This window comes from Mchenga conophoros, linkage group LG12 (assembly GCF_057382185.1).
Source record: "Mchenga conophoros isolate Kocher_MC1m ecotype Shallow Benthic linkage group LG12, M_conophoros_male_GT1.1, whole genome shotgun sequence".
In the NCBI taxonomy this organism is placed as follows: domain Eukaryota; kingdom Metazoa; phylum Chordata; class Actinopteri; order Cichliformes; family Cichlidae; genus Mchenga; species Mchenga conophoros.
The window spans coordinates 19,705,822-19,982,855 of record NC_140537.1 but is presented as its reverse complement, the minus strand read 5'-3'; the positions used below and the strand labels follow the sequence as shown (position 1 = coordinate 19,982,855).

The window sequence follows — 277,034 nt, the reverse complement described above, 5'->3', positions numbered from 1 at the left end:
ATTACCTGCAGTGTCAGAAAAGCCACCACATGATCAGAATAAATCCTACAATGAATTCTGGCTTCAGTTTCCCCCCCTGTTCAATTTGCCTCGTAGACCTACCTTGCCGTTGGTGGAATATGCATACACACAGAGGGGCTTTTCTTGCTTATTGATAAAACTAATAGCCTCATCCACATTGTTTACAGTCAAAATAGGAAGAACTGGACCAAAGATCTCCTTTTGCATGACGGGGTCTGATTCAGCCACATCTGTCAAAACTGTTGGGGCTTCAGATTTAAAAAAAATAAAATTACAGCCATGTTAAAGCAATCTATTAAGTGCAATATGTGTCAAGGAATTCAGCTTTTCATACCAATATATTTCTCTGCTTCTATCACATGCCCACCCACAGCCACCTTGCCAGATCTCCATAAGATCCCTCTAGTACGGTTAAAGATCTCTAGATTGACTATCCGGCCAAAGCTATGCGACTCTTGGGGATTAGAGCCATAAAACTCCATCAGGCAGCACTTGAGGGCCTGCACCAGCCGAGCTTTGACATCCGTGTGGCATAAAATGTAGTCAGGAGCCACCAAACTCTGTCCAGCATTATGAAAACGTGCCCAAGCAATGCGCTGCACAGTGGTGAAAATGTCACAGTGCTGGTCCACGTAACATGGGTTCTTCCCTCCCAGAATCAAGGTGACGGGTGTGAGTGTGCGGGCGGCAGCCAGAGCAATTTTGCTTCCGTCCTCTTTGTTTCCTGCAGAGTGACAGCCAAGCTTAAACAGTGAACAATTCAAAGAACACTTTTTTTTAATTAAAGGATGACTAATAAAAATTACCTGTAAAGAAAACATGATCAAATTTGAGCTCAATCACTTCAGGCAAGTCACTCAAGCCTGCAAGAATCGCATGGAAGCATTCCTTGAGGAAAACAAGAGTTTTGTATGAGAATTCCTTTTGTTCCCCCTCTTCAAACAAGCATCTCTTATAATTCAACTAAACTAAAAGCACACAAAAAATAAAAAAGCAATATCACTGGTGAGTCAGATATTCAGTCATGGATGACAAAGTGCTCAATTCTGAAATGCCAGATTTAAATATCTCAAAGTGTAATCTCACCAAATGAAAGCTCATTTGATTACAGGTCAATAAAAGGGTACCTGCTCAAACAGATTCTTACAAAGGAGTCAAATTATTCTGGAAGCTAAAACTATGAAGTGTTTCACTCTCACTGTAGCAACCAAAGTCAGTTATTCTTATGTTAAAGAGAGTGAAGTAAAAATTCATAGTGTGCAGTCTAATCAGCTTCAGAACAAAAAAAAGGGGGAAAAAAAAAACAAAAAAAAAAAAAAAAAAAAAAAAAAAAGGGGGGGGGAGGAGTATTGCCTTTGATATTTTAAGAAAAATACTGCAAGTTCTTGCAGGGAAAAATCAGTCCCTTTATGCTAGCTTACTCACATTATCCAAGTAGGAGGGAATTAGACGATGGAGAAGCTCTGTTGTGTGCACAGTAGACTCGGAGGGGCTGATGATTGCACAGTTTCCTACACAAATGGAAAATAAAACATCAGTTGCTGTCAGTTAGCCTGAGTACAGGAGAACTAAATGATGAAATAATACTGGCTGCACCTGCTGCAATGGCCCCGACCAGTGGCACAAGGCACATTTGTACAGGACTACACCAGGTCCCAATGATAAGCACCACTCCCAGCGGTTCACTGATCACCAGACAGTCGTCCAGCGTGGTGGACTACACAGACCGAACAAATTACATTACAAGTGAAACAGCACAAGTAAAAAGCTGGTAAGGTTCATCATGACACAAAGAGAAAATACACATGAGCTCATTTTATTCCTTTAGAAAGGGGCAATGCAACTTCTGTTTTAATCTGCTTTGCAGGGCTCAGCACAATACATTTCTTTGTAGCAGTACGTGGAATGTTCTCTCGAAAAAGGTCATGATTAATCCCAGTCACATTATCAAGATGATTTAAACAACAGTCTTACCAGGTTCCTTTCCACTTTCTGTGGCTGCATCCACTTCTTTAAGTTGTTAATAGCATATAGAGCCTCATTCTTGACCAGGATCAGTTCAGACACAACCGTTTCAAACCGAGGCTGGTTAAAAACAGAGTAAACGAATATGAAGTCAAAGAAAAAACATTTGACTCTACCATCAGTTCTCACTATTAAAAACAACAACCCTGCAGGGAGACCGCTTCAGCCCTGACCTTATGGAGGTCCCTTCCAAGTGCATCCACAAAGTCACACTCGTGTTCCTCCAGCATCTGCACCACAGCCTCCAGCTGAGCCAGTCTGAAGTTCTCCTTCAGGGTACGTCCAGCTTGAAAGGCGACTCTAGCCCTCCTCAGGAGATCCACGCTTTCCAGAGGATACGTCTTCAGACAGGGGTCCCCGAGCCTGGTCCTGTAACAGTACGCTAGTTTTAACTTCACAAGGCGAACGCACGCACGCACACACACACACACACCTACACACACCTACACACACACACACACACCTTCTGCATGTTAGCCGCCCATGTCTCTGACAAGCAGAGCACGCCTTTACTTTTCGACTCATGTCTGTCTGTGTCAGTCAATAAATCGCTACCGCTGGCCTTTCCGAATGAACCAGTGTGAAATTAAGCTTGTGCACCCGCTCAGCAAGAGCCTCCCACCGGCATATATTGAAACTCCGAATAACTGCAGTGCAGACAGTCAGGTGATGCACATAAAACTAACAAAGCTGGACGCTTAAGCTGAGCCACCCAGAACAGCTGTATCTAATCTAAGGTCATTTGCAATAATAAGTCTCAATTTCTCGCAAGTAGGCCAAAACAAAGGTCTTTTCACTTTTTTTTTTTTTTTTTTTTTTTTTACCTGCGCAGCGCCTTAAACCATCGTGCTGGAGTCGGACTCGGAGGACGGCTCATGGTTATTGAGAAGCTTCAATCTCAGGCAGCAGCCGGAGTAAAAACGACCAGCAGCTTTCCCAGCAGCGCCGTCCACCTCTCACTAAGGGTCACACGGTGCAATCAGAGAGCACAATGGAGAGTTTGCTTCAGACGCGCGTATTTATACGATAATCCCCCATCCACGGTATTCAAGGGAACCAGAAAATGTACCAATCCCACAGCCTGATGTTAATGTCTCATGCATGCTGTGAATTACCAGCCTTTTACAGAGGCCTGTGTCTCCACTCTTGTTTGCTTTTTCTAAACAGGATCTACAGGTGTTTGTAATCAACTAATTAACGAATGAAAAAAAAACCCACAAATTGTGATCAAATGATTTATATCACACTCGTGTACACGATTTAACATTACATGAGGAGGTATCTTACAAATGGACAAATCTTACATGGGATATTTTTTTAAATCAATAATGCGCCTTACTATAGTGCAGCGAGATTCCTAGACATTCACTTTTAAAAAGAGAAAGGGGGAACAAAAAAAAAAACTTACAAAGAGCGGTTGAGAACATTTCCGGGATAATTTCTTTTTATTTATTTATTTGTTGTACTAAAAGAGTCAGCATCAGCAATCACTGGTACACTCAAAGTCTTCTCTTGACATCATTTAAACAGATGAGCCACCTCATCGGGAGACAGACAAGCATGTGAGGTATCTTTCACCACTCTTGCACACTACCACGCACACACACACGCACACACACACTCGTGAGCAGTTGCAGTAGTGTGTCATATAAATCCATTTGCAGTGCTTTCAGTTCTTGCCCAAATACTTTAAGGATCCCCTTAACTGATTTGTCAGGTTTGATTTTAACATCATTTAACAACATTATTAGATTATTAGATAAATTTATTACAACCAGTCTTATGTGTATATATGTAATGGTTGCATTTTCATTATAAATCACTTTTTTTTTTCACGAGTTAGTGGCCATCATATAACTTCTTAGAAACATGGTTACATATTAACAAAAATCTGAATTTTCATTCATGACAAAACTTTTTTTTGCATAATAAAGAACTTTGTTAGGTTAGACTTTTTTCCTTCTTCTTCTTCTTCTTCTTCTATCGCTTTTAATGATGCAGTCCTTTTTTTTTCTCCAAATAACCAAAAGTCTGTGCCTGGACCTTCTGCTGTAAATGAACCCTGTGTAAGGTAAAAAAATTTAAGCTTATAAAGTCACATTCACTCTCATGTCCCTTTCCCCCTCCCTCCCAACTGCCGCAAACAGCAAAATTGTGTGCAACGTTTCCAAGGGAACATCATCAAGTCAAGCGGTCGCATTTGGTTGACGAACCAGTCCATGACATCATTCTTTTCTGCATGGCTTCAAAAGTCCACAGAGATCAGAGAGCATTGTAGTGAAGCCCTCCGCGGTTGTTGTGGTATTACAGTGGTTCCGCTCTGTGTTGCTCCTATAAGCAGAGAATATATCCAGGACCATAGCCCCCACATTTCTATGGCTTGTTTCCAAATCGTGGTTATTGGTTACGGTTGAAACACAGTCAAGCGTGTGAGCAACAGGTGACGACGATTCGTGAGGCACTCGGCATTAATCCAAGGTGTAGTGAGATTTATTTTTTTCCCTAGCATTAGATACACAGAGTAAGAAGACTGGTTTGCTTTGCTTTTCTTCGTGTTTTTAAGGTGGAAGTTGTGCAACATGGAACAGCTGCAAACACAAATAGTGACAAAACATTTCCAGTTCTTTTGGTCAAAAGTAACTGATGCTACAGAAACGACATCTTTCTTTCTTTTCTTTTTCTTTTATCGAAGAGTAAGATCAAACCTTTTAGGGGATTATTTGCTGCGTCACTGGAACTGAGGCAGATTGTTGGTTTTTAAGATCTACTGGGAACATGAAAACCAGAAGGCCAACGTCTCTCTCAGGTGGACCCAGTGTCTTTTAGTGGGGAGAAAAGGGACAGAGCTCAAAAACGATTTTCCTTAAAAACGGGACATAACGTAACGGACAGGATCAGCGTTATGAGCCACCACTCCTTCAAGGAGACTGAACACAAAACATTGATTTGTCTTCCACTTATACGAGAAGCATCATGTTCAGGAAAGACACATTAAGACTCATTCAATATAAGCTGTAGGGTACCGGGATAATGGAATCCAAGCTTACAAGTAACAATGCATCGCTTAGTTTTACACAAGTGAGACGACAATGTGTGTAATGGCTTGCATTGCTTCTGTATTGCTTTCCAGTTCGCTTAAAGTGGGAGTGTTAGACTCATTATTCTGTTAAGCCTGAGAAACATGTATACTCAGTTTCTGGAGGGGTAAAAAGAGAGAGGAAGATGTTAGAAATTGGATTGTTCTGCAGAAACAGCATCCCCCTTTTGATGGGAGACACAGCTTAACTGGAGCTCACTCCCTTAGAGCTCATCCAGATTATAAAAGAGACAAAAAAAGAAGTAAAGGGTCCTTCAAGAGTCCTGTTTTGTTTGAGTGATGCCCCTTTGATGTTAAAGGCTCCAACGCAGGTAAGCTGAGCCTCTTGCTTGGTATCAGACTGTATAATACAGCCCTCCTGTGCAGATTGTCCTGATGCAACAGAGTTAGGAGAGCTCAAAGCCTGTGTTCATACTGATAGCGTAGCGCAGCTTGTCACGTAGGATGCTTTTCTTGCTGTAGTTGGGGAGCTTGAGCAGGTTGAAACATGTAGATGAAGTCGGAAGTCGCCCACCAGGCTCCCTCTTTCGGATGGTGAAGAAGCCCCGGAGGACACTGCCGAGGGTGTCCCCAGTGTCCTACACACATTGGCGAAAATGTCAAATTCATCAGAACACAAGGACACAATCATACACAGGAATTAACCTAGCAGCACATAATATTGGTATAGACCTTTAGGTTTAACTTAATCAACAGCAGAAGGCTTGACAGCCATCTTTGTGCACAGTCCTTTATTTTCAGGAGTTCCAATCAAATATATCAGGACAAATAAACACAATCATAAATAAAATGTTGATGTTTAACAGCTTATGGAGAACCTTTCAAGGCTGAAACTCGCTAAGATCACCAAACAATGTCTTTCCTCCTTTGTGATGATTTGTCTGGGAAGTTTGTGTTTGTTAGCTTAAATTTTGTCTTCAGCAAATGAAATACAGCGATCCCACTAAGAACATAATCTAATTAATGTAAATGATTCAGGCAACTGTCTGCTTAACTTTGGCTCTCCAGGCTGAATCTGAATAGAAATTGTAGCCCTCTCTAGATTTTAATTGTGCACATCAGAGCTCATCCAGCTCTTTCTTTCTTCTGTCGTATAATACCACCCCACTACCTCCACTATTGTTTATATACGATGTTTGCTTAACATAACAAGCCATTTCAGGGATTCTACATTACTTTTTCCTTCCTGTCTTTCTATTGCCTTTAGCCTTTTATCTAAAATGAAATGTGAATACCTTCTTTAAAGTTTGCACTGCTTTTTGTTATATAACTGTGGTATTATATACTGTGTTAGTGTCTAAAAATATATATTCCTAACTCTTTTTTTCTTACCTGATCATCTGAAACTTCCACACAACGGATGGAGAAAGGCGGTTTGAGGTAGGCAAAACCTAGGAGAGGTGGCCTTGAGCAGCTGGTAACAAACTGTGAAAACACATTTAAAAAAAAAAAAAAGACAATAAATGGTTAAACTATTGTGGCACCGATAAAAAAAAATATCTGGCTCAACAAATGACACCTTACTTTGAGGAACATAGCCCTCTCCTCAGCACTGAAATCACTGGACAGGATGTCCCACAGCCAGATGATGACACGATGGCTGCTGTGAAAACCTCCATAGTAGACCGTGTGTTTCCTGAGAATGATGAACATATTTAACTGTTTGCACAAACAGAAAGCATGTACTACAAGCAAAAGACATCCTCCGTATTCGAAAAAAAAGACAAAAAGGTAAAATGGTACATACTTTAGGTCATCTAGATCAATCTCCGCGTTATCTCCTGAAATGAGACGCTGAACCTCAGGGGTGGAAAACATGTGCAACCACTCCGGATTAATGATGCTGCGGAAGCCTCGGATGAAAGCAGCCGTCTGCTCCTTAATTTGTGTGTGCATGCGGAAGTGGGCCATGAGGTGGATGTAGCTGATTCTGCAGGACATGACAAAGATAACATCATCGAGATAACTGGCGAATTCTACAGAATACAAAAAGTCAACAAAACAACATTTCAGACATGAAGTGCTTCCATATCCTTTTATTGTTTTACCGAATTTAAATGCACATACTTGTTTTCATTGGTAACTGGCATGGTTTTTCCCCCAGGTATCAACTCATGACAGACAAGCTACAATGAAACATACAGTTAACTCTTAACTAATGTATTTTGTATATTTATAAATTAAAATGTATAAACATATCCCATCCTTACCTGCCCCATAACATCCTCATCATAGGATAATGTCAGCCCCAGATCCCCTACATCTCCATCATAGCGCTGAAAACAAATCAGAAGTGAAATATGCCCTGGATATCAGACACTGAAATACAACAACGTGAGCTGCAAATTGCAAAAAAGACAAAGTCAGAAGTGTGTGTAGTTACCTTAATGGAAGTGAGGTTCTTGTAAAACTCTGAATCCAGTGAGGGAAGCTCATCAATGGAGCTGTAGAAAGTGCTGTGGTGGTGACCCAAGACTTGGCTAAGGAAGAACGAGGCAAAAGGGACGTCCACAACAATGCCCTGAATAGGCAGAAGTGACAGTGAAACACTGAAGCTCAACCAAACATTTTGTTTGAAATGTATTCAAAGATCTTACAGACATGGTATATTTTAGACATGACACGTACCTCATATATAGCTTTCCCGAGCATCTTCCCCACAAACTCAAACAGCTGCAAATGGTTCTCATGGATGTAAGAGGTGGGCGAAGGATACAGCCTCTCGTTTCCACTTGTGGTCTACAACAAACAATCATCACAACATATTCAGGAAAAAAAGAAAACACACTGAAATTTCGCTACTTAAGTCTTCATGTTTGAAGAATGTCAACTATTTGTTTGAGTTACCTTAAAGAGGTTGAGAGCAGGATTAAAGACTTTCTTAATGATCTCCTCTAAAAACTCCTTGAAGACACCATCCTGGTCGATTCCAGCCTCATCCACACCCAGGTCGTTCACAAACTTCACCCGAATTACGCCTTTTATGGAATTCACTGGTAACCGGCGCAGTTGGTCATATCCATCCTTAAGACAGAGAAATCCTGGTTTTATTAAGGAACAATATATTTGCTTTCATCCAAGTAAATCTATTTGACTGGCTGAAGCCATACCTCTAACATCCGCGAGCGCCGAATGGTAATATGGGTGACATGCGGCGAAGCAGAGCTCGTTTCCACCAGTCCTAAGCTTTCTTTCTCCTTCGTAACAATGTTCCTGAACAGCAGCACCCTCTAAATTGAGAGAAAAAACAATTACACAACTGACCCCCCTATCACTGCTATAAATGAAAGAATTACATTTACTCACATTTTTATGTGGGATAACGTGTGGGATGTACTGGAGTAAAAGCTGCGCTCTCTTCTTGCCTTTCTCCAACTCTTGGAACAACACGCTAGGCTTTAGATCCCTGAATGCAACAGCAGCAACATGTAAAGATGTGCTTATAAAAAAAATGTATATATATATCACGTAAACATGTCATTCTGAAACACAAGGCTAGTCATGCTGTTTGTATTTACTTGCGCAGCCAGTGGTCGTCAGGGGTGAACCTCCGCCTGCAGTCTCGCTCATAAAGCACCATCAGCCAGCCATGAACACTGTGGAACAACTCCAGTTTCTCTCCCTTTGCATTTTCTATTAAACACAAAATACACAACAGACGTTTCAATAAGAAAGCATGACCTGCGTAACAGGTGCCATTGTGACACCGCACTCACCTAAGATGCCATCCCATATCATCTTGTACACAAATGTGTTCAGAAAAGAGGAGATAGTAACGAGTTCCTCTATCTTGAAGGACGTTTGTTCTTCATATACTTCAATGTCATCCAGAATTCTGTAACACATTGAAGGTGTGTCATAAAATGCTGCAACCACCTTTTAGAAAGCATGGCTAATGAAAGTAAATAAATAATCTGTGAAATTACGTGATAAGGTGCCGCGAGCAGTCACAGAAGAGCATGAGCATAGCAAGGAGCTGTTTTGACTCTTCGGTGTCATTGTTCAGACACTCCATGAAGAGTTTGAGGCCTCCCTGAGGACCCAGCTCACAGATGAAAGCCCAAAGTTTGGGCAAAAGGTCATCAAGATGTGTAAGACCTTTAAAAAAAACCCAGAATGAGCAGAGACTGAGTATTGTATCCTTCGTACTTTCAAGTTTAGATAAAATACCAGTTCTTTGGACTGACCAGTGAGTATCTGGAGGCGTATTTGCGTCAGTGTAGACAGTGCGGTCTGGTAGAGCACACAGATGCTGCACACTTTCTGAACTTCAGCTGAGTCGACCCGCTTCCCCCCGACTGGTTTCAGGATGTTACGCACGGAGGCTGACTTCTGAAATGCTCGTTTGAAAAGGTCTTAAAAAAAAGAAAAAAAAACAGAGACACAGGAGTTCAAAAAGTATTCAAAACATTTATTAAAAAATAAACATTGTGCTTACTTAAAAATATCACAACAGAACTTAGGAACTTACTTTTAACTGGTAGGTTATTTTGTGAAGTGCTAGGTTGTGGTGGTGGGGGAGTGGGCTCCTGACTCTCCAGCTTTTTAGAAAGGACGTCACTGAAAAGAGTTCTAATAACAGGTACGCCCCACAGGTGCTGAAGCTGTTTTGTTACCAAGGGCATTGACTCATTAAGACTGCAGAGAACAGAAGACAAATAAGGCAGGTGGGAGAAAAATAGTTAAGTACACCATTTCTTTCATCATTTTTTTAGCAAAAGAAAAGTGAAAGTATGCAAGAATACAAACATGTAGACATATTTTCTTCTTCTTTTGGTTGCTCGCTTCAAGGGTCGACAAAGAAGATCATCTACCTCCATCTCACCCTATCTCGAGTATCCTCCTCTGTCACACCAACCCTCAACTCGTCCTCCTTCATGACATCCATGAATCTTCTTTGCGATGTTCCTCTTTTCCTCCTACCTGGCAGCTCCATCTTTACCGTCCTTTGTCCTGTATATCTATATCCCTCTTCTGCACACTTCCAAACCACCTCAGCCATGCCTTTCTTCAAACTGCTCTACCTGACTTGTCCCTCTAATCTTCTCTATCCTGGTCACTCCCAATTAAAATTTAATATCTTCAACTCTGTCACCTCCAGCTTCACCTGTTCTCTCGTTGGATGGTTGAACCCACGTATTTAAATTTAGCTTCACTATCTCTACTTCTTGTAGCTTCATCTTACCACCTGTCTCCTTGCACTCACTACAGATCACAATGCCATCTTCAAACATCATGCAGACTCTTGCCAGAGATCATCTGTCAGTCCATCCATCACCACCGCAAACCAGAAAAGGCTCAGATTCTGGGATTCCTGTGCCAGAAGTAATCCCACTCCTACTTTGAACCGATCTGTAACTCCTACCACTGCACCACCCTCATATACCTCTCTGCCTATTCTGATTTCTTCGTGCAGTACTACATTTCCTCTCTTGGTACCCTATTATATGATTTCCCCAGATCCACAAAAACAAAGCACAACTCCTTCTGATCTTCTCTATACTTCACCATCAACACTTTCAAAGCAAACATTGCATGTGTATGATAGATTGTTTCATGTTTATTTTCTTCACGGACTATATACATAATGTATTAATCACATAAAGGGAAAGTGCTCTTTCTCAGCATGAAGCCATACTGCTGCTCGTTGATCATCAAGGCTCTTCTTAAACTAGCTTCAACATCTTTTCCCCACATATTCATGCCACGGCTCATCAATCAATCAATCAATCTTTATTCATAAAGCACTTTTCATACAGAAAAAATGTAGCACAAAGTGCTTTACATAGTTAAAAGCAGCCCACCCCACCCTCCAACTCACTCCCCACACTCTCAATACACATATATCCCCCCACCCCCACCCACACACACATACACACACGCGCACACTTAAAGAGTAAAAATTGGGCTGGGCTCGCATGAGCCAAGTGAGGAAACATTATAACAGAGAGCCGTCTGCACCGGGAGCCGGTCACAGACCGCAGCCTCCGGGCTGGGCACACAGCAGGAGGGAGGCCAAGGAGCCCCCCAACCAGGCTGAGAGGACCCCAGAGACCCAGGAGCCACGGTCAATAACAGCCCCGGTGCAGAGAGCGCCCTCCGAGGAAACACTGGAGATATGACGCAATACGATATATACAGGGTAAAATGATAAAATAAATAAGAACAGGATACAATATAAATATAAATATAAATAGAGTAAGAAGATTAAAAAATGAATAAGAATAAAATCAAAAAATATTAGGTAAATCCTAAATTAATAATAGAATGACAGGATAGAATAAATAAGCATAAAAAATAAATAAACGCTAAGTAAAAGCTAAATTAAAAAGGTGGGTCTTGAGCCTGTTCTTAAAAACATGTACGTTCTCTGCGGCCCTGAGCTCCTCCGGCAGGCTGTTCCACAGACGAGGACCATACCACTGAAAGCTGCCTCTCCGTGAGTATGTGTCCTGACTTTAGGGACAATCAAAAGGCCAGTACCAGAGGACCTCAGGGTCCGCGAGGGTTCGTATGGTAAAAGCTAGGGGTGCAACGATATTCGTATCGATATTGAACCGTTCGATACAGTGCTTTCGGTTCGGTACGCATATGTATCGAACAATACAACATTTGTAATTTATTTTATCAATTTTCCTTCTGACGATGCTGTCTGTGTTGAGCGCTCAGTGAATCTGTGTTCGACTACTCCGCCTAGGCTGCACTGTCGAGCGCAGATCCACTGAGCGCTCAACACAGACAGCATAGTCAGAAGGAAGAGCGCAGGGCAAGCTAGCAAGACAGAAGTTAAGCTCTCCTTGCAACAGGCAAATTGAACCTCATTCAGATCTGGCGTTTGGAATTATTTTGGTTTTCATGTGAGGTATGACCCTGAAGGTAAGCGAGTCATGGACTAAAGTAAAACAGTATGTTGGATGTGCCATGCAATGCTCAATTACATGGGTGGGAACTAGTGTGTTAGCGCAGTTAGCTCGTTAACGTGTTGGCCGTCTAGCCCCATGCACGGAGCGATCGGCGGTAGCTCGTTAACGATTTGCCGTGTTGTGGCGTTAAGGTCATTTCAACGAGATTAACCTGAAAGCACTAGTGGGAACACAACGAATATGACTGCACATTTACGCCGACATCATCCTAGTGCAAAGACAAGTGGAAGCAGACAAAAAAAAGCAAGCATGCTACTAACTTTAGCCGAGTCATTTAGACAGCTGTTAGCACATGATTCTCCTTATGCTGCTGAGAATATAGCCCAGAAGAAGCGGATAGTATAGCTTTTATTTTGGAAAGAGCCATTTCTCTGTAATAAACTCTCTTTTCCAAAGATGAGTGATTCCTCAATCAGATACAGGGCTTGCAATATCGCTAGCCCGACGTCCTGGAGCTAGCGATTTTTTTCAGTCGGGCTACCAAAATCTTTCTCTTCCCTGCCCGTCGGGCTATTGTAGGAAAAATATATGTCAATGCTTTTGCATTCTTTCAGAAATGTAGCTGGGTAATTATGTCATTGGCATCGGTGAGCCACTGTCAATATGTGACATATTGAAGTCGCGTTTGAATTTGCGCTTGTTTTTTTGCTTTCACTTTGCAATCGTGCGAACTGTGTATAGAGAGCAACAGCACTGATCTGTGAGTGATGATAATTTGTGCACCAATTCCTCTGACATCGTCTTATTAATCGTTAGCTTACTATGCAAACATGACAAGTGAAATCTCCCGCAGCTTACACATGTGAGAGGTTGATCGCGCAGAGAATCGCTGAGCTTATGTGAGTGCGTGTGTAAAAGCATTTCAGTTCTGCTGAGCCAAATAAGACAGGTCAGGGTGAAGAAGTGACAGCCAAAGAAAAGCTTACCACAAAACAGAGAAGTTATGACAAATCAGACTATAAGGCAAAAAGAAAGTGCAGCTTTATGGTTTCATGGACAAAAGAATTTCTGTGGCTGCGATATGATGAGCTAAATAACCAGGGCTGCACATAAGTGGTCCGCAGGTGCGCATTCGCTGTCAAAATAAAAAACACGCACAAGGGTTAGGGTTAAATTTAAAAACTGTACTTTTGAGTTAAAATATATATTTATAATTTTAATAAATGACAAATTAAAAATGCATGAACATTTTTTTGTATCGAAAAAATATCGAACCGTGACACCAAAGTATCGAACCGAACCGAACCGTGAATTTTGTGTATCGTTGCACCCCTAGTAAAAGCAGATCTGAGAGATAAGAAGGCCCAAGACCATTAAGACATTTAAAAACCAATAAAAGAACTTTAAAATCGATCCTGAAACACACGGGGAGCCAGTGCAGCGATTCTAAAACCGGTGTAATGTGGGCCCGCCCTCTGGTCTTCGTCAGCACACGAGCTGCCGAGTTTTGCAAGAGTTGTAAAGTTGAAATATTCTTCTTAGGAAGACCAGAGAGCAGGGCATTACAGTAATCAATGCGACTGGTAATAAAAGCATGCATCAGCATCTCCGTGTTGGCCCGAGAGAGAATAGGGCGGACTCTGGCTATATTTTTTAGATGATAAAATCCAATTTTGGTTACATGTTTAACATGTGGGATAAAACCAAGCTCAGAGTCAAAAATAACACCCAGGTTTTTCACTTGTAGCGAAGGACATAGTGAAAATGCCTCTAATTTAGACAAGAGTTTCTCTCTCTGAGCCTCAGGACCGACAATTAAAACTTCAGTTTTGTCCTGGTTAAGCTGTAAAAAGTTTTCTGCCATCCAAGATCTTATATCCAAGATACAGTTAAAAAGGGCATCCATTGGTCTGGTGTCATCAGGAGACACGGAGATGTACAGCTGCGTGTCATCAGCGTAACTGTGGAAGTTCACTCCATGCCTCCTGATGACACTGCCGAGAGGCAACATATACAAATTAAAAAGTACAGGGCCTAGAACCGACCCTTGAGGCACACCACATGTCATTTTATGGCTCTTAGAGGAGCATGTATCCATACTCACCATAAAAGATCTGTCAGAGAGATAGGATCATCAACTCTATCCCTCTGTTGTTGCTACAACTTTGCACTTTTGTCCTTGAAAATCGGTTCTCCATTGCACTTCACTCAGGTGTCCTTTCACTCTCCAAGATTGTCTTAAACAATCAGGTTAAAAAGTCCAGTGCCCTTTCTTCTAGACATCTCCATACCTCCTTAGGTATGTGAAATGAGCCAGCCATATATGTTAGCTTAATATACTGTCTAAGTTTTGAATTGAAGCTTTGGGGATCACTATTCCAAGTGAATATGAACTTATTCATATGATTTAAACAAACATGAAGAATTTAACTTACCCATAGTCCACAGTTTGCGAGAACCAGCCCAGCACTTGGTGCCAGTGAGTTAGGTTGGACTTCTTCTGGGATACATATCTCTGGCAGTAGGACAGCATGTCAGTCAGGTCCTTCACAAAGTGGTTGGCCTCCTCTTCAAGCACTTTCTCATTAAGGTAGCCTAAGTGAATTAGGTTTCCTATCAAAAATGAGAAGGAGACATTTAAATAGATATTACTTAGTTGTTTATTAATTTGTACACAAGATGCAACTGACTGAATGTGCACAATTCTTTGAACCAAAATACTATACCTAGTAGACACAGTGTGTGGCTGCCCTCAAGACACACACAGATATCCGAACACTGTTCTTCTCTACTGAGAAACAGAATGAATTTCCGCAGCAGGTCATGCGTCTGGATAGATGCCATGCACTGTCAAGGCAAAGAAAATATTAATAAATACTTCCTTACATTTTATTACATTGTCTCACTATGCAATGAAAAACACACATCACAGTGCTTTTACCTCTGGAGTAAGCCCACTGAGGTGGGTTATGATGGCTGGGACTGACATGATGTGGATGAGGAATGATCTCAGCAGATTCTCAGAAAAGTGAGCAGCAATGACGGGCCTGAAAAATACTTGATTTAGTTACAAACGTAGCCTGAAAACAAAAATTTAATTTATAAACAGAACAAACAGACATAACACAACAGCAATTAACATGTCTCCTCTACTTAATTAAAGGTGAAATATTAGCTTACCTTAATGACAAAGTGAAAATGGCTGTCAGAGTGCCTTTGGACAGAGACGGTTTAGAACGAGCCAAGCCATTGGTCAGCAAGATCTAAAGAAGAAAAGCTGACATACAGTGAGCCTTGCATTTCAGAAGAAAGGCAATGTCACACTATTTCAACGCATATCTTCATAAAAATGAGCAAATGAGTCGTAATACTGAACCTGCAGTATTGAGTAAAATCCCTTTTGATTGAGGTGGCCCATAATATTTTCACAAATCCTTGTCAAAGCAGGCCTGAGAGCCTCACCTAAAATATTCAGAGGAAATTATATTTTTCTTCCTTGCAAAAAGCAAGACCATGAAACATTTTCCAAAGCTTGACTTCAGGCTTACCCTTTCCCCTGACTATCCGCCAGGTTGATGTGTCTGTGAAGGTTACTAGCATGGTGAGGTACAGTGTCACCAGTTTGTTGTCCTGAAGTATGTCAGGCTGGAAATCACAAAACACGCAGTTATTTTTATTATTGCACATTTATAGTGATAAAATGAATATCAAAACCTATTTTCGAGCTTTAAATTAAGACTAACCTTTAAATTTTTCAGCAGTTGACAGCAAGTCCAAAGCACATCTTTTATCTGTTTGAGCCAGGGAATAGTGAGGTCTTTGGACAGAGCCAAGGAAACATACCACACCTGAGGGCCAAACAGCCAAAAAGCCATTAAGATGAGAATATGATTGAAAAAGTTTTCAGCATGAAGAGACTTTAAACGCATGCATGTTTACCTTAGGTTCATTTTCAACCTCCATGCTGGCTAGGATAGCACGACAGAGCTTCTCAAACCTCTGAAAAACAAAATAAGAGCCACTTGAATTGCAGAGCAAATGACATGTGTATAAACTACTACTGCTAAGTTTACAGAACCCTCAAGGGTCTGTCAAAAGTGTCAATAATGGTAAGTGCAGATATGAATCTCAACTTATTTTTACCAGCTATATGACAATGGTTATTATTAACGTATTGATTTAAATACTTGTATAGCTGGTAACTCACCATCTTATCCTCTTGGCAATATATGAATAGTAATTTGCGAGCAATTTTGAAAATTGAAAGTGCATTTCTTTTAGATGTCCCAGTTTCAGAAGCTTGAAAGTAGTCATCAATCTCTTTCCTGTTTAGAGAAGAGGGGAAACACACACACACACGCAATGAATATAATATTCACTCATTGCATCTATGGTAAAAGCAGTGAACCAAGCTCTTTAAATCACAGTTTTCTAAGAAATCTGCAACAAGAAACCAGCGATCACCTTATTTGCTTCTGGAGCCTGCAGCGACATATAAATCTTCTGACCAGAGCTTGAATGATAATTGCTGCTCTCTCCTTCTCCTTCTGCCCCTTTCTCTCCTCTCTGGCCTGCCTGGCTTTGTCCAGGAACTCGGACTTGGAGCTTTGAGGTACACTAAACATCGTGCACCCTGGGAAGAAATTATTCAAAATCGCTTGGCCGCTGTACAAAAACTATGCATGTGCAGTTATTGATTGCATTTTGGCAGTGGTACCAGCGAAAACATCCGCTCTTTAAGAAGTCTGTGATAAGACAACATCTATGTTGTTTTCAGTAAACTTACCTGCGACAGTTAAGTTCAGAGGATTTTGTCTGTCCTTTGGGCTCACCTTCCGCTATAGCTCCTCGGTCATTTGGGTGTCCATGAGATCCATGCAGGAGAAGAGCAAATTTATTTAATTATTTATTTAAAAAGGAGGCTAACTTGCCATCTCCGGAGCGAAACAGTAAAAATCGAGCAGTGCTGGTTAGCACATAGGGCTAGTTAGCTACTTGCTGGATTAATACTGATCCGGGTGAATTTATTCACATCAATTTCGAGATATTTCTCATCACAGCGGGCTTAGATTTTATCTCATGTCAATGACAGTCTCGCAAACGCCGCGAACACACCGTTTCGAAATGTAAACAATGAGAGGAGATCAGTACATTGACTGCAGCCATTAATCCCCTGTGTCGCATTAAATGAGTCCGGGTAGCGTTTGTCTCCAATTATAACTCACGATTCGAGAGTCGGTATTAATAAAATGTCTGCTATGTGGCAAGCTATCTTGGGTGGTATTGTAACAACAGCGACTTTGTATTTCTGGCGTTGAATAAAGCTACAACCCAGTATGTTGGGTGGGTGGAGGGGGGACTATTATCCCTGTTACCCCTTAAAAAACGGAAATATTTTAATGTAATTAAAACATTTTTTTTTCAAATATGCGAGTAACAATATTAGGGTATAACGGATGGGATGTAACGCGAGCTGAGGGAAACTACTGCGTTTTTATTTATTTATCATTTATCACTGCCGGGACACTTTTGCACTTTAACATAAAAATGTCACCTGCCCCTTTAAACACAACTCCGGACGGTTGACGTCATTTTAATAACTGCGCAGCAGCGCACCGGAAGGAAGTGGGTGTTAGCTGACTGACGTTAGCAAGCTACAATTACGAAGTTTGCTGTGGGTTCTATGGTAAATATGGTCGTTTTTCTGTTTTTTAATTTAATAGACATGCTGTCGATATAATATAAAGAATGCTATTTTATGGTTCGTGTTGTAGTATATCATGTTTTGGTTGGTTTAAAACAATGTCCATAACTTTATTTAATGCTAACTAGCTCATTAGCCGGGCTGGCTAAAATGAAATTTGTACTCGCTGGATTAAAGGATACGGCCCAGTGTTTCACTGGAAACAACTACGAAAGTCCGTATAAATGTAATGACGCTTTATATTAATGTAGTTAAATGCATATTAGATATATAACAAAAGTGCGTGTTCATAGCTGAGAAATTAAAAGACAATGCATGGGCTTCTGTCAAATGATGTCACACACCCTCATTCCCTTTAAACTACGTAGAAAATTAAAAAGTAAATAACGAGACAAAGCCACAATGAACAAAAACACGTAGTAAAAACTGTAGTAATAATTAAAATTCTCAAAAGTAAGCCCCAGAAAATCGCTTTCTAAAAGAAAGTCAGATAATGCTAGCTGGAGTGGTTGCTACAAGGCTCAGTTCCCGCAACCACCCTATTGTCTCCAGTCTTGTACGAGGGACAACTAATACATTTTAAGCCTACAGGATCTTTAGTAAGAAGCTGAGATAAATAGTCTCGAACTTCTCCATTTAGTGCTCTGTATGCAACTGAGACTTTTAAAACGAGTTTCGAAGTCAACTGGGTGCCAATGGAGAAACTATAAAAGTGGTAATGTGAGAGTAATGTGAGCTTGCTTACTTGGATGTGTTAAGAGGTCTGGCTGCAGTATCTTCTATTGTTTGGAGGTGTGACAGAGTTGATTTATATAAGATGGTAAGCAGGGCATTACAGTATAGGCATGATGAATCAAATGGATGAAAAAATTTCTCCTGTTTAGCTGTAGAGATGATTTCGAAATGTTACTTTAAATGAAAGAAACAAGACCATAAAATAGATTAGACATGCAAATGAAAGTCCAGAGAATAATCAAATATAACATCTAGATTATGAACACGGAGCTTAGCAGATGAGCAAAAGGAAGTAAGCACTTCACTGATACAGATTTTTGATGTGTTTATGTTTATGCATTTTCCTACATTACTCCCTTAAGAAGGCTACTACTTTTCTCCAGGTTTTGAGAGTTGTTAGCTCTCAGATATCAGAGTGCATTGCCAGAACAATAAATGGGGCACTCTAAATATAATTTTGCTTTTCTTTGTCATCCTGATTCTTAAATCAGAAGCAATCTATAGTTTCATACTGTCAAGACATGTTAGGACAATACTACCATTAAACTGATCTTTCCAATTGTATATGTAGTCTGATATTACTCATTTGTCTTAGCCATTTAAAGGTGCTGTTCGGTGTTACTGTCACCACCTTTAGAAAAAAATAAAGAAACAATGAACATTCAATAATTAAAATGTAACAGTTCATTGTCTAATCCACTGATATCCATGTGTGACTTTGTTGTATTTTGTATTGTTCTAGGAAGAGATGTCAGGAGAGAGCGTGGTGAGCTCGCCAGTGCCGGCAGCTACAACCCGGACTACGTCCTTCAAAAGCTCCAGCCCCAGCTCAAAATATGTGAAGTTGAATGTGGGTGGCGCACTGTACTACACTACAATGCAGACACTAACTAAACAGGACACAATGCTCAAAGCAATGTTCAGTGGGAGAATGGAGGTCCTCACAGATAGTGAAGGTGAGCTGTTAGTAAAACCTTGATCATATGCATCAATTATTCCATCATTGCAGTTAAACTGTTACTGATGTTTTGGCATTTGATACCCATAGGTTGGATCCTGATTGATCGGTGTGGGAAACATTTTGGAACAATCCTTAACTACCTTAGAGATGGCGCAGTCCCACTCCCAGACAGTCGACGGGAAACCGAGGAGCTCCTCGCTGAGGCCAAGTATTATCTTGTCCAAGGCCTTGCCGATGAATGCACAGCTGCCTTGCAGGTACAATCATTACAAAGTTGCTTACCTTTGGAGTAAATGTTAAGTAACTAAGTTTCAGCAAAGTTACTGATACATTTAAAATTACAAAATTTACATTTTGGAATCTACATTCTCTTTTTGTTAAACATGCTATGTTCCCACCATAATCTTCATTAGCTCCCTTTTCCCATGAATGTTCTGTTGTCTTTTTTTTTGCTTTTTAATGCAGTCATAAATGTGACTAGCATTAGTCTGTGTATTTTAAAGAATGAAATTAAGTGTTATAAACAAAAACCCAATTAACCAAACAAAAATTACAAGTCAAAATCTGTTTTCGTTTTTATCTGGAAACAGCAGCAGAAATATTTATTAAAATTCTTTTTGACAATAGCTTTTTAACAGGTGTCCACAGGCATCACTAATGATATTATTAAAGGTGCAGAGGCTCATTTCGTAGGATTAGTAACACTTGTGGTTGATTTAAAAATATAGACCTTTTGCAGCAATTAATTTTTTCAAATAATTTATTGGTTATCTTTGGTAACTTATCATAATCAGAATACTTTATTAATCCCCAGAGGAAATTATGTGGTCACAGTGGCTCCAAGACAGTAATAACAGTAACTAATTAAACTAAATTAAATAATACTATATATTACAAAGTTATAAAATATAACAAAATAGCTCTAATAAATACACATAGTTCTAATTATAAATATTACAGTATATCACACAAGATTAAAAATTTATAGTTGGCAGTGAGGTTCCCTTCTTATAATATTAAGTGTAATTTTCTCTGTAGAGGATGTTATAATAAGAGTGTGGAACTATTGCAGTTTGTACTGTACTTTTCATGGAGGAATTGTATAGAAAGAGTCACAGGCAGGAATGATTTCCTGTTTCATTCAGTGGTGCATTTGGGTAATTTCAGTCTCTCACTGAACGTGTTCCTGTGACTGGCCAGCACGTCATGCAGTGGGTGGGAGGCATTGTCCAGCATTGTTCTTATCTTGAACAACATCTACCTCTCTAACACCACCTTTAGAGAGTCCAGCTCCATGCGAAAAAAATTAATACATTTAATAAAAGTTTTCATCCTTTTTATGTTTCTCTTTTTTTTTTTTTTTTTCCACATGTAAGTCTGTACCAACAGAATGGGATCCTGTGAAATTAACAGTATGCAGCAGTTTTGTGTGTTTGTGTAATGTTCTCAGTGGAAAAATGTCTTTTTTCCAGAACAAGGAAACATATGAACCCCTTTGTAAAGTGCCTCTGATGACGTCATCCAAAGAGGAGCAGAGGCTGATTGCTACCTCAAATAAGGTATGCTATGTCTGTAATATAATGTGCAGCAACTCATTTAGAATCACGACATTTTTCATTTAGATTTTTCTTTTTTTTAAAAACTTGGTTGTCTTCACAGCCAACAGTCAAACTGCTGTATAACAGAAGCAACAACAAGTATTCATATACCAGGTGAGCCCGATCATGGGGTCAAGTTTGTCTAGATATAAAAAAATAAATAAAAAAAATCAAGTCGTTACATACACTCAAGTCAGTTATCATAATAAGTGACCTCTCTTTTAACTTTCTTTCCTCCACAGCAATTCTGATGACAACATGCTAAAGAATATTGAGCTTTTTGACAAACTGTCGTTGCGGTTCAATGGGCGAGTGCTCTTCATCAAAGACGTGATTGGGGATGAGATCTGTTGCTGGTCTTTTTATGGGCAGGGGCGTAAAATTGCTGAAGTGTGTTGCACTTCTATTGTTTATGCCACTGAAAAGAAGCAGACAAAGGTAAATATTCTTTGCAGAGTACTTTGCAGTTTCATAAGCATAGAGCTATGTTATTTTGGCTAAATAAACCTGTCTCTTGAGTAACACTTTACTTTTTTCCTAGGTTGAATTCCCAGAGGCTCGAATCTACGAGGAGACCCTCAACATCCTTTTGTATGAGTCTCATGATGGCAGAGGTCCAGACAATGCTCTGTTAGAGGCCACAGGGGGTCCTGCATGGCGATCTAACCACCTGGATGAGGATGAGGAGCGAGAACGAATTGAGCGCGTCCGTAGGATTCATATCAAACGACCTGATGACCGTACACACCACCACCAGTGATTCTCAACTTGAACCAGTCAATCTGGGATCCCAGACAGTATTTGCACTATGCTTGTGCCTTACAACACCCAGCGCCTCCTTCATTTACTTCCCTCATATTTTACCAGCATTCCCCAGAGGATTATTATGACACGAGTGTCATACAGCGGTGTGTAGTGGTGAAGTGATTGTGTGCAGTCCTCTTCTCCAGTTTTCCTCTTTGTCATCTTGTGTTTTTTTTTTTTTTTTTTTTTTTTGTCTCTTTTTGTTGGTCATGATAACTTGTATCACTGCTTTCTGCTACTGTGTAGACGCTCATAAACATGGATGTTTTTATTCATCACTGAGTGCAGGAAGGAAGAGGTCCTAATTAAATTACATGCAGAAGACGAGTTATATCATGGAAGCAGCTAGTAATGTAGATAGTTTAGTTTTTCTTTGCCGTGGTTCCAAAAGGTACATTTTAAAGTCTCAAGTGGATGAACCGGGTGTTGTACTTAATGAAGTCACACGGTGGCACTGTTTTACTCTTAGATGATATTAACCATGGCTATAATGTAGCCTGTCTATAATTCCAAAACCTGAATATTTTCTTTTTATCATTAGACAATAAAAATTACAGGTGGATGAAGCAAAATTTCCTGTAATACTTCTGCCGCATTTAGTTCTAACATTGACGCAGTTCCCTTCACTAAATAAACCATTATTTTCAGTGGAGGGAACTTGAGCTGTGACCTGAGGTGTTAAATGCACTGGGCTGATTGAATGATGGATGCTGAGGTTGATGTGAATGACTGTAACTCGATATCACTCTAGCAGGAAGGGAACCCTGTCTACAAGCTTATAACAGGGATAGAAATTAGACCTGTCTTTCATCATCGCATTCATCACAGAATGTACCGTTTGCACACTAGTTTAAGTTGTTATATGTTTAACAATCACAGTACTTGTAGGTCTGCTGTACAGAAGTAAACATAAATGTATGTTTTATATTTATACACACTTTATCACAAATAAATTTCTACAGACATTCTTTTGTGCTGCTTTTAATTTACAACATCAGTGAACGTACAAATTTATTATACATATGGCTTCATTGTTCAAAATTAGAATTGCATCAGTTTTTGGTACCTTAAGAGTTTTGTCATTTTAAGTGTTCTTCAGACACAAACAATTGTGAAATGATAACATCTTCTTTCTTTTCTTAATAATGAAGTGAAGAAATTTTAATTATGACTAGTGTGAAATTCTGTCCAGCAAACAACCTCATCCAAGATTCCTCAGGTTCATCTCTTTCTGGGCAGATGTGTTTTCTGCAGACATGGTGATCATCTCCTTAGTGGTCTCTTGATGAAATATGCAGAGGCGTCTTATGTGTCTCCTCCTCAGCCTCACACGTTACCGTGTCCTTGCCCGAGTGGCAACCTGCAGTAGCAAACAATGATGCTGTGTCAGCATTTGTAACTTCATTGTAGCCCTTAATTGAAGACTTAAAATGGCACATCTGGTCGTTGAGTTTCCATGTCAAGTTTATGTATAGAGATACAATCGAAAGCAGCAAATACTAACTAAGGTGCTGTATAACTTGTAGGAAACACAAAAGTGGATGAAATAAGAAAAAGGACAGTATAAAACAGCGACAATATAAATGAGTCTAAACCTAAGCTTGATTAAAAGTCATGTTAGGGGATAAACATGGACTAAAATGGGACAATCTAACACTTAAGGCGAGTCTGTTCCAAACCTTAGAAAATACATGGTACAAGCACCTTTTGTAAATATGGATTTAGGAACCATTAAGAGTTTTTTGACACATGAGCAAACTGATCTGGCTGTGACACAAAAGTGCAGGATTTTGGCAAGCTAGGACTGAGCATTTAAGGATTTTAAAACAAATAATAAATGTTCAAATATAATCTGAAAAAAAAAAGGTAGCCAATCTGCAGAGAAACATGAGATAAAAGAGATAAGGCCCAACTCACCACCATCAGGTGACCATTCTTGGCCTTGTATACCATAGGCTCAGGCCCAGTGCTAAAGTCCACTGCTCCTCCTTTTCCAGCCTGGATTTCAAAGTTGATGCTGTGAATTAATGCAAACACAATGCATACACAAGCAGTTTAGCTCAATGTGCATTTCACATTAGATCTCTAAATTTCAAAACTCAGGCTCACCTGCCCTGAACCACCTTGATGGCATTTTGTTTGTTAGCAATGACACAGAGTTTGGTCAAAAGCTCAAATAAATGGTCGCACTGTACTACCAGATCCCCCTGAAACAGCCAGACAAGTTGTGTTAGAATCATCCACCTGAAAATCTTTCAAAATTTTCACTACATGCATGTTCCTCCTTCATTTTAGTTACTCTGCATTATCAGCAGAGCAAAAGCCATTCTATGTTTTAACTTGTTCCACCATATCTAATCATGTCATTTAAGCTACAAATAAACTTCATTGGTCTCACCATTAGCAAAAACAAAACAAAAAAAAGGCAAGCTTGATCCATACATTTGCATACCTTTTGTTTAGGTTCTTCACGTGTTATGTGGAATACAATGGTGCTGTCAGTCAAGTTACTGACAGAAATCTCTGCAGTGAGTCAAATAATAGAAGCATGTAGCCCCACATTTGAGAATGAAGATATCTGATGGCTAATAAAATATATATTAGCACACTGGTCTGACCTTTGAGAGAGGTGTACAGCACTCTCTGCTTGATCTTGGCTTCCTCTACCACATAGACAGCTGTCTGGGTGAGGATGAGCTGTCGCTGCCTCGGTTTGAAGCCATTCCTGTCATACTTAATTACTGGAACGCAGTACTGCAGAAACACAGCATATATCAGTGCATCTTTGGTGTGAACTGCCCATAGAAGTATACAGACATTTTATTACCTTTATACGCTCGTTGCGAATCATCTGGATGACCCTTGTGTTTATGTCTTCCTCGCCTATTAAGTGAGATGTTAAATGACATATGAATGATGGTTCTAAAATGAACAGGCATTGTGTGAGGGTGTCTGATATTTACTGATTCTGGTGTCCGCAAATGGATGGGCAACACTCTGTGGATAACTGTCCTTTTTCCCCTTGAAGACGGAGCTGGTGATCAGCTTCATTTCGAACTGAAGGGGCAAAAAGGAATGGAAAATTTAACTGTGATGACTACAAAGAGAACAAGACTGCCCTTTAATGTGGCTTACCTGTGCTTTCTTCTGCGGTGTGATTCCTCGCACATATTTCCGCACCATAAGACGGTAGTGAAGCTTACGCAGCATCTCTGATGTCTAATGAAGAACGAAATCAGTTCTTCACCACAAAGTCAAGATAAAAGCTGTATTCAGTCAGTTTTGCATTTAAGTTGATTAGTCGTTATTACTATATATTGCTATGTGGAAATAAAAAAGAGCATACACTCACTGGCCACTTTATTAAGTGCACCTTATACAACTCAATGCATTTAGTCATGCAGACACGGTGAAGACTATCTGCTGAAGTTCAAACTGAGCATGACAGTGAGGGAGGAAGATGATTTAAGTGTGTTTCAGTGTAACCTGGCGTATGAGCATTTCAGAAACTGATGATCTACTGGGATTTTGTTAATAACATCCATAGGGTTTACAGAGAATGACCAGAAAAAGAGAAAATATCCAGTGGGTGGCAGTTCTCTGGGTGAAAATGTCTCATTGATACTAGAGGTCAGAGGAAAATGACCAGACTGCTTCGAGCGGATAGGAAGGCAACGGTAACCCAAATAACCACTTGTTACAATCAAGATATGCACAACATATCAAATCTTAAAGCAGTTGGGTTAAAGCAGCAGAAGTCCGCAGTGGGTGCCACCCAGTCAGCTAAGAACAGAAAGCTGAGGTGGCAGTATTCATCGGTGTTAAACATTAGACAATAAAAACTGACAAAAAGCTGCATGTTCTGATTAACCTAAATTTCTGACGCTACTTTCACATAAAGAAATTTGCATAAACAACATGAAAGCGTGGATCCATTTTGCCTCGTATCAACAGTTCGGGCTGGTGGTGGCGTCATGGTGTGGGCAACTTTGGGTCCGTCAGACAGAGCTAATCATCTTATTGTTGTTGCTGATCATGCCCATCCCTTTATGACCAACATGTACCAATCTCCTGAAAGATCATCTCAGACTGGACCAAAATCTCAGAGAAATTTTTGAATCTGTGCCATGATGAAGGCAGTTTCAAAGGCAACAGGGCAAGCAAGATGTATCTAATAAAGTGGCCACTGAGTGCATTCTCACATGGAAATAAATACAGAAAATTATAGGAACATATAAGACACACATATCTCATTCTATAAAATACTTGTGACATTTTTTGTTATGTAACTCAATGTTTACTTGATTCAAATACAGTGTGAAAAATTAAAAAGGACCACAGTTATGAATGCATTAGTATTAGAAACAGTTGCTTGATTTTGTTTCTCTGTTTCATTGTTATATGACTTATAGCACCTCTGTGAGCACAGCTGGTGGAGTTAGCCAGGGGGTTTTATCCAAAACGGTCTTTGGCAGGTTGTCTCTAAGTCTGTTCAGGTAATTTTGCCTCACGAAGGCCAGGTACTCTGAGTTATCTGTGTTTTTTGCCTGCCCTCTGGTCATGTAGCCTTTGATAAATCTGAAATGTGTGGCAAAGAACAGGATCAGTTCAAATGTAACAGAGACACTGATGGGGGCTTTTTTTATTTTTGATATTTACGTGTTTTACTTACTTCTTGATGACTTTTACCGCCCAGGCTCTCTTCTCCTTCTCCTTCCTAGCCTGTGTTCCTCTCCAACAAGATTCAATCTTAGTGGCTGAGGAGATTAAAAATAGACATTATCTAATATTTTTTATTGCTAACAAAAACTGTTTCTATCATTCTGGATGTTGTGACATTTACCAGCTTCTTTCTGTTTTCTGTATTCTCCCTTTGCCCTGTAGCCTTTGTATTTTGCCTGGATGCGTGTTGCTGCAAATCCAGAGCAAAAAATATAAATCAGCTTGATTGTGAGACGGGATGACTGAAGGTCTAAGGCAGTTGACACTCACCCAGTTCATGTTTGCATTTCTCATAAGCATCCTCTGTGGCGAACAGTGTCCTGGGGTGACGGATGAAAATTTTGGTCCTGCAATAAACAAATCAGCAACTTGTACTTTTGTGATTCCTCGCATAAGCTGGATTTGTTGAGGTAACGAGAAAGACTTCCTCACCGTCCCATTTTGTACTCATCTGGCAGGTAGCCCAGATGTTGAACCAGCACTTCCACTCCATCGGCGGCTACTCCTCTCCAGTGTGGCCAGGTGGCTGGGCACAATGGTTTATATCTGTAAGATGAGCCAAACAAACTGTGCTCGAAAGAAGCCCCTCAGTTCACCTAGAGCTTACATTTAAAACATAAATTTCCCTGAAATTGAGAAACTCTACGGTCCTTTATACCTCTTCAAAAAAACGTCGTATTTACGTCTGTAAGCAAAACCAGCTCGTCTGACTCTGAGGTGCTCCATCAGACCCAGGTACTTCACCTGATGCCTGATCAGTGCTTCATCAAACTGACCTGTGATGTAACGATAAATACACGATTGATTTGGTCTTATTCAAACATTTCTGTGTCATTAACATCTACCTTTTGTTAGTTAAGGTACCTGACTGCTTGGACTCGTTAGATTTCAGGCAGCGTATGTACCAGGCCTCTTTAGCCACAAGGATCTCTGTCAGCTTCTGCAGACTGCTCTTAAACTGAGTCACCACCTGCAAACACAACACAAGGGTCACAATGTCCTTTCCGCCTGACTCCCCTCAGCAGTTAAGTTAGATGTTATGGATGAAGGATATGGAGGGTCAAACATGGGCGAACGTACTGTTTCTGGTCTTCTCCTGCTGTCTGGATCCATGGATGAGAAGCACTCTTTGACTATGTCATTTTTAGACTGACACATAAGCTTTGAGAAGGTGGAGCGACACACAAGCACACATTAACACTAGGGCTGCCACGATTAGTCGACTAGTCACGATTACGTCGACTATCAAAATCGTCGACGACTAATTTAATAGTCGACGCGTCGTTTGAAGCTTTGTAAGATCCCAAAAGACGCAGGAATAAGTAGTAGGATTTAAGAGTGTAATAACGGACTGAAACAGAAGATGGCAGCACTGCATGTACAAGGATGCCAGCTGCCGTTAAACCCCGAAGAAGAAGAAGCTGTGTCCCAGAATTCATAGCGCAGCCCAGCTCAGTTTCCAACAATGGCGGCAGCTAGTTAGTTTTAATATTACTCTTATTATTCTTTCTGGGTCACAAAATAAACGTTTAACATATTTTCAGGCGAGAATGTAGCTGTGTAAACCTCAAATATCTGCTCAGTTTATCAGGACACCACATATTTTCAAAAGCGCTCCGACGTTTTCGGAGACGTCTGTTACCCACTAGCTCGATAGCGAGCCGGGGGCTAGGTCACTAGAGCCGTGAGAACACCGGACTCCTGGCAAATTGTTTTCAAACCCGCTACTCAGGTTAAACATGATATATAAGTCACTTAGATAACTTAACAATGTTATTGTTTGGCTTTTTTTTAGTATTTTATTTGTTCCTGAGTAAATCGGTTTGGCTGAGATTAAAGTTATAGTTTTTACACAGCTAAATAAACATCAAGCAGACAGCTGATTATCAGAAGTGTGAGATGCTCGAGAATATACTCCGGTGTCCTGTTATATTTTAGATAGCAAGGAGTTTATTAAACTTCACCGAAACAATCTGCAAATTTCATTAAAATTTAATAAACTATCATCTTGTCTTTATTTTTAGTTAGCACAGACCTTAAACACTTAAAGCTGTAAGCTAATGATAGTTATATTAGAGCAGATGCTGCTGGTGCAATAAGCTGTACGTTTTACGTCCAATGGATGATGATCTGATTAGTCGACTAATCGCAAAAATAATCGGTGACTAGTCGACTATCAAAATAATCGTTTGTGGCAGCCCTAATTAACACACAGGTTTAGGCAGTTACTTTAACCATAATTAATCAAATACTGAGAAAATACCCCCATCTTTTGCTATTTACAGTAAAGTCTAAAACACGTCTTTATCTGACATAATATCAGCTGTAGACTTACATCTTTTATGTTTCTATATAGTAGGTCGTTGTTTTTGTCCAGGAAACCTAGATTAGCATAAAAAAAAATATCAGTGTCTTAGGGATGTCAGTTCAAAGCAAAAAGGTTTAAATGGTTGAGTCACAGGGGATGAGACTGTGGTTTTCTTTACCCACAACACAGTAGGTGACCTCCCCGGCATAATGCAAGAGACGGAAATCTCCCCTCTCCAGAGTCTTACGTGTCATTTTGTCAGCTAGTTTGTGCCTGGAGTCAAAGAGGTGGAGAGAGACAGAGGGATGAAGAGTGAGAGGCTTTATAGTCGAATCCTAATCCTCCGTCTCTATCGGCTCACTGTCGACTCCCTCACAGGCCACCAGTCAACAGAACACCAATGAAAGGAGTCAGACTTTAGAGCCGAGGAAAGGCTTTGAATTGTACAGTAGATAGACAGTGTATTTAATTACGCTAAATGTTGTTATTTTTGAAGTCACAAATCAACATTATCAAAACAAAAAACAACCTTTATTGTGACTTTGGAATAACCAGCACTCCTGTTTATAGATATAAGTGGGATGCATGGGGCTGATTCAGTGCGTAAGACTGTTCGTTTCTCTTAGAGTCAGTCAGGATCAGAGCAGGAGCATTCAAGATCTCTTGGAGTCAGAGAAATAAGCACTGGTGCTGCATACAGTGTCAATGTCAATTCTATTTATGTTGTTCATTTCGTGTACTGTGTGTGTGTGTGTGTGTGTGTGTGTGTGTGTGTGTGTGTGTGTGTGTGTGTGTGTGTGTGTGTGTGTGTGTGTATTTTAGGTCATTACTCACGTGACAAAGTGGGGGTGATTCCCCATCTTTTCTTCCAGTCTCTCCAGGAAGGTCAGATCTGTGGTATCTCCTGGCCTTAGACACTCCTCATCCTGCAAAATAATCATTGTGAATAATCTTGAGCAGTATTTTTAAAACAGTTATAAATGGCCATCCCAGTGTGAACATACACACCAGTAATGATATAATTCCTGTGTGTTTTTCCTCGATTAGATCACAGATGATCTTATTGTTGAAGAACTGAACTGGCTCCCACTGGTGGAAAAAGAGATGAGAAATACACAGTTATAAGCACGTGAAAAAAAGCAGCCGCTTATATGTTTTCTGCACGTCCGTCTGTTTGCTTGTTTGTTTGCTGGGGAGAGGGGGGTTTACCTCAATGCCCTCTGCTTCATATTCTTCCTGCTCCGATTTTAGTGTCAGCTCAATGAAAAGCTGCTGCAGCTTCTCGTTGCAATAGTTTATACAGAACTGCTCAAAACTGAGGGAAAGGATCAAGGAAGAGGTGAAAGGTAAGTTTGCAGGTTTCATAAAGATTATAAGGTAAATAAAACAGCTATCAGCTTGCAAAAGCAGCTGAAATTAAAAAGAAAAAAACACAGAAAGATTACACCTACCTGTTTACGTAGAAAACCTCAAATCCATATATGTCCAAAAGCCCTATAACAGTCTTTCGTGAAGGGTCCTAGTGAAAGAGAAAAAACGTATAAAAACACATCCTGGCAGGTGAGATTTGTCATTTGAAATACATCCTTATAGTCACTTCGTTCTCCATTGACTCGTTGATCCTGTTGACCAGCCAGGTGAAGGTCTGCCCATAGATAGCTTTGGCTAAGGCATCTCTGGCATAGATGGCGTGATCAGTTGTGAAAGGGCTGAGGACCTTTTAGAGTAACAAAGCATCATACCTGAGTTTATAGTTTAAACAGAAACACAAGTCTGTTATTGTTAAAACTAAAGAAGGTTTTAGCAAATGTGAACCTGATCTTTTTTGGCTTCAATCTTCCTGAATGTTAGGCCCTCTTGAAGTCTGTGTGCATCCACTCCTAGCAGCTGTGAAGAAAACTAAACATTAAAAAGCTTATTGATATGCTTAATGAATAGCTAAAGAATTTATATTTTCTACTTTCTTACATTTGAGACCCAGTGCAGCTCTGTGTTGTTGTTCAGGAGGGCGTGACCTTTACTATCAGAGTCAAACCGCACATTCCCCAGGTGGAGAACGCTTGCAATGACCTCAAACAAGTGCTGCACAAAATTATAATTTATAAGCAAGACTGACTGCTGTGAATGAAGCCATCTGCAACAGCATCCAACTCACATTGGTGGCAGTCTCATCAAAGCTGATGATTTGAAGTGCGTTTTTTACTGTTTTCCAGTCGTTTTTGTCATTAATGGAGGGCACAATGGGACACTGCCCCTGTCAGAAACAATGAACATAGAAAAAAAAACACTGTTTCTGAAAGTGTTCTACTTTCTTATCAGATTCTATGTTAACAACAAAGCCCACTGACTTATGCGTACCTGTGTTAGATAGTTATAATGCTGGCAACCTCTCTCCAAGCCCAGCTGATGCAGCAAGTCATCTGATCCTCCCTCTACCAGCTGATAAAAGATGTGAAAGTTTCTCTCCCCGTGATTCTGATGCACAACCCTTGATTTCTCCAGCAGGTAGTTCAGGATATGGCCTCCAACAGCATCCCCCTATGGGCATCATGATCCTAAAGACAGCAGCTCTACAACTTGCAGAAAAAACACAGCCTATGGTCCAGTGGCCAGATTAAGAAACTCCTTCTGTTTCAGTAAAGTTGACTTTTGTTAAGCAGTCGTCGTTTTTTTACATAAATTAAATAAATCTGGAACCAACTTGATGTTTTTCAGGCTTCATGTAATGTTGTTTGTACTCATGCTACAACTTTTTTTGTCTTGTATAGCAAAAATAATCACACCACAACCAACTACACTCTAGGAACCAAACAACAGTAAGCTAAGTTTTTTTCCTATTCTGTGAATACAGCATCTGATCCTTACCTGGCTGTCAAACTGGATGTCCATATATTTCCCAAATCGGCTTGAGTTGTCATTTTTTAGTGTTTTGGCATTTCCAAAAGCCTGTGGGGGAAAAAAAAAAGTCAAATCATTCACAGTAATTGATGATCTGTCCCTCTTCACTATATGTCAATGCACTTCTACAGCATGTAGTAACCATCAAACCTCCAGGACGGGGTTGGACATGAGCATTTTGTCTCTGACTGTGTTTAGCAGAGTGGTGCTTGGACAGCTGACGGCATAATACTGCAAAATCTTCTTGGAGGCCTCTGTTTTTCCTGCTCCGCTCTCACCAGAGATGAGGATGAAGTGATTGTTGAACTCTGTCAGCATGGTGTGGTACGCATTATCCGCCAAGGCATAACTGTTGGGTTGCAGAGCAGTTACAGTATTTCAGTAGTAAACTTTGAACCGCACTCGGAGTTATTTCAGTTGAAAGAACACAGGAGTGGGCTCATTTCCTTATGGGTGCTTTCAGCAGGATAACACACCATGTCACATAGTTCAAATCATCTCACGCTGATTTATTAAACACTGCAATAAATGACCTCCACAGTCACCAGGTCTCAATCCCATACAGCACATTTAAGATGTGGTGGAACGTGAGTTTCCCATCATGGACGTGCTGCCGACAATTTTGCAGGAACTGAGTGATGCTGTTGATTTTATTTTGAATATGCAAATATAACTAGAATAACAAGAGAAAAGAAAAATTAAAAACAAGTTTTCGTGATTATCTCCATGTCTACACAATGTTTATGCTGGAAAAGGAGTAGGATGAAGTTTAGACTTACTGGTGTAAACAGGTGCACCAAAAAAAGCGTGTGTATACAAACTCACATGTGGGGCGGCAGCTCAAAAAAGTTGACACCCATGTAGATATCCATCTGCTTCTTGTTGTAGATGTCCAGCTCTTTATATGGATTGACAGAGACTAACAACGTTCCAATGTAAGTCTAAAAGAATGAGTTAAAAATCATCAAATTTTTTGCAAAGAAAATGCCACGTGTGAACGTAAGGTTTAAATTGTACTCACATAGATGAGATCCTTGCTGAAGCGTTTCTTGAGGTTGCTCAGAAAGGCAGCTTCCGTGGTTTCATCCAGCAGTACAAAATCCTGGATTCCCACACGGTCCCTGGCAGTCAGGGCACCCTCCATGTCTAGCTGACCCTGTGCAACAAGTTGTAGCAACAACATAGCAGCTGAATGCACTAAGAAAAGTGACATTTCTAGTGTTTACTTCCAAAAATGTATATGTCTAAAACAAATTTGCAACACAGCCGCATATTCTGTGCTTCACAGGGACAGTTTTACTTTATTTATTATTTTCCCCCATATTAATGAGATGAGCAAAGTTTAGAGCAAAAGTAACATTTTCATGTTGTGCATATACAACATTATATCAGAATTTTCAGTCATGTGTTTTGACAACTGCAGCTGGATGTTTGAATGTTTGGATTAATGGCTCCAAGCGGGAGGACAACACAAAAAAAAGTGCCATAAAAAGAACAAACATGGTGTCCTTTAGTTCTATTGAAGCAAGAGGTCCAGAGGTCCTGTGTGTCTTTGAAGCTAAGGTCTGTGATTGTGCAGATGAACAGACAGAAGATAATGATCGCTACACGGCGCACAGGGACCTTGGCTGGCAGCCCATGGTTCACTTGAGCTGACGCACCAACCAAACACAACACACTGTGCAAATGGACTTGGGGAGCCCGAAACAGCGGCACATTTAAGAAGCGTAGTGGGAAAAAAATTCCACCAATCTGTTTTGCATTCGCAGCACCAACACTCGGACCAAAGGTTTTCACAGCTTTTGTTGGTTTTGTGTTTTTTTTTCTCTGTCTCTCTCTCTCCTTTGGAAGCAGAAGTCCTTTGATTCTCAGCTCTCTCTGTAAAACATTAAAAAAGATAATCCATTGGATCTAATTGACACAAAGTCCTCCTTCTCTTCCCCACCAACCCACTCTCCTCCCCTGCCTCTATCCTCCGCCTATGGCCCTCGTTTCTTCTGAGAAAGGCCAAGTGTTTTTGTCCTGTAAATACCACGGAGCAGAGACAAAAAAGACGTCTTTAAAATGCAGTCTACAATCCATTACACATATTCCCCCTGCATAACCATTCAGTAATTATTCATTAGAAAACATTTAACGTCACAGTGAATTTCACACTAGGCAGTCGAAACACAATAGAGGAGATTTGGCCTACTTTGGGGTGAGGAGTTGGGGAGGGGTTCGCTGTACAGAGGAAGGGCGAAGGCGAAAGGAGTGCGGGAGGAGGGGAGCAGTATTTGTCTGATCTGAGAACCTCTGAAACGGGGCTGTCTTGAGACAACGGGACAGACTAAATAGTGCACTAACGGTCTGTGCCCCGCTGCTTGCTGTGACACTCATTTAGTGTGCTTTAGTGTGCCCCGAGGCCAAACAATAGAGGCTTGTTCTTAGCAATCTTGTGCTGTAATTTGGACTTCATTACTTTGCTCATATGGGGCCTCAAAGAAGGATAGAGGAGGCTAGTCAGATGAGAGTGGAGTTTTTTTTTGTTGTTGTTTTTTTTTCCCACCTGTCAGCCCCCGACCCCCAGTGCTCTCACCCCTCTCGGCAACAATACCCCTCACCCCGTGTCCCCACCAATAACCCTCACCCGGCCCCCCTCACCCACCTCCCACCCACCCACTTTAAGCCAATGAGACAGGTGAACAATATCATTGAAGGAACTCTTTTTTGGACGTCAGAATCAATCTGGCACTGTGATGGTAGTGGTGCTGCTGTGGGGTATCTTTGACACCCCCTTCTTTCATGGGAACAAACTTCTCTCAGGGCAGCACAAGCAGACAATGTGCTGGGACAGCGTGACTTAGAGATCTGCCATACAGTATTACAAGTAATAACATGAACAGATAAGCTCCTGTCAAGAGAAGGATTATTGCATTCAGCCATGATAATAATGCTAATGTTTTAGATTTTTGGACTAAATCTAAAGGTCTGCTGGTTTCCATTCAGGCTTCCTTTGGTGTTCTGCAGGTATTTCTTTTTAAGAAAGCTGTCTGCAGCAAGCGGGAGCGTTCCTAATGACACTATGCAAGAAAGGCTAAATCCTTAGAGTCTGAGCTGAAAGAAGCGCCTAATTATTGAAAGCATTCCCCTCATCCTTGTGTTATTTGTAACTCTGTTTTTCCACATATATATGGAGAGAGAGGGGGGGGGGGGAACAGTTTAGAAACAGAACTAGATACTTATAATTAAACAATAGATGGCACAATCTGACGCACAGTGGAAAGAAGGATTATGTAATGAATCCCTAAACTCGCTGTCAGATCAGGTGAATTGCTTTGCTACCTCAGAGCGCAACCAATTGTATTTTAATTAAGAGATGGTTCCTCATCTTGGTCTAGAGTGTCAGTGGTGCCTGAGACAGTGACCTCATCGGTGAGATGAGGAAGGGAGCAGCTGCTAGGACAATTTATGAACTTACAGGGAAAAGTTATCTCCCCTTTAAAGAGGGTTGCAGTTGAAACTTTCACATCCAGTAAAGAATAGCTCCACTAAATCACAATAATACTTCCTGTTAGCTTAGCACAGTTTTATCTCACAATGGCTCTTTTTCTCCCAAACCATCATTTAGCAAGACTTAGATGAGATGAGTAAGACCGCTTTTAGACCTGCATGCTGAATATCAAGCTACCAAATCTGTCTACCAACCCCTCTTAACATGAATCCCTTTGCTCATGAAAAGAAATGAAAACTGATATTTTACACCTTTTTGCTAAGAAGAATATATCTTGTTACCTCCAAACTCACTGAATTGATTATCTTAGCTTTTAGGTGACTGTGAGAAATAAAGGCCAGGCCTCAACACCACTCACAACACACAGGGTTACTTTAAAACTCCTTGTGATGAAGAGAACACACAGCAATGGTTACAGCATAAGAGAAAAGCCAAACCTGCATTCTGAAGCTGTATTATTGCTGCAGCCAGGTGCAGAAACTCAGTGAGGATCCAAAGTCAAACAAGGCCCCCCCTCCTACTGAAGTGAGACAAAAATAGTGTATCCTCCTGTGTCTGCTTGCATTGAAGTAATCAGCGAAAGACTGGCTTCTTGAAAGTTAGTTACCAAAGGTCAGGACTCTATAATGTAAATAGGAAAAAACACCCTTAGCTAGTTGCTCACTGGTGCAGCATGCTGTGGTAGTACTATGCTGGTGATGCTGTATGTGCACATATATGTTTCTCCACATCATGCTGAACCAGGCTCAGGCAAAGGGCTCTGTGGGCCGAGTAGTTAATCATTCATGTTGTGGTAGGTGGAGGGACAGAGAGATCTTATTCAGCGTTTACCTGGGTATCTACTGCTCTACTGAGTGTAACATAACAATACAGAAACAAGATCCAAGATCCAAACTACTCCATCTAAACTCCATTACATCACCACCAACAGTAAAAAAGGCCCCATTCTTCTAACTGGCACATTCCAGGTCTGGTTACTGATCTTTGATTAGGTGGGAACGTTTACAGACTAATCACCACTTCTTTAGTATTCATTATAACAATGTTACTCAGGGGAGCACCACTGCTACTGAGCTACCGCCTGAGCTGCTGGTGTTAATTGTGCTTTTGTAAAATTCTACTAGGCTGGTGCCCAAATGCAATTAACACACTTTATGCCTCAGTGAAAACAATTATCAGCACCTTTAATTAAAGACGATAGAATTCAAATGACTGCATTGTTTTGCCTGTGTTGGAGAGCTGAAAGACTTGAACTGACAGGAACTGAGTGACAACACAAACAACGGTAGGGCAACAATGAGCTGACCTGTGAGAACTTCAATTGGTAGTCATTTGTTTAAACCCAAAGGTCACCGGGTGGCATAAAAGTCAAATTACACTTCATCCAGTTGTTTTGGAGACTACCAAAACACAACATTACTTGTCTGTAATAAAATATTACCATCCAACCAAGGTTATTACGGTTAACTAAAATCAAATCTAAACTTAAACTAGATGTGGAAAAACACTTTGGTTAAATAAAATCAATAAAAAAGAAAAGAAAAGACCTTTGAACTGAAATGATTGTTTAAACTTAAAAAAACTAATTATTAACACATTTAAAACATGGAGGAAATATCCTTAGTTGTAGTGTACGTCAGTTTGGTAAAAAAAAAAAAAATCTTTTATCTAAATTTATTTTATATGGCTTTGATAGACATATTTATTGACACTTGAATGTCTGCTTTCAAAAATATCTGTTTTTATTGTAATGTTTATTGTATTGAAACTAAAATGAATTGAAAGCAAAAAGTTGAAATGAAATAAAATGAAGGCTATAAGGGCAAATTATATATTACAAAACTAGACTAACTCTGCATCTGACCACATTTGCTATCTCAAGAACACCGCAGCTACTCACCTGACTATAAATATAAATGGCACAATTGTACAAAAGAAACTGGGTTAAGTTTTTCAATTATCACCTGGTGACAGTGGATAGGGAGAAAGTAATGGATAGCCACACTTAAAGGAAATTCTAATTCACTGTGAATACTAAGTAAATGAAATAGAATTGTCATGCCTTAAAGTAGTGGTTGCATATGTGGCCAGAGCAGGTGTGAATTATACCGGGTTTATCTCTGTAACCTAGTAACCAGTGTTGGAAAAACATGCCCCTTCCAAGGAAACACAGGTGTCCATTTTCTCTGCTGCGACGACCTAAATGTGATAAAAGCTCAGGTTTCACCACATTTATGAACTGATTAATGTTTGGAAAGCTTTCAGTCAGTCGGCTGTAATGTGTGACCAGTTGAGTGTTCAGCATATTGAATTATTCACTCTCCACCACAGAAAAGTTGTCAAGGTTACCTCTGCCGTCGCCCCACCTTTCCTCAGCCCAGCAATGCTTGTCCAATCTTAACAAGCTTTGTGCTACCCACTGGGCTCTGATTCAGCACGAGATGTGGCAAATCCAATTACACAGGAGTCAGAGAGGTTGATTTTCCCATTATAGATTCCATGCTGAGAATGAGAGCTGATGATAACACCACTGCTGCCCCCCTCTCTCTCTCCTCTTCTTCTTCTTATTTTCTGTCCATTTCACTGTTCTCCTCTCTTTTTTCTTTCTCTCTCTGTCTTCCTATTCCTCTTTCCCCAAATACCTTCTTTCTTCCCCCATCCTTTTCTTTGGATTCCTCATTCTTCCATAGTCCATTATTCTAATTTTTCAGAGCACCGTAACGAACACTGGGCCCCGTCATTACTTTAGTCCCAAAATTCTGGGTCAGTGAGGTTATTTCATACCCTGCATTGCATTTTCTCAAATTACTGTTTTTTGTCTCTCTTAAAAACCAAGCAGAATAGATAGCATCATTATAACTCTCTATTATCTATCTATTATAATTGTGACTTCTTATTCTTTCCTCGTTTTTTATGCACCTGTAGATATCTAATTGCATTACACTTGACACATTACATGTTTCCACTTAGAAAGGTCACCACAAGGGCTGATTGCAATTCATAAAACTTGACTTATGGGTGTCTAACTGTTATCCACAGTGGTTACATCATGTACTGGCTGTGCAACATAAAAACTAAATAAAAGCTCTTTTGGAAATGAAGCTCTTTTGCACTCAATCAGCTATGAAAAACAAGAGGGCTTTTGCTCAATCTTTAGCCCTTTAGGAAATGAAAAAGGCTTGACCTCAACTCAGACCAGAGGCTTTGGGGGTGACACAGGTCACTAGAGGTCAATAAAAAAAGGTGATCCTCGAGGACAGCGGGACTCGGGCGGGGGATTCAGCAGTCTGTCCAGAGAGGTCACCTGCTGAGTAGAAGAGAAGAAGATGGTGTGATCTCAGCTGCAGGGGAATCTGTGATTGACCAGTATTCACCATTACTCTGTCAAACCACTGCAACTTTACCTTTCCTCTGTTCACGCCAAAAGAAACAGATGGTTGATATTAAAAACTTGGTAACACTTTATAATATGAGGATGTTAAACCCCTGTAATTAAACGGAATTTGATTATATTTTATTAGAAATTACAACAGAAATATGTTTATATACAAGTACTTACAGGCAAGTAAACTATTACAGGCAGGTAACAAGTCAGGTTTAGACTGACACTGTAAGTCATTTTAACTACTGCAGAATTTCTCTGTAATTTGGTGCTGGTATGCTATATTTTGGGGGTGCATGTCATAAAGTGGCTTAACCTTGCCTAACTTGCAGGTATTTCACAGGAAAGGAGACACAAATTATACTGTCAGTAATTTTAAATCTGTGTAATTTCCTGAAAATATAGCAGAAAAGCTTTATTATGAAGAGCATTTATTTTAAAACATTTTTATTTAATATTCATTATGAATTTTCTGTTATTCAATTGTCTTTTTTTGTTACATTGTACTTAAAATTACAGTTTAATTAGTGTCTCCTTTCCTGTAAAACACCTAGAAGATGGTCAAGGTTAAGCCACTCTATAACATGGCCTATAGTGTTCTAGTGTTAAATAACAGAGAAATTACGCACTATTTAAATTTACTTACAGTAAAATTATGTCTTTGTTTCCTGTAACCTGACTTGTTACCCCCTTATTTTAGTGTACCTACCTTTAACTATTTGAAAGTAAATATAATTACGTCATAATTTCAAATAAAATACATTGAACTCCATTTCATTATAGTGGAATTACAGCCTTAGCCACAAGCCGTATTATAGAGTCTAACCAAAAACTCATAGTATCTCACATTGAAAATACTTCACTCACTAAACTATCATTAGTGAGTATTTAAAAAAAAAAAAACATCAGAAAAAGTGTCCACAAAGCCGAAAAAGTGTTTAGTCACTTTTACTTCAATGTTTTCATAGGTCATAATTTTAATACTTTCATATATATTGTTCTATGGTATAAAGTGCAACCATACATTGTCATGGTTTAAAAACTAATTCTACAATAGGTAGAATACCTTAAACTCTAAAAGACTGTCTTAAATGAGTGTGTTCTAGACCCTTAATCTTAATTAGAGTTTGTGTCTTCCATCTTCAGGCACTGACATCACACAGAAATCATCCAATAATTAGCTGGTATGATCATCTGCTTGAGAGAAAAATGCTTTTTTAATTGTGTACCTATTGTAAAAAATGACATTTCTATAGTGGAAAATCAAGAGCCTTTCTGTCATTTCATTGTTCATCTAGTACTTATTTATTCTAGTGTAGGATAATTGGCTGTGTGGGATGGGTTTTTTTTTTATATGTAGCCAAAGCAGAAAATACAGTTATACATACAGTTTCACATTTTTCACCAGATTGAAGTCTTTGTCGGGCCATTTCTGGCCCCTGGGAGTTAAGTTTGACATCCCTGCATTAAGTGTCTGTTAAAGATTAAAAAAAAAATCGATTACAGGGATATTATCCAAGCTAATAGTTACGGGGTGATTGTGGGGGTATAGGTATGAGTGTAGTGCGCATGATGTGTAAAGAACATTCCCTCAATTTTCTCATCATTTGCTATATATGTGTATTTTATATAAGTTTTGTATAAAAGCACAATAACACAATAGTCAAGTTAGGCCTGTACTAGTACCACATGGAGATTAACCTCTGAGCAGTGAGTCTTGATTGGCTGAATCATTTCCTCCTGTCTCTTCGCCCTGTTTCCTCTCTCCACTGCGTTCTCAAACAAAGGCATAAAATGTCCCCAAAGGTCATCTTTAAAAACAAACAATTATTATTTTTTAATCTCTAACTGATGATCTTTGACAAGACAACTCACAGCTTGGCAACCTGGGCACTCCTGCTCCATTTAGGTGGAGGTTTTAGTGGGAAAACAAAGTGTTTGGCAGGACACTGATGTTGCTCTTTGGCTAAGTGTGGCTGACAGCCGCTTCCTCTGTATAGCCAGAGGGTCACTCTGGGTAACATGCTCTTCTGGGGGACACTCAGTCTCTGCCTGTGGAGGCGATTAGAGGGGTGAGCTGACCTCGTTCTCAGAGAGGCTGGTGTGTTTTGAGTAAACACTTGATGCAAGACAAAAACACTGGTTACAAACAAGGCCAACCTTCAGGCCGTGATCCCATTGTTTCCCCATTACTCCTGAACAGGCATGAGAGAGGAAAGCATTTACTCTGAGTCCCTGAGCTGCAGGGAGTCCTTGTGCAGTTAGCAGCACTGTGTCTGTATGTATCTCACAGAGCCAGGTCACAGCCTCCCAGGTGCCCACAGGTCACTGCCATTAGCTAAAAAGCCACATTTTACTAAAATCAGCATTAAAAGGCATGCACAGGTGAATGGGGAGGAATAGTAAAATGCCTTGTTTTTATACAGCAAACAGAAAACACAAGAAAAATACAACACCAGCTGAGGAACAGCTGAAATAAGTCAAAACCTTAAATGAAAAAAGAAATTCTGCACCTGAAATGGTAGAACCACAAACTTGAAAAGCAATACTGCCATAGCATGGGACGATGGGGATACTGCCAGGACGCTAAACGGTAAATTATCAGCACAACGGGGTATTAATATACTATAGACTACTGATACAAAAAGATACTGAGTGAAGTTGTTAAATAAATTGCATTACTAAGACTGATCAGTGTGTGGAACTAGATTAAAGAATAAGAAGTGGATTTAGGGGGGGGGCGGGTGTACATGAAGTTAACCTAATGTCAGTTTAGAAACCACTAACGTTACCAGCCAAGGCTTTATCTGCAGAGCTCAGAAAATCACTTCCTGAACACCAGGCTCTGCAGAGCTGCGTAAACACTAATAATATAACGAACATAAAATGTGTCTCCATAGTGAAGACATAACCCTGCTTGCTTAGCAAACTTAAACAAAAGCATAAAATCTTCACGTCCGAGAATTTCTTTGGCATTTTTGGTGAAATGAAAACACTGAAATTATTAACTGGCTGTCACACTTCCAGAGGTGATGAGGTGTTTGTGTTGTATAATCCAACAGCCGCTGCTGGCAGCGCTCTTGGACGCCGATTCCAAAGGTCAAACTATAATCTAGTGTCAGTTTTTAAGCATCACCACACCAACAACACTAACCTGGTAGTATTCACACAGTTTGAGCACACCTTGCTCTGTGGACGTCCCCCTGGTTCCACATAATAAACCCACGGGCTTTAGGACCTACAAGGTCTGCCCTGTGAGGACGGTCTTGTTTTTGTCCGTTACGTTCATGCATGTAATCATTGATTGTGCCTATTGTGACAGGCAGATTTACCATCTGTAGAGTCCCATGGGGCTGATAGGCCTACTGCTGTCTCCCTGCAGACTTTAAGGAATTCCCCTTTAATTTCCTGCAGAAGTTTAATCTCAGCCTGGTTTCAAATGTGATCCTGGTATAAAGAACCATACCTGACAGAGAAAGAGTTAAGAAGTTAGAAAAAGTCATAAATATTTTCTCATAATATGCAAAGTTATACAGTTTTCAGCTTTTTTTGTTTGTGTGTTTGTTTTTTTTATTAATTGTATTTTCCATTATTCCATTACAGAATTGTGCATGCCGCAGTTTTTTTGTGTGCTGGGGGTTGTGCTTTTTTTTTTTTTTTTAGACTTGGTCTCCAGACAAGTGTAAGCGTTTGCCGCCTCCTGCTGCAGCCCCTGTCCTCCCTACCCGCCTCCCCGGGTCTTTTTCCCACTGCCGAGGGGAGCGGGACGCGGCCACAGCAGCGGGAAGCAAATTATCTACAAGTACATCCCTTAAAAAAAAAAAAAAAAAAAAAAAAAGTTGACACTCACATACACAGATACCACCACAAGCAGCCACTCACAACGTCTTAAGACCCGCACGAAGGAGTTACTGGGAATGACCTCGCAGGAGGACAGGTGGAGCAAAATGGATCGTTGATGATTTCATTTTTATTTTTTTTTATTTTTTTGTTTTCAGTTGGTTTTATTTTGCTCAGCTGGAATCAAAAATACTTTCAAACACTAACTGAACAGGTTTCAGGCCTGAACTTGTGTGTTTTGTTTTACTGAGACGCTCTTAGCGCACCTGTGTACCCCTGGACAAAAAAGTGCACAGGGGCTCGTCTGTTCAATAATCATTCAATGAGAAGACTGCGGTGTATGGATCGAGTATGGCCTGACTTTTGACGCAACAAACGTGTGTTTGACTACTGGATGTATTAAGGAGCGCACCACGAGCGCACAAAATCCACAGAAACAGAAAATAAACTCTCCACGTTGCTACTTAAGCACTTGCTGCTGAAAGTGTGAATGTTACAAGGGTTTACGAGAGACACTGCATTAACAACAGCTGTCAAACTCATGGGATCCTGCCCCCTGCACCAGTGGGAGCGCCGCTGAGGTCTCCACTGCGCATGTCAGAGCGCTGGACAGCTCCAGAGAGGGAAATTTAAAAACGGTTTTTCGAGAATCAAGTGCAATACAGTACAGCGGCTCAGCAGCGGCTCTCACATTCTTCAGTATCAACCAAAAACAGGTGATTGTTTTCCTGATTTCTCTCTTTCAGCAACACAGTCTTTGTCGGGTTGTTAGTTGTGTGAAGCCAGCTGTCATGTAAACGATTTTTAGTGTGTAACTGTAATTTCTATAGCTGGATTTATAATTAGCCACTCAAATCTAGACTGAAACTAACATTTGTACTGTGCACTTAGTAAAGCACACGGTACAAAAGCACAGTGGGCTTTTTCTTTTAATTAAAAAAATATATAAACAGCTTAATCTACATATTTTTGACTCTGTAATCTAATTACTGAGAAACACTAAACTGAGCTTCAGATGCATGCAGGTGACCAACGCTAATTTTATGCTTTCGTTTATTATTATATTAGCTGCTTATCAAACCTCTAATCAACCTTCAAAACATGGAGCAACTTTCTATTTTCTACAATTGCACGTGCTCATGTTCATTTACTTGTATTTTAAGCAATATTATCTATATTAAAAATGTTATTTCTGTATAGCTTGTTTATTGACACTTGTTTATTGAAGATTCACTAAATCACAAACTGAAGTGCATGCTGTTTTTGTTTAGCGTATTTTACTGCAGAGATACTACATATCCCAGGAAATGATAGAAGGAGGAATAACTTCCAGGATGTCAGGAATAACTGAGAATGCTGGACATCATCCGTCTCCACAGGATTACAGGTAGGACAAAACCATTTTCAGCCATATTAGAACAAGAGTTTGCAAAATTTTAGCCTTAAATAATGTGGGGGTTTTTTCTTATTATATAAAACACTACGAGAGTAATAGATCAAATCCATATTTTTCTGACTTTATGATTTTGAAATGGTTGTGCAGCAAACTTTGTAGTCCACTGTGTTTAATCTAATGGTAGATGGACAGCTCTTTTTGTGCATGGGGGGTTGCATGAAGAAGGAGAGAGGGACAAAATCCCAAAGAATAAATGATTTTCAGTCTGAATGGATCTGTCAGAAACCATCAGCTCTGTTTACACTCCCGCTGTCGGCGCACGGAGAGCCTGAATCTCTTGGTTTGCCAGCTCAGGGGGAGATGGGGCGCTCTGGGTCACCAGTGTGCACAAGTGGCTCCCAATTAGAAAAGGAGGGATGGGGGAGGAAGGAAAGGAGGGGGGAGGCACAGTGTTGATGTTGAATTTCTGCAAAGACATGGATGATAGATGGAAACACCAGCTCAACATGTTTTGCATCAGCGAGCATTTTCTATGCTTGACTAGTGAGGAAAGAAGGGAAGTGGGATTGTCCTAAGTGTGTCATCTATTCTTTGTTTTTTATCAGTAGTTGTTCTCCACAGATGATGGATGATTGCAGGAAATTTTTTTTCTTCAAGCAAAAGTGTAATAGGCCAGCTCTGGAAAACCTACAAAATTGCTGATGCATCTTTTGTTGCTTCTGAAATTGTACTTGAAGATTTGTTTTTCAGCCTTCAACAAAAAAAACAAACAAAAGGGACAAAGAAAGGTTAACTAGCTTCAACCTTTGTGGATGTGGATGCAAGGTGTTTGACAACGTGCGCTGCTGATTCTTGGCCGTAATGATGTCACTCATTCAGATGGCCGACATAGAACCCTGACCTCAAACTACACTTGCAGCCCCCCTTTGGCCTGAGGCTCCGTTGATTTCCCCGATAAGGGCTGGGGGGTGATGGAGGGGGTTGGGGGGCTGTGGGGATAGAGGCTGGAAAGGGACAGGGAAGCAGATGGCATCCTATTTGTCCCTCTTATGTGAGGGCTGTCATTCCAACAGATTAATGCAAGGGCGGGTAAAGAAAAGAAATGACAGAGACAATCAAGGAAGGGTCTGGAGAAGACAATGGAGCCACGTGCCACTGGGCAGATTTGTCGTTTAGGACACAATAGGTGATCATTTTTCAATAGACAAGGCCAACTGTTGCAGGCAACATGTGCTGCTGTCCCATGTTTGAAACGATCTCTTGCGTTGTTTACTTATGATTCAGCCAATGGCTAAGGCGAGACCATGGTCACCTGACACAGGGTTGATTTTTTTTATTAGGAGATTTGGTGTGTGTCAATGGAGGGATTGGGGGGGGGGGGGGGGGGGGGTTCCTGCACTGTCCACAGACACACAAAGTAACTGAATAGCATGTGTTGTCATAGCGACCCCAATTACTGAACCCTTGCACAGTAAGTGTGTGTGCAGAGAAGACTGGAGAGGATTCAAGAGGATTCCTCTCTTTTCTTTCCTTCCCTTCAGGGCTCGCCGTAATAAAAGACACAATAACTGAAAGTTGATTGATACTGGTAGTGCTCTGGGCAAACAGAAAGCCTGAATTAATCCAGTTTCTAAGTTTAAATGTATTAAATGATTGACTGAAAACTGTTCTTTGATGAAAAGTAATGTGTATGAAATGATTTTTTTTGTTTGTTTGTTTGTTTGTTTGTTTTGTAAATTTGCATAGCAGAAGAATCCAGAATTAAAAGGCGAGAGGGAAACAAAGATCATTGCGCCACTCGAGCAAAACAACAAAACCAAAAAATCCACGATAATGTAAACAGATGATTTGCTGTGAAAAGCGTATTTAAGTCCCTCTTTGTTGATTAAAACTGTCACTGTTAAATAACACTTGTAGGTAATCTTCTTATGGTAAATCCTCAATGGTTAATACGCACTCACCGAGCAGCTTTCATCCCCACATGTACCCCACATTCAGACTCATTATAGAGGTTTTGTCTGAAGGACAGGATGTTGCATCGAGTGTTTAGATTTAAATTCCACTTGTGGTCTGTGTGTGTCTGGGCTGACAGCCGTGTTAACCCTGCAAACCTCCCCCTCTTCCCTCCCCTCCTGAAGGCTTCTGACCACGGACCCCTCCCAACTGAGGGAGGAGGACCTCCCTGGGGACCTGCAGTCTCTGTCATGGCTCACCTCTGTGGATGTGCCCCGGCTGCAGCAGATGGCTGATAGCAGAGGCCACAGCAATGGGCCCTCCCAGGGCAGCTTGCTGGAGCAACAGACAGGTAAGGTGACAGGGAGGGGACAGTGCAACATTCAAAATCTGATAAAACTCTCTGATTGGATAGATCAGGGCTACTGGATTCTTCTGGTTCGTTGTTTTCTTTGCAAAAGTTATAGAGGACCCCCTCAAAAGATCAAGGTTGCTTTGGTGCCACTGGGGATTGCCCATCTATAAATCTACAATCACAGAAATAGTTAATCTTAGAGATTACAATGTTTTGATACCTATGGTGATCAGGTCTAAACTCTCAGTTTTTCCTCAGCCCTGTATAAACTTGTTGACTAAACAAGACCAGCCACTATGTCAAAGTAAAGTTATTGTTTTTTTCTGTAAAGGCCTATAAATGACATATGTAGCACTAAATTCTGTTTTAAAGCCCCCTGTTAGGCTCATATTCTGGAAACTGACTCGAGTAGTTTTGCATGGTTCATATTTCAGCTGATATCTGATTTAGACTTGATCTCTTCTTCAAGAGATCAAGTCCAGTTTCTCCTTATTGGCTGCCCCTTGCCTGCTTCTACAAACAGAACCCAGTGCTTGTAAGCCCAGCCTCCTTCTCTACCATATAAGGATAAAATCCAATCAGCTCCACACCAGGGTCCAGATTAAAGTAGCCTGAGGTCTTCATGTAAAACTTTGGTCTTTTTAAAAAAAACAAAAAACAAAAACAAAACATCCACCAGAGAAAAGTTCACCAACTTCCTTTTATAATGTCAGTGTAAAGAAAAATCAGAGCTTTGCTTCTGAACACTTATCTTGATATGTGAGCTTCATGTGTATGGTATAAATACTACTGAGCTTCATTTTACCATCACTGGTTACAGAAAATGTCTTCCAAATAATTCATGAGCACAACATCTGCATGAAAAACAGGGAACTCTGACATCTGTTTGTCATTACAGCTCAGATGAACAACATGACTATGACCACAAGTCAGGGCTCCATGCTCCACCTCCAGAGCAATATGCAGCACAGCCCTCTGGGAATCAGTATCATCAACACCCACAGTGGAAATGTAAGTTTTCACGGGACAGTAAGAAAGTGTATTTTATGTTAGACAGTGCTTACTTTAATATAAAATGACCTGTCTCTATGTTTATTTCCCAGATGTCTCCGTTCTCAATGAATGGGCTGCCTTCTCCAGGATACCAGTGCCCTACCTCAGTCTACCAACCCACATCCCAGCAGGTGTACTCTTTAAGCCAAACTGGACAGCAGGTATTATACGTTAAACTAATGAAAATACTTGTTTTTATGGTTAAAAAAAGGTCATCAGGTCCTCAGTATTCACACCTCTCTCTCTCAGTGTACAACTGGTGGACTCTATAGCAATGTCTCATTCAACAACCAAAGTCTATTCACACAACCTCGCCTGGCTCCACAAGAACAGGAGCTGCAGCCGAAGTCTTTCCCCAAGCCAATCTACTCTTACAGGTCAGTGCTCAAAACCTTACTTAAAATAAAAATATTCACAACTAAACATTTTTAGCTGTTGGCACAAAATTTATGACTTATGAATCGCAAAGTGTGCAAGTGTCCATATTTCTACCTCAGTTCGCTTGGAAACGTGTTTTTGTCCCCTCCCTCAGCTGTTTGATTGCCATGGCTCTGAAGAACAGCAAAACTGGCAGCCTCCCAGTCAGTGAGATCTATAGCTTTATGAAGGAACACTTCCCTTATTTCAAGGTACAGTACTCTGAATGTTATCAAATAAGGCTAAAACTAGAACTTGCCTGTAAATAAGAAGCGGCTCTACCTCTGCTTGCAGACTGCACCTGATGGATGGAAGAATTCAGTCAGACACAACCTCTCCTTAAACAAATGCTTCGAAAAGGTGGAGAACAAGACGAGCAGCTCATCCCGTAAGGGCTGCTTATGGGCATTGAACCCCGCCAAAATTGACAAGATGGAAGAAGAGATGCAGAAGTGGAAACGCAAGGACCTCCCAGCCATTCGGCGCAGCATGGCTAACCCTGGTCAGAAATGTATTTTGTTAAATATAAAAGACCAAACAGTTAATGAGGCAACAGGTCTGTCACAAATCTGACCAGGCCACACTTTTGCTTGACCTGACAGCCTGTCTTTGTCCTTACAGATGAGCTGGACAAGCTGATCACAGATCGCCCAGAGAACTGCAGACGAAAGCCTTTAGAGCCAGGCATGACCCGGCTGAACAGCTGTCCAAATGCCCTCCCACTGCCAGTCCCAGCCCAAATGCAACCTCAACCTATAGTCACGCTGTCCCTGCCGTGTTTACCCATGCACCAGCACCACCAGCTTCAGGCCCAGCTTCAGGCTCAGGCTCGACTGGCCCCCATGTCCCCTGCCCCAGCCCAGACTCCCCCTCTCCACACAGTCCCCGACCTGTCCCGCAGTCCGCTCACCCAACAGCCCAGCAAACCCCCTGATGATTTCTACAACATGCAAGGGGACGCTCACACAGAGGTGGACGCTCTGGACCCGAGCATCATGGACTTTGCCCTGCAAGGTAACAACTTCTTCTAAAATTAAGGCTTGGTATTTGTTTATGGTGTCATTACATGCTTACACCAACCTCTCCATCCATGTGCTCAGGTAATCTGTGGGAAGAAATGAAAGACGACAGCTTTAACCTGGATGCTTTAGGCACCTTCAGTAACTCGCCTCTCCGACTATCAGACTGTGACTTGGGAACAGCCAATCTCCCTCCCGTCTCCAGTGGCGCAAACCTGTCGCTGTCAGACGTGCAGGTGACGGGGCTCTACACCTCCTACGCTTCCCAAGATGCCCTGTCTTCCCAGTACATGGGAGCACCATCTAACAGCAAGCCTATTGCCCTGCTCTGAACCAGCCAAACTGTTTCTAATAGATTCCACTGTCTGGATACTTTTAAAGGAGGCCTGAAATCAAAGTCTAAATGTTGGTTTCTTCTGTCCGACTGAAAGTATCACAGCTGGAGAACCACCTGGAGTCCGCAGAAAAACTCACTGAGAAGTGAAAAAGAGACGACTGTAAGAAAGACGAAGCAAGACTGCAAGTATCTGGTTTTGCCAAGCAAAGACTGAAAGCCTGTATGAGAACACGAGTGTTAGTACACACCAGTTTTTCTACTGTTCACACTGCATTTTAAAGCCTTTCCATAAATGTAGCTCCCTTACTCTTGCCTGTTGTATTGTGCTAGACATTTTTGCTGTGATGTTTTATTTATATTTATAAAAAGGACAGCTGGAGAAAGTAATGACTCTATCAATGTTTTTGCTGTATATATTTGAATGTTTCAAATTGCTATCACCACAGAAAAGCTTTCTGACTTCATTCCCAAATGTGAAGGTCTGCCAACACTTCCTGTTCACACATTATCATTTTACACATGGATTAACATTTCTGAAGGTCTGGTACATCTTACGTTCACTAACTTGATCATAATAAAAGTCAAATGGGTAAATAAAAGAAGCTTCTTCATATTTAAATACATCAATGATATTTATTAAAGTACAGCCTTTGGTAAAATACAAGTCATACAGTCATAGCAAAAATCGTTTATATACATTCAAATGAAACGTCACGGCTTGTGTTTCTGGTGTTTTAATCACAGGTAAGGCTTTTATGACCTTTTTGGCAATTACCATCTATTTTTCACAAAACCTGAGTTTTACAAATGAGGTGCTGAGTACACAGTGTCACACCATCGTTCATAATACTGTGCAAATCCACCCAAACATACCACAAACAGACTAGATGGACTGAAGTCAAACGTCAGGAGTAAAATCATAACCTGCTTGATAAAATAAGCTATTTTAATATTCTTGATCGCAATAATAGTCAAACTTTTATTTATTGACTCAAAGTACAAGTAAGACAGAACTGACGGTTAACGGTGTTTTCTTTTGGTTTTATTTGAATAATTATCAAATTACTAACAGGCAGTTTAAAGCTTATTTTTAGACGGATTACATTCAAAAGTGAAAGCTCATTCCTGGTGTAATATCTTTAACAACGATAACTAGCACCGACATATTAAGTCTTCCATTTCATGAAGTCTGAATAACTTCAGGCTCATTAGACTGGAAATAGTCGAGTAAGGCAAATTCAACACTTAAACTTGTGCAGAAATACAGCAAAGTGAAATGTGCATCACAGTGATAGCCTGGGGGCTGGGAAACTGTGTTCCTGGACTGAGTGAGTGAGTGCATAAATGAACAATGTGAAAAACTAACATTTTCAAACGGGAAGGCACTCAGTAGAACAAAAGTTTAGGACACGCTCTCCTTGTGCACTATTTTTTTTTTTAAATACCTGAACTGTAATCTTAAACGCAAGATTCACCGAGTTTTGTTTTAGTTCATCCCGATAAGGCATCATATGTTAACTATCGCTGGTGCTGTCCATAGTCGCCAGTAGATGTGACAGCTTGGCCCTCTGAGACGGAGTGATGATGTGGCTCATTTGGATGATGCAGTCCATGGCTACGTCAGGGTTGGCCTGGACCAGACTAGACACAAGGGGAAGTTGTCTTTTAAACATGTTCTCACACTGATGACTACAAGAAATGACAATAAAGCTTGTCTAAGAGAGTTCAGGCTGTGTGACTAATACTAATGCGTAATAGTAGTGTATATAGTATGTATGCATGTAGTAGTGTACCAAACTATAGTTGCATGTGGCTGGAGAAAATATTGTTTTCAGTGGCATCAGTTATAATCAAGAAGGTCGGTTTGATCGTCTATCACCACCATCACTCCACAGGTATTAAATTACTTTGCCAAACCCAGAATGTAAGCGAGGCTTTCACAGAGTTTCCGGAAAAATACTGGGAACTGATTCAGGTTCCCTTAAAAATAATGCAACTCTGCAGGTAATTTTACTCAAACATGATCAAATGTGATAAGTCATTCTGACCAAAACACTTAATTATGTACACAGTCCAGCTCCTTTTATGAATTTATTGAGATGTAATAAACGAATGTTCTGTGTGTGTCTCCATACCTGCAAATGTGTTTCAAAGTGTTTTCTCTTTTCAAGTATTTGATGTTCTCTCGAACAGCTGACCTGATGCCATCCTCTTGGGACAAATGCCTCTCAAGCCACTCAACTACTGCTTGATTATTATCCCAAAGGTAAGCCTGAAAAAGCATGAGAACATGTCTTTAAACCTATGAACAGTGATGCATGGAATATATAATGACTTGCTCATGATCTGTGATCCACAGCCAAAAAAAACTTTACTAGGCATGACTCGGATGAGCAGTAAATAAGTCTCATAATTTCAGTTTGATGATTTAAAATCTTTGACAATTCAAAAATGTTAATGTAAATAAAGTAACCTACTCTCTAATACCTGCATTTTTCAAAAAAAAACCCCACAAACAGAGCAAATTGAATTTTGTGCAGCAACTGCTGTTCTCACATACCTTCACTGTTCCCTCGGTTTCAACAAACCAGCGACGCAGCATGGACTGCATGTGCCCGTCGCTGAGATCCTTGTTGGCTTGTAGAATCTCACTCTTTACCACCTGCTCCAACAGGAGGCGACGTAGGCGCCAGTAGAAGAAGCTGCGAGCATTCTTCCAGTCCAAAATATCCTGTTAAGAGGATCAAAAGGGAGCAGTAGCATAAGTTTGAAAAGCTTGGATTCCATTGTAATTCCTGGTCTCTCTCTCACACACACACACGATACCAAATTGTTCATGAAGTGCACACTCACATTAATGACCCCCTTCTCTTGCATCCGGCCTGGGGTGTCATGGAGATCAACAAACTGCACTGCCACCTGGTGGTAGATGGGCAACAGGAACTCCTCCCTCGCTTTGAGTTTTGCCTCCAACTCTTTGCACTCTTTGTCAGACAGGTCTGGGGAAGCTTTTAAACAGAAGAGCTCTGAGTCAGCTCTCTTTAACGTTGTAATGGAAAAAAAAGTTCAAATATTTAGATTTGAGACAGAAAGAGGCTTTACCGAGTTGCTCAGCCAGACTAGCATAGACCGAATCCAGCCTTTTCATGGTTTTCAGGAGGTCTTTCCTTCTGTATTTGATCTCCACTGTACCCTCAGCCTCCAACACGCCCCCTCTGAATAGAAAAAGCATACCCAGAAGCATAAACGTCAAAATTACCTTCAAAATATATCCATTTCTAAGATTTGAAGCGTTACTTTTCTTCATGTACCTGCTCTCTCTGTCAGCATAGAGCTCCATACACAGTGGGTTGATAGTAGGGTCTATCACCACCCAGGAACCCCCTCTCAGTTCAGCCTGTGGTGGGATGTACACCAGCACTGGTTGGCGGAAATCACGCAGAGCATCAACAATGTAGGCCCCAAACTTTAATATCTGGTCATACATGTCTGGAGAAAGGAAGACTTGATTAACACAACAGCGTTTGATAGTCCAGAATGCAAATATTTTCGCAGTTACACAGCTCTTTTTTTTAAATGAAATGCAATAATGAATACTGCATTAAAAGTGCAGAGCTTCAGCTGTGGTTTATCAGATCATAATGAGACATGAAAGAAAGTTAACATATTGCCCAGTATATCCACTATCCTTCCTCTGCACATGTCCAAACCATCTCAGCCTTGCTCTCTAAATCAGTCAACCTGAGCTGTCACTGTAATGTTCTCATTTCTAATCTTCACCATCTTGGTCTCTCTCAATGAAAGTCTGAATATTTCCAGCTAGGCCTCCTGCCTTTTTGTTAATGTCACCATCTCCAAACCAATCTATCCTTCGAGGTGCACACCTCAACGCTGTGTCACCGTCCTCATATATGTCCTGCACCACATGTATGAGACACTTCTCTCTAAACTGTTAAGCTTTGCTGTAAATATAACTTCATTATGCGATCCATACTTTTAATTTAAAAGTGCCTAAACAATAAAAAATATCAGACTGTGCAAATGTCATGCTATCTGTTTGCAGAGTTTAGCATATTCATGGTGTACCCTTCATCCCCCCAGAGAAGCCCCTCCAGTTGGCAAACACTATGAGAGGCAGACGTTCACGGTTGAAGTCACAAATCGCCTGAGCCGTCTTAAAAGCTGAATCTGGAAACCACACCTGGCCCGCCTGCTGCAGGACCTAACATGAACACACAGAATATGGAGTTTAAATGCTCTTCAAATAAGAGTGATGGCTTTATTATACGGCAAAAATGCAAAGAGACATTCACTCACTTTAGATTCTGAATCCAAGTTGGCTGGATCTGCTGGCACAGTGAACTCAACCGTGCGAGTTTCAACAGCGATGACGCCGAGGGGGATTCCTCCTAACCTGTGTTCATTCAATTTGTGGTTAAGGTCTAGTTGCAATTTAGCATACATATAAAGTACGTTTCAAGTGCGCAGATTTACCGTGCTCTCCCAACCACCACTGTTTGAGCCCAAGAACTCAGGATCTCCATGAAAGAGCCATGGTCAAAGAATCCACTCTGCCAGGCACCTCTCACCACTAACAACACAAATGAAAAAAGGAAAAAGTTTCATCTACTACTGACATAAAGAAGTTTTAGAGTTTAGATCTTGCAGCTTACGCGGGTGAGGTCTGCCAGCTAGCATCCAGCGGGGATCATACGGTGCTTTAGTGGGAGTAAATTCTATCTCTCTGTCCACTGCATCTGTAGTTGCTATAATGGGCACAGGTGAGTGTTTGTCCTGTGAAGACAGAAGAACTATATGAGATGGTCTGAAGGACTGCCCGAGTTATTGTATGATTATATTTAGACCACAAAATGTGTGAAATTCACTCAGTCAGCAGAACCTTTGGCATGTAAGAGAGCCACTGCAGGATAGTAAAGACACCCTCAAAGTCATCTGGCACACTGGTGTGTGTGACTCCATTATTGTACATGATCTGAACTCCGCCAAGCTGGTTGTTGGAAGTATACACCTCTCTGCCCAAAACCTGGAGAGAAACAGGAACTGACACTTTTTTTTTTTTTTCCTCTTCTTGGGGACAGATGGACAGACAGCACACCATGCATGAGCCCATTGGTCCTTTAGCTGGATGAGCGAAAAACTGATTAGACTTACTAACCTTGTTTAGAGCACCTGACCCTGTCAGGATAATGTGAGAGTTCTCTACTTGAATCACTCGCTGCCCCAAACGGACCAGATAAGCTCCAATTCCAATAGCACGACATGTCACCTGCAAGAGCACCAACAGGCTTACATGAAAATCTCAGGGACTCTGGCATGCTGCTGCTTAAAATCAGATCCATGTTCTCACCAGACTGATTGTAACGATCTCTTCATAGGCCCGAGAAGATTCTCCAGCAATAGTGCCTGAGCCTCGCAGATTCTCAACACCAAGACCATCGTCCTTCCCAATAATGTCAGTGATGATGTACCTGAAACAGGTGAAAAATCTCTATCATTCAAATCAGTTCAGATTAGTTAGATTTCAGTTAAATATTTTAGATTTCAATAAACAAGCCTTTTATTCCCACTCTTGCCTGTTATTAACAAACTGTAGTTTGTGATTTGTCTTGCTTGTCGTTTGTCTCTCTATGCTTGTTGAATATTTCTTTAATAAAACTGTAATGTTGTAACGTCTTTACCTTAAAATGTAAGTCCAAGAAAACAACAAGGAGCCACAACATAAGAAATGAATATGTAAAATACTTTACAAGCATCCAAAAAGTAAAGGATGTCAAATACTTTGCAACTTCCTTTGAGCACAGATCGTACCTGGACTCTCCACCTTCTTCTACATGCTGACAGTGAACAGAATTGGTGGCGCTGATACGGGTGTAGTCCTGAGGTGTCAGATAAAGGTATTTGAAACCCTGCAAGAAGAAAAAAAACAACAACAACCCACTATAAATGTAAAATAAGAGCTGCAATAATCAGTGGTTATTTCATCTGCTTTCACAAAGTGAACACGTGTAGAGACCTTGTAGGGGTCAGCGGGGTCAATCCAGGCCACGTGGAACATGTGTTTGACTTCTTCAGCGAGGCCAATGCGCGCCCCACTGTTGGCTGCAAGGTAAATTCGGGGGATGCCTTCTGTGCGAGCCAGCTCCGAGGCTCTGACGAACAGCTCGTCCTCTTGAGGGCCGAATGAGCCAATCATGTGAGTGATGTCATTACAGATGACAATAATGTCTCGGCCCTCTGGGTACTCCGGAGTTTTCATTTTCATCCTGAAAGCAACCATTCCCACCTGGAGGAGAATCATTATAATCGGTAAAAGCATCACCAAAGAAACATCCTTTGACGAAAATGATCTTTAAAACCAAACAAAAAAAATAAATCCTACATCGTTGTCTCCAGGCAGGCGGTTCATCTGCGCCAGTCGGCCTTGAGGGTCCAGGACGAGCTCAGTGCACATCAGCACATCCTTTGGGCATTTGTCCCCTGGACCCCAAAGCTTCAATAACGCCTACGAGAAGAGTTTCGCAGTGAGCTTAGACAACATCAGAACATCAGAGACTGAAATAAGTAAATCAGTGAGCTAACAGTACCTGTCTGAACATCTCAGGGAAATCATAGACATATGTGGTACCCAGAGTTTGAGCCTGGAAGCGTTTGGCCTGCAACAGGTCTTTTGTCACATAGGGGGTGTTGATTAACATCCCGTGCAAGGGGCCCTGCTTATCCCCATATGACTGAAACATGATCTGAGAAGGGAAAATTGGCAAGTTGATTTTTTACATTTGTATGACCGTGAAAAATAAAATATGAAGGCCTGGTGGTTTTAAAAAAAAAAAAAAAGAAAAAAAAAAGAAAAAGCTAAACACTCTGTCCTCACCTGTCCAGAGCTTCGGTCAGTGACTTCTTTATACAAGCTGATATCCAAATAATAGCCAGATTCATTAGTAAGGAACAGGCGGATGGGAATGGCATTCCCAGTCGGTGTAAGGCGGATGTTGATCTTCAGCTCTGCCTGAAGGACGCGCAGCTTCCAAAGGCGACTGCCATATCGCATCACCATGGAGCGGACAGACTCCTCGATCTGATAAATCAAAGATCAGGACAAGCAAGCATGTTACATGTGAAGTCTGAAGGCTTTACAGGTCACGGTTTAGGTATCGAATCTGTGAATGTGGACTACTGATACAACAAAATATTAGTAACAAACAAGAAGTAAAATATTAAAAGCAGTAAAACATTTATGAAAGAGAATCATACCTGAAAGACTGATAAAACACTAATATTATGTAGTGCATATTAAAAAAGTCATAGCACAATTTATTCACCAAAATAAAATATACTATAATCTCGAGAACTGTATGCATATTTTTGTCTTAATAACTTATTGTGAAGATATACTGCAATAGAGATTGCAGAACACTGACTTTAGATAGGTCCATGATAACAGTGGGGACGAAGTTGAGGAAGATGTGATTGCAGTCTGTGCGAACACTGGTGTTACTGAAGGCCACCTCCAACTCATCCATGGCTTCCAACAGCAGACGTTCTCCCTCATTTTGGAGGTATTCAAATGAAGCTTCCTGGTTATTAATAAACATGTAGTGGCTTTAAGTTCTTTGAGTGCAAAAATCTTTTTCAAACAGCAAAATAACACGTGCTACAAGCACATTTCTCATCTTGTTGGACATATAAAACAAAAGTCAAAATTTGTTCTGTTTACTTACCTTTGTAATGAGATCTGAGTGGCGGATAATTGCTCGGATGAAGAAGCGGTAGTCCGTAACTTCAGCACCCTCCTGAACACGAGCAGCTCCCAGGTAGAGGTGCATCTTGTGGTTGGCGCAGGGAACAGCTGTCAGGTCAAAGTTCCTCATTCGGTTGAGCTCCAGCTGAAAGGCCAAAGCTGGCTCCAGATTCCGGTAAATACGATCTTCCTGAAACTGAAGGGAAGCACAGATTCAGTCATCGTTTCCTTAGAAATGACATGTCAGCTCTGTAAATGCAGGTTGTTTAAAAACACTTACCCCGTCTCTAGCTCTGAATGTGAAGAACTTGGGGAATTCTCTCTGTTTAAATGAAAATTTAAAACAATAATTAGACTGCAGCCTTTCAAAGTAAAAAGTAGCCTGCAAGGACTTTCCAAATGGAAAATGAAATGAAATGGAAAAACACAAACAATAGGATTTAGTCAAGGTAAGTACCCCCCCCAATCTTGATTTTATGAAAAGTGATATGTGAATGAAATTAAAGCCATCTATGATCATGATGCACTGCACATAAGATACACAATTACCTTCTGTACAATCAGAAAGGTGATTCTCCTTATTCCATACTCGAAGAGAATAGCTTTCTGTAAAAAAATAAAATAAAATGTCAAAATCACTAAAAATTAAAAAAAAAAAAAAAAAAAAAAAAAAAAAAAAAAACTGTGATCTGCTATTTAAAAGAAGAATGCTTTATTTTAGATTTGGTTGGTAACCTTTGACTGTCCAAAGGCAGTAAAGGCTCGGACCAAGGCATCGTCATCTTCTGTGTCTGCTGTTTTTATGGACACATTAATGATGTGGATTGGGTTCTCCCTGGCACTCTGCAGGAGATAAAAGAGAAATCAGAGCGTGCACATATAGATTAAAACAGTCTATTGTTAAGCCCCGTCCTCCTTATACAGTCACAGCTGCTCACCTTGAAGTGCTCCTCATCGTAGAAGCTGGAGCAGGACTCAGAGAAAGGAGTATTCTCCATAAGTGGCTCGGCAAAACTGGAAAGAACTTCATCAAAATTCCTGCAAAACCAAAAGAAAGACATTAACATTTGATTAATTTCACTTTGAGATAATTCATCAAATCCAAAAAAAATTAAAATAAAATAAAGACCTTTTGAAGTCATCAAAACACTGGAAAGCCACCATGGCCCCCATTCGCTGGCACGGTGGAGACAAGGCTCCATCCAGGAGGAGCTCACTGCCCTGCCTTCTCAATTTAAATTGGCCTGATCCACTGACTGGCACAGGAACCCTAAAAAAAAAAAAAAACAACAACCACACATTTAAAAATAAGTCAAAACCACTGGACAATGAGGTGACAACGAACAAGATGCCCAAAAATTCATAAAGAGAGCAATTAAAGCAAGAGTGGATAACTCGTCTTGTCTATTTAAAAACAAATTACAGAGTGTCACCACCATCAGATCATATTGGAATTACATACAGGTGATAGCAGAGGCAGCTTAAAGGATTTTTTTAAGGTTACAAGTCCTAAGCATAAAGTTCTCAGTCGTCCAGTAAGGGTGGGTAACAGGTTATATACACACACAACTGACAGAACCTGTTAGTATCAGATTTTGTACAGTGATGAAGTCTTAAACTGCCACTCATTTCTTCATATTTTGCTGAAACGTGCAAACATACGTGGAAAAACAGTATATAAGGCAAAAACTGAGTCTGCACAATTCTGACAAGCTTGAAAGTAAAGGTGAGACCACCTTTATTCATCAACACTGTCTGAACTCTCTCAGGCAACTTTCTTCTAATATCTTTATGTAGTCTACAGGAATAGTTCTCCAGGCTTCATAAAGGACATTCAAAGCTCTTCTTTGGATGTTGGCTACCTTTTGTTCTGTTCTCTGTGAAGATGACCCCACATTGCTTCAATTATGTTGAGGTCTGGGTTCCTGGGAGGCCAATCCGTTACTGATAGTGCTCCACTGTGGGGTTTTTTTAATCCAGGTCCGCTTTTACTGCACTGACAGTGTGTTTGGGATCCTTGTCATGCAAGTAGGACTATTTTGACAAGATTCCAAACACCACTGATGGAAATATAGCCCTAAATCACAACTGCGCCTCCACCCACAGAGGGCTGTGTACACTCACTGTTCCTCTCTCCTGACTTCCTCTGTACACATTGATGATGATTTGAAGCAAAAATGTCAAATATGGGTCCATCACTCAAAAAAAAAAAAAAAAAAAAAAAAAAAAAAAGGATCTGTTGCTGCTGATATTCAGTTCAGTTCTCGTGTAATTTAGTGAACATCAGCCTTTTCTCCCTGTTCCCCTTTCCTAAGAATGTATCCTTTACAGTCAGTCTTTGACAGTCTTGGGTGGATTTTTTTTTTCCTGACAAAGACTTAACCAGCTGTAGGGTTTTTGTTTGTTATTTTAAGGCTTGAAACTTCTTTTTCCAGTTTCCTCTTTTCTTTTTAAGGACACACTGCATAGCATGGCAAGATATGCCAAGTTTTCAGCTAATAGCTCCTTTGGCAATCACCTTTGAAAATAATCAGATATTAGGATTGAACTGAAAATAAGTGAAAAAGCTGCCAATTTCAAAGAAAAACTTTGAAAGTCCTCCAGAAAGCCAGAATAACTGTTGACCAAGACCACTTTGGAAAAGGAAAAAAAAAAGCACAATAAAATGAAGTCTGGCTCCTTGGAAACAAAATATGACAAAACAAGGGGTGGCTCAAGACTTTTGCACAATACTCGGTCATTTAAATTATGGAATATAGACATTGTAATTCTGATTACCAAAATGTTTTACTGCCTGAATTTTATTATGTGCCTATGTGCATGCACCTTTGTCTTCTGCTTACGTGGCCCGATTATCTGCTGTCTGGCTGATTAGCTAAGTAATGTATTTTTATCTCGGAGTATAGGGAGGATCGCCAAGTCAAGTCATCAGCTAAAGTCCAAGTGATGTCAGTAGATGCATGACTCAAGTCCGGCTCAGTTCAAAGCCGATTCCCCACCAGGAAGTGAGCTGAAAGGGATTATGAGCTGTTGTAATCCAGAGCAACTGTTACTATATCGGGTTTCAGATTTGCAAATTAAAGGTTGGAGAATGCAGGCTGGCCATTAGGTAACAACTAATGTAATTTCAGGCCTGAGGTTTTTAAGAGGAACATGAAAAAGAAGCTGAAAATGTGCCTCTTAAAAAGCCCAGCTATGCTTTACATGTTGAAAGAAGCAGAAAAAAAAAATCAGATGGCCCAGTTCAGCATAAAAGTGAATTTAAAAGGACAAATCAGTTCTTAAGCAAATGTATCTGGGCAGAAGGAAAAAGCAACATGATGCATCCAGCATGCATTGCTGTGAGACAAACAGAGGATACGGTGGTTTGGTTGTTTGGGAGGAGCTTTACTCTACCTGTTCAGAGTAGGGCTGCTCCCTCTGAAATAAGATGATTAACAGGTGAATATTAGCAGTGCATGATCAAACTGTATGTCTACTACGTCTGGTAATATGATTAGACTGAAGCAATTTTAAAGAGACTAAGCACATTCACATCAAAGTCAAGTATGGCAAAACTGCATTCAGGGTTAGCCATATGTTACTTCACAGCACCAGGGTGGCACTGCACCTGTACCCCATGGGGACAGGTGAACATTTCTTTTCTGGATTACCGGTAATCGATCAAGCCACCATTGTACAGAGGACACCTAAATTATGTTTTTAAGGCCTGGATTTCATATGAAAAGTCTCTTTAAAGAATCCCCATCAATACAAGTGAACGATCTCCACAGAGAAAGAGAAAGCTTACATCCTCGGATGCTACAAAGAGGAAATATGTGGTCAAATTTGGAGGTGGTAGTGACTCATTCGTGACTCAGAAATTAGAGAATATCATTTGATTCGTCTGTGGCTCGGTGTGAAGTAAAAGTGTCACCTGTTTGGATGTGATGATGGCAACATAAACTGAAAGTCTACAGCGCATGTTCCATCCTGCAGCTGGTGATGCTGGATGCTGTTTAGCTCATAGGCGATGTAACCTCTGCGGACGTACACCTGAAAGTCAAGACAGAACAACAGAATGACCATTTAATAAAAACGCATAAGACAGAACATGTCTGTGTGAATGCACTAACCATACCTCCAAAGCAGCCATGCATACAACTTGATTGGAGTGATAGAAGAAGTTGGGCAAAACGTCAAAAATTGAGGTTTCAGAGAGAATGAGTTTCTGTGGCAAATAAAAATATATATTTATCATTCACGGTATAAATGTGCTGCTCTAAAGTGATGTAACAAAGACGTTTTTTGTTTGTTTGTTTTTTTAAATACAAAACACAAAGCCAACCTTCAAATTCTCTGGACAGAACTGGTGACCATACATATCAATGGCTGACAGGAAGATGGACTCCACCTGGTTGTGTCTCAGTTCATATGATGGTAAATGAGAAGCAATCAGGACCTATGAGATATTTGCAAATACTATAACAACATAGTCAAATAAAATAACTTTAAAGCAGATGCATGATTAGTCAAACTTCAACAAAACATATGCAGTTAGATCTGTAATTTGTTGGACAAAGACAGAATCATGTAGCTTTGCTGCTGTCAATCACCACAGTGGATTTCAAATCAAAAACCTTGACACGATCGAAGTGACGACTTTCATCTTTAATTCTATGGGTTTACTACTAATTATAGTAGTTTTTATGCACAGTCCACCATTTTCAGAGGCTCAAAATAACTGGACAAACTAACATAATTTTATATATAAGAACTGTTTTTAATCCTTGGATGAAAATCCTTAGAAGTCAGTGGCTGCCTGAAAGTCTAGAACTCATGAACATCACAAAAGGCTTTGCTTCCTCCCTTAAAATGCTCTGCCAGGCTTACACCACAGACACCTTCAGCTTAATAACTGAAAAGCTGCTTTGTTGGGTTGAGATCAGGTGACAGACTTGGCCAATGAAAGATTTCTGGGGGGGGGAAGGAAAACAAAACTTTCTTCTTCGGAAGAATATCCCATTTATTTGCCTTTGACAAACTCTTGGGTTGTGTTTGCAGTACGCTTTGGATCATTACCAGTTTGCAGAGAGTACAGGCCTGTACACTTCAGAATTCATCCTGCCGTGTCTATCAGCAGTCACATCATCAATAAACACTAGATACCCAGTTCTACTGGAAGCCATACATGCCCATGCCATAGCTTTGTCTCCACCATGTTTACAGATAATGCTTTGGATCCTCCTCCATATTTTTCCTGGTACAAGTTCATTCTGGTTTCATCTGTTCAAAGAATTTTCTGCCACAAAGGTGCAGCATCTTTTCTGGCCAATTCCAATCTGGCCTTCGTGTTCCTGAGTGTAACCAGCGGTTTGCACCTTGTTGTTCTTGAGGGGTTTTTTTGAGACATTATTTTCTTAACCACAGAAAAAAATTCTGTCACCATCCAATTTATTTGTCTCTTGTGGTCTTTCAGGCCTTTTGGTGTTGCTGGGCTGGTCAGTGCAGACCTTCTTTTTAAGAATGAGACAGAATGTTGATTTGGACATTCCTACAGTTTTTGCTTCTCTCTCTCTAGAAGGTTTACTATATTAAAAATAAATAGCAAAACTCAATGCAAGCTCTCTTACCTGTCTAGCTCTCAAGGCTACCTTTGAGTTCTCCATCTTGCTAAGCTGTGTGAGTTCATTCAAAATAGCCATGAGCTCATCTGCCAGAGTGGGATCCCGTCCACACAACTGATCCTATACAAAGTTAAAGACAAACCTTCATCACTGTCCGTCCACGTGACTTTGTGCAGGATGAACGGTTATCAGGTTTGCTTCAGTGAAAAACGATGAGAGCCTTACAATGAGTATTGTGACCAGGACGTTCTTCTTGGATACTTGAGCATGAGAGAAGATGTAGTCGAGGACAGGACTCATGTCAGGTTTGTGCTTCTCTCTCAGGTTGATGACACACTTATCATAGTGAGCTGTTAAGGACCAAAAATAAATAAAAGCATTTCCATCATAACGGAGCTGCAATTGCAATAAAGAAGAGGTGACATAAAACCTGAAGGGGTGCTGATGTTACCTTGCTGAAACTGCATCTCTACCTGCAGGTAGCGCTTCAACAGATCGAGAACCACAGATTTCATGTAGCCACGGATTCCACTCCGATATCTGAACAGAAAAAAAATTCAGATGTGTCAACAATTACAACGATAACATAATTCAAAGATATTACTGCTACTACCACCACTACACAATATGCATCTGACCAAATGGGGGGAGAAAGAAAAAAAAAAAAAAAAAAAAAAAAAGACCTCTGCACCAGCTGTACAATGCTCTGAGTGTTCATGAAGAAAACCTCTCGGTCAGCTTTCCTCTGCAAGGTTGCTGCATGGCTGTCTAAAATGTTTGCAATCTGGAATCAGATAAGCCAAACGTCATCTTATCACACTGGTAAAAGCAATTTATTTAAAAAGCTCACAAGCAGCCTTTGCATAGCATTTTACCCTTTGACTGGGGAACTGGCAGAGGACAGAGGTGATGTTGCTCGCATACTGAGCCATGACTTTGCGGATATCTTTCTCAACAGTAGGTGGAATACGGCCAGCCACGCTGGTCATGATCTCTTGAAGTTCCAAAAGCGGCAGTGAGGGGTCCCTTAGAGTCTTCATCAGGGTAGCAACCCACTCTTTCAGCTGTAGGTTTACATGCAAACATGCTCGTATACATCAATAAAACGCTTTTGTGTCTTGTAATGAGAAATCTGCAGTGGCAGAAGGGCTGATATATACCTTTGTGCTAAAGTAGGGTTCTTCAAGGCAGTACCCATCCATGACATTAACCAGGTTTTCAAGAACACTGTGGAACACCTGGTGAAGCTTCTCCCCAGCCATGGGAAGTGGCTGCTGAGGCGGTAGCACCGCTGTGTTGAGTTCCACCTGTGAAGGAAGAGGAAAGAAAATGAGAGGAAGTTTTCACAGCAATTTCAATAACAGGAAGAACTTACACTGAAGTAAAATAAAATAAAATAAATGGATACAGACCAAATATATAAACAGGACACCAAAGTATTGCTAGAAATTTTTGCAAAAAATTCGAAATGAAGATTTTGATGTGCTCTGGAATAACCCACCCTGTGTATACTGCTGGGATCATCCAGATCCATACGTGCCACCACACAGCCAGGCTCCAGAACCGCTCCTGGTCGCTTGACAAAGTGGATACAGCCAGACTGCTGCGCAGTCAACGTCATCACCATCTTCATCACCTGAATAATAAAGGACAAGTAAGCAAAACGAACCGGCACAAATGGCATAAGTCACAAAATCCTATCCACCGTATATTCTGTTACCTCAATCTCTGCATAAGTTTCCCCTGCAAAAATATGATCTCCATCCTCAACCATGTATTGCAGCAGTTTGCCAGCAGAGGGCGAGCGTAGGACCGTGGGGTCATTCTCCTTCTCAAAAACACAGGTCTTGTTGCCAACGGTGATGCGAAACCTGAAACGTTAAAATAGTGCCGGTAATGAGTAATCAGTTAAACCAGAAGTAAATAACCAAACTGGGGAAAAAAAAAAAAACAAAAAACCCGCAGTGGTAGCCTTGCCTGTCCACTTCTTCCTTCATGTAGGTTATATGGCTGCTGCCATTGTAGCACAGCAGGAGGCCGCCATCGTTCAAACGGTGGACGTCTATTTCGATGTGCGAGCCATTCATAATAACGACATACGTTGTTGGGGACTGGCGAGCCACCTGCAGGAAACAGCAGTGATAATCTATTCATTAAAAAAGGTAAGAGGCTGAATTAAAAACAAAACAAAGCAGGAAAGGAACAAAACAGATACCTTCAGACAGAATTTGACTCCTTCATATATTAGGTCCACATTGACAGAGTTGAGCAGACTGTTTGCAGGCAGTACCTGACCTCTACAGATGCAGCAGATAATGTTTATAAGAGTCAATTGCATAAAGACACGGGAAGAGCGCTGCAGTGAAACATTAACGACAAGTGCCTACTGACCTTTCCAGGGAATGTAGATAGTCAGACATGCTCTTTCTGAAGATAGCATCTGCAACAAGCAAAGCCCCACAGACAACACCAAGCAGGGTATTTGGTCTCTCTGCCTGCAGAAAGAACATGTGGCTTTGTGAATTAAAGGAATTATACACAAGTTCAATGGTCCATATCTGTCTTCAGTCTCTTACCTGCACTTTCTCTGCAATGAGATGATCCAGCCATCCGGTATCAATGTCATTGTTTCTGAAGCTTTCGGTTTCAAGTAATTTAATGAGGTATTCGACCGTCGTCCGAAAGTCACCTCTGATGGACAGCTCTTTCATAGCCACCACCATGTTTCTGGAAAATACAGAAAACCCAAATACATACACTAACAATCTAACACCAATTAAGGCTGACAAATTTAAGACAACTGTACTGCTGGCAAAAGCATGCTGCATCTTCTAACAGAGTACCGCTTTATCTGGAATCAGGTAAAGCGGTACTCTTTGCCGCACAGCCTACAAGTAGCTGATAATAGGAAAAAATACAATTAAAATAAAATAAAATAAAGGAGCTTACGAAATGGCTTCTTCACGGTTCTCGCCCCATGAAAAACAGTGTCCAAACTGGGAATCTGCAAATTCGTGTAGGCCACCAGTCGCGCCCACACTGAAATAACCCCAGACGTTCTTACTGCTGCGGAAGTTCAGCTCCTGCACGGTGCCCGAACTGGGCTTGAACCCCTGTGGGTGAGTGAGTGTGAATCAGTGGTTTAAAAAAAAAAAAAAAAAAAAACATGAACAGTACATAACAGTGTCATGTTTCCTGGTTAATGAAGCTGAAGTCCACCTCATCTGGGTTCTCACTGGTGATCCGTGCAGCTATGACGTGGCCTCTCGGACGAGGGACGCAATCTGGAGACTCAAAGTTAATAATGGTGTCACCCCAGGGACTTTCTCCATAAAGCACACGTATGTCCTTAATTCTGTGAAGTGGGATGCCCATCGCAATCTGTGAGAGATTAAGCAAATATTTAGATGGGAGAATCTGATCAGCATCTGTAGGATCAATAAGAACAAATTTCTCATTTTGTTCCTTGGGTATAATTATGTGTCTGAGCCTCCTAACCGAGGTTTACCTGAAGTTGAGCAGCTGGCAAGTTTACATCTGCGATCATCTCTGTACAAGGATGTTCCACCTGCAGGCGAGGATTCAGCTCCAGAAAATGGAAACTTCCATCTTCAGAGTAGAGATATTCCACAGTACCTGCACTCACATAGCCTACGATCTTGGCCAGTCGCACAGCACACTAGGCCACAAAGGAAATAACGAGGAGACAATATGTCTCTAAGAGCAGACTTTAGTGTGTTAGCATTAGAATACAAGGACATAAACTTACCTGCTCCATTCGCTCTAATGTTGAAGCGGGAGCTATGGTGGCAGGAGCCTCTTCGATGATCTTCTGGTGCCTCCTCTGGATGGAGCAGTCTCGTCCAAAAAGAGAGATGGCATTTCCATACATGTCCCCCAGTATCTGGACCTCCAGGTGTCTCGCATGCTGAGCCAGCTGCATGATGAAGATGGGTGAGCCGGGCACCTCCGTCTGGACCTGCACTCAGAATAACACATGAAGTGTAAAGTCTTCTTGTTCCTCGACAATCACAGCCTATCCAATCACAGTTTATATAGTATAGAGCTGTAATCTGGAAGTCTATCAAACTGAGTACTGTGCCATTTTATTTTATGACCATGCAAATTAACAACTGAGTGTGGACATCCTGGCTGCTAAGAAAATTAAAAGAAACTGGGTAAATTAGACATTAGTTTGTAAAACGTAACTGCACCAACCTGTCTAAAGAAACCTGGGAAATCATCAGAGCACTCAACTTTCCGAATACCCTTTCCACCTCCACCCTCAGAGGCCTTGATTACAACCGGATAACCAATTTTCTCAGCTTCCTGAAGAGAAAAGAAAAATACGCACCAGACAACTTATAACCAAAAGTATGTACTAAAGATTTCGATTAAAACTAATTAATTTGTAGATATTAATATTGTTGATTTGTTACTATGCTTACTGCTATCCCCTCGTCTACATCGTGAACACAGCCCTGTTTGTAGACCTCTGGAGGAACATTGATGACATTGCCCTCTCTTTGGTCCTCTTCAGCCCAGTCCAGTCTCAGATCTGGAGCACAAGCACACACTAGGTAAGAACAAAGTGGTCCCAACTGAGTATGTACTGCATAATAGAGTCTACGCCATGTGCAAAATAGCACATTATAAGTTTAATGCATGTAACAGTCATGCGGCCCACTGTTTTTGGGGTTTAACAATCAGTTCTTCGAGGTTTGTGGGCATTCGTTCACATTTTTCCTTTAAGGACCCGCCGCAGTATATCAGTTCGGCTAAGGTCTGGACTTTGACTCTGACTCTGGTATACAAAGTAGTTCATGACAGACTGAGTGACTACAATGTGCACAGGTCTGTGCCACCACTGTGCTTTACAGTTGTTATTAGGTGTTTATGCCGATATGCTGTGTTTGGCTTTTTCCTGGTAACTCTTTCAGGCAGGCCATGCCTGTTCAGTCTTTTTCTACTTCCACTGTCAAGAACTTTAACATTTAACGTTCCAACTGAGGCCTGTGGAGTTTGTGTAACCACATCTTAATCCGGTGCGCAAATTTCAGTCTACTCCAGGGAAGATTGAACAATGTTTTGAATGTTTTCTACTTATGATTAATCACTGTAAAATGATGGACTTTAACTTGTGTGAAAACTGATTTATAACCACTCAGATTTATGGGCAACAACAATCGCTTCTCTGAGATCATTGCTGATCTCTTTACTCCTCAGCATTGTGTTGCTGAACTTCTGCTTTTGTAAAGATGTTCATATCTGCTGATGACCAGTTAATCGAGCACATTCAATTAGCATCACCCGGCTACTACTTACCCTCTTAATTCCTATTGAAGCAGTAAAGGTGTACATAGCTTTCACAGGACTGCATAGAGCACAGTGATAACTCTCTCACACCTGCTTTGTTTATGGCGGAGTTAGTGCAGAGAGGAAAAGCATCACCTGATCCACTCCACGGTAGTGTGGGAATGTCGGCACTCTGGGCCACAATGGAAGAAGCCACTTTATCCCCCAAAGCCCACATGGCTTTACTGGATGGCCCTGAGAGAAACAGCAGAGGTCAATTTATCATGAGAAGCAGCACAAAGCTTTCTAACTAAATGAAAGTAATAAAATGAAAGAAACTGCTCTTTTACCCAAAAATGAAATGCCCGCTTTACTCAGGAGCTCAGGCAGTTTGGGATTTTCAGATGCATGACCCCAACCAGCCCAGACAGCCTGTAAAGAGCAATGTGCACAGAAACAGACTGTTGTTTATTTACAGGAAGAGAAAGTAACAACTGAATACACCACGGTGGGCCCGTGCTAAAAAGAACCGCTGTTTAAATAAACGGTGAGTAGCACCTCCACTTGAATCCTTTTTGCAATGTCAACTATTAGCTCCACGTTGGCATAGTTGTTATTGTTGGTGCCACCGGGTACAGGCACATAGTGGTCGGCCATTTTAATATATTCTGCAGGGAAACAGGAAGCAAGGCTCAGAACTTCACAGTGAGAAAAGCATTTCTACTGGTTCATCACATACGTTTTAGGCGATGACTGATAACAATTACCTGCATTAGCTTTTAAGTCTTCAGGAGTTACCATGACAACAAAGCGGATGGTCCTCTCATTGCGAAACATTTCATAGGACCAGCGGCGGATAGAGCGCATACATTTGACTGCAGCGATGCCATTATTAGCGATCAGCACCTGTAAGAGGACCCAACATAAATATCGCTCAGAAAAATGTAGATAAATGAGAAATTCAAGAAGGGTTTTGTTCTTACTTTTTCTATGACACGGCTGCCACCGAATCTTGTGACAAACTCTGCAGGAGAGGCCACGGTAAAGTCCCTGTGCAGATCCATCTTTCTGTGTTCACGTCCTTTTTTCACCAAGTGAGGACCAGACATGCTAGGCCTGCATTGGAAAGTTCACAGTTAGTCTTGACCCCTCCAAAAAGTGAACTGCATGAAGGCAACAAGCAACTGAATTTAAACTGAAAATCAAAACCCAAAGTCTAGAATCAGTCTCTCTGCAACAGGCAAGGGCAGCCTGTGGAGCAGCCCAGTTTTTATACCCTTAAATCCAAGAGTCTGCGCACAAAACTCAGAACAGTAACCTGAACACAGTAATAGCTGCAGATGTTACACTGAATCTACCACTCTTGACGGCCCCTTTTATCAGATGTTCACCACAGCTAAGCCAATAAATGTACATGTGTTGTCATCATGGTGTAATCATGCACACTTTACCTTTAGTCCAATTTCCTGCTCATTATATACACACAGCATAATTCCTATCGCCTGGCCCTGGATGACTGAGAACCTACCTACAGTGACATGTTAAAATGTAGTGTGCTTAAAATGTTTTTTTCCTTTATACCCCATGAACAGTAGTGAAAACACCCCCGATGACTACAATCTGGAACAGTACTGGAGAGATGAAGCACCGTTCTTCTAAAAACTGCCCTTTATTTGGCGTTTTGATTTTGGCAGTGCACCGTCTCACATGTCAGAGCAGCGCAGACGTACAGCTGGAGGTAATGGCTCAGAATAATCATGACCCAAAATAATCAGTCATTCATAAATAAATAGTCAAATCAAACACAGACTCTTGACAATCTTGGCTAATAAACATTGTGTAATTTGTTGAAAACAAAATGTCTTAAGGGTCAGTGGAAACCAAAATCATCAATCTTTTGAGACCCGGCTTCAAAAATCAGAGTTAAGAGTTAGCAGTTAAGTTGTCTTTTTAGCGGTATATGTATATACGAGTCATTTTGAACAAGTGCAGCCGTGGATCCTCCACCTCTGCCCACAGACTGCCATGCAGTAGTGGTGTAAGGACAATGAAATGTTTGTCTCTGTTATCACTTTTCACATAACAATAATAAATCAACTACAGATAAATATGAAATAAATGCAAACAAGTTAAACTGAGCTGTACTTATTTTAAGTGATATCACACCACACACACACACACACACACACACACACGATAAGAAACAGGCGAAGCTTTTCCCCATGTTTGGAAATGCATAACTGGACTGCACAGCACCAGAACATTTGAACATTTCACGCACATACCATCGTTATCGTCATCTGTCCGCCGGGGTGCCGTTCAGTCCGGGGTTTCGCTGTTTCTTTTTAAACCACCCCCGGGGAGATACGCCCTTGCCCCATCAGTGAAGCCACACAGTAAAGCTGCAGCGCAGCAGCAGTTTGTGCGCCTGTGCTGATATGTGAACTTTACACTTCACTCCTGTTCACTCGGGGAAATACAGTCTGTTAATGTGCTGCTTTCTGATAACGCTTTCCATTTCGGTATCAACCACTTGCTGACTTTTTTTCCGGGACAAGAGGGTTTAGTTTAACCCGATACGCCTACTGCGTTGCACAAACAGTGATAATCTAATCATAACCACGACTTGGGGATTACTAGAAAAATCGGTGGCTTGTCGCAGTGACAGGCTTGCGGCAATAATGACTGCTTGATTGTTACCGTTTCCTTATATGCGTGCAAGCTGCGCACAGCCCGTAAACTACAGCGGCCCTTCCTGTTCACAAACGAGCCTACGAAAGGTGCTGCAGCGGCACTAGTTTCAACACAGAGTAGTTCTGTGTTTAGTTTCCACATACCAGAGTATCACATTACCGAAAACTGCAGCAGCCCTCTGCATTATCGGACTTACCTCTGGAGATATGGGAATAAGCTGATACTCGGGTAGTCGTTTCCGTCGAAGGAATACATCGCGCTGTGTTACTACTAGGATTAAAAAAAAAGAGTTTTTAAAACCAAAACAAAGGAGACTTCCACAAAGTGCTTCCTCTTGTCCGCTTCCTCCCTTCTCCCCTCCCACATGTGCAGCCGCATATCTGCAAATAAAGTCCCCTGAGCCAAAGCGCTGGCTGCTCTTTGGAAACAAAGCGAGCAGTGCTCCACTAAATCCATTATTGGAAATGTTTATTGTTGGGCATCAAAGGGCTAAAAACGGTCGCGCACGACACGAGCAGACTGATTTTGTTTGTTTGTTTTTAAGTGCAGTAACAACAAAGTATAGGAAGACGCTTCGAAACATCTCACTTTTCTCTTCTTCGCCGTGTAAACCACAATATACCCACTAACACGCATAAATCCAGGCCGATGGAGCTCTAGTAGGTTTTTCTTGGCTCAAGTGTTTTCCATCTAACGTTCATACACATTCACGCCCCAGTGGGCGTGTCAGAGAATAACTTAACCAAAGATATTTAGCATCGACTCCTCTACCTGTTGAGCTACAGCCAGTCTAATAAATATCCATGTATTTATTGTTTTTATGCAATAAACACAGGGATAAATAAACAAAAATAAACAAAACAGTTTTCTAATTGAACAAAACTAACAAAAATCTTTGTCAGCTAGTGGCTATCTCATGTCTAGAACTTCTGGATATTAATCAAGAAACGGTTTCTAACTTTGAGATTTGCTGCAGCTTGTTTACTCTCCAAACTCCTGGGTTGGCTTCAGGGTATGTTTTGGGTCATCGCCTATCTGTGCTGTGAACATGAAGTTCAGTGGCATTCATAGCCACCCATTTACACACCTTTTATTTATTACTCACACTCCAGTGGTGATGGATAGATTCTAATTTGGGGTTCAGTGTCTTGCCCAACGACACGCAGGGGCTGAAAGGAGGCAGAGATTGAACCACCGACCTTCTAATTGGAAAATGACTTGCTCTATTTCCTGAGCCGCATTTTTCTGGCTTCCGTATTTTTCCCCATCCCTCTGATATTTATATTGATTAATCTGTGTAAGGAATAATCATCCAGAGACTGAAGATATTTGGCAAAGATTAATCTGACCTTTCTATTCACCAGGCGGATGTATGGTTTGCACCCTATGGTGGGTCTCTACATCTCTGTTTGCTCAAGTCTTCTTCTGAAAGTAGACTTGAATAAGTATCACTTGGATGCCTTTTAGAGAGTCTTCTTGATTGGTTTGGATGGAAAGGATCCTGTGAGCCTCCACCACCGCCACTGGTGTCATGTTTAACCTGCAGAGTTCACCAGAGCCTCCTTATTTTGTCAGAATGTAGCTTAATGATCCCGCTCTTTTCTCTTGCATGTTTTACATGCACTGAATGTTCCTTTGACCACATGTTGTGGGTCCAAGGAAAAAGAAAATATAGAAAATAAAACAAATACTGACCTTTTAACTGGTTCATTTATGAAAAATGAGGAAATAGCAGGCACCGGCCACGCTTTTGAGGTCATTTTCCAATTTCAAAAGAGAGGAGGCTACAGATTAGACATCTTTGACATTTAAACCCTGCATTTAATATGCATATGAATACCCTCAAACTAAAGCTGAGGGTCTGCAGTTTAAGCCCATGTTTATTATAGAGTATAAGAGTAACCCGAATATGCTTTTGGTAAATAGTTATAATAAAAAACTGTTTAAACAGCAAAGAAAGAAAGAAAGGAAATTAATAATAAAAAGAAGAATATTTAAACTACAATAAAGACCATAAGTCAATTCAGCTGCTCATGTCAAGCTAGTTACTTACCTGTGTGCACTGAAGGAATCCTTGTACCCTCCATGATATCACAAACCACCCGTTGGTATGAAAGTAATTCTTAATTTACCGATATCGCAGAGGAACAAGAAGAAAACTAACATTTGTTGACAATTTCAAAGCGCTTGCTGTGCTCTGACCTCGACTAATGCCACCACCGCTTGTCAAAGTCATTGGCTGAGGCTCTTGTTCCATTAATAGAGCCAAGATATTTGGCATGTGACAATAACACAGGTCAGCTTGTGGAGACAGCGCGCTACCGATGCGATAATGTGTGCCCAATTTTTTGGGGGGAATGTTCCTGGGCAATCTCAGTCCACGAGGGCCGGTGTCCCTGCAGGTTTTAGATCTCACCTTGGGTCAACACACCTGAATCACATGATTAGTTCGTTACCAGGCCTCTGGAGAACTTCAGGACATGTTGAGGAGCTAATTTAGCCATTTAAATCTGCTGTGTTGGTTCGAGGACACATCTAAAACCTGCAGGGACACCGGCCCTCGTGGACTGAGATTGCCCACCCCTGATAGACCTAAAAAACAATCCAGTTTACATTATGCCCTCATTATAGTGCGAGTGTATAAATGGTGTAAGTGAACAGCTTGTTTGTTTATAACATGACAGAGCAGTAAAAACACGCCCCAACCTATATAGCTGACATTCATTTACTTAAAGCCCTTACTTGATGACCGTTGAGCTGGGCTGTGGTACTACAGAAGGCGCCTGTGGAGGGGAAGATTTGATGGTGGAGGTCGGTGGCTGAGATGCACCGCTTGGAGGTTTCGTGACCAGAGGTTCTTCATCCGAAGAGTTATCCTCTGATGCTCCAAGAATAAACTTCAGGCGCTCCCTCGCCTTAGGTCCTGAACTCAGCATTGGTGGGACGCTCTTAGAAGGTTTCTGGGTGGTCGGCAGCACCGTTGGTTGTTTTGAATTTGCCTCCATGGAGCCCTGCAGAGCATCAGAGTCCACTATTCTGCCACAAAGACCCGCAAATGCACTGGCAGCCTGAGGCACGTTATGTTCAGCATGTTGTGAGGCAGCTGCAACTGTTGACAGAGGATCCATGCCTGCATCAGGGCTGCGTGCAGTGGGCACGTCCTCCTCGGCTGCAGAAGGAAGTTCCTCCCCTTTCACGGGCATTGTTACGGTCTTACTATTTATCCTCCACAGCAGCAGAACCCACAGAATAAATCCCCAAAGTGCAAACTCCAGCATTCACAGACATCCTCCTGAAACTGCAACAGGAATAAGGCGGATGTCAAAACTAATTTGAGAGAACAGAAACATTTTTTCATCAAATGTGAGCCAAGTTAACAGTATACCAACTGTTTTTTTTGACACTTGGAATGGATTTTCTGTAAGTGCATTAAAAACTGGAGTCTGAACTATGAATGTGAAAAGTAGTTTAGTGTCAGACACCACCTGGTGGCTGAAAGCTGAAGCTGTAGTTTTGGTCTAAACAAAAGGGTCATTCCATCTCAAATCATCTCATTTCTTGATCATGAAACATCTTTGAGTTGCCACAAATCTTGGACATGTATGAAAATTGCCTGTGAATTCCTATCCTAGATTTTTTAAAGCCCATCTTTCAGGCCTTGTTTGGCCCCACACTGTAATTAAAGCCTTCAGTGAAGTCCCATATTTGAATATACATTAATAAAACAAACTTAACTCTGCAAAAGACAACTAAAGACAATGTCTGAATGGTCTATAGCTGTATTTGACAATAATGAAAAATAAAATATGTAAATGCTGGAGTTTATTAACTCTATCTGAAATAATAATTTTGATAAATATGTGCAGGATTTTAATTATCAAAAACCACGTGCACTTTGTCCTGGACGAGTCTGATAATTCATGTTAAGAATAAAATTTATTAAGACCCATTAAAAAGACAACAAGTACTGATATAATCTTCTCTGAACATGCAAATAAATGCAGCAAATCAATTAAGATTCATTAAGAGGAATGAAAGATGAATTCTCGGTTCTTATGAAAAATTGTTGCATTTTTTTAAAGGGCTGCTTTCATGGTTTATTTTTTAGATTTTTCCCCAATTTTTCAGTCTAACTTTCCCAAATTACAGATCCTGACTAATCTTTAATGGTAGGAAAGGCCACTATCAGAGTATAAAGGTTTGTGATACATAATGCAAAATTTTGAATTTGCAATTGTTTTTTGGAAAATATGGTCAAGTAAAAGGTGATTTGAGATGAAATGACCCCAAAGAAATATGGAAAAAAAGACATTTCTAGATTTTTTTAAATGGGATAGACTGTTTTAACTTGGCATTTCAGGGCAAATGATGACTACAGGGAGTGCAGAATTATTAGGCAAATGAGTATTTTGTCCACATCATCCTCTTCATGCATGTTGTCTTACTCCAAGCTGTATAGGCTCAAAAGCCTACTACCAATTAAGCATATTAGGTGATGTGCAACTCTGTAATGAGAAGGGGTGTGGTCTAATGACATCAACACCCTATATCAGGTGTGCATAATTATTAGGCAACGTCCTTTCCTTTGGCAAAATGGGTCAAAAGAAGGACTTGACAGGCTCAGAAAAGTCAAAAATAGTGAGATATCTTGCAGAGGGATGCAGCAGTCTCAATATTGCAAAGCTTCTGAAGCGTGATCATCGAACAATCAAGCGTTTCATTCAAAATAGTCAACAGGGTCGCAAGAAGCGTGTGGAAAAACCAAGGCGCAAAATAACTGCCCATGAACTGAGAAAAGTCAAGCGTGCAGCTGCCAAGATGCCACTTGCCACCAGTTTGGCCATATTTCAGAGCTGCAACATCACTGGAGTGCCCAAAAGCACAAGGTGTGCAATACTCAGAGACATGGCCAAGGTAAGAAAGGCTGAAAGACGACCACCACTGAACAAGACACACAAGCTGAAACGTCCAGACTGGGCCAAGAAATATCTCAAGACTGATTTTCTAAGGTTTTATGGACTGATGAAATGAGAGTGAGTCTTGATGGGCCAGATGGATGGGCCCGTGGCTGGATTGGTAAAGGGCAGAGAGCTCCAGTCCGACTCAGACGCCAGCAAGGTGGAGGTGGAGTACTGGTTTGGGCTGGTATCATCAAAGATGAGCTTGTGGGGCCTTTTCGGGTTGAGGATGGAGTCAAGCTCAACTCCCAGTCCTACTGCCAGTTTCTGGAAGACACCTTCTTCAAGCAGTGGTACAGGAAGAAGTCTGCATCCTTCAAGAAAAACATGATTTTCATGCAGGACAATGCTCCATCACACGCGTCCAAGTACTCCACAGCGTGGCTGGCAAGAAAGGGTATAAAAGAAGAAAAACTAATGACATGGCCTCCTTGTTCACCTGATCTGAACCCCATTGAGAACCTGTGGTCCATCATCAAATGTGAGATTTACAAGGAGGGAAAACAGTACACCTCTCTGAACAGTGTCTGGGAGGCTGTGGTTGCTGCTGCACGCAATGTTGATGGTGAACAGATCAAAACACTGACAGAATCCATGGATGGCAGGCTTTTGAGTGTCCTTGCAAAGAAAGGTGGCTATATTGGTCGCTGATTTGTTTTTGTTTTGTTTTTGAATGTCAGAAATGTATATTTGTGAATGTGGAGATGTTATATTGGTTTCACTGGTAAAAATAAATAATTGAAATGGGTATATATTTGTTTTTTGTTAAGTTGCCTAATAATTATGCACAGTAATAGTCACCTGCACACACAGATATCCCCCTAAAATAGCTAAAACTACTTCCAAAAACGTTCAGCTTTGATATTAATGAGTTTTTTGGGTTCATTGAGAACATGGTTGTTGTTCAATAATAACATCATTCCTCAAAAATACAACTTGCCTAATAATTCTGCACTCCCTGTATAAAAACAACTAGAAAACAATGAAGTAATTGCTTTTTTTTCAGCCATTATGTTTTAATTGGTCAACTGTTCATATACTTAATGTTTAAGACTTTTTTTTTTTTTTTAAAGATCACTATTAAATATTTGTCTTTCTCCTTCTTGGAAAAAGCACAATTCTTTTGATGTCCAAACTTAATGAATCCCCATAAGAAATAAACTCCTTAAAGCATATTAAAATACATCATGACTATAAGAAAAACTGAAATACTAAGTAGTGTTTGTCTCTGTGTACTGTTTAAGTTACTGATTTGAAGGTCAGAGGTCAGATACTCTCTCAGGACAGCAACACTGAAGTTCTTACTTTCATATATTAAGAAAATTATTCAGTAAATTCAGTCAAACAGAAGCAAGAGAAGTAATTACAATCTACACAGTCACGTGTATACTTTAGATGACTAAGTCCTATGTATACACACGAGTGTGTTATCTATGACAGCTGGACCTGGCTGCAGGCTACATTTCCCAGCGAGAGTCCTGTAAACAGCCTGCCTGTAACAGCTGACATGGAGAGCATGTGCTGCTTCATGTGGGGTAAAGGTCAGCACTGAGGGAATGAAAGGAAGGGAAGTTCAGGTGAAGGAGGATGGAAAGAAAAAAACATCCATAAAAAACAGCAGCAATAGCAGGAACACTTGAACACATCCAAATACAGAATATACATTACACACATGTTCTTTGTCCCATTGAAAGATATCATTGTTTTTTGTTTTGTTTTTTAAATAAACAACAATTATAAGGATTTATTAGCATTCATTTTGTATAATAGAAGCACAAAATTTGTGAATTTATCCTTTGGAGCAAATTTAAAGCCGACATAAAAAAAAGGAAAAGGCTAAACCGTCACTTTCCTCAAGAAACAACAAGATCTGAAGCAATGTATTTATGAAATACTTTTACTTTTTATCTGTATTTTTCTAAAAATATATCCTGATACCATATAGCAGATGAATGATTTATTTCTCTTGTGCTTTTCTTTAAAGAACAGGTTTATTCTCACAGGACTTGCTGTTCTAATTAAAAGTTAAGCACATAACAATTTTTATAGGAGTGTCACTTTTAAAAAGGTTATTAATGCGTCCAACTTCTGGCGTGAACGTTTTACCTCGTAAACATACAAATATCTGTGAACTCTAACAGAAAAGTTGAACTAAGCACAACAACTGATTCTGCCTGACATAAAAGTTAAATCAGCGCACTGATCGGATCTTTTCCAGAGTTCAGTCTGGAGAAAAACGAGACTGTCTTTTAAATTAAAGGTAACGCGTAAATCAAAACATGCCATTTTCACTCACCTGCACAAACTCAGAAACCGGGCAGCTCTGCTCCCGGGTTGTTGATGGCGTTGTTTCACACAGCCAGAGAGCTACAGTACCAGGCTAACCGATTTAAACCCACTGATTATTTCCCACACCTCCACACCACTCGGAACTTATCATGAATTAAAACATCCGTCATTATCTTATTAATGTGACACAAACCCCAGAATCCCTCCAAACGCTACCGCTGCCAAGGTCTTTATGATTATAGACAGTGCCTCGCCAGCAGCTACAAATGTCAAAGTCACCTACCACTACCTCCACTGCTCAGCGGATTGTGAGTGGGGAGGGGGTCTCTCCCAGAGTTAAGGGTTCCGCCAAAGATCGTGTATACTCAAGATGTTCCTGCTCGATAGAAAAGCAGTAAGCATCTATATTTACGATCAGCGGAAAAACGTTTGGTTCCTCGGTCTTCTGTTGAGTTCATGAACAATGGGGAAAAGGTGTATTTGAACTTTAAGACCGTTCAGCTCATATTAAAAGTCAATGTATCAACAAGCACCTTTTTTTTTTTCAAATTAATGGAATTTGATATGATGCCCACCTTTGTTTTTATTTCCTTTTACTTCTGTATTATGTGTGTGATGAACTTTTCCAAGAGTTGTCATCCTCCCAAACTGACTCCAAGAGCATGCAGAACAGTTAAGGTCAGTGATCATGATTCAATAATAAGAAAGAGACTAGGCAAAAATAGCACCGATGAGAGACTCCCGGGGCAAAAACCACTTCTGAACAAAAAGGACACAAAGATTCGTCTCACATTTGCCAACAAAAACACAGCTTCCCTTCCCAGATCCCTGAGATTTTTGTGGACTGATGAGACAAAAGCTGAACTTAGAGTCCCATTAAACCTGCTGTAAAACTAACACAGCATCTCATAAAAAGAACACTCAACAGTCAAACGTGGTGGTGGCAGTATGAACAGCTTTTTTGCTTCAGGTCCTGGAAGACTTGCAGTGATTGGTGAAGCCATGAATTTTATTCTCTACCAGAAAGGCCTGCAGGAGAATGTCTGGTCATCAGATCATGCCCTGAAGCTCAGGGTGGACTTGGATTATGCAGCAGGACAATAATCGAAAACACACCAGCAAGTACACAACTGAATGGTTAGAAACAAAGAAACAATTTTTTTTAACTAAATGAAGTTTTTGGAGAGACAGTGTGTAACCGAGGACAAGGGATGAGTAAACGGGGCAAAGAAATAAATTGATCATTTATTTATTACATGAGTTATACATACAAATTCCCAGTCATTTCCAGACAGGACTTACAACACATCCTGCTGATATCCCAGCTGCACATGAGACTTACCACACAAACTGTGCGAAAATAACAACACTGCAACCCGTCACACCCCGCTTAGCGACACTGCAATCGTGGCACACACTGCAAACAATTCGGGTCTCAGCGCAGCTGGGAATCAGTGCTATGCATGGCCTGCGATCTGGGAGATAAAGGGAAGTGGCACAAACAATTAAACAAAAAACAAAGAGGGAGGTTAGTCCGCCCTTACACAACTTACTTTCAATCAATAACCGCCTTTACGGCTGGACGGACTAACCAAAACAAAATTACAAATCAATCAAAAAAGAACGAAAAAAAGACAGCAGAGACAGCACAGCTGAAAAACAAACAACATTATCAAGTAAAATATTACCCAATAAAATATCAATTTTATGAAACCATTCAAAATCATGAAGCTGAAACAAACACTCAATATACCTGCAATATTGATCAGTTTCCCTGCGCGCAGTCGATCTAGGGCTTGATCAATTCTTCTATTAAAATTCGTGGTCACACTAAAAAAGTCCAATGACATATTAAAAATAGGCACACGCAATAGCAAATGATCCAAACAAAAATGGCAAAAGTCTCTTACCGACAGTATACCCACTCGCACCTGAGTGAATTAATTGCCTCTAGTTTTTTCCACAGAAGAGCGCTGACTTCACCCCACACACCCACTACCTTTTCACAGCTCTTCAGCCAATCACCTGGCAGAGAGCAACAAACTACCAGGTGACACTTGTTACACGTGCCAAAGTCCAGACTCAAATCTGATTGAGATCCTTTCGCACAGGGAAGGCTGGATTTTACCAGCAAGCAGTAGTGACTTACATTTGTTGCAAATCACCCCAAAAAACTTTTACTTTTTAAGCAGTTCCATATTGCATAATGTAACTTAAAATTATTAAATCACTTAAAAGTGATTTCGTGTAACTCAATTACACTAAGTCACGTAAACACTTTGCTTTCTAACGTATTGTTTTTATTTTGTTGTTGTTTTGTTTTTTAGAGGCAGATCTATGAGCACCAACGTTACAATGAACACGACATTCAACCTAATTAGATACGTCTCAACACCACCGTGAGGGGTTCATCTCTCTCATTAACGATCTTTGTACTTCCGGTTCTCAGCTCCGTCCTCTCGCGGCAACTGCACGAACGCGCCAAAATAGGAAAACAGCAGGCGAGTCTGTGACAGGCGCAGACAAATCCAGCAGACAAAACTTTCTATTAAAGCGGCGTGTCTTCAAATGCGGCTTCACGCACACGTTTAGCTGTTTTATTTTAGTGTTTTGTACCCGGAACATCGCGATAGAAGATGGTTCTGCAGAACAGTGGACGCTACAAAGCGGACCGAGGACCGAGTGGGGATCCGGAAAACCAGTAAGTCCCAGCAGCTCTAACAGACCAAACGCTTCATAACACTTTCTTATTCAGAATATTAATGGATGACCGAGGACTGTCAGAATTTATTGTCACTGTTGTGTGCGTTTGAACCAGGGATGATGGATCCTCCTTATCGGCCCTCAAGCGGCTGGAGCGCAGTCAGTTCACCGACGAGATGGACGCTCGCTTCGGATTCGACAGGATGAAGGAGCCGGGAGAGAAAACGGGCTGGCTGATCAACATGCACCCCGTGAGTCCTCGCAGTGCGACAGTTTTTCCTTTCTGTCTGCTGCAAAATAAACACTTAACATTTATTTTTGATGCTCTGCATTTGTAGGCAGAGATCCTGGATGAAGACAAGAGGATGATCAGCGCGGTGGACTATTATTTTATACAGGAGGATGGAAGCAGGTTCAAGGTGTGTTTGGGGGGAAAGCAGAGCGCTGTAACGCAGCTTATTAAATGTCCTGCATTTTACATTTTCTCTCATGTGTTCTGTCTGTGCTGTAGGTGTCTCTGCCCTTCAAGCCATACTTTTACATTGCGACGAAAAAGGTAAGTTAGTGACTGTGATTATGCCAAGTGAACATTTTTTAAAAAAAGTAATAAATAACAAAATGTGTATGTCCAGAACTGCGAGAGAGAAGTCATCTCATATTTATCTAAGAAGTTCCAAGGAAAGGTGGCAAAGCTCGAAATTCTCCCAAAAGAGGACCTGGAGCTGGTGAGAGTTTAAACTGACTTTAAGTTATCTAATAAATAAATAGTGAGTAAATAAATAAGTCAAATAAGTGTAGATAAATAAATATTTTCTATATTTATTTACACAGAATTAGTGAAGAAATAGTTGGTGGTTAATTAATGGATGATTTTTGACAAGAGCACCACCACAACACATTTTCACTCATTTAAAAATCTAATCTGTTTATGTATGCTCACCAGACACTTCATTAGATATGCCTCACTAGTACTGGGTTGGAAGGCTGGATGGATCCATGCTTTCATTTTGCTTATGTCAGATTCTGACTGAACCATCCAAATGTGGCATCAACGAGGTGTACTGCCACGTACTGGATATTTTCCCTTTTTTTTGGACTATTCTGTGTAAACTCTAGAGATGTTTGTGAAGGAACAACTCAGCAGATCAGCAGTTTGTGAAATACTCAGACCAGCCCGTCAGGCATGCCACGTTCAGAGTCTGTTAAATCATCTTTCCTCCACATTCTGATGCTCAGTTTAAACTTGAGCGGGCCGTCTTGACCACGTCTGCTTGTTTTTATGCATTAAGATGCTCCCATGTGATTGGCTGATGTGTTACAGTGAGCAGTTGATTACCTGTACCTAAGAAAGTGGCCAAGTGAGTGCACGCATTTAAGAAAAATCTAAAATATATATCCCCTTTACCACTGTGGCACTCTTGTCCTTAGTATTTAGTGTCCTTAGTATCAGTGTTTTTGAAGGTATCGTGAACAGGTTGCAGTATACTTCCCTATTGGCTGCTAGTGTTGACTTTGTGCAGCCACTCACATGCTGATTCTGCTGATCTGGTGTCTCCAGCCAAACCACCTTGTCGGACTGAAGAGAAACTACATCAAGCTGGCGTTCAACACCGTGGACGACCTCGTGAAGGTCAAGCGTGAGATTGCCCCGGCGGTACGTAAAAACAGAGAGAGGGAGCAGTCCAACGATGCCTACACCTCAATGTTGTCAAGGTATCACCGAACCTTCGTTAGATTCCTTTGATGTTCCGCCTGACGTTTCCAGCTTTATAATAACCCCCGACACCTTTTTGTCCTCTTAGTGCGCTATCAGGTGGCAACGTGACCTCAGTGGATGAAGACGGGATGTCAAAGAGTATTTCAGATCAGTTAGACAACATAGTGGACATGAGAGAGTATGACGTGCCCTACCATGTGCGTGTGTCCATTGACCTGAAGATCCACGTGGTAAGATCAACTCTATCAGGTTCCAGTGTTTTCCAGTGAGGTGTTCCTCGACACCTGTGCACCTGTGCGTGCTCTTCTTATCTTAACTGTCTTTATTTTTCAGGCTCACTGGTACAATGTTCGAAACAGAGGCAGCGCTTACCCGCCAGAGATTGTACGGAGAGACGATCTTGTGGAGCGACCGGTATCAGGATTTTGTTGTTTTAAGCCTTCCATCATTCATTCGGAGTTATACTGAAGTTTTGATTTATGTCGGGGCTTTTCTGTGAAACGTTGTTTCCCTGCAGGACCCTGTCGTTTTGGCGTTTGACATCGAGACCACCAAGCTTCCGCTGAAATTCCCAGACGCAGAGACGGATCAAATTATGATGATCTCCTACATGATAGATGGACAGGTAAGGTTCATTTGCGTTTGATTTTTCAAGTTATTGTTACGTTCCTGTTTGTAGTATCATCTAACAGTCCTTGTGTTTTCACGTAGGGGTTTCTGATCACAAACCGAGAGATCGTCTCTGAGAACATTGAGGATTTTGAGTTTACCCCCAAACCTGAGTATGAAGGGCCATTCACTGTTTTTAATGAGGACAATGAGGTATGTAGCCACTAACAATAAAGCATTGATGAATAATAGGCTGCTGTGTGTTTCTGTCAGTTTAATAACACGCTGTAACGGTTGCAGGCAGCTCTCATTCAGAGGTGGTTTGATCACGTTCAAGAAACAAAGCCAAACATCTTTGTGACCTACAATGGAGACTTCTTTGATTGGTAAGCCTATTTTCTGTTTCTGTAAAAGCCAGTTACTTACTTTAAAGGTGAAGTGGGTAGAATACATTACAGGCAGTGGCTGCAGTGAACACTTTTTATTATTTTTAAGTCCTTGGTTTCACTTCAGCTCGAGCAAAAGTGGCCCAAGCACCAGTTCTTTGTGACAATAGGCAGCTACGACATAATGATGAAGCTGTTAATAGTGAATTATTTAAACTGTTAAAAAGCTGATTATATTAGATATTCAATATTCTTATTCTGTTTGTTATGCTGATTACTTTTCTTGATCCTCCACCTCTCCTCATACTGTTTCTCTCTAGGCCTTTCATTGAGGTTCGGGCTGCCCTCCATGGACTGAGCATGCACAGGGAGATCGGTTTCCAGAAAGATAACCAGGGAGAGTACAAGGCCAGTCAGGCCATCCACATGGATTGTTTAAGGTGTGCAAAAGTTTTACACTCTTAAAATGATAAGCATACACTTTACCTCCACCAAGGAGGTTATGTTTTTGGTAACATTTGCATGCATCTCTTTCTGTCTGTAGCTTTATAACTTGGATACGATGAATCTTGTGTAATGTCTATTGTCAACACATAGAAAGCATTTTATAAAGATTTAAAATCTCATGTTTAACCACACTGGAGCGGTTCGCAGCCGAGTGTAACGCAGCGGGAATGAGGATCAGCACCTCCAAATCTGAGGCCATGGTTCTCAGCCGGAAAAGGGTGGAGTGCCCACTCCGGGTCGGGGATGAGTTCCTGCCCCAAGTGGAGGAGTTCAAGTATCTCGGGGTCTTGTTCGCGAGTGATGGGAGAAGGGAGCTGGAGATCGACAGACGGATTGGGGCTGCGGCTGCAGTAATGCGGACGCTGCACCGGTCAGTCGTGGTGAAGAGGGAGCTGAGTGTAAAAGCGAAGCTCTCAATTTACCGGTCGATCTACGTCCCTACCCTCACCTATGGCCACGAGCTGTGGGTAGTGACCGAAAGAACGAGATCGCGGATACAAGCGGCGGAAATGAGCTTCCTCCGAAGGGTGGCTGGCCTCTCCCTTAGAGATAGGGTGAGAAGTTCGGCCATCCGGGAGGGGCTTAGAGTAGAGCAGCTGCTGCTCCACATCGAAAGGAGCCAGCTGAGGTGGTTCGGGCATCTGGCAAGGATGCCCCCTGGGCGCCTCCTGGGCGAGGTGTTCCAGGCATGTCCCACCGGGAGGAGGCCCCGGGGCAGACCCAGGACACGCTGGAGAGATTATATCTCTCGGCTGGCCTGGGAACGCCTTGGTATTCCCCCGGACAAGCTGGAGGAGGTGGCTGGGGAGAGGGAGGTCTGGACCTCTTTGCTTAGGCTGCTACCCCCGCGACCCGACCTCGGATAAGCGGATGAAGATGGATGGATGGATGGATGGATGTTTAACCACATTTTAACACATATAATCAAAGTAAATGTTATATGTAATGTTGGTTTTTCATATATCCAACTTCAAACCTCCTTATCCTGTATCAGGTGGGTAAAGAGAGACAGCTACTTGCCGGTGGGAAGCCACAATCTGAAGGCAGCAGCGAAGGCCAAACTGGGTTATGACCCCGTGGAGCTCGACCCAGAAGAAATGTGCCGCATGGCAACCGAGGAGCCGCAGGTGCAGAACTAAACTCCCGTCTTTATAAAATAAAAACCGGAATCATTTTAACGGGATGTTAACTTTCCACTTACTTTTCTCTTTCTTCCTGTCAGACTCTAGCAACCTATTCTGTGTCAGATGCCGTGGCCACATATTACCTGTACATGAAATATGTCCACCCCTTCATCTTCGCTCTGTGTACCATCATCCCCATGGAGCCCGATGAGGTTCGTCTATGGCGTGCTTTGCAAAAGATTAAGTAGAGTTCTCTTCTTTTTTTTTTTAAAGTGCATTTTACTAATTACCAGTCTCTCTTTTCTTGCGTTGTTCACCTGTTTCAGGTGCTGCGTAAAGGTTCGGGAACGCTGTGTGAAGCTTTACTTATGGTGCAGGCCTTCCACGCCAACATCATCTTCCCCAACAAGCAGGAGCAGATCTTCAACAAACTGACAGACGACGGCCACGTCCTAGACTCCGAGACTTACGTGGGCGGTCACGTGGAGGCGCTGGAGTCTGGAGTGTTTCGGAGTGACATCCCGTGTCGTTTCAAAATGGTACAGTCTGCTCAATTCTCAGAGCTCACTCTTCATCAGCACTTGTTTGTTTTTGTTTTGTTTTTTAAACGTCGCTCTCATTTTTGATGTTGCAACAGAACCCGGCTGCATTTGACTTCCTGCTGCAAAGAGTTGAGAGAACGATGCGTCATGCCATCGAGGAAGAGGAGAAAATCCCTCTGGAGCAAGTCACTAACTTTAACGAGGTTTGTGGAGGAGGGGAGTTGCCTCTGTCTGTCTTTTTTAATAAGTTACTCAAGTTTTTTTCTGAGCTTGAAATTCAGAATTAACGCCGATATTTTCTCAGGTTTGTGACGAAATTAAGAAAAAGCTGACGTCCCTCAAGGAGGTTCCAAACAGGATTGAATGTCCCCTCATCTACCATCTGGACGTTGGGGCGATGTACCCCAATATTATTCTCACCAACCGCCTTCAGGTTATTACTTTATTAATCAAAAAATGCTCACAATCACATCTAGAAAAGCATTAAATTTAGTCTTTATCTTCTAATTTTGTAGCCATCTGCTATGGTTGATGAGGCCACGTGCGCTGCCTGTGACTTCAACAAGCCTGGTGCCACGTGTCAGAGGAGGATGACCTGGCAATGGAGAGGCGAAATCAGTAAGTTATCTTTGGATATTTGTACTCTGCTTTTAAGCGATTTGGGGGGGAAACGAAACCTTTGTCTCTCGCTGTCTCTCTCTGCAGTGCCCGCCAGCCGCAGTGAGTTTCACCGCATCCAGCAGCAACTTGAGTCTGAGAAGTTCCCGCCACTGTTCCCCAACGGTCCACCTCGGGCTTTCCACACGCTCAACAGGGAGGAGCAGGCCAAGCATGAGAAGAAACGTCTTGCAGGTTCCTCTTTTCTTTTTGGCTCCTTATAGTAGACTTTGACTATAAGTAATGAAAATAGTGGGTTATCAGGGCTAAAGTTAGTCCTGACTTTATTTTTTTTAAATCAGACTATTGTAAGAAGGCCTATAAAAAGACACACGTCACCAAGCTGGAGGAGCGAGTTACCACCATCTGTCAGAGGGAGAACTCCTTCTATGTGGATACTGTAAGAGCTTTCAGAGATCGCCGTTATGAATTCAAAGGACTTCACAAGGTATTGTAGCTATTTGATCAAATTATACCTGATCTGTCTCATTTATGTATTTATTTTTTTTATAGTTACGTGCGGTAAAGGTTTTCTTTTCGGTGCTACCTTTGCTTTAGGTGTGGAAGAAGAAACTTTCATCAGCTCAGGACAGTGGAGACGCCGCTGAGGTGAAGCGCTGCAAAAACATGGAGATCCTGTACGAATCCCTTCAGCTCGCTCACAAGTGCATCCTCAACTCTTTCTACGGCTACGTCATGAGGAAGGGGTAGGAGCCGGCCGCAGTTTTCATCAATCATCACAGATCCACTTGCGCTGTTACCTGAGCTTTTCGCTGCAGTCAGTACTGAGTGCTGTTGACTTGATGCTCTGTTTTTTTTTTTGTTTGTTTATTTTATGTTTCCATCAGGGCCCGATGGTACTCTATGGAGATGGCCGGCATTGTGTGTTTCACTGGAGCCAATATTATTACTCAGGCCAGAGAGCTCATTGAGCAAATAGGGTGAGTTGCATAATTCTTGCCAGCATGTTGGCTTTAATTGAGCTCACGCACTTTACAGTATATATTTTATGCTGCGGGTCAGTTTATTCAACTATAAAAATGCTGCAATAAATCTCCTTCTCTGTGACACAGGAGGCCTCTTGAGTTGGACACTGATGGTATCTGGTGTGTCCTCCCCAATACCTTCCCGGAGAACTTTGTGGTGAAGACCAGTAACGAGAAGAAGACCAAGGTGACTATCTCCTACCCGGGTGCCATGTTGAACATCATGGTAAAAGAGGGATTTACCAACGATCAGTACCACGAGCTGGTCGACCCCGCGTCCGTCACTTACAACATCAGGGCAGAGAACAGCATCTTCTTTGAGGTGGACGGACCGTATCTGGCAATGATCCTGCCAGCCTCCAAAGAGGAGGGCAAGAAGCTGAAAAAGAGGTAAGGAGATAATTTTGTGAAATGATTTGTGGCCTTCTTACAGGGTGTAATTAACAAAGGGAGTCGCCTTTCTTTTTAGGTACGCTGTGTTTAATGAGGATGGTTCTTTAGCCGAGCTGAAGGGTTTTGAAGTGAAGAGAAGAGGAGAGCTCCAGCTCATCAAGATTTTTCAGTCGTCTGTGTTCGAGGCTTTCCTCAAAGGAACTACTCTAGAGGAGGTCTACGCTTCAGTGGCCAAAGTGGCCGACTACTGGCTGGATGTACTTTACAGCAAGGTGCATATCTCTGATCAGGTTCTGATAACTAGGGTCTCCTGTAACAAGGTGTTTTTGTCATATTTCTGAATTGTATTGTTCAGCAATCGTTTATTAGAATAATTTTTATAGAAAATGCATAACAAAAAAACTCACTGGATCATTTCATGTGTGATGCAGGCTGCCAACATGCCAGACGCAGAGCTTTTTGACCTGATTTCAGAGAATCGGTCAATGTCTAGAAAGCTTGAAGATTACGGTGAGCAGAAGTCCACGTCCATCAGCACAGCTAAGAGGCTGGCAGAGTTCCTGGGGGATCAAATGGTGAAAGATGCCGGTCTGAGCTGTCGCTATGTCATCTCCCGAAAACCTGAGGGTTCCCCTGTCACAGAAAGGTTCGACAGTTGCCGCTAAAGTAAACTTATCGTACCGTACTGAATATGTTAGATGGTAAAGCAGGGAAACCTTTAGGCTGTAGCTACACTATAATTGGTAAGTTGCTACTGTGTGAGTGTGCGGTGCCTCGGTTGTCAGGTCTGGTTTAAAAAACCAAAACAAAAATGAAAAGATGATAACGTCCACAATGCTAATATTGAGACTTCAAACTTCAAAATCTGTCACATCAGACTATTGCAGCAATACCATATTTAAAAACTAGGCTACTGATTCGATAGGTTTCCTGGTGTTACACAGCACCAAAGACTTTTCTTGAGCTCGCTTTCCCATTTTTGAATATCCTTAGGAAACTAGCGATCTCTAATACGATCAGAAGTTAAAGCCATCGGCTCATTTTTGCTTCTGTGCATCAGGGCCATTCCTCTAGCCATCTTTCAGGCCGAGCCGAGCGTCAAGAAACATTTCCTTCGCAAGTGGTTGAAGATGCCCAGCTTGCATGACATGGACATCCGCTCTGTGAGTTTTAAGGGTAAAATTAAACGCGAATAACAAAGACAAAAATGTTCAAGTACTTTCATGTCATATGGTTTTTTGGTTCTTTCTTTTTTTTTCCAGATCCTTGATTGGAGCTATTACATAGAGAGGTTGGGTAGTGCAATCCAGAAAATCATCACCATTCCTGCTGCTCTGCAACAGGTAAAATGTTTAAAAAATAAATAAATAAACAGAAAACTTAAAACTAAATAATTAATTTAATTGATTAAGAAAATAATAATGGCACCTTCCACTTTTTATTTCCATAAGGTGAAGAATCCTGTTCCCAGAGTGAGGCATCCTGACTGGCTACACAAGAAACTCCTGGAGAAAAATGACATATACAAGCAGAAGAAAATTAGTGAGCTGTTTACCAGCGAGGGCAAGAGACAGGTAAGGTTAACCTCACAGTAAAGTGTCAACCACTAAGCCTTATTGTTGCACTCTAAATGTCTTCCTCGCTCTCAGATTGCCCATCAGCCTCTTGAAGCAGGTCCTGCTGCTGACATAGAGGATTTTGGGATGCCACCCAAACCCCTGCAGCCAGCTATCCTTATCAGCACTAAGCGGAAGCGGGCGTCACACGGAGACGACAGCCAGGTGGAGTCTCAGGATTTAGAGCTTACGCAGTCCTGGCGAGAGATCCTGGGACCGCCCCCTCCCACGGGAAAAACACGGGTAGGAAAGCAGAGGTTTCAGTATATTAAGCTTGAGACATTTTCATGCAATTCCAAATGCACTTGTAGTGCATTTGAATCCAAGATGTTCCAGCGGTGAATGTTAAAAGGTTCAAACAACTTTTTCTGTGTGCAGGAGGAACGTCAAGTTTGGCTGCGCTACCATAAGAAAAAGTGGGAGCTACAGCTGAAGCAGAGAAAGGAGAGGAAAAAGAGGAGGAGGCTGCTGGATGGGGAGGCTCAACCAGTGGGCGGAGGAGTGATCAGAGGTGGTCCCATCACAGGCCTGGGGAGCTTCCTCCGCAGAACAGCTCGCAGCATCCTCGATATGCCGTGGCAAATTGTCCAGGTAGTGCAGAGCGATCCTGTTATCATCCACAAATAATTTAATAATGTAAAGATATTGATCTTCTCTATTTTTACTTCTTCTTTTTTTTCTCAGATTGCAGAAACTAGTCACCCTGGTCTGTATAAGCTTTGGGCTGTGATTGGAAATGACCTCCACTGCATGAAACTCAACATCCCACGTGTCTTCTACGTCAATCAAAAAGTCCCAAAACAGGAGGAGGGAGCGACGTACAAAAAGGCACGCTACAAAAAAATGCATAAAATAATGCAATGACATCACTGTGACTATAGAAGAAGTTACCCAAAATAACTATCAGAGCTGTGTGATTACAGGTGAATCGCATGCTGCCTCGCTCCAACATGGTTTACTACCTCTATGAGTACTCTGTGCCAGAGGACATGTACCAAGAGCACATCAATGAGATCAACGCAGACCTCTCTGCACCTGACATCGAAGGAGTCTATGAAACACAGGTCAGTGTAATTTTTTACACTGCATAGTGTCCGTGTTATAACTGTATAGTACTGGAAACAGAACGCAGCGAGTCGTTTGTTTCAGGTTCCTTTGCTGTTTCGAGCTTTGGTGCAGCTAGGATGCGTGTGCATGGTCAACAAACATGTTGTAAGAGATATGGCCGGAAGGGAGGCTGACACGTTTGATCTGGAACATCTGGAGATGAGGTCGCTGGCCCAGTTTAGCTACCTGGAACCTGGTAAGAGTCATTCAGACACTTTAGATTTAAAAGTTTTGACAGCAGACTTTTGATGGTCATAAATGTCACAATTTAATATTTACTTTTTTTGAATATTTAGGTTGACCTAAATTATGACTTTTCCCTTTAGTGAAAAAGAAAACCGTTTCACTGCAATTACTTGTGAATTTTGATCTGCAACTACTATGTTTGCTTCTCAGGGAGTGTTCGCCACATGTATTTGTATCATCACAGCCAAGGCCACAAGGCTCTGTTTGGCCTCTTCATCCCCTCTCAGCGCAAAGCTAGCATCTTCGTCCTGGACACGGTAAGAATAATGGGCTTTCTTTGAGTGTCCTCTTTGTTTTAGTACCAGAGAAGAAGTCTGTTTTCCTCTCAGTACCATCATGACATTTAATTGCATTGAGAATAAAGCTCAGTTGTTGGCTTGCATTTTTTAGGTTCGAAGCAACCAGATGCCCAACTTGAGTAACCTCTACACAGCTGAACGCACGGCACTCCTGGAGAAAACGACGGAGGAGCTTCTGCCTCCGGAGAAACACAACTTTGAGGTGCGGGCTGAAAATGACATGAAGGCGATCTCACGTGCACTCCAACGAATACTCCTAAACTACAAGGTAAAATAATCTGGTTATATTTAACATTTTTATTACTTTTTAATCTTTAAGTTTCATGCGACTAAATTTGCAAATGCCTGCTTTGTTTGTTGCTGTTGACAGGAGGAGCGCCGTGGGCCCACCCTCATCGCAGTGCAGTCAAACTGGGAGTTGCGTCGATTGACGGCCGGGATGCCGGTGCTCGAGGAGTTCCCGGTCGTTCCGGTTCATGTGGTTGATGAGATCAGCTATAATGTGTTGGACTGGCAACGGCTCGGTGCCCGGCGCATGATCCGCCACTACCTCAACCTGGACAGCTGTCTGTCACAGGCTTTTGACATGGCCAGGTATGATCTGCATGTTTCTGCTGAGTTTCCCTTCACACATAAGGTTGTTCCAGACGGAGAGGAAGATTTTTTTTTTTTTTTTTTGTAAGAGGACACTATAAACGTCTTACATGCTAACTTTGTGGTTGTAGCCTCTAATAAAAGATTTATCCAGGCAGCAGAAATTGTTGTAAAACATTTTCAAGCACTTTTGAATTGTTCTTTTACTTTCAGATATTACCACTTACCTGTGGGGAACTTGCCACAGGATGTGTCCATCTTTGGCTCAGACTTGTTTTTGGCAAGACATCTACGGAAGCACAACCACCTGCTATGGCTTTCACCCACATCCAGGCCTGACCTGGGAGGAAAAGAGGCTGATGACAGCCGTCTGGTGATGGAAAATGATGACAGAGGCTCTGTGGAGATCAATGCTCAGGGATGTTATTCAACAGGTACAAAAAAAAAAAGGAAGAAAAAGGAAATCACTAGAGGGATTTTTGAAGTCTGTCTTAATCATCATCTTTCGTGCAGCATGTGTGGAGTTGGACCTGCAGAGCCTGGCGGTGAACACCATCCTCCAGTCTCAGCATGTCAACGACATGGAGGGCGGAGCCAGCCTGGGCGTCAGTTTTGATGTGATTCAGCAGGCATCTTTGGAGGACATGATGTCAGGAAACCAGGGAGCAAGCGCTCTGGCTAGCTACGATGAGACAGCTCTCTGCTCCAACACCTTCAGGTGTGTAAACTTCTGTGTTTGAGCGCAGGATTTGTGTTTTGTGTTTTGCTCAAACCACAATTTTCATTGATTAATTTTTCTGGGTTCTCTGAGCAGGATCTTAAAGAGCATGGTGGTGGGATGGGTCAGGGAGATCACACAGTACCACAATGTGTATGCAGACAACCAGGTGATGCATTTCTACCGCTGGCTGCGCTCCCCCAGCTCGCTGCTGTATGACCCCGCCCTGCACCGCACCCTGCATAACATGATGAAGAAAGTGTTTCTGCAGTGAGTGCCAAATCCTTTATACTTCAAAAATGAAATCTGAAAGCTTTCTTTTGAAATAATGGTAAACTCTACATCAGTAGGACTTCACCACTAAGAGAAAGCCCTGGTATTTTTAGGTTGTTGCTGTTGGTGTTGTTTGTGTTTTTGTTTTTTACGTTTTAAACGTAAAACTTTATTAGAAAATTTGACGATGTGAACTCTGATTCATAATAATGCTTTCAGTTTCCATTTATCCAGACCTCATTCTCGCATTCTGGCCTTAGGTTGGTTGCAGAGTTCAAACGTCTCGGCTCGACTGTGGTGTACGGAAACTTTAATAGGATCATTCTGTGTACTAAAAAACGCAGGATTGATGATGCCATTGGCTATGTTGAGTATATCACCAACAGGTCAGTGTTTTTTAAATTCTCCAGTCTGATCTGGGATGACCAGAGTTTTAGTTTTCACATGTTTTTATTTTCAAAATCAGAATGAATCCCAGTGAGAAATTATTTTGTTTCAATACACAAATTTTGTTTATAAAACAATATATACAATTGAGGCCCTAAAAGTGCCATGTTAAATTTAAATTAAATATTCTAAAGTTAAAACAGTACTTTAACTGTATAGACAAGATGTAAGTGAAAATAGTCCAAGTGTCAATACACTTAATTTTGAACATTTGATGGCAACAGGTAAGAATTATGTCTTTATTTGCAACCTCACAGAATAAACTCCAGCTGTAACATTAGTGCATCACATCACTGGAAATTGAATGTATTTTCTTGATGATGCAGAAAATGTAATTATGTTACATTTGATCTTAATCTGCTGCTAAGTTTGTTTGATTTTTAGCTGATAGAAAACTGATAATAAAATTGATCGGTTCCATTTTTGTAGGCTGTTAACATCATTTATCAATAAAATTCATTCCCTCTGATTGGATCACAAACTAAAGTGATTTTGCACGTCTCCTTTAGTAAACTACTGGAGAAAATCAGATCCAATCAGATGTAAAAATGCATGCATGTGTTCACAGCTGTTGGCTATTTTGACATATTAACAATAGTATATTAGTAAAATGATGCATGATGCAAAGCAAGAGCCAGAACACTAAAACCAGAAAAACAAAAATAATCTATTAGAAGAGCGAGACGGCAGGGATTGTTGTGGTTTCCATCAGCTGAAGTGATTTCTGTAAATTAAACCCAAAATGGGAGAACTGCCCATTAAAATAATGGATGTGACATTTAAATATTGACTTTATGACAAAATATGAATATAAAATCAATATTGCTACTCAGAGATACATACCTCCTGGGATTTTGGTTCTTGAAATATTGTTGTGGTTTTTTTCCCTGGTTTTCTGAAAGTATGTGACTAAAATAAGCACCAATACCTTTTAAATGTTTGACTTTTATTGTTTACAACTTTTGAAAGTCTAATTTCCTGTTTCCAGTCTTTTACGTGTAACCACAACATCTCACATTTCTAACCGTTTCTCTTCTAGCATCCATTCCAAAGAAATTTTCCACTCTTTGTCCATCTCCTTCTCGCGGTGCTGGGAGTTCCTGCTGTGGATGGACCCTGCCAACTATGGTGGCGTGAAGGGCAAACTGCCCTCCAGCGTCATGTATGGAGAGGTACTGCCAGATGCTGGAGGTTTCTTCCTGTTAAAAGCGAGCTTTTTCTTCCCACTGTCGCCAAGTGCTTGCTCATACAGGGATGTCTGATTGCTGGGGGTTTGGGGTCTTTATCTTACAAACTACAGCACCTTGAGGCGACTCTTTTTGCGATTAGGCCCTGAACTGAATCCATCTCCAATGTTGTTGTTTTGTTTTTTTGTAGGAAGGAGCCCAACAGAAGAAAACCAGACAAGAGGAGGGGGATGAGGATGGCAGTGAGGATGAAGATGAAGAAAATGCTGAGGAGGAGGACGGAGATGGAGAGACGGATGAAGTAGAGGATTTGATTGAGAGTAACTGGAATATCATGCAGTATCTTCCTCAAACCGCCTCCTGTCAGAAGTACTTCCTCATGATCGTCTCAGGTAAAAGAAGGAAAATCTCCCAACATTCTTTTTCTTTGCTTTCTAAGTTACTAACTCTCAAAACACCTTTACCTTGCCAGCGTACATTGCAGCGGTCTATCACAGTATGAAAGAGGAGCTGAGACGTAACGGCCCAGGAGCAACACCAGTAAAGAGACGTGGCAACAGCCAGGCTTCCCAGCAGGCAATTGGGGATCTGAGTGCACTTCCTGGTAAGAAGCTGATCAGGAAGCTGTTGTATGTGCTAAAGACGTCTGTTGTATTTCTCTGGGACTGCAGATTACGCTCAGCCGAGTGTTTAATGTTTACGGCTTTAAAAATTCTCTTCCACAGGAATGATCTCCTTCTCCCAGGAGTACGTGTCCAGCGAGCTGACACAGAACATTTTCACCATCACTCAGAAAATCCAGAAGAAGGTCACTGGTACCAGGAGTGTTACCCACACCTCAGAGATGTTCCCCATCCTGCCTGGGTCACACCTTCCACTCAACAACCCAGCACTAGAGTTTATCAAATATGTCTGCCAGGTAAAAAAAAAAAAAAAAAGAAAAGAAATCTGCTCCTTTTTTTTTTTCCTCAGCGGTTATTTATATTTCCCCCATCCCTCCCTTGTTTAGGTTCTTTCACTAGACGCCAACATTGTAAATCAGGTGAACAAGCTGAAGAGAGACCTCCTACGTCTCGTGGATGTTGGAGAGTTTTCAGAGGAAGCCCAGTTCCGTGACCCGTGTAACTCCTACATCCTGCCAGAGGTTATCTGTCACCACTGCAATTTCTGTCGGGACCTTGACCTCTGCAAGGACCCGTCAGTGGCACAGGTAAGAGTACAATAACTCCTGATAATCACATTTCGAAACTGTGAAAGTCAGAAATCTAAATGAGATAAACTTGTTATCTTTTCCTCAGGATGGTTCAGTTTTGCCTCAGTGGTTCTGCTCCAACTGTCAGGCGCAGTATGACACCGAGTCTATTGAGATGGCTCTGGTAGAAGCTCTGCAGAAGAAACTGATGAGCTATACGCTGCAGGATCTGGTGGGTAAAATAGTGCTCAGTATATCAAAACACCTGGCAAAATTTAAGCAATGAAATGATAAAAAAAAATGCACTCACTACTTCTGGTTGTTTGTTTGTTTGTTTTTCTTAAAAAAGCAAAGTTTTCCTGGCAGTAAAATCTAACTTGCATGCTTTTTGACAGCCCATTTTCCAGAAGGTGCCTCACAGGTTTTGTTCAATTTCAGGTGTGTAGCAAATGTAAGGGAGTGAAGGAAACCAACATGACCCTCTACTGCAAATGTGCTGGAGACTTTGACCTCACCTTCCCAGCCAAGGTTCGTACTTTGAAGCACACGGCACCATTCTGTTCAGCGTTGAACGCATATTATTGACACTGCTGTTTTTGGTCTGTTTACAGAGCTTCTCTGAGCAGATCACGGTGTTTAGGAACATAGCATCCCACTACAACATGAGCTTCCTGGAGGAGACCATAGGCTGGCTGCTCGTTATGAGCCCTCAGATCAACCAGGGTGTTCACTGAATATGAGCTTCACTGACACTTCCTTCACTCCATCCAAATCAGGAAACAGAGTGCTGAAATTCATTTTTGAGTTTTAGCAAACTTCAGCAGCATCGGTCTCTGCTTTTTGCTGTGTGATTGTGTAACCAAGATGATTCCCCTGTAAATATGTTTAGATTGTATTAGTTATGCATGTGTATGAAGATCTTCACTGATAATAAATGTGTTTTTCATGTGTCTTGGTCTGCTTGTGATTGCTGCAGTTCTGTATTTTTCCTAAATTACATCTACTCTGTCGTTACGCTGTCTCAGTTTTCTCCTCCCTCCCTCGGCTGCTAATGTGTCTGCTGTAAATTGCGCACAGCTTCAATTACATGACCTGCATCCACTCTAATTTCTTCTGCTGTGAAACGTGACTAATGTTGCCTCATTGCATGTTGCGTAATCTTTCATTGTTTCTTTGGTTTGGCGACAGTGAAGAAGACTTTGACAAATCTAACTTCCTTTTTTTTTGTTGAGCAAATTTTAACCTTGCAGACTGAAAAAGATAAATTTCTGGCTGGTTGGAAATTGTTTTTTTTTTTTTTTTTTGTCGTTATCCCATATGGGAAATATGTATCTGGTAGTGAACGTTATGTATGTCTGCTTTAGAATTGCCTTAATCCACACATCCCCTTCACTTTAAGTTCATTGTTTCACAGATGACTCACGTTACCTCCTGGTGGGCGTCTCCCAGACAAGTAATCACATTTCAGACTTAACTGCTGTACAATCAGATTCACTTCTTTGAGGTTCTCATAGACATGCTCTGCATGTATGTTGATAAAATGAAATGATGAGAGCAATTTTGTGCTCTTAAATGACTTATTTGCATCAGGATCTCAGCAAATGTTACATTTAGTTAGTATGGTTTGTCAGACAAATTACAAAAAGCTATTTAAGCTGTATGCTGTGAATCTTCACAATTTTTTTTTATATGGTGCAAGTCTACAGTTTCCAAAATGAAGTGACTTTCTGCCAACCTTCATAGCAGATATTGATCATTCAACTTGAGTCTTAAATTTTTGTGGGTTTTTTTGTTGTTTTAAACCACTGACATCTGTATTGCTCCTTGGCAACCAGATGGATTCACACTTCCCCACAATCTTGTTACAGGAACCATTTTATGGGAAATGTCTGCATTATTCGATTACTGTTCATTGCCCTCCTTGTGTTTCTCCTGGTAGTTTCCTCCTGTGTGCTGAGCACATCAGACTGAAAGAAGGAAATGAATCAGAGCCTTCAGATGCTTCAGTTTTATCTTTGTCACAATTTCATGATTTTGTTTTTCCTTTTTAAAAAGTCCCACCAGTCTTTATGTTTGAACCAAGTTAAAGGTTATTTATTGTTGGATTGAATGTCTACAATACATCGACATATGCTGTATGGTTTTTATTTTTTGGTAGCACTTTAGAATAATGCCATACTATCAAACATTATTAAGGTATTAGCAAGTGACCAAATTCATCATTTACATAGCATTACTCCTCCTTAGTATGGCCTTTATAAATACTGATATATTATTATGACTATGATTATTACTAGCAGTGATGTGGTAGCAGTGATAGCTGTGCATGATGGATAAACATCTGTATTTATAAACGGCATACTAAGGAGAAGTAATGACATACAAATGATGAATTAAGCACTTACTAATGTTTCCTAGTGTGGCGTTGTTATAAAGTGCTGCCAGTCTTTTTCTCATGACAGTGTACTGAAATGGTTTCCTGTTTTCAAAATAAACACATTCTCTATATGCTGTTAATATATTCTGAGGTCGTGTCAAGTTAAAGAGAACTAACTGTCTTATGCAAAGATTTCCACAGGGATCTCTTTCTTTTGCCCGTTTTTATCCCCACTAACATCAGCACAGTGTCAAAGTGAGCTGTCACTGACACCTGAGATGCAGTTGCTGTTTGCCACAGTTGGTGGTGGGGAGTCCATGCACTTGGCCAGCGAGGACTTTGGTCACAGCGGTACGCCGTCTGACAGGTCAGAATGGTTTGAGCCGAAGCTGTTGATGTAGCTGAGCTCTGTGGGTATGGGATTTGTGGGCTCCTTGATCACCTGTGAAAGGCAGAAGATGTTATTAGACAAACATCTCACAAAATAGTCCCTAAAAATAAGAAAACAGTCACCAAAACACAGCTATACAGTTGTATGATTTGTGCCTGGAGCAAAGTAATGAAGCCAGTGAGTTTCACAACGTGTGTTAGAGTCTCATGGTTATTGTCCATAAAATGACAAATGTAGCCCTGACTTTGACCACAGTTAAAGTGAAGACCTATTAGCTGACCATTAAGTCTATGCTTGATTAAATCTTGAACAATATTGTAGGAGCAGCGCTTCTTGTGAATTGTGAAAAGATATACAACAGACGCCTCCCCATGACCTCAGCTCATCAGTCCTTCAGGCTGATGAGCTAATAATTGACAGCATTCTCCACAAGACCTGGAGACAAACTAGATTTCTTCTCTGGATGGACGATTTCATTCTATTTATAAAAGTCTTCTACTGGATATAGAAGCAGATTCACAAAAACAAATGAAACTGAGTTGCGTTTAATGAATAACGCTCTCTTTTTTTTTTACTCACTTCATCAAACTTTCTCTCACTGTAGACTTCATTCTTGTCGATAAATGTCAGCATGATCCAGTCGCAGATTATTGTGCACTACAGAGAGGGGAGATGAAGCAGAATAACAGTTACACTAATTGAACGGTGCCGCTTTAATGTCTCAGGATAAAAACAAATTAGTCAATACTCACAATCCCAACAGAAGTCATAGCAGTCACTGTGCTGATGATGGTTGGAATAGGACTAAATTTACCAGCCTGCACAAAAATGACACACAGTTGTTATGGAGTCGTACATCTAGATAGATAGATTTTTTCTTTGTTCCCACACTCAGTAGACTGAAGCACTTGTTTATAGGGGGTCCTCTGATTGTTGCGGTGTTCCCTGTATTATTGTAGAGTCTTTAGCTTACAGCACGTTGAGGTGACTGTTGTTGTGATTTGGCACAAATTGAATTGAAATATTGGGGGGAAAAAATCGTAGAAAATTGAAAATGTTTGTAATACTAAAGAGTTAATTCCTAATAAACAAAAAAAAAAACATAACATAAAAAAATATATTTTGATAGATACAACAATAAGCAGGTCTAAAGTAGAATCTACTCACATGTCCATGAACTATGATGTCTAGACGGATACCAAAGGCCTTGATTAGTGTCCGAGTTTCTTCCCCATCCTTACTGTAATATTTGGCAAACCTGTAGAATTACACATAAATTATTACAACAAGAAAAAAAAACAGGTGAGCACAGCAGCAGAGCGTTTTAAAGACTGTTTTAAAAATAAAGTATAAAAGTCAGCGTTGGACGCCGGTGCTAACCTGTAATAATAACCAGCGTCGGGCAGATCCTTTCGGAGGTCAAGGCGACGGAACGAGTATGTGGGTTTACAGTGTGAGGGATCCAGATCCAAGTTACACTTCCAGTTGATGAAAACACCGATCACTCCTCCCTGAACTCAGACAGCATGACAGTAGTCATTTTTAACCCTCGTGGGTGCCATTCTTAAGACATCATGTAAACAGCAATAGCCCAGGAGAAGAATATAAAGTATTCAAACTTTATCAGTAACACAAATGAAATACGTGCCTGAGTACTTTCTGGGCAAATCCTAAAATTAATCTTGGGAAAATTCAAACACCAAGACACCAATCAGTTTAGAATTAACTAATGAGAAATTTGTATAGAGACGGCACAAACCATAATGATATTACCACATAAGAATCTGCAAAACTATAAAATAAGTTTCATATTTACTGAAGTGTTACAATAGCTGATTTGGGACAAATTGCAAGAATGGCCTTTCTGTCTAAGTTTTATATGTCTATTTTATGTCTATATGAATTTTATTTATAGAGACATAAATTTATTCTAATTTCTATTGTAATTCTAAGATTTGTTCTAATTTTAGATTGCTGGCTGGGGGTTGATGTTGATCCACACATTTTTAAATGAGAAACACTCTCCACAAATGAAATATTGTGAACACCATGCAGTGCAGGCATCATACTCACGGTGTTACAGAGCTCACTAAAATTCTCCCTCGCTTGTGCTGCGATGTATCCCAAGCGGAAGATGGGACAGTAGGGGTCACGCTCCTCATCATAGTGACACTTATTCAGGTATCTCTTAATGTCTCGCTTGTTTCGGGCATCCTTAATGTTTCCCCTGCCAAAGACAAGAACATCAGTATCTGCAGCTTAAATGTCCAGAAGTATTAACTTCTATGTGACCCTACCTCAGCACTTTAAATTTGGGGAAGTGGATAGAGTTCCTGATGAACACTGTGAAATTGATGGCTTCCTCTAATGGTGGTTCTCTGTTGAAGACAGCAAATATTTAACATTTCCTTAAAGTGACCTTGAAGTGGTTCTTGCATCTGGTTCAGGTTACACAATTTGTTTGACTGGTTTGGTCATCATTTGGTCAAAGTAGTGACCAAGCAACTGATAATATCTTGTCTCCAAGGAAGCACAGTCGATCTGTTTTCTCACATAGAGAAGGTTCTTGGTTCTTTCATAAAGCCCAAAATATGTGAACTTTATTGTGTTTTACTCATGTGGATGTGTCTTGATGACTAGTTTTTTTTTCCAAGCTGTATTTAATGATGACTTAATATTTAATGCTTTACTAATTTTTCTGCTTTGCCACCTGTCTTTTTGTCAAAATCATGCATCAAGCCAAATCTCTTGTAAATTTTACTTTTCACTCTTGCTGCTATCATAATCACAAATCACCTCTGACACCCTCCACCCTGCCTGCACTCTCCTCTTCGCCTCTCTTGTGCACTGTGGATTTAAATGTTTTTAAACAGGTTTTTAAACTCATCTTACTTCACTACCTCTCCTCCTTGCAGCTTCACTGTAACATCTGTTTCCCTCATTTACACACGCATTCTGTTTGCTTCCACTGACTTTAATATCTTTTTTCTCCAGAGCATACCTCCACCTCTTCAGGCTCTTTTCCACCTGCTGCCTACTCTGAGCACAGATCACAATGCCTTCTGTGAACATTACAGTCCACAGAGACTCGTGCCTGACCCTATCTGTCGGCCTGTCCACCACTGCAAACAAGAAAGGGCTCAGAGCCAATCCCTGATGTAATCCCACCTCCACTTTAAAAACATCTGTCACTCCTACCACACAACTCATCCTACATATTCTTCACCAGCCTCTCAATTCCTGAAGACTACTAAAAGAAATTACAAGAAAGCTTGGCTGAGTGTGTTCAGTAAATATTGACTTTCAAGCTTGTTAGGACTGTACCATTTTGTTTTTGCCTTCATTTCCATGTATGTTTGCACATGTTTTAATAAATCGCTGCACCAATTCGTATTTTATTTCATGTTAGTTTCCCATGTTTTTGGATATTTAGGCTCAGTTTGAGTCTGTTTAGAACTTATATGGATTTTTAGAGCAATGCATATATACCTGACATGATGCTGATGATTCTGTAGCACCCATCTTACCGTACTACAGCGTATTCCTCAATCGGACACCAGCTTTGTATCTCACAGGTTTTAAAGGTGTGGTTGTAGTACTGAACACATCTGCCCGTCCTTCTGCCTGTAGGAAAGTGTTTGAAACAAAGGGTGGCAAATGCAAACCAAAAAAGGCATGAAGAAAAATTAGATGAGAAGTGAAAACATTACCGTGGCCACTGAAGTTGACTTCCCCTTCAACGCAGTCAGAATCGGTGGTGCAGTTGGCATTGGCAACATTAAAATGCTAAAGTGAATAGAGAAACATGTCAGTGATGGGAGGGAAAAGGTGTCTTTGTTACTCAGTAGATTTTAGTTGACCTCTCACCTCAGCACAGGTGCCTTGTCTCTGATTGAACGTGAATTCTCGTCTCAGTATTGTGCTAATCACATCGCCACCCTAAACAAAAAGGGGAAAAAAAGACTTAAAGTGGTTAACTCAAGCATGAGCTATGCAGCACAAGTTTAATGAAGAAATCACCTCTGAGGGTTGGGCATACTCCACAGTGTCCAGGATCTCATCTCCATGAATTGCTGAGCCTTTCATGAGAGTATAAACAGAGCTCTCTGGACGGGTTTCGCTCTCTTGGTATGCTTTCTGACTTATAAAGACATACCTTCAGGATGATAGAAGAGACAGCGGTAATATCACATTTTCTACCATGATGTCAGTTTTTATTGGAGGTGTCATGTTACACTGGATCTGCTCAGCCCTCTTTGCTGAAGCCAAGAAAAGGTGATGATGTACTTTAATTCAGGGCATTTCGTTTATTTCAAATCTGAAACACTTTACATCTGTTCTCCTTGGATAGCATTTAAATCTCTGATAATATAGAGAGGGGATGAGCCACACTCAGTTGGATTGTTGAATTTTATGCTGTTAATTGCAAATGAGATGCATTTCCTCCCCACAAAACTGCACTACATGAGTTCAAATTTAAAGCCGTAGTGTATTTATTTTATCTGCATGAATATTATTCATTAAAAATTTTACTGTAATTAAATTTAAAAGAACCAACAGATCTAACAGAAAAAATGTAGAAAAGACAAAATAAACCTTTGAATTTCATATATTGTCCACACACCTGGTCATTAGACATGCAAAAGTACAAACATGAAGCTTACCATATGAAATAAGTGATCACAAGAAACTGAACACCCCTGTAAATTACGCCAAGAGTTCTGTTCTTAACCACCATCACCTTGGGGGTCTCATAGTCCCAAAAGCCATGAATATACTCCTTCAGGAAGTTATGTAGCCCCATGATGATTTTATGGCACGTTTCCGTCATATCCTCAGATGTTCTTGTGAAGTCTTACGATTGAATCTGTATATTTAGCTTTAAATATCTGTCATTGTGTCTTTTTCTCCGCTCCAGCCTGCATTTCTCTCAAGCATCCCTGGCACCAGCGAGTGAACGAGAGAGTAGGGGGTGGGGTCCTGATGTGGTTGAAGGCAGGCTTCGTTTTTTTTTATGCCACTCTATTCTGATAAATCAGCTTTATGCCTGGATCAGCTTCTCCCTGTACAAGACTCTTTTAACTTTCATTTTCTTGTTATTAGTTTTTTTTATCTTTCTTTTTTTTTAAATAATGGCTTACTTTGCACATAAACAGTTTTTAAATTGTCGATTTTAAATTGAAATGACTGGCTTTGACCCCTGTGTGTTGGTCTGGATGTTTATGGTCAACTGTCAAACCTGCAGAAAGGTATGATGAAAAAAGGGATGCCAAAGAAGTACAATAACCTGTCCATACCTAAGGTCTTAGAAACTGCCAAGCAAAGACTCGCAGCCTTGGGTAGCTGCTTGGAAAGGTATACCAGAAAGACTGAAGCCAGGAGAATAAACCATCCAAGGCACTCTTAGTGGCAGGGAAACAATATGAGAACAACAGCCCCACCAATGCTGGAGACCTAGCAATACTGGAAGACCATGTGGGGGATGGATGCAACCTATAGCAATAATGCTCAGTGGCTAGTAGTAGACATCCGAGAAAGGGTCTTAAGCATGAAGATTTGGACAGCACCAGGCCTTGACATGATACACAGATACTGACTAAAGAAGCTAGAAAGCCTCAAGAAAGCCTCTGACTCAATGACTCACACGTGGATCCTGGAATGCCTAGAACTGTACGAGTACTTTTACTAATCAATCAGAGCATTCGGAGTGCTTTATACAGCATCCTTCATTGACCCATGCACACCCATTAATACAAGCCCTTTTTCTATACTTAAGTGTTTTCTATCTAACATTCACACTTGGATGGATGCATTGGAGGTGTTAATATCTTGCACAAGAATATTTGGTATGCAGTCTGGAGCAGCCAGGGATCAAACAACCAAGAATCCAATTAGTAGGTACTCTAGCTTCTGAACTACAGCCAACCCTGTACATCAGGAAGGTGCCAACAAATGACCATGTGCTTAGCAAACACTTCAGGCATCAGAAACATGAGAAAGAAGAAGAGCAAGAAGGGGAACCATCATGGAAGGACAGGCCCCCGTACAGTATGTACCACCGGCAGATAGAAGAAGTGTCTATTATCAAGAAATCCAACCAATGGCTGGATAAAGCTGTACTGAAAGACAGCACAGAAGCACAAATCATGGCAGCGCAGGAACAAGCTGCAAGTACAAGATCCATAGAAGCCATGGTGTACCACACCAGCCAAGACCCCAAGTGCAAGCTGTGCAAAGATGTCCCTGACACAATCCAACACATAACACCAGGGTGCAAGATGGTAGCAGGTAGCGCATGCATGGAATGCCATAACCAGGAAGCTGGTATATACAGATATATCTGTGTCATTTATGGTCTGAAAGTAGTGGTGAACAAAAAGAGGAAGACGGCCATAGTGATAGATGTAGCTAGGATAGCATCATCAGAAAGAAGAAGCTCAAGAAATACCATGGGCTGAGAGAAGAGCTCGAGAAGATGTGGAGGGTCAAGGCAACAGTGGTCCCAGTGGTAATCAGAACACTCAGGACAGTGACTCCCAAACTGGGCGAGTGGCTTGAGCAGATCCCAGGAATGACATGATCACTGTCCAGAAGAGTGAAGTTCTGGGAACACCAAAGATACTGGACAGGACCCTTAAGCTCCCAGGCCTCTGGTAGGGGAGCCAAGCTTGAAGGATAAAGCCTGCCTACAGGGCGAGTGGGGAATTAAAAAATAAATTAATTAATTACAATAAATAAATAAATAAATAAATAAATAAATATATATATATATATATATATATATATATATATATATATATATATATCCATCCATCTTCATCCGCTTTATCCGAGGCCGGGTCGCGGGGGCAGCAGCCTAAGCAGAGAGGCCCAGACCTCCCTCTCCCCAGCCACCTTCTCCAGCTTATCCGGGGGAACACCAAGGCATTCCCAGGCCAGCCGAGAGATATAATCTCTCCAGCATGTCCTGGGTCTGCCCCGGGGCCTCCTCCCGGTGGGACATGCCCGGAACACCTCACCCAGGAGGCGCCCAGGAAGCATCCTTGTCAGATGCCCGAACCACCTCAGCTGGCTCCTTTTGATGTGGAGCAGCAGCTCTACTCTGAGCTTCTCCCGGATGGCCGAACTTCTCACCCTATCTCTAAGGGAGAGGCCAGCCACCCTTCGGAGGAAACTCATTTCTGCCGCTTGTATCTGCGATCTCGTTCTTTCGGTAGTGACCGAAAGAACTGATCCCACAGTCCCACAGGCTAACCAAGCCCGATAGGACTCCTTCTTCAGCCTGGTGGCTCCCTTCACCTCTGGTGTCCAGGCACCAACCACCTTGCGGCCGCAGCTCAATGCAGCAGCTTCGGCAATGGAGACGCTGAACATGGTCCATTCGGACTCAATGTCCCCAGTCTCCCTCGGAATGCTGTTGAAGCTCTGCCGGAGGTGTGCGTTGAAGATCTCGCGGACTGGGGCATCTGCTAGACGTTCCCAGCACACCCTCACTACGCGTTTAGGTGCACCGGGTCTGTCCAGCGTCCTCCCCCGCCACCTGATCCAACTCACCACCAGGTGGTGATCAGTTGACAGCTCAGCCCGTCTCTTTACCCGAGTGTCCAGAACATATGGTCGCAGGTCTGGTGATATGATTACAAAATCGATCATCGACCTGCGGCCTAGAGTGTCCTGGTGCCACGTGCACTTATGGACACTCTTATGTTCGAACAGGGTGTTTGTTATGGCCAAACTGTGATTTGCACAGAAGTCCAATAACAAAACACCGCTCAGGTTCAGATCAGGGAGGCCGTTCCTCCCAATCACGCCCCTCCAGGTCTCGCTGTTGTTACCCACATGAGCATTGAAGTCTCCCAGCAGGACAGTCTCCAGGTGGAGCACCTTCCAGCACCCCCCCCACCACTCGTTCGGAGTACCCAGACTCTAAGAAGGCTGGGTACTCCGAACTGCCACTCGGCGCATAAGCACAGATGACAGTCAGGACCCGTTCCCCGACCCTAAGGCGCAGGGAACAAACCCTCTCATCCACCGGGAAAAACCCCAACGTACCGGCCGAAGGTATGTTAGAGTACCCACCCCAGCCTGCCGCCTCTCACCAGGGGCAACTCCAGACTGAGACAGAGTCCAGCCCCTCTCCAGGAGACTGGCTCCAGAGCCCAAGCCATGCGTAGAGGTGAGCCTGACTATATCTAGCCGGTACCTCTCAACCTCACGCACTAACTCAGGCTCCTTCCCCACCAGAGAGGTGACATTCCATGTCCCTATTGCCAGTCTTGGCAGCCGGGGGATCAGTCTGCCAGGGCCTCCGCTCCTGGCCGCCACCCGGCACACAATGCACCCGACCCCTATGGCGCCTCCTGCGGGTGGTGCCAGACGTGTTCCGCTGCTGAAGCCAGTGCATGTCCAGGCCCGTCTGAAGTTTGCCAGAGAGCACATGGATGATAGAGCAGAGGATTGGGAGAATGTCATGTGGGCAGATGAAACCAAAGTAGAACTTTTTGGTATAAACTCAACTCGTCGTGTTTGGAGGAAGAAGAATACTGAGTTGCATCCCAAGAACACCATACCTACTGTGAAGCATGGGGGTGGAAACATCATGCTATGGGGCTGTTTTTCTGCCAAGGGGACAGGACGACTGATCCGTGTTAAGGACAGAATGAATGGGGCCATGTATCGTGAGATTTTGAGCCAAAACCTCCTTCCATCAGTGAGAACTTTGAAGATGAAACGAGGCTGGGTCTTCCAACATGACAATGATCCAAAACACACCACCCGGGCAACAAAGGAGTGGCTCCGTAAGAAGCATTTGAAAGTCCTGGAGTGGCCTAGCCAGTCTCCAGACCTCAACCCCATAGAAAATCTGTGGCGGGAGTTGAAAGTCCGTGTTGCTCGGCGACAGCCCCAAAACATCACTGCTCTCGAGAAGATCTGCATGGAGGAATGGGCCAAAGTACCAGCTACTGTGTGTGCAAACCTGGTAAAGACCTGTAGTAAACGTTTGACCTCTGTTATTGCCAACAAAGGTTATGTTACAAAGTATTGAGTTGTATTTTTGTTATTGACCAAATACTTATTTTCCACCCTGATTTACGAATAAATTCTTTACAAATCCTACCATGTGGATTCATGGATTTTTTTTTCACATTCTGTCTCTCACAGTTGAAGTGTACCTCTGGTGCAAATTACTGACCTCTGTCATCATTTTAGGTGGGGGAACTTGCACAATCGGTGGCTGACTAAATACTTTTTTGCCCCACTGTATATAGCTATATATTTTTTCAATAAAGCTATAAAGGTAGCTCGTTTGAGTTTTGGACGAAATGCATTCTGGGATATTGCGTTTCGTCATTTCGAGCTGATTGGAGACCAAAACAGCCAATCTGATTTTTTTTGCATCCAAGTCTGTGATTGGTTGGTTTTGTGGCACAAATATAACGGCGTACAGAAAGAGTTGAACGCGAATGGGCAGAAATGTTGAGAGCGCAAGCAGCACATTGCGAGCAAGCGCAAATGCAAAAACTGAGCGAGAGGGGCTGCTATTGTGTGTGTATGGATAATAGCAAACACTGAAATACGTTTTTTGCACGCAGCAATGCATTTTGTTCACTCAAATTTAGCTTTTCTTCCCTCAAAATAAATTTCTTCTCAAAATGCAACCTTTGCACCTGCAAATTTTTTTTTTACGTGTGCTCAGAATAGTGGCACAAAAATAACGCCATAATTTTGAGCTTTTAAAGATGAAACAAGAACTGGGTGCACAAGTTTGAATTTATTTTGGATTTTCTCTAATCCACACAGGTTCAAAATGATACATACAGGCTTAAACATATACGTACACTCGGTTAAATCTTTTAATAAATGACGCTGACAGTTCTATGATGACCTATGAACTTATTTTTAGTGATAATGATTGGCTACAAGTGGTAGTTTCTCTTTCCAGCATAAAAAGGATTTTTTTTAAAAAGCACTTATTCTATTGACCAATTCTCAGAGTAATGGAAAAGTCCAATACTGACCCTTATAAGTCAGGTCTGTGCTGGGAAACAAACCAAGATAACTGAACTCTATCAAGTGTGAGGCTGAGGTGTAACTTACAGTGACATTGAACTAATTATAAGTGGGGCTGTATGTATTTATTTAAACCAGTATGTACAATTTTGTATAATCTACTGTTTGGATTAGAGAAAATACAAAAGAAAATCAAACTTCTGTACCCAGCTCTTGGTTTTTAAAGTCATTAACGATGTGTGTTGTACAACCATTCCACTCAGGAAAAAGAACAGTTCAAAGAAATCATTAAAAGCACACAATTGATGAGTGTATGTAAACCTTTACTCCTGGCACGACATTTTATTTTTTAGATGACTGCGGATTTAATAAAGAAGGTGCTTTTCATCATGTTGGCTATATGCTGTTTGTTGTGGACAACAAAATCCCAAAGATGAGTATAAGTTTTATATGTACGAATGTTTCACGTGCAAACACTGCTTCGGCTTTCCTTTGTAAACAGGCAAATAAACGGCCCACCCCTGGGTCCTACTGCTTGGGCCTCTCTTTCGCGCATGTCAAGCCACACGTGCATCTCCTGCGTGTTGTGTCGGTCGTTGTTGTGTACCCTTGCGAATTGTGTAATTTGTACACAACTACATTTGGATAAAACTCCGTGGAGGGTTAGAAACTGTCTCTAAATGGGAGGTCTTCAAAAGAAAAAGGTTGGTGTGGGTGTTCGCGTAATGTCGGGCGTCTTATTACCAAAAATCTGACTATCCCGTTAGCTAACAGCTAGCTGAAGTTTGTTTTTCTCAAACAGTAGATTCTTCTGGACGCGGATGAGCTTATGTGCCTTGTTAACACAAGTTGAATATGAGCATCTTCCTATGTTTTTCAGTTTGAGAGGGGCTCTGCCACCAACTACATCACAAGAAACAGAGCTCGAAAGAAGTTGCAGCTCAGCCTCCCAGATTTCAGGTAACGTTGCAGTTAGCAATTGTACACGTGTGTGTGTGTGTGTGTGTGTGTGTGTGTGTGTGTGTGTGTGTGTGTGTGTGTTTTAAATCACGATTTAGTCATACCCCGCCGGCACTGTATTAGTTTCTCGTTATTGTATAGTAACGCTAACGCTTTCTGGGTGAGAAAAGGTGCGAGGGCCCATTTATGACGCAAAGTCTTTAAAACTCAGTGAGTGAGTTTATTTTATTTCTTTTTTTTTTGGGGGGGGGTGCTGTGAAACTCATGCGTTTGTATTGAACAAGGTAGACAATTGTGCAGGGTCAAACAAAAGTGCATTTCTTCTCGGCTCCTGGCTTTTGAGGTCACAACAGTAGTCCAGTCACTAGCATCCTCCTTTCACATCAACGCTCTGCATGTCCTTCACTACATCCATGAATCTTCTCTGTGGTCTTCCTCTTTTCCACCTGCCAGGCAGCTCCTTCATCAACATCCTTTGTCCAGTAATTATCCACTGTTCCTCCTCTACACGTCCAAACCATCCCGGCCTTGTTTCTATTTCTAACTTTGTCTCTTCTCAATCTTAGCTGTCCTTTTGATGTACTCAATTCTTACATTCCTACTGTAAATTTGAGAGTCTCAGCATCTACAGCTCTACCAGCTTGGCCTCCCATCCAAATTATACTTCACAGCACGTCTCACTACCATCTTGCAATACTTAGCTGTCATTCTTGCTGCTATCCTTCTGCCACAAATCACCCCTGACTCTCATTTCCATCTTTTCCACCCTCCCTGAACTCTCTTCTTCACTTCTCTTGTGCACTGTTGCTTTGGATGGTTGACCCCAGCATTAAAACTCATCCTCTTTCACTGCGTCTGCTCCTAGTTAGTGAAATGCAAAGAGTATTAATGCAGCCTCGAAAGTGAAGCAAAATTTAATTAGCACATCAGTAAAAACATTACCATCAACAAGAAAGAATGTATTGACGCCAAAGTTAGTGAGACAAAGTTATGTTAGTAGTTAGTAATGAATCTGCACCTAGTTATATTCTCTATGATCAACACTATATCCATAAATCACATCTGACATATAATGTGCATAAATTAATTTAACAAGTAATTCTGAGGTGTCTTACATCTTCAGTGAATGTGATCAGAATATTTAGCAGTGGTTGGTAATTTCAAAATAAATCCATGGTTCTGAAAGTGTTACTCTCCATGCCAATATTACTTTTTTTGGGTGTTTTGTTTTTTGTAAAACCAGCAATTCAAATGTAACAATATTTAAATTTTCAAAAATGGACCAATCAACTATTATTTTTTTTCCCCCCTAATAAGATTTTATATATATATATATATATATATATATATATATATATATATATATATATATATATATATATATATATATATAAAATACATTTTTTTTTTTTTTTTTAAATACCATCATAGCAACTTACTTTTCTCCAAGTTTGTTCCAAATCTCGATTTCCAGCCTTTCTCAGAAAGGTGCCTTGTTGCAGACAAATAATTTCTCTTCTCTGATTTTCAGGCGACTTTGCATTCTCAAAGGCATATACCCTCATGAGCCAAAACACAAGAAGAAGGTGAACAAGGGATCTACAGCCCCAAGGACCTTCTACCTGCTCAAAGACATCCGCTTTCTGCTCCATGAGCCAATTGTTGGAAAGTTCAGAGAGTACAAGGTATATTACATAAGAAACCAGTACCTTAGTGTTCTTTACCTCTATAAAAAGGATATTTAAATCACTTTGCTTGAATCAGTTTTTCCTCATCATGTCTTTGGTTTATCGTTTGATTTCAATTTGGTTGACAATCTTTTTGGTACCTGTGTTATTTTCAACATTTATTTTTGTCTTGTAGATATTTGTGCGTAAGCTTAAGAAGGCTTATGGAAAAACAGAGTGGTCTGCAGTGGAAAGACTGAGAGAGAACAAGCCGACCTATAAATTGGATCACATCATCAAAGAAAGGTGGGGTGGTTATTCTTCACACTGAACATAAGAGGGCATAGTTGATCTCTTTTTCTTTTTTTTCTCTGCCACTATATGAATTAAATTGAAATTGTAGGGTAACAGTAGAACAGAGTCTTTAGGAGTCTGTCAGTATCTATTTTTTTTTTTTTTTTTTTTTTTTTACAGCTTTTAACATGCAAGTTATCTTTGTTTTTTATTTTTATTTCAAAGGTAAGATGTTTTTGTCAAAACAAAACCTCATAAATATTGCTTGTGCTTCTTTGTTTGGCAGGTATCCAACCTTCATTGATGCCCTCCGTGATATTGACGATGCCCTCTGCATGTGCTTCCTCTTCTCCACTTTTGCTCGAACAGGAAAATGTCATGTGCAGACAATCCAGCTGTGCAGACGCCTCACTGTGGAGTGGATGAACTATGTGATCGCATCACGTTCTCTCCGAAAGGTGCAAGTTCACCAGCCTGTTATTGATCTGACTCTGTGAGAGTTGGTTGACCTGTGTTCTGTAATGTGCTAAACGTTTCTGTTTTGATAGGTTTTCCTCTCCATCAAGGGAATATATTATCAGGCTGAGGTGATGGGACAGCTCATTACATGGGTGGTGCCATATCAGTTCTCCCATGATGTAAGTGCAGTTTGGCAAATTGCAGTCAACAGGGACAGTGCTAATAATAAAGTCACTTTATTACTGTTGGGTTATAATGTAGGTTGCCAGGCCAACATTGTAAATAAAAAATTGTCCTTAATGTCTTGGCTGCTCATTAAGAATCAGAAAATGTGTGGCACTTATGAACAAGAAAACTGACTTTGCTGATGGCTTTAACTTGTGAGCAGCCTGTCTGTTTTAAAATTAGAATATACTAAAAATTATGTTGGAAGTGACTCTGATTGAACTCACACTTATAAATATATCACTGAAATATGGTCAAACTAATATTTGTTTCTCTTTCAGCACCCCGTTGATGTTGATTACAGAGTAATGGCAACATTCACAGAGTTGTACACCACTCTGCTGGGCTTTGTCAGTTTCAGGCTCTACAGTTCCCTCAACTTGGTCTACCCACCAAAGGTATCGTGGACTGTAATATAAAAAAGGATTTATGATAAATTGATCATATGTAACCAGACCTGCCCTCAGTTAATATTGCCTCTCATTTTGCAGCTGGACAGTAATGGAGAGTCAGGGCCTAAGGAAGAGAGTGAGGATGACTATGCCATGAATTCAGAAAGTTACTTAGAGGTGAGTCACTTTGTTTTAAACAGTGTAAAAGACCTCTGATGTCTTTTGTTTGTGGTGCTCATTACATTGAAAGGAGGCTTGTTGGTTATCCAGAGTGACAGAATAAATTCACTTAAACCATCCAGCATAAAGCAGCGTTGGAGTTTTGTTAAAACTATATCACCACTTCAGTGGCAGAGAGAACTCGGTCACACAACTTCTCCAGGAAGGATAGCAAAAGCGTTGTTGATGCTTTTTGGGAAAAAACATGTCCCAGGTGACCTCTAAAACAAGCTTTTAAAGCACAGGGTACGTTGTTTTCCTGGCTTCAGCAATCTGTAAAGACAATGCATTCTGTTATTCAAGCAGGAGTCGTCTTTATTTTCCCTCAGCTTTACTGAGACATAAAACTGGGATATGTGCTAATGTGCATTTATAAAGTTTAGACTTGTGCTCTGCTGAATATGATCCATATTCCTTACTAGGTTATATCCAGTGGGGTTGTCATTGGGAGCTCAGGGGGAGCTCTTTATTGAATAGTTAGCTGTACTACACAGTGCTTCAGAGGTTCAATAACCCCCTACATGCACTCGCCCGCTCAGTCAGCCAATGCATTTACACTGTAGCATTAACAGGAACAGTTAAGAGTCACGCAACAATAACAGATGTAAATAACACAAGTTTCCTTGCTTAAACGGCAACACATGTTCCCAAGGCATGATTGGAGATAACTAGTCACTCCCAACACGCCATGATACCATGTTCTGATTGAGGGATTGAATTAAAACGTACAACTCTGCTATCACTTCTGACATAAACGAAGACAAAACTAAACAGCAGTGGCTTTGTAGGGTTGCTGAAGTTGGGCTAGCTGTAGGACTGGGCGCTATATTGAGGTTTTTTTTTTGTTTGTTTTTAAATATCGATATATTTTTATACGAGATAAGATGTGACAATATCCTTTATATCGATATAGTCTATGTTACGTTATAATTATACTTGTGGAGCCGCAGGTTTGCCTCTCTTGCGTCCACTTTTGTCTCTACGCAACGTTACTCGGCCTCGCTTCTCTCCTTCACTGAACACAACTCCCCCTCCCCCATCGCTTCACCTGCAGGCAACAACAAGATGGACACGGCAAATCTCCGTTAACGAGTTACCGTGCATCGCCCCGCACATGGGGCTGGACGGCGTCAACGTGTTAGCGAGCTAACCGTGCTAACGAGCTAATCATGCTAACGCCTAAAATCCTTTCATTTTCTCAAAAGTTGACAGCACGCCTTGTGTATGAATTCTGTGCTTGATGACCACAAACCAATTTTATGTGGTACACAGCGCTCAGCAATCTGTCAAAAAATGTTTTAATATGACTTTGCTAAGCTACGGAGCTGCACCGCTTGATGGATTGTCGGAGCATTACGGCTACCGTAGTCTGGAGCCTCGCGGAGTAATACGTACTGTGCTTCAACGTAGTATAGACCCTGTGCACGAGAAAATGCTAACTTCCTGGTTTGAGACCGGATGTAGGGTTGTAAATTTCCGGTAGCTTTACTTTGCGGTCAATCCCTACTGCGAAGATATACTCCAAAATCATGTCCAAAACTCAAAAACTGAAAGATCGCGTTAAGTTACAAAGAGCAGAAGGTGGGAACACTCACCACTGTTGTGTCATTAAAAAAAAATCTAATGATCAATTTTGACGTTTAAAGAGTTTAGATGATCAGTTGTTTACATCACTCAACACAAGCAGAACTGCATTACTGCAGCAGAAGACACATCGTCCACATTCAGAAACACATCTCTGTACAGTGACTGGTCTTATGATTTAAACAGGCAAATGTTCAGCATTCAAACTACAGGTGAAGAATAGTCAAACCAGATGTTTCCCCCGTTATGTCGATATCAGCTAGTCAAGTGTAGTCGCTATAACGCGGTTCACCTTTCACCTCGCTGTTTCACAGATTTTTTTTTTTTTTTTTTTTTTTTTTTAGTGCAAGTTTGCATGCTTATTTTTTTTTACGTCACATTGTGTCCTGCGTCCTGATCGCTGCAGACGATCTCCTCCGTGACGTCTCTCCTGTACAGTACAGAATCGCTGCATCGATCCCTAGCAGTGTGACTCTGAAGTGCAGTGCTGTATGTCCACGATGTCCATGAAAGGTTTTGCACTGTCAAAAAATAAAATTGGCTACTTTTTTTCACCTATCGCTGGTTATTTTTAGAACATAACACCCGCGATAAACGAGGGACAGCTGAGAAATATAACATTTGAATCGCTTTGCTCTGAGGCGCGGGGGTAAAAAATATCGACAAGTCGATGAACATCATTTACAGATATATTGGGTAAATGCTCAAGACATCTATAGAAATGTAAATCGCCGCTTGATTCATTCATTTGCTTAACTTGTTTTGGACCGTAAACAAGGCGCGAATAGGACACCGGAAATCAAGCTCCCAACAGGAGTTTCCGCACCAGAAGTAGCATATGTTAACGTGCACATAGTCTATTACCGTATTGTGTGTATAAGGACCATAAATGGCACGAAGCAGATTTCAAACTCCAGGCTGTCAGTCACGCAGTAGAACTTCGGAACAGAGCAGCTGCGAAATGTGTCTCTTTGTTATTATGCTCAGCATCTTTTAGTTTACATTTTGACTGCACAATTGTGAGCTTTTTGTTGTGCACAACAACAACATTGTTTTCTTTTATTTATCAAGCATTATTATTTAATAATGTATTTATTTATTTTTCAGTAATTTTTTTTAATGTACATATATGCTGTATGTTACCAAAAGTGCCTGTGTGACATCTGGGACACAGCTTTGACTAAGAACTCTCTTTTCTTACTTTATGACTTTAAAAAAAATTATTGAGATATATATCGTATATCGCCATCCAGCTAAAAAATATCGAGATGAATTTGGGGCCATATTGCCCAGTCCTACCTAGCTGGTATATAATGATATACTATGTGGTGGCCAGCTACACAGCTATGGTTAGCATAATATAAACACAGTGAAGCTGGAGGATGAATGCTAACATTTTCCCACTCGCTACAAGCTAACGTGAGGGTTCCTGATGGTTAGGGACAAATGTAACCGCACGGCAGGATGTTGTAAACCAGGGGTCCCCAATCCCAGTCCGTGAGGGCCGGTGTCCCTGCAGGTTTTAGATCTCACCCTGGGTCAACACACCTGAATCACATGATTAGTTCTTTACCAGGCTTCTGGAGAACTTCAAGACATGTTGAGAAGGTAATTTATCCATTTAAATCAGCTGTGTTGGATCAAGGACGCATGTCCTTCAGGGACACCGGTCCTTGTTGACTGGGATTGGGGACCCCTGCTGTAAACGGACCAAACTTCAGTCAGGAGAACAACTGCGATAATCCATCCACAATGCGAGGTTAGTCATTAATATATTGCTGCGTGGGCTGGGGTGTAGTTACATCATAAGGTTATAAAAACTGGGCTTTAAAATGACTAGTGGTAATAAAAACCGAGACAGGCGGACAGTGATCACTGACTTTTTTTAGGGGCTTGTTCAAATGAAATAGAATAAAATACAAAGCAGTAAAACATGTTAAAAACCCAACAGCCTTAATAAACGCAGAGTACCCAGAAGCAGGGTTCATGCGGCATCACTTAAAGATTGGATATCCTACCTGCTGTGAATGTTTTAATGCAGTATAGTTGTTGTTGTTGTTGTTATTATTATCACTTGTCACATTCTGTTTCTGACAGTTAAAATAAATAACATTCATATAAGAAATAAAATTGTTTCGTGTAAACTGTATATGGTGTTCAGTAGGCCTATACTATTGTACTTTAATGTCGGTCATAGGGGTGGTACTTCAAGAGCCATATATTTTATGAGGTGGTACTCGATGTGAAAAGTTTGAGAAACACTGCGTTACGCCTGGGTTGGACCTCCTTTTTGCTTCAGAGTTGCCTGAATTTTTTATGCCATAGATTCAACAAGTTGGGGGAAACATTCCTCAGAGATTTTAGTGCATTTGTCTGCTGCTCAGCCCTGGTGCAAATCTCCCTATCCACCACATCCCAGCGGAGCTCTATTGGATTGAGATCTGCTGACTTCTATAAGCTATTTAAGTGCATTGAACTCATGGTCATGCTCAGGTTGAAAACAGTTTTAGATGATCTGAGCTTTGTTTCATGGTGTGTTATCCTGGTGGAAGCAAACATCAGAAGATTGTTACACTGGTCATAAAGGGATGAGCATGGTCAGCAGCAATACTCGGGTAGGTTGTGGGGTTTAAATGATGACCAGTTAAGGGGCCCACATTATTATTTCGCCACTGAGCTATTGATACAAAGAAGCATGGAGCCATGCTTTCATGTTGTTTACACGAAATTGATGTGATGCTCTTCTGCCATGGTTGTAATAAGTGGTTATTCAAGTTTCTGTTGCCTTGACATCACCAGCCTGGCCAGAAAGAAAGGTTGCTGCCATGTGATTGGCAGATTAGGTATTTGCATAAATAAACTGTTATGGTGTCTGTAATAAAGCAACTTGTAAGTGTATTAATTTAACTTACACATACAGTACACTTAACATGAGGTCTTGCCCTATATCATTTCAGACACTTTAATTAGAGCTCAACATGTAGTCTACCTAAAAGCATTCAGTATGCTAATAGAGAAATTGTGTAAACTCATGTTTTTAAAAGCCTCATGCTTAAATTAAACTGTTGACTAAACTAACTAAATCTATTAAGTACGCACACATTGAGGTGTAAATGCTAACACTTGTGCTTACCTTGTTTTTGATTTTGTAGAAACTGTCAGCTCTGAGTGCCAGTCTGGCACGCGTGGTTTCTTCTGCAGATGAGGAGGAGGCTCAACTGGACCAGTTTCCCAGTGAAGGGGTAAGAAAGCTAACTTGCAAAACACGACACATCACATGTATCTTACGATTTACTCAGGCAAGGCATAACTATTTGTTATTGAGAAATATAATCAAAACACACAGATCACCACTTCATGCATAATGCCTCTTATAAATCTATGGACGTGTGTGCGATACTGTGGTGTCATGGTAAATTGCTCGGGTAAAGTTTGTAGCATGCGTGCTCGTTGGTTTTGTCTGCTTCCACTTGTCTTTGCACTAGGATGATGTCGGCATAAATGTGCAGTCATATTCGTTGTGTCCCCACTAGTGCTGTCAGCGTTAATCTCGTTGAAATGACATTAACGCCATAACGCGGCAAATCTCCGTTAACGACTTACCGTGGGGCTGGACGGCGTTAACACGTTAACAAGCTAACTGCGCTAACGCAGTAGTTCCCACCAATGTAATTGAGCATGTACATGCCTATGTTTACAGGTACTTATAGATATGTTACTTACACAGGGATAGTAGTAGTAGAATAGTTAAATTTATTACTTGCATATTTCCACAACCCTCTATCCATAACACATACTGTGTATAAGTGTACATAGAACCTCAGCTACTGTTGTATATACAGTGGGGCAAAAAAGTATTTAGTCAGCCACCGATTGTGCAAGTTCCCCCACTTAAAATGATGACAGAGGTCAGTAATTTGTACCAGAGGTACACTTCAACTGTGAGAGACAGAATGTGAAAAAAAATCCATGAAATCACATGGTAGGATTTGTAAAGAATTTATTCGTAAATCAGGGTGGAAAATAAGTATTTGGTCACCTCAAACAAGGAAAATCTCTGGCTCTCACAGACCTGTAACGTCTTCTGTAAGAAGCTTTTCTGTCCCCCACTCGTATGAATGGCACCTGTTTGAACTCATCATCTGTATAAAAGACACCTGTCCACAGCCTCAAACAGTCAGACTCCAAACTCCGCCATGGCCAAGACCAAAGAGCTTTCGAAGGACACCAGGAAAAGTATTGTAGACCTGCACCAGACTGGGAAGAGTGAATCTACAATAGGCAAGCAGCTTGGTGTGAAAAAATCAACTGTGGGAGCAATCATCAGAAAATGGAAGACATACAAGACCACTGATAATCTCCCTCGATCTGGGGCTCCACGCAAGATCTCATCCCGTGGGGTCAAAATGATCATGAGAACGGTGAGCAAAGATCCCAGAACCACACGGGGGGACCTGGTGAATGACCTGCAGAGAGCTGGGACCAAAGTAACAAAGGTCACCATCAGTAACACACTACAACGGCAGGGAATCAAACCCCGCAGTGCCAGACGTGTTCCGCTGCTGAAGCCAGTGCATGTCCAGGCCCGTCTGAAGTTTGCCAGAGAGCACATGGATGATACAGCAGAGGATTGGGAGAATGTCATGTGGTCAGATGAAACCAAAGTAGAACTTTTTGGTATAAACTCAACTCGTCGTGTTTGGAGGAAGAAGAATACTGAGTTGCATCCCAAGAACACCATACCTACTGTGAAGCATGGGGGTGGAAACATCATGCTATGGGGCTGTTTTTCTGCCAAGGGGACAGGACGACTGATCCGTGTTAAGGACAGAATGAATGGGGCCATGTATCGTGAGATTTTGAGCCAAAACCTCCTTCCATCAGTGAGAACTTTGAAGATGAAACGAGGCTGGGTCTTCCAACATGACAATGATCCAAAACACACCGTCCGGGCAACAAAGGAGTGGCTCCGTAAGAAGCATTTGAAAGTCCTGGAGTGGCCTAGCCAGTCTCCAGACCTCAACCCCATAGAAAATCTGTGGCGGGAGTTGAAAGTCCGTGTTGCTCGGCGACAGCCCCAAAACATCACTGCTCTCGAGAAGATCTGCATGGAGGAATGGGCCAAAATACCAGCTACTGTGTGTGCAAACCTGGTAAAGACCTATAGTAAACGTTTGACCTCTGTTATTGCCAACAAAGGTTATGTTACAAAGTATTGAGTTGTATTTTTGTTATTGACCAAATACTTATTTTCCACCCTAATTTACGAATAAATTCTTTACAAATCCTACCATGTGGATTCATGGATTTTCTTTTCACATTCTGTCTCTCACAGTTGAAGTGTACCTGTGGTGCAAATTACTGACCTCTGTCATCATTTTAGGTGGGGGAACTTGCACAATCGGTGGCTGACTAAATACTTTTTTGCCCCACTGTAGTGTATCATCTTATTAATTTAGTATTTCTTGGCTTTATATTCTTGTATTCTTCTATTATCTGTAAATGAGCTGTAATAACACACAAATCCCCCCCCCCCCCACCCCCCCCGTCCGATCATTAAAGTCTTATCTTAGAAAATACTTTCATTCTTTCTTTTTGCTCTAATTGGTCTCTAAGGTTAAACATTAATGGTTACATCATTTGATCTTTTGAAGCTGTGATACAAGGGATTTACAGCTTTGTTTGGTTGCTACTGACGATATGTTTCTCATCCTGGGAAGCTTGTTGTCACTGACTGATTTGAAGTTAACAATTGTTTTTGTCAATTCATTCTGCTTTTTTATAATTATAGGTAGGAGTAGTAGGTAGTTCAAACTCTGCTTTAATTTATTTATTTAAATATTCTGTTTTGTGTGTGCGTGTTTTTGGGTTTTTTGCCAAAAAAGACAGTTCTGCTTTTTTGCTTCTTTTTTTGTTTGTTGGGTTTCTTAATTTTTATTAAAAAGTTTAAGTCTTAGTAATACGTTCTCAGTTTAATAAAACAGTATTTTCATCCACTGAAACAATCAGTTGTGTAACAATTTTTCAATTACAGAGGGGGAAAAACTTTTTTGCTCAAGCATGGGCACTTAATCGGGAGAATTTTATGAATAAAAAATTAGAATAACAGATTGTATTTTTATAAAGTTTTCAAGTCAACTCACCTGAATGATCTTTCAACATTACAGCTTTCAGACTAAAGTGCTTTATTAACCCTTTAAGACCTACCATAGAGCCAAGTTTGCCAGAGCTTATCTTGATATTTTTACATGCTGTAGAGCCATTTTTGGGATTGTTTCAAGTTGCTATATGTCAATACAACCGTTATAGCCCAAATTTATATAATATATATGCATTAAGTGCATAGTAACTACATAAATTGCAAAAACGTGCAATAAACTACAAAATGAAAATCATTTTGGGTTGTTTTTTAACATATATTTCTAGTTAGAGAAATTTAAGAAGTTTATCCCTCAAAACTAAATACACAAAAGTTGCACAAAATAGTTTTGAACCACAGGAAATTTATTTTGAGTGTCTTCATAGTTGTGTTTTTTGTTTTTTAGATACACCAATTTTTATATACTGCTGGAAAAACGAAAATAAATATAATGCAAATTTACCCCCCAAAAAACAGCATGTGCATCAAAATAAACTATTTCCAGCAGTGTAATTTTTGTTTGAAGCATCCCAGAAACGATACGGAAAAGTCAAACATGACTTTTAAAAGTAAGGCCCTGAAGGTAAAAAAAAAAACCCTACATTTTCCGCGAAAATGACGTCACTTCCGGGCAGGTAATGGCGGACATGCTGACGTCTATTCCAACGTAGGAAGTGTTATGAACAGCTGATCGGATCAGCAAAACGTGTTTCTGGAATATTATGTTGTTGTCGCTGCAAATGCTTTTTATTCAATTTATTTTCAAAGCTATATGTGGAAGGAAACCGTGTCATAGGACAAGCTGAATGCATAAGATGCAAGTACAACTCCTCCGGTTTCATATGCAAAAAAATGATTGTGCTAGCTTATGTGATTCCAGTTCTACAGGAATTTAAAAATGGCTGCGCAAAACGGAGCGTGCCCGCTCCGACCGGTCTTAAGGGGTTAAGGCATTAACAGATCAACTGTGGAAACTGTGGCTGATCTTATAGATATCTGGCTTCTTTTCAAACTTTTTACATGCCTGATGAGCACATATTTTTATTTAACTTTTTTGTTTGTCTATTTCTCGTGCAGTTAGGTTGAAAAATGTTAGTGCTTCTGAGACATTAGCTTTACTACAAAGCAGGGAACTTCAGGACTTAATTATTACTTAGACATGAGGTGTAACTTCCTGGTGTATTAATTTTACCTGAGCTTTGGAATCTTATCCGGGCGTTCCTGTGTGTTCTGAGAACGTAACAGATAAAATCTGCACATTATTAAAGCAGCCTACTAACCTGTCACTTTTCCTGGAAAGTTACACCCACTGTTCCTTTGGAGCTTGGTGTTTTGTTTTTTTGTTTTTTTTTTAGAGACAATCTAAACCCTCTGGTTTTTCCCCAATGAGTCTCAATCACAGACATATAATCTCAGAGGAAGGAACTGTAATCCCTTGAGTGGTTTTCTGCTGGCTGCATGAAATTTCAAAGATGTTTGTTGGTTCATTTATGATACTGTAGCTGTAGTCTATAGTTAGAAAGTTGGTGCACGAGCAGTGATGGTATTACTCTCTAGTCGGAGTCAGTGAGGCTGTGGTAATCCTTGAGGACACCCCTTTCAAGCCAATAACACGAATTTAACTTGGAACAGATGGTATTGCTGTTATGTGGTTAGTGTTCAGGCTGACCAGAATAAAGGAACCTGTACTTCCTATTGATGAAGTACAGGTTGCACTGTTGTTCACAAAGACCAGCTCCGTCTACAAGATGCTCTAGTTCCTTTGCTTCCAGAGTGGAGCATCACACTGGGGCTTGCCCGCTGGCTAGGTTAATATTTGAAGGTGTTTCAGGGTCCCATAGACTTTATTCCTGGGTTGTCAGGAGTAAGGTCACAATGCATCTACCCTTCAAGATATAGGTGTAGTATGCTCAAGGTCTATTGTGGGTGAAAAAGCCAATTCAATTCTCCTAACCTGGAATTAGTGAGCAAACTGGCTGCAAACTTCCATGGTTGCATTTCAGAGCTGGGGGGTCCACGGGGATGCAACAAACTGCATTCCTTTAAAATCAGCTTCTGCCATCCATGAGTCTACGTAGACCCAAGGGCAAGCTGTCGTAGCTTACTGCTTATCAGTGGCATCTGTTTGGTGATTTTAGGATAACACAGTGCATCTCACCACTAGGACTTTGTCTGTTAGTTGTGGACCATTGAACTCCATTTGTTACTGGCACATGGCAAGCCAGGTCATCCACTCCATATCCATGCAATTAGTGCTGCCACCCATATGAATAGGCAGTGGTGCTGTGTGCCACATCTTGAGGCAAGCAAAGCCATGTCTAGGCTCTGAAGGAGCTGGTTATGGAGATGTTAATGTTTTTGCTGTCTTAAGATAGCCAGTCAGCAGAGGCATAGCAGTAGCTTGGTAATACTGCAAGCAACAAACACTACAAGCTAAGCTGGTGGAAAAGATGCAAGAAAATCAGAATACTTTAATCCCTAAGGAAATTATGTGATGAAGCCTGCACTAATATTCGGTTACATTTTGTATTCTTTGAGTATTATACATATGATAGCCAAGCCAACTTTATTTATAAGGTACTTTAAAGCTGGTTATCCAACATCTGAGTAGTCGTTTCTATTAGACTTCAAAGCATGCATAGTCAGTGTGATATAAATTGTCACAACACAACAGTTTCTGCTTTTACCCTTGATTATTTAATTAAATGTCACATGTTTTTATTGGTTTTAAATTGCTTTTCATATGTTAAATTTCAGTCTCCAGACAGGTCTGGGATTGGTCATCAGATGCCACCAACCACTGTTTTATGTATAAGTGCATCAGCTCCAGCTGAGATAACAAAGAGTCTACTAATCACCATTGCTGACCAATTTAACACCGGTTCAGACAGTTTGTTGAACCTGACTGTGATTCTTTAGTTAAATCTGAGCAACTTAAATTCAGAGATAAGTAAATGTATTAATTGTCGAGTTGTGAGTTGTACTTTTTACATAGCTTTTTTACATTTGCCTTTTGGAATTCTTTTAAGGTTGTAATCCCAATAAATCTAGCTGCACAATTCCTCTGTCATGGATCAGACACCATAATACATCAACAAGTTGGAAGTTGTTTAAAAATAAATAAATAAAAATCATCTTTTAGTTGCTGGCTTGTTTTTAAAGCAATGACTTTAAACTTTTCTGATTTAATTGTAAATAGAAATTCCCTGAAGAATAATTAATGTTTTCCCTTTATTTCTTCGCTACAGGAGGACATGGAGAAGATGGAGGCTAGGGAAAAGGAACTGAAACAGCAAGAAGCTCAGAAGAAGCTTTTTGAGGGACTCAAGTTTTACCTCAACAGAGAAGTTCCCAGAGAGTCTCTGGCATTCGTCATCAGGTGAGCGAGAGATGCTACAGTGAAGCAAAGAAACGTCCACGGAAGCCTGAAGCTGACTTTTTCACTTTTGTGTATTTCTGTTGCCTTTCAGGTGTTTTGGAGGTCAGGTATCCTGGGACAAGTCTGTGTGCATTGGTAGCACATACGATGTGACAGATGAGACCATCACCCATCAAATTATTGACAGGCCCAGTGTTGGCAAACAGTATATCAACAGGTAGAGAAATGCTGTGCTTTTCATCATGTATGAGAAGGTTTTTTGTTTTTTTTTTTCCTTATAGAGGTATTTGATTTTGTCATAGAATTCGTAATCCTAGAGACAGGAAGTGTGTCATTCATGTACATTACCCACTTTTACAATGACTCCTTTCACTGGAATATTTCCCATCCCCCCCACCCCTTGGTCCTGCAGCAGAAAAAATCCTCACCAAAGAGCAAGATTGTATTCTCATTATTACATAGTAGACGCATGAAAATATGCACTTATTTGCCATCATAACAGATGATTTTCGAAACCTTTGCTTGTTTTAGATACTACATCCAACCCCAGTGGCTATACGACTGTGTCAATGCCAAAATTCTCTTGCCTGTGGAGGATTATTTCCTTGGGGTGACTCTACCCCCTCACCTGTCTCCGTTTGTGGAGGAGAAGGAAGGTGACTATGTGCCTCCAGAGAAACTGAAGATGATGGCCTTACAGCGAGGAGAAAAACCAGGTGTGGTTCAGTTATATCTCAGTGTGTATGCAGGTCACGCCCACAATTCGCTGACTTTTCCCCTCTGATCAGAGTCCTAGTTTTAAAAACAACAAACAAAAAATACTTTCAGATCTGAATGAACAACAGATGCATAGGAGGGAAAATTATAAGATAACCATAACCTCTAACCATGGTCTCGTGTCATTATTTTGTTACATCATAAAATTATGAGTATTGTACATAATCAAGTAGTTAAGCCAACTTTATTTATAAAGAACAACCACTTAGCAAAGGGTTGGACATAGGAAGAAAAACACACTTGAATAAAACCTTTTTTTAAAGAAGCCTGTTTAATGTGAAATGGCAGCAAATTCCACTATTTGGGAGCCACTACACCAAGTCCTGTCCCCTGTGAGCCTGCACTGTGTCCTCGGCATATACAAGGAGTTGGTCAGCTGATCTGAGCGACTAGGAAAGGGGAGTGCAAGTGCAGCAACTCAGAGAGGTGGTTTGGAGCGAGGCCATGTAACAACCTGAAAACAGATAAAAGAATTTTTAAAATGTCATGTGGAGAGTTAAATAGACATTCACGGCCTCTCTTAATCTGAATGAATGTAATTGATATTTGTGATTGATTTAAAAAGTTTAATAATTTGCTTCCTTTTTTGGATTGTTTTGGAGACTTTAACACAGAACTGTTCTGATGGTCTGCTTATGTGAATAATTACTGCCAGCATTTCTTAATTGGATGATTAAATTGTTCTTGGTGGCTGGATCGAAATGTTGTGATTTACTAAAAGAACTGTAAGCGAGACAGCTTGTGGAGGTTATAGTTTATCTGATCAGAGTCCTAAAAAGCCACTTTGGCATCACACAGTAATGAAAATAAAAGATGAATATTTAATATAGGCACACAGGATTGAAATGTCAGCAGCACTAATTTTAAATAATTCCTTTTTCTTCCTTTTATAGGCAATGAACAAGAGGAGGATGAGGAAGAAGAGGAGGAGGAGGAGGGAGAACAGGAAGAGGAAGAAGAACAAGAAGAGGATGACAATGGTGATGAAGAGGATGATGAAGAGGAAGTAGCAGAAGAGAAAAACCTTAAGAAAATGGAAGAACAAAGATCCCAGGGCAAGGTGATATGTCAGATCCTGATTTCTTTGTCATTGTGATTTTATTTTTTAGATCTTTTGGAATCTTTATTGACTCGTCTCGTTCCCTTTTAGTCTCTACATGTCAAAGTGACACCTGGAAAGCTGAAGGTAGAAAATAAGGCACGCTTGGAGCAGGAGGAGAAAGCAGAGGAGAAGCGTCTGGCCATTATGATGATGAAGAAAAAGGAAAAGTACCTCTATGACAAAATCATGTTTGGAAAGAAAAGAAAAGTCCGTGAGGTGCGTACATTGCCGCTTCGCTAAGAATATTTGTTCAACCTAAAAGCTTTAACTTTGAATATTTTAGTGTTGATACTGAGCATTTTATCTCAGGCCACAGTGTTTACCAGTATTATGTAGCCGCTGCGGAGAGAACGGCGCAGCCCAGCGTTGACCCCCGCTGAGTTCACTGAGCTTAAAAATGGTTGCGTAACTGGTGTTGAGTATCTTCCATTAACTGGGCTCCTTCTCTTTTTACAGGCTAACAAGCTTGCTGCCAAGAGGAAGGCTCACGATGATTCAGAAAAAGCAAAAAAGAAAAAGGCCCGAAAATAACTGGTGCCTTCTTCAGACTGACTTTCTTTTTAACTTTGAGACTCAGTGCATTGCAGGTTTACATACCATAAAACCTGAAAGTGCAGTAGAGCTCTGCGTGCTACATGCACTCTAATGACCTCTGCAGAACTTCAAACAGCGCAGGTTGTCACAAATGCTAGTTGTGTGATTATTATTGTAAAAGTAACTGTTTGATCTGTGCTCCACTTTTCTGTATTGTACAATACAACTTCCTGTTTATTTTAAAATCTGTAACCGAAACATTTTACAGTTAAACGGACTGAATTAAACCTGTTACTTGTGATATTGCATCTCTAAGAAGAAATGATTCTCTTAGTCTTGGCGCCATATTGAAAAATGATTATTTATCCTTGAGGCTGTAGCTTTAGGGCAGCTGTTTCTTTTTAAAGCTGTGCATGGATCAGACAAGATGGCAAAAGGTCAGAATATAATCTGTAACGCACGGCTTAAGATTTCACATCTGCAGAGGCTCAGGTCATGCTGCTGCTGTCGGTTGAACCTCTTTGCTGATTGGTTAACACTTAAGTAGTGGGTGGTAATGACGAAGAACCACAAGACCAAAGCACCATCTCAGAGGGCAAAGGCTACACCCATCATACCCCTCCGCTCCTTGGTTTCCTCACACAGTTTGACACTCGCTGCAGCCTCTCATCCCTTGCCTAGGACCCAAATCTACATTCCTCACAAGCCCACCCAGTTCAAGTCTCAGCCTAGCACTCTGTTTGCCTACAGGCAGAACCACTCCCCGCTGAACAAAAACGGTGTTGTGCCTGAGCTTGATGAATGTGGGTTGACCAGCACAGCTCAAGTCTGCCTTCCAAGAACCGAGAAATCAGTTTAGAGGAAGATGGAGTTCATGTGTAGTGTGGTTTTGTTTTTTTTGGGCGGTATCTTGACAGCGTATTGCAGTATCTGTACACAAAGCCAGATAGACTTGTCGCTCCAGTAATGTTCACTTTCTGCTGAAATGGTTGCCTAGGATGGCAGTTTCACATCAGAAGGTACCGTGTGGTATAACTTGTATGTAGAGTTAAAATATCGATAGCCTTTAGTTAATGAATTGCAGATAAAGATAAGGGAGATTTAAAAGATCAATCCTTTGTAAATACAAGCTGGAAAAACTTATGTGCAGGTTTGTTGTGAAATATCAAATATCTGATCTGTGGTGTAAAATTTAACAACACATACTCGGCAGCCTTGATCAACTAGTACACTCGGTCTTTGTGCTCTGGATTTCTACATTTGTTTCTCTTATGCTGTTTTCTACCCCTCATATCAGCTTGCAGCTCAGACTCCAGTGTCTACACTCAATGGTCTTTTGTATGTAGACACTGAATAGGCACTGTACAGTCTCACTCCTCCCTCACCAGTTCAACCTCCCTCCCTCTCACCCCTCCTCTTTTACGCTTCCTAGCAAGTGCTTGTCCCTTGACACAATTACTGACGTCACAGGTGGCTTGATGAGCTTCCCTGCAGTGCTTTGTTCAGCGTGATCAGTTTTGGAATCAAGTTGAGGGAGGAGGCAGCTGGCTGCCTGAAAGCATCAGGTGTGCGTACAGAGGCGGAGAGAAAGAAGAGAAGAGGAACCGTAATCAGATGAATGAGCTGCGCTGCACAGGACATGTGATAGGACAGCAGGACCGTGCTGGGTCAATAGTGGCATGTTTTTGTCTGAATCAAGATACAAGGACAGCCGTTAGAGGGAGATGAACTTGTATTCACTTTTTGGGAACTGGGCGGACTAAACGATTGTCAATAAATTACCATTACCACTAGTTTGTCTTTGGACTTGCGCATAAGGGTAAGAATTTCTTCTCCGCTCTTTTCACAATAATCTTTTAGTAAATCTCAATTCTAAGCATGTTGTACTTTTCCAACACCTTTTCTCCAGTGTTTTTGCACGAAATGCAGCGATTCAACTAAATCTAGTAATTGTTACCCTTAATGTTTACTCTTAAAACAATGTTATGCTCTTTCTTTTCAATTCCTTCTCATATAAATGGGGGAGAGAGAAAAAACAAACTTTGTAGTCCAGCTATGCAAAGCTTAAGAGCCATGATAGATGAGGAAACATTCAGGAAAGTAAGTGAAATAATGCTAATGTTGATCCTACCCAGGGATGCATTTTTGATAAATCAAACTTTAGTGAAAATCTAAACATTACCCTCACAACGGCGTTTTTATTTATCCAGGCTAGTGTTTTGATATTATTGTGGGAAATGTTTTCACTGCACCTTTGCAGGCGAACAATCTATTCCCAACTTCAAACACAGTTACTTTTCTCTGCATGGACTTTTTGCTAGATCTGCTCTAAACCTCATTCGAAAGTTGGCCTCAGTCCAAAAGAAGCAATGACGTACTTCACAGTCAGGATTCTCTAAAGCAGCAAAAACACTGTCAGATTCAGTTCAGCACAGACAAACGCACACTGCCATGTGTGACTTACTATAATGACTAGGGATGGGTATCGTTTAGGTTTTATCCGATACCGGTGCCAAATCGGTACTTTTGAAACTGTGCCGGTGCTCAAACCGGTGCTTAAAGAATGGAGAACACAAAATTGGTTCAAAAACCTCTCATGTTCAGCTGTTTTTCGTAAAAAGATAACAATGTTAGCCTTTTCTGCAGCTATGGGGCATATATGGTATCACTCTTGGCTGGAAGCAGTGCTTAAACAATGGAAAAAACACAAACTTTGTCCTAAAACTCTCATGTTTAACTGTTTTCCACTTTTTCTTTGGTCATTTTAGCCTTTTTGGCCAGGGTGAAGGGAGTATCTGCCATCAAACAAGAGGACAGCCGCATGTAGCTATGATGATGTTTGCTAGTTCACCTTACATGCATTAATATAATAACGTGGTTAGCCTACTCAACGTAAATTACACACGAACAACATTAAGCTACTCACGCAGAGAAGAACGGCTGCTGCTGCCATCATCCGTCATCATTTCTGCTACACTGGCAGGGCTAGGGGCCAGGACTCTCCTCTTCGTGTTTTTGGGGGATGTTGCATAACAGGCAACCCACCCGCAGTAGATGTGCTCGGTGTGAGGTCTCACAGCAAGCTATCAAATACGGCGCATTTCTCGGCTTTTAAAAAAACGCTATGCGTCGCCAGGTGTTTCATCGGATTTGAGGTGTTACCTCCTTTGACAGTATCACAGTATCAGCTTAAAGCACTTGTTGCAGGCTGCTGAGTTTGCATCTTTTGCTGTGAAGTACAGCCAGACTTTTGACCGCTTTGCCTTGGACATTTTTAATCTGTAGCTCTGCTCTAAAAGAACGTACGTACCTGGACCCACCTACTATCCTCGGAAACGTAAAATGATTGGCTAGAGGTGTATCACAGCTCAGGGAAAAAAAAGCACCGAAATGTGCGCTGCTTTTCGGTCTGGTTACTACCGTTTATGTCAGAACCGACACCGGTACCCATCCCTAATAATGACTAAAAGAAAAAATATTTAAGGAGTTATGCTTTGATCAGAAAAGGAGGGGACGCAGATGATCATTTTCTAATGGAAACCTAATTTAAAGCTGTTATTAGAATGGTCACTGTAATAGGTTTATCTTTCTACATTATACATAAAAATATAATTTTTAGCAACTTTTGTGTATGCTGTTACTTCACGAAGACAAAATTATTGTGTGGGATGGTGTTTAATTGACGCCATGATGGTAGAGGAACCAGTAATCCAAGAATGTAAACAGCAACTGAAACAGAGTTGCACAGTGATGACATGTTTATGAAGCAGCAGCAGCACATAACAGGCAATTTAGTTCTGTCACAACACAGAGCTGTCCTATGCTGGCAAAATGCCTCCCTGTGTCACTGACTGGAACATTTACAGGCCAGGCCATAACACTCCTACAACTCCGAAACATTCGAGAATCTCTCCAGTTGGAGAGCTCCAAACATTCTGGAATGCTTCTGTCCGTAAGGAGGTCAGCTCTGTATAATTCATATATACAACTGTTACCAAAAGTACATGTACTTCTTGTAAGTCCTTGTACTTCTATATTTCTAATTCTTCTCCTGCTCTCTTTCACTATAAGTCTGAAAAGTCCTCCCCACACACATACACACTCACACTCTTTATTAATTTTGTGCTCACTCACATATCTTGAGACCAGTGTTGGGTAAGTTACTTTAAAAAAGTAATTAATTACTAATTACTTAATCAATATTGTATTTAAAATACTTATCTAATTACTGTATCTGAAAAGTAACTTAATTACTCAATAAGTAATTTAACTAAATACTTCTTAAAATCCCTATAAACCTTGAGTGGACAAACAATAGAAATGAAACTCTTTAAATAATAAATAATTTTTTTTAAAGATGGAGACTCTACAGTACGCAGCGGTAGCATCTCTTCCACAATGTAGCCTGTAATTATTTTTTAAGCTCACCTTCAGACCCATTTGACTAAACTACAAAACTGTACAAAACCTTTTGAGGATTGGGGGTGGAAAGGGGTAGTTTAATTTGGTAATTTTCTCTCTAAGCGATCTTATTCCACTAGTGGTTGACAAGTTGATACCAAAGAATACTATGTTTTGCTAAGCTGTCGTTAATTTTTAATTAAAAGAATGTATATGCATTGGGTTCACACTGGTTCAGATAATGTTACAAATTCCAGGTGGTGAGTTTCAACTCGTTACTTATGTAGCTGAGTGAGCAGATGGCTCGCCTTATCGCAGTCTGCAGGAGGGAATGCAATATCACTTTCCGTGTTGATGCATTATTTATTTCACAGGAAGCTGAGAAACAAATATGTTGTTTTGTCATTCCTCATACAGTTCAAATTCTTTCTGTTTAAAATATTCATTAGATACAATTACATTATATACAGTATGTAGTATGTTACCGCTTATTCACACTCAACTTGGAAAAGGTGGAAATACTTTGCTGCTTATGTATTTGAACAAGCTGGACCAAATTGTGAAACTACATTCACTGACTTCATTGGAGCATTTTGAAAGATTGTACTTATTGATCTGTACCTACCTGCTCTTCGACAGGTCTCTGTTGAAAAAGAGATCTTAATCTCAGTGAAACTCTGTCTAAATAAACTAGACAGCCAAGGTTAACTATGTAAGTGTAACCTTTCCCTGTGGGTTCATATTCTTTAGCACCTTAAATTATAGGCCACACTATAGCACTGCTGTCCATGTAAAATTACTGGTTTGTAAACCTGCTATTAGTGAGCTTCTTTAATTTTTTTTTTAAACCAAAATAGCTGTTGTTCCTGCCCTCTGTCAGAGTGTTCCCACTGAGCAATACATGTACCAAAACCACCGTTAAAGCTACGCATTCAGTGCTTCCTTTCCTAAATGACAAATGCAACTTTCACCTGCCTTTGTGGTGCATTTTTCTTTTCACTTTGCTTTTGTGTGCACTTCTGCACACACAACCGAACAAAGATTATAGTCCCTGTAATCAAATTACAATTAAATAACCAAGAAACTATCTAAATCAATCATTTCAAGTGTTCTTGTTATGCTGTGTCAGCGACACACCCGCTGAGGAACAAATTCTGCTTGGTGATTCTGTTTTGAGACGTGAAGCTAGAGAAACCAGCAACCATAGATAATTGTCTTACAGGGTCCAGAGCAGGCAACACTGAGGGAACCCTAAAACTCCTGGCTAAAGATAAACATAAATTTGTAAAATTATAATTCACATCAACAGTAAAGACACTTGGTTAAGTCAATCGAAGGTCACTAAAATTAATATTAAATCAGTGTGTAACTTTGCCAAAAGAATATCGAACTCTGCAGCTTTCTCTGGTCCCCATTCGCACCAGTAGTGACGTGTTTAGCTGCATGTTTTTCTTAATTTGCCTTCTGTCTGAGTGGTGTCAAAAATAATTATGTATGTTTTACAGATAACTGGGAAACTTTCTAGGGCAAACCTGGTCTTAAGACAGATGACACACATCCCACTTTGGATAAACCAGCTCTCATTTTTATGAATCTGGCCAAATTGATTAAACTCCCCAAAACATGACTATCCAGAGTTGAGACCAGGAAGCAAAGTTGCAGGCTTACATTTCTCTCTGCAGCTTCTTTCTTACAAACATAAAAAAAAAAATCACAGGAGTACCAATATATCACATACAACTGTACCAAAGAGTAAAACAGTGAGATATGAGATTAATGCATGTTCTAACTCCCTGTTAGAACATGCATTAATCATTTGTCAACAAACTGATTCACCATGCCCTACAGAAACCTGGTTACAGCAGGATGATTATGTTAGTTTAAATGAATCAGCACCCCTGAGTTATACTAACTGTATAATAACTTTTTATTTGTTGTTATCTATCATCCACCTGAACCTTACTCGGAGTTTCCATCTGATTACTCAGGCTTTTTATCTGATTTAGTGCTCAAATAAAATATTTATTGTGAGTGATTTTAACATACATGTAGATACTGAAGACGAAAGCCTCTGGATGGCATTTTTAAACTTAACCTCTGACTACCTTCTCTCAAAATGTAAAAGAACCCATCCACCACTTTAACCACACTCTAGGTCTTCTTCTAACTTATTCTACAGAAACTGAACATTTAACAATATTTCCCCAAAACCCTCTATTGTCGGATATTTTCCAACATTTAAATTTACAATAAAGGATCACACAGAATTGGGGAATACATTTCATTACAGTACATGTCTTTTTGAAGGTGCTGTAACCAGAGATGGGCAGTAACGCGTTACTTACAAGTACTTACAAGTAACGCGTTGCTCGTTTTCAAGTAACGAGTAAAGTCAGGGATTACTATTGCAAAAACGGTAATTAGATTACCATTACTTTCCCGTAGGAACGCTGCGTTACTAAAACCGTGATTTTTTTGCGAGAATGTCTCATGACAGTGACGTAAGCAAGTGCGAGTTTGTGACAACAGCTGTGTGCAGATCAACAATGGATAACATATCAAGTGCGGGAGAGAGTATGAGCATGCAGCGTTTAAAGTGTGGAAGTACTGACCTTACTTTGAGTTTGATTCCATAAAAAGTGACAAAAACATTAATGTCCGTTGTGCGTGGGAAGAAAACTTCTTTTTACAGCGAAAAAAACCCCTAAACATCCAAGCAAGCACCGAGTGCGCTGCGAGGTAATGGGAAATTCACAGAGAAATTCGCGGATTCTTCCACTGACCGCTGTGGCACACCTGCACCAGGGTAAACCTCCGCCTACCCAACTCCTGCTTTACAGGTGAAAATAGAGCAACAGGACCGCTAGTCTTTGACTTTATTTATTTTCTTCTGTGTTTTACTTGCATCTATTTGAAAGACTGAGTGTAAACGCACAAAAAAAAAAAAATGTATGTGCTGGAATGTGCACAAAATAGGTTTGAATATTAAACAAATTTCTTCCAGTCAGAGAATGTTGCATATAATCAAATTTTTGCTTGATGCATAAAGTTAAAAGATTAAAACTAATAAAAGTTTTAAAAAGGGACCTTTCCATTTGATTACATTTTGTATGATGGATTATGTAGAAAAAGTAGAATTGGGCTGAAAGATCTATCGCTTTATCACCTCTTCAGGTTGTAAATCGTGTTTTAAAAAAGTAACTAAGTAATTAATTACTTTTGAAAATAAGCAATCAGTAAAGTAACGGGATTACTTTTTGGGGGAAGTAATCAGTAATTTGTTACTGATTACTTTTTTCAAGTAACTTGACCAACACTGGTTGTAACTAACTTTATAGATATAATTCCCCCAGTTTTATCTTCTTCAGTGCCTTGTGCCAGCAGAGTGCAGAGCAGGTACCTGAACTTTAATCTCACAGAATTGATTATCTTGTTAATGATTTTACATCTTTAATGCATTTGAATCTGTCAGAGCTCTGTTGAGTCAAGCATTCTTTTAATCTTAACTACTTCATGAATTTCTTTGCAAATAAAATCCATCCATTCTTTCACTTGGCAAATTCAGGGTCACAGGGGTGCTGGAGCCTGTCCCAGCTACCGTAGGATGAGAGGTGTTTGTTGCAGGGTTAACACAAAGAGACAGACAACCATTTGCATTCACATTCAAATCTATGGGAAAGTACCCTGAGGTAACTCATACAGACACGGGGAGAACATGCAAACTCCACACAGAAAGGCAGAAGATGGTGGAACCCAGGACCTTCTCACCATGAGGCAACAGGGCTAACCACCCTGCTATTGTGCTGCCTAAAAATTTATCCATTAGAGAAAAAAATACTCATGACCATTTTAAAAACATTACATTGTGTACAGCTTCTTTCAATACCATTGATATTTATCTAGAGTCTTTTTCTCCAGTTGATCTTTCTGGGTTAAGTCCAGCTCATCACAGTACTGAAACAGCATTAGTGAAAGTTCCAAATGATCTTCTTATGGCCTCTGATAGTGGACTTGCCATGCTGGATCTCAGAGCAACATTAGATACTGTTGATCATAATATTTTATTACAGCAATCAGAGCATGTTGTCATTACTGTTGACCAAAAATATTTTTTACAGTGATTAGAGCATGCCATAGGCATTAAAGGCCCTGCGCTGCAGTGGTTTGAATCATATCTAGCTAACAGACTCCACTTTTTTAATGTAAATTTAGAGTCCTCTTACACACTAAGGCTAATTATGGAGTTCCACAGGGTTTTGTATTAGTTCCAGTTATGTTTATGCATGCTTCCCTTAGGCAGTATCAATAGAAGACATAGCATACATTTTCACTGCTATGCAGATGATACCCAACTTTATCTATCCATGATGCTGTATTGTACAATGCGCAAAAAATCTTATATAGATGGTTAGACGTTTTCTAACTAGATGCTTACTCTGGATGGCATTACCTTGGTCTCCAGTAACGCTGTGAGGAATCTTGGAGTTGTTTTTGAACAGAATATGTAGCTCAATGTGCATATTAAACAAATATGTAGACGCTTTCTCCCATTTGCACAATATCTCTCAAATTAAAAATATCCTGTCCTGTGGTGATGAGAAACAAGTTGATTATTACTATAGACTACTGTCATTATTTTAATTGCAATTTTAATTGTAATTAATTATTATTAGGGTGTCTTAAAAACTCCCTGAAAAGCCTTCAGTTGATCCAAAATGCTGCAGCAGGAGTATTGACCGGGTTTAGAAAGAGAGAGCATATTTCTCCTTTACTGGATTCTCTTGATTGGCTCCTTGTCAAATCCAGAATCGAATGATCCTACAAGATTTTGAATAATCAGGCCCCATTTCATCTTACAGACCTCATATTATGAGGATGAAGAAGAGATTTGTTCTGCGTTTCAGGTGAGCTGTTCTTCTGCTGGACCATGACTGGCAAGCAAAGAATCCAATGGAGGTCCATGTGCAAAAGCCTGGTCCTGGGTACATTCCTGACAAGCTGCATGATCTTTGTTTACTGCCTCTCCACTTCACAGGTCCACTTCAGTCTGCCTGAGTAAGATGGTGTGGATGTGTTCTGTAGAAACCCTCATGTAAAATTTGCATTTGTCTGCAAGGAATATATTTCACATTCAATTATTTAAGTATTTAAAAAATGCAAAACTGAAGTTTTTTTTAAAAACAAATATTTTCTTTCTAGTTTCTCAAGTGCGATGGGTTGATGCTTTTGTTTATTTTGTGTCACATCATTTAGAGATAATTTCCACAAAACCCCATATGTCTTTATAGTTTGTTCTCCTTTTCATCTATGTAGGGTTCCGGTGCCTTATTCCTGCGCCCACCGTCCAACACAGTCCCACCCCAAACCAACCATCAACAATTCAGACACTGCCTACACCTGTGCTCCTAAAGTTGATATCATGTTCATGAAGACCCACAAAACAGCCAGCAGCACCTTCCTTAACATCCTTTTCCGATTTGGAGAGAAACACCAGCTCAAATTTGCTTTTCCCGAAAGCAGAAATGACTTCTTCTACCCATCTCTTTTCCAGCGCTCCCAGGTTAAAGACTACAGACCGGGAATGTGTTTCAATATTATTTGTAATCACATGCGCTTCAATGCACCTGAAGTGTCCAAGTTGCTGCCTGTGGACACATCCTACATCACCATTCTGCGAGACCCTGCAGAGCTTTTTGAATCCTCCTTCCACTACTTTGGCCGCCTGGTGCCTTTTACTTGGAAGATACCAGGTGACGACAAGCTGACTGAGTTCCTACGTGATCCCCACAAGTACTTTGATCCAGAGAGTTTCAACTCTTACTACCTCAAGAATCTGCTGTTTTTTGACTTTGGACTGGACAACTCTCTGGATATGAATGATCCGCGAGTGGAAGAAGGAATCAAATTCATCAGTGACCGTTTTCAGCTGGTCATGTTAGTGGAACACTTTGAGGAATCACTCATCCTGCTAAAGGATGCCCTCTGCTGGGAGATGGATGATTTGCTCTTCTTTAAGCTCAATATCCGTAAGGGATCCACTGTGTCTAAATTTACTCCTGAGCTGAGAGCTAGAGCCCTTGAGTGGAATGCTATTGATTGGAAGCTATACCAGCATTTTAATCAAACTTTCTGGAAGAAAGTAGATGCGTACGGGCGGAAGCGTATGGCTGCGGATGTGGCAGAGCTCAAGAAGAGGAACAAAGAGATGACATCTATCTGCATTGAGGGTGGCCATGCTGTAGAAGCTGGCAGCATCCAAGAGACAGACATGCAGCCCTGGCAGCCAATCGGAGAGAAGTCTATCATGGGCTATAATTTAAAAAAGAATATAGACAAAGCACATCGGAAGCTGTGTCGCAAGATGTTAATGCCTGAGATTCAGTACTTAACAGAGCTTGGGGTGAACCTTTGGATTACCAAGTTGTGGGGCCATGTCCGAGATATAATTAACTGGTAACTGAGTGTGTGAGCACCAGAGGCCAATTTAAATCTGAAACACTGTATTAAGAATTACTGCATGGCTGATAGAATGGGAGGTTAATGACGTATCATATTTCCTGTCTCTTTGCCTGTTTGAATTGTACATCATTGTGCACTGTGATGTACATCATGAGAGCTTATGAAAAAAAAAAGTTATGCTCTACAAATACTGAATCAGTTTACTGCATGCAGCCGAGGCTTAGTATTCTCCACTATGAGTCCATTTAATTGTTCTTACTCCCAGATGTCAGCTTGTTCTAATGGAGCACTTGACGTAACTATGAAGTTCACAATGACGTTCTAAAGCATGTTGATGGATTGATAAGAAATATTTATTTACATCCCTGAGAAACTTCTGAGCATTTTGAAAACATGGCAGGAATATCAGTTGGTTTGAAGTAAATGAAGTCTTTGATGTTCACCTGAAAAAGTCAAAACATTTCACTGACTGATTCCCCACTAAGGACTGAAATATATGTGAAAATATGCAACAAATCTGTGGAGGACAAAATCAGTCATGATGTTAAAAAGTATGTGAGTATCTCTCTCTCTCTCTTATTTATATATATGTATGTATGTATGTATATACATATGTACGTATGTATGTCTGTATGTACATACGTACGTACGTATGTATATATACACGTATGTATGTATATATACATATGTGTGTGTGTGTGTGTGTGTGTGTGTGTGTGTGTGTGTGTGTGTATGTATATTTTTTAAACGAATGGCATTAGCTATCAGTCTACTTGAGAGTCCTATCACTACAAATTCTAAATCAAATCATCATTAATGTTATCAACTATAAACGTGTTTCTCCATGTCTGTCATGTAATATGTTTAATAAATAACAACAGAAGAATCTATAAATGAAAGAGCCAGTAAAAATGATGTAATTAGCAGTAAAAATACCTTAATTTTATAGGATAAATGTTGCATTTTCTTCATGTGAGAACTTTACTGTTCCGTTTTTGTTTGCTGCTTAAATCTCAATGATAATCAACAATAATGTGTTGCTCTTGCCAGTTGTTTTGGGAGGTAAAGTGACAATGTGATGTGACTTGTGTAGAGAGCAGGAAAATAACCTAAAACATGTGTCTGTCAAGTAAGGTCCTACCTAAATGTACAATGACCAAGAGTGTCAAACACCACTCGGATGTCTACACGGCCTTATTATCAGAACCACTCATAAGAAATGCAATTTCATTTCATTAATTTATGTTTGTAAATTCACCTATAATATTTAGTCAGTATTTCTTTCCATTCGGTATTGCTTATTCTTAGTGTTTTGTATTATTAATGATTTGATTTTAACTAATGTGCAATTTCCTGATTTTGTCCTCCATACAATAATCCATTGTTACTAGCAATATATGATAAGCTAAGTCTCAGAATAAAATGAAATGTAATATTGTTTATTTAAAACAACCATTTAATTTTGTTGAATGCCCTGGGATTATTCTGAATGAATGTACACGACGGCTCAACTTCTCTGAAAATAAATGAGAAATATATGTTCCTAAAAATGGTGGGTTAAGATAAATGGCCATATTGTATCAGCCTATGGATGGGTGAATAACATTTCACAAGTTTCCTGTTAAAATGAGCATTTGGTGCCGATAATGCCTCAAAATTGTAGTGGTTCCAAACGGACCTAATAAAGCATTTATTTTGAAGATCAGTGTTAGAAGATTGTAATTAAATCCAATGCTATTTGCTGTTGTAAAATAAAAAATAAAACATGAAAAGTTCAATGAGGATGGTTATGTTTTTAACAAAAACTGCATGATCACAATACTTTTTCATTGCTTGGAGATGTCCTTAACATTTGTGCTAAGACAGTTATAGACTTAGAAACACTGTTAAGTCTACGGTTTTACATATCAGGATGTACTGTAATGGAAAAAAATATGTAACCCTTGACAGGAATTAAAATTTGACAAATAAAACCTGAAATGAACGACATTTGACATATTACACTGTGCCATTATTGATAATTAAAAGATTACACCTTTCATTTCTGACTTCATTGGAATTGAGATTTCTCTGCTCGGTGTGTCCAACCCAACAGACAAGGAAAAATCAAACACAGAGGGGATTTTGTCTGACTCCTGCTTGTCAGTTTGGTGAGCCACTGGGGCACCTGACTCAAACAGGCCATCCTCCACAAAACCCTCATTTATAAAGTTATCTAACCTCTGTTTCAGTGCAGATAGCTAACAACAGAGAACCACTTACTGCTTCAGAGATAAAGAGTGAAAGTGGACACTATATCCTTGTTTTTAACATAAAACTCATTGCAGCAATGAGTGACTGCAGCTTTTTTAGTTTCCTTATTTTCTTTCTTTGCTTAACGTGCTTTAAAATCTTTAATTTCAAAGACTCTTTAACACATTCCAGCTTTGAAGACGGTGCTAAATCTATGACAGGTTTTTAGAGTAGGACTCCAAAGTGTAAATTAACGTTAATACCTATAGTGTTTCATACTACTCAAGATTACAGGACTGAAAGCACTTTGACTCCGCCTTTTTAATATTACAGGAAGTGAAGTACCCGCAACATACAGGGTTGTGGGGGGCGTGGATTTACCACTGCTTTTGATTTCTTGGTGTTGTTTTTTTGTCTGTGTAATATCATGACATCGTAGGTATCGAACCGGTTGGCCAGATGTTTTAACGCAACGTTAGCGTTGTTCGTTAACTTGTCGTTTTCTTCTTCATGTTGCTAGTTTTGGGGCGTAGCACTAGCTAGAGGCTAGCTAGCTAGCCAGGTTTAGCTGAGCTTTTTTGTAGCTAACAGTTCTCTGAAGGACAACAGCCTTAATCTTTAACAAAGAGGACTTGGGTAAGAGTAGTACCAATGTCACTCCAGATTTACATGTAGTGACAGAAGTATTAGCACTTATCCTGGGGTATTAACAGCGTCGTTAACCGTTCACGTCCCTGCAGATGAGTGGCCCTGAAATCTGATTGAGCCGGGGAGTTAGCAAAAACATGTCCTGTAAGTCAACTAAAGTGGCTCCGAGTGTTGATTTCGACCACAGCTGCTCTGACAGCGTGGAATATTTGACACTTAATTTCGGCCCATTTGAGACTGTTCATCGCTGGAGAAGACTCCCTCCGTGCGATGAGTTTGTTGGTGCAAGGTAAGGTGTGGACAGCTGAGCAGCAGCAGCATCTTCACTCAAACTGAATACCTGTGGTTTTACTGAACTTCATGCGGCTTCACGCAGGCGCAGCAAGCACACTGTGGTGGCTTACAGAGATGCAATATATGTGTTCGGGGGAGATAATGGGTAAGGGCTACAAGACTTCTGCAGACATTTTTCAGATATATGTGTTATTATATGTATGTGAGAATTCTGTGTCACCCAACAGCAAAAACATGCTGAATGATCTGCTTCGCTTTGATGTGAAGGACTGTTCCTGGTGTCGGTAAGGCTATAGCCTCACAGCCGCAGTTGGTTTGATTTTACTTCGTTGCAATACATATCACAATCCACGGAATAACCCAGATTAACACACATTTATGACTGATGACTGAATGTAGTGTAAAGCGCTTTGGGGTCCATAGGGACTAAGTAAAGCGCTATACAAATATAGGCCATTTACATTTTAAGACCATCATAGTGTGCATGCAGTGAGTATCAGAACAAGGAGCACTAAAAAGTAATCATAAAGATCAGTTTATTTCCACAGTGGACACTTTTCGAAAGTATTACAATACAAGACACCAAATCAGCCAGAGTATATATAAAACATACACAATCTTAACCATATAATAAAATAAAAGTTGACACATGTCTATAATTCACAGAGCTTTCACCACTGGAACGCCACCTGCCCCCAGATACCACCACTCAGCTGTGGTCTATGGCAGCAGCATGTTTGTATTTGGTAAATCCTTCATTATCTATAAAAATCCTTCATTTTATCCATTTTAAACTCTGGTGGCATTTCTGTAATGTTCAAATTTGATATTTTCTAGGGGGCTACACTGGAGACATTTACTCAAATTCAAACCTGAAAAATAAAAATGACCTTTTTGAGTACAAGTTTGCTACAGGACAGTGGACTGAATGGAAAGTGGAGGGAAGGTAATGTATTAACTCGTTTCTTTTTAATAATGACCAAACATTGTTATTGTGTGCCATGATATTATTGTATCTTGCCTCCGTGGTTCCCACCCATAATACTTTAGGGTTAGGGGTGTCGAACTCCTGGCCTCGAGGGCCGGTGTCCTGCAGGTTTTAGATCTCACCCTGGGTCAACACATCTGAATCAAATGATTAGTTCATTACCAGGCCTCTGGAGAACTTCAAGACATGTTGAGGAGGTCATTTAGCCATTTAAATCAGCTGTGTTGGCTCAAGGACACATCTAAAACTTCCAGGACACCGATCCTCGAGGCCTGGGGTTCAACACCCATGCTTTAGGTTGTCTGGAGGATAAAATATGTTGGAAAAACTGTGGGCTGGTTTCGCATGTGCCTTTATGTTTACTGGCTAAACTAAAACTTTGGAGGACCTCACACTGTGCACAGTTGCCTTCTACTATGTCCTAGCATGACAGCCCCCCCAACTCCAAAATCCTCTATTCTTCGCAAAATTGCTGATAAAAGTTAAGCCCACCTCCTTCAAAAATTAATTTAAGGTTCAAATTAATCCCATAGTATCTCTAATCCTCAGTCTTGCAGTCTGCTTAGTTTAATCCAGGACAAGCAAAATCTACAACTGTTTTAAGTCTTTGCAAGGCCCTTTGAGGTACAGAGGCAAATAAAAATTTAGTCTGGGACTATACTTAAGTGTTGTCATTTGAAACTAGTCCTAAAAATCCTGCATCTCTGTTCCAGCTTGCCAGTGGCCAGATCTGCACATGGGGCCACAGTCTACAGTGATAAACTCTGGATATTTGCCGGTTATGATGGAAATGCCAGGTATGTATGAATTTTTTATTTCATTTTCTGCAGATGTATTTGTTTTTGTGCATAACCTTGGTGACTATTTCGCCCACGTATAGGTTGAACGACATGTGGACCATCAGTCTGCAGGACCGAGAGCACGCGTGCTGGGAAGAGGCATGTTTCATTCATTTTCACAACAAAAGAGAACAACATTTAAAGTTAAAGACTCAGAAACTCTTGGTCATTGTTCATGTCTGTCTTTCTGTCTTTGTGTCCATCAGATCGATCAGAGTGGTGAAATTCCCCCGTCTTGCTGCAACTTCCCTGTCGCCGTATGCAGGGACAAGATGTTTGTGTTTTCTGGACAGAGTGGAGCCAAAATTACTAACAACCTCTTTCAGTTTGAGTTCCAAGGCCACATGTAAGCAGCACCCTTTTTTATATCATTCAGCTACTTATACTATATTTACCAGCATTACCCGACACTCATAACTCCCATGTTCTCAGGTGGACACGTATACCAACCGAACATTTGCTGCGTGGCTCTCCTCCACCTCCGCAGAGGCGCTATGGACACACTATGGTTGCCTTTGACCGGCACCTGTATGTATTTGGAGGTGCTGCTGACAACACCCTGCCCAATGAGCTGCACTGCTATGATGTTGACTCTCAGACCTGGGAGGTGATCCAACCCAGCCATGACAGTGAGGTATGAAAAAATTTGGAAAATGTTCATTGTGTTTGTGATATCATTCATTTGTTGACACAAAGAACTATGTTAGTAGATATGGAGGTGGATGAATGATATCACAAATATTATTTATTAGGACAGTAAATTATTAAACGAGAACACTTTGTTCCTGTACGCTCCATTCCTATCTATTGTACTATTTCTTAATGTAATGCAAACACAATATGTTTGGAAAAGCTGTTGAGTGATGAGCCATTTTGAGTTTACTTACTTTACATTCTTCGTTGCTGTAGACAGTCTGCATTTTGTTGCAGAAATTTGTGCAAGACAATTTATATTATTGTAAATCATAGTGGTATGGTGTTCCTTTTGTGTCACCCCAGATAGGAATATAAAACACATGTAGGTGAATTTTACAGATATGCAATTAAACTCTTATCTTTTTTTGTTTTTGTTTTTTCTCAGATGCCCAGTGGGAGGCTCTTCCATGCTGCTGCTGTGATTCTGGATGCCATGTACATCTTTGGCGGGACTGTGGACAACAATGTCCGCAGTGGGGAGATGTACAGATTCCAGGTTGGTGTCAAATCACCTCATTGCTGAGATATACTACCATAGTTAAAAAGTCTGTCCTGCCTTAAGATTGATTGCTAAAACTTTCACTTTTGTAGTTTTCATGCTACCCAAAGTGTACCCTCCATGAGGATTATGGCAAACTGTGGGAGAACCGTCAGTTCTGTGATGTGGAGTTTATTCTGGGCGAGGTGAGTTTTCATTGCTGTAAAACTGGAAGCCAAGCCTCTAAACTGCTGATTAAAGCGTCAAGGTGAGGTGCCGGTTTAACTACATGGGTTGAGTAGGTTACCAGTATGCTCTGAGGTTGTTGCATGGGCCTAGGTTCAAATCTGTCCCAGACACCTTTGCTGCATGGCTTCCCCCTGCCCTCTTCCCCAGCTTTCTCAACTGTCTTCTTGTAATAAAAATGGTGAATGGCCTGTATTTGTATAGCGCTTTACTAGTCCCTAATGACCCCAAAGCGCTTTACATATCCAGTCATCCACCCATTCACACACTGGTGATGGCAAGCTACATAAAGGCTCACAAACCCAAAGGCAATTCTTGAAATTCATGGTGACTCGCACATGATTTGCCAAACTTGTTTTTTTTTTGTTGTTGTTGTTTTTTTCCACTTGTCTGACTTGACATTGTTGTCTTGTTTGCAGAGTGAAGAGAGAGTCTTGGGGCATATCGCCATAGTGACTGCAAGATGTCAGTGGTTGCGGAAGAAAATCCTGCAGGCTCGAGATAGGCAGCGACAGGTTAGGACAATGCACCAAGTGCATCTCCTCTGACACATACAAGACTGTCAGTGATCTCAGAAGATATTTATAAATATGAAAAATCAGGCTGATTATGTAACTCTGTAACCTATTCCACATCTTGGAAATCAGAAACACGGTGAAATGGTGACACAACTTCAAGCACCTGTGTCACAATTCAAATATTAAATGGCAGAAAGGTTTAGAATTGAATCCACATCCTCCAACCTGCACTCTTCAAGCTGTGCGGCATCATGAAATGAAACACCTTTTTAAAAAAATTTTTTAAAACAATGAACACCGCAGGAGAGGAAACAATTAGTCGTGATCACATCATGATTGGTTGGTTTCCATCTCCACTGAAATAGGTTAGAGTGGCGATATTGTCATAAAGAAAGAGTAATGATTTGGTAATTATCTGTAATAAAAGGCTAGTGTTTGGTATTTGTCCAACAATAGTGTTGAAGGGGAAAATCAAGGAGTTATTGCTCGTATTTTTTCAGACACTCATATTTATAGAAAATTAACTCAGTCCAGACTTAATGCGCAAAGTGAAGCTGCAAATGTAATCATTTTAGTTCATTTTCAGCTCATCCGCCATGGCGAGGCGTCTGTCGTCGGTCCACAGTTCACAAGAATATCTAGTCCTACAGTATTCGTCAGAACTGAATCAAATTTAAAGGTTGACCTAGTTGGGTCTTCACCCAAATTGTGCGCAAAGTCAAGGTCCCCATTTTAGTAACCCGTGAAATGTAATGGACTGGATGATGAGCTACATTCTCTAAATTTCAGTTTTATGAAAAGTCAGTGAGGCTTTCACTACAGAAAAGGTGCGGCAGCATAAATATTGCACATTTAATGCTTTAATGAACATATTTATCTAAGCTTGTAGGTCTGAGGCATCAAGATATATAATATAAGCATTTGTAAGAGTAATGGGTCACTGGTGTATTCACTGAGCCAGAATGATAATTGCATACTTTACTGCCTTACAGAAGACAAAACAGGAGAGCAGTGAGGATGAAGGAGCAGCTGGAGGCTCAAAAGATATGCCAGCAGGCAACAGGCCATCGGGCACACAGCCGCTGCTGGAGGTATCCATCAGAGAAGCGGAGGCTCAGCCTTTTGAAGTCTTAATGCAGTTTCTCTACACAGACAAGATCCAGTACCCTCGCAGAGGTACCACTCTGCTCATGCTTCTCACATTTGGTTGTTACCAGTCTTGCTGCAAAAGAGAGGGAAAATGTTTATTCGTGTGTGTATCTGTCTACACAGGTCATGTGCAGGATGTTCTCCTGATTATGGATGTGTACAAACTGGCCCTTAGCTTTAAGCTTTCCCGGCTGGAGCAGCTCTGTGTGCAGTACATTGAAGCATCAGTCGACCTGCAGAATGTTCTCAGTGTCTGTGAAAATGCCAACAAACTGCAGCTCGACCAGCTCAAGGTACGTCCAGATTAAATGTTAACAGCTCAAAAGCGTCTTATACTGACCTCTAGTGGTTAAAGTTTCTTAATTTCACTGCTTTTCAAACTGTTGGGCTGGAACATGGACGACCATGGTAAAAAGATGGAGTGAGGCCAAGTTAAATGAATATGACTCTAGTCTGGAAAATAAACAAACAAGAGTTTACGGATGCTGTCCTGCTAACATTTTGTTCATTAAAACTCAAAAAAAGTTGTTTCTGATTGTTTAAAACTTATATATCTTCCAAATTGAGTTGATTGGTTCAGCTCCCCGTCACTACCAGATCTACTGCCCATTTGCGCATGTGCGAAGGTAACTCTACTTGGACAAACTGCCCGAAATGCGTTGACAGAAACACTTCAGGGATTTTGAGTCATTCTGCGCTCCAGATGCGTTAAATTTTTTTTTTTCCGCGTTAGTCGTGATGCCGGCTTGATTTGCGTTAACGCTTTAATTTTGACAGTACTAGCTATTATGACACTAATACCAACATCTTTTTTTCTTTCTTCAGGAACATTGCCTTAATTTTGTGGTTAAGGAGTCACACTTTAACCAGGTTATCATGACGAAAGAGTTCGAGCATCTCTCCACTCCCCTGATAGTGGAGATTGTGCGACGAAAGCAGCAGCCTCCTCCTAGGGTGTACTCTGACCAGCCTGTGGACATCGGGACCTCCCTGGTGCAGGACATGAAGGCCTACCTGGAGGGAAGCGGCTTTGAGTTTTGTGACATTATTCTGCTGTTAGATGGTCACCCACGGCCTGCACACAAAGCCATACTAGCAGCTCGGTCCAGGTAGATCAGCGTAGATTTTATGGATGGGTTATTTTGTTTTTGTTTTGTATTTTTGGTACCTTACTTAAGCTGAATTTGATTTAATGTGGATTTTATGCTCCTGTGCCGATAGTTGACTCTAGGTCTACTACTACTAGATCTACTCTAGAGTAGATTTGATTGCTTTCTGTAATGGCTTGATGTTGTATCACAGTTGGTCATGGTCCATTTCAGCTTAATGGTGTGACTTATCCTTTTGATACTGTTACTCCTCAGTTACTTTGAGGCAATGTTCCGCTCCTTCATGCCCGTGGACGGTCAAGTAAATATATCCATTGGTGAGATGGTCCCGAGTAAGCAGGCCTTTGAGTCGATGCTGCGTTATATCTACTATGGTGACGTGAACATGCCTCCAGAGGATTCCCTGTATCCTTTTCAATTGTAGAGTTTTTTGGGGTTTTTTTTTTTTACTTTAACATTTCTGCAAATATAAATAAAAATGAAATGAGTAAAGATAGCCTAGATAATAATAATGATTAATTAATTAATTTCTGTCTAAAAACAGACCTCAATACTTTTCTTCTGTTCAGGTCCTTAAAAAACACAACATATTCCTACAGAGACATTTGTATCGAGTACAGTTTGTATCACTAACAGTAAAACTGCTGGCTCGTCACAAAAGAACTCAATATTTAACATAAAAAAGGTGTGAACTTTTTATCTGTAAGTTAGAAGATGGTGATGTTTAAGTTAAGAGTTAGTGTTGGTTAATGTTTATAAATGGTTTATAAGTAGATAAGTTCAGGGACACAATGAAATAATTCATAAATATGTCAATGCCAGAAACAAAATAGGGCCTAAAATGTTTCTGTTATGGAGTTGTTAAATTTGCAGTTTCATATAGTGAGTTTCTAAATCACACTGAAGCTTTTTCGAAAATTAAGCCACATGGGTTGTCAAAGCACCCGGCCTTACTTTTTGGTTAATGTGAGTTTCATTGCGGTAAACTTGGTTTACATCCTTGACCCTGGATTAACAGCTATCTGTTTGCTGCACCATATTACTATGGGTTTTCTAACAACAGGCTGCAGGCTTACTGCAAGCAGAATCTCGAGATGAACGTCACTGTGGAGAATGTCTTGCAGGTATTGTGCTTTCTCCCAGGGGGAGCAGTGACCTAATTGGACAGTGCAGTCCCTCACTTTTGTACAAAATAAATCATTTCTTCACTCACTTCTCTCTCGCTATCCTCTCTCAGATTCTTGAGGCAGCTGATAAGACCCAGGCTCTGGACATGAAGAAGCACTGTCTCCACATTATTGTCCACCAGTTCATCAAGGTGGGTGGGCTTGTATCCGAAGCCCTGGGGGTTTGCTGCCCACTCACTGCAGCTGAGCTAACCCTCTAGTCCCCTCTTCTTTGCGGGAGACTGACACCTTTGGCCTCTTAGTGGATCACCCTCCATCTTCTGCGTGAAGAGGAGACTGTTTACAGGCTGGCCGGCTGTACAAGCACCTCATCACATTGCGATGAGGTGTCGCTCTGATTATTGTTTGTTATCCAAAGGAACAAAGAAGCACTCAGTTTTCACTTTACTTCACTGGAGTGTTAGCTCTGCTGTATTTCTGTTAAGCTTTTATCTTCTTTTTATCTTTTATCTTCATTTTGTTGTGCATGAGCAATCAAGTGCTGCTTATTCCCCATTTTTGACTCATTGTCTTATCTTAATTTGCTGTTCTTTTTTTCATTTTTTTTGTTCTCCTCCCCTCCCAAAGGTATCCAAGCTCCCCAACCTGAGGTCTCTCAGCCAGCTGCTGTTGTTGGACATCATTGAGTCGCTAGCCACACACATATCAGACAAACAGTGTGCCGAGATGTGCTCCGATATTTAGGACGGCTCTTTTCTACTCTTGCAGAAGCCATACATCCCTGCTCCACCTAATCATTCCTTGCATGTGTCATACCCCATTCAACTGATGCCTTTTATCCACACTGTATCGAGTTGCTATTGTTGTTGTTGTTGTTGTTGTTTGTCCCTCTGCATCTCAGCGAGGAATGAAATCAGTGAAGGAACCAGATTGTACCTAGAATTGTTAAATAGTGTAAAATTATCTTTTCATGTATAACTCTGCTTTTATTTATTTTGTACAGACAGACCTTTTTTGCAAAGAGATTATTCTGCTCACTGTTGCTTTGGCTTTTTTTTTTTTTGATAAATATACAGGTTACTGTATATTTTCACAAGTGTGACAATAGAAATGGATTCAATTTCATCAGATGTATCATCTCAATAAACCATCACATCTATTAAAGTCAAATGGGTTATTTATCTAAATCTCTATTCATTTAAGTTGGTATTATTTACATATGTCTTTTGTGGTAAAGAATCCAAATCATATGAAAATAATTATAATATATCTCTGTGTTAAGTACTGTTGCTGGCACATGTCTTTGTGATAATTCTTACCATTAACAAAATCTGTGTATCCTACAATACTGAACTTAGTATTTAGTGATATTATTCTGTTATCATGCACTTGAAGCCTTAATAAATCTCTTACAGAATGAGTCATGTGTTCTGTGCCTGTGCTCTGATTCACCAGTATACCAACGTGATTGAAGTTTGTGCGCAACCATTTTGTCAGTTAATCAATAAACACAAAGGAATGTGTCAAAAAACTGAAGTTTTTCTGAAACCACTGAATTGATTGATTTAACCTCTCTTTAGAAGCTATTGTCACGTTGTGTTATCATGGGCTCTAGATTCGTGATAACACTACACAAAAAGAATAAAGTCATCTGTTAGAGTCTCTAACAGATGACTTTATTCTTGAGCCCAAACCTAACTTTTAAACTGCTTTTAAATCCTACAGCCATCTGTGCAAAGAGCCGATAACTCCATTATGTCAGCTTTGCCTAAAACTACAGCATTGGCCATCCTCACTGGCTTTATGCAGGGACCATATTAGACTGGATCAGCCGGCAGGTTGTTTTGCTGTTTTTAGTGTTTGGGGTTAAAGTAGGGCAGCAGTCCTCATCCAGTCCAGCAGTATAATTTTTAATTTTAAACAGCTGATGTTTAAAGTGAAATATTCAAAGACACTTTTGTTGGCCTTACTGGTGCTAATCTAAAATTCAGACTACTGTTGCAAACTAAAGCCAGTGCAACTTAAACACAGTGTGAAAAAGCTGAAGGTCAGACCTTGACCTTTCATTAAATTAGCATGTCCGTCAGGGGTCTCAGTTTCCACAGATCCATGCATGATAAGTTCAGACAACACTCCCTGGTTTGAGCGGATGAATTCCTTTTGAATCTGCAAGGTTTTGCACTGCAGCGATTTTGGTTTACTCACGTGATCTAAATTAAATTAAGTGGTTTAATTTTAATTATTCATTTGAGATGTGTTATAGGTTCTTATGTATGTACTGAGGTCACCCTTAATAATCCCAGTATGAGATGAATAAAACTAAAAGAAAAGTATTTTCTGAACGTTTATAGTAAATTTTGTTCATGGGACTAAGACAAAATGTTTGTCCTAAATGCAGAGGCATTATATTGGTTTTCTACAAGCTGGCAGTTGTACTGCAGGATCTGTAACAACCCACAGAGGAATTCCCAAAGTGCTGGACTCTTTTGGACTTTTGTATTGCTGCAGTGAGCACAAAGTGCTATTCATAGTAGAGATACTTGAGAAATTTTGCAAATCAAAATAAATATCTTAAACAAATAATATATAATCAAAAACGAAAGACCATACCTCACCTAATTTTGCTGAAACGTTTAAAGTTGTACTGAAGTTCACAGTCACGTGAAACAGTAACTTTTATGTCTTTCTTTTTTATGTGCCCCTCATGCACAGGTTGCTCGTTTCATTCAAGTTGACTTGTGCAAACACACGGCCCAGAATCCCTCTGCTCATATCTGGTTTCATTTAAATACAGAGTTCGTTGTTCACTGGGATGACATTGAACACTGAAACCAAACAGTATGGCCGTTGTTGTGTGGTACGAGATTTTCTCCTACTTATCAGGTGCATTTTCTTAAAGAAGTAAGAAGTGGGCCGTCCAGGTCTGTCCAGCAGGTGGGACGAGCTACAGAGCCACTTGGATGGCTTACCTAACTTTACTTAGATTTGGACACAGAATCACAGCACAGACTTCACTGCACAAAGGCAGAAGATGGTTTTTCTAACAGCTAAAATGATGCAAAGGACCGCGCTCTTTGTGACAGTTGGAGGCTTGGTGACATCTCTGATCACCACCTTCCTTCCACATTGGAAAACAATGAACTCTGATCTCAATGAAGTGGAGAACTGGTTCTCTGGGCTGTGGCACACCTGCCTCTACACCGAGGAAGTAGGAATTCAGTGTAAGGCCTACGATTCCATCATGGGACTGCCGTTGGACCTACAGATCTCCAGGGTGCTCATGTCAGTGTCTATTGGTACTGGTGCTTCAGCTGTACTGGCTGCTTTCCCGGGTCTGGAGGGGGTTGAGATGTGTATGGAGCCGCCTGGTGTGAAGAGAAGGCTCCTCATCTTTAGTGGGGTGCTGTCCTGGGTGTCTGGGCTCACTACTCTGGCTCCTGTGTCTGTTGTGGCCTATACAACTGTGGTGGACTTCTGGGATGAGGGTTTTCCTGATGTGATGCCACGATGGGAGTATGGGGAGGCGATGTTCTCCGGATGGTTCGGAGGACTGGCACTGGTCATCGGAGGGACTTTGTTCTTTGTAGCTGTGTGCATGGGCGACTACGACCGGCAGACATCGAGTGTACCAAACAGCCCACAGGTGAAGCAAAAGACACAGCACTACCTAAAGACGGAGGTTTTATAACTTGCATATTCCCATATGTGTAATATCTGCGTGTTCATGTACGTTATATGAAAGCATGACAGCCTGTGAAAGATTACAGTAGTTCTACCGAGAAGCACAGAAGTGTTTTTGGGGCCCTTTTGTTTTTTTTTACTGGATTTCAAACTGGAAATAAAACTTTTTTTTCTGTGATCTCTGTTTAGAAGAAAAAAATCTGAAGCAACTGTGTGCGACACATTTTATTAAAACAATGTGAGACAGTAGATGACTGCTGTAGTTTTTATTCTTGTTAAAGCATTGGAGGACAATTTATTTAGTAGAACATACACACCATTGGAACCTCACTTAATGGTATGGTAGCTAGTCAAAATAACATTTTGGTTGAATTACTCATGCATTAGTTATAATGTTGAGTGATGTGTGCAATAAGCGCACAAAAGTATGTCATAAAGTTTCAAAACATCAGAAAGGAACCTACTAGCACCATAATACCGATTTATTAGCTGAACTGAAAGATGAAGAAACTTAAAGAAACCTAAAATCAGCACACTAAACAATAAGTAAACAGCACTCGGGTCGGTAATGAAAATGTCCCACATTAGTTGTGAGCAGAGTCTGAGTGCTCACTGCCGTGCAGGAGTGAGTAAATGAGCAGGGGTTGCATTCTTGAGCTGCAGCTCCTCTGTGTTGAATTGCATTTCATGGGGAGGGGGCTTGGTGCCATCAGCTCCTTTTAGAGCTTAATGTACTCTGTTGCTCACTGTTTTTGTCAGAACTGATGTAAACTGTTTTGTTTTATTTCACCAAAAAAGGGCACTGATGTTTCTTTGGCTGGGCGATGTACGTTATTAGCATTTACTTACCGATTGGTTAAAATCTAATTAACAGGTTAAATCTACCCCTGATAACTGCTGGCATTAATATTTTGGCAGAGCATTTGTTTTATAAGCCAGGAATGATTCATTCACTTCTCCCTGCTCTCTTGATCTGGCTTTTTAGATACTGCAGCTCTCTGTGACCCCTGGCAATTCAATTAAACTGAGTGATGTGTCAGTGATGTCAGATGGCCTTCCCTGCACACTGGGCGAATCTGATAGTTCATCTTGTCGTGCATATCCACATGCCCCACCCTGGCTTTCACTCAAATATGCTTTTTCCATCAAACAAGAGCAGTGCGTGTGCACCTGTCAGCTGCCAAACATCAAATTAGTCCATGTGGAGAGTGGAAATGATCTAATATGATCTCTATTCTTCTATAATATATTTTGTTTTGTTTTGTGTTTTTTTAAAGTGAAAGCATTAGCATTCTGAAAACACCATAAAGGTTTTGGTCCTGCATGCTGATCATCACCCGTGTCACTGCTGTCATCATCATTTCCATAGAAATGAATGTGTGGTTATCAGGTGAATGACCTTGACCCATCTCTCCCACAGTGGGAGCATAAGGAATGGAAATAACTCAAGAGCTCATTTCTATAAGACTTAGTAGGCTATACCTTTGTAATCCGTCTCCATGCTACCCCCTCACTGAACCCAGGATTTACTGCAACAACTGCACTTTTAGGCTTTCTTCCTCTGCTGCACACACTGATAGAAGTGTAGCATTCACACACGCGCGCGCGCACACACACACGGTAAGTGCACCTTCGATGTTTATTTTATGTTCCCTGGTGGTCAGTGTAACTGCAATAAATCCAAACACTGGTAAGTTTTAACAGCAGATGATGCTCATGGAAGCAGCATTTACAGGGAGCAGCCAGTGTAATAGGTGGGCAGTCATTGGGGCAGTGCTTTGGGGAGGGTAGTTAAGTCTTTGATCAGGTTTAGCTGGCAAGTCAGGTCTTTGACATTTGAAGGCGAGGCTGAAAGGGTCTGAACAGAAAAGCAACCCTGGCGCGCGTGCACTCACACACACACACACAGAGAGAGAGAGAGAGAGAGAGAGAGAGAGCGTGTGTGTGTTTAGGAAAGAGAGAGGAGGGTTGGGTGGAGGAGAGCAGGGAACGGTGAGAATTCATGCTGTGTTAGCATCCCCTCAGCAACTCCATCAATACCGCATACAGCTGAGAAACTGGCAAAGGTCCTCCGTGCTGCGTTTTCAGGCTTGGACTGCAAAAGAGAGCAACTCCCACGACCGGTCGGCTCAGTGTGCTGCTCTTGCTGCTCCTGCTGCTGCTGAGGGGGACTCTGAGAGGGGCAGAGCGCACACACACGTACACTCACCCACACACTCACTGGAGCCTCTGCTGCATCAAGAGGAAGAAGAGGAGTGCGGAGGAGGGTACGGAGGGACACGCAGACTGGGAATACTAGAGCCAATCCGGAGAGGGAGAAGACTGCGAGGAGACCCGTGCTAATATGCTGCCGTGGTCCGCGGGGACGGCTGAGCACCAGGGACTTTGACAGGATCTCAGTGCACCTGCTCCATGCACGCGGGTAAGACCCTTCACATTCATTTTACACCAGGGACTCAGAGTTTGAGGTAATTACTTTATATGTGTTTATGTGATGCTGTGTGTGTGCGTGCGTGCGCGTGCGCGAGAGAGATCCCACTTATTTCTTCAAGTGGGTTTTGCCTGCATTGGTGCACTGTGGTCACATACAGTACTTTTAAAGGAAGTTGCTTGCTCTGGGGGCTCTTCTGTAGAGAAACACGCACTGTTTCTCTACAAATCAGTTTGTTAATAAAAACACATTCATGAGTGGAATAGATGAAAATCTTGGAGAAATTCTGATCTCTCCAGCTTCACACATATCAGATAATGTTTTCCAGTCCATATACACCAGTAACTTTTACAAAAATGAAAACAGATCAAATATATCACAGCACATCTCCAATCATAATTTGACAGCAGCCATGTGTATCTTTGTATGCGTCTGCGTGTGTGTGCTGAGAAACTGGTCACTCTCAGAACTGCTCTAAGGAAGTACAGCTGCCCTGTAGGGGTGTACACCCCTCTGAAGAACTCAGTTCCAGTTTTCCATGACATCATGGAGAGGTTATTGCTCAAAGTAGCAGCAAAATTACCTGATAGAGCCATGTAGTGCCATTGTTAACCAACTTAAGCTTTACAGACATACAAAACATATTGGCATCTGAGTCAACATAAAGCCACAGGAACTTGTCTACTTCATGAACTCTGTGCTGTTGGACAGTAAATAACACTGAATGCTTATTTGGTCTTTGTTTTCTTGAACCACGTGGCAGCTGCTGTATCATGTGAAGCAGTAAGGTTTTTTGAATTCCCCTTAAAAGCTTAATTAGGACTGTACCTGACTCTGTAATCAGGTAAATGTATACTTTATTTATCACACATTATATTCCCGTTTCTGTTGGCGTCACATGGAGCTGAATTTATTTCTTCAACTCAAAGGAAACAAAAGCAAGACTATACACACACACTGCTCTGAATAATCTGAATGAAATTCAACACACACACACACACACACTGGAGCCTCCTAATGGGGATTGTGGTAACTGTAATCCACACTTTTTTCTTTCATAGTCTGTGACACGTAGGCACTGGAGTAAACAGAAGTCAATCAGAAGCTTGGTGGCATTTCAGGGAACACCTTTAACTTCAGACATGGCTTGGGACACTTGCTGCACTTCCCTGTCCCTCCTGTCTCCTTTCACTGCAAACAATTAACACATGAACAGCAAAAAGACACCAACAAAAAAAGATCAAGGATTAAAATGCTTTCATTTTTATACATTTGTCAGGGGCACTGAAGACTTCATTAAATTGCTAGTAAATAAAATAAATGGTCAGTAAGAGCCTGTCAGCTCAGCAGCAGGTTTGCGCAATTGCAGGATGACTCCTCAGGCTTATCTTGCATTTCACAAACCAGAAGAGCTGACTGTGAGGGAAAGAAAGAAGCGTGGTCAAATATTAAGCAGCATGAGGCCTTTTATCAGCCAAGGATCAGAGAACTCTAACTACAGGCTAACCTGTCAGGATACCTGCCAAAGCAGGTGTTTTAAAATAGTCGAGGTGTTATGAAGTGAATGAGGCAATGAAAAGCTGATCTTCTCTTAGTACATATGGAGATCGCAGCATGTTCCTCTTCTGCTAACGTTACACATGCTATCACAGTTTGCGTGGTAATTTCAGTGGGTGTGTCCATCAAAGGGCTGGCATTTGTTTCACTCACGTTCACGTTATAGATCAGCCTCTTTTCCACCAACCAGGAGTTGGCATTTTGCTAATTCTCCCCTCTGACATTCCAGTAACAGGTTTTGCATTTGTAGGGAAGTGAGTGAAGCTGACAGCTTGTTTGCAGGCAGGATTATTAGCACTGCTTGGGGACAGGCCCAACAGTGAGAAAGAGTGAGGGATCTGCGTCATATGTTGTGAGGACCAAATCTGCTTAACCTACTTTAGTTTTGCACAAAATATCTTGGGTTTACTGGAGCTCCAGTATGGTAGCTATTTGTGATCCAATTTGTTGTTCATCAAAGTTTCAGTGGTGATGAATTATTTAAGGGACAACAAGCAAGGGGCAAGTTTTCCTACATTAAAATATTATCCTTATTTAAGTAAAAGTCCTGAAACAAAAACGGAAAAATAGACCCTACTTAATGATTAGCAAAAAAATGTGCACAAGTGTATTTTAGTAGCAATTTCCAATATAGGGTTTACTTAAAGGGCCATGACATACATTTGAAGAGTCCTGAGATGATTAATGAAGTGAGATCTAGCCAATATTTCACAAAAAGGCCATCTTTGGCTTTTGGTGAAGTATTGGGATAGTTTTACGTCTTTGGATTAGCAAACCATTTAAAAAGTTTATTGGGGATTCTGTCTCTTGTTGAAACACTTACAACTCATAAAGTGTTTGAACTCCAAATAATGTTTGTAGAATCTGCAGTTGTCCTTTTCATATGTGGCACACAGCAGGAGATGATACACCTCACATGCGTTCTCACTACTGGCAACACTTCAGAAGGTTTAGGGAAGAGTGTTGTCTAGTTAGAGCACACAGCAGGCAGGAGTGAAATATGCTGTGATTTCACTGGACAATACCTGTGCTATTGTTACATTGAAAGAAACAGAGCTGGCAGGTTAAAAACTGCTTAATGTACAATTAACCTGCTAAGATATTTCCATTATCAGATGCAACTTCACGCTCAGTCTATAGCGCCTTATGAAAGCAACTTTAGACTAAGAGCTAACACTGGCAAAAGGTCTTTACAAATTGCCCTTTGTAAGAGATTGCAGGTCTGAAAGGTCAAATCATCCATCAGCTTATCCAGCCTGGTTATCTGAGCTGACAGGACAAAAGGAAAGATACACTCTGGATATAACACCTCACATTACATCAACATCTCTAGCCAGTTTAGAGTCACCAGTCAACTCAACACGTATGTTTTGGGGACAACCTGGAGCACTCACAGGGCCAGGGAAACCATACAGAGAGGGGCCCAGGAGGTTCAAACCCAGTAACTTCTTTCTATGAGGTGACAGCGTTAACCACTGTACTACTGCGCCTCCCACCTGAAATGAGTCAATTTTGGACAGAGCACTTAACATCCATTTATTTATTTTTAAAAATATTTTAATTTAAACTTTTTCTGGAAATGAAGAAAAGCAGAGCATAAAATGAATATTTTTGTGTGCAGCACTAGTAGCTCAAAAATATACTTAAGTTGTCAAGTTTGGTGGTATAAACAGAGCCTGAATCCAGCATACGAGACCAGAAGGAGGAAAATAAAAGAGAGACTTTATCGCAGTGAGTATGTCCAAAATAAACAGAGCCAAAATATATGGGAACAAACTGAGCTGCATTAGAGAGGAACATAAACAGATGCTTTAAATAATGGGAAGGCGGGTCTACACATACACACAGAGAGGGCTGAGAGGCAACAGGAGATTGGTGGGGATGAGCCACAACTGAACATAATCAGCACAGTTGAATACAGTTAGGGCGGGGCTAATGGAAAAACAGACCATTAAACTAAGGTTAACCTTTAAAGGAAAATAGAAAATAACACAACAATGAAATATCAAACACAGATACAAGACAGGGGAACCAGAGGGAACTAAAAATCCTAAAAAAAAAGTGAAAATCTCAAAACCAAGGATTACAAAACTGAATCTCAATCTCATCACTAGAAAAACAATAAAACTCAAACAGAGCCCTTAAACTCAATTGCATTAACTAAGAATCCAAACCTCAGAACCTAAGGACCATCCTAAGTATCATAAGTACTTGAGTAAATCTACCTTCATCCAGAGCAAATAAATACAGTTTACATATGCAACACCAACACACTGTTAGCTGCAGATTTCTGTCCAATTAGAGGAGATCTTTCCATTTCTCATTTGTCTTCAGGAACTTTCTCTAAGCAGCGCTCCATTCAGTACTGCAAAGTTTTTTTTTTCTAAAGTTCAAGGACATTAAGATGTGCTCAGAATATCAAGCAGTCCTTTTGGTTGAACCTCAATAGGATAATTTGGTGATGGATTGCACCACGTTGAGTGATACACCTGCCATCCTGTGTATGCTGAGATTCATAGCAGCCAGTGAGTAACTAGCTACAGTATGTGTGGGTGAAATACCAGAGCTGGCAGAAATGTGTGAGGGCAATGTGGAAACAAAACAAGGGGGATTTTAAAACTCAAGGGGCCCCTGCTTGCCTGTAAAGCGCAGTGTGACGAGAAAGCTAATAGGTGTCGGAGTGCTGTTAATATTTAACAGTTTCCCATGCAATATGCATGAACAAAGGCAACAGTGTGTGTGGACATGTTCCTAATTAACACAATTGCTTCCTTTTTACAAGCACTAACAGGTTACATAGACAAAGCTAAACAGTGGCTGGGCTCTCCTCAGGGTCTGACTTCTGCGTCCTTCACAGAGCGACATCAGCTGCACATTAGTAACACAGACATAAAGACAAATATCAGTTTGGTAATGATAAAAACAACACAAGTACATTTTCTACCGCTTGTAGTTTTAACAGCAAGTCATCACAGTGTGACGGTGTGTGTGTTGTTTACAATTTCACTCGCTCTGTGCATTCAGATTATGTGGAGGAGCTGACGTGTGCGATGGCCAGCTTGGACCTGCAGGTTCTCAGACCTCCAGCTCTGCATTACCGTTACCTCCAAAACAAGCAGCCCAGCTCCACGATCTGACTGTACCTCCCCTCCTCTCCTCTCCCCCTCTCCCTCCCTCTCCCTGGGTGTCCCTCAATCCTGGGCCCACCATGGGAGGATGCTTCTCCAAACCCAAACCAGGTAAACAGCCTGTTTGCCCAATTCAAGCATTAGTAAATTTTGTAAAATCCACAACTGCTGTATGATGTCCTTTACTTTTTTGGATATTTTTTTTGTCTTTATATACATCTTTATAAGCCTTGAGTCATCCTTCATTTCATTATATTTTGCTTCAAAGGAGCCAGGCTTTTAATTCTTTTAAAGTGGTCTTAAGAAATGGTTTTCTGGGTTTTCTGTAGGTCTTTCAAAAATGTATTGGATTTATTGGCTGCTTTCTCTCATTTCACTCCAGTCCTTGTACCTTACCATTTTCAAAATAATGCTTTTTGTTTAACACTGTTCAACAAGGGACCTAACTCAATGATAAACCAGTGTTCATTAGAAAAAAAAACTATTTTAAATAGGCACTTTGTCACTGCCGTCCAAAAACACAAAATTTGTTCCAATTTCTTTAGCTGAATATATGAAAAATGCCAAAGGTAACAAAGACTGATGGATATAAAATTGTATTTTTGCACTAACAAGGTGATTCCCAAAAAGCTTTTAGTAAAAAAAAACATGCCATATCACAGCATGGTGCACAGTGTGTCCTTAAAAAATGTGAAGAAACTGGACAAGTGCCAGACAGAAGAAGAAGCCTGCCTATAAACTATCTGCAGCACATGAATAGTATGTGAAAGTAACGTCCTTAAGAAATAGGAAAAAATCGAACAAGACTTGGGGCACGACCTGAGTGATGCATTTAACCCTTCAGTTGTTCACCAAAGCCTCATCAGCAATGCTCTCAATTGAAGCGTGGCTGTCAAAAAGCCAAATTTTTCATTCAAATTGTTAATATGTACGTCAGGGCAGGAGAGAGGTGCAATAGTGAGTGTCTACAGCCATCTGTAAAACATGATGAAATCTCTGTTGTGGTTTGGGGCTGTTTCACTCAGTGATGTTGGGAATCTTGTTAAAACTGATGGCATTATGAATGCAGAATGTTTTTTAAAGAAATACTGTAGTCCTTGTAGTAGTTGTAAGGATAGTGAAGAAAATATAACACAATAATTATACAAAAAGCACACTATTTTAATTTTTATTCTATACAAGGTTAAAATTATGAAGCTTTTCAATGTAAATCGGGACCGTTTGGTGTCTTTGTTTGTCATTTTCAGAGCTGTTGCTTCCAAATCCTGTTATACACTTCCCCTCAGCCTCCTCTGTTTGCAGTTTATTTTGTGTGTGTGTGTGTGTGTGTGTGTGTGTGTGTGTGTGTGTGTGTGTGTGTGTGTGGGTGGGAGGAATTTAAATGCTCTCCCTACTGTCTTTGGTTATTAAGGACTACATACTGAGACACAAATATCTAAAACTGACATGTGTACAGTATGTGTGAGATTTGTTTATGCATCACCTCAGTGTTGGCATTGCTAAGAGGTACTCTAATAACATACTCGACTTCACATTCAGGTGCACTGAATAAGATTTCATCATCTGTTCAGAGACTCTAGTTGTATGTAAATGATGACTGTCAGGCAGCTGAACAGTAATAAGTGTTGATAACAGTGTAACCTCCAGCTACTAATGCACACTCAATGCACAACAAAGATTTACTATCTACACTGGAAAAATGTCTCAGGTCAAAGGCTGAAGTCACTTTCAAGTTCTAATAGAATGAGAAGAATAGAAAAGATTATTATTGTCACTATACACATGTACAATGCGATTTAGAGCATCTTCTACCCAGGCAGCCGTGTTAAAGCATGAGATGGAAAAGAACATTATTAACATGAAACCTATAAAGTAGCTTATTCGGATACTTTATACTATGATTTATAAATAAGGATGACTCCCACTCTAAATATACAGTAAATACTGTAGAGGATCATTTATTCACATTTATATAGAAGTGAGTAAAAAGTGGGAGTAAATTTGCACCATTAGAAAGTCTATGATGGAGGGAGGCCTTTAAAGACAAACTGCTGTACCATCTTCATTTGCCTAAAAATGTGAAGAAATACAAAAAATAAATATAAAATCTGAACATTTTACATAATTATCTATGCCATGCTTGCTACTGAGTAAATGTAAGTCTGTGCTGGGCAACTTACAAGAATTAGATCAAATATATTTATGTATGTTATAACCCTGATAACTACTTAGTCTGATCAAATGAAGCATCAGTGTGACGACGTCTTATTTAGCCTCAGATATTACAGCTGCTTCTGGAGATTCTCTTCAGCCGTGGAAAGCTTTCTCTTTCTTTTCTCCTGCAAATGCACTCACTACTATGATTTTCCATTGATTTTAATTAAGACTTGCTCAGCGGGAGAAAATTCCAGCCAGATTACTGTGTAAGAACCGGATGATCAGCACATTTTTCCAGCCGAACAGATAAAGCCTGCTGCAGTGAAAAAGGAGTTACACAACCGCTTCTTAATGTTCGCAAATACAAAGCAAACAGCAGCGCATCAGAGAAAACGGAGTGGCTCCAAAATACATAGATTAATGTGCTCCGTGCTGCTGCAGTCTGTATTTTTTGCTGTCATCTTGGGAGAGCTGAAGCTGCACTTAAATCTCCACCGCTCCCATGAATATCGCATTATTTAACGAGCATCATTTAAAAAGCCTCTTCAACCTGGTTAAATCGTATTTTTGAGAATGAACTGATGATTTTTTTTTTTTATTTAAATGCAAATTGTCAAACTATCTCCCTATTTTGGGGATTTTTATACCACATCACCAAAGAAACAACTGAATAAGAGGTATGCACTAGAAGGGAGAGAAAAAAAGAAGACAGGGTTGCACATGCTTCCTGCTTTCATTTGTTTGAGCTTTGTGGATGTCGGAGTCAATTTGTCCTAAGGTTGTAGACATCTCTCTAGGCTGTAAGGAAAATTGCTGCTATAAATTCTAGAGAAGGATAGAAATGAAATAGCACAGAACAGGTTTATGGAATAATAAAGATAGTCCACTGGTGATCGTTAGCATCAATATCCCCTGAAATCATTTTCATTTTAAACCTTCACACCATAATTCTGCATCAACTGCATTTATTCAGCTGTGCGTTTTCGCACATTTTCTGATTGGACCATGTCTCTGCTGTGCAGTTGAAGTAAAAGTGGAACTCTCTCTCCTGGATAAAGAAAAAGAGGTGGACGGGTTGTCGCCTAATGGCAAAGCGAGCCCCTTTGCTGAATGCAGACCTAACGGGGCCCTGGCTCACGGCTCTGACGATGACTCCACCCTGCTCCCTCTCTACCACAAACCCCGGGACTATGTGGAGGCCTCTGTGTGCCACGTTAAAGATCTGGAAAATGGACAGTAAGAACGTGATCACGCAGCTTTTTTTTATTCACTTACCTGTTGATGCACATTTTAAATATGTTAAAATACTGAAGGAAAGTAAAGCTTGGGAAGTATTGAATTAAGTAAGACTGTCTTAAATTGTGAGATCAGGATTGTGTTTCCTTTTCCGTTAAGATAAGGCGAAATTTCATTTCCCAGCGTTAATGGTAGTTAAGAACTAAATTGTGAGGACGTTTGGAGGTCACCCAGAATGAATGAATTCTTTGTTTTTAGTGTTTTTAGGTGACCTGCATAGATGTAGCACAAATACAGTGCCTCCTGTTTAAAGTGCAGAAATTGTTTGTTAGAAGCATCCATGACCAAACACATGCAGTTATAGCCATACACACTGGGATAGTGTTGTAGTTTTGTACATGAAACAATGAGTTTTAAATCAATTAATCAAAATTTGGCTGAAGTGCAGACTTTCTGCTTTAGCTCAAACTTTAACAGAAGTACTGAATTAACTGTTTAGGAATTAAAGACATCTATTATACATAGTGTCTGATGTTCAGAAGCTCAAAAATAGGTTGGACACTTGAGTGACAAGCAGTTTAATAACTAGGTGAGGCCAGTTCCCACGTAATTTAATGAAAAACTGAGCAGATGAAAGATCTGGACTTGATTCCCAGAACTTGATGATAGTGGTGATAGTTCACCAGGACTGACTATATGAAGTCCAAAGAGATGTCACTCTGCCTCTAAAAGATGATCTTTTTACACTCAATCATGTTACTGACCTGTTACCAGTTAACCTAGTTACCTACAAAATGTTCCTCCAGCTGTATCTATTAAGTACCGCTTACTTTTCCAGCCTTTTGTTTGCCCCATCACACCTTCTATATTTTACTGTGAATAAAATCTCATAAAATATCAATTTATGCGAATTGCACATTATTGTGCTTTATTTCTATGTTTACATTTTATACAGTGTCCCAATGTTTTTGGAATTGAGGTTGTAAAATCCTTTCAAAGTAAAGTTTACACATCAATCACATCATCAATCACATCTTAGCTGTTTGAGTTGGTGCACAGAGGCAAAATTACAGAAAGCGTGTCATTGTCCAGTTACTCTGGATCTGACTATCATTTTATTTTGTGTGCTTGACAGAATGCGAGAGGTTGATTTGGGAAGCGGCAGGGCTCTGTTGATTAAAGAACATGGGGAGTTCACAGCCATGGGCCACAAGTGTCCACACTATGGAGCACCTCTGGTTAAAGGTGAGATATATATTTTTAGTTATGGAGTGACGGGGCGAGTTCGATGTCTGCACATAGTGTTCCACAGTGGATGAGAAGGCTGTTTCCCTGCACCCTCAGAAGGGGGAATAGGTCCTGACCATCGTTTGTGCTGAATGACAATCAAGTGTACTGATCTTTTTTGAAGTTACTTGGCGTGGTGCTTAAAAGTGTTCTGCTGAAGGACTTTAATACTCATATTGGCAACAACAGTGTGACCAGGAGGGGTATGACTGGGAGGGGCAGCCTGACAGATCTGAACCTGAGTGGTGCTGTGTTACTAAACTTATGTGCTAACCACAGTTTGTCCATAACAAACACAATGTTTGAGCATGAGAATGTCAGTAAGTATAATGAACCCCAGGACACTCTATGATGATAGATTTCATGATTGTTTGCTCAACCAGTCTATGTGTTTTTTCCTGTGGGCAATGCTTTGAGGGTAGGGAGTAACTAAGGGCCATTCAGTCCCCGTATAACCACAGCAAGAGCTTGGTCCACATTGCCAGTAGTAAACCTGTTACCAGTAAAAGCTGGACTCAAAGACCAGGACTGTTCTTTGTCAGTGATTCTGTTCATGACTTTTATGGATTTTCTAGGTGTAGACTAGTGATGGAGGGTTTCTGATTTAGTGGCCTCAGGATGAAATCTCTGGTCCTTGCAGATATTGTGATTCTTCTGTCCTCATCAGGCAGTGACAGTTGAGTGTGAAGTGGATGAGATGTCTGGATGTCGCTGCTTAGACTGCTAAACAAAATGTATGGATGGGCCATATGCTGTTATTTCAGGTGTGCTGTCCAAAGGACATGTGCGTTGTCCCTGGCATGGTGCATGTTTCAACATTGCAACAGGAGACATTGAGGACTTCCCTGGACTGGACAGCCTGCCCATCTTTCAGGTGACCTTCCACACTGGTGCTACCTCTTAACACATTTCCTGCCTAATCATCTTTTTAATGATCATCAAAAAGTGTACACATCACATAATTCTGTTTGCAGGTCAGAGTTGAAAAGGACAAGGTGATCATTCGGGCAAACAAGCAGGTAACACGAAGAAGAAGATGAAGAGTTCATGCAGGAAAGTCAGCTGACCACCTGATTGACCTAGGATCTTTCTTTAATGATTTTCAGGCTCTTCAGTCACAGAAAAGGTCAAAGCCCATGGCCCGATGTTCAGCAGTCATTAACTCCAACACAGGATTCAGCCATGTTCTCATTATTGGCTCAGGTTAGTGTGTGTGTGTGTGTGTGTGTGTGTATATCCTCTTTATTGTTTTATGTCTCACAGCTGACCCTAAATAACTCCATCTTTCTTTGAGTTTCTTCTTTGCAATGTTATGTGCATCTGTTTTGGTTAACTTACTGGCAGGTCCAGCCGGTTTGGTGTGTGCAGAAACACTGAGGGAAGAGGGCTTCACGGATCGCATTGTCATGTGCACTATGGACAAACATCCTCCATATGACAGGCCTAAACTGAGTAAGGTTTGTACACAGACCCTGAACACATACAATGAGATAGACCTCACTTAGCCACCAAAGTTACATAACAGACCGCAGAGGTGCTGCTGTGGTCAGCGCTGCTAAAACAATTCTTTGAGGAAAAGCTACACACTTCAGAACAACCAACAAAGCAAAGGAAAATGGCTTGTACATAAAAAATATATATAAATAATTCATAATTCCAAATATGACTAAGATTTTCAGTCATATCTGGTGTAAGAACACACTTTAAAGGCTGCCAAGTCAAAAAGAGACTGCCTATTACTTCTGTGACTAGAATGACTGCAGGATCTGTTGTGTTTTTACAACAGGCTGAATATGATTAATTGTGACTTTGCAGTTTCGAGCAATAGCGTGGGAATGAAAGGGTTAAATGACATTTCTAGACTTTGTTCCAACTGTTTGCTTTGCTCAGTGCTAACTTGCTACCCCTCAGTCCTTAGAGAGCACGGCAGAGCAGCTGAGACTGCGCTCCATGGACTTCTTGCAAGATCATGACATTGAACTTCTCAAAGAGAAAGAGGTGATTAATATTTAAATGTTTAATTAATCATTCATTAATGTTTAATGATATGTATATATCTGTTTTTTGTTAGGACTGTTTTTAAAAAAAGAAACTGAAGGAAAACTTCAATTTACACCTTCATTGTTTTTGTTTTGTGTTTTTTTTAGGTGGTGGCAATAGATGTGAAAACACAATCTGTGATATTTGAAGATGGCCTGAGGATGGAGTACAGGAAACTCTTTATTGCTACAGGAAGCAAGTAAGCAAAAAATATTCTTTTCTCGTGATGCCAAAGAGCTGAGAATGTAAATGAGTAAACTGACACCCGATTGTGCTCCTGTTCCTGCTTGAAAGACCAAAACCAATGAACTACAAGGGCAAAGATGTCAGGAATGTGTTTCACCTCAGGACGCCCGAGGATGCTAACAGCATAGCGTGGCTAGCCAACAACAAGAATGCAGTGATTGTGGGAACGTCATTTGTGGGTGAGACAAAGACACATTTATAAACATATTGTTTTCATAACATTTAAATTCGCAAAAAAGATTTTCTCAGAAAAGAAAAGTATCAGATATTCAAATGTTTATCTTTTATTTAACAGATAAAACTAATATATTGATACACTGTACAGTTTTTAAACATTATATTATATTCTTTCATTTATTGTTTTATTTATATATTAATTCATTCAGACATTATATATTTCTTTATATATTAACTACTATTCATTGCTCATGTTTTTTTCACAGTACAGCTTTGCATATAAAAAAATTGTCCACTCATTTCCAAAGGTGTTAACTCTTAATGTATTACTGTTTTGTGTCATCCTGCATTAACTAGTGTGTATGTTAAGTGCTGTTTATTCATTATGACGGCAGGTATGGAGGTGGCTGCAGCTCTGACTGACAAGGCCCACTCAGTCTCTGTCATCGGGATCGAGTCGGTCCCTTTTAAAAAAGCTCTCGGGGAGAAAGTAGGGAAAGCCATAATGAAGGTAGAGACGCCCTCCTGGGAAATCAAGCTTTTCAGAACATGAAGCACTTCCACAATTCTATCATCAGCATTCTCCCTGAGAGGAAACTATTAGTTAAAATGCAAATCATGTTTCGCAGGTCAATACTGCGCCACAAATGGGAGTGTAAATCTTCTCATTAGCGGCGATTGATCATGCAGACACATGAAAATTCAGCGGTGAACTTTTTCTCTCTCTGTTTTCGAGTATTCACTAGAACCGTTTTGTCTTCGCAGCTGTTTGAGGCAAACAGGGTGAAATTCTACATGCTGAACGAGGTGTCAGAGATGGTTGGCCATCATGGACAGGTATTCAGAAAGTGAGAGAAACAGCACAATGCTCGGACGCACTATTGTCTCTTGTTTGACAACGTGGCAAAACTCAGATAAGGAGATAGACATTGTGTCCACTGAACTTGGGATATTGAAGATTGCATCCATCTCTTGGGGGAAATGATCTAAATAACTTTGAGAGACGCCGTGACTTTACATGTATAATCCCATTTCTCAGTAAAAAAAACTAACTGAATAAAAATACCAGTTTTTATATTAACATTTATTTTGCGTGAGAGTTGTTAGCATATCAATAGATACACTAGCACATAACTGCAAGCTGTTTTTTCCCTGTTACAGTTGAAAGAGGTTGTACTGAAGAGTGGAAAAGTCCTGCGGGCAGATGTGTGTGTCATTGGAGCAGGTGATATGAAACATAATACAGAATATGTCCTTATTGTCTGTCATTAATTATCTAAAAATTACTTTGGTGACATTAAAAGTGTGTTTTTGCACTCCTGCTCTGCTCTCCTGCAGGAAGCGTTCCTGCAACAGGGTTCCTGAAACAGAGTGGCATCCACTTAGACTCCAAGGGCTTCATTACTGTAAACAAGGTGCTGTGCAGAGCCTGGAGCCTCACTTAAACTCTTTGACTCCCATTTCGTTAAATTCTTCCATCTTTCTTCCAGAATATGCAGACAAATGTTGATGGGGTCTTTGCTGGAGGAGATGTGGTGATGTTTCCTTTCCAACCACGCAACAACAAGAAGGTGAACATCCCTCACTGGCAAATGGCTCATGTCCACGGTGAGTTTGTTGTAGCATGTTCTTGACTGCATTCATACTCCATAACTAAGGCTTTTATAACTCAACTATGTCAATGTTTGCGGTTTCCACTGGCACTAACAGGAAAGGTAGCAGCTCTTAGCATGATGGGCAGAGCCACTGAGGTCAAAACCGTGCCTTACTTCTGGTCAGCCATGTTTGGGAAGACCATACGCTATGCAGGTAGGCGGGCCTTCCAACCATCTTTAGTGTTTGCATTAGCCTGAAAATTTGTGTTAAGAGGAAGACTGACTGTGAAAAAAAGATCAGAGACTGAGAGGAAATGCGTGTGCCCTGAAATATTGGTACTACACTGCCATCTAGCTGAACAAAAATGAAGCCCGTGACCAAGAATTAGGCCTGAGTCGGATTATTTGTTTCTATTTGTGGAGGTTATGGTGACGGATTTGATGATGTCATTATACAAGGAGATCTGGATGAACTGCGCTTTGTAGCATTTTATACAAGGTAAGATTCCTAGAATTTTTCTGATATCTTAGTACGCTTGTGTGTTGTTGTTCTTTAACTATTGTGAACTAATATTTATCTTTTATTGTGAAGGTACCTTCTCATTGTTTCCTCCTCTGGTCCATCTATAGGAGTGAGGAGGTGGTTTCTGTCGCCAGCATGAACTATGATCCCATTGTATCCCGAGTGGCAGAGGTCCTAGGATCCGGAAAGACGATTAAGAAGCGAGATGTAGAGTAAGTGTCCTTCCGGACCAGAATCTGGTCGTGGTTACAATAATAGTTTTGGTGTCTAAGGTTTATGTTAAAGAAATACCTGACAAATGTTTTCAATCTGACAGAAACCACAGTGAGAGATGGAGTTTATAATCATACGAAGTTTTCTGTGAGCCAAATAAATTGTTTTATTTGAACACACTACAGAGCAATTATATATTTAGATATTTTACATGATTTATTGATATTTTAAAACTGTATTTTAAGAATTACACATTTTCCCCACTAACTATATACACTCTTTTGACAATTAGTTAAACCCTGCTGGCACCAGGTTGAATCTCTCGTTCCACCACATCCCAGTGGTACCCAGTTGGTAGTAAGGAGCTCAAAGTGTGCCAAGAAAATATCCCCCACAGCATTACAGCACCCCTACCAGCCTGGACCGTTGATACAAGGCAGGATGCATCCATGTGTCCATGTTCTTTATGCCAAATTCTGGCCCTGCCATTTTAATGTTACAGCAGAAATTGAGACTCATCAGACCAGGCAAAGTTCTTTCATTCTTCTATTGCTCAATTTTGGTGAATATTGTGTCTCAGGTGAGCATGAATTGTAGTCTCAATTTCCTGTTTGTAGCTGACAGGAGTGGCACCGTATGTGGTCTTCTGCTACTGTAGGCCATCTGCTCCAAGGTTTAATGTGTTGTGCATTCATTCATGCTCTACTGCATACCTTGGTTGAAATAAGGGGTTATTTGAGTCACTGTTCCCTCTCTGTCAACTCGAAGCAGTCTGGTCATTTTCCTCTGTCCTCTGGATGTTTTTTGTGTAAACTCTAGAGATGGTTGTTTGGGAAAATCCCAGCAGATCAGCAGTTTCTGAAATACACCAGCCCATCTGGTACCAACAACCATGCCACGTTTAAAGTCACTCAAATTCACCTTAATTCCTCGTTCAGATGCAGAGTTTGAACTTAAACAGGTTATCTTGTCTCCATGCCTAAATGCGTTATGTTGTTGAGATGTGATTGGCTGTTTAGGCATTTGTGTAACAAGCAGTTGAACAGGTGTACCTAACAAAATATTCATTGACTGTATAGCAAATACACTGAGTACATTTGCATTTTAAGAAAGAACCAGCATAGTTATGAAGTATTTAAATAGTTTAAGCAGTTGTAATTTCCATGTTTCACTTTAACCACCAATAATATTATTGATATATAATATTATACTACTATTATGCCTTTAACTGTATATAAATTCTAAAAAGAATTAATTGCTTGTGATGCTCTCTATTATGAGTAAACATTAACAGTAATATAATATTAAGTAAAACTAGAACAAGACCAAACAACTAGAATTTGTTTAAAAGGGCTGCTAGAAAAACCCAACTTCTCTCAATAAAGAACAGGGCAGCACATTAAAGTGGGGATGTTTGTTTATAAAGCATAGCAGCATGTTTGGTGAAAACCAAACAATGCACATAAGCACAAACACATCATAACAACTATTTGCACAGTTTTGGAGGGGTGATGAAAAAATCAGATAGTCACACAGACAATGATTACTTCAAGTTACTGCTGCTAAAGGTGGTTCAACAAACTACTGAATCATGGGGTGTGCTTGGAGTTTCACAGGATTTCAGAAAGTCCTGTGAAAACTTTTTTTTTCATGACTGTGCAGCTATAGGATTAAAAACTGTGATGGTAACACAAAGCTTTAATCACAATTAATACTATGAAATTACACACACTGGTTAAGGAGCCTCTGTGAGAGGGTTTACAAATCAGTTTCTTGACTATTATCAGGAACTGCTGGATCTGTTAAATGCAGCAGAACCGTACCGTAATGATGTTGCTGGAATCCTGTGTCCACTTTTTCCTTGTTTTTGTGACCATACTGTTGTTGTGTCTTCTGTTTCTAATAATGCTTGCAAAAAACCTGAAGGATGTTAACACGACTTGGCAAGTATGGAAAAATATCTGCTTTTTCTCCTTTCTGCTTCACGCATTAACAGCCACTCACAAGGAGCTGTAATTTATCAACTAACGTGTGATTTTGTTGGCATGTTTTTGTTTGTATGTAATGGGATTTTATGTGTGTGTGTTTTAGGACTGGAGACATTTCTTGGTTGATTGACAAAGGCTCTCAATGACTTCCCATCTGAAGTTCCCAGTCCCTTTGGACACCTCCATATGGACACTCATGGTGCTGAGATACTGAGCAGCTATCACAGTCTATTCACAACACACACAAACCTGCTGATATGACTGTCTGTTTGGGACATGCTTACCTGAGGACATCACTTTTTCTCCTAAGAGATACTTTAAAATAACAAAAGGAGCCACGCACGACCTGAAAACACTGAGCGACTGTGTCGGCAGGTCTTTTATTATCGATGTTGTCTTGTTTCACAATGAAGCAATACCGGTATCAGCCTCTGTGCTGCTGCAAGATGTATCTACCTGTACACTTTGTTTATAAGAAGCCAGGGAAGGGCAATGAGTTTTTTTGTACAGATAATATTGTAAATAGTTATAATCCTGAATGCACTGTAACAAAATAAGAGCATACATTTTCCAGTGAATGACAGACGTGGTCGTATGCTTGCATACAGGCCGTAGATCTGCATGGTATAACTTGCTATAACAGGAGTTAAATTAAGCCCCAAATAGTAAAAAAAATTTTTAATGTAGACACATGAGCAAAGCTTAAATCTGCAATAAAAACAAACTGTGTTACCACTTCAGCACAAGCCTGAATGCAGCTTTTAACCTACTTACCAACTCTCACTCGCAGCGTTAATTTGTGATTTATTATAATGGTTAGACTCACAGCTTACCTCTCTGTTATGGTTGCCTTGCTAGTAGAGTGCACAAATGGAATTCTTATTCTTTGATCACATACTAGTGCTTGCATTGTAGATTCGTGTATTTTCTAACAAGTAGGTATAACCCCTCGGAAATGAATAGTGAGCAATAGTAGCTTAAGGTTAATTTGCATAGCCGTCACCCCTGTAGAGACGTTGTTTGTTACTAACTCAGGGAACTGAGGATTGTGGCCTGGGTTTGCCGGTCCCTCTGCAAGCAGAAAAATTGAATTTGTTGCTTAAATATTTCCTCACAGTTACTGCAGTTTCAGTGGTTCAGAGCTTGCAATGCGCTTCATGATAGAAAGCAGATATTTGATTGCATCCTGGAGTGCCGCAGATCCCGAAACACTTGAGCTCTGACACACACGTCAACAAAGCGATTAAAAAGGCATTGTTCTCCCTGCAGAGATGTCTGGAATGGCATTTTTATAACTAAACTTTGAAATAAAAGTCTTCCAACAATAACTGCTTTATGTTACATTTTATTTTTCATGTTATTCTACTTGTTATTTGCATGTCTGTTCTTGACTGTATTAACTGGAAAAAAAAAAAAAGTGTAACAGGTTTAAAAAAAATGTTTAATGATTTCCAAAGAGGTGACAGAGCGTAGTTTTTGCATGTTTTTCTTGACAGATTTCATTCTTTGATTCATGGTTATTAAAAATATAGATGAAATCACTTGAGTCTAGATTTCATGCAGTAGCACAAACATTTCACAGAATTTATAAATGAAGTTTCACAACTATATATATAAAAAATCTGAATTGTGAGCCATCTAACATTAAAAAACAAACAAACTGGGAGTGTCCACAACTATATTGCAAATAGCCTGGAGGCTTGGATAAAAGTAAGGATGCACCGATCCAACTTCTCTATTCTGATAAAAATTCTGAAATGTCAACTCAGTGCTTTTGCCACCAACTCTTTCAGTGCATCATGTATTATGAAGCAAGATTTCATCTTAGCCAGGTAACTTCAAGTTTAGGCCTGGGTTTTGTGGATTACAAAGGCAGTTCACATCTTTCTGGGATATATAACCATAGAAACTTATGCCAGACAGCTAATCTGCTCTGGAGCAGAAAATAGTATCACCATTCCTGGAAGAGTAAGTTTTTCTGTCATTAGCATCAATAAGGAATATAGATATAGACTCCTTCATATAGGATGCTAAAACAGGGCACATATTTGTGCATGTGGACCTCATTTGCAGCTAAGTTAGATCTATATTTGACCTGTTTTTCATATTTTTTCTGCAGCTGAAAGGGTAAGGCAACAATTGCCTTACACGCATCTCATCCACAATTTACTGTGGCTGTTTATTCGTGATAGAGCTGTAATGCTAGTATGTCTGTTGACTTACACAGTCAGCATTTATACCAACTTTCCTTTCTGGCTTTCAATCGGCCAGGCTTTATTAATGTAGTAGTGCTTTTCCAGTCTTACTGACCAAAATTCTTCACAAAGTGCCTTTTAATAATATAATCTTTCTATTACGTACACACACTCTGCTTTCAGCCAGTGTTGTGTGTGTTTGACTGCTTCATATTGTTCTAATATTATAGTTTTACCTCCCATTGTAAAATCAGCCTATAAAACGGACAGATCTGCTGTTACAGATTGATCAGATGCAGTTCATGTAAACACATTCGTAGCCATGTAGAAAAATTGTGAGTTAACTTATCGAGCTGATAACCATCTTCATGTGACCGATTAACCTGCTCACTAATGTTAGAGGTTTATTTATATCAGTCACTGCAATTAAAAAAAAGAAAACCTCAAAAGCAGCTCTAATGGTAATGTAGAGCATTGGATCAGTGCATCTCTAAGAAAAAGCACCTCACATGTTGACATCTGTCAACACTGATAAATACATCTACAAACAGTGTGGTGAAGGCAATATATGGTGTCACTAGTTACATCTATCAATAACGGACCGGCAGGATTCAGTGCTTATTAACACAAGTAAGAGGTACCTGACAGCGCACTGTACTATGGTGTCCCTGAGGTGCAAAACACAACAAAAACTACAACAAGAACTAAATGAAACTTCAAACAAACAAACAAAAAACATTACAAAAAAAAAAATAAAACTCACCTTTCTCAGAAGCGTTGGGGCAACATTTTTTATTGTGACTGGACAAAATCAAGTTCGCCAGCTACAGTCGGGAGAGATTTCCAGCTTCTATGCTACTCTTATATAAAAACCTTACTTGAAAGCCCTGAGGCCCACTTAAAAGAAATATGGTCAAAGAGATGAGGTTGTGTTATGCTGAGAGCTACAATCCCCACCATGGGACCATTCGCAGCTAAAGCAGATCCTCAGCAAGGATTTCTAGGTGGCATTTTTATAGCCTCTATTTGATAGAAGAGTAGAGAGCGGACAGGAACGTAAGGCGGGAACAAAAGGCCAATCCAGCCTTTTGACTGGATCATGTAAATCATTACAATGGTGACACAAGGCCAAAATATACAATATCCTCTGTTGGTTTGAACAATGGGAATATTGTGTTTCTACAGGGGGTAGGGCAAACATGCTCGTATAATGATAGAGTCAACCTGTTCCCAGGAACTTGAATTTTATCCGGTCACAAACAAGAAATGTTGTCACCAACTTTCCCGTCAAATGTTTCTTTTTGCTGCTGTGTGTGGCACCTCTAGGCCACCGTACTGTGCTGTACTGAAAGTCTGTGGAACATCTAACAATGATTACACGACAACGATTTATATATAAAAATAAGTGATTGGCTCTTTGGAAGCAAGAGAAGGATTCAACGCAATAAACATGTTTTTATCAGATGTCCAACTATAATGCCCAGGCTTTAATCACAGCATTGGTTATTGTAGCTATTGCTTAAAACACATTCTGGTAACACTGTGCTCAGGACAGTGTAGTGCGATATAAAGACCGATCACATGACAACAATGAGAACTAACTTTATAGAGGACACTGTGAAAATGTGTTTGCTGGTAAAGGCAGCCCCAAGTTCAAAATTTGTAATTTGTAAACATTTCATATTTTTCTCGCAATAATTACCCATAGACTATAAAAAAAAAAAAATCCAGTCACAGTCTGACTTTCATTAAACGACTACAATCATAGCTTCTCCAATAATTAGTAATAAAGGCACTTTTAAAATCAGCTGCTGAGATGATAATTGCTGGCAGTGATCTCGGCTGATTTAGAGCTTACACCTGCGAGCTTACAGGTACTGGTGCAAAGTGTCTTCAGCTTACCCAGGGTCAGAGGTCATATTCTGCTGCACACTGCTGGAGGTACCATTCATATAATTTACTCTGTGGAAAAAAAGTTACCTGTGTGAGATTCACAATCCTGATGTTTGATAAATTGACAACACGCATGAACTGATTTTCTTTTCTTTTTGGGCCGAGCGAGGGAAGTTAAACTAGCTGAAAACACAACACTGACATAAAGTTTACTACCTTATGAAGCATTCTAGTTTTTAGTTAGCAGTCAGCTCACTTAAAAAAAACCCGATCAACACTAAAAAGCTCCATAAAATGAAGGGAAGCAGCAGAGTTGGCAGTAATTTCCTTTATACCAATAACAAATCAATAAAATACTTAATTACTGTGGCCTTTAGATTTGCACAATCCAAATGAAAAAACAACTTAGTTAAGAGAGCATAAGGACACAAAATGTACATCTAACCTTCTTAGTCTTGACGATATCTTGGATGTAATCATTGTACTCTGTCATCGTCCTCTTCTCCTTCTTCGTCAGAGTCTTATTCCTCCGGCTGAGAATGAAGAACATGACAGCATTAAAATACTCGTGTTTGTAATTGCATGTACAGTCTACACCTGTTCAACTGCTCATTACACAAAACTAACCAGCCAATTAAATGGCAGGAACTTAATGCATTTAGACATGTAGACAAGGTCAAGTTGATATTAAAATGAAAAAGTTCAAACCAAGCATCAGAAGGGGGAAGAAATGTGATTTATATGTTTGAGCGTATCATACAGGCCGGTTCTCAGGCCTAGTTCTTTAAAGCGTTAAAGGAGTCTTTTTAATGTCTTGATACGACATAAGGCCCTTGCGATCTTATAATGATCTTATTCAACCATCAAGAGCATTCAAAAGGACAGAAAAATAGAAAAACCGTTTGCAGAAAACTACAAAGAAATTGAAAATTTGAATGAACCAGTCCCTGTTTAGTTTACTCCTTGATCGGGTGACATTGAACGGACACATGAACTGTGGTTGGTGCCAGTCAGGCTGGTCTGAATATTTCAAACTGCTAATCTACTGGGATTTTCCCACAAAACTATATCTAAGGTTTACAGAGAATGGTCAGAAAAGGAGGAAATATCCAGTGGGTGAATATGCCTCGTTGATGTCATAAATCAGACGAGAATGACCAGAAAGGAAGGTAACAGTGACTCAAATGACCAGTCATTACAACCAAGGTGAGCAAAAGAGCATCTCTAAATGCTCTCTAACCCATCTGCTTTTAACATTACAGGAGCAGAAGACCACACCAGGTACCATTCTTGTTGGCTAAGAACCAAAAACTGACGCTGCAATTCAGGGTGTGAAAATGATCACTACTGATCAGATCACTATCTGTTTGGGATGTGGCGGAACGGGAGATTTGCATCATTAACGTGCAGCTGACGAATCTGCAGCAACTGTGTGATGCTGTCATGTCAATATGAACAAAATCGATCTGTTTAATTAATCTCTACGAGTTAAATTGCATTTTGCCACACTTACCCTGCAAAATACTTTGCCAGGAAAAGCAGGAGGTAGCAAAAAGCCCCAAAAATGATGACAAAGACTACTTGCCCATCTTCAGGTATCCAGTCCCATAAATACATCACTATTCCCTTTCAGACACACAGTAATAGACAGTCAGAGAGCTCAGGACACTATGTTAAGTCACTAATGAAGTAATTAATGAAATATTATGAAACTGATATTCATTCAGAGCACTTACTGTGAAGATAGTGATGGTTCGAGTTGCACCTTCACCCAACAGCTCCTCCAGCTGCTCTTTGGATAAGGTGCTCACAATAAAACTGAGGATGAAGAGTAAAGGCAGGAAAACACCCAAAGCACCGCACAGGAATGAATGAAGACGGATGCTTTTGTTGCAAGCCACATCAGCCCTGTGTACACAACCATAACAATAATGTGCTATCATACATTTTCCACAACTGATAGTATCTGGTGATGCTTATCTGCTCAGTGTACACATAATATGTTTTATCAAGGCTGCAAGAGGTCATACCTGTCCTGCTCTAGTCTGCTGCTGATAGTGGAACAAATAAGGTCAGAATCTTTCTCCAGCTGATTCAGTGTCTTCTGAACAGCCTGGTTAATGGTCTTCTCGATGGTCTGACAAACGCCATCGATCTGGTTCACACACCTGCTCGGCTACATGAGACAAACAGCTCGTAAACACGTCAGATTTGGACTGAACATGAAAAACACTCTGCACATCTCAATAAAGGATGGTCTGGAAAGTTCCATGACAAATCCTGAGGGCATTCTGACTGACAGCCTTGTGGACTTGGCAGAAAGTGAAGCTGCACTCGCTCAGCAGAAATGAAGCGGAGGTCTTGAGGGATGCACAAATCTACCACGCACGCTTCGTGGTTGTAGATCATAAGATGGTGCAGCGATAACTGCACTGCCGTGGTTTATAATATTTGCACAACCAGAAGTAATTTTTATACAAACACAGCAGTTTAAAGTAACCAACACAGATCATTTTACCTTCTGTGGGTTCGGGATGTATATTGTTGGCATCTCAAAGCCACATTTGTTAAGACCTGGACGGCGGCACAGTTCTTGGACTATCTGCATCATCACTCTCTGATGAGAAAAAAAAAAGTTCATCTCACAGGTTCAACTTTCTTTGAAACAAAAATAAATTATACAAATCAGGTAAACTGACCTGTCTGTCTGTCTCCTTCCCAGCTTCATCTGCCTTGCTGAGGTAGAACAACAGCTTGTCTGCGCATTTTTGGCTCAGCTTCTCCACAATGTTGAGCGTGCGTTTGCAAAGCGCTTGGCCCATCGGGTCAAAGAACACAAATATCAGGTCTGCCTGTTCTCCTGCTCAGAGAAAAAAAGCATTTATTACATTCCTGCAGCTGTACATCAGCTGTACAGTAGACACAAAGGAGAAGAAGAAGAAGACAGATCACCACTGAAGAGACAAGTTTAAGCTAAAGGACACACCCAACCAAGTGATGGCACTATTCACATCAAAAGGGTAGATCATGTCCCCGTCCACCAAACCCGGAGTGTCCACGAAAGTCACCAGGCTGAATTTCTTCTGCTTGGAGGTGGAGATCTCAGCAGATAGGTAGTCAGTAACACCTGGAAAACAGAGATGGCGTGCATGTGCAAAAAGATAAAGACACAGTAACTAAGGTAACGAGTTCAGTCCATGCAGGAAAATGTCGCCTCTAATGGCTATAATATTGTGTGCTACAGGAAGCCGCAGTGCGGTCAATACTTGGAAGCCTGAGGGAGATCAGCAACAAGATCTCAAGGCAACTTTTATGCTAAGAGCTTTGCATTTTGGGGACGGCAGCTATAATTTAACTCCAAAACGATCGTATTCTTCACAGACACAGCTGTGCACGTGTGAAAAGATACGTTCACGTCCTGTGACGATGATACAGCAGCCGCACCCTCGCACATGAAACTTTATTTCTGTTTTTCTAATCATGAAAATATTAACGAGGCCTCTGTTTCCTCACTGCCCTCTGTGGAGAGCTTTGTTGTCATGGTTACACACAACAGCTCTTCAACTGGCAGCTTTAGTGTGGGGCGTGGGACATAAAGCTAGCCAGTGAAGAACGACTGTGAGGCAACGCACTGAGAGGTTACGATAATCCACCACAACCACCACACATAAGAACACCCCCCCTCCCCTTAAATAGAACAGGATCACTATTGAGATGCATCCCTACTAGTGACAAAGTAACCCCTCCCACGCCGACCCACACTCACACACACACACACACCAGGGAGGCCTGGGATGACACTGAGGCCGTTTCATGCAAAGAGGCAGGTGTCAACAGCCAGCACAAATCGCATCCTTGTGCTGCAGTGAGCAGAGCCACTGCTCCTCTGGCACATTAGCATTCCCTCATGTTTCTCCCACATCAGCATGGCCACAATATCAATAGATCTGCCTCTTATCACACGCCTAAGAAAAGTCTCTGAGTACCGAGATATCCCTGCTGCGCAAAAGAAACATTAAAAATATGTATGTTTGTGTTTAGGTGTGTGCGGATTTCATAAAGTAGCTTTAATTTAGAGCGCTGCAAGACCGCACTTCAGCTATTCCATATAATCCTAAATAAACAGGCACAAACGGGGACAGATACATCGATCCGTGCGGGAAAGGAAAAAAGTTCTGCCAGCTGAAAATGAGAGTTATACTTGCCAATGTGCGCTAAGTTCCTGAACTGACTGTAACTGAGAGGACCGTGCAGGAGATCATGTGCACAAGGAAAAGGGCAAAGGCTGCAATAACGCTGCATCGACCAAGACCAAAAAAGAAATTGTTGAGCTGAACAGGTGAAAGCAGACATGGTGCAAATACTTCTACAGGAATCTGAGAAGCCAAAGACCTTGATTAACCAGCGGATATGATTATTTTTTAATGTGCAGCAAAAGCAGTCAGTTCCCACAAAGCATACAGGCTAAACCCATGACAACAGGTTGATAAGACAGACACATAAAGATCTAAGTATGAAGCCAAATTAAGAAGCACATCCCAAAGGAGACCAAAGTGTGCAGCCAGCAGCTGCTCCCACATGTATGGATATATGGAGCTTTTCTGATGAGTCATCCTCGGCTGCTGTGACAGGTAAACAAATGTCTCATACAGCTGGTTTCCACAGGCGGCGGCGACGATGACGATAAAGTTGAAATGAATTGAAAAGAAAAATCCTGCTTGTATTCCAGCAGCAGATTGTTGCGAGGCTCGGGCCTGCGGAGCGAAGCTGTTGCTGCTGGAGTCTGGGCTGCGCCGTCTCTAATAGCTGTGACATTTCTCAGCAGCTCCTTCTGACTAAACTGCACTGCTGCCGATGGGGCGTGTGACTCATACGCCATACAGTGTTCGCTCTGGTCCGCACCCAGTGAACCCCCACTCTCTACACACTGCCTGTCAACACTCAAACACACTCCCCCACCCTCCGCTGCACACCCCCACTCAGCCAGCAGGCAACACCCAGACTCTGTAGACGATCACCACGTTCACAGCGGCCGTCCGGTGGCGTATCCAGAGCGCTGCTGACGCACAGATCTGAGCAAAACTGTCTTAAAACAATATCAGAGCGCCGCACGTGTGTGAGAAGAAGAAAACAGGAGTCCGGACCGATTTATCATCAAGTTTATGACTCACTATTGAGTCATCAAGGTGAAGGACCTAAACCCAACCTTAAATCACAGAAGCCTGTGATAAGGATTAATAACAGCCCACGAGTAACCGAGCATTAAACAGGCAGACATTCTTGTGATGTTACAGATCACAACGCGTCTTTAAAACCGACTTTGATCAGCAGCATCCAGAGGTAAATATTCATTAGCCACCAGCAGAGCCTTATCTTAAACCTCAAAGGTACAGCTACCTTTTTGCAGTTTGTGATTACATTCATCTCCTGCAGTTTTAACTCTCGATTCCAATAATTTGCGAATTGTAGAGACTGATTGGTGATGATCATCAATGAGCATAGAAATATCACGATCAAAGGCATAGAGATGCAAAGCCCCAAGTTTTTACTGTTTACCCGCACGTGGAATATATATCAAATCTAATGTTTCACAGAAGGAACTATCTGCACATTCACTGAGAGAGCATGAAAATGTAGTATAGTAAAGAGTTGAAGAAGTAAAGTCTTACCTTTGAACTCCAGGAGCGGTCGAAAGTGAGGATAGAGATGCAGCGTTGCATTCCCCTGCGAAAGAGTTAACAGGACAGTGTTAGAAACAACCCGATGAGACAAACCTGCATTTTTTTCCCCTGCAGTCTTTTCCCGCCCCTCTACAACAGAGTCCTCTCTCATCTTGGTGCTTTACACGAGCTGGTGTGCTGCGGCTCAGTGTGCACGCCTTAGCTCTTCCTGCACATTGGAGATAATCCTTCTACTCTGCAGTCCTACACTCCAAATGTATTATTCATACTCCTACCCTTCACCACATCAGGATATGAACAGAGAGGCATAGGGAAGGGATATCAGAGACGACCGAGAGGCAGGTGTCTCCCAAGCCTGTTCTCATGCTGCAAAGATGTTTCTGTGTGTGTGTGTGTGTGTGTGTGTGTGTGTGTGTGTGTGTGTGTGTGTGTGTGTGTGTGTGTGTGTGTGTGTGTGTGTGTGTGTGTGTGTGCATACACAACAAAGCCCCTCAGTGGAGCAGCATATAGAATGAGAAATCACCACTGGCTGAGGGAGTGCCTTACATAAATGCCAACATCAAACACCCTGCTTCATCAGCCTTTATGACTGACTGCAGCTTCAGTTCATGTTACTGAAGTCAAACAATCGCAACATCTCCTTGAGTACAAAACTAAAAGGTGATAGCTGAATATAAAAACAAGCTTCTTAACAAATACTGAGAACAAAATTAAAGGATTGCACTGAAGTAAAAGAGTTAACTGTCACAATTTTCCTTTTTAAGCTCTGGCTGGGAAATCTTTTCGTGGCACAGCTGCACATGCCGGCCGTGTCCACGCTGATCTTACCGTCAGAGATTCTCTTTTGCGTCCACTTGTGATGAAGGTAAACCCCTGCGTTTCGATGGCCACCCCAGTTTTCTGAATGTGCTCTTCAACATACCTAGAAAGATAATAACGCCATCAAAAGTGAGAAAGAGCTAAAGCAACAACGCCTCAATTCTTGCGGAAAGCTACATGTGAAAAAACGCTGCAAAATGATTCTGTTTACAATCAAAGGGAAAATAAACAAATCCTAACATTTTAAGAAGCTCAAACAATGCACTGTTTGAATTTTTGCTTGGTAAATTTGATTTATCCACAAGAAACTAAATTCATTCTTTCATGTTTTAATGTTTAGAATAATTTACCTACCTACCCACAAACCCATCCATCTGTAATAATATAGCTTGTGGCTTGTTTAAAAGGATGTAGTTGTGTGATCAGTGGGATATTACAGAATTTGGACATCAATAGAAAAACACTCCTCGAACCAGTTTGCAATCTCTAAGCAGTAATAATCAAAGTGATGACCTTAAGAGCATCTTCAACATTAGCGAAGATGAGTATATAAGAATCTTGAAAGATTTAACAAATTAACAAATATTGCAATAGAAAAAAAATGTCACCTTAACCAATTTGTCAGCAGAAAGCCCCCTCTCTCTAAAATATGTCAGATCAGTTAGAATCAGGGGCGGCGCGGTGGTGCAGTGGTTAGCTCTGCCATTTCACAACATAAAAAGTCCCGAGTTTGAATCTATTGGCCAGCTGGGGCTTGGGTGGGTTCTCTTTGCGTACTGGGGCTTCCACCCACAGACCACAGACAAGCATGTTGGGTTACTGATTATTCTAAACTGTCTGTAAAGGAAACAAGAAAGACCACAGAAGATGTACATGGTTGTGGGGAAGGCTGGAGTGACAGAGGGGGATGCTAGGGATAGGGTCGGGAAGGGAGATAATCTGCTTTGGCAACCCCTGAAGGGTCAGGAGGAGGAGAAGGAAGAAAAGGAGGAGAAGAGGAAAATAAGAAGCTTAAGAAGAAGAAGGGAGAAGAGGAAGTTTTTCCCAGATTGTGAAAGGTCCCCAGTTCAAGGACAGGAGGAGACACAAATCCCAGGAAGGCTTGTTTCAGAAAAGACCCTCCTTCTTATGTCTGCACACATTGTTTATATTTGATTCAGTACATATGGTATTTATTAATGGTGATTTGATGCTCTTTCTTTTAGCACGGATGTGGGACAGTATTACAGTGTCATTGTATGCCTCGATCTGCATTTCAAATATGCAGATCCACCCAATGTGGTGACGCGAATAAGGGAGTAGCCTAAAGGTCACTAATCTTACAGCATACATATTTCCTACCCAGCATTTATTCAAAAGAGGACAAAACTTTGATGGTGACAAAAGATTTAACTGACATACAAAATAACAAATTACACCTGTTTTTTCCCCCATTTTCTTTTGTAAATCCACACTTCCTGGGGCAAAACTGGGCTGCATTCAAACCACAAAGCGCTTTCAAAAAGTCATGTGTGAACAGGATGTTCTCGACACCAGTCTCTCTTTGAAACATAGAGCAGAGCATGTGATGGTCAGGCAGCGTTATTAGATCACAACAAAAATAAGAAGTATCAGTAATACCAGTTAATGAAGGAGCTCTTTCCTGCAGAGTGGTTACCCATTATCATCACGATGATCTTCTTTCTGGGAGGCAGAAGACGGATTCCCAGGCTGCTGGCAATTTTTACCAAGCCTGAAAAACACACACAACACAATCATGACATGCAATGACTATAGTGGTACCTTTGTACTGTGATGCTCTAGACTGGTTTTAAAATAAAATAATGTAGTTGTGAGTAAATAGTAAGCCTGCACAGATGCATAGTTAATCGTACATGGTTAAAGAGTAGGTAGAGGAAAATTTTACAAAGTGGCAGATGAAATGACTACCACTTGTCCTCCCTCACAACTCTTCTCAGTAGTGACAATTATCACAGTAAAAGCAAAATAAACTGATGCCTGTTGCCTGGCATGAGCTCCAAGACAGTTATGCTTAAAGTAAAATTCTACTATGTTAAACCTCTGAAGTCTAAGTTACCTGAACCCTAACCCTATGCGGTCACAATGTGTATGTTTGTTTTATAAATCAGACTCCCAAGAATGAACATAAATTCTAAGGTTTTTTCCTCTTTGGAGCAAAAATTTCTTTTAGAAATGTAATTCCAATATATCTACTTGATTTTGACATACAATACAAAGGTCTAGAGGCATCTCTCATTTGTTATCTCTCAAGTTATTCTTAAGGAAGGGGAAGAGAGGGCAAAGGTTGACATATAACAAATTATACAAGCCTGTGTTTTTATTTAGCTATTACACTATAATAAGTTGTTTTTTTTTTTAAAGGACACATGGTGATCAAGGTAACTAAAATGAGTTACAGGATTATTCGTGACACCACACCTTTCCAAATGTTTACCTTCTAGAAAACAAGTTGATATTCTCTCTGCTTTTCTCTGCTTGCACCCCAGAAGGGTATAATAATCTCCCATTAATAAAAAGCACACTACAGGAGGCTTTCTTATTAAATTGTTGATTTTTTTTAACTGTAATATCTTACAGTATAAGGCCGTCACTATGCGACTGCGGCACTTTAATTATGTTCCTCTTTCTGGGATCAATGAAGTCTCTATATATCTATGTGTATGTGATTTTGCATCAATGCATACAGTCAGATGGGGCACTGCCCAGCGAGGCTGCAGAGGAGCCTCTGAGATGTTCAACGTCACGTGTTTGACACACACTAGCAGCTGCTGCAGACTGACACACACACTAAACAAGCAGCATTACACCTTTAAGTCCACATAAACTTCAGTCGGGGGCTTCAGCAGTGGCACAGCTCGGTTACCATAATACCACAGCCAGGGCGGGCTGGTTTCTACTTTGCGGTCCTAACTTTGCTTTAGCCTTAATCCAGATTATCGACTGTTTACCGTTTTCGCTGTCCACATACAGATTGTGGCACTCCTTCAGTATCCTCTCACTCGGTGTGGTGATCGCAGACTCCAGGGGGTTTGCCACAGACCTGGGCTTTCTACCCGACATGGTTAACGACGCCAGGGGAACCCGCTTCTCTGCCCTTTCCTACACCACACGGGGAAGGGTTTCAGGGTTGCACAAACACCGTTATGTCCTGAAGAAGCGCTCCCCCTGCGGCCAGACGTCATCATGACATCTGAACACACAGGTGTTATTATGCCCTGCGTGGCTTTAAATATTATTTAATGATTAGTTTGTATTACTGACCTTTGTCCATAGAAATATGACAAAATTGCTGCCATGTTGAATGTCTACAATTAGCTCTCGCCCCTCCCGAACTGCTCCCAAAATGTGGGCCACGGACCCCTGGTGGGCCCCGAATGGTACTACAAGTGGGCGTTAAGAAGTCAATTATTATAAATAGGCTAAATTATAACTGACAAAACTATTATTAAAACTATTACAGTTCAAATCAGTTTTATTCGTGTAATTCCAAATTACAACAATAATTGCCTCAAGGTGCTTTAAATGTAAGGTTAGAGAGGAAACAGCAACAATCAGATAACCCCTGATGAGGAAGCACTCGGCCAGAATGAGAAAGAAAAAACACACTTTTAGCAGGAAGAAAACTCCTGCAGAACCAGTTCAGTTTCTGGTGCAACCAACTCAGAGTAAGGGTAAAGAGAAAAGACAAAGAGGGTACGGGGAGACAGGACAAAACACAGATTGTGGGGGATAAAAGACACAATTCAATGGCATGCAGTAGTGTATGAACACCTGGGGAAAGAAAAGTGAAGAAGAAATGCTCAGTGTATCAAAGGTATAAGCAGTCTGACCTTATAGCAGCATAACTAAGGAATGGTTGAGGGTCACCTGATTCACCCCTATCTTTATCAAAAAGTTTAAGTCAAGTGATGAGGTTAGGGGTTTCCCTCCAGTCCATGAAAAATTTAATTTTTCATGGACTGGAGGGAAACCCCTCCAGGTTAGGGGTTTCCCTCCAGTCCATGAAAAATTTAATTTTTCATGGACTGGTACTTATATCACACTTTTACCTAACTGAGCATTCAGATAGAGTGCTCACATTCATGCTCCACTTTATTCCATGCCTTGCACACATTCACACTCCAATGAGGGGACAGTTTGGGGTTCAGTAGGATACTTCAACAAGCTGACTGAAGGACCCAGGGATCAAACATTGACCTTTTAGTTTGTAACTCTACCTGCTGCACCTCCTTGTTAAGCATCATACAAGTTTTACAATTTTTTATACATTTTTCATAAACAGTAAAAATGACACGTTTTTTGTGTCCTGAATAGATCAGCCTGAGGGAGACTGTGCTCTGCTGCGTCTGTAGTATAGAGTGGAGCTGGTGCAATAGAATGTCCATTGAATAGATAGAATAGAATCGCCCTTTATTGTCATTGTACATGTACAACGAAATGGTAAAAACTTTGTGGAAACAGCGCTGTCACAGCATCAGCTGAATGAATGATCTTTTGCGTCATTGTTTCATAAATGTGGTCAGTATAATGACCATATTTATCAAAGAGCAACCTTTTTTTTATTTGTTTTGTACTACAAGTAACTTCAGTGGGTTTTATTTGAATAAGCTTTAAGCTGTGTCACACGAGAGTATTCCTTTTTTTTCTGTCTCTGTTTTAACGTTGATCAACAAATCATCACTACAGACTGAAACTAAAGCTGAGCTGTACATTTTGAAAAAAATATCCACTGTTAGCTCTATTTGAGATTTCCATTTTTAGAGTCTCAAAAGTTCTCACGGGATTAAAACGTTTTTTGGTTTTTTGTGGTAAGCTACAGAACTCTTTGAATGATTTACAAATTTAAGAGCGCAGCGACCTTGGAAATAAAATCAGTGTCAACGTTTTAGAAATTATTTGTTTTATCACTTTTATCCAAAGTAATTCAAACCCAAATATGTATTTACCTAGGAGGCAGTCATCCATGGAAAATAGAATCCAATTTTATGGAACTACAAATTAGCAGATGACATCTTCTGCTACCTGAACAATAAATTTGTGTTATCATCTTTGAATATAGTGAGAACCTATTGTACTATTTTTTCTCGTGACCACAATACATGAACCAAACTAAAAAAAAAGTCACATGACAGTTGAAACAAGCTGTAAGTGTGAAGTGTGTAACACAAAGTGAATATTATTTTAATATTTGGGTTAACAAGCCCTCTTTTACCCGAGAGCAAGCTTCACCATGCAGCAGGAATGTGCCTCAACCTCTTAATCAGCCTCTACGCTGAGCCGAGGTCATGTGCTGCACCTTACAGTAGGCAGCTACTTTGTCAGAACTTGGATTCAAGTGCAAAATTTAGTCTTTGTAAATGGTTTCTGCGAGCATAACTTTACGGCAGCTTTCAAAATGAACGCGGATGAGGGACGTGCGGAATCAAGGAAAGAGGTGAGTCATACATGGGTTTGGAACCAATGAGGGCTGTTAGAAAGAAAAAAAAAGAATAAAGAAATAAATAAAATAAATTATTTTAGAATATTTGCAGGGTTTTTTGTTTCTTTTTGTTTTTCTTGTTTTTTGTTCGTTTTGGGTTTTTTTAAAAAAAATAATTCCTGGGTTCAGACGTCTTTCCTCAAATGACTAAAGAGAGCCAGTCACGAGGCAAAGTCGTGAAGAAAAACGTTAAATTCACATGAAATAAAACGTAGCTAGTGTCTGTGGAGGATGCGAGCTGTAATCCGTAGTTTAATAATTTTAATCCTAAATAAATGTCATTTATATTTTAAATCCTAAAATAAATCCTAAATAAATATTTAAATTCTAAAAGCGCGTGGTTTTGGGTTGCCAGATTGACAAAAATCCGTTTAAAGTACTTGGTATTGATATGTATTATAACTGCAGTTCGGATTGTTGTATACAGAATGTCTTAAATTATGAATATTTATTATCAACTTTATTAAACTGCTAATGAATTGCCCTTTATAAACATTTCCGGGCATCCCTCCTCTGACGGAGACTGGAGTCCTTATGATGGAAAAGACAGCAGCCACAAAAACCTTGCACCATGGCCGGCCCAGATTGCTCTCCACAGTTAATCCATCCAGCGGCTGCAGTTATTCAAAAAACTTCACCAACTGCTTTTCTATACTTGAACTATAGGGGGAGTCCGCACATAGCATCTTTACTGCTGAGCGTATAGCCTAGGACATATGTTACGGCATAACTATGGATTTTTTTTTTCTCAGCCTTTTAAAATGTGAATGTGGTACTGCATACTGCCTGTAGGCATACATCACACTTCCATGGCATCAAACCTGTGAGCTATGCAAGTCTTTAAAAACAAAAAAAAGAAAAGAAACCAAAATATATTAAAATAGGTGCACATTGTGCTACTCTTTGTGAAACATGTTTTCGGTAGACCAAAATCATAATGCTATGTAACTCCCCTATGTGTGGATCCCGAAATACTTTTCTTCTTTTATGTGAAAGTAATTAAACTACACTGCATGCTGTGTTTGGATTCAGTTAGTGCGCCATGAACTTTGAATAAACATGGAATAATTTAGCCAATTCCCCACACCCTAAGGACACTTTCTGACAACAGATCAATTGTATTATCCCCGTCATAAACTCATCCCCCCATCCGCTTTAAGTTTCCTGTTGGATGCAAGCTCCTGCGAGAAGGATACTCTGATATTCTGCTCTCCCTCAAAGAATCCAGGACTTTAAGCAAAATATAAAACATGCCAAAAGAATACAAGAATGAATATCAGCCTCTTCTAGCTAAAGCAACCAAAGATAGAAGGCGGCCAAAGGTAAGTGGATTGTAATGGATTAAGGGTTTTGAAAAATAAAAGTACGTTTGGCAGCATGGTGGGACGCAGCTTTCTGTCCAAGATGATATTGAAACACTTTTGTTTGTGGGTCTGTTTTTCTGTTTGCAGCTTCCAAACAAATCACTTCTGCTGGCTGTGTGTGCTGCTGGCATCGGGGGGACCTTTCAGTATGGATATAATATATCTGTCATCAATGCGCCCACAGCGGTAATAATTCTGCTGCCTCTCACTGGACTTTTTCCATAACTATTGATCTAAATGATCAAAACACGGTCTGAGGGCAAACTTAGTAACACGTGGACTACAGTCACTGTTTTTGTTATTCTGATATTAGAGAACACGCACACACAAACACACAACACATAATTTGTTCTAACAAGCACAGGCGGTCTAATGATCGCCAAGTACAGTGATGTTATTCAGTGACAAAAAAGTAGACTGATAATAAGAGTAGTGGCAGTATTTAGACATTGCTTTGCACTCGTGTTGATAAAAAACAGTGTTTGTGTTCAATTTTCTTCTTTTCTCTCCAGTATGTGCAAGATTTCATCAACCAAACCTGGAGCGAGCGTTACCAAACTCAAATATCAGATGATGGTCTCACCCTCCTCTGGTCCACTATCGTGTCCATATTCACTTTAGGAGGACTTATAGGGGCACTGATTGGTGGAACATTGTCTGTGAGGGTCGGAAGGTATGGACATGTTTTGTTTTTTTTGTTTTTTTAATGAAAAATTGTCTTCTCTTTTATAAATAATGGGATTCATTTTTTCTTTCCAGAAAAGGGACACTGCTGACCAATAACATATTTGCACTCCTGGCTGCTTTGCTGATGGGTCTGAGTTATCCTACAGGGTTATTTGAATTACTCATCATCGGACGTTTCATCTCTGGATTAAATGCAGGTGAGTACATCAGGAACACTTAAATGTTTTGTTTCTAAATCTTGGAGAAACACAGATACATGAATTAGATGTCCAGTTAATAATGGCTAATAATGATGCTGCATGAAAACCTTCTGAAATGTCTTTTAAATATTTTTATAGGCATTGCCATTTGTGTTCAACCTCTATATTTGGGAGAAATAGCTCCGACTTCACTGCGTGGTGCTATGGGAATGGGAACCTCAATTTTCATTACTGGGGGGATCTTTACCGGACAAGTGATTGGCCTCAGGTGATGAATAAACACATTAAGAAGAAGAACTTTTCACACAGTTCCAATGCTACATCCCTTCAAAGAAAATATCAAGCTGAAGTCCTTGTACAATTATACAGAGAGCTCCTGGGGAAAGAGGAGTACTGGCCCATCCTGCTCTCCACCACCTGTATCCCAGCTTTTCTGCAGCTCCTGATCCTGCCCTGGTTCCCTGAGAGCCCACGCTATCTGCTCATCGACAAAGGGGATGAAGAGGGTTGTAAGAAAGGTAAAACAGCTGCACCGTTCCTTCCATTTCAGATCGCTGGGAATTGTATTCTTCCAGGAAAGATGACTTAGTGCATGTGACAGCGTAAATAATAAAATGTATAAAGACTACCCTTTGGCAGAAATAACCAGAGGCAGAGACATTTATCTTTTCATTTCAAGCATGTGATGAATTTCTGACGGTGGAAACCTTCTGACAGGACACCCCCCCAAACAGCAAACAGCCACCGCAGATTAGTCAGATATGAAGGAAGTGCAATAACTTGAAGTCCTGTGTGTCTTATGTGTCTGCAGCCCTGAAGCAGCTGCACGGTATAGCTGATTGTGACAGTGAACAAGAGGATATTGAGAAGGAGAGGAATAGCTTATCAGGTTTACAGGCCAAGAAACCCTGGGAGCTCTTTGCTGATCGCTCTTTACGCTGGCAAGTTCTCACCATCATGGTGCTCAACGCTGCACAACAGCTGAACGGCATCAATGCTGTACGTACGACCACTTTAAAAAGTTCACACAAAGATAAAAAAGGAGTTTCCAAAGAACTGAAAGTTATGGTTTTGTGTTTGTTTCTTTATTTGTTTTCTACACTCCCTGTAGATTTACTTCTACGCAGGTTACGTGTTCAAACAGTCTGGTATTCCCAGTGATAAGATACCATATGCCACTGTCGGCACTGGTGCCTGTGAATGCATCACCGCTTTAACATGTGTAAGTATGAGTTTCTCGTCATGTATTTTCAAGTATTGTTTTTAGTATTTGGATGAAAATCCACTGCAACTGCTTGAAGTTTAGAACCCACAGACATCACCAGATCTCCTCCCTTGAGATGTTCCCCTGGCTTTTACAGCATCCATCTTCAGTCGCTGCTAGTTTGTGGGTCTTCATTCAGTTTTTATTTAAGAACTAAAAAATCATGCTCTGGTGGATTGAAATCAGGTGACTGGCTTGGTCATTGAAGGATATCCCATTTATTTGCCTCAGACAAACTCTTTGCAGTATGCTTTGGATCATTATCCATTTTAATAGAAATTATAGCTGTGCAAACTTCTGATGTCTTTGTGCTACTTCTATCAGCAGTCACATAATCAGTAAACATTATAATGCTGTTCAGCCATGCATGCCTATGAATTAGGCCTCCACCATGTCTGACAGATAGCATTTCATGCTTCAGATCACGAGCAGATTTTCTCCTTCGCCATGCTTTTCTCTTCTAATCAGTTGGGCTTCTGTGTTTCATCTACCCAAAGAATCTATTTCAGTACTGTACATGTCGAATCTTCTTCTTGTTCTTGAGTGTAACCAGTGGTTTGCGCCTCGTTGTCAGCCTTCTGTATTTCCATTCATAAAGACATCTCTTTATTGTAGACCTTCACTAGTTTTTTTATATTTACACAGATATGTTCTAAAAACCCAATAAACTCAATAGATTTAAGTGTAGATGAATGTATTTTGGGATCATTTTTTACCTAACTCTGACTTCAAAAAAAATTCCAGTCCCTTTACACTGAGGGTGCCAAACATAAGGCCTGGGGGCCAGAATTGGCCCAATAGATAAACAATTAAATAACAAGAAAGTTCCTGTTTTTTCACTACCTACTATAGAAATGCCCGCAAAAATGAAAACTAGATATGTTTTAATTACATGACATGAACCACCAGAGCTTTTTTTTGTAATTTTACACATTTATTGTGTAGTTTTACTGCTCTGACCCATTTAAGATCAAAGTGAGCTGTATGCATCATCCCTGCCCTACACAGTTATTGTGTGTTAATCTGAGTGTATTCACCTTATAAGTATGACTCAAAGCATAAGCTGACTTGTAGTCCTTTTTATGAGATCTCTGCTTCCAGTTTAACTCAGGATATACAAATATCATAAAACTCTAATGTGACATTTTTTTCTACGAATTTCTTTGTCATTGCTATTGCTTGGGATGCTTGTGGTGGTCTGTGAAGTGAAATTTACTCTTATAAAACTTCTTCTTGTTTACAGACAAGTTTTCTTTATAGACGAAATGTATGCCTCACTTATTCATAATGCATGATGACGTCAGAGGTTAGAAGATACAGATCTTACACTTTTTAAGCCCAAAGCCTTTAAAAGTAACATTTGCTTTTCCTGGGGTGAAGGACTGCTTACCCATTACTGGACTAATATGTGACAAAGAATCCAACTGGTAAACCCAAAACAATGTGTGTAATGGTCCGAATATTAATATACTTTTGCAATTATTTTTACTGAGTCAGATTATGAATACAAGGGAGTTTTAGACTATAAGATTTCATGCAAGCCCACTCAGGACTATCATTTGTTAAAAAATAAGTCACAATAGACCTCAGCTTTGCAGTGCAATAACTTCGGCTTACTCTACCGAGGAGGCAGGATCTCCTGAAGCAAGCTGAGTTTTGCCAGGTGAGACAGCACATCTGAAGTGAACTATCTTCTCCCGGGTGTCATGTGTCTCATGTGACCAAGTCCAGCTCCTGACACTGTTCAGAGTTTATGTGTGAAATGGCTTTAGTTGTGCATACTTGTATTTATAATCTATCTTAACTGGAAAATACATTGAACTTTAGTTTCAAATTTTTCTTTTTGTTTCAGCAAACACAGAAATAATGATCCTCTATGACACTTACAGCAATCTTAAAATCACAAGATGAGACCTTTCAAATATCGCTTCCAAGCGATGAACTGTCAGAGGCGGTCAGATTATAAAAAAGAAACCATCAGGAAGAAAAATAGAAAAGAATTTCAAGACGTTTGTGTAAGATGGCTGGAAATAGAACATGAAATGGATCAGAGTAATCCTCAAAAGAGATGTTTGCCTGGAGTCTTTCTGGTCTTGTGACATGCTGTGTGTCTCACAGGGTATGCTCATTGACCGTCTGGGAAGGAAAGTACTCATCATGGGAGGATACACACTGATGGCTATCTGCTGCGTTTTATTCACGCTGACCCTAACTTTTCAGGTAATTATCGTCAGGCCAAGAAATCTTTTTAAAAAGAGATATTTAAGGGTTTAAGCCCTGTGTGGTGTTCATGCTTTCGTTACCCTGGTTGCATCACATATGGAGGTGTTTCAGTCCTTGGACAAGTAAACTATGCAATTTAACCATTTTTGGCATCCATATTTCTCCCTGTGTTGGCCGCTGGTAAGCTTATTTTGGAGATGACTAAAGGTCAGCCTCGTGCTTACTGTCAGACTCTGTCAGGTGAGCACTGTCAGAGTGCTCACCTGACAGCGAGTGACCTGCGTGCTAAAGGCTAGAGTTATCACTGCAGAGTTTGAGTCTGTCCCGTCGTTCCTTCCTGTCTGCACCATCACATCTGATAAAACTCAACTGTTTCTCTGCATCATCTTCCAAAACTGACTCATCTAAAAGTGCTAAGCAGAGAATGAGTTCATGACCAATACGCAGCCACACAGGTCAAGCTATTTGTATTTGTTGTGCCCCACCCTCGATATGCAGCCTGGGATGGAGCGTGAGAAACTACATTGTGGTTCCCACAACCCAGAGGTTAAAATGTGCAGGAAAAGCAGGAGCACAAACGCATACACACTAAAAACACACCTGAACACACATGCTTAATATGAATGTGCAGGGTTGCTCTATGAAGTTTTATTGTATGCATTCTTTGCAGAAAATGAGCCAAAGGCAAAAAGTCTGAAGAAACAATCAAAATTACATATTTTTTCTTTTGGTAAATACTGAAAACGGGTCCAACAGACCTGAACGCCACACAGAGGTTAAGGCATGTCCCTACCTGTGTTATAACGTTTCTTTTGCACAACTTCCTTGTTCTCAGGAGGCGAGCCCAGTTGTTCCATACCTCAGCATGGTCTGTGTTTTTGCTTTCATCTTAAGTTTTGGCTTAGGACCAGGTAAAAATGTTCTTTCTTTCACCGAAGCATGTGCATCATCAGCTGCGTCTGCACATCAGCTGTAACAGGGATTTCTTCTGTGTCTTCCCCCATGAAGGTGGCGTGACTAACATCTTAACAACTGAGCTGTTCACGCAAAACTCGCGCCCTGCAGCGTACATGCTTGCAGGGTCAGTGAACTGGTCCAGTTTCTTCTTCATTGGCCTGGTCTTCCCCTTCATTGTGGTAGGTGTTCAAATGGTTGAGGATCTATGATCATTTTGGAATATTTTATCACCATTTCTTGCATTTAAAATGAACATTTAAACCTCGATGTTGTACTTGGATATGTTCCACTCACTTGTTTTATTTTTTACAGCTCGGACTGAAGCAGTACTGTTTCCTGGTGTTCTTGGTTATCTGCTGCTTGGTGATAATATATATCTTCCTTGTTGTCCCTGAAACCAAGAACAAAACCTTTCTGGAAATCCAGAACGAGTTCCAGTCTTCCAAAAAGAGGCAGATCGGCTGTTCGGACGGAGCAGGGACAATACTGTTGTCAACTTCAATATGAAATGTGCCTCGTTAAACAGGGTTATTTAATCAGTGATTCTTTATGTCACACAATATTTATCACACAAATCTGAAATATTTATAGCGAACACATGAGATAACTTCCTGACACCCAGGTTCATGTTTGGGATGCAATTTGTAATTTTGCCTTGTTATTTTTGATTAGTTGGACATAAACTAAGTTTTCTCTTTGAGCAGGGAGTTGTTACTTTATTACAAAGCTGTTACATACTTTTTTTTTTATCAAGTCCTAATATTGGGATAATCAGGTCATTTTACAGCACAATACAATAAAGTCAACACAGCTTAACAACGTATAAAACACAGCTGAGCAGAATGAAGAATAAGGTGCAGAACAGCAAAATGAAATACGCAAATTGATGATGCAGGGTCTCAGGTTAACATTCTCACCAGCCACTTTGTTAGCTACACCCACTACCTCTAATCAGCCAATCATGTAACAGCAACTCATTTAAACGTGCAGACATGATCAAGATGACCTGCTGAAGTTCAATCTGAGCATCAGAATGAACATTTAAGTGACTTTGAAAGTGGCAAAAAATTGGTGCTAGACAAGCTGGTCAGAATATTTTACAAACTGCTGATCTACTGGGATTGTCTCAAACAACCATCTCTTCACAGAGAATGGTCTGAAAAAACTTCTGATGCCAGAGGTCAAAAGAGAATGGGCAGACTGCTTTGAGCCGATAGGAAGGAAACAGTAACTTAAATAACCAGTCGTTACAACAAGGCACAGAAAAGGATGACATGTTGAACCATTACACCCAGAAAACCACACCAGGTACCACTACTGTCAGCTGACAACGGGAACCTGATGCCACAAATTCATATGGCTCACCAAAATTGGACAACAGAAGAATGGAAAAATGTTCTCTGGTCTGAAGAGTCTGAGTTTCTGTGGCAATATTCAGACGGTAGGATTAGAATTTTAAGGGTTATATTAAGGCTGGTGGCGATGTGGGGATATTTTCTTGGCACACATTGTTTAAACCGCACAGCCTACCTGACAGCTGTTGCTGACCATTTCCTTCCTTTCGTGACCACAGTGTATCCATCTGCTAAAGGTGGTTCTGCCCAGTGGAATCAAAGTGTACCTAAAAGTTTCTGGTGGGTGTATGTTGCTTAATAATGAATTGTGCTGTAAACTATAGTTCCTTTTTAGATCTTGTCAGGGGTAGACATTAGTTCAAACACAAGTAAGAGAAATGAGACACTGTAGACCGACTCAGAAAGAAGACGTGCACACGGGTGAATGTCTCTGAGAAGACAGACACACTGAGCGCAGGCTTGGTCCTTTATTTATAGTGAAAGTCAGTTACATAGTACTTCCTCTTTTAACTGAAAAGGGAGAGGTCAAGCATTATCTCAGCTTATCTGACCTTGCACACATACTGAAAATAACAATGCAGAAGTATATCATGCTTATCTGACATCACACACTAAGGTAAGGAATGCATTTATGTTCTCTTTAACACTACGCTTGGTTATGTGAAAATATCTTGGTTATGTGAAAATATATGAACACACAGAATATAAGGCATACTTGGTTAGAATATAAGGCACACTTGATTATATTGTATTACAGAGATTTGGTTATAATGTATAATGTACAAAATCTCTTAACAGATCTTCTAGGCAGTTGTGATTGTGTCTCTTTAGCCCAACTAATACTGAAGAAGTAATCTTTATATATAATATGTTGGTATAATAAAGGCTGGTTTGTGTAACTTTTAAGGCCAGGTCTCCCTTGTAAAAGAGACCTTTAATTTCAATGGGAATAACCTGGTTAAATAAAGATTAAAATAAAAAATAAAAGGTGCTCCTCTGAGAATTTTCAATAAAGACCAGTTTAAATAAAAACGTTTCATCATTTGTGAACTTTGCTTGGCATTTCAGCTGCTTAATATTTCAGTTTCCAATCTTTCAGCATGACATTTGATCAGGAGAACAAAGAGTTCACTCTACAGTTTGTCATGCATCACATGAATAAAAAAAGTATTAGAGTGAAAAAGAGTGAAAAAGTATTAGAAGTATTAATATTTGTTTATAGTATTACTCAGAGAGAAAATATATTGAATATATAAAAAAAGAAATATGTATAAGAAGAGATTCCGTCATTGATTAGTGAGTTACATGGTTGTTAGTTACAGCAAGTTACATGGTTGCTTAGTAATGGTACCTACCACATAAACCAATGACACTGCTTAAAGTGGTATAATTCTGTATCATTGAGGAGAAGGATAATTAAATTCAAATGTGGTCAGATGTACAGGGAAATGGCAATGGCTTGCTTTTTAACCACAGTTATGTCACTGAGTACTCATGTTAGTTCTGATTCCCATTCCTACAGATACCTTAAACCCAGAACCAAGAAGACAGCTCCTTTTCCTTTTTCTTTGTTCCAGCTGTCATAACATCTTCATTAAAAGTGTAAAATTAAAATATAATCAAAGCTTATAATGTAAAAAAAAACACCTGAAAAAACCACTGAGTTTCTTGAAGTTGAAGGAAATATAATGTGTGTGAAGAGCATGAAAATTCAGCCCCAAAGATCCAACCAGCTCCAGCTGCTTAGCAATCCAACTAACTCCTGATTTAGATGATACGCTTCGCTTAGCAGAAAAATGTAGGCAGCCAAGTTTTTTTTTTCTTTTGTTTTAAACAATAAGCTACTGATTTTAAACAGCAAGTCGTCATCTCAGCAGGAAGCAAAGACCATACACAGCCAGATTAACCTGCAAGGCATGTGTAAGCTGCAGGCCCTGGTTGAACCTCCCTTCTTTCTGTTCTCCACACACTCTCCACCCTGCCGCCTTTAAGCCAGCTTCAAATACAGTTAATAGACTGTGTTTGGAGCTTAAGGTAGTTTTTCTAGCTGCAGGAACACCACAGTTGGGCTGCAGTATGCATGACTGCAACTCACAGTACAATGTAAGAAAAAGCAACATACAACATAAAGAAATGGTTTGCAAGCTTCATAACATCAAGAAACACAACGAAGACTTGCAAGTAAGGCTTGATGAAGCTCTGGAAAAAAATAAAGAGATCCTCCAAGAGAGAGAACAGCAGGACATCGAGCCAAGAGACATGCAGTGCAAACTCCAAGGCATGGAAGAAAAATACAGAGCGCTGCATGTAAAGCATAATAAAAAAAAAAACTGCACAAAAATCAACAGTTGCTCCAAGAGAAGAAGCAACTGGACATAAAACAGAAAGAAATGGACTCCAAGCTTGAAGACATGGAAGAAAAATGCAGAGTGCTGCAAATAAGGCTCGATAAAACACTGCAGATAAGTAAAGCGTTTGTTCAAGAGAAAGAACAGCAGGACATAAAAGAGGAAGAAATGCAATGCAAACTTGAAGACATGGAGGAAAAATACAAAATGCTCCAAATAACTCTGAATGAAACACTGCTCCAAAATCAAGAGTTGCTTCAAGAGAAGGAGCAACAGGACATACAACAGAAAGAAGAAAAACTTATTCTCCAGAGGAAAAATCAAAAACTCCAAGAATTTTATAATGAAATAAAGTACCAAATAACTGAACTGGAAGCCGAAAAGAAAAAAATGGAAAAACAATGCTCAGCGATGCATAGTAGTATCAATGAAAGGTTTTGCAAAAGCAACAACAACAGAAAACACATGAAGACCTGCAGTGTACACTTCAAGAAAGCCAGCGCCACACCTTTCAGTCACAATGAATTCGTTTTCCAGATGTTAACTTGTCATATTTTAGTAATACTTGAACAGCTGTTATAGTTACATGTTTTCATATCATATATAACATCAGTTTTTTTAATGTGTTTTTGATATGATTATTAGAACACCCAGTTAAATATTGTTTGATTATATACGCAGTAACCATTCCCGACCATAGGGTGGCGTTTATTCACTGATACGGTTACTATCGGCCGAAGAAGAAGAAGCCCCTCCCACTCAAGATGGCGAGCTAGAGGTTCTTGTCCACGCTGTTTTTGTTGACAAGTTATTTAAAGCCGTTTTACGCGTTAACAGTGGAATTACACCTTCTGTCGTGATGTCGAGACTCATCGTTAAAAACCTCCCTAACGGGGTAAGTAAACAGCCCGCTCGCATGTGAACACAAAGCGAGAGCAGCCTTTAATTTGAGCCCAGCTAAATTTCACTGTTCTCTGTGCAGATGAAGGAGGACAGATTCAGGTCGATGTTTGCTGCCTTTGGCACTTTGACAGACTGCTCGCTGAAATTTACCAAAGACGGCAAGTTCCGTAAGTTCGGCTTTGTGGGTTTTAAATCCGAGGAGGATGCAAACAAGGCCCTGAAGCATTTCAATAAGAGCTTCGTGGACACATCCAGAGTGACGGTATGGCCTCAGCCGCACACAGTCTGTGCCTCGAGAGGGAACACGCGCATGCTTGATGGTTTACCTGTCCTTTATTCTAGGTGGAGATGTGTAAAGCGTTTGGAGACCCCAGTAAGGCAAGAGCCTGGAGTAAACACACTCAGAGCTCAGGGCAGGGCAAACCCTCTGCTCCGGCCGACACTGATGGCAAAAAGGTAGGAAACACCTGTGGACGGGAAATAACAGTATTTGTAAACTGACACTCTGTAATTACAGAGGTCGTACTTGTATATAAAACTTACCATATATCTTTATAATTCATTCTTCCCTCTGTATATCATAATTTTTTGCTGCCTTACCAGAGAATAATATAAGTATGATTTCATAGAATTTGTGTTTTTAATACAATTGTGTGTGTGTGTGTTTGAATTTTAGAAGAAGAAGCAGAAAAAGGAATCCAGCAGTATTCTGGGAGATGTAAGTAAATTATAAACTTTAAAATTTATCTGCTCTTAAATTGAGATGTTGGTCGGGAGATGGGTGCAAGCTTTGGGAAAAATGCTCAGACCTGCCCATCTGGCACCAACAGCCATGTCATGTTCAAAATCACTTAAATCACCGTTCCTCTTTATTAAGATGCTCAGTCTGACGTTCAGCAGGTTATGGTTAAGATTACCAGTACACTGACCAGTGCCTCACTGATTTGCTGATTAGATATGTGGGTAAATTAGCAGTTGAACAGGTGTACCCAATGAAGTGGCCTGTGAGAGTACAATTTTTTAAAAATTTTTTTGCCTAACTCATCAGTTTTTGTATGATGTAACACTTAATATTTGGACATCGGCTCATATCTCATTTCAGCTGGAAGAGGAAGCAGAATTCAAGGAGTTTCTGTCAGTGCATCAGAATCGAAGCCAAGCCCCGACCTGGGCAAACGACACTGCACAGGAAGCACCCGATCCCGACAAGAAGAAGAAGACGACTCAAAGCAAGAAGAAACCTGCTTCAGATGATTACCTCAACTTTGACTCAGACCAGTCAGAAGAAGACAAAGAGGATGAGGAAGAAGAAAATGATGAGAGTGAGGATGAAGGTTGGTAGTGGTTGTGTTTTAATTTTGGGGTTACATCAACATCAAATACTGAAATTTATATCAGAGAAATATTGTTCTAAAGTACACACAGAAAATCAGATTAAACTATATTAGAAAATATTCATCCAGGTTCAGTGAATTATTGTTAATTGTTTGCTATGCTGTTGATTCCAGATGCCACTAAAGAAGCACTGAAGTCTGGCTTATCAGATATGGACTACCTGCGGTCAAAGGTGGCACAAACAGCAGACACGGAGGAGGAGGAAGAAGAGGATGATGATGGTCCTTTACAGCACACAGATAGTGACTACGAGAGTGGAGACAGGGAAAACATCTCAAAGGTCAAGTCTTCAGTGACCTCTGAGGAAAAGGACCAGAGTAAAGTGAAGAAACCTGCCAAGCAGGAGGTGACTCCTCTATCAGAAGCTGTTTTAAATTTTTACATTCTGTCATTGTTACTAGTTTGTAGTGATTCACACCAACCCCTGTGTATTTACTACAGACGGAGGCAACAACAGAGTTCACAGTGAAGCTGAGAGGAGTCCCGTTCAATGTTAAAGAGGTGAGCGAACAAGAAACTTCTCAGTGTCGGCACTGAAATGTTCACTGTATCACTCTGAATCTGTGACGCTAACATTGTTTCCTGTAACACCACTAGAAACAAATTAGAGAATTTATGACTCCACTGAAGCCTGCAGCAGTCCGGATTGGGAAGAACGAAAGCGGAAATAGAACAGGTCTGATAGTAAAAGTATTTAAAGTTTCTCATTTTGCAGCAGTCACCCACATATGCTGTATTCAGTGGCTTGAGAAAATATAATTGCCCACTTCATGATTTCTTTTTTTTTTTTTTTTGTATATTTGTCACATTTGCATGTTTCAAATCATCAAATTCATTTTAATATTAGCTAAAGAGAATCCAAATAAATACAAAATGCCGTTTTTAAATAATGATTTAATTTTTTTTAAGGGAAAGAGCCCATACAAACCTTCCTGGTCCTAAGTGCAATTTTTATTCTCCCCTTCTTAAACCATGAATTATTCACCTTTTTTTAAAAAGCTGATAGCAGTCACACACAGACCTGATTACTGAATCTAAAGAAAGAGATTAAAAAACACAGACATCAATCAGTCTGCAAGTTACCAAGCCATTTCTAATACTGTGGGACTCCAGTGAAACCCAGTGAGAGCCATTATCCTCAAATGGAGAAAACATGCAACAGTGAGAAACTTCCTGGGAGTGGCCGGCCTTCCTAAATGACTTCCAAGAGCACATTGATTGGTCATCCAGGAGGTCACAAAAGAGCCTAGAACAACATCTACAGAACTGCAGGCCTGACTTGTCTCAGTTAAGGTCAAAGTTCATGATTCAACACTAAGAAAATGGCATACATAGTAGAGTCCAAGGAGAAAACCACTGCTGACCAAAAAGAACCCAAAGGCTCGTCTGACATCTGCCAAAATATTTCTTGATGATCCCCAAGACCTTTGGGAACATATTCTGTGACAACACAAAAGCTGAACTTTGTGGAAGGTTTGAGTCTCGTTACATCTAACATAAAACTAACACAGCATTCTATAAAGAGAACATCATACCAATGATCAAACACGGTGGTGGTAGTGTGATGGTCTAGAGCGTCTTTGCTGCTTCAGGACAACCTGCTGTAGTTGATAGAGCCATGAATTCTCCACTCTGAAAATCCTAAGGGAGAACTTCTGGCCAACAGTTCATGCCCTGAAGCTCCAGTGGACTTGGGTTATGCAGCAGGACAATGATCCAAAACACACTGGTCTACCTCTAAATGGCTCAAAAAAAAGTGTGACTGAGTTTGAGTGATATGAGAGACTTGTGTCAGATATCACAAATGGCTAATTGCAGTTCTTGCTGCCAATGGTGGCACAAACGGTTATTGGGTTTGGGGGACATTCAGGTAGGTTTGAATAACCTTTTCCCACTTTTGTGTGTTTGCTTGTCTTTCTGCAAAATTTTACATATTTTGATGATCTCGAGTGTGACAAATATGCAAAAACAATAATTCAGGATGAGGGCAATTACTTTTTCACAGCACTACAGGTCTGTATGAACTGTATACAGGCAGATGCATCTTAACAGTGTGCTGTTGTTTTTTAGGTTACGTATACGTGGACTTGCACTCTGAGGAAGAGGTGGAAAAGGCCTTGAAGAAAAACAAGGATTATATAGGTGAAATTATTAGGACTTATTTCTGTTCATAGTATTTGGCTGTGTTACTATGAATGAAATGTTACAGGGTGTAAAAACTCTGCACAAAATATGAGCGAAAACATTTGAAGCCACCATTCAGTTGGGGAAACAAAGACATTTATAGATGTATTTCTCATTCTCTACTAGCTGATGAAGCCTAGACTTTGTCCTTGTGTTTTCAGGAGGGCGTTACATTGAAGTGTTTCGCGTGGATGCTTTAGCGGGAAAGAACATAAGAGATGGAAAAGAGAAAGAAACTGACAGAAACTTTAGCAGGAAGCTCAAGGAGGACGAGGAGGAGGAAGATGTTTCAGAGTCGGGCCGACTCTTCATCAGAAACCTTCCTTACACCTGCACAGAGGAGGACATCAAAGATCTGTTTAGCAAACACGGTGAGTTACATTGATTACACGTCTGTAGAAAGAAATGCGCTCTTGTCCCAAGTGTTTCATGGTTATAAAATCTCTGCAGGTCCTTTATCTGATGTGCTGTTCCCAATTGACACGCTAACCAAGAGACCTAAAGGGTTTGCCTTTGTAACCTACATGATACCAGAGAACGCCGTGACAGCGCTCGCTCAGCTGGACGGACACATTTTTCAGGTGTTTTTGTCAGAACTTCTTCATCACTCTACACCTCATGGCTGGATTCAAAGTGCAGTTCATTAAATTCAGCTGTTTGAAAACTTTCTTACACCTCTAGGGCAGGATGCTTCACCTGCTTCCCTCCACTGTGAAGAAAGAAAAGAGTGACTCTGATGCTGGCGGTCCTGGCTCCTCATCTTACAAACGGCAAAAAGATGCTAAAACTAAAGCTTTAAGTTCCAGGTAATCGGGATCAAAGTGACCGTCTGTTTCTCTGTTTTTCATGCTGATATTTTTTTAAGCTTACACTTGAATTCTCGGTTTCTTTCTAGTTCACACAACTGGAACACCTTGTTTCTGGGTACAAGTGCAGTGGCAGATGCTATTGCTGAAAAATACAACACCACCAAAAGCCAAGTCCTGGACCACGTGAGTGACTTTACATCTAGTTCACCTGCATTTACGCTCCTGTCTGCCTCTTTTCCTCCTCCTTTTTTTTTTTTTTACTTGAACAATTTATTACAATTTTTAACAAATTATAAAAATATAATACAAGAGAAGAAATAATAATAATATATAAGGGAAAAGGGAGTTCAGCACAACTAATTATTAAATGCCTCTTTCAACCTTATATTACATTAACTTGGTAAAAGTTATTTAAACTGCAGACGGCCACCTAATAAATGGGTCCCATTTAAGAATGTGTTCATGAATTTTTATTAGTCTCACAGGCAGCCAGCTGTGTCATCATTGTTATCCATTCTCTATAAGGAGGTAGCAAGAGTCAGAAAATCCATCTTTCTTTAAAGGAACAGAAGCCAGAGTCTTGAAATTCAGTTGCTGAACCTAAGATAAACAGTTTTACAGAGATTTGAAATATTTTCTCTTAGAGAAAAGGTTAACCTCTTGAATATTATTCCATCAAACTTTGAGTCCTGCAGAAGTTCAATGTACATGGAGAATTAAAGACCCTTGTAACCCCACCCCTGCAGGAAAAGCTAGCTGGCAGTAGATTTCACAGACAAGACACAGACAAGACCACTCGGTTGAGCAAAGGGTCTCACTTTTTTTTAGTAGCTGTTAGATTGAACTACCTGTTGGGTAGGTAAGAGTACATCCAAACCATTTAGACAGACCACTTTTTACCTCCAGAATTGACTGTATGGTTATTTATAAATATCTGTTAATTGACTAAAACTTTGAAAAATGTTTGACTGGATACCAAATACGTGAAAAACAGAAGTAATTCCAGCTCTCTGACATATACCTGGTTAACTGATTTGTTTATGATTAGTTTATTATTCCATAGAGATTTCATAAGGATTTGAAAAAGTCCCAACAACCTGCTCTGTGTAATGTATAGCATACTGACCTAGTGTTGGTGATAATAGGATCTTCTTTTTGATATTATGGATTCGTCCCACACAGTCTATACCGCAGCAATAGCCCACTGCTCAGGTCAGTTTCTCGCTGAAACCAATTTGGTTTATTATGACTGTTATAGTTTGGTAACCACATTTTCAAATGCTTTAGGCTAATGGCACAGTAATAACATCCTCTCAATCCAAAAAAAAATCCTCTTTTTACAGACTTGTGTTTTTCATTTCCTCTTTATTTATTTATTGCATGTATCTATGGTCCTTGCTCTCCCCTGCAGGAGTCAAAGGGAAGTGTTGCAGTGAGGATGGCTTTGGGGGAAACACAAATTGTCCAGGAGACGCGGCAGTTTCTGCTGGATAACAGTGTCAGCCTGGATTCCTTCAGTCAGGTATGCTTGATGTACTTCTCAGTGCTCTTGATCCAAATGCGTGAATGAAAATTTGAATGAAAAGTCCACGGCTTGCGTCCCTTCGTCTACAGGCGGCAGCAGCAAGGAGCAACACAGTGATCCTGGTGAAGAACCTTCCAGCTGGAGTGCAGGCGTCAGAGCTTGAGGAGCTCTTCTCACCTTATGGTTCTTTGGGCCGTGTGCTGCTGCCACCTTCAGGACTCACTGCAATCGTTGAGTTTCTGGAGTCGACTGAAGCGAAACGAGCCTTCACAAGAATGGCTTACAGTAAGGTGTGTGCAACCTTTCACCTGCATATAGTATGTTTTGACTGCTGGATACTGAAGACTTCTTATTGGATCAAATTCATTCCTAATCCAGTTCCATCATGTCCCGCTGTATTTGGAGTGGGCGCCTGTCGGGGTGTTTGTAGCCAAACCAGAACCAGGTAAACTCTCTCAAAACACAGCCGGGCAGTCTCTTTAAGAGAGAGCAGTATTTTCCAGACTTGAAGGGTATGATATGTATAATCAGAATCCACCATTGCTCTGTTTAACTAAGTATTAGAGAAGAAGGCAGCCGAGAAAGAGGAGAAGAAGATAGAAAATGAGGAAGAAGATGATGAAGAGGAGGAGGAGGAAGCTCTTCCAGGTTCTACGCTTTTCATTAAGAATCTTAATTTCAACACGACAGAGGAGAAACTATTGGAGGTGGGTACATTAATAAATACTATTATTATTAACTGTTTAATCACTGGCTGATGGTCATGGTTTTTATTTGTTCATTTCAGACATTCTGCAAATGTGGCAAAGTCAAATCCTGCACGATATCCAAGAAAAAAGATAAAACAGGTACCGAGAAGGGTTTCAAATATTTCCTTTCAGAACAAGTGCCGGCATGTGCTTATTAACTGATAATACAAATGGAGTGCTCACTATTCAACCACAAATTATGTTTTGGTTAAGAAAAGTATTTTTGTAGACTCAGTGGTAAGTTATGCTGCTGTAAGATTGTTCAGCATAACCACTTTGTTGATGGGTCAGTGATGGTCTGGTGAGGCAGATCCATGGAGGGAGGCACAGATCACTGCCATAGGTAACATTATGAAATGCTTGGACCTGCTGTCAGACCCTACACCGGTGCAGGGGGTCCTGGGTTCCTCCTGGTGCACGATAATGACCAACCTCATGTGGCAATAGTATGCAGGCAGTTCCTAGAGAATGAAGGAATTGATATCATTGATGGCCCCCATGCTTGCCTGAATTAAATCCAATAGAAAACCTCTGGGACACTTTTCAGTCCATCTGAAGATGACAGGTTGCACCTTGGACTTTCCAGGAGCTCAGTGATGCCCTGGTCCAGATCTGGGAGGACGAGACTTCAGAACCATCTGAAGTTTAATCACAGACAAGCACGCTGTTAATATTGTGCTAAACATCTGCTTTTCTCTGCGTAATCACTGTTCTCGTGCTTATTGTTCTGTCTTCTAGGCAAACTGTTGTCAATGGGTTACGGTTTTGTCCAGTATCAGACGGCAGAAGCAGCTCAGAAGGCCCTGAGGCAGCTACAGGTACCATCCACACCTCCTCAGCAACACTCTCGCAGCTTTTCTCCACAAGCAGGTTTTTGGCTAATGTCTTCTCTCTCCTTAAACCCTCCTTCAGCACTGTAAGGTGGATGATCACCAGTTAGAGCTGAAGGTTTCAGAGAGAGCCACAAGGTCAGATGTGAATCAGAAAGGTTTTCTTTTTCCCCACTTATGTCTATTTACTTACAAGAATATGCTCCTAAACATTTCAGCTGACATGTTTATGGTTAGAATTTGTGGTAGCATGAAGACATCGCTCGTCTTGTCACCACTCATTCATTTTTTTTCCCATGTGCAGGACAGCTGTGGTGACACGGAAGAAGAAACAAGCTGACAAGAAGCAGACGGGATCCAAGATCCTTGTGCGCAATGTTCCTTTCCAAGCATCTGTCAGGGAAATCAGGGAGCTTTTCTGGTAACACGTACACAGCTATCGTTTTTTATTATTATTTACGCTGTTGGAAGAGCTAAATTAATACTCACATTTCCTCCTTGTATTTCATCTTCTCAGTACATTTGGGGAGCTAAAGACTGTCCGTCTTCCAAAGAAAGCGGCTGGTTCAGGAAGTCATCGAGGTTTTGGCTTTGTTGATTTCCTCACCAAACAAGATGCTAAGGTTTGTGAGTGATTCATGAAACGAAGAAAATATACATTTCATCAGCTACTCAGAATATTATAGCATGTAGATTTGTAGGCCTCATCATTTGGCTACATGTCGGTCTGTGGGTGTCTCCATCGCCAAATGTATTTTATTATTTAACATTGAAGGGCAACAATAGAGGAAATGATCCAAGGTCTGTGACATACAGTACTTTCAACAGCATATAAAGAACTTTTTTTAAAATACTCAAGGTGGGATATTTTAATGTGCTTTAAAAATATTAAAATAGATTTTTGTGTTACAGATTTTCTGCTAATAGGAAGTTTAGAAACAATTTCAAGCCGGAAGCTGACATATCCAAGAGAGATAATATAATTTCAATTTCAAAAATCTAATTTGATGATCACAGTTTGAACAAATTTAATCAAAAGAAGTAATCGAACGAGTGTTTTGAGAAGAGCAGCCATCTGAATATTAGCACATACCGTGCTTTCAACCATTTTCACCAACATTCAGGGATAAGCATGTATTTAACTAATTTCTGGTTTTCATTACCAATTATTGGCCTTAAAACTGATCTTGTAGCATATTGTTAAAAAGGAGATCCAGCCAACATTTTTAAGCATCAGTCTTAGCTCAAGTGACTCAAATTAGTAAAGTGTGGCAATATTTATTTTAGAGGGATTTTGGCTGTCACACTGATTAGCAGTTGTGTTCCTCTCTTTCTATGTAGAAAGCGTTTGCGGCGCTATGCCACAGCACCCATCTGTACGGGAGACGTCTTGTGCTGGAGTGGGCTGACGCAGAGGAAACTGTGGAGGCATTGAGGCGAAAAACAGCTGAACATTTTCATGGTAAATCCACCAAATCCTTGTTAACAGGACACAATTAAATAAAAAGTAGGTTTGCCATTTATTCATTTTTTTTTTTGTTTCGTTTTATTCCTCCTCAGTCACTGCCAAAAAGCAGCGAAAAGCGGAAGTTATGGAAGGAATTTTGGAGACAATGGAAACTGAAGGTGGTGTGGAAGACTGACATCTGCAGCCTCCACACAAATCCTGACCCCAACGCTCTGTGTAAAATGGACTGAATAAAACATGGACCCGAATATCTGCAGAAGTTTATAATGAATTTAAAAGCAGGTCCAGTTTTCTATGGATTAACTAGTATTTTGTACAGAATGAAATGTCCAAGAGATCTGATGTACCTGACGACTGGTTTTTATATATGTATAAAAGCTGCGTACATGTTACTTTTTGTCTCATGTCTCGTTTGTGACAGTGACTGAACTACTGATGAACTTATGATGCGGGATGTCGGGCGGCGTCTTTTATTTTGAAAGTCCCGGCGGTAGTCGGGTGACTTGGCCCATCGAAGTCACATGATTTGTTCATGTAAACATGGCGTGCAGGCGGAACGGAGCTGACCGTGTTAGAAGTTTTACAGAGGTTTTAGATCTTTTAAAGATGTTTTTGCTTTTGTTTTGTATGTTTACGGCCGTTCGAGCAGAAATACGAACGGCTGTGATCGACAAGCAAACCGGACAGCTGTCTGTCATAGAGGGATATCAGGAGGATTTTGTGGCTTGGGCGAATTTCACTGATGATATTGAAACGTCAGGGTGAGTGTTTAGAGGCTGTTCTTGGTCTAAAATGTAAACTATTTGCCTCTAAAGGCTCGGTTTGTCTGTGCGGTTTGTGCTTGAAATAGGTCGTTGGTGAATGGTCAAGCTGGGTCAGTGCTGCAGTTTCTTACAGAAAGTAAGAAAAGCGTGTTGCAGCGTTGACTCCTGATATTGTTTCAATTATTCGGTTAATCGTTTAATGCAAGGGTGAAGAGCTCAAGGTCCGGTGTCCTGCATGTTTTAGATATCACCTTGGGTCAGCACGCCTGAAGCAAATGATTAGTGCATTACCAGGCCTCTGGAGAACCTCAAGACATGTTGAGTAGGTCATTTAGCCATTTAAATCATCGGTGTTGGCTAAAGGACACGTCTAAAACCTGCAGGACACGGCCCTTGAGGCCTGGAGTTCCCCACCACTTGTTTAGTGTATAATTTGCAGTTCCACACACAGTGTTTTACTAGTTTTACAGCCAAACCGATCCAGATTCTCTCAGACTAGTTCAAGAATTTAAGAAAAAATGAGAAATTATACATATTAAAATATTTGAGTTCATAAAGAACGTAAACAATCATCCCCTATGAAGCTGTAACAGAATGGTGTTCGGCAGTGTCAATGGTCTAAATTGTTTTCCTTGTTTTTTCGTAAATGTTGACTTGTTGAGCAACATTTAATCCTTGTGGTTTTGTTTTGAGGAACCCAAATTAGCAGAAGTGGCACACATGACACACTGAGAAATCTTCTGGAGGTCTTTAAAAGTTTTTCTTTGGACATTGGCTGGGTTTTTGTTTGTTCTGTTTGGGAGGGGAGATAATATTTTGTATCTTTAGGCACTTTGTTACTAGCAGCCTGTTACAAGAACACATCCTTTGCACCCATTTCTTTAGTTGCAAAAACAAAAAAAATAGAAAAGATAATACAGCATCCATAGTGTGTGGCCTGTGGAAACTATGAAAAGTGAGGAAACTGGCAGGTCATAAAGAAATCTGTCTTCTCTGTAAAGAAAAGGGTGAGCCACTGAGGTCCCCAGATTACACAAGAAGTGGACTGAAGATCAGTGACAACAGGTCTGATGGAGTGATAAATTTAATTTTGAAACTTCTGGTTCAAATAGCACCATGTATGGAGGAGGTCAGGCAAGAGGTAGAACCAGTATCTACAGCCTTCTGTAAAACATGGTGGACGCCCTGTCGTTTTTTTTTTTTTTTGGAGCTGCGTTTTAGCCAGTGGTGCTGGAGATCTTGTTAAAATTGATCAATCGGAATCAGAATATTTTATTAATCCCAGAGTGGTCACAGTTGCTCCAAGACAGTAAGAACAGTAATCAACTAAATGAAATAATATAATAGATTAAATAACAATAACATGAATAATAATGATAATAGTAATAATACATATAAATGCAATCTCTTACAAAGTTACAAAATATAACAAAATAGCTCTGTATGTAGAACAGTGCATTCACATTTTAATCCACCGTATAATAGTATCTGAAAAGCATGTGATTGACAGCTGCTTCATTTTTCAGCTTGACAATGATCCCAAACACACTGCCAATGCCATAAAGTCATACCTGGATAGAAAAACACTCAGTATTGAAGTATTAATAGTATTAAGCCTGGAGAACTATTCCTGAACCTACTTAAAGAAATTACACGAAAGTTAGTTTAAGAAAGTTCAGACTGTGCTGGCAAATTAAGATGGTCATACCAAAACTTGACTTTCAGTCTGATTAGATTTACACAGACTTTGCTTTTGACTTGTATTCACATAATTCAGTAGAGCACTGCACCACCTATTTTCCTAGCAAAATGTAAACAAATGGGGGGTGGCTCAAGGTTTTTGCACAGTGCTGTAAACTTCATAAATCTATTTTTTTTTTCTTCTGGAGATCGTTTTACATTTTTATGCTCCCTCTTTCAGCTGGTCTTTCTTGGAGGTGACTAGCAGCAGTCGGTACAACGACAGCATCCAGGCTTACGCTGCAGGTGCAGTTGAGGCTGCAGCAACGTCTCCGGTCAGTCTAACCCTCATTTGGTCAGACGTTAAAATATTTTTGGTTTAATTATTCTAATGACTAGGTATGCTGGTGTTTTTTAGCTGATCTATAAACACTGGATGAACACTCTAATGGGTTACTGCGAACCCTTGATGTATGAATCTGCCTACTGCGAGCGCCTTAAGTCTTTCATCATAACCAACATGCAGTGGATTCAGGACCAAATAGAGAATAATCCAAACTCACCCTACTGGTACCAGGTACAATGAGCAGGACTGAAAAAAATCCCTTACATGACAAGCTTTTTTAAAGGCCAGAAATCAGACTTTGTGCTATCTGTTTCTTCATCAGGTGCGTCTGACATTGCTGCAGCTCAAAGGTTTGGAGGACAGCTACAATGATCAGCTGTCTTTGCCAATAGGGTCATTCTCTCTCAACCCATTTGGCTTCCTGTAAGTAGTTATCTCCTTTTCTGAATCATTCAAACATGTTTTACCCTCTTTTGCTGAGATTTTAAACTTTCACTTGCTGTTGCCCAAACAGACTTTTCCAAATGGGCGGAGACCTTGAGGACCTGGAATCGGCTCTGAATAAATCCAGTCAAACCCGACCCATTGGCTCTGGCTCCTGCTCTGCACTGATTAAGCTTCTGCCTAACAATAAGGAACTGCTGGTGTCACATGACACCTGGAACACCTACCAGGCCATGCTGCGCATAATGAAGAAATACATTTTTGCCTTTAAAGTTTCTCCTCTAGGTAATTAATTGACGCAAGTGTGCCTCCTGATTGGTGATGAGATTCATTGGGATTGATCAGGAGAGACGAGATTAGAAATGAGCACATCAGAGGGACAGATCAGGTTGAGTGACAACAAAGTTAGAGAGGCAAAGGTTAGATGATTTGGACATTGATTTTTCCAGTTTAGCTGTTGCTGTTTCTAGATACCTGCTCACTCTACTTTTCAGATTTACAATACAAAAACAATGGTCCCAATTTTTTTTATATAATGGCAAAACAATTAGATATGTCCTTAAATGCTTGACTTTTGAATTCTTTAATGCACGTTTAAAACCCCAAAAGTACCCTAGCACCATTTTTGATGTAATTATTTTAGGGACTAGTTGATAGTGTGACTTCAGCACGTGCTCTCATGTTTTTCAGACAACTATGTTCTTCCTGGAAGAACTCAGGCATTCTCATCCTACCCTGGATCCATCTTCTCTGGGGATGACTTTTACATCCTAAGCAGCGGCTTGGTAAGATCTCTTTATACTTGACATTATATAACAGAATATGATTTTTTTTTTTTTTTTTAAAGGGAAAGCTGAGATTATCTTACTGCTTTTATTTTTTTTCTTTCTTTTTCTGTCTGTAGGTTACTTTGGAAACCACCATTGGCAACAGCAACCCTGCTCTCTGGAAATATGTTCAGCCCACTGGAACAGTCATGGAGTGGCTGAGAAACATTGTTGCAAATCGGCTCGCTGCTACTGGCAAGGACTGGGCAGAAATCTTCACGAAGTACAACAGTGGAACGTGAGTTAGTTTTAATCATCAAATAGAAACTGTTTGATCTGCTGACAAGGCTCCAGACTGTTCTGCTTTTTAGCTTGTGTTGATAATCCTCACTGAAGACCAGATTATGTAACATTTTGTTTTGTCCGTGTTGTGCGTATTAGTGAAAAGAAGGCCACTTTTAACTTTGCTTTGCAGTTACAACAACCAGTGGATGATTGTCAACTACAACCTCTTCACTCCAGGGAAGACTGACATCACAGAAGGGCTCTTTGTCGTGCTGGAGCAGATTCCGTAAGTCACAGCACCCGAACTTGGATCAAAATAGATCATTTATTCAGTGTTTCTATTGACAATATATAACCCTATCAGATCTGACCTTAAAACAAGCATTTTATTTTTTCCAATGCTGCAGAGGACTCGCCATTTACGCTGATAAAACTCAGGAACTGCTGAAGAAAGGATACTGGGCTAGTTACAACATACCGTAAGTATTTGGTGTGCAAACATTAAGGTAAATGTTAATCTGTACTTTAGATTATGCATGTGTCTTTTCTTTTGTCCATACTTCCAAATTCTTTCTGAAGGTACTATGTGGAAATATTTAATAAGAGTGGCTGCAATGAGTTGGTTGAGAAGTTTGGCCCGTGGTTCTCTCTGGACCAGAATCCTCGGGCTCAGATTTTCCAGAGAAACCAGACAGATGTTACAGATGTGGACTCGATGGTCCGCCTGATGAGGTACGGTCTGTGTGTAGCAGATTTGTATTCCCAAAACAAACAATCTCTGATAGATGTTGTAGTTAGGGAGAAAAAGGTCTCTTAATTCATGAGATACACTGTTCCTCCTCAGGTATAATAACTTTAAGGAAGATCCACTCTCAAAGTGTGACGGCTGTGATCCACCTGAGAACGGAGAGAATGCGATCTCAGCGCGGTCAGACCTGAACCCAGCTAATGGAACATATCCATTTGGCGCCTTAAAGCAGAGACCACACGGAGGAACAGACATGAAGGTTTTCATTTTCACATCTCCCTTTGCCCTAACCCTTTTACCCATCATGCACCCTGAAGATTTTTTTTTTGGTTTGCCGTAAGTAAAAATGAGTTTAAAAGAGATGTCCACTGAGTTTGAGCCATTGTGTGTGATTCTTTGCAGCTGACCTCCTACGAGATGTTTCGAGAGTACGGCATGGTGGCAGTGAGTGGTCCAACCTGGGACCAAGTGCCACCCTTCCAGTGGAGCGCTTCCCCCTACAAAGACCTGCTACACATGGGTCAGCCTGATGTATGGCGTTTCAAGCCTATAAAAGTCACCTGGACTCCTTAACTGGCATCAGTAGTTCCAGCTCTATGATGTTTGACAAAGGGAAATGGCATCACTGCTTCTCACAAAAATCTTTAAGTGGTACAGAGATTAATAATGTACCTCTATTTGAATAAGAAGACAGAAAATTAGATTTATTTTTTTTTGCATTTCTCTTTCTCATGCAAAATATGTGAAAATCATTATAATAAACCCAATAAATATGCACCTTTCTGTGGAGAAATCACCAAGTATTATTACTTACTTTTATGCTGATGAACATTTTCTGTAACACTTGTTGCAAATGTTTTAATCCTGGGATAAATCATTTTTGAGTTATTCAGTATTTTCTGAAGTTTAGATTTTTTTGTAAATAACTTTTTAAATAAACAACAGAGCGATCACTTCTTTTTAAAAGGCGTGTGTGTGCACGCGTGCGTGCGCGTGCGTGCGTGTGTGATAAAACAGGAAAAAATGGTCAAAGTGAATCAGGAGCTCAAAGTAAAGCTTGATGAAGCTCTGGAAAAAATAGACCCTTCAAGAGAAAGAACAGCAGGACACAGACCTGAGAGACATGCAGTGCAAACTCCAAGGCATGGAGGAAAAATACAGAGCGCTGCATGTAAAGCATAATAAAACACTGCACAAAAATCAACAGTTTCTTCAAGAGAACAAGCAGCATGACACAAAACAGAAAGAAATGGACTCCAAGCTTAAAGACATGGAGGGAAAAGGCAGTGTGCTGCAAATAAGGCTCGATAAAACACTGCAGAGAAATAAAGAGTTTGTTCACGAGAAAGAACAGCAGGACATAAAAGAGGAAGAAATGGTATGCAAGCTTGAAGACATGGAGGAAAAATACAAAATGCTCCAAATAACTCTTAATGAAACACTGCTCCAAAATCAGCAGTTGCTTCAAGAGAAGGAGCAACAGGACATACAACAGTTCACCCAATGCTTTTACTCACTGTATCCGCAAAGTGGCTGGTTATGAATACTCAATAACACTTCAATGAGTTACCACTATGTCAGTAGCTGGTTCTCTGACCCAGCACTTCGAGTTTATTCCTCTATTTCTTTTCTTAGGTATATTGAAGGTATGTTAAGTTCTTGTTGTGGCTGTTATTAGTTTGGATCTGAGTTTCCTTGTATATTGTTATTCATTGTTTATGGTTAAGTCCATCTAGTTATATTCTTTTGATTATTTAGATTCCTTTGTGTCATCACCTCTGTTAAGTCTCCCTTGTTGGTTAGTGTGTCTAATCTGTCTTGTTTCATGTCTGTGTGGTTCATGTTGTCAAGTTGTGTCATGTCTGCGTCCTGTCATGTTTCCTGTTTATTTTGAAAGTCTTGTTTCCATATTCTATGTGCTTAGTTTAGACTTCCCTGTGGCATCAATATGTTCATCTAGTTGGCTGTTTCCTCACATGTTTTTACTTCCCTGATCACCTCCTGTGTGATCCACTAATACTAATCAATTTCATGTAAGACAGAGTATCATTATAGTAGTGTTTAAAATTAGGCTTTTGGCTAATGTATTTGCATTTGTGGAAATAAAATTTAGCTAAGGTAACTAACAAGTTTATTATAAAGTATACATCTTTTTTGCCGTCAAAAGAAACAAAATACAACATTTTCCAATTTCAGAGTAAAGTCCTTGTAGAGCTGTCCAGTAATGAATTTACTGAAGTCTTTCCAAGACGTTCTAGCATGTGAACAGATCCAGAAGAGGTGCTGCACAGTCTCAGGTTGACTTCCACAAAATCCACAGTTCAGATTTATGTCCCCTTTGAACTTTGTCATATAATGATTAGCAGGATAATATTTATGAAGTATTTTGAATGAAACTTCTTTTACTTTATTGGGTACAAGATGCTTATTAGGAATTGTCCATACTCTTTTCCAAGTAATGTCACTGACAAAGGACTTCCAATAAGAAATCACGTATGGAACAAACAGAGATTCTCTCTGGAACAAAGCACAAAGATTCTTATTACCTTTACTATGGTTTGTAGACAGACTCTTCCTATGTGTGAATCCACAGGATTGGGGAGAGAAACAGGTGATATACAAGGTTGAATTTCTTTAAATAGCATTATAATACCCATAGGTATCAAATCAAACAATATGGCATATTAGTCCAATACGTATGGGGTGTAAAGTTGTGTTCATATATAAGAGACCATGCAAATAGAACTCCAAATTCACACTTCACACAGTCTGCTCCCACAGACCATGACACAATACAACTCCAGCAGAATGAATTTGATTCAACATTTGGCTGAAGCTGCCTCAGACTTTCTGCTGAAACAAATTTGGTATTGCTACCACTGAATATTCTGGATATATTATCATCAGCCCATTATCATCAATGGAGCTCCAGTGGAGAGGGTGCAGTCCTTCAAGTATCTTGGTGTTCACATCTCCTCAGACCTGACATGGGCTGCCCACATTCAGGCCCAGACCAAAAAGGCTAGGCAGCGCCTGTATCACCTACGACAACTGAGGAAGTTCAGGGTCTCTCCAAAGATCCTCAGGATTTTCTATACAGGCGCTGTGGAGAGCATCCTCACACAGAACATGACATCGTGGTTTGGGAACAGCTGTGTGAAGGACCAAAAAGCTCTCCAGAGAGTGATCCGTACAGCAGAACGCTGCTGCAGGATTGCTCTCCCCCCGCTTCAGGACACCTACACCAGGAGATGCCGGACTAGAGCAGCGCAGATACTGAAGGACCCGTCCCATCCAGGCAACAAACTGTTCCAACTTCTACAATCTGGTAGAAGGTTCCGCATCTTCCGGGCAAGGACAGAGAGACTCAAGAGGAGCTTCTATCCCCAAGCCATCCGTGCCCTAAACACACACACCCGCCCGCTCACATCATCTCACATCATCTATAATTGACTGAGACAGGACTCTCTTCCAGACACTAAACCAAGGAACAATGTACATTTCAAATTCCTTTAAATTTAAATATGTTTATATTGTCTATCCTGTAAAATAGTCAGATGTCCAAAATAGTCAGATGTCTATTCTTATTAATGTACAGAATTCACCTGCTTGCTGCTACTACTGCACATTCACCCAATGTGTATGTATGTATATATATATATATATATATATATATATATATATATATATATATATATATATATATATATATATATATATATTCTAATGCTCAAAATAAGAATAAAGATAATGAAGGAAACGGTTTCCAAGGCCTAATCCGTGGATCGACTTCCTTCGAGGCGTGGACGTCTATCAGCAGAGAATGTCCCTTAGTCTGTAACACAGTCAAATATATTCTCAAGTAATATTCAAGCATGCCATTCAGCGTGTTAGTACGAGCTCGGGAGCAGCTTGGGAGAACAAGAAAACAGAGACTGCTTCAGGTTGTCTTCCCAAATTGACTCAACTTTATTCACAAGTACAACAGTTTATATAGAGGGTAAAATTCATGAGACAGCAGATTATCAGTTTAAACCAGTACAGACCAAGATAAGGGAGCGTCTTCCTGCCCTTGGGTGAAGAAGCATCCTTTGTGTAGTGTATCAGTTCAGCTACAATTGTGATTATCTCAGCGACATATTTTCAAGGCACAAAACGAAGAGTTCTTTCATTAGTGAAATCTGAAACAAACCATTTGGCCTTCAACAGGCGTCTAAAAGATTAAGAAACTAATGTAGCTGAGGGAGTGATCTCTGTGGTATTTCAACCTTGTACCAGCCTGTGATTCTCACACATCAATTCTTGGGTCAAAGAGAAAAATAACTAAAACAAAGGGGCCTTATTGAATGACAGAGTTTTCCTGCATAATGTCACTATAAAACAATATCCAGTAAATGCTACCATGGTACTAAAATACCTAACAGATAACAATAATGATATCTACTGTTGCTGTGTCCTTGCTTTTCCCCCGTTTAAAAAAAACCCATTTAAAGTCATGTGATCTGGTCCTTGTTGTCGTCATAGCAGTGTATTGTCGTAAAGTGACAGCGGTGTCGTGTCACTATTTAACTGCTGAACTTCCTTCTTAAATGTCGAACTTTTGTTTACTTGTCTTTAAGAAACTATTCCGGTGTATTTTACCAAGCGCGGAGACGTGAACAAGCATACGAGCTCGAGGTATGACGTTATATTTCAGAAAGCTAGCTAGTTAGCGTCATAAGAGCGGTAATCTTTGCCAGTAGAGCTGGTTGTTAGACTAGTTGTACGTCTCCTGTTGCGTAGAGTATTGATTTAATGTAATTACTACATAGATGTCTTCTTTTTTTTTATAAGTAAGCGTTTAACTGTCTACAGTCACGTGACAGAGAGTACGTGCTTTCAGCTTTGCTCAAACTAAATGTGGTTATGTTGAAAACGAGGTCCGCTCGAGAAAAGACATGCCGAATATCCTGTTTTGTTAAGCAGTAGCTATATAGTATTTCCACAATAAAAGTTACAGATTTTCTACAGCTTAATGCTCACTATGAACATAACTAGGTGATCCATGCAAAGATTTTTCATTAGAAAAGTTTAACTGCTTCATACACGATGTCTCCATGTATGTGCAATACAGAGCATGTGTGTTCATGCCAAAGTTTTTGTGTATATATTTATGATTATATCTATTTATGTACACTATCTGTATCACTGCACTACAGGGTGCCTGTCTGTTGGACCAAGATTGGCTTTCTGTTCCCAACAAGGAAGATTACATTTAGATGTTAGGTGAGTGGAGATAAACTTTCTGGTCTCCCAGTGCCAAAGTCTGAACAGAGATTATTCTGGAGAGTAAAGGTCAAACAGCCAAGAGGGCAACACTGGCTAAAATGTGGGACATAGGCACCCACCTCTGCTAAAAGCATTTTGGAGTGGGTTTGAACAGACTTCTTTCTCCTTTTAGGACTTCCAATCTGCCTCATATTACTCTGACCCGAGCATCCTCCTCTGTCACACCCCTGCCCCTGCATGTATATATGAATCCATGAATTGTCCCTGTGGTCACTCTGAGTAACTCTGCCCCCTACAATTTTGACTTTTTGTTAGCGGCACTGTCTCCAAACCAAAGTTATAGCATTTCTCATTAGCATCTTGTAAACCTTCTCTTTCTGCTATTGCTGCTATCCTACTGTTACAAATCACCCCTAAAACCTGACTCCATCCTGCCGTCTCTATGTGCTCTCTTCTTCACCTGTCTTTTGCAATGTTTGTTGTTTAGAATGGTTGACCCCATCTATTTACACAGGTCCACCTTCACTACCCCTGCTCCTTGCAGCTTCACTTTCACTCCACCTGTCTACTTCTCATTCACACACATACTCTCTCTTCTTCTACTGACTTTCATTCTTTTGCATACTTCTATTTCTCCAGGCTCTCTTCCATTTGTTTCCTACTGAAATTGTCTTCCTCTATGAAGAACAGATGTATTGAACTTGCCTAATAATAATGAAAAGGTACATTACTTAAGTTATGTGAAATTTGTCTCTTCTGTTTACAGCTCGCCACATCTCTGCTTTTTGTGGAGCCTGATGATGGGTTTCTGGCAGCCGCTGACTAATCTTAGAGATTATGTGTCACAGAATCCTCCAGGGACTACATTTTTCCTGTGTTTGCTAACTCTGGCTATTTCATTCATCTGCCTTAGTTTTTACAGCAACACTCACACTCTGCCTAACCCTGATATAACAAAGGTGAGGAGTGATTTTAACTATAGCAATTTTGGGTTTTTGCTCTTTTCTGTTATCTATATATTAGAGTAGTGGATGCACAATAAACATGGCTGAAGTTTCAAATATTTACGTGCAATCAACCTGTGTCAAAACCTAGGTTGCAGACTGCTCTAAGCTCTCTGTATCAATTTTTTTTTCTACTCTTGGTTCTTTTTGAGGCTCATATTCTATACAGAGGAGCAATTAATCAGATTAATCAGAAGAAATGTACCTTAAAGATAGGGGAGTTAAAATGACTGGGTTCAGATTGAGAATGAATCAAGGCCTGATGTCAGACAAATATGGATTTTTTTTTTAGAGCAGTGACTCATGCAAAGAAACTTTAGATCAGTCCAAAGATAACAATATGGAGCTGGGAATGAGTATAGTAGGTTTCCTTAGTAAACTGAGCTAATTTTCCTCCATGCCTTCTCTAAATAGATAATTGGTGCTGGTGTGCATAGGAAATATGATGCTGTGCAGGCTGTGACTGAATATACCCACACATTCTGTGCCCTGATTGTATCTGTGTGTAATTTGTGCACTTTACTATTCTCATAGGACTGGAACCGTGTGTTGTCCTCCTTATCAACATTCCACCTATGTGTGAAAGCAAATGAGCTTAATTCCTCAGTCCAATCACCTCTTATCAAGCAGGAAGAGGACAGAAAGACCTCAGTTAACTCAGCAAAGAGTCCTTCTTCTGTCACCCATTTACATCTCAAGGTTCCTCTTGCTCTTGTGACTTCCAGCTCTCCGAGTGTCTCGCTGAGAGATCTCAGTCTACATACAACCTTGAGAGCCAGTCAGCTGCTTATTGGAGGTTAGTTTTGCCATGGAGTGCTATGGGTGTGATATTATGTGAAAGTCTTTATCACCTTACATTCTGATTGTAATTTTTTACTCCCCAGGCAATGAAAATGTTAATTTGACACTAGAGTTTCTATCTGACAATGGTAGCTACACCTGCCTCACTATAAGTGCCCCAAGTGACCTCCTGCCAACAAGTGTGTAAGTTTATCATGTTCTGTAAAGAACATGTTTCTTAACTTAATTACAGTGTAACTACAACTTTTCCTCAGTGACCTAAAAAGTCAGAAAACTCATAAATGTTATGTATTTTAATAAAGTCGTCCTCCAGAGTGCCCTGAGTCAGAGAAAAATATTTCATCCTTCTATGTGGAGGCAAGTAACCAGCTGCCTACATTATCACCAACCTGCTACAGTCTGAACTTCAAGGATGATACCACTCTTACAGTCATGTTAACACAGGTACGGTATGTTGCACTTGAACAGCATAGCTGATTTAGCCACAATTCAGAGATTTGTTTTGTACCCTCATTTATTTCCTACTTCTAAAGGAGGAACAGAGTGTGGCAGTGCAACATCTGTTGGACTTCAGTGTGTGTCTCCTTGGAGTTTGTTTGATGCTCTGTATAGCTGCTTGTCAACCACATGCACTAAAACGCCGCAACCAATGGAATGGACTGTACCAACAAAGTGTAAGTCGTGATCGTTCGGTTTTTAATAATAATAATAATAATAATGGATTGGATTTATATAGCGCTTTTCAAGGCACCCAAAGCACTTTACAATTCCATTATTCATTCACTCTCACATTCACACACTGGTGGAGGCAAGCTACGGTTGTAGCCACAGCTGCCCTGGGGCAGACTGACAGAAGCGAGGCTGTCATATCACGCCATCGGCCCCTCTGGCCAACACCAGTAGGCGGTAGGGTAAAGTGTCTTGCCCAAGGACACAACGACCAGGACAGGGAGCCCTGTCCTGGTAGAACCTTTTTACTGAGAAATCCATACAGATTATTTAACCTAACTTTGCTACTTTACTTTATTTACAGGAACCCTTAATAGACAGCTGAGCGATTAAATCAGTTGATGGTTGGAAAGAGAGGGCTACGTCTAACTACAGCCTACAGAAGAAACTGGTTTGTTGTTTGTACTACTAACTGTGAAAATATTTGTATAATGCTGCTTTGGAGAAAGCTCTCCTAAATTCATACTTGGGACTAAAGTCAGGGTACAGCAACCTCTCTTGGAACAGTTTGAACCCATTTATCTGTCTCTCACAAGTTTTGCTACATTACGAATGTGCAATATGTAAAATCATTTTGAGAAACATGGCCATGGTAGAAAATGAGTTATAATTTATTATTTATGATGTGCTTTTCAAAATAAAAGACAAAAATGTTATGATAAGGTGGTGATGAAGACATTGCTCAAGACTGAAGAAAATGGATGAAATGTGGGTTAAAATTGCTATTATATTTGCCTTATATTTGTTTAATAACAAAGTATTAACAGATCATTGGGCACTGTAAATAGTGTGTGTGTGTGTGTAGAAGTTAGCAGTGCTATGAACTGTTTTTCTACAGGATTTTACGCTGCCCAGCAACAAATGACTGCAGTCATGCTGTTTCAAACATGTTTCTTTGCTGTAGAAGGAATAGCTTTACTTGGGCTGTTTTGTTGACTAATGTGATTCATTTGTCAGTGTCAAACACAGGTATTACAGTAAGCACTGTATTGTACTGTAACTGTAATGTCAATAAAGGCTAAAGCCAAGCTAAGGGGAATGTGAAGGTGAGTGACATCAGTTTTTAGTGACATTTAAAACTTCAAATACATTTTGCTTGTGCACTTATTTTTTAGCATCATTTAAATATCTTTCTATCCACCTGAAGGTTTTGGATTTACCACCACGAAGGTTTAATTTTAGGTTTATGTGAGTGCCATATTTCTCTCTGATATAAGGCCTCTTGAAACAGAAATCGAAGAGGAAATTATTTTTTTCTTTAATTTCAATCAATGTTTCCTTAAGTGTCTGAAAGAAAGGACGTATAAGGATTTTGTAAAATTAGTAATTCAATTGTGACAGACTGGAGCCCTGTGACAGACTGGCGACCTGTCCAGGGTGTACCCCGCCTCTCGCCCTATGACAGCTGGGATAGGCTCCAGCACCCCCAGCGACCCTGAAAAGGATAAGCGGAAGCGAATGGATGGATGGATAGTAATTCAATATTTTACATGTCTGTAGAAGAATTATTATAAAATAATCATAATGTTTCATCAGCATTTCAACTGCTGTAGCTAAAATAAAATAAAAATTAGGGTTAAGGTGAATTGTCAGTGTGTTTTTGTTTGTATTTTAACTGTGAGCATACTTTTGATTTTATGGCCCCAAAAGTATAGATTATGAGCTTAACGCAATGAACTTCTGAAGGTCTCTCTAGGCGCCAGCAGACTGGTTCACCGGTATGTTCTTTTGTTACGTAACGAGATGTCCTCCAATCATGGTTTAGAATCATAACGCGGGGCCTTCCTATTGTCCACAGCTATTGGGTGATTATCGAAAAATAGAGGCGGGATTAGCGCAGATCAGGGGAAACTAGAGAACCAACCATCGACGTTGATGGTAGTTGGATTCTTCGCGGCCTCGGGGATTGCTTTATGTCAAGGAAAACAAAACGTAACGTTATGAAGTATTTGGACTAACTATAGCGTACAAAGTCGAGGTCATCTGAAAATGTCTGGCAGAAAGGAATTGATACGGCTAACGTTAGCTTCATCTTCCTACAGTAAAGCTAGCTAGCTACCGTTTCCTCATAAACATTCCTGCGCTAATGTCGGCTAGCTGCTAATGTTAGCATGCCGTTAATAACAGTTGCAGCAAAACGTCTGAACTGTTGATGTCATGTTCTTAACCAAAGATGACTTAGTCATATTTTACAGTAACCCAGCGAGGCAAGGGTCTGACTTCTTCTTAAACGAATGCACGTTAATGTCTTCCTTGCTCAAGCCGTGCCTAAAGACGCTCTTTTCGCCTAACATTTTGTTGTTCCTCAGCAGGCCTCCCACGTGTTACTTGCTGGTACCTTCACCTGCGGGGTGACTTGTAATTACGCAGGAGTGTCTCCTCTGACTTGTTCTAAGGTATAAACATTAGCTAATGTCATGTCATTTCCGTTATGTCAGTGAATTGATTGAAGATACACGCAGGCAAATCAACAGTATTTTTGATCTTTTCTTTCCTTTTTTAGAATGAAAGCCCTGAACTAGGGCTTGGTCAGTCAGCAAGAAGACGTGGAGGTTACCAGGAAGTACCTAGTTAACAATCGTGAGTGACCATGGCCTACTCTAGCTACAGCAACCTGAGCAGGGCTCAGCTCACCTTTGAATACCTGCACACAAATTCGTAAGTACCAACTTTTTGGGAATTAATTTGCCCGTAAGAACTTCACGATACACAGAGTTACAGCTAGTTAGCCTTAAAGATAGAACTTTAGCAACCACCTACACACAATACACTGCACCACCTCACCTACTTATTTTTGCAAGATGCCCAGCAATGTTGTTGAATAGAAAATAAGATATAGTCCAGAAAGACGATTAGAGCACGTTTCCCTCATTTTGCTACATGTCATTTTATATTTAAAACAACTTTACCTTCCATGAGTAATACTTTCCATTCTGTCTGTATGCATTCACAATTCAAAACCTATGCTGGTTTTTATTTTAATAGCTGATGCTGCTACCATTCTTTTACTCTTTTTGTTTTTGCTCTTTGTTGTTATGCATTTTCTTTATTGTCACAAGGGGGGAAAATTTGTTTGCCAGTTTCCCACATCAACGTTATAATAAATTTGTTAGATATAATCAGCTATTTTTATTTTCTGAACTTGATAGTGCCTTTGTGTATAATATGTGGAATTGACGGTGTAGGCTCAGAACAGAGTATAGACACGTCACAAATTTTGCAATGAAGCTAAATGTGCTTGCTTCAGTTATTTGTCAAAAAAATCATGTGATATTGGCTGCTTGCAGACATTTATCACTCAGTTTGATCAGTAATGACTCAGGAAAAAAAAGACAAGTTTGGTATATGCTTCTGTGGTATGTAATGTTCAACGTATATGTGGCTTATATTCAAAGTAGGTCGCAGCACCCTTTGGTTGTTCTTTTTGTTATAATGATAATTCATTTTAAGTGGTTAGCTGTCAGGTGAACTGTGGATAGTCAGTCCTTGAAGCTGAACAGATAGTTTTACAGTTAACCAGGAAATGCATGCTTAACTGATAGTTCTTCATTTTATGCTGACACGTGTCAGCAGACTTGAGAAATAACAGTTTTTATAACAGAATAATAATCGTATGTTTGCTATCTGTGGAGTTCAGATGCTGTCACCAAGCATCTCCCATGTGTCCTTGTTCTCTAATGAGCTTCCCTTGTCAGTTTTTACTCTATTAATGGAATATTTGGTCTAACTCTTAGGACAACACATGAGTTCTTATTTGGAGCCTTGGCAGAACTTGTGGACAATTCAAGGTACCTGTTATGATTCACAGCACAATTTTTAAATAAATTATCGAGTATGGGAAAACTTGCATTAACCTGATACCTTTTATCTAGAAAATCTCATATATTTTATTTCTTTCACAGAGATGCTAATGCCACACGTATAGACATCTACACAGGTAGACCTCAGAGTAAAATATCCAATTTCATATACTGAAACTTATCCAGTGAGTCAATGTTTTTCATATCTGTCTTTTGACTTCCTGCTTGTGTGACAGAAAAAAAAACAGAGCTGAGGGGTGGCTACATGCTTTGTTTTCTGGATGATGGTACTGGGATGGACCCAAGTAAGTGTGACTAAATGATCAAAGAGCAAATTTAAAGCAAGGTTATTGTTGTTTTTGTAGGCCAATGGTTACATACAGTGTATAATTTGTGTCCTTAAACTGCTTTTTTCTTAGGTGAGACAACCCATGTGATTCAGTTTGGAAAGTCAAACAAACGGTCTCCTGAGTCCACTCAGATTGGCCAGTATGGAAACGGACTGAAATCGTGAGTTGTTTTTCCAGTTCCTGTCTGGTATTGATCACGAAGTTGGTACACCAGCATTTCCATATTTACGAAGTTTGTGTGTTTCCACAGGGGCTCTATGCGCATCGGAAAAGACTTTATTTTGTTCACAAAAAAGAACGACACGCTGACTTGCCTCTTCCTGTCGAGGACTTTCCATGAAGAGGAGGGTCTGGATGAGGTCAGTGGCAGTCATGAAACGCTTAGAGACGAGTTTTGTTAGATACGCTTTAGCCACTCACCACACATTCATTTCAAAGTGTACTTTGAATATGTGTCTAGATATTCACACCTGTGTGTTCATGCTTGTATGTGCTTTCAGTGTGTGTGAACAGTACTCCGTGCTCTCTGCTCAGTTCAGAAACATGTTGAAATTTTACAGCAGCCTACTTGAATAATGCTGTAAATCCCTGGACAAATACAAAGAATGGAACAAAAACTGACAGCACTGCAAAATGCAAATTGTGTAATATTAAAATTTAGATAACTTCTAAATAAATTTAAAACACCAAAGGTTGTCACAGACATATCAACAATCTTATATCTTATAGCATAAATCAAGACCTAATGCAGACCTTCCCAAAGTGTACGGCCCACCCCCTAGGGGGGGGCGCAGAGCCATTGCAGGGGGGGCACGGAATAAAAAGGGAAAAAAAAAAAAACCCAAAACGCTTGGACACTGCTAGCATGGGGCGCCCACACAAACGTAAAGCAGGAGATGAAGCATCGCATGTTTCCAAACCAGCTTCCTTCCAAGCCAAAGACTAGAAAATATGGTGCAGCATATCTTCCCTTTGGTTTCACCTGCACAAGTGCCGAGGTAGGTCTCCCTGCAGAATTGGTTTTCCCTTCGTCGGGAGCAGCGCTGGGCTGTTCAAATCACAGACAAACAACATCCCACATTCTTGATTTTTAGTTCACAAACACTTCTCATAATGACTAACTACTCCTGACATGTTAGCTCCTTATACAGTAAAGTTACAGTGGGATACAAATAATATCAGGCTGATCCTGCCACGATTTATTCCCTGGTTCAAATCACGGACAAACAGTATCCCACAGCTGTTTATGTTTTTGAACCCATTTTGCACAGAGAGGCATTTTTTGAAAAATGTATTGATAGCAATGTTGAATATTATTACACAGGAAAAAACAACTACAATACTAAAATAATTACACCGTGACGCCTCTGCCTTTGTAAATGGAGGGACAGTAACTGCGTGTGTATATGTAAGCGTTTAAAAACTGAAGATGGTCAGATTAACAGTATTTTGTCTATGTGCCATTCTGCAATTCATCTCATGTAAACAATAACGTGGCGCACAGCGTGACTTGAAAAAAGGCACATACCTTTGACGTTGCGTGATGAACTCTGTATTCCTCGTCCACACGTAAATGCAAAAAAGGATTTTTAAAAAAATCTCAGTTTTCGTTGATTCGAAACGCCGTTTACGTGTGAACGAAAACAGCTGCGTTTTCAAAAATACCCGTGTAGGTGTAGACGTAGCATAAAAGAGTTAATAGTTTATTGCTACCTGTAATTTATTGCAGTTTACTTGTATTTGCTTAATTGTTTACTAAATGTTTGAGGTGTGAAATAAACCGCAATGGTGCAAAATATGGGTGTATGTGGTTGGAGGATGTGTTTGTGCGCGGGGGGGAGGGGGGGCATTTTTCTTGTTAAACAAGGGGGGCTTAGCAAAAGAAGTTTGGGAACCACTGGCCTAATGGAAGATTGGAACAACGGATGAAATGATTACTAATTGTGGCTCAGTGATACATTTTTGTATATAATTGATTTGGATGTAAAAAAGTGATCTACATTTATGTGAAAAAGAAAGGATACACTTTCATTTGTAAAGTTTTGTGCATCAGGACATAATAAAAAAAATCAATCGGTCGTAAAATTAGCTAAATACAACCTCAGATGGGCAAAATATGTTCATCTCATATTCAATTAAATTTTATTTATACAGCGCCAAATCACAACAAAAGTCGCCTCAAGGCATTTATATGATATGACATTGAACATATGTTATATTAAACTTTAAAAAAAAAAAAACTAAGCAAAAATGCAGAAGCAGTGTGTGAGAAACTAACTACACTGCAACCAAGGTCAGACTATGAAATCCTCAGAAATTGCAAAAAACCAAACAAACCAAGAGCTACATCTCAGATTCTGAGTATGTTAAAGTTCATGACCAGACAATTAGACGAAGACAAAATAAGTATGACCCGTTTGAAAGAGATACCAGGACAAAGCTTCCTTTCTCTTAAAACAAAACAAAACAAAACAAATAAACATTGCGGCTCAGATTAGATTTGCACATTTACATCTGAAACCACGAGTCTTATGAAACAATGTCATTGGGATAGACAAGAGTAAAGTGGAGATGTTGGACCATAATACACAGCACCAAATGAAAACCAAATGCAGCATATGAGCACAAAGATCTCATAACTGCGTAGCACAGTGGTGGAGGGGTGATGATTTGGGCTTGTCTTCTAGCAACAGAACCTGAGCATCTCGGGCTCATTGAGGTGACCTCTGTATACCAAAGTATTCTAGGATCATCTTTCCAAAAAATAAAGCTTGGTTGAAACTGGGTCGTTTAACATGATATTGATCCCAAGCATGGCAGCAAATCTACAATCAAATGACAAAAAAAGGAAACAAATCAAAGTGTTGGAAGGGTCCAGTCAAAGTTCAGATCTCGGCCTGATTGAAATGCTGAAAGTTGGCTCTAAAATCGGAGTAGACAGTGCTTCTGCATTTTGCCTTAGTTTTTGTTAAACAAATAAGGGCATGGTGTAATGTGTGTAGTTTGGAAACCACGTGGTTCTCCAGCAAACTGATTTAAGGTCACATTTGTCAGATTCCAAAACATGTGGAAAGCTAACTGCTCTGGGTTACTTAGGGTTTTCATCCCCTTCCCTCTACAGGTGATAGTGCCTCTTCCTTCCTGGGATATAAAGACCAAGGAGCCGCTGACGTCTGATCCAGAAAAGTACGCCATAGAGACCGAACTGATCTTCAAATACTCACCTTTTAAAAATGAAAAGCAGCTGATGGAGCAGTTCAACAAAATAGAAGGCAACAGCGGTAAGCATTTAAATGTGCATCACTATGTAAGGAACTGACAAATTGATATGTTGTTACTTACTTTTGGTGTGGTATTTTATATTATCTATAGGAACGCTAGTGATAATCTATAATTTGAAGCTGATGGACAATGGAGAACCAGAGCTGGATGTAGAAACGGATCACCAGGACATACTGATGGCTGGGACACCTGCTGAAGGAGTGTAAGTACAGTTGTTACTGTTAGTTATGATGTCATTATTATTGTGGCTCACAGATACGATTTTGGTGGTTTTTACTTCAGTATCAGAAACCAGTTTAAAATTTCATCAAATGTCCAGCTGGACTGGAGGATGAACTCAAACTTAATGGTGATCAAATTTCAAAATCAAAATGTTTGTAATGACTTCACTTCACAAATAATTGCTGATTGTGCTGGGGGGTGTTGTTTATCCACAGGGGATAGCAAGGGATCTCTATGGCATTAGCATATGAATTTATAATATTAATTTATATTGGGTATTTTTGAGTTGGGTATTTTTATTGGCAAGCTAATAGTGATTCAGCTTAATATTGATCATTTATCGTTGTTTAAAGGTAGAGCCCTGCAAGTTGACTAGTTGGAGGAGGCAGAAAACCACAAAGTAAAAATAGTTTGATGACAGCATGTCTAATGCACCACTTCTTGTTCACAGGAAGCCAGAGAGAAGATCGTTCAGGGCATACGCTGCTGTTTTGTACATTGACCCACGCATGAGGATTTTTATCCAGGGTCATAAAGTCAGGACTAAGAGACTTTCGTGCTGTCTTTATAAACCAAGGTAATATAGTAACGCACATATGGACTCTGTAACTTGTTTATTCCAGTGTTCACACTTTGATTGGACTTTCTGTTTTATTTAAAGGTGTTATAAATACTCATCAACTCGGTTCAAGACCCGTGCTGAGCAAGAAGTGAAGAAAGCTGATCATCTTGCAAAGATTGGTGAGATAGTGGGTTATTAATCCTGCTAATTAAAGTTTGCTTTAGCTTTAGTTCATGTGAGAATAATATGTGGTGTATATTTCAGCGGAGGAGAAGGCCAGAGAGGCAGAGAGTAAACGCATGGCTTTGGAGGCCAGATTAGGAGAGGACCTATCAAAAGACTCACGGGTAAGCTAAGGAAAACCTTTGGTTAATTGTCAAGTGCAGATGTGTAGTGTTTATGTAAAACGGGTTTTGGGCAAAGCAAGTTTAGTTGTATAGCAACAGTTAATGACAAACGCATCAAAGTGTTTTAATTATTCAATTATTAAAGAAACAGGGAAATTTAAGAAAAGGTGTACTTTGACATGATTCAGTGGTTGATTCACAACCAAAAAACGATGACGTTAAATTTCTTCTTTGTCTCCCTCCTTTTACTCCATCAGGCAATTTTGAGAAAAATTCAAGATGCAGCCATGATGCTGCGAAGGGATGCTGACATGAAAAAAAGGATTCTTGAAGCCAAACAAAAGTATGATTAACAAAAATGGCAAACTTTATAGATTGTAGGCTGCTAAAATTCTGTTCCTTTGTTTGGCTGGAAATGTATATTAAAAAATGCCTCAAAATAAGATTTGTACATTAATTTTGTTTGCCGACCAAATTATTTGGCATCTAAATTTTATGTAAATGTATTTCTTACCAATCTACGTTTCTTCCTTGTTCTTCAGAGCATTAAAGGAGCCCAAGGAGCTGAATTTTATATTTGGAGTGAACATTGAACAGAGGGACCTGGATGGGATGTTTGTGTACAACTGCTCTCGTCTCATTAAGCTGTATGAAAAGACTGGTCCTCAACTGGAGGGAGGCATGTAAGTAAAATGCACTAAAAGTGAAAAATGGCAGGAAATGAGCAAGTGATTAAGTTGTAATTTTAAACTATTTGGTTCATGTGTCTTAGGGCATGTGGTGGTGTAGTTGGAGTAGTGGATGTCCCATATTTAGTTCTAGAGCCTACTCACAACAAACAAGATTTTGCGGATGCTAAAGAGTATCGACATTTACTAAAATCCATGGGGGAGCATCTGGCTCAGTACTGGAAGGACACAAACATTGGTAAGCTTCCCTGAAGTTGCTGGATTTCTGTTTATTGCTGCACCTCAAATTACAAGTAAAAATACCCCCCATACTCCTGGGAGTTTTAAGCATGTTCCATGATTAATACATTATCCTGCTAGAGTGTTAGACAATTCAGATACAGTTGTAATCACCATTATTGATCTACCAGCTGCTGGAGCTTTAAGGTGATATTACCGGTACCTGTGATATTGGATTGAGAAATGTTTGAGTCAGAGGTGAAGTATAAGTTTCATTTTAGCTGTATTAAGGGTTCCTTCCCTAAATAAAAATTCAGCTTTGGTTCAACTTATTTTAATTATAGCAAATGACTTGCAACTGTATCAACTGATCTCACATCTGCATCTGTGTTTGTCATGCAGCACAGAAAGGCATAGTGAAGTTCTGGGATGAGTTTGGATATCTGTCTGCCAGCTGGTCTGCACCTCCATCATCAGAGTTGAGATACAAGAGACGCCGTGCCATGGAGATACCACTTACTATTCAGTGTGGTAAATTGAGCACACACATTTAGAGGACATGCAGTATCTCAGCTTCCTGCAGAAAACTCACTCTCTGATTATGCTTTTTCTTCTTTTTTTAAGATAAATGTTTAAAATGGAGAACGCTGCCTTTCCAGATGGATGCAGTGGACAAACGCTACCCAGACAGTTGGGTGTGTCTCATGAACCCTGACAGCACTCAGGACAGGTACTGACACAATGAGCTTTTTCAGATAACTTCATTTTCTTATCTTATCTCATCTCATTAAGCAAAACGGTTATCAAGTTTCTAATTAAACTTATTGGTTATTTTTGATTGCTAAAAAACAGTTTTTAGTATAATTTAGAACAGAGTTATAATGAAATTATACAACTGAATTGTTATTCAGAAGCAGCAGAAATATTTACAGCAGCACAGTGATGATATGATCTTAGCAACTAAAATAAATAAAGCTGACATTAAACTACTGAGTGGATGTTATAAAGTAGAGATGGACCGATCCGATATTACGTATCGGTATCGGTCCGATACTGACCTAAATTACTGGATCGGATATCGGAGAAAAATAAAAAATGTAATCCGATCCATTAAATATCACGAAAGCACCTCACAAAACTTGCAACACGCCTTTACTCGCCTCAGAACGTCGGAGCAGTATGCATCACGTGATAGAGCAGCTGTGGCATGAGGGACCTGTCTGTGGTCTGGATAGCATTTGGAGCTTCGCTAGCAACCTGGCATTTCATCTCCGACAAAGTTATCCCCGCGAGAAGTAAAGCAAGTGTGTAAGTCCATCTCTGAATGTTTGTAAAGCATTCCCACGTTAAGCTTAACGAGCGACTGCCTCTCGCTCTCCGGCTGCTACTTCAATCGTGAAACTGCTAATGATCAGCTGATCGGCTTTTCTGTTGTGAGTCTCTCTTGTTTGTTTTTGGTCCACTTTGCGCCAGAAAGAGGAAACCAGCGGCTGAACAACAGCAGCACGTTTAAGCTTGATAAGCTGTTGTTACAATTTATTTAATATTACTTTCTACACCAGGATCTTTTTCTACGTAGCTGACGGCTGGTAACTGTGCAGGGGCGGATCTAGCAAAGTTTAGCCAGGGGGGCCGATAGGGCATTAACTGGGAAAAGGGGGCACAAAGACATACTTTTCTTTCTTATTCTCATTTAAAATGTCTAGCTTTTAATAAATAATTATCTGACACCCAAAGTTTTAATTTGATGTAAAATGAATAGAAGTCAATTACTGTATATAGTGACTATTAAGTCTAATATATATACCCTAGTAAGCTATAGTACATTTTCCTTTGGGAAGGTACCATCTGTGCAGTCTGCAATTTTGTTGAAGAAAGATGTTGAATCTATTTAATATTTCTTGAAAAATAATTGATTTCTGTGCATTTTTTTTCACACTGCATCAAATTAAGGTTGATTACGTTGATTAAGCATCATGAGGTGGAGCGTGAGGGGTGGTTCCCTATTTTTTATTTATTTATTTTTGTTGTTGCTGGGAGTTGGAACCCTATTAGTTAGGTTGCTTAATATTTACGCTAAGTACTCTTTAAAATACCAGAATAGGGAGGATGGTGTAGGTCTAAGTTTATTAGATTGATCAGTATTGCTGAACTATGAAATATTTTTTTTGTATACAGGTATAACAGAATAGCTTTAGTGTAGTTGTTGTTTTAAACTTGAGTATGAACTTGCAGACTTGCAAAATGCAGCAAGATATTTTAAAAAACAGTTTTGTTGATTAAAAAACACTATATCGGATTCATATCGGTATCGGCAGATATCCAAATTTATGATATCGGTATCGGTATCGGACATAAAAAAGTGGTATCGTGCCATCTCTATTATAAAGATCATCTTGTTCTCCACTTAGGAGAGGGTCATGGTCTTAACAGAAATTGATGATACTTGGGCCATTAATTCATCTTTCATTAATACAATTTAAAGTTTTCCACAGATTACACTACAGTAAAGAAAAACTCTCAAAATTATACCCAGATAAATTTGATGATAAATGTAACTGATGCTCACTGGGTGTGCCCTAGGTTGTCTGAATTTTGGCATCAATTCTTCAAAATAATTTTGGATATATTGGGTATAAAATTGACTCCGACTCCACATATCGCTATATTTGGCAAACCACCAAATAACCTTCATACTACAGCTATTCAAAATAACCTTATTGCCTTTGCTTCTCTCATCGCTAGAAAAGAATTTTGTTGTTGTGGAAATCATCTCAGCCACCATTAATTAAGGTCTGGCTACAGGATATCTTAGGACTCTTAAAACTGGAGAAGATAAAATCCTCCATCAGAGGCTCGTCGGATATATTTTTTACTCGCCAGTTACCAGCACGAGAAATCTCTCTGTAGTCCACCATATGACAAATTTTTCTGCTATTCCCGGCAGTGACTGTTCTACCCTATAAGAATACTTTATTTAAAGTATTAAAGCCAAAAAGCGACACAAATTCCTAATTTTACGGATCCCAACATATATACACACTGAATGTGTTGCATTTTTGTGGAAAATTTGCCCTAAAAAAAGAATTTGGAGAAAGAAAGGAAAAAAAAAAAAATGAAGTAGTTATGAAGCAATGATGAGCCTGTCCTGATGTTCCTAAATAGAGATTCTGGGTTCATTCAGTTCTCATGACAAAGCAGCAGCAGGAAGAATATGATGGTTTGATCTGGGAGTGGAAGGTTTGTTAAATAGCTTGTTTGTAACACTGTTCATATCATCATATCGTTCATGTCAGCTCTTCAACTGTGCCATAGTTGAAGGTACTGGTGTCTGATGGTATCCTCCAAATAGCCGATGTTATAAATGACACTTCAGTTATAAGTGTAAATATTAAAGCAAATCTTCATTGGCTTCACCTTTGCCACAGGTGCCTCTTGTGCCTACAGATGAGGTTGTTGTGCAGTCACGAATGTGACCAAAATGTCAGGGTATATTTAGTATACCACTTTTTTTTTTTCCTCTCTGAGTTTTTCTAGTGATAAGAAAAACCCTATGCACTGAGGAGTTCAAATCCAACCGGAAGTTGGAGATTCTGCAGGAATAAACAAAAAACAACAACAAAAGAACTTTGAATAATGTATTAGCTGAAGTGCTTATGCCATGAGAAAGTACCTACTAGTGTGGTAATATATTTTGTATGTTCTATATAAATTGTTTACATATTGTTATATATTGTTTGGAAATTGTTTTCAGATGTGACGCTCCTGAACAGAAACAGAATCTCCCATCTGGTGTTTTGAAGAAAGATAAGCCAACAGCTGAAGACAAACAAAAAGAGCTAGCAGAGAAAATCAAACAGCAGCAGGAGAAGCTGGAGGCCTTGCAGGTATCCTGTCCAACTCTTGTTGTCTGTGTGTCTGTGTTTGGTTTGTTTTTTGTTTTTTAAATCTCTCTGTTTGTGTCTATCACCACAGCATATGTATATTCTGTTTGTTCCCTGCCAGAAAACCAACACCATCAAATCTGCAGCAGATGTAAGAAAGCTCCCATTGGAGGTTAGCATGAAACCAACAGAGAGTTCCTCTCAGGTAAAAACAAACAAAAAACTCCCTGTACTGTCTTGTCTTTCTACTAGTTCTACTAGTTAACTCTCGGCATATCGTATATGTATTTCTGATTTTAATATCACTGCACGTATGAGGAATAACAGGAAAACTACCATTCTATTCTCTCTCTCTGTCTCTGTCTCTCATTCCAAAATGGATTCAATTATTTATTTATTTATTTTACCTCAAAATTCTACTCACAATAACTTAGTTGTGTGTTTAGAGCCGTTGTCCTGTTGGAATATGAACCTTCGCCCCAGTCCGAGGTCCAGAGCTCTCTGGAGCAGGTTATCCTCAAGGATTTCTTTTATGTCACTGCATTCCCAAGACTCTGACTCATCTCCAATTTTCTCCTCCAAAAAATATCCACACAGCATGATGCTGCCATAACCACGATTCACTGTAGGGATGGTACTGGCCATCCATACAGCAGTTCCTGGTTTCCTCCTGACATGACACTTGGCATTCAGACCAAAGAGTTCAATCCTTGGTACAGATTTATTTTTGAATTTTGTTTCTCATCGTCTGAGAGTCCTTCGGATGTCTTTTGGTAAACTCCAATCAATTTTGGAATAAGACTGTAACATGACAAAATGTAGAACAAGTGGAATGCTGGGAATACTCTCTGGATGAACTGTATGTTTCCTTTTCTATGTAAATATGAACTGAAAATTTAAAAAAGGAGTTTTGTGTGTTCAGTCTTAAACAATTTAATTGCGCTGTAAAAGGGTCAGACTAAAGACAAACACTGCTGTTGATGGTGATCCTTTTTTCCTTTTTTTTTTTTTTTCCTCTTTGTTCAAATGTATTCATTATCATACTCAAATACTAGTTTTGTGTCCTTTCATGTTAACAATTCAGGCAACCAGGTCTTCTGAAAGGTCTGTTGCACGCCCACGCTCCCCACCACTCCCAGCTCACCTCAAAAATGCCCCAAGTGCCCCACCAGGACGTAGTGCTTCTCAGCGGCCCACCCGAACATCAGCCATACCACCAACTCCACCAAAGGTTGAGCCATCCAGGTCCAGAGCTGCAGCAAAACCTCCTCCATCTGCAGCAAAACCTGTTCCCAAAGCTACTGCCAAAACACCTCCACCCAGCCGCAGCTCACGGGTATGTTACAGGTTTGATTTAACAAAAGGTTTTATTGTAAAAGTATTTCATATGGCTTCATGTACAAATCCTACCATAAAGCAGTGTAAAATACTGAAAGCTGTCTCCTCATATAGGCATCTGCCAAAGCTTCACCTGCCAAACCAGCAGCTGCTGGACAGCGCAAGAGAATAATAGAGCAGGAGGAGAGTGAGGAAGAAGAAGAGGAGGAGGAGGAAGAAGAAGAAGAAGAAGGCAGCGAGGAGAGTGAAGAAGAACCACAGACAAAAAAATCCAAGATGGCTGCAGCTGCCACTAACCGTGGCAAAGTCGTAGAGAAGGCCCCACCTCCCAAACGTGGAAAGTTGGATGAGGTAAAGAACAGAGGCAAAAACTGTAGTGCAGATTTGTAACTGCTGAAAATGTATTACAGCTCTGAAAAACAACTGCACATCAAAACAAGATGATTAACCTGGGGTGTGAAATGAGAGCACTAGTAATTCTGCACAAACCTTAATCCTGCGTGTTCAGCGTGCAGCTTGCTCAAAGGACTTTTGCTTTTGCTCGCATTTTCCCGCTTTTGCTTTCTGAGAAATAAATTTCAGGATGTGGATAAGGTAATGAATGGACTAGGAAGTGATTGTATGCTCAACATTATTATGATATCTGCATTAATTCAGGTAAAGTCTGTCAGTTTTAAATTAATTAGCTGCTTATTGGAGCAAAGCTTTACTCATACTGCTCACTTACTTTATGGTGTCTGAACACAAAGTAGCTGCAATTAAAGTATCTTAGACTTCTGCTTAAGACACTAAGGGAACATGGACATACCTGGGTGGTCCATCAGGTTGCTGAACCTCCGATCAGAACCCCTTTGCTATTGACCTTGCAGGTTAAAACACACTCTCAACTTGAGAAGAAAGGAGTGTCTGCCCCTACACGGCAGGCACCAACAACACCATCCTCTGCCCCTAAATCCGTTTCTACACACGGGGCTAAAGAAAAGGTAGCTTTATTGGGTCCCTCTCTCTTCTACTGTCGAATCAAGCTGGGCTGCCTGCTGCTCTCACAACTTCTAACAATCAACACTTACTTTTTCAGCTCATGTAGATTAACGGTTCTTTCAAAACAAAACCAATCATTTTATTAATATATAACAGTTTCTTTATAACCAAGCATGCCATTCATTTCAACCTCTAAGTTGTTGAAGACTGTATCTAACCCGACTGCCTTTTCAGTGATTTCTCAAACTGTTGTGGTCATATTTTGTTTGTATTTTTACAGGCACCTGATAAAGCTCTACAACAGGAACCAGAAAACGACACTAAAAATGCTCAGAAAGGTGAGATGATGGTCCACTCTCTACTGATGTGAATCAAATACAGAACTGGAAAATGAGTATTTTCTTCTCCAGATAAGGGTCTGCTGGTCGAAGTACGTGTCAATAAGGAGTGGTATACGGGCAAAGTCATCGCCGTTGAGGCGAATAAACAAAGTGTTCGCTGGAAAGTTAAATTTGACTACGTACCTCGGTCCACCCCTAAAGATCGATGGTAAGATGCAGTCTGTGTGAATGTTGCGTTCTAAACATGTTTTGATGACATGGCAGGTGATTCGAATCTTATACATGTATGGATCTCTCTGTAAAGGGTATTTAAGGGTAGCGATGAAGTCCGGCTGATGCGACCACCATCTCCAATCTCTCAGACACCTGACACCCAGCAGGAGACCGAGAAGGGTCCGGCACCCATGGAGCCAGACACTACTCAGCCAGGAACCAGCCGAGAGGTGACTGACAGCCTGGTCACCATGTTGAGGTGAGCTGGTTACAATGGTTACAATGTTGTTATCATTCTTTATTGAAGTCTTGTAACTCTCATAACTGCTGTGTGTTTATCGTGCTCTTGATGTTTCTAGAACAATGCTGCGTTACTTCTTTCCTCCTGCTTTTCGGATCCCAAAGGACGATGTTAATAGCATGACAGCCGAGGAGCTGGTTGCCTTTCCTTTGGTGAGATAATAAAAGCTTCTTCTATCTTGTGACGGAAAGCAAAAGCAGAATGCTAAATTTAAGCAGAAAGATGCAAGAAAAAGAAGCTTAAATAGCACAGCAAAAAGAAATATGAATGTGAATGTTGTCTGTTTCTGTATTCACCATGCCTCTCACCCTATGGCAGCTGGGATCATGTGCTTGTTGTATCAGTCTTGCGTGATGAAGAAAGAGTGAAAGTAGAACTGAATTTACTGGTTGATCTGTTCCCACAAAGTTTCAAATTGATGGAGGTCACTGTAAATGAACTGACCATCGTTGGGAACCCAAAATGTCTGCTCAGTCTACTTACCTATCACCATCTTTGACACTTGAGCCAGACTTTTTCACACCTCATCAGTGTCCACAAGTCTGATGGAAAAATTAGATTGTAGTGAAAATGATCTTCCGCTGCAGTGTGCAGGGTTCCGCTGCAGCTTGGGAATGCCTCGGTGTTTCACAAGACCAGCTGGAGGAGTTGGCCAAGGAGTTAAGGCTGGTCATCTCTGCTTAGTTTGCTGGATAAGTGCCAGAAACTAGATGGATAATAGTTTGATCTTTTAGTGTGAGATGAAACTAGATGGGGAAAAAAACTTGTTAAATAACTAGATAGTTATTTAACAATGGCAATAGTGCACAAATTAACATTGAAATTATAAGTGAAGATGTTAACTGCTGTGTTTTCTTGCCAATTCTGTTGAATTCTCCCACTGATTTGTTTTTGTTTTTTTGCCTCCTGCATATAGAAAGAGTATTTCCAGCAGTATGAATCGGGCCTGCAGTCATTGTGTAATTCATACCAGAGCAGAGCTGATGCCAGGGCCAAAGCTGTGGAGGAGAAAAACAACAACACTGAGCTCAAACTAAAGGAGGCAGACGAGAAATTACAGAAACTCCGAACAAACATTGTGGCCCTTCTGCAGAAAGTACAAGAGGTAATACTTCTTAATCTGTGCTCCTCATCATGTGCACATTGTTGATAAACCCCCCCCTTTGCAGAAAGTGAGTGATTATCGTGCCTTTTTTCCTCCCACAGGATATTGACATAAACACAGATGATGAACTTGATGCTTACATAGAAGACCTCCTTACAAAGGGTGATTAAAGAAAACCAAAATCAAATGAAAGATGTGAACATTAACAAACTGGTCATCATTTCAAGTCTCCATGGACCCACTCTCATGTGTGAATATTTGGGGTTTGTTTTCATTAATCCCTCCATGTGTTGAATCAGTTTGTAACCGGTTTGTATTTTTAGGTTCTCACTGTCGATTGCCTCTGGGCCTGTGGTTTTATTTTGTCCCTTTTTATTACCCTCTTACATCTGTTAATCTATGTTTAAAACATGCTATCCTGGTTAAGCTGTTAAATAATTTGTATGTTTATTGCAGCGTATGCTCTTTTATATAGTCAACTGTTGTTGTGACAAACTACATTTCTTCATTTTGGTCCATTGTCAGGTGACATTTTCACACTAAAGACTTGGGCTTAACTCGTCTCTGTTCTGTATTGCAGCCTGTAGTTACACAGTTATTTTTATTTTTGCACACTAAAAACACATCAGTGTTCTCCAACCTGGACAGAAAACCGGGTTCATCTTTTATGTTTGGGAGATATTCCCCATCCATAAACAGGAGCTACATACTGGGTTATATCAGTACATTTATTATTCCTTTAAATTCCTTCTTCATTTAACCTTTGACTGTTCTGTGTTCATTTTGGGAAGAAAAAAAAAAGGTTAACTGCTGAATTGTTTAATAATTATTCAGTGCCTCTGTCCTTCTTTTTGAACAGATTTTTAACCCATCATGGAAATGTTTTATTAAACGGTGCATGCTTTCAGTCTTTATGTTCTCGTTGGAACAAAGGATACTGTATTTTTGACAAACCTTTACTTGGAACAATAAAACTGGTTCAGCAACACATTATGTTGGTCAGTATGTGGTGTTTAATAAAGTATTTGTTCTGGGAAATTTTACATTTGGGCTTAAGTAAATTATAGTGTTACAGGAAGGGATTTCTGTCGCCATGACAGTAAATATTCTTGAATTTAGTTTTGTTGGTAGTGCTTAGAGCCCTGTGTTCTGTGGATTATCTTTGTCTTTACAAACAATCCATTTTCAATCCGATTTTTCTACTCTTGGATCTATTTTATATAAATGAGACATGAAACACAAGGTTTAAACGGCAGAAAATTCTTACAGGGATTCTTACAAGTCTGTCCAGCTTCACAGTGGAAGGTAACCTGACTGGATGCACAATCTCTTAGTATGTTGTGGAAGCTGCTTGGCTAATAGTACACACAACAGAGTCCAGGTATCCACCAGTTTCTACCGTCGGCTTTTACTGAAAGCTCAGATGATTCATAAGAACACTTCCTACTAAAATCTTTCCTTTCCTGCCACCTGCTAGGAGGTGCAGAAGCTAGCGTTCATGAACTATAACAGGTTCATTGGCTTTAAAAAAAAATTAACAATGAACGTAAACACTTTGTTTATTTTGAGTCATCTCGTCAACGCAGTTACAAAAAAACATAACTAAAAGGGATGTTTTATATAAGATAACCTTTATTAGTCCCACACATATTTATTTATATAAACATATCATACCCGATATTTTATCCTTTGTATACACTATAGATCCTTGATAGACGTGTTTGTCACCTGTGTGTTTGCGTGCTGTTTTTGTCGCTGCTGTAGCAGCAGGAGGTGCTACTTGAACCTTTAAACGAGGAGAGACTTTTATTTTGAAGGCGAAACTTAAGTTGCCGCCGTGAACGTGAACGCAGCTGGGAAAACGTTTGGTAAGATGACTGCTAGCAGCTATATATTTGACATTTAGGAAGCTTTTAAGTTTCATTTGAAACTAATTCAGCGTTGTCTGTGTAAGCTTGCCCGTGAATAAAGCGCTCACAACTTTGTTGAACGTCATTGCTAACTGCTGTGTTGTTGTCGGGTTGGAGTGTGAAGAGTACGCGTTATGATAAAGGGTTTCAAGAAGAGGATAGCAAGTATATGCCTCTGTTTAATATTTAAATATATTTAAATAATATAAAGGAAACCCTGGAATACAAGCGGTAAGATAATATCTGCACAAAGGCAACGACGCAACCAGATGAACTTTGACCCATTTCTTTGGTTGTCAGTCTTCTCCATGGTCTGCAAGCCAGCTAGATAAATTTACATAAAGAAATAAGTATCAGCAATGGAGAAACAAAGAAGCTAATCCTATCTGGAATCAGTAAATCAGTAAAAATGCGCCTGTTTTCTGAGTAATAAGTAAAAACCAAATATACAGAAATTGCTTTCAGCTGAATGCTGTTCTGCCTCTGGGTGGACCAGGGGTGGTGCTAAAGGGCACTGGGGTGGCATTGCCCAGAGGGTGCCGTTGTCCTCTTTAATACTTCAATACAACTTGTCCTTGCCATTAGTTTATTGCTTCAAAGTAACTATTTGAGCTTAAATATTATTACATCCCGTGAATGCTACTGGTTTACATATTAATGGAAAATAATGATTTAATTTGAAAGATGGACTTCCCCTCTTGTACTTCACATTGGTTTGGTCCACTACTGTCGCTTACTTTGCAAACTCTAAACAAAGGATGTGTGAGACCCCCTTATTTATATCTAAAAATGACACCCATTAACAGTTTTATCCAGATTCATTTTTATTAGCTTGTTACCTTACTTCTTGTGCTTCAATGTGGCTTGTATTTTGTTATTACTGTATTTGCAGATAGATGTCTATGGAGAAGGAGGTCTGTGCAAATTAAAATTATTATAACTCACTTTTTTTTTTTTTTTTTTTTTTTTTTTTACCTGATCCCAACTAGTTCTTGGACGCCACTCACCAGCCCCGTGCCACCCCATTTAAAAAAACTGAAACATTCCTGCCTTTATCTAAATGTCACCTGTCCCTGCTCTAATGGCATTGTGTTGACTCCCTAGTCAGACCTCAGACTGAAGGTATTGGGCCATGTCAGTGTCCTCAGCCCTCCTGAGCCGACGTGTAGCCGGAGGCTCCTGCAGGTTGTGGTGTGTCATTCCTTCACCTCGACCACTGATCCACGTCAGATCAGCTTCTGTAGCTGAGCCAGGCAGAAGAAGATCCAATGAAGAACAGCTGTGGGAGGCAGCAGGCTACCTGCCGTTCACCCGAGCCAGGATAGGGCCTTTCTTTCAGGAAAACCCAGTGCTGAAGAACCCATTTGTAGAAGATGCCTTGCTCAGAGGATATCTGAAGAGACACATACCCCAGGAGGTGAGCAGGGGTTACATGTTTTTCCCAAGAAAGGGTGTCATACTACCAGTTTTAGAGCAAGAACAACAGGCCCATTAAATAACAATGTCCATATTAGGTGTATATTACTATATTATAATGTGTTTTTTGTTGTTGTTGTTTTTTAATGTGCTCATAACTTGTTTTCTTTTTGAAAGAAGTGTTGGGTATATGCACAGTGTTACATATGTAGTGCATATTTTTCCTTAAGTTTTGTTGCACCAGCACAAATTCATTTTACACTCAACAAAAATATAAACGCAACACCTTTGTTACTGCTCCCATTCCCCATGGGATGGACGTAGAGACCTAAAATTCATTCCAGATACACAATATAACCATCCCTCCCAAACAGTGGTCACAAATCAGTCCAAATGTGTGGTAGTGGGCACATCTGCTATATTGAGATAATCCATCCCACCTCACAGGTGTGCCACATCAGGATGCTGATCTGACATCATGAGTAGTGCACAGGTGTACCTCAGACTGCCCACAACAAAAGGCCACCCTGGAATGTGCAGTTTTTTGCGCTATTGGGGGTCTGGGGACCCAGAACCGGTCAGTATCTGGTGTGACCACCATTTGCCTCATGCAGTGCAACACATCGTCGCATGGAGTCTATCAGATTGTCAATTGTGGCCTGTGGAATGTTGGTCCACTCCACTTCAATGGCTGTGCGAGGTTGTTGGATATTCATGGGAACTGGTACACGCTGTCGTATACGCCGGTCAAGCACATCCCGAACATGCTCAATGGGTGACATGTCCGGTGAGTATGCTGGCCATGCAAGAACTGGGACATTCTCAGCTGCCATCTGCCCTGAACAATGTGAACCATGATTCATCCGTGAAGCGCACACCTCTCCAACGTGCCAGACGCCATCGAATGTGAGCATTTGCCCACACAAGTCTGTTACGGCGACGAGCTGGAGTCAGGTCAAGACCCCGATGAGGACGACGGGCATGCAGTTGAGCGTCCCTGAGACGGTTTCTGACAGTTTGTGCAGAAATTGTTTGGTTGTGCAAACCAATTGTTCCAGCAGCTGTCTGGGTGGCTGGTCTCAGACGATCTTGGAGGTGAACCTGCTGGATGTGGAGGTCCTGGGCTGGTGTGGTTACACGAGGTCTGCGGTTGTGAGGCCGGTTGGATGTGCTGCCATATTCTCTGAAACGCCTGTGGAGACGGCTTATGGTTGAGAAATGAACATTCAATGCACGGGCGACAGATCTGGTTGACATTCCTGCTGTCAGCATGCCAATTGCACGCTCCCTCATTGCTTGTGGCATCTGTGGCATTTTGCTGTGAGACAAAACTGCACATTCCAGGGTGGCCTTTTGTTGTGGGCAGTCTGAGGTACACCTGTGCACTACTCATGATGTCAGATCAGCATCCTGATGTGGCACACCTGTGAGGTGGGATGGATTATCTCAATATAGCAGATGTGCCCACTACCACACATTTGGACTGATTTGTGACCACTGTTTGGGAGGGATGGTTATATTGTGTATCTGGAATGAATTTTAGGTCTCTACGTCCATCCCATGGGGTATGGGAGCAGTAACAAAGGTGTTGCGTTTATATTTTTGTTGAGTGTATAAAAAGCAATAAGAGTTTGACTTTGGTCTTTGTTACTATTAAAAAGCCAGGGAGGAGCTGTCCTATCAGGTAAACAGGCTGAGATCTGTTTCATAAGGTCTGCGATATATTGTGTGTAATAATAAGCACCTTTAAAGACCCTCAAGGTCACCATACATTAGTACAAAATTTATATATACATGTATGTATATGTGTGTGTGTGTGTGTGTGTGTGTATTTGTGTGAATAGTATGTGTATAAATTTGTCTACAGGTGATTCTCTCAGACTTGTGTGCATTTGGAGAACACGTGGCAAAGGAGGTGGATGGCTGGGGTAGAGAGTGTGAGGTCAATCCTCCACGGTTGGTGCACTTTGATCCCTGGGGTCGCCGAGTGGATCACATTGTGACCTCCCATGCTTGGAAATGCATGAAAGACCTGTCAGCGCAGGAAGGACTCGTTGCCATTGGCTATGAGAGGTCATTTGGCGAGTGGAGGTTAGAAGACCGTTGCACTTCCTTTTTTCGGTTTAGCTCATGTGTCTTATTTCACTTCAGTAACGTGTTTTTGTCATCTTCCAAAAAGTGTATGTATGTGTTTCCTAGTCGTGTGTACCAGATGAGCAAGCTGTATCTTTTCTCTCCCTCATCTGGCCTCTACACCTGTCCTCTTGCTATGACCGACGGAGCTGCAAAAGTTATCCAGGTGTGTTTAAAGAAGTGAATAACATGACTAATACAGTGTCCTGTAAGCCAAACTGATTAGAACAACAGAACTAGTAATGGGATTTTCCTCCAATCATTTAAAACTGAATTAAGTGAAGAATATTGTAGCCAATGTAGTTTAAAACATTGGCATTTTAAGAATATAAATTCATCGTCCTCCCATCCGTCAAACGCTACAGACAATTTCATGCTGAGACTAAAGGCTCAGAGACAGTTTCATCTCAAAAGTTATACAAGAATTTAATCAGTCCATCAAGTCACCCCAGTAAAATTGTTTTAACTGGCTGAGGAACCACATAATCATAGCCATATCTGGAACAGTTTGCACTATATGCATTTTGCACCCTATTTCCTTTTATATTGTATATTTGTATTATCTTTTATTGTGTTATTTATCTCTTTTATAGAGAGATTATGTTTTTGCTGTTTATTTTCCTGTTTGTGTTAAGGAGAATTTGCCTTCCAATCAGTTTGCACAGTGTATGTTGATAATATTAATAAAAAAAAAAGTAAAATGTGCCAGCTTTTGTTTAAAACAGCAGCATGTACTTGAGGGAACTGTATATTAGATTGATGAGCAACTGAATAAAAGTCTATATTTTGCTGTTATGGCTGTATAGTAGTGAATGTACACATATTTTTGACTTGCTTACCCCAGTTCTGTTTTTCCTTGTAAGCACAGTGAATGATTGTTTGGATTTGTGTATGAGAAGTCCTTAGGTGTTTCGTGGCCAGTAGAAGACGCCTACAGTCGTTTGACCACCCGCCATCCAGAACGCTTCTGGACATCCGGACAGTGGATGACAGAGAGACAGGGAGGCTCTGATGTGGGTAAGTAGTGACACTGTTTTCTGCATTTATCAGTCCCAGATTCAATCTATAAATTAAGAGCTGCAGTACAACAGTGTTGTAATTCTGCTTTTCAAGGGATCAGATATCTGTGGAGGAGATTCTTTGTTTGCATACTTTTTTCCCGCTTTGTCATGCAGAACAAGAGTAACTGTTGTAATGCTTCATGAGTTGTTTTCATTGTCCTCAGCCAGCGGCACTGAGACGGTGGCTGTTCCACAAACAGATGGTTCCTACAAGCTCCACGGCTTCAAGTGGTTCACGTCTGCTACGGACGCAGACATGACTCTTACACTGGCCAGAGTGCAGGACAAAACCGGAGCAACCATACCAGTACTGCTGACATCGGTCACAAAGCATTGTCAATGAATTGTAGAGTGATATAATTGACTGCTGTTCTCTGTCCCACAGGGTAGCAAAGGTTTGTCTCTCTTCTATGCGGAGGTGAGTCGAGATGAGGATGGCCGATTGAGGGGTATTGAGGTTCAGCGACTGAAGGACAAGCTGGGGACACGCCAAATGCCGACTGCTGAGCTGCTGCTGGACGGCCTGCCAGCGCGCAGGGTCAGTTACACATGCTGGGTCATTGGATATAACAATTTATTGACAAACTATAGGCTTTGTCTCCTATCTGTGCAGATATGAGCAATTGCTTAAACACACACACACAAAAACAAGTTATGTGCAGCAATGATAAGCGGAACCATTCCTGCATTTGTGTGCTAGGTGGAAAAATTCACAGTGATTTTATTTGCCACTCCTCAGTAACAAAAAAGTACACACTGTGCTTTGTAAAAACACAAATCAACTTTTGTAGCACTTAACCCACTGAATCCTCAGAAACTTTTTGAGATGTGCAACTCATGAGAGTGCCAGCTGCTTGCAGCTCCAGCGGCAGCACTCGGGCAGGTAGCATTCAGTCAGCATGAGATGATGAGCTGTGAATGGCTGCAGCTAAATTAATATGAGAGAATCATTTAAAGCAAAACAAGCCCAGAAAAAACAGCAAACCAAAACAAGAAGTAGAGATCTGCATTCGTTGTTGGTAAGAACAGATTAATTTTTTCCTTTTACTACTTTGCCTCTAAAGTAGCATTGACTTGTCTCTGGCTCTTCTCCAGACACCAGGATGTTGTAAATTCTTTGATTCATGTAAGCCTCTTTGGATCAGGCTTGCTCCTGTGCAACCTGTGGATACCAATTGACATTGGGTTGTGGGGATTTTTGAGGTGGTGTCAATCCCTCGGATTCTTTGTTGTGCTTCTCGTGTAGGTTTCTGACTAGCGTTTGCAGTGTGGTGGGGGGCATTAAGGAACAAGCATGGTTGCGTGCCTGTCCTGCACAGAGCTTTGTGTTCAGTCACTTACATGTTGCATTTGTTTACTGTCAGCAGGAGGCATATTGTGACCAATATGTGGAACAGCTGGTCTGTTCTTGCTGTTGTTGGGCCTTCAGCTAGCTGCGGGGAAGACCAAAGTTACAACATTAAGAAAGCTGAAGTGAAACTGAGTGTTAAAAATAAGGAAAAGTGTCCACTGCAAACAATGACTGCGGTTCTCCTGCTGTTTTCTTTTGGTTGACTTTTCAATAATGTTTGCTCCCTTTCCTGTTCAGGCCCACTTTTTAAAAGCTCAGAATTGGACTCACTCATAGCGCTATATGTGTCAAGCTCATAATCTTGGCCTTTTTGGACTGTAACACAAGCACAGCTGTGTAGGGTGCATACACAGAACACTTAAGCATGGGGGACACGAGTGTGGTACCACAAATCCTGCATTACCCTGCTGGGGGAGAATTTTTACAGACATTTGTCACAGTGTGATTACACTTTTGCTATATAACACATGGTTATATGGCAAAAGTGTAATTAATCACTGTGAGGGAAATCATCCAACATTTTTGTTTAAAGGTATGGACATTTTCAGGCAGTTTATGGTCCACTCCACCAACCTTCACTGTTAGAGAAACAAGACAAGCCATGTTCCTTGTAATTTTTTTTTCTATAATGTGTCCAAATCTTTGAAAACTTGTTTTCCTCAACAGCTCTCAGAGGAGGGGAGAGGTGTGTCCTCCATAGCTAATATGCTGACCATAACCAGGATCCACAACAGCGTCTCTGCAGCAGCCGCTATGAGAAGGCAGGACACCGCTCCTACTACCACACTTGAATCTGTGCTGATTTCTTAAAGCACAGCATGAGTAAGCTGGTTAAACATTTGTGTAACTGTGTGTCTTCACAGGGTGCTCCAGTTAGCTCGTGACTATGCCACTCGGCGCACTGCCTTTGGAAAGCTTCTTAAAGACCACCCACTGCACATGCAGACTCTTGCTAGAATGGAGGTAAGCTGGCAGGGGGTGAACAAACTCCACACAGTGTTTTCTGTCATGCTTCAGGACACATGCTTCTCACACTACAGGTAGAGTCTCGAGGGGCCTTTCTTCTGGTGATGGATGTGTGTCGTCTGTTGGGCCGAGAAGAAAGTGGAGTGGCAACCGAGCACGATGCTCACCTTCTCCGGCTGCTCACTCCGGTCGTCAAACTGTACACTGGGAAGCAGGTGAACAGTTTGTGTGAATGCTAGCGTTAGCTGTTATTTGCCTGTTTTGATTGTCTGATTGTTTCAGTGTTGTGTTTGTCTCAGGCTGTGGCTGTGGTGTCGGAGGGTTTGGAAAGCTTTGGTGGCCAGGGATACATCGAGGATACTGGCTTGCCTGGAATACTCCGTGATGCACAGGTGAGTTTGATACTAGAGGTGTGATAGCTTGAGATTTACAAAAAAGAGTGAAAGACTAACTTATCTCTTCCTCTTCCAGGTTTTGAGCATATGGGAAGGTACCACAAATGTTTTGTCTCTGGATGTGCTGCGGTGTGTGGCTCGTAGCTCAGGGATGGTTCTTCATGCCTACTTCAGCCATACCAAGGTCAAAGCAAGTTTAATGAAAAAATCTTCTTTGTGACTGAGCAGAACAAAAATGTGAAGTGCGCGTGTTTTCTTTGTGTTATAGTCTCTGCTGGCTGGCGCCTCCAGCGTTTCCTCATTGGCCCCAGCTGTGACAGCAGTGGGCGGAGCTCTTTGCGAGCTGGAAGAGTTTGTTCAGGTAGCAGCAACCAGAGCACCCAGCTACCTGGAGCTAGCAGCAAGAGACCTGGCATACAGCCTGGCTCGCATCTACACAGGTGTATACCACACACACACACACACACACACACACACACACACACACACACACACACACACACCAGAGCTGCAGCTATGAGTTAATTTACAGGTTAGCTGATCAACATAAAAATAATTATAAATAATTTTAAGCGTAAGTCAAATATTCACTAAAATGTTTTCTGCTTTTTTTTTCAGCTTTTTGAGTTTGTAATTAAGTTATTAACTAAATCAGCATTTTGAAAACATAAGCTTAAGCTGACATCTTTCAGTCTAACAAACTTCTAAGTCAGTAATGTAATCAGTCAGCTGTACTGTTATCGTGGCCAAACATTCAAACAATAAACACATTTACCTCTATGCACCTTGTTATCATTCCCAACTCTGTTATCAGGAGCCCTTCTTATTGATCACGCATGTTGGAAAGGAGCTTCTCCATCTGACACCTATGCAGCTCTCAGGTAAAAAAAAAAAAAAATGTAAATTTGCAGTTGTCTAAAATATTTTTTAAAAATGCACTATAATTTTGTTACTATTTATCATTGTTTTTTTGTCACTTTTTTTTTTTATTTTCCAGGTGGTGCGAACAGGACTTGTGTCCCGTGGCAAGGAACCAGAGAAGAGGTCACTATGATTCCAACACTTCACTTGATGCTGCTTTAGTCTTTGACCAGTCGATACAGGGCTGAAGAATCACTGAGTCACTGCTGAGCCCTGCGGTCTGTCTTAGTGACAAACAGATTTATTGTCTGCTATATTATTGTTTGTGTTTTTGTGGATGACTGAAATCATGTTTCATTAAAAATGAAATTCGGTCTTGAATAGGCATGTAAATAAAATGGAGAATGGGTTGTGTCTTCAGTATCAGAGTAAATACTGGACAGTAAATTGAAATGTGAATTCCCACAGTTAAATGTAGTTTTTTAAATAAAGGCAAATGATCAGCAGCCCAGAGATTAACTTCACATCATAAGCAAAACAGGCCCTGACTGACCAGGTTCATACACACTGCCTTACTGTACTGCTGGAAAACCTGCACATACATATTGATGTATAAACTTTAAAACAGTAAAAACTTGGCAGTTTTAACGCAATTTTCTGATATTCATTAAACTGTAGTGACTTGAACTGTGAGTTTACTGAGTCACTGTGCTTTTTATTTTCAAAAATGAACATTGCTCCATGTGATACACAGCAAAAACATAAAATAAACACCCAAACAATATCCAACACCCCTTTTTAAAATATGTTGATATATATCGAGGTGGGAGTGGGTGCGAAATGTTTTTTTTCTAATGGCGATAAATACTTTTTACTCTGAAAACATATTGTTGCACTTGTTTTCTGTACAATTTTTTTTTTGCAAATTTAGATGTTCAATATGATTTTTGCAAACAGGAAGTTATATCAGACATTCGAACACTGCAAGGCAACCTGAAACAAGACGGGGCAGAAAACCGATCGGTTTTTTGTGTGATTTCCTGCCTCTTTGGAGCTAAAAGAGGCCATCCATGAGATACGTCATGAAATACACGAGATGTTTAGCACATCAGGACTTTGTAGGGTAGCTCAAATGAGTCAAAAAATATAGACCATAAACAAATGTCTATTATAGAGGCAATAAATGAATAGGCTGGTTCTCTGGAGTATAGACCTCTAATAAACTAAGCTTTTAAATACACATATTAACGTATTTTAACAGCCTCGTATTTGCCGTTTACCTTTTGCTGTCTGCATTCCAGCACTCGTTCCTTTGCTTCTTCTGGGTTTACGAGGAGTCCGTGAACGTGGCACATGTCTGATTGGGAAAGCAGTGGGAGGAGTTTTAGAGTAAGGTGTACAAAATGTTCAACGGGATTGAATCTGAGCTTAGACTGTGTGAACGCTTGAAAACAAGTTATTTAAGACCAGTAACAAATACGACAACCGGGACATGTTTTTGAGATCTTCGACTTAATTTTTAGGCTAACCGCCCGGGAATTAAAAGAGTAAACCAGCCCACGGATGTCCTGTTAGCTTCCCAGCAGAATGGAACTGGCTCCGGGATAAAGTGAATCATGTTTTGCGGTATTTTCTTGCCACTTTTCGTGGTGCTGCCGTGTGGCTGGCAGCTCACCTCGGGCTCAGAGCTTTTACGAAACGAGTCTGGTGTCCGGGTTGGAATGGCTGGACGTTGGTCCTCACCGGTGATGGCTGAAAACAACAACAATGATGAGGTCAGTGAAATGTTTTTCTTTGCTTTTGCTTGGAAATGAGCGTGTTATCTGTGAGTGCTGTATTTTATTATCAGGTGTTCGTCAGCTGCTTGTTTTCTGGTTCAGGTCAGCAAAGTTTTTTTTTTTTTTGGTTTTTTTTTTTCACCTGTCACATGATTAGCGAAAGCTAAGGGCGTAAGTCAAGTTTGATCGCCTTGGTTCACATCCGTCAGTAAACTATAGACCCTCAGTGCAAAGCTGAAAAGAGCACTGAATGTGTGTGGTATACAGAAGGACCTCTGCATGGGTGGGTGGTGTGCTTTTTCTTGTTTTGCAGTGGATGAAAAACATACACAAAATTTGATCTGACATCTCATTCTGATTAGGGAATGTAGGTGTCTGATTTAAATCAAGTAAATCGAGCCTTCATGCCAAGCATAATACACACTGCAGTTTACCACTCCTCATCAAGACAGGTTTAGCTCAGGTAAAGCATCCCATACTCAGGACTCCCATCGGTCCACAGTTTTTGTGAAAATACGAAATACCCAGGGCCATCAGCTGTCACAAGCGGAAATGGTTAAGTCGGGATCTGAATTGAGTGAGCCTCATCCTCTAGTTTCTTTTTAAAAACTATATTATTTCACTCAATTCTTGACCCCCTTCGTCATTTTATTTGTTACAGTTTAGCAGTTTCACTCGTCACATGCAGTTACGCTGAAAAGGTATGCCATATATGTTGCCTTAAGGAAACTTGTATGGCAAGTCTTGTTTTTTACGTTTTCCAGTAAAGGTGAATTCAGGTGTCTGTTTATTGCTAAGGTTGTAGTGGTTGGCGTTGTACTAGACTGAATTTTAACGAAATGTGCAAATAATCATCTGGACAATATCAGTTTATCACAATCTATTTCTGTAAAGGTGATGAGTAGACTTGGATTGCATCAAAGTTACACCTCCGTTAGAGGTGTGTGTGTGTGTGTGTGTGTGTGTGTGTGTGTGTGTGTGTGTGTGTGTGTGTGTGTGTGTGTGTGTGTGTGTGTGAGATAAGACAAATTTGTTAATGTGGTCTCTTGGTATGCAGGCCCACTGTAAGCAGTGATCCAAAATTAAAGAGCTTTCTGGTGATTTGTTATTTATTACCTTATATCATGATTGCATGCATCTCAGTGCTGTTAGATGATGATGATGTTGTTGTTGTATCAAAATGTAGCGCCCATGTTCCACCTGTGGCTCAGGGGATTGGGAAGCTCATCTGTAACCGGAAGGTTGCCGGTTCGATCCCCCTGCTCTCTCTGTCCTGGTCATTGTGTCCTTGGGCAAGACACTTGACCCTACCGCCTACTGGTGTTGGCCAGAGGGGCCGATGGCGTGATATGGCAGCCTTGCTTCTGTCAGTCTGCCCCAGGGCAGCTGTGGCTACAACTTGTAGCTTGCCTTCACCACAGTGGAATTGTAAAGCGCTTTGGGTGCCTAGAAAAGGCAAATAAATGCAATCCATTATTATTATTATTATTATTATTATTATTATATTCAGATGGATTTGTAGTGTGATTTCATTCATATTCAAATATATAAAGCCTAAATATATCTAAAAAGTATATAATGTATAAAGCCGGTTCAGATAGAGGGAGAGGAGGTGGAGGTGGTCAACAAGTACCTCGGGCTGTGGGTGGACAACAAACTGGACTGGTCATGCATCACAGAGCACCTGTATAAAAAAGCCCAAAGCCGACTGTACTTCCTCAGGAGGCTGAGGTCTTTTAACATCTGCAGGAAGCTCCTGAGGATGTTTTACCAGTCAGTGGTTGCTGGAGTACTTTTCTATGCTGTGGTGTGCTGGGGGAGCAGCACAGCAAAGGAGGACTCATCCAGGCTGGAAAAACTGATCAGGAAGGCTAGCTCTGTGGTCGGCATGAAGCTGGACACTCTGGTGACAGTGGCAGAGAAAAGGACACTAAAAAAATTGCTGGACATTATGAACAATGCTGGGCATCCTCTGCACACGGCCACAAACAACCAGAGGAGTCTGTTCAGTGACAGGTTGCTTCTTCCAAAGACAAGAACCAACAGACTTAAAAACTCCTTTGTCCCACACGCCATCAGACTGTTTAACTCCTCTCTGGAGGGGAGAGGGAGGGGAAACAGGAGGACAAAGGAGGGGGGACAACTAAGCTGTAGTGCCTCTTCACTTGTATTCTTATTCGAGGGATTAATAAAGTTTTATCTTACCTTAAACACAAAAATAAATGAATGGTACACTCACCTTCATCAGTCATTACGAAAGAGATGCACATGTTGTTGTTCCACTGTTTAAGCCACAAATGATTGCGTGAAAATGTTGAGCCATTTAGATAACTGTGTGTGTGTGTGTGTGTGTGTGTGTGTGTGTGTGTGTGTGTGTGTGTGTGTGTGTGTGTGTGTGTGTGTGTGTGTGTGTGTGTGTGTGTGTGTGTGTGTGTGCAGTGCGACTTGGTGATGAACTACAGCGTTGCAGACCGCTGTGCATTCGTGAAGAAAACACCAGACTGTTCAATGGAAGATGGCTTCATCAATTACCTTGAAGTGGCCTTCTGTCTGCTGCCTCCCAACCTCACACCACTCACCATCTCTTTCTGTGTAAGACTCTGAGTTATTTCTATATTATTTCTATAACAATTAAGCTGGGAGAGACCAGGTGGTATTATCCTTTTAACATATTGGTCACCTTTTTACCTTGTGAGCTAAACCGTTTTTTAAATGTGGGTGAGAGGTGTTAGGTGCTTCTGTTTTTGGGCTTGGTTACTGTTTGTGAATCAACATAAAACTCACATGAGGAAGTAAACTTTGCTTCAACAGAACTAGGAAAACAATCAGCTTTTTGCTTTAGCTAAATGTGTTTTCATAATGGTGGATATTTTCCAGTTCCCCTGTTTGCAAGATACCCAAAGTCTTAAATGGGATTAACTGAAGTGTTTGGTTAAAAACAGTGTAAGTGAGAATCTGCAAATGAAACCTAAAAGAGAAATCTGTGGTCAGGGACAATATGACCAATGTAGTCAGTGTCATGTTTGTAAATGTAAAGGCACTCACACCTTTTTTTTTTTTTTTTTTTTCTTTTCTTTAAACAATAGTTTTTACCTCACAAACCAACAACTGCTGTCTTTTTTCTGCTTCTCCACAGATTATATGGCTCTTCTTTTTGTTTATTATTCTGGGACTTACTGCCTCTAAGTTGTAAGTGTCGCTGGTGTTATTCAACACACACACACACACACACACACACACACACACACACACACACACACACACACACACACACACACATCATGGTTTCAGCGAAATGGTCGTGCAAAGAAAAGTCACATGAGTGGAGTTTTCACTACTGTTTCACTTTTGTTGCAAGATTGTGAGATTTCCTCAAAGAAAGAACTGTTGCTTCTGTTTTTTGTTTATTTATTTATTTATTTATTTATAAACCTACCCACTTCACTTTACACACTACTGCAAAGAAGCTGTTGTGTGTTCAGTGAAAAGTATCTATTGAGACATAGCTTTTTTGTAAATTGAGGTATTAAATTATTTTGTTTTCTCAATAAGATTATTGAATTGTATTTATTTTTCCCCCTCTCTCCAGCTTCTGTCCCAACCTGTCTGCCATCTCCTCCAGTCTGCGCCTCACCCACAATGTGGCCGTATCCTTTCTCTCCATCGCCTGAACACTACCCATGGGCTGCAGTCTGAAGTTTCTGTTTGACCTCTTAGACTGTTAAATATTAGAATATACAGTACTGGGCAAAATTATTGATCTACCTTTTTTTTTTGTTTCTTTTTCACTTCTTTGGAAGTGTGCAGCTATTTATTGAAATGTATGGAAATACAGACTAGAAGATGAGAAATAACTGAGTTTGTGCAATTCTACACTGCTCTAATAATGTTGACGCCATGAATACTTTTACACACAGTGGAAACCAATTTTTTTTTTTTTTTTTTTTTTTTTTTTTCTATCAATATCACAAAAAACACTCACTCTACTGAAAAGTATCAGTACAAGAACTGGACTGAAAATGAGTGTAAAAGCAGCAAATGTTCAAAGAAATACTTAGAAATGCCTTCAAAAAGTCTGGAGAGCTATTGCTCAAAACCAGATTACGAGAAAGTCTGGCTCCTTGGAAGCCAAAAAATAAAGAAATAAGGGGAGGCTCAAAACTTTTGCACACTAATGTTTATATTATAGTTTCTGAGAAGAATATTTTCCTTGACTGCTGCCTGTGATCAGGGTGTGACATTTCTGGCTCTTGGTAATGGAGCTCCTGACATCTTCAGTGCCATTGCAGCATTTTCCCACCCGCACACAGCGGGGTTGGCTGTCGGAGCCTTATTTGGTAGGCACAGACTCGCGCACGCTCACACCGATATGTAAATAAATTTAAAAACGCCTTGAGATGTGACAGCCTGTTTGCCTTTCCAGGAGCCGGGATATTTGTTACTACAGTAGTTGCTGGCAGCGTGGCGCTGGTCAAGCCTTTTGCTGTAGCTTCTCGTCCATTTCTGCGCGATGTCATCTTCTACATGGTTGCAGTGTTTTGGACTTTCCTCATATTGTACAGAGGAACTGTGACACTGGGAGAAACACTGGGTATACAGCGACACACGCACACATGGTCTTGCATTAATTATGCATCCTATTTGACCTCTCGATTTTTCTTTGTTGGTCCGGTTTTAGAAAGCTTCTCATTGAATTTTGAACAAATATTATAATTTTAAATCTTTACATTTGTTCTAATTTGCCATCAGTGAATCCTGACTAGACTCGACAGCTCATTCATTTTCACTTTTGTTATTCTGCTTCTGACTTTTGTCTGAGTGTCAGTCAGTGGGCTGTTAGAAAAATGACTTTTGTTTCTTACGAGAACCACACAAACATCTTAGCGTAATTAAACACGTGATCATTAGTCATCTGTAGCCATAATACTCCTGATCTCAAACATGGCATGGTGGTAAATTTGATTAATTTGTCCTGAATACGACTGTGTGTGAGCCTTTAGTCCTCATTAGTTTTTACCACTAATGACAAGTAAACTTAACACCTTCTTTCTGCTCTTCACAAATTGCAATATCCTGTGAAATGTGATTGATCGTGAGCCAGATCAGCGGCTATGTCGTTGGTCTGGTTTTTACAGCTTAGGTGTGAAACCCACAGGGCCAAAAAGAAGAGGTTAATTAAAACTAGTCTTGACTAGTTTTAATTAGTTGGAAAACATGTCTCTGTGTGTGTGCTTGCTTGCGTGTAATGTTCATCATCCCTACATGTCTTTACTATAATATCTTTCTTTCTTTTTTCTAGGGTACCTTGGCCTCTACGTCCTGTACGTCGTGATTGTTATCATCAGTGCGTTCATTTACAACCGGCAAAAGTATTCTGACAACACGAGTGTCCAGAATGTTACACATGTTCCAGGTTGGATATATAAACACACACTCTTACACACAGACAAATAAAAACCACACAGTTCCAAGTGATGTTGTTTTTTTGTTTTTGTTTTTCTTTGAAGCAGACTTTCATTCGTCTGACTCATCAGATGATGACGTTCCCTGTCTGACAGGCAGGAGTATTCATCAGGAGTATGGTAGGAATGCAGCAGCCTCCATTTAAAAAAACAAACAAAAAATAAACCCAAAAGTAAATTTACTGCAGCACATTCCTGAGTGACAGATCATAATTTACACCTGTGTGTTGCAGAGTCAGAGTATCGACCACTTCTGCCCTACTCTGAGTCTACAAGTCAGATCCTGCTGAGCTCTTTGAATCCAGTCGACAACCGTAGGTGGAGGAGGAAATCATGGAAGTGGAAAGTCCTTAAAGTATTCAAGGTACTGGTTCACAGACTTAAGTGAAATCCAGTCAAAACTTGTCTTTCAATGTAAATTAAAGTAAATTATTCTGTGGTTCTTGGTCTGAACCCATCAGACTCCTCTGGAAGTGCTGCTGCTGCTCTGTATCCCTGTGGTTGACCCTGACAAAGAAGACAGAAACTGGAGACGCCCCCTAAACTGCCTCCACCTGATCACTGCTCCTCTGGTGTGTGTGCTCGTCTTCCAGTCTGGAGCATGTAAGTGCTTAACATTTTACAACAGAAGCAGCTTGAAGTCCTAGTCTTAATCAAAATAAGCATATGATTAAATTATTTTCTTTTTAATTTATCAGATGGAAATTATATGATCCAAGGGCAGTTTCCCCTCTGGCTGCTGTTTCTCCTGCTGGGACTTTTTGTTTCTGCTATTGTCTTCTGCTCAACCAGCAATGACTGTCCTCCAAGATATCACTCAGTAAGTGTGTGTGTGTGTGTGTGGACTAAGTGTGTGGAGAATAAGTATGATGATGATGATTACTCCTTTTTGTAATACTGTAGCCAAGTGGGACAGTGGTGCAGTAGTTGGCACATATCAGTTTCAAGCCCCTCTAGCCCCCCCCCCCCCCCCCCTCTGCACCTGCCTGCTAATTAACACAAATTAAGTACAGCTGAGGCTGATGGATATCCGGTAATTGCTGGTTTTGTTTTAGCAACACTGCCATCAAGCTTCTAAGGTGGCTTAAAATATTTGCATTTCTCATATTGATTCAAGATTAAAGCTACATCACAGGTCTTTACATTTATGCTATGATGATACTTGTTTGTAAATTTCTTGTCCTTCCCCTCCCCTCCCAGTTCTTTGCTCTTTTGGGGTTTGTGGTGAGTGCAGTGTTGATCAGTGCGGCGGCCTCTGAAGTAGTCAGTCTTCTGCACATGCTCGGGGTTGTGCTGCGTCTGAGCAACACTGTGCTGGGATTGACTCTGTTGGCCTGGGGAAACAGCATTGGAGGTAATGCTTAAAAACTTCATTCAGTATTTTTCTCCAAAAACATACTATATGTAACTTTAGTTGTTTAAAAAAAAATTGTGTCTCTTATTTTCAGACTGCTTTTCTGACATCACCATCGCTCGGCAGGGTTACCCACGGATGGCTATATCTGCCTGCTTTGGAGGCATCATTTTCAGTATCCTTGTTTTTGTGACTCTCTGTAAAACAACACCTATCATGCATGTATAAAAGAGGCTTTTAGTATCCTTGACTCTTACTTCCTTCAGACATGTTGTTTGGAGTGGGTTTAGGATGTCTGGTGCAAATGCTCCAAACACATGCCGACGTGCAGGTAATTTCCTCTAAGATGCAGCGTAATCTAACCCAAGCTACACGAGCCTGTTTCAGACACTATGAAGATAATAAGCCTTTGTTCTTGTTCCTTCTCAGGTTGAACCAGAAGGTTTGCTGACATGGATTCTTGCAGGATCTCTGGGTTTGTCTTTGGTCCTGTCCTTTGTCATCGTTCCACTGTGCCGCTTCCACTTGGGTCGGGCCTATGGCATCTTTCTCCTCATTTTCTATGTCATCTTCCTTATCATTGCACTTCTTACAGAGTTTGGCAAGATTCGTGTTACGTAGACCTGATGCTGCGGCCGGTCTGAAAAATTACAACTACAACTATTTATGCACTATTTTTTTTTTTACAAGAATCAGCTGTAACCTTTGTTCCACTTGACTACTACGCACAGAGTTCCTGTGGTTGGATAATGAAATCAGGCGAGCAAAGTCTGCTCAGGGAGGACTGAAACGACTCACACTGTGCCTTTTGTAATTTGAAACACTGAATTGTCTCCATTAATTATTGATCTAAATGTTAATGACTTGTGCATGCTGCTTTGGGGTAATTAAATGATTTTGGTTTAATTTTTTTGGGGTGTATGTGCTTTCATTTTTTTCCCCTCTAACTTCTCTAAATAGAGTAAATAGGTAATTTTTACAGCCAGCAGTGTTATAATCCAGCAACATCAATGAACATCACAGTTTGACAAGTTCTAACAGTTTATTCAAATAAACTCAAATACATTACAGAATAAGAAGTTATATAAAAGTAAAATATTATAAGTCTGCTGAGACATTAGTTGAGGGAAAATGTCATAATTTGTTCAGTTGAGCTAAAAGGAGTATTAAGTGTTTATATAGTTCGGTCTTTGGAAAACTCAGTGGGTGTGTTAATACTGATCAGAGGAGTCATTAAACTAAGGCATCAGGTTTAGATGCGTCATGGTTTACCATAGGGCACAAAAGGCCAACAGCAGTATATGCACACATAATATGGGAGTCCAGGCTTCCTGATTTTGCCTTTAAAGGAAAACGTTGGAATGACAATGTGCATGTTTCCCTAGCAAACTTTGCATTAATTGATGCTGTGAGGTCCAGTCTGTGAGTTGAGCTGAGGCTCTGGGAAGGGAGACAAGTCAGGCATGGGGCTGTCTGGATCCCGCTCCAGGCTTTGGTCTGGTTCAGGCAGGGCTTCCCTCGAATATTCTGCATACCACTCCTTAAGAAACAACACAGAAAAGACCAACACATCATGATAGTCCAAGTCCTGACATGGTATTCAGGATTACATCTTTAGTTTCTTACCTGTATCTCCTCCTCGTACATTTTCATGCTGAGGTCGCTCTTCGTCCTAGACCTGCGACCTAGGTACACTAAAGACGAGTGCTGCGCACAACAAATCAGGAGTAAAAATTAATTAGAGGGACTTAAAGAGCAGAAGAAGACGACTTCTTGCTGTTTGCGTGTGTTCTTACCCCACTTTTGTCCATAGTCTGTAAGACTCCCTGGAGAGAGCTGAGGGAAGACGATCCTGGGCACATCTGTTTGTACAGCTCGAGAGCGGCGAGAACGTCATCACGACTCACCTCTACTTCAAACACGATCCCATTCTCATCTACAGCGTGTACAAACACATTTAATTTAGATCCTGGCTAACAACTCTTAACCTGCATACAATCTCACACACACTCAAACACACCCTCTGGATTTTCTAGCGGTTCCCGGTTCTTGCGACTGTAGTTCATGCGGAACACAAATGCATCTAAAATGAACGCCACGATAATGGTCATCACCACCTGCACAGACAAAACATTGTATGCAATATGGTTACATTCCCACACACTGATTCTTCAGTAGATTATGCAGAGGACAACATTAAAGTAAGACTACACAGGCTCCTCAGGGCAGGATAGAAACATTGAAAAAGGAAAAAAAAAGGCTTCAATTTGTCTCAGATATGCAAAACCTCTGAGTTTTGTTTTGTTCCTCTGTTCGCATTCCTACTCACCATTGTAACTATATAAAAAGTCATGAAGTACAGACGGCTCCAGTGGCTCGTCATAGACGTCACTCCTTCCTGTGAAAGAGCAAAAAGCAGTCAGACACCCGACGATCTGTGCTCAGGCTGCCGAGTGGCGACAGATTTTGAACCACAGATAATCTCACCATAGTGATGTACCAGTTGTTGACCACGGTCAGTTCAAACAGAGTCACTGGAGATAAACAAAAAATGAGTAAATGTTTTTAAAATTCTAGAAAACATAACGCACATGAACACACAACAGATGTAGATAATATACAAAGACAGAATTTTGACAAAAAGGAAAAAGGGATTATTACCAAAGCTACTGAGGATGTTGTTGAAGTTATTGAGATAATAGTAGCCCTCTTCCAGCACTGTTTTGTTGCCTTGTGTGTTGTTGATCAGTCTGTAGGAATCGGCCACTGTGCTCGTACTGAGAGGGAGAGAAAAAAGGAAGAATAAATTAATGAAGTAATGAATCGCCAATGGAGAGACACGACTACTCACTTGCAGCAGTTGGGGTAAACCACATCTGCAAAGAACTCCATTCCCACAATAGCAAAGGAATAGTAGAAGATGATTAATGTCAACCCTAGACTGGCCATCCTGGGGAAGAGCTCAAACATGGTGTCTAAAACATTACGATACCTCTGCTTTATCTTAAATAACCTGCAAAAGGCAACACACAGAAATTTGAATGTAAAATTAATTACTATTGCCATTATGTGCATATATGCTGTCACGTTAAAGGAGATTGAAAATCATACCTTAGCAGCTGAAGCGGTCTGAGAATTACAATAAAGTAGAACGGCTCCTTATCGAAGGCAAGAGCAATGAGGCCCAAGAAGGCAAAAACCGTCACAGAGAAGTCAAACCTGGACGGAAGAGCACAATGAGGATTACCAGCAAAAGCAGAGAAACAGGGTTTCATATCAGCTCAGAGGTATTTCTGTGATTTTCTTTTAAATATAAGTAGGCCTACTGAAAAACAACATGTCACGTTTAATTATTAAAGATTCCTAAAATTTCCACACTCAAATGGAGTCTGTTGATTTAGACATTGTTTGTGTTTAACAGAGTGCACAGTTTGAGTTTTGGATGCAGCACAGATTTGTGTTTTCAATGTGTGTTACTCACAGATTCCACCCAGAGCTGAAATAGGCAACTGGCCCCAAACCTGATATTTTCAATAACACTTCTACACCATAAACTGAAAGTGGAAGGACAGACACACAGTGTAAACGACTGTAATTAATCCTCGACACCTTATGACATTTTAATACTATCTGGACTTTCTATGTGGGGTGCAGGGTTTGGGTGGGGAGGGTGCCATGCAGCCTACTTACTGGTCAGAAAAACAATGTAACTCCAGGGAACCAATTTGGACCAGGAAAATCCACCTGCAAGAGGAGAGGAAGGTAAAACACCTGGAGTATTGGAACACATGCCTTAGTACTGTGCAAGTACTGTGCAAAAGTCTTGGGGCATTTTTTAAAATATATTGCCAGGAAATTAAGCGCAGTTATTCACTGGAACACATGTAAACATACGTGTATAAAGCAAAAACTGAGTTTATACAATTATAAAGAGCTTGAAATTCAATATTTGGTATGACCACCTTTATTCTTCAGCACAGCCTGAACTCTCATAGGCATAGGTCTTCAGGAATACTGACATTCAAAGCTCTTCTTTGGATGTTGGCTCCCTTTTAGTTCTGCTCTCCATCTAGATGATCCCACACTGCTTCAATAATGTTGAGGTCCAGGTTCTGGGGAAGCTAACCTACCTAGGTAGATTAAACACATTGCCAATGTGTTTGAGTTCATTGTCATGCTAAATAATTAAGCTGTTGTCAGTTAGACGTTTTGCAGAATATACTGCATGATGAATCCAAATCTGGCAGTACTTTTCTGCATTCACAATCCTGTCAACAGCCCCAACACCACCGGCTGAAATGGAGCCCCAAACAATGAGAGAGTCTCCAACATGTTTTACAAATGGCTGTAGACACTCACTGTTGTACTTCTTTTCTGACTTCCTCTGTACATACTGACAATGATTTGACCAAAAATGTCAAATTTGTGTTCTTCAATCTATCAGACACATTTTCCACTGATTCAGTCCAGTTCTTGTGTAATTTGGCAAACCTCAGCGTTTTCTTCCCATTTCCCTTCCTCAAGAATGGCTTCTTGACAGCCACCCTTCCACTGAGACCTTTTCTGATGAGGTTTCAGTGAACAGTAGATGGATCGACTGAACGGCCAGATGCATCTCTCGGGGTCCTGCATCAGGTCTTTGCTGAATTTCTTTCAATTTCTTAAGGACATGACTTTCAGATGTTGTTCATTTGTGCTGTTTTTCATAGATTCAACTATAGAAATGGAAACAAGTTATCCCTTTCTACATCAGGGTGCTAGTAATAATATGCCTAAAGATAGAATATTAATAATTATTATTTTTCTGCTTAGTTGTCTTTTATGTGTAGACACAACACTGGTTCATCCCTTGAGTTAGGGGCCTTTTTTATCATTGAATGAGTCATAGGTCAGAGTTAAGCGGTTTATCAAACAACAAAAACATTCCACTGAAAACAGTCAGGGATGAGGACTGGCCTAAGTAAAAAAGCAGCCAATGTCGAAAGAAAAACTTTTAAAGACCTCCAGAAAGAATGGAGAACTATTGCTCAAAACCAATTTAAAATGACAAGAAAGTCTGGCTCCTTTAAGGCAAAATATCAAGATATGAGGGGTTCGTGACTTTTGCACAGTACTGCAGATTACGGTTAAAGATCTTACTATTCAGCTGGTACGTCTCCACAAGGATCCAAACACCGTTGATGGCCACCACCACATCTACAGTCACAAAAAAACTTTGATAAGAGACTTTGATCAGTATCACTGATAGCAGCTGGGAGAAGATCAATGATTACACTTACACATAGTATACTGAAAGGCCTTTGACTTCACAAGCAAATGGATACCTAATAAATTGGAGAGGAAAGTATCCACAATAAGGGATCAAGAGCCAATCTTATTTTGCCTGACAACAGAAGAAAAGAGAGAAAGAGAACTTTCCTTTGAAAATGAGGAAGGCTGTGTGTGGAAGATCATCAAACCAGTGTTCTCCACTGCGACGTGCCTAAACAACACACAGATTGACAGTAAATGTATATTTGAATCAACCAGAGGAGCACAAAAATAGAGCAGCTACACAGCAGAAATGTCAGGCTAATTACCTTCCATTTAAGGCCAGTGACCTCATAGAACTTATAAAAGTCCTGCAGGCTGCAACAGAACACACCACCATTAAATCAGTGACAAAGCAAATCAATGTAAAAGGATTTTCATTCTGAGAAGTGGAAGAGAGACAGTTACCTGAGCATGGGAGCCCCTGATGTGTTAAGAGCTTTGTAAGTGAGGAATCGGTCTCTTGCAGACATGCGTGGTCTGTAAAAACGCATCAGACCATCGAACTGCTTCAGAGACACACCCATCGGTCTCTGTGTAACACAGAGAAACATAAGAAAAGCTTAAGAAAACACCTGACAGTGTTAAAGAAAAAGGAAAGACATGTTACAAATAATAATAATAATAATAAAAAAAACAAAAAAAACAGGCCTACCTGACGGCTAACTAACAGCTGAAAGGCATGGTCGATAGCAGAGCGTTTGTGAAGCAAGAGAGATTTAAACTTCATTTTCTCAACATCATTAAATGTATCAAACACGACCGCCAGGAGCTGGAGAGGGGGGCACAGACGGCGATGATGAGTAACTGGGAAAACTTCAAGCCGTGTGTATTTTCAATAGGACTCAAAGACATCTCAGAAATTGTGAAAAAAAACAAGCTTCTTCTACCAGGTTCATGATAAAGTAGAGCTCGATAGAGAGGTATACAATGAAGAAAACACAGGACCAGCGGTTCTTGGAGTATGCTGGCATCATCACATCAGGGAAACTACAAAAGTGAAAGAGAGATGTCATCAGATGCAGACCGAGTCATAAGATGCAAAAAAACCCAAAAAACTGTGGAAGCAGATTAAGCAAAAGTGGTAAAAGGATTTATGAGAAGCTCTAAACGTGGTGAGCACTGCTTACATGCCCCATGTGTAAAGATAACCAAGCGGCAGTAGTACGTGTATTGCCGTGCTTACTTTGCTGTGGTCAGCAGCACAAACAGGCTGACAAGGCTGTTCTCCATAGTGTTGAAGTACTGTGGTGAGAGGATAGGGTTCAAGACAGGAAATATGACCAGACACAAAACTGGCACAAAGAGAAGAACCACCCAAATCCCTGAAATGACATAACTCAAACAAACTCTTGTAAGTGAGATGGAAGACTCAACATACCGGATCAGAGGTGTTCGTGGAGAAGAGACAGAAGCCTGGAGGACACAAAGAGCTAATCAAATACAAACATTAACAAAAACAGCATTTCCTCTGCTTGAATAAACAAGTTTAACAAATAGAGGACAGAAAATAATCAAAGTGTTTCTTTATGCACTCTTACCAAGAATAGCAAATATAACCATGAAGAAAAGCAGCAGCAGGAGGATGTCAATAAAAGGCGGGAGAGACTGGAAGATCTGACGCAAGTTTCTGATTGGATGAAAGAAACCTCGTCAGTGACAACTGCCTTGTGGGTGGCCACAATAGAAAACAAAAGAACTTCTCAGAAACATTTGTTAGTAAGATAGATGGAGCTGAAATCTCACTGAGTTTGTTTAATTTTGTCTGGCTTTACAAACCTACAGAGTTGAGTCACCGTTTTCTTTCATATGACAAGACTTTTGCTTGGAGCCCGGGCGGGGACGACTAGTCTCTCTGTTCCCGCTAGTATTTTCCAGTATGCAAGTCAAATGTGTGCTCAATCAAAAATGTAATGTCTATTTTGTGGCAATGTCTTGGGCCAGACTGAATCTGTGTGTGTGTGTGAGTGTGTAGGTCATTATTTACCTGCGCACAGCACCACAATATCTACAGTCCACCAGGAATATTGGTCTGAGCGCTCTGGTCACTCGCATGTGAGAAGTTTGTCGGATCAGAACCACTATGGCCTCCACAAACTGTACCAGTAACACACACGTCTGTGCAAAGAGAGAAGACAACATGTACAGTGTAGGATAATGAAAGCTGAATCCCAAACTATAACATCAGATCTGCAGATAGCAAAGTTTAATCGCCTTTCTTCAGACTAATCCCTAATTTAGACGTCTGTTGGGAATCTTTGTATCACCTACGTAAGTGGTCAACGTCGTTGCTCACATTTATGCTTGTGTGTGTGTGGTGTGTTACATGTTAATTAGCGTGTGGTCCTGTCCCGATGTTTTATACGCGATGGTAACTGATAGAAAAAAAATTAAGTGCTGCAAATGTTTTTCCCTCTTGGGTCCTCGCTTTTTGTTGTGCTCAGTTCGTGTGTGTGTGTGTGTGTGTGTGTGTGTGTGTGTGTGTGTGTGTGTGTGTGTGTGTCTTTTCCCCAGAAGCAAACATATCTGTCCCTCTGTTTTCCCATTTTTTTGTACATTCCCTCATTTGAAGTCATCTGAGATTATTAGTAGATACAACTATGGTATGAATTTGAAAAACCCAGTTGACTTTCTTTTTGAGTTATCATATTCACGAGGTTTTTTAGAAAACATGACCTCTGACCGTAACTGAGATCCACACAATGTAACAGCAACCCGACTGCCACACACACACACGCACAATAATTATGAAATTATTAACATGTAACAGTTACCTTAACCATTGTCCTCTTGTGCCGTATGAAGGTGTGGAAGCCTAACCAGCGGAGTTTCATGCATAGCTCAAATGCCACCATAACCAAAGCCAGCAGCTCCAGCGTGGCGTGGACCTGAATGACATCAAATACACAAGTTATAAAGGAAACTAGCCACTCATTAGTCATTTTGTTAGGTACACCTATTAAACTGCACATCAACACAAGTCTTTAATGAGCCAATCACATGACATATCACATGGTGTTTAGGCATGTCAAGGGAACCTGCTGGTAGAACTGGTGTACACAACATGAAAGCATGGATCCCTCCTGTTTTGGGGTTATGATTCATGATGCTAGTGGTGTAATGAGAGATATTTTCTAGGCACACTTTGGGCCCCTTAGTACCAACGGAGCATCCTTTAAACAAACCAAATTGTTGCTAATCATTTGGATGGCTTTATGACCACATTGTGCCCATCTTCTGATGGCTGCTTCTAGCAGGACAACACACCATGTCACAAAACTAATCTCAAACTGAGACAGAGAATTCACTGTCCTCAAATGGCCTCCACAGTCACCAGATTTCAATCAGAGCCCCTTTGGGATGAACTGGAGATTCTCATCACGGATGTGCAGCCAACAAATCTGCAGCAACCGTGTGATTCTATCATGTCTATGAGCAATTTTTCCTGCACCTTGATGAATCTGCAGAATTAGTACAGTTCTGAAGAGGAAAAGGGTCCAACCCAGTGTTACCAAGATGTAAATTAGAAAGTGGCCCGCGACTGTAAGGTAAAGTTGTGTTATTAGTTCATATTAGTATGTTAGCGAGTAGAGATTCACTCACATAGACATCCAGGCGCAGTGAGGGTACAGCAGGAGCCTCGCACAGTGAGAGCATCAGCAGCAGCAGGCCTGTCAGCAGCTCCATCATGTAGAACAGGTGGTTGTGCGCAAACAGGTACGCCGCAAGTGCCTTTGGGTTTCGAGGGTGAGTGAAGAACTTATCATTGTTCTCTCCTTCCTACACAGAAAATGTAAAAGTTACACATTTGTGCATACAAGTTGGCAAAAGTGATGGATGGATGGATATGAACGTTTCTAATTTTTTAAACAGCTTTAATTCCCAGAGTGTTTTTTTTTTAAATTGGTTTTTCAATTTTTTTCTTCCACGGGAGACATAACAGAAAATGTTTTTCTGCACTTAATTTAAACTGAGCAGAACTCAACATTCAGACCAACGATGTAAAAAGAACTTCTCAAAGGCATACAAATGCACAAGTGTGCTTACGGTTATTTGTACTTTGCAGCTCTTCCAATGATTTAAAACAGGCCAACCAAATCTAGGAGCCACTGCCAATTTTAGAAAGTAAAACATTCAGACATTGATAAGAGACACACAGATAAATATTGATTGACAGCAGCTTTCTTGTCTGATTTATCAGTGTTTATGAGTTTGTTCTTTGACATTAATTTTGCACTGGTTGGATATTCAAACATATAGTGAGAAAGAGAGAGACTTTAAAACAGGAATTTATTTGTAATAAAGATTGCTTCTTTCCCTAAAAAGAAAATTAAAAGCAAACCGAACAGTACTGGCCAACTTGGCATCTCCATCGTATCAGTTCAAAGGTTTTACAAATCAATAATCTACATTCTGTTGAATGTGTCGATACCATTATAAAAGTCAGATTTTTGCATAAACGCTGTGTATAAATCAACAAATCTGCCAATAATCAACCAATAAAATCAGTCGGGTAGAATTTTTACACCAATTGTGGCTTTTTAAAATACAGTTACAAAACCTTATGAGGTTATGTTTTTGTATCAGCAACAAGACAAAAACCCCATTTTTGGCAAAAAGTTCCTTTCATGTACATCAACACTGCCTTTGTATTTTATTTTGCACAGTTTTGCATGTTTATAGATTTATAACATCCTGCAGCTTTTCAGGATGTAAATATAGCTCACGGGGAGAGGACAAGGTCTAACTATCTACAAGTAATACAGTGTAGAAGGTATAATAAAACTATAATGTGATCATGTGAATGAGTGCATACACTAATAAATGCAGCAATGCTCTGGTTGTAAATACCTGCAGGTAGATGGCTGCCTCTTGGTAGTTCATCTCCCAGCTTTGTCGCAAGGACACATTTTGGGATCTGTAGTTTTGTGGGCCAGGCGTTGAGATCACAGCGTTGTTAACTACGTCATAACTGCCTCCTCCATCTGGAAGACAAGACTTAATTGTGAGTGTTCTCATACACCCCTTATTTATGTGAGTCACACAAAGGGGTATCCGCCTACCAATGCATTCTAGTTCTAGCTGTAAGGCAAAGGATGAAGTCACTACAGGGCTCTCGATATGCGACTGATCTTCACGGAAACCAGCTGCCTGTGTGTGCGAACTCTCCATTTGTCAGTCTGGATTCATCAGCTGTGTGACGGTATTAACATCCCTTACTTCCAAGGACCAAGTGTACATGTGTGTCCCAGTCACAGTATGCTGGTCTCGTTCCAGCATCAATACACATCTGGAGATACAGATGGCCAGACATTCCACACAGACCTGATGCAAACAACAGAAACCAAGTCACAAGTGGATCTGGATGAAATCCTTACAGATCCGGAAATATCCCGGAGATCAAAAGGACTCTGGAGAGCAGACCCCTTTTAAAATGATCACAGATGCTCTTGAGGTTCTGCACTTGTAGTTCTTTGAGAATCAGTTGCTTGTTTTGGAACAAAAGTCACACAGAAGAGTGATATTACATTTTTTGCCAGACTGAAAAATTACCTCCTCCTGACTCTGTGGCACAACATGAACCTTGATCCCAGTGCTGCCAGTCAGTAATAAAGTGTGCTTTCAATCACATCACATTTGCTATTAAGCCTCTGTCATACCACAAACAGGATGCAGGCACGAGACAGAAAAACCACAAAAGGAACTGATTTTGCAATACCAGACGACAGCGAGTGACTAACTTTGGAAGACACGAAACTCCTATGTTAGGGCTTAAAACACATAAACATAATATCGTATAAATTAAGTCAAGTGACCAAGATAAAATCCAGACAAAGTCAGTATTCAAACTCAAGCCTGGTCCCAGGTTCTTCCTCAAACAAAGCTGTCCCTCCATGCGGCTTTCTGCAGCTGCATACTTTACTCTGGCGCAAGTCTGTTGGGGTACTCTTCCCACACACTGTACATCACATATTTTCTCTTCGGGCACGACTCCTTAGAATCCAACGTGCTGCAGGTCACAGATGTTTTCTATCCACCATGACAGCAGCAGACTGAGCTGAAACGAGAAGCTTAAGTTCCAATCCAGTGGCAGCCTACCCGTTACTCTGACAGAAGTACACCCATCGTCTGCTGTGTGCCACTCCGACCACGCATTTGTTTGAGAACAATAATACGTTTGAAGCTCCCAGTCAATAACACAGTGACGTCAGGCTCACATACACAGATCCAGCAGTCATGTCTACTTGTCCCAGAAAAATAAAGGGTCCGGAACATGGGCAATAAAAACTAAATTCCTCACTTCTATCCAAGCATGTGATTTGTCACTCAAGTGATAAGAGGCAGCTTTATTTCATAGAGTCCAGGTTCATACTCCCTCTATTTCCAGAAGGCTTTGGCAGCAAGCAGACAAGAACAGCAGGACTTGTCCCACTTGTACACCACTCCCATATATGACAGAAAAAACACTCCTCTCGTCTTCCTGTTCATGCCAGAGCTAGAGAAAATGATACTCACTCACACACACGCACACGCACACACACACACACACACAAACACACGCTACCCATATGCACCGGGGAGGGGCTGAGGGGCACACAGTTCTAAGCTGAGCCAGCAGTTTTTCAGATGGGTCATTTTGTAGCTTATATGTGAGGAAAACAAAGGCAGCAGGATTACTATGTCAAGCAGATGCACAGATACTCATACATGCTCCACCCACACGTGATCCCAGAGCCTGGTGGACAATCTGTTTTCTCCATTCAAACAGCAGAGCCTGGATGTGCAATATATATGCAGCTGACTGTCAACATTACAGCGCTTCTGACTGCACCAGTGCATTATGGTAAGTTAAAAAAAAGAACATTAACTCCATCTATAAACAGCTATAATAAAATAAACAGTTTATGCAAACGCTCCTCTCTGAATACTGTAGTGTACAGTAAAAACAACCATCAGAGTTCAATACTCAGCTGACATTTTATCTGGACTACCTTTAGAAAAGTATTGATCGAACTGTATTTGTTTAAATACCTGGTGTCAACCATCCAAAGCGATAAACAGCGGCACAAGAGAGATGAAGAAGAGAGTGCAGGCAAGGTGGAGTGGTTGGAGACAAGTGCCAGGGGTGGTTTGTGACAGAAGGACATACTGCTGAGTTATAAGAAATACTGTTCGCAGAAAGTCATCGCCTTATTTGTCTGATTAGAAGAGAACAGAACATACTGGAGTTTTCTGCCCCATCTCAGCAGGAGCAGATAAACAGGGAGCCAAGGTCGTAGCTTAGGCGCCGTGTGAGAGAAAGCATGTGATTGTTTAGGCTTTTATGATTAGGTGGGGGCCACTAGAGGCTATAAGAGTTTGATCAATGCTCCACCATTTTGAGATCTGATGCTGTCTGCGTACGGTGTCCATCTCCCACGCGTGTGATCATTAAAATCATCGTTTGAATCAACCCGGCCGGACCAGTGTTGTTATTGTGGTTTTTCCTCTTTCTCCATCCCCAATATTTGAATCCGTAACAGTTTACAAAATGATAGTGAGACCTGCTGCAATGTACAGTTTGGAAATAGTGGCTGTGACAAAAAAACAGAAGGCAGAGCTGGAGGTGGCAGAGTTTTGATTAGGAGTCACCAGAATGGACAGGATTAGAGATGAGTATATCAGAGGGACAGATCAGGCGGTGGGTTTAGGAGACAAACTTCAAGGGGCAAGGTACAGTGGAGAGATAGTGGATGTATTTAACAAAGGATCCTGAACATGGAGCTGCCAGGCAGGTGAAAAGGAGGAAGAGCACAGAGAAGGTTCAAGGGTGTAGACAAAAAGAGAGGTTTGCCGGGACAAAGGAGGATGTAGGAATAGGGTGAGATAGAGGGAGATAATCTGCTGTGGTGACCTATGAAGTGAGCAGCCAAAAGAAGAAGAAGCAGACTGAACCTGTACAGAAGTAGTGATTTAACTTATTGAATCTTAGAAACTTGGGTGTGTTGTAATTTTGACCCTAATAGTGTATTTAAAATGTTGGGGGTGAACGAACCCCCAACACCACAGCCTTCTTAAAGGTGGGGATTATTACACAGGTGTTACACAGGAGTGCATTAGTTTTGGCCGGGTGTGCTTTCTCAATGGGATCTGTGTATTACTTGTATGTCTACTGCGACAGCATTACAGTAGAGACACCAAACCACTTCCCCCGATCATGTTCCTTTCCTTGGTGTACATGTACATTGTTTGCATTGCTTGACTACAGAGGTATGTGATGATATCACTGTATAGACTTACTTTCGTCTCCTCTTTCAGGCTCCTCGCTGAGCAGACCACTATTTGCTTCGTCCCAGGTTAAGATGAGAGGCACATCGTCGTCAGTCTCCATGCTAGCTAGCAGATAAACAGACTGCAACCTGCTTGGAATTCCACCTTTTTGTCAGACTTAATCACAGCTACCTAACAGCTAAATAAGTGTAAGGTTTTCTCCGCAAACAGCAGTAGAACTGCACATCTTGTTGAGGACGGACGGCAGGGTTAGATATTAGCAGACAAACCGAACAGTTTCTATCCTGTGTTATATGCAAGTTCAAATATCGATAGTAGAATAGTCAAAAACAGGCTCTAGCGCCTTTTACAGTATGCTACACAGACATGGGGTTGGGGAGCTTACAGATTTGGTGTCTTCCTTGTCACAAATATCTATCTCCGATTTAACTGTCTCGCTGTCACGCAGGCTAATAAGCTGTCCGTCTGGGTCCATCGCGGCAGCACCATTTCCGCACAGCTACACAACTAATTTGATTACACATAGAACGGATAACCACTCACAGCTAATTGACGTCTAGCTTTATCTTTTTGAGAGCAACATTATGTACAAGAACGACGCCGCAAAAACTCTAGAGATACCTACAACTTATGGGCAGAACTGGATAAACAAACTTTTACGACACTAGCAGCAGTTAACGGCAGGCTAAGTAAGTGACCATGCATATTTCCAAAGTAAAAGTCGGCAATTTTAACACATCATAGTATATTAATTTAAAGCTAATACCTGTATGAATTTGTTTGAAATGTGGTAAAGTATTCATATATATGTGTGTGTATATTTTGTCAACATAAGCAATCTGTAATATGATCCAATGCTGAAGCGGTAAATGGCTATTTGGTATCCTAGCAACAGGAAAACAAATAAAACCCATACACTTACTGAGAGACGTCTACAGGTATGTAGCTTAGCTAACTTTGTATATTACACAACTAAAGTAAAAGCTGCTTATGTGCCACAAGCAAACAAAAACCGAGAACAACCTTTTCATTTTTTTAATTTACGATGTGTAGTTTAGAGCGTTTAGTACTCACAGTACTATAGATACTTAACTGGCTCGCTAATAAGAAAATTAATTTACCAGGTATAAAATAAAACCGATACAGTACTTCACAAAGAGCCCGTGACTTTAGACTAAAACTGAGATAGAAAAGTAACTTCTCTTATGTGTAAAATACATTGTCAGACAAGTTTTGTTTAAGCGATTTCTTGATTCAGCAGGTCTGACAGTAATCCGACAAGTTAGTGAAAGTAAACTGAGCTTTCCAAAAATGTTTTAATCACATGATTACATACTTTTTTGTCCCTTAATAAATTAAGTCATCATTTAACAATTGCATTTTTTTTATTTAGTCTGGTTGTCTTTGTCTAATATTAAAATTAGTTTTCTGATTTAACACAAGTAAGTGTGACATATAGAGTAAAGTGAAATATACGAACTCGTGCTAAATTCATTCATAGAAAACACTGCCTTTATCAAAAGCTAAGACACTGTAGACAAAACCAGACTTCTTTTTTTTTTTTCCCAGTCGAAGCCACTGAGTGTTGACATGTCTGAAGATTGGTTTGCATTGCTGCCAAACAGCCAGTCAGAAGATGGTTGCTTGGTACAGAGCAAGCACCTCTCTAGTGAGGCTCATATTATTTTAAGTACACTTGAAAACTGCATCAGTAAAATTGAGACCGCAGCAGCTCTGCCCGCTCTCCTCCACCTTAACAGTAAGTCTGAGATTGTTGACAAGGACTTGAGCAAGGCACTTGAAAAACATCGGATTTTAGTGGAAAGACTGGAGAAACTAAAAAGTCTCAAACAGGAGTCCGTTGAAGAACAAATAAGAGATGCCAGGATCGGAGGAGAGAAGGAGAGAGCTCAGCTTGGGAATGATCTCAAGAACTCTGTCAGGGATATTCTCCGTTATTGCCGAGCCCATTCAGATGGCATTATTGGCTTGAGGGTGGAACTAGATATAAAAATAGAGGAAAAGGAGTACAAATTAATTAAAGGATTAAAGGTGCTTCATAGCCACATGGTAGAAAAGTTTCTGATCAGCCCGGACGAGGAGCTACAGCTCATCACAAAGCAGAAAGAGTTTTCATCCTCTGCAAAAGATCTGGAGAAAAATATTTCACTGGAGGAAGAAGAAGTAGCTAAAGCTATACAGCAAGTAGATGCTGAGGTAAGGTGTCAAGGCTTTTTCATTAGCAGCTAGAGAAGCAGAATCTTCATTTTTTCCATCTTCTCACCTCCTATCCATTGCTTTTGACATCACAGATTTCCCAGAAAGAGAACACAATCAAACACTTGGAAAGTTTGCTGCAGGCGTGCAGCCCTCAAGAAGGTGATGTGTCAGATGATAACATGTCGCCTTTTGAAGACAAACAGGTGCAGGCACACATTCAGGTGTCAAAGCTGAAGCAGGACCGTTTACAGCAGGAAATTGATCAACTGAAAATTCAGCTCAAAAATGTTGTGCTTGAGAACAGACAGGCTGAGAGATTACTCCAAGAGGTACGTTTAGTGTAACAATAAGGTTTCATGTTTTACTTGTGGTAGTGTATTTGGTTTTCATTAAACTCGTGTTCACTGTTCTTGTTTTTTGGCAGAAAAATGAAAAGATGCAAGGGAAAATTGACTCCTTAATCCAAAAGTTTGACAACGAAATAGGAGAAATCCAGGTACAAACATTCCACTGCAAAGTACCAGAAATAGTCTGTAAAATATTAACATGGGGTCTTTCTACAAACTTATTACTCATTACTATATTCAGAATATGTCCCTAAAATATTATGTTAAGGTTATCACAGTTGCACAGTATGTGACACCTCACAATAAACTGGGTAAACTGTATGCCACAGTATCCTGGCTAATCCATGCAAAGTTGTGACATTTACTGTATTTACAGTACAGTACCAGCTCAATATTAACACGTGACAGCCCTGTACACTTAATGACAAGTTTTGACACCTAAGGTTATATCAATAAAGATGTAGTTTGATGACCATTAGAATAGGTTCCTGTATAGAGAACAATCCCAGTCAGTTTGTTCAGGAAGCAGGCCTGAAACCACTCAGTTCAGAAAAGAAAAACAATGGTTACCCCTAGTAAGCATCCAATGAGGAAAGTGTTTACACATTTAATTTTCAATTTTACACATAAAACTTATATTTATTCTATGAGCTCTTTGTAATTGGTAAATCAGCTGGTTCTTATATATAACGTTTCTACTTGAGCACTCAAAACAACTTAGGTTCATAATCTTGCCCAAGGATACTGTGGCATACATGATCTGCTCTATCACAGCATATAAAATAACATCCAAGTTTCTATGCTTTAAAATCCAGAACTGTTGTATTTACTCTTGTATAACATCTGGAAATAAAGGTGTTGTCCTGGGTTTTCTTTTAGGTCATTGTTACCTTTTTATGTCCTTAGTAAATTAAGGATGCTCAGTGTCAGTCAAAGCATTTCTTATATTTTCACCACTTTTCTGTTTTTTCTTCACTCCACAACCATATCCACTGCCATCTCCCTCTTCTCCACTTTTGACACAACACACCCCCAATGCCACCATCACCTTTCTTAGGCCAAACTGGAGGTGAATGAAAATGCTTATGAAATGGAGGACAATGAGCGGAAGAAGTTTGAGAAACCCTTTGCTACCCTGGAGATGGAGTACAATCAGATCCAGGAGAGGAGGCGGCTGGCTGAAGAGAAGAGACAGGAGGAGATCAGAGAGCTGGAGTTGAAGACCAAAGCTGCCATTCTGATCCAGGCCTGGTGGAGAGGCTACAGCGTTCGCAAGGCCTTAAAGAACAAGGCCAAAAGCAAAAAGGCCAAAAGGGACAAAGGAAAGGGCAAAGGCAAGAAGACCAAATAAACCATGCCTTATTGCATCAGTGTTTCTTTGCCAAGACACACTCCTCTTGTAGAGTGTGAATGTTGTTTTCTTTTTAAATGAAGTATTTGTTTCCAGCAAGTATTTCCTGTTTTGTGTGTTGAGTAGTTTCTGTGGCTCTGTGTTACTTATAAAAACAAAAACATTCTGAGTTGATGTTGTCAACATCATTAGAGTCATTAGACTGAAAAAACACCAGATAGAGTAGCATTTTTATTTGTCAATGTCAGCAAAAAAGAGTTTGGCAGTTTGGATGTGAATTCAGCTCTGCATGGGTGTGTTTGATTGACTTCTGTTAACACATCTGTAGTTCTTTTGCAGCAAATGTCCACCACATGTAAACTCCACTTTTCACTGGAAACACGTGAAATCAGCCAAATCACCGATCACCTCAGTATAAGAGCTGCTGTTGAATCTAAAGGCCATAGGGGGGCAGTGCAGACCCCTGTGTGCTGAATGATGTACATTACATTGTTGTTATTTGGTAGTCATAAACAGAAAGCAGGGAGTGAACCCCTGGCATTGCATATTTATTGTTTAACCCATCAATCTAGCCTTTCTCTTCCTAATTATCCTTATCCCGAGTAAACGCTGGATGGGTTAACACAGAGAGATAGGCATCCATTCACACTCACATTCACACCTATGAGAGAACCCACGCAAACATGGGGGGAACATGCAAACTCCACACAGAAATGCCCCAGCTTCACTCACTGTGAGGTAACAGTGCTTAAAATCTAAAAAGCTGTTACACTTCCCACTAGATTCACATCAGAATTATTAGTCAAGCTCCGGTCATTAGAACAAGGTTCTATTGGTTACTCACTGAAGTCAGTAAGTGTATTAAGGTACACTGTGAAGTTATTAGAGTACTCGCCAATATTTAGGTTTCACAGTGTAAGATAAGTCACAAGAATCTACAAGTTCACTGCCCTTAACTCTAAAGTTCAGTGAACTCAGGACTAACTTTAAATGAACTATTCAATGATAATTATGTGGATTTATAGGTAAAGAACGGAAATTTACTTAAAGGGGTTTTGTTTGTTTGTTTGTTTGTTTTACATTCAGCTGTGTCGAGGATTTCTTCTTTTTATATCAAGTGTGACATGTTTTTTGTCTGCATCCTTTTCAAGATAGTTTCCTGTTTCTCTGTCATTCATAGCTACACCTCCCTCTCATTTCACAGTATCTTCACATCTTACACCTCATTCCAAAGAAGTTTAAGGTCACCATCCTGATCTGTCTCAATCCAAGTATTTTCTCTGCTGTATGTTGAACGTAGTTCTACTTTTTCTTGTTCATTATACAGGTGATCTGATTCAAGAAGCAGACTAGACATGTGGTGTACCTAATGGTCACTGATTAAAGTTTGATCCAGGATTATACCTGGTTAGTTCAGAGTAAGTTTTCTCCAGCTGTGAAACCAGGACAGCTGATTGTTCTTAGAGTCCTCCAGACTCAGCTTTGGTTTACTCTGAACATCTTGTGCGTTGTTTCTCTGATAGAGCATCTGCATGTCTTCATACTGTAACACACATTAGGGTGCATCCCCCAAAACAAATGTCGCCATCTGCTCAAATCACATTAAAAGCTTTTGTCAGAGGCAACTCATCTGAAACAAAAGCCATCCCTGTTAGTATGATTATTGTAACTTTTTTTGATTAAAAAGAAAATAGGAAGAAGCAGTAAGATAACCTATTTTAGACAACAGTATGTATATTAAAGTAGTGTTTCTACTGTTTAGGCCATCTTTGAGAGATGAGTCAAGATTTAGAGCAGCCAGCCATAACAACCAAACAATGTTTGGGAGTTTTGGAGCCTTTTTAAAAGTGTAAATGTTTGGGAGCTTTGGAAATGGCATGTTTTGAAAACAACAGATTAGTAATTAGAAAAATATTTTTATGACAGACACTTTGTTTGGTTGTTAGAAAACATCTTTGACTTCCACACAGTCACAGCATGTGAAAGATTTAGAATTGAGTTGCATAGTAACATGTAGTTTGTTACATTCAGAACATATAAGGTACTTACAGAAACCTTTGTGTTAAATTATGCACCAAGTTGAGTTACTTAGTCAAAACAAATGAATGATTTAAGCTAATAATTATCCAAGTGTCTTGCAAAAATATCCCATGTCTTCTTCTTCTTCTTCTTCTTCTTCTTCTTGTTATTACATGAGGCCTATGTCCTGTTGTATCCCATCCCAAAGGTGCTCTATTGGATTGAGATCTGATGACTGCGGAGGCTATTTGCATACAGTAAATTCATTTTCATGTCCAAGAAACCAATTTAAGATTCTTTTTAAACTTATAAAGATTTAAAAAGATGCTCAGCTGCTACTAATGGGAACAAAGTTTTCCCCCAAACCATTACACAACCTACACACCCTGATCTGTTGACATAAGGAAGATGGATTCCTCTTTTCTTTTCATGTTTATGCCAAATTCTGATGAGTCTCGCCAGACAAGTCTGTGTTTTTCCAGTCTTCTATGTATTGTCTGATTTTTGTGAGACTGTGTGCGTTATAGCCCCTGTTTCCAGTTCTTAAGATAAGATAAGATAAGATAAGATAAGATAAGATAAGATAAGATAAGATAAGATAAGATAAGATAAGATAAGATAAGATAAGATAAGATAACCTTTATTAGTCCCACACGTGGGAAATTTGTTTTGTCACAGCAGGAAGTGGACAGTGCAAAAGTTATGACGCAAAAATCAGAATACAATAAGAATAAATACAGTACACAGCTGTACAGAATAGAATAAAATAATATACTATATACAGTAGAATAAAATAGAATAAAAATATACAATAAGATAAAAATAGAATACGAATGCTATATACAACTGAGTAAAAATACAACGATGCCAGAAAAGATTATTGCACTTAGTGTTATTGCACATGTGTGGATGTGTGTGTTTGTTCAGTTAAAGTCTTTGTTGTGGAGTCTGACAGCAGTGGGGAGGAAAGACCTGCGAAATCTCTCCGTCCCACACCGTGGGTGCCGCAGTCTCCCACTGAAGGAGCTGCTCAGTGCTGTCACAGTCTGCTGCATGGGGTGGGAGACGTTGTCCAACAGGGATGACAGCTTAGCCGCCATTCTCCTGTCACTCACCACCTCCACTGGGTCCAGAGGGCATCCTAGAACAGAGCTGGCCCTTCGGATCACCCTGTTCAGTCTCTTCCTGTCCCCAGCAGAGATGCTGCCGCCCCAGCAGACCACACCATAAAAGATAGCAGAAGCCACCACAGAGTCATAGGTCTTCAGGAGTGGGCCCTCCACCCCAAACGACCTGAGTCTCCGCAGCAGGTACAGCCTGCTCTGCCCTTTCCTGTAGAGGGCGTCTGAGTTATGAGTCCAGTCCAGTCTATTGTTCAGATGAACACCAAGGTACCTGTAGCTGTCCACAGCCTCAATGTCCATACCCTGGATGTTCAGTGGTTGCAGTGGAGAATGCTTGTGCCTGCGGAAGTCTACCACCAGCTCCTTGGTTTTACTGGCGTTGATCTGGAGGTAGTTCAGCTGGCACCAGTCCACAAAGTCTTGAGTCAGAGTGGCACCCAGTGTAGTCTTATCTCAAGTCTCTCAAGCCTGTTCCATTCACTGTGCTAAGATGATTTTCTGCATGCCTTGGTTGTTACCAGTACTTATAGGAGTTAGTACTGTTTCCTTCCTATCAGCTCAAAGCAGTCTAGATCTCATCTGAGCTCTGGCATAAAAGAGGATTTATTTTTCTGAGAGACCTGCTGCTCACTGCATATTTTCTGTTTGGAAACAACAACTATACTGCATTCAAAGTCACTTAAGTCACATTTCTTCTCAATTCTGATGATTGAACTTCAACAGATCATCTTGAAAATGTCTACATGCCTATGAGTAGTGAATTGCTCTCATGTGATTGCACCTAATTATGTAATGTGCCTAATGAAGTGGCTGTGAGTGAACATTAACCAATTGGTGCTTGCATAACTAAAGAGTGTAATTTAGGATCATATAAATTTTATTAGGCACAGTATGCTGTTACTTGTTGTACTCTTAAACAGCCTCAGTTCTCATAGGCATGGATTCATGAGTTTCTGTTTCCTGTTGTCATATTACATCCCATCATTTCTGTTCATTCATCATCTGCACTCTCGTACCAGTAATATGCAGTTCTACCACACTCAAAAAGTGTCTTATGGATTCAGATCAAATGACTGAAAAGAGTTGGATGTGGTCTCGAGACCATTTTTACGTGGTCTTGGTCTTGTCTTGGTCTCAACGGACTTTGGTCTTGGTCTTGTCTCGGTCTCGGATTCCTCGGTCTTGTTTTGGTCTCGTTGTCTCAGTCTTGCTGTCTTGGATCGACACACAACGTAACGTTCGATAATGTGTCATGCGCAAAAGCACCAGCTCTAAGAGCCGTGCTTAGAGAGCGCTTTGTAGTGAATCAGAAGAGTCGACTCCCATTGAGCGAGAGCCGGCTCCTCACTTAATTTCCTTTTGCTGCTCAGCTGTCACACAGTGGCTCAGCTATGCTCAAATTCCCTCCATATTGTGGCCAATCACATGCGAGGATATAGGATAATATCATTATGTGAAAAACAGAGGGTGAGAGACGCGACAGTCAAGTGGAGCGTGTGTCTGTCTACTTAGTAAGTGAGGGAGACAGTAGACAGCGGTGAGGAGGGCTGTGCGAGTGCATTGCAAAAACAGATAAATATGCCTGACACCCGTAAACGAAGCAGCATCTGGCTGCAGTTTAAAGACTTTTTTGTCTCGGTCTCGTCTCGACTTTGTCTTGGTCTTGACTCTGTCTGTCTTGGTCTTGGTCTAGGCGGTCTTGACTACAAGTCTACTGAAAAGGCAAATTAAGCAAAATGGCCTCACTGTCATGTTCATGAAACCAGTTGGAGATGGCTTTTTTTTAATGGACTATTACAAGATGGTAAACTGTGGCAATAAAAGCACCTACGCTAACTTTCAAACACTAACTACCATGAAAACACTCCTCATATCATTACACCAGCAGCAGCTGCCTGGACTGTTGACTCATGGCAGGTTGGGTCCATGATGTTCTTCTCTGAGCTCACCATCTGCACGCCTCAGGCCAAAGACAGATTTTTTTAATCCAAGCTTTTTCCACTCTTTAGCAGTTCAGTTTTTCAGAGCATGTGCACACGTTCTCCTCT

General features: G+C 40.5%; 23 protein-coding genes across 41 annotated transcripts in view; 16 read left to right on the top strand and 7 right to left on the bottom strand.

Annotated features, from left to right (window-relative positions):
* Positions 1-3,176, bottom strand: part of aldh3b4 (aldehyde dehydrogenase 3 family, member B4) — a 3,864-nt gene extending 688 nt beyond the window's left edge. Inside the window, exons 1-9 of one of the 2 annotated variants that reach the window (XM_085294299.1) lie at positions 2,871-3,176; positions 2,220-2,415; positions 1,996-2,106; positions 1,618-1,738; positions 1,447-1,532; positions 828-909; positions 356-745; positions 103-269; positions 1-5 (exon numbers count right to left, since the gene is read on the bottom strand). The exon at positions 1-5 is cut by the window's left edge and continues 95 nt beyond it. In XM_085294299.1, the coding sequence (XP_085150425.1) occupies positions 1-5; positions 103-269; positions 356-745; positions 828-909; positions 1,447-1,532; positions 1,618-1,738; positions 1,996-2,106; positions 2,220-2,415; positions 2,871-2,923 (1,211 nt within the window). In that variant the 5' untranslated portion in view covers positions 2,924-3,176. Of the gene's footprint in view, positions 6-102; positions 270-355; positions 746-827; positions 910-1,446; positions 1,533-1,617; positions 1,739-1,995; positions 2,107-2,219; positions 2,416-2,509; positions 2,659-2,870 lie in introns of those variants that run through there. The other variant, XM_085294298.1, reaches the window with a different exon arrangement.
* Positions 3,177-3,472: 296 nt separating this feature from the next.
* ube3b (ubiquitin protein ligase E3B) lies at positions 3,473-17,329 on the bottom strand. The gene is made up of 27 exons (XM_085294297.1): positions 16,793-17,329; positions 16,471-16,639; positions 16,214-16,331; positions 15,946-16,005; positions 15,750-15,854; positions 15,555-15,651; positions 15,383-15,468; positions 15,187-15,269; positions 14,948-15,053; positions 14,733-14,853; positions 14,442-14,619; positions 9,615-9,781; positions 9,331-9,498; positions 9,070-9,241; positions 8,860-8,978; positions 8,662-8,776; positions 8,450-8,549; positions 8,254-8,373; positions 7,991-8,167; positions 7,772-7,882; positions 7,527-7,664; positions 7,354-7,419; positions 7,211-7,269; positions 6,891-7,073; positions 6,668-6,779; positions 6,476-6,568; positions 3,473-5,721 (listed from the first exon to the last, which is right to left on the bottom strand). The coding sequence occupies exons 2-27, from the start codon at positions 16,629-16,631 to the stop codon at positions 5,530-5,532; spliced, it is 3,207 nt and encodes a 1,068-aa protein (XP_085150423.1). The 5' UTR covers positions 16,632-16,639; positions 16,793-17,329; the 3' UTR covers positions 3,473-5,529.
* On the top strand, positions 11,993-22,773 carry kctd10 (potassium channel tetramerization domain containing 10). Of its 2 annotated transcripts, none has more exons than XM_085294300.1 (7): positions 11,993-12,019; positions 19,188-19,401; positions 19,494-19,663; positions 20,879-20,965; positions 21,066-21,118; positions 21,247-21,442; positions 21,546-22,773. In XM_085294300.1, the coding sequence occupies exons 1-7, from the start codon at positions 12,008-12,010 to the stop codon at positions 21,762-21,764; spliced, it is 951 nt and encodes a 316-aa protein (XP_085150426.1). In that variant the 5' UTR covers positions 11,993-12,007; the 3' UTR covers positions 21,765-22,773. The 2 variants fall into 2 exon arrangements, with proteins under 2 accessions (XP_085150426.1, XP_085150427.1); XM_085294301.1 differs by lacking the exon at positions 11,993-12,019 and adding an exon at positions 17,570-17,692.
* An 8-nt stretch (positions 22,774-22,781) lies between these two features.
* Positions 22,782-32,999, bottom strand: myo1ha (myosin IHa). Its single transcript, XM_085294304.1, has 31 exons — positions 32,758-32,999; positions 32,562-32,677; positions 31,887-32,085; positions 31,704-31,784; positions 31,197-31,376; positions 30,994-31,092; positions 30,807-30,920; positions 30,654-30,725; positions 30,436-30,555; positions 30,290-30,357; positions 30,048-30,153; positions 29,847-29,927; positions 29,673-29,764; positions 29,017-29,111; positions 28,866-28,912; positions 27,611-27,691; positions 27,395-27,500; positions 27,189-27,306; positions 26,963-27,076; positions 26,801-26,877; positions 26,652-26,720; positions 26,481-26,565; positions 26,224-26,386; positions 24,944-25,027; positions 24,772-24,865; positions 24,636-24,691; positions 24,427-24,562; positions 24,261-24,331; positions 23,918-24,015; positions 23,726-23,825; positions 22,782-23,168 (listed from the first exon to the last, which is right to left on the bottom strand). Exons 1-31 carry the CDS (start codon positions 32,947-32,949, stop codon positions 23,142-23,144), a joined length of 3,141 nt encoding a protein of 1,046 aa, XP_085150430.1. The 5' UTR covers positions 32,950-32,999; the 3' UTR covers positions 22,782-23,141.
* Positions 33,000-42,380: 9,381 nt separating this feature from the next.
* On the top strand, positions 42,381-49,566 carry foxn4 (forkhead box N4). The gene is made up of 10 exons (XM_085293130.1): positions 42,381-43,167; positions 43,723-43,838; positions 45,986-46,152; positions 47,054-47,166; positions 47,259-47,369; positions 47,458-47,585; positions 47,741-47,837; positions 47,920-48,127; positions 48,247-48,639; positions 48,726-49,566. The coding sequence occupies exons 2-10, from the start codon at positions 43,759-43,761 to the stop codon at positions 48,974-48,976; spliced, it is 1,548 nt and encodes a 515-aa protein (XP_085149256.1). The 5' UTR covers positions 42,381-43,167; positions 43,723-43,758; the 3' UTR covers positions 48,977-49,566.
* A 34-nt stretch (positions 49,567-49,600) lies between these two features.
* acacb (acetyl-CoA carboxylase beta) lies at positions 49,601-77,872 on the bottom strand. 5 transcript variants are annotated; one of them, XM_085294291.1, is made up of 54 exons: positions 77,590-77,872; positions 73,078-73,633; positions 68,625-68,757; positions 68,409-68,547; positions 68,200-68,309; positions 67,992-68,073; positions 67,798-67,896; positions 66,786-66,904; positions 66,565-66,675; positions 66,116-66,325; positions 65,855-66,025; positions 65,566-65,727; positions 65,296-65,459; positions 64,923-65,073; positions 64,738-64,841; positions 64,562-64,643; positions 64,324-64,469; positions 64,067-64,217; positions 63,848-63,982; positions 63,507-63,653; positions 63,222-63,410; positions 63,030-63,130; positions 62,798-62,886; positions 62,572-62,696; positions 62,353-62,466; positions 61,068-61,181; positions 60,861-60,950; positions 60,657-60,775; positions 60,137-60,160; positions 57,870-58,010; positions 57,679-57,778; positions 57,476-57,583; positions 57,290-57,346; positions 57,021-57,062; positions 56,721-56,936; positions 56,421-56,576; positions 55,874-56,077; positions 55,587-55,742; positions 55,382-55,504; positions 55,016-55,285; positions 54,811-54,908; positions 54,350-54,470; positions 54,158-54,268; positions 53,882-54,025; positions 53,655-53,775; positions 53,476-53,572; positions 53,299-53,395; positions 53,068-53,203; positions 52,293-52,470; positions 52,084-52,196; positions 51,835-51,989; positions 51,542-51,712; positions 51,117-51,253; positions 49,601-50,622 (listed from the first exon to the last, which is right to left on the bottom strand). In XM_085294291.1, the coding sequence occupies exons 2-54, from the start codon at positions 73,611-73,613 to the stop codon at positions 50,496-50,498; spliced, it is 7,296 nt and encodes a 2,431-aa protein (XP_085150417.1). In that variant the 5' UTR covers positions 73,614-73,633; positions 77,590-77,872; the 3' UTR covers positions 49,601-50,495. The 5 variants fall into 5 exon arrangements, with proteins under 5 accessions (XP_085150417.1, XP_085150418.1, XP_085150419.1 ...); XM_085294292.1 differs by having other exon boundaries at positions 66,795-66,904; XM_085294293.1 differs by lacking the exon at positions 60,137-60,160.
* Positions 77,873-80,067: 2,195 nt separating this feature from the next.
* pole (polymerase (DNA directed), epsilon) lies at positions 80,068-97,459 on the top strand. Its single transcript, XM_085294289.1, has 48 exons — positions 80,068-80,283; positions 80,401-80,536; positions 80,624-80,704; positions 80,797-80,841; positions 80,918-81,010; positions 81,844-81,998; positions 82,088-82,232; positions 82,336-82,416; positions 82,520-82,627; positions 82,714-82,824; positions 82,912-82,997; positions 83,318-83,437; positions 84,499-84,631; positions 84,727-84,840; positions 84,955-85,167; positions 85,266-85,373; positions 85,475-85,603; positions 85,686-85,788; positions 85,876-86,022; positions 86,130-86,275; positions 86,386-86,534; positions 86,676-86,768; positions 86,901-87,203; positions 87,283-87,478; positions 87,638-87,852; positions 88,267-88,369; positions 88,469-88,549; positions 88,658-88,780; positions 88,856-89,065; positions 89,201-89,413; positions 89,507-89,650; positions 89,746-89,886; positions 89,972-90,125; positions 90,326-90,432; positions 90,566-90,742; positions 90,845-91,068; positions 91,282-91,502; positions 91,582-91,786; positions 91,883-92,056; positions 92,320-92,445; positions 93,546-93,678; positions 93,884-94,085; positions 94,166-94,297; positions 94,419-94,612; positions 94,703-94,903; positions 94,992-95,117; positions 95,324-95,413; positions 95,497-97,459. The coding sequence occupies exons 1-48, from the start codon at positions 80,219-80,221 to the stop codon at positions 95,617-95,619; spliced, it is 6,879 nt and encodes a 2,292-aa protein (XP_085150415.1). The 5' UTR covers positions 80,068-80,218; the 3' UTR covers positions 95,620-97,459.
* On the bottom strand, positions 96,965-102,590 carry p2rx2 (purinergic receptor P2X, ligand-gated ion channel, 2). The gene is made up of 12 exons (XM_085294290.1): positions 102,318-102,590; positions 101,674-101,809; positions 101,521-101,592; positions 101,364-101,439; positions 101,181-101,277; positions 99,951-100,031; positions 99,727-99,880; positions 99,034-99,164; positions 98,821-98,911; positions 98,406-98,471; positions 98,233-98,310; positions 96,965-97,704 (listed from the first exon to the last, which is right to left on the bottom strand). Exons 1-12 carry the CDS (start codon positions 102,482-102,484, stop codon positions 97,606-97,608), a joined length of 1,248 nt encoding a protein of 415 aa, XP_085150416.1. The 5' UTR covers positions 102,485-102,590; the 3' UTR covers positions 96,965-97,605.
* A 5,623-nt stretch (positions 102,591-108,213) lies between these two features.
* On the top strand, positions 108,214-125,717 carry pes1 (pescadillo ribosomal biogenesis factor 1). Its single transcript, XM_085294287.1, has 15 exons — positions 108,214-108,368; positions 108,545-108,624; positions 110,156-110,309; positions 110,488-110,597; positions 110,872-111,043; positions 111,134-111,223; positions 111,551-111,667; positions 111,761-111,838; positions 116,617-116,706; positions 122,852-122,982; positions 123,074-123,199; positions 123,514-123,698; positions 124,653-124,819; positions 124,910-125,077; positions 125,318-125,717. The coding sequence occupies exons 1-15, from the start codon at positions 108,345-108,347 to the stop codon at positions 125,390-125,392; spliced, it is 1,767 nt and encodes a 588-aa protein (XP_085150413.1). The 5' UTR covers positions 108,214-108,344; the 3' UTR covers positions 125,393-125,717.
* Positions 125,718-125,860: 143 nt separating this feature from the next.
* On the top strand, positions 125,861-138,244 carry gal3st1a (galactose-3-O-sulfotransferase 1a). The gene is made up of 3 exons (XM_085294288.1): positions 125,861-127,214; positions 134,701-134,851; positions 135,110-138,244. The coding sequence occupies exons 2-3, from the start codon at positions 134,724-134,726 to the stop codon at positions 136,251-136,253; spliced, it is 1,272 nt and encodes a 423-aa protein (XP_085150414.1). The 5' UTR covers positions 125,861-127,214; positions 134,701-134,723; the 3' UTR covers positions 136,254-138,244.
* Positions 138,245-138,823: 579 nt separating this feature from the next.
* lztr1 (leucine zipper like post translational regulator 1) lies at positions 138,824-147,999 on the top strand. 2 transcript variants are annotated; one of them, XM_085294285.1, is made up of 20 exons: positions 138,824-139,123; positions 139,228-139,424; positions 139,512-139,574; positions 139,657-139,713; positions 140,096-140,175; positions 140,267-140,375; positions 141,131-141,214; positions 141,298-141,355; positions 141,463-141,602; positions 141,689-141,890; positions 142,338-142,448; positions 142,544-142,636; positions 143,096-143,191; positions 144,187-144,370; positions 144,467-144,636; positions 145,169-145,452; positions 145,708-145,857; positions 146,471-146,576; positions 146,690-146,770; positions 147,207-147,999. In XM_085294285.1, exons 2-20 carry the CDS (start codon positions 139,273-139,275, stop codon positions 147,321-147,323), a joined length of 2,337 nt encoding a protein of 778 aa, XP_085150411.1. In that variant the 5' UTR covers positions 138,824-139,123; positions 139,228-139,272; the 3' UTR covers positions 147,324-147,999. The 2 variants fall into 2 exon arrangements, with proteins under 2 accessions (XP_085150411.1, XP_085150410.1); XM_085294284.1 differs by having other exon boundaries at positions 138,824-139,424.
* Positions 148,000-149,583: 1,584 nt separating this feature from the next.
* Positions 149,584-150,569, top strand: cldn26 (claudin 26). Its single transcript, XM_085293129.1, has one exon. It carries the CDS (start codon positions 149,611-149,613, stop codon positions 150,265-150,267), a length of 657 nt encoding a protein of 218 aa, XP_085149255.1. The 5' UTR covers positions 149,584-149,610; the 3' UTR covers positions 150,268-150,569.
* A 1,711-nt stretch (positions 150,570-152,280) lies between these two features.
* aifm3 (AIF family member 3) lies at positions 152,281-170,376 on the top strand. Of its 4 annotated transcripts, none has more exons than XM_085294282.1 (21): positions 152,281-152,682; positions 157,273-157,487; positions 160,556-160,769; positions 161,905-162,014; positions 162,821-162,930; positions 163,031-163,075; positions 163,163-163,259; positions 163,401-163,513; positions 163,968-164,054; positions 164,204-164,295; positions 164,391-164,521; positions 164,915-165,030; positions 165,285-165,356; positions 165,681-165,744; positions 165,858-165,934; positions 166,010-166,127; positions 166,230-166,328; positions 166,538-166,613; positions 166,745-166,849; positions 168,777-168,793; positions 168,942-170,376. In XM_085294282.1, the coding sequence occupies exons 2-21, from the start codon at positions 157,457-157,459 to the stop codon at positions 168,962-168,964; spliced, it is 1,797 nt and encodes a 598-aa protein (XP_085150408.1). In that variant the 5' UTR covers positions 152,281-152,682; positions 157,273-157,456; the 3' UTR covers positions 168,965-170,376. The 4 variants fall into 4 exon arrangements, with proteins under 4 accessions (XP_085150408.1, XP_085150406.1, XP_085150407.1 ...); XM_085294280.1 differs by having other exon boundaries at positions 168,777-168,797; XM_085294281.1 differs by lacking the exon at positions 168,777-168,793.
* LOC146562497 (uncharacterized) lies at positions 170,261-182,547 on the bottom strand. The gene is made up of 12 exons (XM_085294283.1): positions 182,396-182,547; positions 181,047-181,158; positions 179,436-179,529; positions 178,596-178,650; positions 175,913-176,053; positions 175,626-175,786; positions 175,445-175,543; positions 174,957-175,102; positions 174,663-174,834; positions 174,440-174,552; positions 173,372-173,459; positions 170,261-172,995 (listed from the first exon to the last, which is right to left on the bottom strand). Exons 1-12 carry the CDS (start codon positions 182,505-182,507, stop codon positions 172,942-172,944), a joined length of 1,347 nt encoding a protein of 448 aa, XP_085150409.1. The 5' UTR covers positions 182,508-182,547; the 3' UTR covers positions 170,261-172,941.
* Positions 182,548-184,795: 2,248 nt separating this feature from the next.
* slc2a11b (solute carrier family 2 member 11b) lies at positions 184,796-192,321 on the top strand. 2 transcript variants are annotated; one of them, XM_085293128.1, is made up of 12 exons: positions 184,796-184,881; positions 186,378-186,476; positions 186,803-186,963; positions 187,050-187,174; positions 187,316-187,445; positions 187,547-187,695; positions 187,989-188,176; positions 188,289-188,399; positions 190,560-190,661; positions 191,500-191,575; positions 191,673-191,800; positions 191,934-192,321. In XM_085293128.1, the coding sequence occupies exons 1-12, from the start codon at positions 184,843-184,845 to the stop codon at positions 192,126-192,128; spliced, it is 1,503 nt and encodes a 500-aa protein (XP_085149254.1). In that variant the 5' UTR covers positions 184,796-184,842; the 3' UTR covers positions 192,129-192,321. The 2 variants fall into 2 exon arrangements, with proteins under 2 accessions (XP_085149254.1, XP_085149253.1); XM_085293127.1 differs by lacking the exon at positions 184,796-184,881 and adding an exon at positions 186,116-186,248.
* Positions 192,322-196,072: 3,751 nt separating this feature from the next.
* On the top strand, positions 196,073-205,579 carry rbm19 (RNA binding motif protein 19). Its single transcript, XM_085294278.1, has 24 exons — positions 196,073-196,219; positions 196,307-196,489; positions 196,570-196,683; positions 196,904-196,945; positions 197,330-197,561; positions 197,736-197,968; positions 198,064-198,123; positions 198,220-198,298; positions 199,693-199,764; positions 199,968-200,177; positions 200,257-200,387; positions 200,488-200,612; positions 200,702-200,798; positions 202,027-202,137; positions 202,230-202,430; positions 202,519-202,585; positions 202,699-202,847; positions 202,928-202,988; positions 203,628-203,707; positions 203,802-203,857; positions 204,024-204,140; positions 204,237-204,342; positions 205,061-205,181; positions 205,280-205,579. Exons 1-24 carry the CDS (start codon positions 196,184-196,186, stop codon positions 205,360-205,362), a joined length of 2,766 nt encoding a protein of 921 aa, XP_085150404.1. The 5' UTR covers positions 196,073-196,183; the 3' UTR covers positions 205,363-205,579.
* Positions 205,580-205,700: 121 nt separating this feature from the next.
* plbd2 (phospholipase B domain containing 2) lies at positions 205,701-210,998 on the top strand. The gene is made up of 12 exons (XM_085294276.1): positions 205,701-205,948; positions 207,873-207,966; positions 208,050-208,208; positions 208,300-208,400; positions 208,492-208,706; positions 209,112-209,206; positions 209,326-209,486; positions 209,664-209,759; positions 209,881-209,952; positions 210,053-210,205; positions 210,318-210,480; positions 210,624-210,998. Exons 1-12 carry the CDS (start codon positions 205,728-205,730, stop codon positions 210,792-210,794), a joined length of 1,701 nt encoding a protein of 566 aa, XP_085150402.1. The 5' UTR covers positions 205,701-205,727; the 3' UTR covers positions 210,795-210,998.
* Positions 210,999-214,748: 3,750 nt separating this feature from the next.
* On the top strand, positions 214,749-219,068 carry LOC146562493 (transmembrane protein 248). Its single transcript, XM_085294275.1, has 8 exons — positions 214,749-214,898; positions 215,420-215,486; positions 216,256-216,448; positions 217,028-217,289; positions 217,378-217,477; positions 217,597-217,738; positions 217,828-217,968; positions 218,328-219,068. The coding sequence occupies exons 3-8, from the start codon at positions 216,287-216,289 to the stop codon at positions 218,346-218,348; spliced, it is 828 nt and encodes a 275-aa protein (XP_085150401.1). The 5' UTR covers positions 214,749-214,898; positions 215,420-215,486; positions 216,256-216,286; the 3' UTR covers positions 218,349-219,068.
* Positions 219,069-219,813: 745 nt separating this feature from the next.
* morc2 (MORC family CW-type zinc finger 2) lies at positions 219,814-236,647 on the top strand. Of its 3 annotated transcripts, none has more exons than XM_085294273.1 (29): positions 219,814-219,955; positions 220,333-220,419; positions 220,527-220,681; positions 221,758-221,811; positions 221,926-221,960; positions 222,060-222,128; positions 222,243-222,333; positions 222,424-222,532; positions 225,295-225,454; positions 225,546-225,657; positions 226,129-226,254; positions 226,339-226,418; positions 226,504-226,586; positions 226,844-226,929; positions 227,129-227,269; positions 227,359-227,513; positions 227,897-228,025; positions 228,119-228,224; positions 231,249-231,381; positions 231,500-231,583; positions 232,463-232,714; positions 232,831-233,067; positions 233,586-233,699; positions 233,978-234,035; positions 234,108-234,246; positions 234,343-234,510; positions 234,611-234,704; positions 235,469-235,657; positions 235,759-236,647. In XM_085294273.1, exons 3-29 carry the CDS (start codon positions 220,614-220,616, stop codon positions 235,825-235,827), a joined length of 3,141 nt encoding a protein of 1,046 aa, XP_085150399.1. In that variant the 5' UTR covers positions 219,814-219,955; positions 220,333-220,419; positions 220,527-220,613; the 3' UTR covers positions 235,828-236,647. The 3 variants fall into 3 exon arrangements, with proteins under 3 accessions (XP_085150399.1, XP_085150398.1, XP_085150400.1); XM_085294272.1 differs by having other exon boundaries at positions 219,841-219,955; positions 220,336-220,419; XM_085294274.1 differs by lacking the exon at positions 233,586-233,699 and having other exon boundaries at positions 219,842-219,955; positions 220,336-220,419.
* Positions 236,648-237,416: 769 nt separating this feature from the next.
* Positions 237,417-246,443, top strand: LOC146562491 (acyl-CoA dehydrogenase family member 11). 3 transcript variants are annotated; one of them, XM_085294269.1, is made up of 15 exons: positions 237,417-237,525; positions 238,672-238,984; positions 240,851-241,074; positions 241,183-241,282; positions 242,016-242,133; positions 242,342-242,484; positions 242,563-242,715; positions 244,195-244,289; positions 244,392-244,491; positions 244,569-244,709; positions 244,794-244,886; positions 244,966-245,073; positions 245,158-245,329; positions 245,704-245,770; positions 245,887-246,443. In XM_085294269.1, exons 2-15 carry the CDS (start codon positions 238,700-238,702, stop codon positions 245,996-245,998), a joined length of 1,911 nt encoding a protein of 636 aa, XP_085150395.1. In that variant the 5' UTR covers positions 237,417-237,525; positions 238,672-238,699; the 3' UTR covers positions 245,999-246,443. The 3 variants fall into 3 exon arrangements, with proteins under 3 accessions (XP_085150395.1, XP_085150397.1, XP_085150396.1); XM_085294271.1 differs by having other exon boundaries at positions 237,474-237,525; positions 238,676-238,984; XM_085294270.1 differs by having other exon boundaries at positions 237,490-237,525; positions 238,557-238,984.
* A 683-nt stretch (positions 246,444-247,126) lies between these two features.
* slc8b1 (solute carrier family 8 member B1) lies at positions 247,127-255,254 on the top strand. 2 transcript variants are annotated; one of them, XM_085294264.1, is made up of 15 exons: positions 247,127-247,525; positions 249,968-250,120; positions 250,665-250,717; positions 251,118-251,175; positions 251,760-251,865; positions 251,952-252,119; positions 252,828-252,941; positions 253,036-253,110; positions 253,224-253,354; positions 253,452-253,593; positions 253,689-253,810; positions 254,191-254,344; positions 254,439-254,519; positions 254,611-254,675; positions 254,774-255,254. In XM_085294264.1, the coding sequence occupies exons 1-15, from the start codon at positions 247,367-247,369 to the stop codon at positions 254,963-254,965; spliced, it is 1,773 nt and encodes a 590-aa protein (XP_085150390.1). In that variant the 5' UTR covers positions 247,127-247,366; the 3' UTR covers positions 254,966-255,254. The 2 variants fall into 2 exon arrangements, with proteins under 2 accessions (XP_085150390.1, XP_085150391.1); XM_085294265.1 differs by having other exon boundaries at positions 247,128-247,525; positions 253,039-253,110.
* Positions 255,255-255,367: 113 nt separating this feature from the next.
* tpcn1 (two pore segment channel 1) lies at positions 255,368-268,606 on the bottom strand. Of its 2 annotated transcripts, none has more exons than XM_085294263.1 (26): positions 267,935-268,606; positions 264,506-264,639; positions 263,258-263,434; positions 262,429-262,542; positions 261,642-261,772; positions 261,196-261,284; positions 261,036-261,070; positions 260,841-260,899; positions 260,545-260,644; positions 260,310-260,426; positions 260,063-260,187; positions 259,924-259,972; positions 259,765-259,826; positions 259,624-259,670; positions 259,484-259,540; positions 258,035-258,088; positions 257,826-257,898; positions 257,456-257,563; positions 257,196-257,357; positions 257,006-257,121; positions 256,832-256,878; positions 256,674-256,742; positions 256,365-256,461; positions 256,141-256,280; positions 255,971-256,051; positions 255,368-255,884 (listed from the first exon to the last, which is right to left on the bottom strand). In XM_085294263.1, the coding sequence occupies exons 1-26, from the start codon at positions 268,023-268,025 to the stop codon at positions 255,741-255,743; spliced, it is 2,478 nt and encodes an 825-aa protein (XP_085150389.1). In that variant the 5' UTR covers positions 268,026-268,606; the 3' UTR covers positions 255,368-255,740. The 2 variants fall into 2 exon arrangements, with proteins under 2 accessions (XP_085150389.1, XP_085150388.1); XM_085294262.1 differs by lacking the exon at positions 267,935-268,606 and adding an exon at positions 264,718-266,035.
* On the top strand, positions 267,995-271,938 carry drc10 (dynein regulatory complex subunit 10). Of its 2 annotated transcripts, none has more exons than XM_085294267.1 (5): positions 267,995-268,614; positions 269,495-270,142; positions 270,238-270,474; positions 270,570-270,641; positions 271,550-271,938. In XM_085294267.1, the coding sequence occupies exons 2-5, from the start codon at positions 269,516-269,518 to the stop codon at positions 271,841-271,843; spliced, it is 1,230 nt and encodes a 409-aa protein (XP_085150393.1). In that variant the 5' UTR covers positions 267,995-268,614; positions 269,495-269,515; the 3' UTR covers positions 271,844-271,938. The 2 variants fall into 2 exon arrangements, with proteins under 2 accessions (XP_085150393.1, XP_085150392.1); XM_085294266.1 differs by lacking the exon at positions 267,995-268,614 and adding an exon at positions 268,657-268,863.
* The last annotated feature ends 5,096 nt before the right edge of the window (positions 271,939-277,034 follow it).

Bases quoted from the DNA above. Each gene is read 5' to 3' on its own strand.
- kctd10 (XM_085294300.1), top strand. The intron at 19,402-19,493 runs GTGAGCTGTTAG...TGATACCCATAG, and splicing joins GGTCCTCACAGATAGTGAAG to GTTGGATCCTGATTGATCGG. The intron at 21,119-21,246 runs GTGAGCCCGATC...TTTCCTCCACAG, and splicing joins AACAAGTATTCATATACCAG to CAATTCTGATGACAACATGC.
- ube3b (XM_085294297.1), bottom strand. From the start codon at position 16,631: ATGTTTAGTGTACCTCAAAGCTCCAAGTCCGAGTTCCTGGACAAAGCC. The intron at 15,054-15,186 runs GTAAGCTAATAT...AGTATTTTTCAG, and splicing joins ATTTTCACTTTGTCATTAAG to GCCCGTCATTGCTGCTCACT. The intron at 8,168-8,253 runs GTATGGCTTCAG...CTCTGTCTTAAG, and splicing joins GGCGCTCGCGGATGTTAGAG to GATGGATATGACCAACTGCG.
- myo1ha (XM_085294304.1), bottom strand. From the start codon at position 32,949: ATGTCACTTTTCTTAGTGCATTCAGCTGCTATGTTGTTGCTACAACTT. The intron at 31,377-31,703 runs GTAAGGATCAGA...TGATGCCCATAG, and splicing joins ACATCCAGTTTGACAGCCAG to GGGGATGCTGTTGGAGGCCA. The intron at 24,866-24,943 runs GTAAGCCACATT...TTGCCCCTTCAG, and splicing joins CACCGCAGAAGAAAGCACAG to TTCGAAATGAAGCTGATCAC.
- foxn4 (XM_085293130.1), top strand. From the start codon at position 43,759: ATGATAGAAGGAGGAATAACTTCCAGGATGTCAGGAATAACTGAGAAT. The intron at 43,839-45,985 runs GTAGGACAAAAC...CCCCTCCTGAAG, and splicing joins CCGTCTCCACAGGATTACAG to GCTTCTGACCACGGACCCCT. The intron at 46,153-47,053 runs GTAAGGTGACAG...TTGTCATTACAG, and splicing joins CTTGCTGGAGCAACAGACAG to CTCAGATGAACAACATGACT.
- acacb (XM_085294291.1), bottom strand. From the start codon at position 73,613: ATGCTGGAGTTTGCACTTTGGGGATTTATTCTGTGGGTTCTGCTGCTG. The intron at 61,182-62,352 runs GTAAGAGAGCTT...AATATCTCATAG, and splicing joins TAGCCTTGAGAGCTAGACAG to GTCCTGATTGCTTCTCATTT. The intron at 52,471-53,067 runs GTACACCATGAA...TCCTTTCTCCAG, and splicing joins CTTCTCTGGGGGGATGAAGG to ACATGTATGACCAGATATTA.
- pole (XM_085294289.1), top strand. From the start codon at position 80,219: ATGGTTCTGCAGAACAGTGGACGCTACAAAGCGGACCGAGGACCGAGT. The intron at 81,999-82,087 runs GTATCACCGAAC...TTGTCCTCTTAG, and splicing joins TACACCTCAATGTTGTCAAG to TGCGCTATCAGGTGGCAACG. The intron at 87,479-87,637 runs GTGCATATCTCT...TGTGTGATGCAG, and splicing joins TGGATGTACTTTACAGCAAG to GCTGCCAACATGCCAGACGC.
- p2rx2 (XM_085294290.1), bottom strand. From the start codon at position 102,484: ATGACGGAAACGTGCCATAAAATCATCATGGGGCTACATAACTTCCTG. The intron at 101,278-101,363 runs GTAATGTTTTCA...ACTTTCCTACAG, and splicing joins AGTCAACTTCAGTGGCCACG to GCAGAAGGACGGGCAGATGT. The intron at 99,165-99,726 runs GTGAGTATGATG...GTCTGAGTTCAG, and splicing joins TTAGTGAGCTCTGTAACACC to GGAGGAGTGATCGGTGTTTT.
- pes1 (XM_085294287.1), top strand. From the start codon at position 108,345: ATGGGAGGTCTTCAAAAGAAAAAG. The intron at 108,625-110,155 runs GTAACGTTGCAG...TCTGATTTTCAG, and splicing joins CTCAGCCTCCCAGATTTCAG to GCGACTTTGCATTCTCAAAG. The intron at 125,078-125,317 runs GTGCGTACATTG...CTCTTTTTACAG, and splicing joins AGAAAAGAAAAGTCCGTGAG to GCTAACAAGCTTGCTGCCAA.
- gal3st1a (XM_085294288.1), top strand. From the start codon at position 134,724: ATGACTGGCAAGCAAAGAATCCAATGGAGGTCCATGTGCAAAAGCCTG. The intron at 134,852-135,109 runs GTAAGATGGTGT...TCATCTATGTAG, and splicing joins GTCCACTTCAGTCTGCCTGA to GGTTCCGGTGCCTTATTCCT.
- lztr1 (XM_085294285.1), top strand. From the start codon at position 139,273: ATGTCCTGTAAGTCAACTAAAGTGGCTCCGAGTGTTGATTTCGACCAC. The intron at 140,376-141,130 runs GTAATGTATTAA...TCTCTGTTCCAG, and splicing joins GAATGGAAAGTGGAGGGAAG to CTTGCCAGTGGCCAGATCTG. The intron at 144,371-144,466 runs GTACCACTCTGC...CTGTCTACACAG, and splicing joins GATCCAGTACCCTCGCAGAG to GTCATGTGCAGGATGTTCTC.
- cldn26 (XM_085293129.1), top strand. From the start codon at position 149,611: ATGGTTTTTCTAACAGCTAAAATGATGCAAAGGACCGCGCTCTTTGTG.
- aifm3 (XM_085294279.1), top strand. From the start codon at position 157,457: ATGGGAGGATGCTTCTCCAAACCCAAACCAG. The intron at 163,514-163,967 runs GTTTGTACACAG...GCTACCCCTCAG, and splicing joins ACAGGCCTAAACTGAGTAAG to TCCTTAGAGAGCACGGCAGA. The intron at 166,128-166,229 runs GTGAGTTTGTTG...TGGCACTAACAG, and splicing joins GCAAATGGCTCATGTCCACG to GAAAGGTAGCAGCTCTTAGC.
- LOC146562497 (XM_085294283.1), bottom strand. From the start codon at position 182,507: ATGTCGGGTAGAAAGCCCAGGTCTGTGGCAAACCCCCTGGAGTCTGCG. The intron at 175,544-175,625 runs GTCAGTTTACCT...TTTTCTCATCAG, and splicing joins GGAAGGAGACAGACAGACAG to AGAGTGATGATGCAGATAGT. The intron at 172,996-173,371 runs GTTAGATGTACA...TTTTTTCCACAG, and splicing joins ATATCGTCAAGACTAAGAAG to AGTAAATTATATGAATGGTA.
- slc2a11b (XM_085293127.1), top strand. From the start codon at position 186,177: ATGCCAAAAGAATACAAGAATGAATATCAGCCTCTTCTAGCTAAAGCA. The intron at 186,249-186,377 runs GTAAGTGGATTG...TTCTGTTTGCAG, and splicing joins AAGATAGAAGGCGGCCAAAG to CTTCCAAACAAATCACTTCT. The intron at 186,477-186,802 runs GTAATAATTCTG...TTTTCTCTCCAG, and splicing joins TCATCAATGCGCCCACAGCG to TATGTGCAAGATTTCATCAA.
- rbm19 (XM_085294278.1), top strand. From the start codon at position 196,184: ATGTCGAGACTCATCGTTAAAAACCTCCCTAACGGG. The intron at 196,490-196,569 runs GTATGGCCTCAG...CCTTTATTCTAG, and splicing joins TGGACACATCCAGAGTGACG to GTGGAGATGTGTAAAGCGTT. The intron at 200,799-202,026 runs GTGAGTGACTTT...TCTCCCCTGCAG, and splicing joins AAAGCCAAGTCCTGGACCAC to GAGTCAAAGGGAAGTGTTGC.
- plbd2 (XM_085294276.1), top strand. From the start codon at position 205,728: ATGGCGTGCAGGCGGAACGGAGCTGACCGTGTTAGAAGTTTTACAGAG. The intron at 209,487-209,663 runs GTGAGTTAGTTT...TTTGCTTTGCAG, and splicing joins ACGAAGTACAACAGTGGAAC to TTACAACAACCAGTGGATGA. The intron at 209,760-209,880 runs GTAAGTCACAGC...CCAATGCTGCAG, and splicing joins GTCGTGCTGGAGCAGATTCC to AGGACTCGCCATTTACGCTG.
- LOC146562493 (XM_085294275.1), top strand. From the start codon at position 216,287: ATGATGGGTTTCTGGCAGCCGCTGACTAATCTTAGAGATTATGTGTCA. The intron at 217,478-217,596 runs GTAAGTTTATCA...ATTTTAATAAAG, and splicing joins GACCTCCTGCCAACAAGTGT to TCGTCCTCCAGAGTGCCCTG. The intron at 217,739-217,827 runs GTACGGTATGTT...CTACTTCTAAAG, and splicing joins TTACAGTCATGTTAACACAG to GAGGAACAGAGTGTGGCAGT.
- morc2 (XM_085294273.1), top strand. From the start codon at position 220,614: ATGGCCTACTCTAGCTACAGCAACCTGAGCAGGGCTCAGCTCACCTTT. The intron at 228,225-231,248 runs GTACTGACACAA...AATTGTTTTCAG, and splicing joins CCTGACAGCACTCAGGACAG to ATGTGACGCTCCTGAACAGA. The intron at 231,584-232,462 runs GTAAAAACAAAC...TTAACAATTCAG, and splicing joins CAACAGAGAGTTCCTCTCAG to GCAACCAGGTCTTCTGAAAG.
- LOC146562491 (XM_085294269.1), top strand. From the start codon at position 238,700: ATGTCAGTGTCCTCAGCCCTCCTGAGCCGACGTGTAGCCGGAGGCTCC. The intron at 242,134-242,341 runs GTAAGTAGTGAC...CATTGTCCTCAG, and splicing joins ACAGGGAGGCTCTGATGTGG to CCAGCGGCACTGAGACGGTG. The intron at 244,492-244,568 runs GTAAGCTGGCAG...CTCACACTACAG, and splicing joins AGACTCTTGCTAGAATGGAG to GTAGAGTCTCGAGGGGCCTT.
- slc8b1 (XM_085294264.1), top strand. From the start codon at position 247,367: ATGTTTTGCGGTATTTTCTTGCCACTTTTCGTGGTGCTGCCGTGTGGC. The intron at 251,176-251,759 runs GTATCCTTTCTC...GCCTGTGATCAG, and splicing joins GCCTCACCCACAATGTGGCC to GGTGTGACATTTCTGGCTCT. The intron at 254,345-254,438 runs GTAATGCTTAAA...TCTTATTTTCAG, and splicing joins CTGGGGAAACAGCATTGGAG to ACTGCTTTTCTGACATCACC.
- tpcn1 (XM_085294262.1), bottom strand. From the start codon at position 264,826: ATGGAGAGTTCGCACACACAGGCAGCTGGTTTCCGTGAAGATCAGTCG. The intron at 261,285-261,641 runs GTAAATAATGAC...TCATCCAATCAG, and splicing joins TATTGTGGTGCTGTGCGCAG to AAACTTGCGTCAGATCTTCC. The intron at 255,885-255,970 runs GTAAGAAACTAA...TTGTTTCTTAAG, and splicing joins TGTACGAGGAGGAGATACAG to GAGTGGTATGCAGAATATTC.
- drc10 (XM_085294266.1), top strand. From the start codon at position 268,795: ATGGCTATTTGGTATCCTAGCAACAGGAAAACAAATAAAACCCATACA. The intron at 270,143-270,237 runs GTAAGGTGTCAA...TTGACATCACAG, and splicing joins TACAGCAAGTAGATGCTGAG to ATTTCCCAGAAAGAGAACAC. The intron at 270,642-271,549 runs GTACAAACATTC...CACCTTTCTTAG, and splicing joins ACGAAATAGGAGAAATCCAG to GCCAAACTGGAGGTGAATGA.